This window comes from Schistocerca nitens, chromosome 9 (assembly GCF_023898315.1).
Source record: "Schistocerca nitens isolate TAMUIC-IGC-003100 chromosome 9, iqSchNite1.1, whole genome shotgun sequence".
Classification (NCBI taxonomy): domain Eukaryota; kingdom Metazoa; phylum Arthropoda; class Insecta; order Orthoptera; family Acrididae; genus Schistocerca; species Schistocerca nitens.
This window is the reverse complement of record NC_064622.1, coordinates 296,104,988-296,380,482: the sequence shown is the minus strand read 5'-3', so window position 1 is coordinate 296,380,482 and position 275,495 is coordinate 296,104,988. Positions and strand designations below refer to the sequence as shown.

Sequence of the window (275,495 nt, the reverse complement as noted above, 5' to 3'; positions counted from 1 at the left end):
AAAGATAGCTGTTGGTTCTTATGTACTGAGTATGTAGCTCTCTCTCTCTCTCTCTCTCTCTCTCTCTCTCTCTCTCTCTCTCTGTGTGTGTGTGTGTGGGGGGGGGGGGGGGGGGCACACGCGCACATGCACGTTCATTCGCTCATGGTTTTCTATTTTGCTTGTAAATTTTGTGACATGTAAATATTTTTAATTTTATAATTCATTTGTTAAAATGCATTGTCACATTCATCGGATGAAATAAGAACAACTTACACGTGTTCTGCTTCACTCATGGCAGTGCATTTCTGGAAGATGTTTGTGTTATTACTATTTTTAAGTACATGGGTAAAATGGAAGAGACTTAGAAATGCTACTTCATTTGCACTGAGCTTCTGCAAGTGTGTGTATATTTTGAGTGTTTTTTATAGATCTTGTAAATGCTGTAAGTATTGTGAAATATTTGTGTATAATATCTTTAATTTCATAACTTTTGTTAATATTGATACTCTCACTCACTGCCTGAAATAACAGGAACTTACCAAGTATTTCTTTACTCAGGGGAATGCATTTGTGGCATTTGTTTTTATTGTTGCCCCTTTTTTTAACCATGCAAAAACCTATCCTATGAGGGTGTGTCATCTACATATAATTCTACAACTGAAAAAATGTTGAAAGATAAGTTCTGTGTTTGTGAAAAGTTATCAGTTTTAGTCTCATGTATGTGAGCTCTGAATGCAACTCCATGTCTGTTGTTAGATACTGGTGAAATGTATAAGAAATTTTATTTGATGTGGTTTTGGAAGGCAACATCTACACCTATTTTTCATCAGAGATAGATAGTATGTAATGTTGTACAGTTCAGTAATTTTTGTTAACAGTTTCAGTGCCACATTTGTTTAGTTTAAAGTGGCTGGAATTATGTTTACACTTGATTCACAGTGATCACTCCATACTGTTAATTGTCCTTTTTTTGTGAATGAGAATTTTTGGGTTAAACAAAATCTGCTCTGTGATGATATATTTTTGTGAAGTGAAAGTATTTGTTGTGTAAAAAGTACTTCTGTAAATAAAATGTTGTTATTGAAAGTCTAGAGTCATTCCTCACCCCCCCCCCCCCCTTTCTCTCTCTCTCTCTCTCTGTCTGTCTGTCTGTCTGTGTGTGTGTGTGTGTGTGTGTGTGTGTGTGTGTAGCAATGTTATCATTATCACGATTCACAAAGCACAATATAGCAGGACCGATGATCTCGGCAGTTTGTCCCTTAAGAATTCACACACACACACACACACACACACACACACACAAATAGAAATACATGGGCAGTCATGTAACAGTCACGTAAGATATGACACCCAGTTTACTCTGTGAACTCTTGAAGGTACTGGTACATGTTTGTTGGCAAATGATAGTAAAGAGGGGTGTGGAGTAATCTGTGATTAATATTTGTAACTCGTATCACCTGATATACTGAAGCTAGTAGTTTTATTTAAATGTAATGGAGTACTTTTTTTAATGGTATTTGAAAGCTGTTGATGAGACAAGCATTTTCATATAACAGGAAGTAATGACGGCATATGCAAAATTATCTGAGAATGTGATATCATTGTGTTGTAAGAGGGCCAGAATCGGCAAAAATAGTGTAAACACCACCAAGCAAGGCCCTTATGCCAGATTCCATCTCAGGGACAAGCCTTTCATGTGTTTACTTGTCTTTGGTGCATAACATGCAGGAAGTGTATCTTTTATTGACGTACCTGTTGACATATAACTCACTTCTGCTTCAAAATTGCTCAAATGCAGCTCTTTCCACAGACATGTTACACCTGAGAACAGACATGCATTTGAAACTAACTTCCTTAGCCACTTCTGAGAAACAATACATTAGCTTATCAGTAGTTCTGGTCACTAAAATCATGACTGAACCTTTATTTCTGTTGTATAAAGTACTGCCAAGAGAAACTAAATTTCATCTTAGTAGTCTCGTGTATTTAACTACAGCACCTGGCACAAGTCCCACTTGATGGAGTTTTTGCTATAGCAGCGGATTACAACTACCTTATCCAGTTTTAGAACACTTTTCAGATACTTTTGGAAAAAGCTTAAGTACCAGCACTATTAACTGTTAAGTGGCTGTAATCAATTTTTGGAAGCTTTTGAATGTCGATGAACTATCTAAATATCCATCATGTCTAGGGTACCTCCTGCAGTAGGAAATGAAATGTAGGCATAAAAAATTTACCTTTGACTGTGGCCTGTTTCACAGAAAACCAACATCGCCAAGAACATAATGTTCTAATTGAAACATTTGCTTAAACATGTCATTTATACAAGAGTTAGTAGTATTAACCATGTAAAAAAATCATTGGAATAAAGACTCATTATTGTCTATACAATTTTAACTGCCCCTGCACTTTACTTTTGCGAGGGATTCTGTGCTGAGAAAACAACATTGCTTTTGCAGCGCAGTCTGTGCTGAGAAAACCACATATGATCTAACAAATTAACCGACATCCTCTTTATCTTAAATACATTTTATTGATGCATTTTGTGGCCAAGCGAAAGCCTCTTGATAGTTTAGAGAATAAAATTGAATACACTGAGCATTTGTCTGACCACACTATCCCTTTTTTTTTCTTCATCACATTCTGGTAACAAGTAGCACTTCTACTATCTACATTGTTTTGTGTTGCTTTTATCTATGTTGCTGTCTTTCAGTGTAATCAATCACATACCATGCAATAACTCAAAACGATGCTCATGTGGATTAGGCACTTTCATTCACTGACTCGGATAGTTATGCCAGGAAAAACCCATATGTTATAACATAAGTACTTTGTCAAATTAACAGCACCCTCTCAAAGTGCCCCCCTCCCCCCCACCCTTTTTTTATGTTGCAGCAATTCATCACTCTTCTGTAAGGGCAATCAATTCTTGCTTTAGCAATGGGTAAGTAAATTACTTATTTTTTTATGTCAACAAAATGGTTAAAATTGACCAGAATAGATTATCTATATACCAGAAACTGAAACTGGAAATGTCTTCTTTTTGTTTATCTATACTATGACATTTTATTGGCGTTTGTATAGTAAAATAGATTTGCGCAGGCACACAGCTAAGTAAATCATTTGCACAAGTATGCATATCTTGTGGTTTTATGTGAGTGCTACATACTAAATGCACAGTTCCAATAATGTTGCTATAGTGGTACAAGCACTATGGCTAACTGTGCAACAGTCCAATTTTAATGTAACTAGACGCAACCCTTTCCAATGATGCACTTGTAGTTGCACAACTGCTGATCAGTCAAATCACACACAGCTTTGGTGTCTCTGCTTTTGCACAACTACTGATGCATGGCTGGAAAGGGTTACATTCAGTTGTGTTAAAGGAGTGCCATTGGATAGGTGCACGGTTATCTGCGTGGCTTGTTATGCCTAATCATCGCATTGGACTTGCATGTTAATACTTAGTTGTGTAGTGGGAACTTGTGACACTGAATGTAACAGCAACACCAAATGTAGTGACAAGAGGTAGAAGGCGCCGTATTAAGACTCATCCGAACTTTCCAAGTGGTTTATTACTTCCAACTACAGTGCCGTGTTCCCCTCAGTCCGCGTCACCTGGTCCCGCAATGCTGAGGACACCACTTCGCTGACTGTGAAATGGCTTGGCGCGGAGTGGCTGCCCCAGACCTGTGCACGCACTGCTGTGTGTCGGCCTTGTATAGCCGTGACATCAGGATGCGCTGACAGTCGACTAAGCAGTTTCGCCCCTCCCGCCTCAGCACCGCTCGCTGGGAGCCGCAGGCGGCCCGCAGCACACTTCTTCGCCGTCGTGGTTCAGATCGCGGGCAACAATAAGCCCCCACAATCCAGCATCTGAATCTGCGGCCCTCACCCTAGATGTCTCCGGTGCATGTTGGGAGCCAACAAGACTGTCCGCAGTAGCGAGCCGTGGCATGACCCACTGCTGGCTGGCTGCGGACCCCGCGTTGTCCTCAGAGGATGATTTAGTGCATCAGTTTAGGGATGCTTATAGAGAATACGTATTTATGCTAAACGGTATAAGGTGTGCAAACAGGTACTTTGATTTTAGGCAAGCAATAAGGGTCAACCTTTAACTAACTCTTAACTTGTTTGGGTAGGCACCTATGACATATTTCCTTACTTTTAGAAAACTTAAATGTGGTCTAGTGCCCCTTAAAACACATGACATGAAACAAAATGTAAAAATTCCTTACTGGATGACCACTGCTTGATGAACCCCTTACCTAGTTGTCTCACTCCCTCGGTATCCAATCTACTGGGACTTGGACTACCCTTGATTCCCTCTTGTAATTGGCTCTCCAGCTGATCAGAATGGAAACAACACATAACAAAGTTAAGGCTGTGATGACACTTGGCAAAGCGGTGCTCAAAATTATAGTTGTTTGCCATTGCCTTTCCCTGTACTGAGCGACACATTGCACAAGCTATTCGGCTGATAGCGCTCCTTTTGCTCTAAAATGAACTGGTTTACAGATCTCAACAGACCTGGCTCCAGAGTTTGATTTAACAAGGTCAGATTCTGCCTTGGCAAAAACTCTTTAAGTTGCTTCTGGCCAGTACAGCTGTGGCTGTGTAACATTCAATTGTGTGACTCCTGAAATTGATGCTTGCAGATGGAAGGTTGGTCCAATTATGTTACACTGAGTTCCATTGATTAAAATTCCGCTCCCCTTAAGCTCTATATGTTTCGCTTCTGCAAATACTCCCCGTTCAAAACAACTTGCTTCTACTACCAAATTCTCCTAGATGTAGAAGATCCAATACATTCCAACCCATTGCAAGCTCAATTTTGGCTCCACCATGTCCGGTGGACAGTCTATTCCTTTCCCCCTAGCTAAAAATAACTGGACCGTGCACGTGTCCGGGTTGGTGCTTAGCACCCTGGCTCTTCCGTCTCTGGAAGAGACTGCTGTCCACAGCAGGCTCACATACTCAAAAACACATACAACATATGAAAATACAATGCCTAATTAATCTGCCAAAACCCAATGATACATAACAAGAAACAAAAAAAACTACAAATACCCTACTACTTTCTGGATCGCAAAGCATACGGTACATCATGCTGTACTCTATCTTCTTGGTTTTCCCTGCGCTGAACACCTCTTTTCACTTTCCCTTTCTTCCTCTTCCCTTCCTGTGACATGCCTGGAATCACATCCAGACAACCTTTAAATGGCCGCAACTGCCCAATGTATACTATCATTGTTCTAGTTGGCAGCTGAAGCTTAACATTAACGGGTGATGTGGTTTCAACAACTTGGTGTGGCCCTTGACACTTTGTGAGGATCTTCATTTTCCCTTTTTCCTTATAGGGGCTGGACAGCATTACCCATTGCCCCACTCAATACTGTGGTAAACTTCCTTTCCACTTCACTGTGTCTTCTTGCCTTTCCAAAGCCTTCATACTCGCCTTTTGTACCTGTTTCCAAACATACCAAATTGTTCTCATGAATTGACATACAGATTCACTGGTCCTTCCTTTCTGTAGCTTCACTAAATCAAACGGTGATGGAATTTTTCAGCCGTACACTACCTCACATGAAGACAAACTGGTATTTGTATGGATTTGTGCGTTATATGCACATACAATATGCTTCAAATACTCGTCCCACTGATGGTGATGAGAATCCACATAAAAACTCAGCATCTTCCTGATTGTTCTGTGTACCCGTTCTGTCCTTCCGTACACCTGTGGATGCAACACGCTCGTCCTCAACTTCTTTATGGTCAACAATTTACTCAGTTCCTTCATTAAATCCGACATTTAGTTGGTCCCTTGGTCTGTAATTATTGTCTCTGGTACACCAAACTTCAGAGTCCAGTTATTTACTAACGCTTGCATGACCATTGCTGCCTGTTGATTTGGCATAGCCACCATCGCCACATACCTCGAAAAATGGTCTATTATTGTCAGAACCAATCTATTCCCAGATGGTGTTCACCTGAAAGGTCCTAAGACATAGAGAATGGACATGTCGCTTCCAGCAGTTGTTGTTGCTGTATGTTTTTCCAACTCAGATCTGCTCTCTGCGCACATGGTATACAATTCTTGACATACTGATCCACATCTTCTTTCCTACCTCTCCACCAGTCCCTCTCCACCACTCTCCTATTCGTCGCTCTACAACCGCCATGACCAGATAAAACGTGATCATGTGCTTCCTTTAAAACCTCATCCCTCAGCTTCGCTGGCACTACTACCCTTGGTCCTAACTTCGTTTCTCTGCGCCGAAGACCATCGTACATATTAAATTGCGGCCGTGTGCGATACATTTTACAATCGTTGTCCGTATCCTGTAATTCTTGCCATACCGCTAGGTCATAACCTATGAATTCTACTTTTGCCACCTTCCTACTTAGTGCATCCGCATTACCGTGCTTCTTCCCAGGCTTGTGCAACACTTCGTAGTCGAATTCACTAAGCCTTACAGCCCATCTAGCGAGTCTAGTGGACGGAGCCTTCAACCCCAACAACCACTTCAACGCAGCATGATCTGTCACTACCCGAAATCTTCTCCCATATAAAATACATTTAAAATATGTGATTCCATCGATTACGCTAAGCATCTCCGTCTCAGTTGTAGAGTAATTCCTCTCAGCTGCATTCAACTGCCTAGACACATACGCTACAGGATGTTCTTTCCCATCAATTTCCTGACTAAGAACACACCCTAATGCTTGATTCAATGCATTGCATGCTAGACTAAATTCCTTTTCAAAGTCTGGAAACACAAGAACTGGACTTGATGTTAAACTTCTTTCAGTTTGTCAAATGCTTTCTGACACCCTTCTGTCCACTCAAATTTCACACCCTTCCGCAACAATCGCATCAATGGCTGTGCTAAATCTGCAAAATACTTCACAAACTTTCAATAGAAATTGCAAATTCTGATGAATGACTGCACTTCCTTAACTGTTTTCGGTTCCCAAAAATCCCTTACAGCATGTACCAACCTCGGATCTGTTCGGACTCCATCCTTTCTGATAATCTGACCCAAATATTTTACTTCTTCTAAAGCAAAATAACAGTTCTCCAGGCTCAACATCAAACGAGCTGCTCTTAACCTCATTAAGACTTCCCTTAACTGCTGTCTATGTTGCTCCATACTACTTAAAAACACCATAATGTCATCCAAACTGACAAGACACTGCCATGGTTTCAAACACCCCAAGACACTGCCTAGCAACCTCTGAAATGTTGCTGGAGCGTTTCTCAAACCGAATGGCATTCTGATATACTGGTAATGGCCTCCAGGAGTAGAGATCGCAGTTTTTGGACTATCCTCTGGAACCACCTGTAAATGATGATAACCACTTGTCACATCTATTGTAGAAAAGTACTGGGACTGTCCTAAGCAATCCAAAGTCTCCAATATGTTTGGAATGGGGTACGCGTCCCTTACTGTCTTATTATTGAGGTATCGGTAGTCACAACAGAACCTATATTTCTTAGTTCCATCCATAGATTTTTTTATGCACAACGACAATGCCTGCACCCCAGCAACCATTACTATGCTCTCTAATACCGTCAGCAAGCTGCTGATCTATGAAATCCTCCACAATCCGCTGCAAATACCTCGGTATTCTGTATGGTTTACTGTAAACCGCTGCTTCATTCCCTGTTGGTATCCTATGTTGAACTAATGGAGATGCTGGTAATGGCCCTTGCGGAAAAAACAAATCCTTAAATTCCCACAACAATTCTTCCATATGCTCTTTTTCTCCTACTTTCAAATGCTTAATTTTGTCACACAATGCAGTTCTATCGGCAGTTAGTGGTTGATCGCTTCGCCTACCTCTCGAACACCAGTCTTCATCATCTGGCACATCCAAATTTGCTACTAAAACTCCTTTCCTCAAATTTGCGTCTACAGCGCAGAAATTATCCACGTTCACTGGGAGTACTTGCCCATCGTTTTCCTCTTGTATGCGTACAATACTACATTTCACAAAACAACCCAGTGGACCCAAAACTTCATTGCCCTCCAATGGTTCAATAACACATACTGTACCAACAGGTAGATTTGACTCCACACTTACCCAAAGCGATTTCACGGTGCCACCAGACACACACTCTTGCGAATTAAGTCTTAATGCTAATGTACACAGTTAAATTGGTTTGTTCATTACATTGAATGCCCCTCGCGACACCTCTGCATCGCCAACAGTTTCCCCTAGCTGAAATAACATTCCACCAAGTTCCACAGTTCATTGTCCAAAGTTAATGCAAGAAATTTACTCCTAGGATCATGTCATAGCCCTACCTCCATGCACGCATCAAATCGGACTCTCCCTATGCGAAAGTCAACTGTCACTGACCCCAAAGGTGTGACCTCCTTATCCCCCACTCCACACAACCTATAATGTGGTGGTCTAACTTCCTTCATCCCGTTAAACTCTTAGTAGCTCCTGACACTTGCACCTCTGTGTCCAACAAAATCTTAAACATTTTAGTTCCTATGGATCCTACCACTGAACATTCCTCCTCTGCATATGTATTTGTAGCATTGAAATTAAATGGGAGCTCCCTGAGGTGGGTCTTGGGGCCCCCACTGCCGTTTAATGATTGTCCGCCTCTACTAACTCCACTTCTCCTTCCTCCATGCTGCTGATTTCCACCCCTTCCTTTACTCCTCGGGGACTGGGCACATTGCCTCTGCACGTGTCCCATACGACCACACCTATAACATTTTACACCCATTGTAACCACTGTGTGTCTTCTCATGTACCCCCGTTGCCACATCTATTTCCTCACATTGGATTGCCAGCTGAATGGTCGAATACAAATCTTTCGGAGTCCCTTCATGTACTTTCTGCGATATATGCGCCAGTAACCCCCTCAAAAATACGTCAAGTGCCATTTTCTCGGCCTCCTGCAACAGAGCACCATTCGCTTCATTGCTTTGACCCCACTAGTAAGTGCACTCGTTAATTTCTCCTATTCTGTCCATCTCCCCCTGTCTCTTCGTCATTGTACTCAACCTCTCCTTAAAGTACCGAGTGCTATTCTGTTTCTTGTACCTCTGTAAAAGCCCCTCCTTCAACTGCTTAAACTGTCCCGCCTTCCTTAAGGCCTCAGAACACCTTACATATGTCTTTGCTTCACCCATTAATCTAATCTTGGCTACATGTAACAACTGTTCATCAGACCAACCATTCATCGTAGCTGAAGTTTCCAAGCCCTCCACGAATGAACGCACATCCTCAGATGCCTTGCCAGAAAATGGAATAATCAAACTCGCGGCAGCTGGATCAATCTCCTGCTGCGGCATCCTGGGCAACAACGACTGATCCAATGCGGTTTCCCACTCACTTCTAGATGTTAATTCACTCTTCAACTGTGTATTGTCTGCTGTCAACTGTGCTACCTTTTCCAACAAAATTCGTACCGCTTCTGGTTCCGACACACCTTGCGTTCCCGACTCTGCCATTGTGTTGTTTTCATTCCCCCTTAATCCTGAAACAAAACAGTTAAGTACAAAAATAACCCTACTCCCTACACCTCAGTATCATCATACTCAGTATCATCATAGTCAGTAACATCATACTCGGACCAATACATAAGTAATCAAATGTAACGAAAAAAAAAATCTTTCTGCCTCAAATACACTAACACTTACTCTGACAACAAAAAAATACTATGCCCACACAAAACATCCAAACTGGCCTGCCAGGAGCCATACTCAAAACACAAACAAAAAGAAAAATTGGTCAACACACACACCACGTTTTGTGATTGTAATGCAGGCGGTGGGCTTGAACGTCATACTGTACAGACGACGCCCACTATTCTGACACCAAATGTAGTAGGAACTTCTGACACCGAATGTAACAGCAGCACCAAATGTAGGGAGAAGAGATAGAAGGCACCGTATTAAGACTCGTCCGAGCTTTGCAAGTGATTTATTGTTTCCAACTACAGTGCTGCGTTCCCCTCGGTCTGCATCACTTTGTCCCGCAATGCTGAGGACACCACTTCGCTGACTGCGAAATGGCTTGACGCATAATGGCTACCTCAGCAAACCGTGCATGCACTGCTATGTGTCGGCCTTGAATGGCCGTGACGTCAGGATGCGCCGACAGTTGATTCAGCGGTCTTCACCCCTGCCTCCTCAGCGCCGCTCACAGGGAGCCGCTGCACACTTCTTCGCCGTTGTGGTTCAGATCGCAGGTGACAACAAGCCCCCGCGATCCAATGTCCGAATCATTGGCCTTCACCCTGGATGTTTCCAGTGCGTGTTGGGAGCCAATAAGACTGTCTGTAGTAGCGACCCATGGCGTGTCCCACCGCTGGCTGGCTGCAGACCCCGCATTGGCCTCAGAGGGTCGAACCGGCGACCCGCCGTGGACTGGAACGGTGGCGTCCCATCTGCTTCTGCGTGTAGCTGGTGGTGTGACATGCCCCACCGTCCAGGAGAGCTGTCACACTTGAATGCTTTGTTAGTGAACCGGCACCTATTTATATGGGGCTGTGTGCCTCTATTTTGCTAAACGCGCCACTCTGTGTCATGTACTCGTAACACTTAGGGTGGCCAGTGGGCCCCTTCTGCGTGTGACTTATGCCATGCAAACCACTGCGTTTACTTTTCCCAGCGCTTCTGTGTCCCTTTGGCCTCTATTTTACTTCACAACTGCTATTGAGCATAATTCACTGTAAAGAGGCACGCACCTGGCTATAACTTGCTCGCTCAGAAATATTGCACCAAAACTGACTTTTCCTATCCCAAACAGTAGTGCCGCTACAGTTGTGTTGACTGGTATTGGTGATAAGCATGGTTTTTGATGACATCGAAGTTACATATATGAAATCTTGTCTTAATAACAGAATTTAGACTGGTTACGTTGACGTATTTCATCACCGGAACAAGATGAAACTCAGAATAACAGTGTTCAACTAAGGAGTCCTAAAAGTTTCAATGTTGGTTCCATTCCTCTTCCAAACCTACATAAATGGCCTTAAATGATTTAAAGAATGTTTGAAAACCAATTTATGAGAACACGGTAAACTTAAAATGGCGTCAACACACAAACATCGAGAACTTAGTTTAATGTGTTTTACGTTTAGAAGTTTGTGTGTTGTTATCTTGAGGAGAAGACAAAGATTTTGGTTTGTTTTGCAGACTTTCACTGTTTTATCAACTGTTTCCTTTTGTTGTGACACAGGTCAATAAAAAGAATTTTTTCACCAAAAGTAAGCAATAAGAACATTATGTAAAGCAGATAACCACACAATTTGCAGAAATACCTACAAGTATTTGCAGATTTTGTTGTCACTTTCCTGTACCTTTAGTACCTCAATATTATTTGTTGATAACAGTAGAAATTAGTTTCAAATGCTCTGATTTACAATACATGCCACAAAAATATCTGTATGTAAATTTTTATCCATGTGACAGGTATTCCATATTTTTGTACAACATATAAAAAAGTGCCATTGCATATGAAATTGAGTATAGCTGTAAATTAAAAATAAAACCTACATTAATAATAATTTCTTCTAAAAATCATCTGATTATGTACATTCAAGTATTTAAAATTACCAGTTTCTGTGTGACACCTGACTACTCTCAGATAACGTTCTGTGTCGACAGGCCTCTATTTTTATGTGAAGCGTGATTTGTTGATCTTGTTATGTGTAATTTTAAAATCATTTGAATTGTTGTGTAGGAGACATGTCAATTTTTACAGTAACAACATTTTCAGGGGTAATACAAGTTTATACTATTTTATGTAGATTTATGAAATACAGCTACGCTGTTACACTGCTCTGCAAAACTTAAGGATAAGATAAATAAAATAACATGACATATTAACAACTCAGCTAGAAATGAATGAAAGTGTGGGAGCATATCTCACAGTCGTCCACTGAAAGATGGAGACCGCATGGCATGAGGTTGACTCTGCAACACAAGACAGTTGAACGAGTGGGAAAAGCTGTGTGTTTCAATCAGTGACCAGTTACGGTACACTGTGGTGGTGGTTGTGGTCTTCATTACAACATGTTTTGGAGTCGTTTGGATGACTTCATACAGGTAATAATTATCAGGAAATTAGAAGATGAATGAAGTGTGACGAGTATAGCACAGGAGTTTATTATTGTTCACATAATATTTTCACAGGCATGGAGTGTGTTCTGAACCACAGGCACTGCTGCGTAAAGGAGAGAGGGAGGTCAATCACGGCCAACTATAGCAGCAGATGGCTGTTGTCTTGTGCAATAGGCAAGAAGGTGCCCACATCAAACAGCAGATACAATTGCAACCACACTTAACAGGACTGAAAGGGATGCAATCTCGCGTTCCCCTGTGGCTTGGCAACTGCGCGGTGGTGGCCTTTTTGCTTGATGACCAATATTTTGTGTTCTGTTGACACCCACAGTTGGGTGGAGTTGCGTGCTCTTCCCAGATTAGTGCAGATGTAATCAGAGTAGTGATTCCGGATGTACTCTCATTTGTGAGAGATGGGAACACGTAATGCATCCAGGAATATTGTTGAACATGATCGTTTTAGTAGTGCAGGTGTTGCAGATTGAGAGACATAATGTTGCATGGGCATACAGACTTAAAAATTTTTGAACATGTCACGCTCATTGGTCAAGATCATTGTGACACTGTACGCCTTCCTCGTGTGTCTTTTCAGGGATGTATTCAGCCCTGTCCTTTATGGATGATAATGCACAACTGCACTGTATTTTGCAGCTGGAGCAGCTCTTGAAATGAGAGGAAATCCCCTGAACAGACAGGCCTTCCCATTCCTCTGACTTAAATCTCACCGAGCTCATGGGGGGATGCATTGGAGAGATGTATTCCAGCACGTCCACACACACCAAAGACCATCTGGTAGTTGTAACTGTGCTGTTGGAGGAATGGAACCCCCTACCACAAGAACTCTTTACCAGCCTTATGGCCACCGTGGAACACATTGCAGAGCATGCCTCGCTATCCATGATGATCGTACATCCTATTAAGAACTGTATCCCTCCCATTGTAGTGTCCAGGGAATCATTATAATCTGTGGTGACATCAGTGTAATTACTGTGTTTGAATAAAAGTGTCATTTCTGATTGTGTATTTCTTTCAGTTATCTCCTGTACTATACTGCAGCAGCTCTTTTTATGCATTGTCCAACTTTTCATTAAGATATGTTCGTTGACAGTGACACATCATGTGAAAGTTACTTTACTCTTTAATTTTTGCACACCATGGGACTTGTTATAGTTTTTCGTACACAAAAAATACTATATATGAGGGTAATCCCAAAAGTAAGGTCTCCTATTTTTTTATAAATACAGAACTCTGTTTGTGTGGCAGTTGGTCACACTGTTATGAAGAGTGCTTCACGCGCTGTGTGTAAACATGCGAACGCCGCGCTGAGGCGCTCAGTCTTGGCTTGGCAGCCGTTGAGAATGGAGCTCCCGTTGAATGTTACCACCAACTGCGAATTGTGCGCAGTTATTCGGTTTTTGAATGCAAAGGGCACTGCGCCAATTGAAATCCATCGCCAATTGACAGAAGTGTATGGTGAGTCGTGCATGGATGTCAAAAATAATCATAAGTGGTGTAGAGAGTTTGCTGCTGGTTGGACCAAAATTCACAATGAACAAAGGAGCCGGAGACCGTCAATTTCTGAACAGTTTTGAAGATCGGTGGATCACCCTGGATGATCTCTGCATGTTGGTTCCTGAGGCTTCCCAAAGCACCTCTCACAGAATTTTAACAGAAACATTGAACTACCGGAAGTTGTGCGCAAGATGAGTGCCACTCATGCTGACTGAGGACCACATGCGGCACGAGTTGATGCTTCCCGTGCATTTCTTCACCACCTTGCAGCCGAACAGGACAACTTTCTGGACTCAATTTTCACGGGTGATGAAACCTGGGCATACCACTTTACACCTCAGACCAAGCAACAATCACGCCAGTGGCGGCATCCTTCTTTGCTAAAGCTACAGAAATTCAAACACACAGTCTGCCGGTAAAGTCATGACAACTGCTTTTTGGGATTGGAAAGGGGTGTTGTTGGTTGACTTTATGCCCACTGCGACCACAATTAACGCTGACAGGTAATGTGAGACTGAAAACACTCAAACAGGCAATTCAGAACAGGAGAAGAGGAATGTTGAGCAAGGGCCGTACACATTCTCCATGACAATGCATGCCCTCACATTGCTCGGCAAACCGTTGCTCTCCTGCAACAGTTTCAGTGGAACATAATCACCCACCAACCTATAGCCCTGACTTGGCGCCCAGTGACTATCACCTGTTCCCTAAGTTAAAAGAACATTTGGCCGGAAAGCGATTCAGCTCTGACGACGAGGTGAAAGAAGAGGTTCATAACTTTCATAACAGCATAGCGGCCACAGTGTCCACAAAAGTGTTATCGATAGAAATGGTGATTATGTTGAAAAATAACTAAATGTTCAAACTCTAAAGTGATGTAAACCATTGCAGAAATAAACAGGTCTTGTACTTACGCACTACTGGCCATTTAAATTGCTACACCACGAAGATGACGTGCTACAGACGTGAAATTTAACCTACAGGAAGAAGTTGCTGTGATATGCACGTGATTAGCTTTTCAGAGCAGTCACACAAGATTGGCGCCGGTGGCGACACCTACAACGTGCTGACATGAGGAAAGTTTCCAACTGATTTCTCATACACAAACAGCAGTTGACCGGCGTTGCCTGGTGAAACGTTGTGATGCCTCATGTAATGAGGAGAAATGCGTGTCATCATGTTTCCGACTTAGATAAATGTTGGATAGTAGCCTAACGCGATTGTGGTTTATCGTATCACGACATTGCTGCTCGCGTTGGTCGAGATCCAATGACTGTTAGTAGAATATGGAATCGGTGGGTTCAGGAGGGTGATACGGAACGCCGTGCTGGATCCCAACGGCCTCGTATCACTAGCAGTCGAGATGACAGGCATCTTATCCGTATGGCTGTAACGGATTGTGCAGCCACATCTCGATCCCTGAGTCAACAGATGAGGACGTTTGTAAGACAACAACCATCTGCACGAACAGTTCGACGGCGTTTGCAGCAGCATGGACTATCAGCTCGGAGACTATGGCTGCGGTTACCTTTGATGCTGCATCACAGACAGGAGCGCCTGCGATGGTATACTCAACGACAAACCTGGGTGTACGAATGGAAAAACATCATTTTTTGGATGAATCCAGGTTCTGTTTACAGCATCATGATGGTCGCATCCGTGTTTGGCGACATCGCCGTGAATGCACATTGGAAGCGTGTATTCGTAATTGTATCACACGGCGTGGTGGTATGGGGTTCCATTGGTTACACGTCTCTGTGGTCACTTCTTGTTCACATTGACGGCACTTTGAACAGTGGACGTTACATTTCAGATATGTTACGACCCGTGGCTCTACCCTTCATTCGATCCCTGTGGAACCCTACATTTCAGCAGGATAATGCACGACCGCATGTTGCAGGTCCTGTATCGTTTTTTTTGGATACAGAAAATGTTCGACTGCTGCCCTGGCCAGCACATTTTCCAGATCTCTCACCAATTGAAAACGTCTGGTCAATGGTGGCCGAGCAACTGGCCCGTCACAATACGCCAGTCACTACTCTTGATGAAGTGTGGTATCGTGTTGAAGCTGCATGGGCAGCTGTACCTGTACACACCATCCAAGCTGTGTTTGACTCAATGCCCAGGTGTATCAAGGCCGTTATTACGGCCAGAGGTGGTTGTTCTGGGTACTTATTTCTCAGGACCTATGCATCCAAATTGCGTGAAATTGTAATCACATGTCTGTTCTAGTATAATATATTTGTCCAATGAATACCCGTTTTTCATCTGCATTTCTTCTTGGTGTAGCAATTTTAATGGCCAGTAGTGTAAAAAAATAGGAGACCTTACTTTTGGGATTACCCTCGTATATAATTCCTCCGTTCAAGCTGTCGTTTGCTTATTCAATAGATTCTCCAATAGAATAATGGCACTTTATCACCAGAAGAATAAAGATCAATATTTTCAGTGAATCAACTTCCACGTAAGATATATTATCTGGTGGAGATACTCTGGCAGCTTTCGGATGTGTCCATCTACAAACCCCGGATGTGTCCATCTACAAACTCTGCCATAGTGACCTCATTCCAGAAATCGAGCAAAGTCTCTAATCCCTCCTAAAATCTTAAGCTGTATTCCAGACCCTTTCCTAGATTCTCTCCCCTCACCATCACTGCTCTCCACAATCCTACCTTCTACATGCTTCCTGAAGTATGTAAACCCAAATACTGAGGATGCCCCATTGTCGATAGTTACTGTGTCTGCATAGAGAGAATCTCTTCCCTTGTGGACCATCAGCTTCAGCCTATTAACATCAACCTACTTTACTATACAAAAGTCACCAACAATTTCCTTGATCAACTCTGCACAGTACCAGTTCCTTTACCACCTGGCACCCTGCTCATCACTATCAATACCACCTCGATCTACACTATCATCCACAGTGCCTATGCCTTTGCCATTATTGAACATTATTTTTCCCAGTCTCCAGTGACTTCAAACCTACAACCTCCTTCCTGGTATCCATGACCAACTATATCCTTACCCACAATTAATTTTCCTTTGAAGGTATAACATGTGTCCGTAAAATAAGGACTCCAATTTTTTTTCACATAGAAAACACATTTATTGTCAATGAATGTTACCTTGATGGAAATGTAGGACTTTCAGCTCTTTTTTGATGTAATCACCATTGCAATTGATGCATATTTGCATACCCTTTGTGTCATTTTTCATATACATTTATCATAGAACTCTCCCTACACCTTGTGCAGGTAGTGCTTAACCTCGTTTTTCAAATCATTGTCAGTCTTGAAATACGTTTCACCCAGGTGTGACTTCAACCCATGAAATGAATAAAAATCATTAGGTACTAAGTCAGGGCTGTAGGGAGGCTGGCTGAGGATGTCCTTTCTGAAATGGACCAGGAGATTGGCTGTTGTATGGGCAGTATGGGAAGAAGCGGTATGATGAAAACACACTCTCTTCATTGGCACTCCCCTTCATCGATTTTGAATGGCATGACGCCATGGTTTTAAAGTCTCGCAATAGTGAGCAATGTTTATTGTTGTGCTGGTAGGCCTAACCTTGCACAAAAATACACCTTATCTGTCCCAGGACATACTCCCCAATCCTATTCAATACTTCCTTATTAGTTATGTGATCTACCCATCTAATCTTCAGCATTCTTCTGTAGCACCACATTTCGAAAGCTTCTATTCTCTTCTTGTCCAAACTATTTATCGTCCATTGTTCGACTGAACTTTTGCAGCTCCGGCGGGTTTGAATGTCACCACTGTCCAGAATTCCTTTTAGTTTCAGGTGTCATGTAGTGTTACCAAGTTTCATTGCCAGAGACAACTTAATCCATAAATTCCTCACTCTATGCTGCATAACACTCCAGAAATTCACAAGCTGCTTCAGCACATTCCCGTTTATGGTCTCAGTTGTGCATTTTGGGGACTCACCTCAGACACACCTTGCGATGATCCAGATGTTTGGTCAAAATATTGTCAGTCATACTCTTACTGACTTCTGGGAACCATATGCACAGCGAACAAACTGTCTCACACACCAATCTTCAAGCATTTCTTTCTCCATTTTTGCAATTGTTTCACCTGAAATGGAAGGCCGACCAGAATGCTGTTCATCACGGACATCTGTAACACTGTCCTTGAACCCTTTGACCCACTTTTGCTTTCTTTTGATGTCCATAAACTGTGACTAATAGATTTTGCATAACTGACAATTCAATGGGGGTAGTGCCCTTGGTGCTCAAAAAATGGATCACTGCACGCAACATGCACCTGTTTGGAGAAACAAGGGGAAACTCCGGGATTTCAAGGGGAGCAGGCCAATCTATACACCAGTGTTGCCAGATCTCGCATAATAGTGTTCCTTGCGGCTCCAGCACTTTGGAGACCTTATTTTACTGACATGCCTTGTATCATCTACATCTACATGGTTACTCTGCAATTCACACTTAAGTGTCCGGCAGAGGGTTCATGATACCATTTTCATATTACTTCTCTACCATTCCACTCTTGAATGGCGTGTGGGGAAAAGGAACACCTAAATCTTTCCGTTCGAGCTCTGATTTCTCTTATTGTATTATGACGATGATTTCTCCGTACGTAAGTGGGTGTCAACAAAATATTTTCGCATTTGGAAGAGAAAGTTGGCGATTGAAATTTTGTAAATAGATCTCACCGCAAAGAAAACCGCCTTTGTTTCAGTGACTGCCACCCCAACTCGCATATCATATCAGTGACACTCTCACCCCTATTGTGCAATAACATGAAATGAGCTGCCCTTATTTGCACTTTTTCGATGTTGTCTGTCAATCCTACCTGGTAAGAATCCCATATCATGCAGCAATATTCCAGCAGAGGATGGACAAGTGTAATGTAGGCTGTCTCTTTAGTGGGTTTGTCGCATCTTCTAAGCATTCTGCCAACAAAGTGCAGACCTTGTTTCACCTTCTCCACAATATTATCTATGTGGTCTTTCCAATTTAAGTTGCTTGTAATTGTAATTCCTAGGTATTTAGTCGAATTGACAGCCCTTAGATTTGTGCGATTTATCGTATGCCCAAAATTTATCAGATTTCTTTTAGTACCCGTGTGGATGACCTCACACTTTTCTTTGTTTAGTACCAATTGCCACTTTTCGCACCATACAGAAATTCTCTCTAGATCATTTTGTAATTGGAATTTATCATCTGATGATTTTACTACAGCGTCATCTGCAGACAATCTAAGGGGGCTGCTCAGATTATCACCTAGATTATTTACGTAAATCAGGAACAGCAGAGGGCCTATGACACTACCTTGCAGAACACCAGATATCACTTCTGTTCTACTTGATGATTTACCATCTATCGCTACGAACTGTGACCCCTCTGAGAGGAAATCATGAAACCAGTCACACAACTGAGATAATACCCCATATGCGTGCAATTTGATTAATATATCTAAAAACAAAGAAGCTGTAACTTACCAAACGAAAGTGTTGGTATGTTGATAGAGACAATAAAAACAATAATAATAAAAAAAACACACACAAATTTCAAGCTTTCGTAACCCAAGGTTGCTTCGTCAGGAAAGAGGGAAGGAGAGGGAAAGACGAAAGGATGTGGGTTTTAAGGGAGAGGGTAAGGCATCATTCCAATCCCGGGAGTGGAAAGACTTACCTTAGGGGGAAAAAAGGACAGGTACACACACACACACACACACACACACACACACACACACACACACACACACACACACACACACACACACACACATATCCATCTGCATATATACACACACACACACACACAGACATATGTCTGCCTGTGTGTGTGTATATGTGCGGATGGATATGTGTGTGTGTGCGAGTGTATACCTGTCCTTTTTTTTCCCCCTAAGGCAGGGGCGGGCAGGAATCCTGCACGTGTGCGGTGCACTTGCACGCGTGCGGTGCACTTGCACGCGTGCAGTTAACAGGTGTTCTGCGTGCACACAGGGGCAAGTTGGCCACCCACTTATCTCCCCTCCCCACCATACCTTCTGTCCTCTCCTTCCTCTGCAATGAGTTTTGTTTCCTAGCTTGCTTTATTGAATGAAGGAATACGATTAGTAGGAGTGCTTGAAAGATATCGTGGTTTGAAAGAGTACCTATTACCTACAATACGTTTTATTTAATTATCACAGGTGGAGGTCAACAAAATAAGGTTAGTAGGAGTGCTTGAAAGATGTCGTGTTTTGAAAGAGTACCTATTACCTACGATACATTTTACTTAATTATCACAGGTGGAGTGGAACAAAATTTATACATACAGACAAACACAAACAATTACTTAAATTTTCATCACTGATGTTTGCTGTTAACCGACATTTACTAATTCAGCAAATGGTTTTCCAGCTGTCACTATATTAAGCGTAATCTTATAACTTGCACGTACCGCTGGGCTATTATTGTTGTGATCCTGAAAAACTGAAAACAGTGCTCCATAAAATGTTAAATCAGTTAGACGAGAGACATGACGAAAGGAAGTCGCAGATCTCTTGTGACCACAGCAACTATGACAGATTCATCTAGTATCGTCAGAATGCTCTTCGTAAGCTCAGTCAATTTCCCCATCCGCTCAGAATCCGACAATAAATTGTACTCGTCCTTGTGAAATTTGTTATAATGGCCTTCAATACTAAACTTCCGCTGACCAGCGAGAATACTGCCACATATTAAACATTTCGAATTTTCACGTTTTTGCACAAAGAAAAAATGATTCTCCCATTACTTTTTAAAAGATAGCAAATCTCCACTTCTCCGTTTCCTCGATTCACTCTGCATTTTCCGGTTCTTGAAATACAATGTTCACTACGTAGTGGTCGCTACGCATCAACGTCTGCAGCTTAGCCTGGCACTACACAGCTGCAACCTGCTGGCTGTCGCCACTGCCCCAGTCGACGAGTGCACGCGAGCAGCACACATGCAGCGCTGTGCGCTCATGAGCCGCGTGCAATGTTTGCGCGCCCCTGCCCTAAGGTAAGTCTTTGCACTCCCGGGATTGGAAATGGATTATTACCCTCTCCCTTAGAACCCACATCCTTTCGTCTCTCCCTCTCCTTCCCTCTTTCCTGACGAAGCAACCTTGGGTTGCGATAGCTTGAAATTTGTGTATGCTTTTTTTTTATTGTTTTTATTATCTCTATCAACATACCAACACTTTTGTTTGGTAAGTTACAGCTTCTTTGTTTTTAGATATATTTTTCCCACGTGGAATGTTTCCCTCTATTATATTCATATTATCAATTTGACTAACAGTCGCTTGTGAGGAATGATATCAAAAACCTTCTGGAAATCTAGGAATATGGGATCGATGTGAGATCCCTTGTTGAAAACACTCATTACTTTATGGGAATAAAGAGCTAGCTGTGTTGCACAAGAATGATATTTTCTGAATCTGTGTTGGTTATGTATCAATAAGTCATTTTCTTCAAGGTGATTCATAATGTTCGAGTACAGTATGTGCTTCAAAATCCTACTGCAAATTGAAGTCAGTGATATGGGTCTGTAATTCAATGGGTTACTCCTATTTCCTTTCTTGAATATTGGTGTGACCTGTGCTGCTTTCCAGTCTTTAGGAACAGACCTTTCGTCAAGTGAGCGGTTGTATATGATTGCTAAGAAAGGTGCTATTGTGTCTGCATACTCTGAAAGGAACCTGATTGGTATACCATCTGGACTGGGAGACTTGCCTTTCTTAAGTGGTTTGAGTTGTTTCACAACACCTAAGATATCTACTTTTATGTCACTCATGCTAACAGCTGTTCTGGTTTCGAATTCTGGAATATTTACGTTGTCTTCTTTTGTGAAGTAATTACAGAAAACTGTATTTAGTAACTCCGCTTTAGTGCCATCATCACCGGTAACATTTCCATCGCTATCGTGCAGTGACGGTATTGACTGTTTTTTGCCACTGGTGTACTTTACATACGACCAGAATCTCTTTGGGTTTTCTACCACCTACAAACAAATATCTGGTACAGCAATGGGCATCCACATGGCAACTTCTTATGTTAATCTGTTCATGGGTAAGTATCAGGATCCTTCCTAACCACTCACAATCCCAAACCCCTCACCTGATTCAGATTCATAGATGACTTTTTCATTATCTGGCCTGAGGATCGGGACACCCTATCCACATTCTTCCAGAACCTTAACACCTAACACCTACTCCCCCCTTTTGATTCATGTGGTCCTCCTCAGCCCAACAAGCCACTTCTCTCAATGCTAACCCCACATCGGTATACCTCGGTCCACATCAAACTTATCAATCAACAACAATACATCCCGTTCGACAGTTGCAACCCATTTCATCCCAAGAAGTCACAACCATTCTGCCTAGCCACATGTGATTGTCACACCTTTAACAATGAGCAGTCAGTCTCGAGATATACCAAAGGTTCTCACGTAGGTCTTCATAGCCCAAAATTACCCACCCAACCTTGTCCAGAATCAGATCATCTGTGCCTTGTCTCCCCAGTCACCTACTATCCCCTACATACCCACTGTCCAGCCACAGAGGAGCACCCCTTTCATGACTCAGTTAAACTTATTACTGGAGCAACTGAATCACATTCTCTGCCAATGTAGGACTTCCTCTCATCCTGCCCTGATATGAGAAATAGCCTCCCTATTATCCTCCCTACCTCTCACACAGTGGTATGCCAATGCCTACACAACCTACGCAGTGTCCTGCTGTCAACCCTTTGTCTAATGGCCTGTTTTTTATTTGAATCATCGACTGGTTTGATGAGGCCCACCACGAATTCCTCCTCTGTGCCAACCATTTCATCTCGGAGTAGTAATTGCAACCTATGTCTTCAATTACTTGCTGAATGTATTCAAATCTCTTTCTTCCTCTACAGTTTTTACTCGCTACAACTCCCTCTAGTACCATGGAAGTTATTACCTGATGTCTTTTGACGTCCTGTCATCCTTTCCCTTCTTCTTGTCAGTGTTTTCCATAAGTTCCTTTCGTTGCCACTCCCCTGGAGGACTTCCTCATTCCTTACCTTATCGATCCACCTAATTTTCAACTTTCTTCTGCAGCACATCAATTCAAATACGTCAATTGTCTTCTGTTCCGGTTTTCTCACAGTTCATGCAGTGCTAGTCTGCTTTCTATGTCCTCCTTTGCTTTGTCTCTCATGGGTTATTTCGCTGTCCAGGTAGCAGAATTACTTAACTTCGTCCACTTCAAGGTGTTAAGTTTCTCACTATTCTCATTTCTGCTACTTGTCAGTAGTTTCAATTTCCTTCGATTTACTCTCAGTCCATGTTATGTACTCATTAGACTCTTCATTCCATTGAACATAATCTGAAATTCTTCACTTTCACTGAGGATAGCAGTGTCATCAACTAATCTTGTCACTGATATCCATCCACCCTGAATTTTAATCCCACTCTTGTACGTCTCTTTTATTTGCCCCATTGCTTCTTCGGTTTATGGATTGAACAGTAGGGGTGAAAGACTACAGCCTTGCCTTACACCCTTTTTGAACCATGCACTTTGTTTTGTTTGTCTTCCAGTCTCATTGTTCCCTATTGGTTCTTGTACATATTGCATATTACTCGTCTTCCCATATCACTTACCCCCTTTTTCTCACAATTTCAAACATTCTGCACCATTTTACATTACCGAACACTATTTCCAGGTTGACAGGTCCAATGAATGTGTCTCGATTTTTCTTCAGCCTTGCTTCCATTACCATCTGCAAGGTCAGAACTGCTTCTTGGTGCCTTTATGTTCCCTATAGCTAAACTGATAATCATCTAACATATACTCACATTTCTATTCCATTCTTCTGTATATTATTCTTGTCAGCAGCTTGAGCTGTTAAGCTGACTATGCAATAATTCTCACACTTGTTGGCTCTTGCTCTCTTCGGAATTGGGTTGATGATGATTTTCCGAAAGTTTGATGGTATATCACCACTGTGATACATTCCACACACTCAGGTGAATAGTCATTTTGTTGCCACTTCCCCCCCCCTCCCCCCCTCCCCCCCAATGATTTTAGAGATTCCGATAGAATGTTATCTATACCTTCTGCCTTATTTGCTCTTTAGACTTTCAAAGCTTTTTAAAAGTCTGATTGCAATACTGGATCCCCAATCTGGTCCCTGTCGACTCCTGTTTCTTCTTCTATCATGTCATCAGACAAATCCTCCCCCTCGGAGAGGCCTTCGGTGTGTTCTTTCCACCTACCTGCGCCCTCCTCTGCATTTAACAGTGGAATACCCATTGTATTTTTAATGTTATTGCCCTTGCTTTTAATGTCACTGAAGGTTGTTTTGATTTTTCTGTGTGCCGAGTCTGTCCTTCCTACGATCATTTCGTTTTTGATTTCTTCACATTTTTCAGGCAGCCGTTTTGTCTTAGCTTCCCTGGATTTCATAGTTATTTCATTCCTAAGTGACCTGTCTTCCTGAATTTCCCTTAACATTTTTATATTTCCCTCTTCCATTGATCAGCTGAAGTATTTCATGCGTTACCATTGATTCATCGCAATTTCCTTCCTCGTATGCAGGGGTGAATTAATGAAGTTTTGTGGGTGGAGATGGTTGCCTAGTAGAGAAAGTTAAGGGGAAAAAACCAACAAATTTTACTGTTTTAAGCTGTTTTGATATTTGAAGATATCAAACAATAGCAAAAATGTGTTTTATTTTAGACAAAAAAAGTTTTAAATTTCTTGAAATGCATAGCATTCACAACCTTTTCCTTAGTAACTTCTTTCATGTAATTGTTAACACACAACAAGAAGCTTATAAGCCCTTTGTTAACACAGAGCTGATAAATTAAAACTATATGAACTAAAATTAGAATAAAATTCTTTTAAAACTGTAGTTATTAATTTGTTGAGTTATATTTTTGCTAGTTTAGTTCATAACTATATATATACTTACATTTTGAGAATAATAATTTAAAGTCTTGAATATCTTTTTCTAATTTTTATTTTCAGTACAGTCCACAATGATACACATTTTTAAACAAACATAGCGTTAATAAAAGTCCAATGTCCATACTAATTACATTATCAAAACAATGTATTTGAGACTAATACCCCCAAAGAAGTATAAAGTAAGCACTGAGAATGATCTAACGTCATTACAGTAGCACAAAGTTTACTTGCAGGTACGTAAAGCCATAGTTTTGAATGTAATATTGTGTAATACCTGTTGTTGTTGTTGTTGTTGTTGTGGTCTTCAGTCCTGAGGCTGGTTTGATGCAGCTCTCCATGCTACTCTATCCTGTGCAAGCTTCTTCATCTCCCAGTACGTACTGCAACCTACATCCTTCTGAATCTGCTTAGTGTATTCATCTCTTAGTCTCCCTCTATGATTTTTACCCTCCACGCTGCCCTCCAATACTAAACTGGTGATCCCTTGATGCCTCAGAACATGTCCTACCAGCCGATCCCTTCTTCTAGTCAAGTTGTACCACAAACTTCTCTTCTCCCCAATCCTATTCAATACTTCCTCATTAGTTATGTGATCTACCCATCTAATCTTCAGCATTCTTCTGTAGCACCACATTTCAAAAGCTTCTATACTCTTCTTGTCCAAACTATTTATTGTCCATGCTTCACTTCCATATATGGCTACACTCCATAACAAATACTTTCAGAAATGACTTCCTGACATTTAAACCTATACTCGATGTTAACAAATTTCTCTTCTTCAGAAATGCTTTCCTTGCCATTGCCAGTCTACATTTTATATCCTCTCTATTTCGACCATCATCAGTTATTTTGCTCCCCAAATAGCAAAACTCCTTTACTACTTTGAGTGTCTCATTTCCTAATCTAATTCCCTCAGCATCACTCGATTTAATTCGAATACATTCCATTATCCCTGTTTTGCTTTTGTTGATGTTCATCTTATATCCTCCTTTCAAGACACTATCCATTCCGTTCAACTGCTCTTCCAAGTCCTTTTCTGTCTCTGACAGAATTACAAGAATTACAATGTCATCAGCGAACCTCAATGTACAAATTGTAAATAGCTTTTCGCTCCCTGTATTTTACCCCTGCCACCTTCAGAATTTGAAAGAGAGTATTCCAGTCAACATTGTCAAAAGCTTTATCTAAGTCTACAAATGTTAGGAACTTAGGTTTGCCTTTCCTTAGTCTAGCTTCTAAGATAAGTCGTAGGGTCAGTATTGCCGCACGTGTTCCAATATTTCTATGGAATCCAAACTGATCTTCCCCAAGGTTGGCTTCTACTAGCTTTCCATTCACCTGTAAAGAATTCGCGTTAGTATTTTGCAGCTGTGATTTATTAAACTGATAGTTCGGTAATTTTCACATATGTCAATACTTAGTGTTTAAAATCTGGCAAAGAAGATCTTTTTATAAAAACAATTGTGTTTATATTGTCGCAGAAGAAGCTAAATAACACCATGGTGTAGTGGTTATGATACTAAACTGTTGCGTGGAGGGTCGTGAGTTCAAAACTCAACTGGACTGTACAATTTTAATTTCTATATTTGGTTCGAGTACATTCTAGAAGTATCCACAAATGTCAAGAATCATTATACTGTAATGTTCTGTAGCTGTATATGTACTGTATGTGTTCTGGCTAGAGGCAGTTCGCTCCACACTCTTGTACGTACAAGTACTGAATAAACCTTCGGTAAGTGAAGTTAGTGTTCGTCATTCGTCTAGTTACACCTTCTTCTAGGTGACATTATTCTGATGGAGATGCCGGGTATTGGAACTTGTCATAGTGCACATTATCGATGACACCGTGGCTCCCATCAGACCATGACATGTACGTGACGAGAAGCCGAGTTCGAGCCATATTCAACAGCTCGCAATCTATCGGAGACAGAAGAGGAAGTGTATGTTACGATGACAGCAACAGTGTGCCACCACGAGACATCCTTCCGGGTTCTCTGGTGACGATGGCCAAGATCCAAACAAGTGGCTGAAGGTATATGAATGTATAGCCAAATTTAACAAATGGGATGACACCGTGTGTTTGGATAACGTATTTTTCTAGTTGGAGCCACTGCCAAGCAATGGTATGAGAACAATGAGGAGAAATTCACAAGCTGGGAAGTATTCCAGGTGGAACTGCGCAGGTATTTCAGCGACACACGACGACAGAAGTGCAAGGCTGAAGATAAATTAAAGTGCAGGGCACAGCGTCCAGGAGAAACTACAGCATCCTACATTCAAGACGTCTTGAAGCTGTGTAAAATAGTGGATCCTAGAATGAAGGAGGAAGATAAGGTTGCACATCTCATGAAGGGTGTTGCTGAGGATATGTATCAAGTCCTACTCCTGAAGGAGGTTTCGATAGCAGACGACTTCATAAAATGGTGCCAGTGTATTGAGACAATGCACCAAAAACGAACTACACGCAAGTTTGAACAGCTTCCAAATGTCGTATCGATGTTTGTGATGAAGGAAGAAACTGATTTCACAAGTGTTCTTCATCAGATAGTGAGAGAGGAAATTCAGAAGGCACTTGGATTGCATGGCAAGCAAAAAACCGAGACACTCCAAGAGGTCATAAGGGAGGAAGTGGAACAGACATTGAACCCAATCTCTCGGGCTTCATTTCTCTGTAGAACGGTGGAAAAGTCGAGACCCAGGCAGAGTTACGTTCCTGCAATGCCGCATGAGGAACCTGTTTGGGTACCAAGGAAGTATGACATCTGGAAGACCTAGAATAACCAACCAGTATGTTTCCACTGCGGACGACCGAGACATGTGGTATGCTATTGTCGAGAAAGGCGGCGGATATTTGATGTCACCTGCATCAGAAAACAGTAGACAGATCTTAGCCAATGCCAACTATGGGACAACGAAGATGTACGAGAAAATGTGGGTGCAGGACGACGTAGGTCACCATCGCTGAAAGCTAGCCACTGGAGAGGATGCTCCCCAACATGCCGATCAAGGTCTCCATCGCCGTTTAGAAGCTCCAGTCGATCACCTATCCGCTGCAACCTGCAAAACTACAGGGTACGACCTTCCTTGGAGGTGATGCCACCATAGAGAAAAATCCTCCGCTATTGATCACTACAAAAATGATAGGAAACTATGTCAATATCCTCATGGATAGCTGACCTGCCCAAGCTCTTGTGGACTCTGGAGCATCATATTCAGTCATTTCGGAGAAGTACCATCACCAATTGCAGAAAAATGTATTTGTCAACAACAAAACATCTCTGCTGAAGGTGGCTAATGGGAAATATGTAAAACCTACAGGAAGATGTACCATTCGTGTGGGTATAAGTTGCCATACATAGCCCTTAGAATTTATCATCCTACAAGAGTGTAGTCATGACGTCATTCTTGGATGGGACTTTTTGAAAGCTTCTCAGGCAATTATAAATTGTGGTCGCTCGAAGATTATGCTAGACAAGATGAGATACAGTGGACAGGAAGATGCGCATCCGAGTGTGTGGAGACTATGTGTGCTGGATGAAGTGATCATTCCTGCAGTCAGTGCTAGAAAGGTAACTGTCACGTGTCATGCCATGCATTAATCCATGGATCTTGTAGTGGAATGTAAGAGAAACATACTGCTGAAAAATAACTTGGTCATCCCAGCCTCTGTCATCTTGTTTGGGAACAGATTCGGTGAATTATGGATAGTTAACTGTGGCCGAGAACCGCAGATCCTCCCAGGACACATGTGCATAGCAAACGTTGAGCTGTTAATTGAAGAACAGCTGAGCGTCATAGAAACCTCCCATGTCGAATCTGTGGGTTAAATTAGCACTACCACTATGCGGCAAGATCTTCTACCTCCACTCCAAGAGTTGTTACAAGCCGATGCTAAATTTATCTGGGGTGGTGATCAACAAGATTCTTTCGATGTGCTGTGAAAAGCTCTGACGACTGACCCTATACTTGGTCTGTGTGACGAGAGAGCACCTACAGAACAACAGAAGAAGCTACTTGCCATTCTTCAAGAGTTCTCTGAGTGCTTCAATCCAGAGGTGAAGAGCAAATTAGACAAATCGACAGTGAGGCACCAGATTAGCACTGGAAACCATCAACCAATAGGCCAGAGAGCATACCATGAGTTAGCAACAGAATGTCGAATAATTCATGATGAGGTAGAGAAAATGATGAAGAATTAATCATGCAGCCTTCGCAGATCCCATGGTCGTCACCAGTGGTCCTTGTCAGGAAGAAGGATAGCATTTGGCAGTTTTGTGTTGATTACAGGAAGCTTAATAAGATAACTAAAAAGGATGTTTACCCTCTTCCATGAATTGACGTTACACTAGATTGTCTGAAGGAGGCTAAGTTTTTCTCAACCATGGACACGTACTTGGAATTCTGGCAAATCGAAGTAGATGAGGCTGATCGTGAGAAAACTGCATTCATCACCCCTGAGGGCTTGTATGAGTTTCAAGTAATGATGTTTGGTTTGTGTAATGCACCAGCAACTTTTGAACGGATGATGGATAATGTTCTACGTCACCTGCAGTGGACGATGTGTCTTTGTTATTTGGATGACATTATAGTGTTCTCAGAGACATTTGATGAAGACATAAAAAGACTGAGGGCCATTTTTAAGTGTCTCCAACAAGGTGGACTGAAACTTAATCCAAGAAAGTGCCACTTTGGAGCAAAAGAAATCAAAATACTTGGACACCTTGTGTTAAACAAAGGTGTGCGGCCAGACCCAGAAAAGGCGAGATCTATAACAGAATTTCCTATTCCTAAAAGTATTAGAGATGTTCTTATTACTGTTGTTTTATCAAAGACTTTTGTATCAAAGCCAGGCCACTCCAAGAGTTGTTACAAGCTGATGCTAAATTTATCTGGGGTGGTGATGAACAAGATTCTTTCAATGTGCTGCGAAAAGCTCTGGTGACTGACCCTGTACTTGGTCTGTGTGATGAGAGTGCACCTACAGAGCTACACACAGATGCCAGTGGGTATGGGATCAGTCCTGTTCTGGTGCAAATTTTGGATGGAAAAGAGAAGGTTATAGCGTATGCTTCTAGGACATGTACAAAACCTGAGAGAAACTACTCAACTACAGAAAGAGAATGTCTTGCTGTGATCTGGGCTACATGCAAATTTCGACAGGATCTGTATGGAAGGCCATTCACAGTTGTTACAGACCATCATTCACTTTGTTGGTTGACAGGTCTGAAGGATCCAACAGGATGACTTGCCAGGTGGACTCTACGTCTTCAAGAGTATGACATTACCATAATGTACAAAAGTGGAAGAAAACACCAAGACGCCGAATGTCTCTCAAGAAACCCTGTGCAAGACTTTTATGAAGATAGTGACTGTCTCACTGCACTCCAGGATCTCTCTGCTGAGCAGAAGAAGGATGCCAAGATATTTCAAATTATGCTTGCCTTAAATTGGTCAGAGGATGTGAAAGGACAATGTAAGGTAGTTTATGGATTACTTTGCAAGAAAAACTTTGATCCATTTGGAAAGAGCTGGGTACCAGTGATTCCTAAACACATGCGCTCAGATGTTCTACAGAAATTGCATGACACACCTGAGGCTGGACATTTAGGATTTATTAAGACATATGATAGAATCCGCAAGAGATTTTTCTGGCTAGGTTTATTTAGGAGTGTCTGTCACTATGTGCTGCACTGTTGAGAGTGCCATAGGAGAAAGGCAGTTCCTCAGAAACCACCTGGCCAACTCATACCGACTCCACACCGAAACGCCTTTCCAGCATGTGGGGATTGACCTTCTCAGACGATTTCTAATGTATGCTAGTGGCAGTAGATGGATTATTGTTTGCACTGATTATTTGACACTCTGTGCCATTTCCAAAGCCGTGAAAACAGTCGAAGCATCCGAGGTTGCCAAATTCATCATGGAAGACATTGTATTAAAACACGGTGCCCCATGGTCGTTAATTACGGATCGAGGGAAAGTTTTCAATCCAATCTTGTGACAGAGATAAACCGTAGGTGTAACATTCATCATCACATGACGACTGCCTACAATCCGCAAACTACCAGGCTTACTGAATGCTTATTCTGACCTTGGCCAACATGCTATCAATGTTCATCAGTGTTGAGCAGAGCAACTGAGATGAGGTGCTACCTTTCGTGACATTTGCTTACAACACCACCAAACAAGACACCACAGGATTTACGCCATTTTTCCTGGTGCATGGGCGTGAGGCGACTATGACGATGGACACGGTGAGTCCGTTACATCCTGATGACGTGAACGACGACTGCATCGGCCAGGTGTTAACCAGAGCTGAGGAAGCTCGGCATTTAGCTTGACTCCGCACATTGCAGGCTCAAGAAAAATATCGCCGAAGGTATGACACGAGCCACCACCCTGTTGTCTACCAGCCTGGTGACCTCGTCTGGATCTTCACTCCTGTTTGGAAGATTGGTCTCTCTGAGATGCTCCTCAGGCGCTACTTTGGACTTTATAAAGTTGTAAGACAGTTGTCAGATGTTACTTATGAAGTTGAAGATTTCGACCCCGACACAAGACGATGAAAGATCAGAGATACAGTCCACGTCCTTCGAATGAAGCCCTATAAGGATCCTGCAACCCAGGGTAAATTCAAAGTTATAGTGACAGGCAACAAGCAGAAAGGTGATGAAGAGCGTAGTGGCAAAAGAAGTTCTAAGAAGATCACCACCAGGGTGAGCATCAGTCATTGGGAGTCGGAGCATGCAGGCCTGATGACTCATTCCCGGACTAGGAGGACGTAACACCAAGACACTGTTCTCTTAAGGAAGGAGCAATCTTACAGAAGAAGCTAAATAACACCATGGCGTAGTGGTTATGATACTGAACGGTTGCATGGAGGGTTGTGAGTTCAAAACTCACCTGGAGTGTAAAATTTTAATTTCTACATTCGGTTCAAGTACATTCTAGAAATATCCACAAATGTCAAGAATCATTGTACTGGAATGTTCTGTAGCTGTATATATACTGTATGTGTTCTGGCCGGAGGCAGTTTGCTCCGTGCTCTTGTACGTGCAAGTGGTTCGTTAAGTGAAGTTAGTGTTCGTCATTCATCTAGTTATACCTTCTTCTACGTGACAATATTTTATATTTTAGTTCCCTACACATACAGAGTATATTTGGCATGCTTCATGCATATTAGCACCAGATTCACACTTTTTCAGCTTTTATACAAAATTGTAATCTAAGTGTGTGAATGCTAATTGCTCAGTCTTTTTACATTACAGAACAACTCTCATTATTTTAAATATTATCTGTACTTAAGAAAACATATCTTTTCTGTTCTTTTTGCCCTTATCAGTATACCTGTCAAAAAATTTTTCTTTGCTGCTAGTGAAGTCTATGGACATACAGCAGAGCAAGCTCTGTCAAGTGGTTTTGCCCACAATGGTTTCTCAACAAATTCTTAGTGAGTCTGAGTATCGAGAAAGATCTTTCTGCTGTTGCAGTTGACACAGGAAGAATAGAAAGGATTAACATCAAAGATCTAATTGTAGGGAAAATTTCTGGAGTGCAAAACTGCAAACACTCAGTTACATAGCTTTGCAGAAGTGTTTTGTTTGCATCTTCCACAGTGCCATGCTGTGTGAAGGCTTGGGCACTACAGAGAAGCACTTCTTGATGACATCACATGAAGGAGTCCAAACTATTTGGATATGCTTCTGAATTCTGGTCAAGCAGTATAACAATAGTAGCATCGACACAGTGGGGGCAAAGCAGATAGTACACTAGGGGAAACATGAAGTGCATGCTACAGTGGCAGACTGGAAAGCCCTGCTAATAATTGGTTCCCACAGTTTAGACATGAGGGGGAGTACAAGTCATTGATACAGTAGTACGTTTTCTGACACACACAAAGTAAGGTGGCCTGGGGAATTGAATCCACTGACCAAGACTCCAAATTTGCATGGTTAAGTTGGGCACAGATTCTCTTAAAACTGCCCTTTCTTGTACCTACGGTTTTCTTTCCAACTGTTGTGATTGCCCTTCTTATAGATGCCCATTCCTCTTCAACTGAACAGTCTGTTGAGCTATTCGTTATTGCAGTATTTATAGCCTCAGAGAGCTTCAAGTGTGTGTCTTCACTCTGTAGTACCTCCATGTCACAATTCTTTGTGGATTGATTCTTCCTGACTATTCTCTTAAACTCAGCCTGTTCTTATCATTACTAAATTGTGATCTTACTGTATATCTGCTCCTGGGTATGCCTTACAATCCAATATCTGATTTTGTAACCTCTGCCTGATTATGATGTAATCAACTGAAATCTCCTCTTGTGATTCTTCAGCGGAGTATTTGCTGTTAGTAGCTGAAATAACTCAATTAGTCCTTCTTTCATATTCCTACTATCAAGCTCATATTCTACCATAAACCTTTCTCCTACTCCTGCAATAAACACAGATGCAAGTTCTGTACCACATATTCTCCTTCTACCACTTACTGCAGTGCTGTCACAGATCTCTTCTACACCATCTCTTCTACACCTGTGAAAGAAGCCATGTGATCTACCAACTTAGCTGCAACCACTGTGTCACACTCTACATGGATGCCAGAACTAACAAACTGTCTGCCTAGATGAATGGCCACTGCTAAATTGTGACCAAGATACAAATGGACCACTCAGTGACTTATCATGCTCCCAATATGATTTGCTTCACTTTAACAACTGCTTCACAGCCTATGCCATCCAGAGTCTTTCCACCAACACTAGCCATTCTGAACTGTGCAGGTGGTTAATATCCCTGCAAAATCCTTTGTTCCTGTAAACCACTCCTTCCCCCAGGCCTTAATCTTCACTAGTTCCTGTCCTCTATCCACCTATCCCTTCCTTGCTCCCGCTCTAGTACTGCACATGGCTTCTATCCCATCCGTGCACCTGTATAGTCCTTTTCCCTTCTTTACTTCTATCCTCTCCCCTTTCCCCTCTCCAGCCCTCCATCACCTCCCAGCACAGCCTCCCAATGTTGATCTTAGCAGATCTATCCTGTTCTGACCATGTCCCTGGATACTCATACAATTACCTCTAATGTCTTCCTCCAACCTTACTGCACTATCACCCACAGACAAGAGTGACCGTGTGTGTGTGAGTTCAGCTTGTATGAATGTGAGTCTGTTTTCTGCATCTGATGAAGGACTTAGTCTGAAAGATAAATTACCTCTAGCTTTCTTTTTCATCATTCTTGCTTGCATCTCAAAGCTGCCTCTTTGTGGTGAGCAGTGATTTTTTCTATTTTGTTGCAAATTTTTTATTTCGTTACTCTGGTGTTTGGGCATAGAGTTTTAAGTGATGTGCCAGAAGTAATTTTAAATTTGTCTCTGTGGTGAGTACTGTAATTGTTGTGGAAATAGGAAGTGTTAGTTTTTTGTTGGTTTGTTGTAAGAAAATCAACACCACATACTTCTAAAGGGAGGGAATGTATAGCGTTTTTGAATGTTTTAACAGTGACCAAAAGTATACCCATTGTTTGACAACATACATATTCCTAATTATTTTCTTCTGTAATACTATGTGGCTTGTACATTTTCCGAGTTTCCCTAGAAGATTATGCCATAACAAATAACCAACTTGACTGGTGTCTTTGATTGCAGATAAAAATTATTCTGTGAGAATTGTCAGGGTATCAGTTTCCATACTAATTTTTTATGTTCTGTTGTAACCTATTGAAACACAAATACAAAGTTCGATGACAGCCAACACAGTTTACAGCAATACTTTCTGATGAATCCATTACTTGACACTCTGACTTGTTCCACATTCCTGAATGTGGTTCTCCTTAATGATGGGGTGTACTGAACTCAGTGAATGAATGAATGAAAAGAAGCTTTTATAGTTCTAATCAGATCATACTGACTATGGTGTTCTATTGTTTCCTGAATAAATGCAGGTTATTGCTCTTCATAAATAAAAATTTTGATGTGTTCTGCCTCTAGTAAAGTATATCTTAACATGAAGTAATTCAAAACAGTTGAATTATGTAATAATGAACATATTTTTGTTGTTCTCTGCATATCACATTGCAGCAGTTAGCACACTGGACTCCCATTCGAGAGGACAATGGTTCAAACCTACATCCGGCCATCCTGATTTAGGTTTTCCTAAAATCGCTTCAGGCAAATGCTGGGATGGTTCCTTTGGAAGGACACGCCCAACTTCTTCCCCATCCTTCCCTAATCCAAAGGGACCGATGACATTGTTGTTTAGTCCCATCTCGCAAATCAACGAACCAACCAACCAGTTTAAAAATCTGATCAGTTAGTTTTTGCAAACATTATTGATGTGCTTGTACCAAGTGTGCTTAAACTGTTCCTTTTTCATCTTGTGAAGTTCCTGCTCACCTTTTTCAGAGGTAGTGGCAGTTTTGTCATGGTACTTCCAGACAGAACTTGTTTAAGTCTTTGTTGTAATGCCCACATACAGATTTAAGAACAACACATTACTTAAATGATAACCATAAAGAGATTATTAATATTATGGAAGAGCAATAAAAATAATTTTTGTAACTTACTCTGGATCATCAAACTTCTTTTTTAGCACTTTGATCTGTAGCTCTGAATCAATTGAAGTTGGATCACATGGGCTCATGAGTGATTTGTGTTGGGCCACTGTCAACTCTTATAGTGTAATGAATATATATTGTGTAACACTGTAGTAGGCTTTCTTGAATGCAGTGTTTCAATTTAATTTGTGTGTTTAGGATAACTGTATTAGACTGAGTGATAAAGCAGTAGCTCCTAGTCCATTGTGAATACTACTTACAACTTCTTGTTGAGAAAAAAAGCTCACTAATTATAATGATGGTAGACATTGGAACAAAGAACAGTTAATAGCACTACATTGTCTAAAGGAGACAGGCTTGCTGCTCCTGAAATATTTTTCTCCCTGTGATAGTCCAAAATATTGAGAGCATCGCTTCATCCACTCCTTGCAGCTCCTTCTGTTAGCACTTGAGAAAAAGTTTACACACAGTGGTTGTACACTTGAACCCTGTACTTTGCTGCATTGGTGTGGCTTGTGTGCCTCAACTGAAAGGTATTTAAGTAATTTTTTTGGCTCATTCGTAACTGGACCGAGAACATACAATGAATTATAGTAATGAATATTAAATAGATATCAATTAAGTTTACGGATTGGTAAAATATGTTTCATACAACTCTCGGCACTTTGGCATGGCATTTTTCTGTTTAAGGTTCATTCATGTATTTTTAACTGTTTTTATTCTCCCTGTGTTTTCACTAAAATTGGACTTTGTTATCAAACAGCACCCGAAGCCGACGGTGGATCGAGCTGGACGACGTTTTGCTTAGAAGTATGGAACCTTTTGCCATGCCATGTCACCCAACAATCTTACAATGAATTATGATTTGAATTATAGAATTACAATTGCCGTTTGGTTGCAACTTGTGAATAAAATAATGAAATAACATATTATTAATGGTGGCCTGCCTAAATATGTCTGATCTGGACGAGATCAAGAAAATAAAATGTGACTTCCTTTTTCACCAATAATATGACGATCAAAAATCTTCAAATGTTTTCAGCGGCTGCATACAATATGTATACAGCCACAGACTATATCTATGGCTTAAATTATTTCTTTTCTTTTCTTTTCTTTTTTTTTTTTTAATTACTTACAATTATGTTTTCCGCTAATAAAAGCTGAGCATGCAAATGTGCCTTTAAATTGCCCTCCTGAACTGTGAGGTGAAAGGACACATATGCAGACGAGCAACTCACTCTAAAGCACATTGCATATCTTAGTCATAAAATGCACATACACATCATATGTAACATATATAACATAATGTTTACACAAAAGAGATTTTTAATGTTTGAATGTGGCACGTGCACCTATAACAGTTTTATGTTGGCATTGCGCCTACTGCACATGCACAGTCGCATGAAGTTCAATACTAGCGCGGCCATTGCGAAGCGGGTTCATAACATGATACGATGTATTTGAGGGCAATATTATGGAAATAGAAGATGAAATGGGAGATATGATATTGCGTGAAGAATTTGACAGTGTACTGAAAGATATAAGTTGGAACAAGGCCCCAGGAGTAGACAACATTCCATTAGAACTACTGATAGCCTTGGGAGGGCTAGCCCTGACAAAACTCTACCATCTGGTGAGCAAGATGTATGAGACAGGTGAAATACCCTCAGATTTCAAGAAGAATATAATAATTCCAATCCCAAAGAAACCAGGTGTTGACAGGTGTGAAAATTACCGAACTATCAGTTTAACAAGTCACAGCTGTAAAATACTGACACGAATTCTTTACAGACGAATGGAAAAACTGGTAGAAGCCGACCTTGGGGAAGATCAGTTTGGATTCAATAGATATGTTGGAACACCTGAGACAATACTTACCCTAAGACATATCTTAGAAGATAGATTATGGAAAGGCAAACCTACGTTTTAAGCATATGTAGACATAGAGAAAAGTTTTGACAATGTTGACTGGAATACTCTCTTTCAAATTTTGAGAGTGGTAGGGATCAAACATAGGGAGCGAAAGGCTATTTACAATTTGTACAGCACCCAGATGGTAGTTATAAGAGTTGAGGGGCACAAAAGGGAAGCAGTGGTTGGGAAGGGAGTGAGACAGGGTTGTAGTCTATCCCTGATGTTATTCAATCTATACATTGAGCAAGCAGTAAAGGAAACAAAAGAAAAATTCGGAGTAGGAATTCAAATTCTTGGAGAAGAAATAAAACCTTAAAGGTTTGCCGATGACATTGTAATTCTGTCAGAGACGGAAAAGGACCTGGACAAGCAGTTGAAAGGAATGGACAGTGTCTGGAAAGGAGGCTATAAGGTGAACAACAACAACAAAAGCAAAACGAGGATAATGGAATGTAGTTGAATTAAATCAGGTGATGATGAGAGAATTAGATTAGGAAATGAGATATTTAAAGTAGTAGATGAGTTTTGCTATTTGGCAAACAAAATAACTGATGATGTTCGAAGTAGGGAGGATATAAAATGTAGACTGGCAATGGCAAGAAAAGTGTTTCTGAAGAAGAGAAATTTGTTAAATTTAGTATAGATTTACGTGTCAGGAAGTCTTTTCTCAAAGTATTTGTATGGAGTGTAGCCATGAATGGATGTGAAATGTGGATGATAAATAGTTTAGACAAGAAGGGAATAGAAGCTTTTGAAATGTGGTGCTACAGAAGAATGTTGAAGATTAGATGGGTAGATCATGTCACTAATGAGGTGGTACTGAATAGAATTGGGGAGAAGAGGAATTTGTGGCACAACTTGTCTAGAAGAAGGGATTGGTTGGTAGGACATGTTCTGAGGCATCAAGGGATCACCAATTTAGTATTGGAGGGCAGCGTGGTGGGTTGACTGGCAGTGGCAATAAAGGCTTTTATGAAGAAGACAAACTTGTTAACATTGAGTGTACATCTGAGTGCCAGGAAGCCTTTTCTGAAAGTATTTGTACGGAGTGTAACTATGTATGGAATTGAAACATGGATGATAAACAGTTTAGACAAGAAGAGAACAAAAGCTTTTGAAATGTGGTGCTACAGAAGAATATTGAAGATTAGATGAGTATATCATGTAAGAAATGAGGCAGTGCTGAATAGAATTGGGGAGAAAGAAATTTGTGGCACCACCTTATTAGAAGAAGGGATCGCTTGGTAAGACAAATTGTGAGACATCGGGGGATCACCAATTTAGTACTGGAGATAAGAATGAAAGGTAAAAACCATAGAGGAAGACCATGAGATGAATAGAATAATCAGATTCAGAAGAATGTAGGTTCCAGTAGTTACTAAACAGATGAAGAGGCTTGCACAGGATAGATTAACATGGAGAGCTGCATCAATACAGTCTTATGACTGATCACCACAATAACAACAACCGATTAAAAAACTAAAAGATATCAGTCTCATGTAAAATTAGTAAGTGGTTCAAAATCGTCTAGTCAGTCACTCAGTGACCATACTGGCATTGAAACAGAAGATAACAGAAGGCCAAAAAACTGAATTCGGTCTTCCAAAATTGTTTCACGTTGGAAGACTGTAATACATGTCTCCTTTCAATCATCACATGAACTGAAGCATGCCTTTCTTGGGTACTGAGACATTTCAATGAAATATTTCTCAATAAGTGATGATACAAAATACTGCAGATTATATAAAACCTCGTATAAGTTATTCATCGCAACAAGAACCACTTTCCAATCGTGATGGGAAAATTTAATTTTCCATGGAAGAACCATGAAGTGCATGTTAATTGATAATTTTGAAAAATGAAACTTATTAACATTTAAATAAACCATGTTCGGTGACAGAAAATGGGAGTACGTCATATCAGTGAGTACATTGAGTGATGATGTCATTGTTCTGTGATCTGTAGCCGATCAATTGATCATCAATATTGTCACGTCAGTCTGTTGTATAGTTCTGGATCATGTTTTATGCTCAGGAATTATGACTTTTTGGAGAATCAAAATCTTCCTACATGGACTCTGCAAACAGAGATCGTGCAAACTCAGCTAGCTTTGTTCCTCCATGAGATCCATTGCACTGTAGACAACAGCACTCAGGTTGATGCCATCTTCTTTGACTTCGGCATTTGACACCATCCCGTACTGCTGTTTAGTGCACAAAATATGAGCTGACCAAGTATCAGACCAGATTTATGACTGGATTCAAGACTTCTTGGCATATACAACTCAACAAGTCACTTAATGGACATAAGGGTAATTTCCAGAGTACCCAAGGAAATGTGACAGGACTGTCACTGTTTATAATAAATGATGCTGTTGTATATAGGAAAGTAGCAACCCCAGAAGACAGCACTGATTTGCTGAATTACCTGTAGATGATTGATGAATTGTGCAGACTCCAGCAGTGGAGTATTATGCATGCACAGGAAAAGAAATCCACTACTTTACAGCTACGCTATTGATGACAAACTGCTGAAAACAGTATCTACCATAACAAATGCAGGAGTAACTAAACAGAATGATCTTAAGTGGAATGACCACATAAAACAAATATTAGGATAAGCAGATGCCAGACTGAGATTCATAGGCAGAATCTTAAGGAAATGTAACTCAGTCATAAAAGAAGTGGCTTATAACATGCTTGTTCGACCAGTTCTTGAGTATTGTTCATCAATCTGGGATCTTTACCGAGACAGAGATGATCCAACTAAAAGCCACGTGTTTCATCATAGGATCATTTGGTTGGCGTGAGAATGTTACAGAGACGCTCTACAAACACCAGTGGCAGATGCTTTAAGAGAGGTTTTGTGCATTACAGAGATGTTTACTACTGAAATTTCAAGAGAATACTTTCTGAGAAGAGTCAAGCAACATATTACATCCTCCCACACACATCCCACAAAATTATCATGGTGAGAAAATTTGAAAAATTAGAGCTAATGCAGAGGCTCACTGACAATTGTTCTTCCCACACACCATCTGTGAGCGAAACAGGGACTGGGGATCTGTTAGTTGTACCAGAAGTTCCCTCCATAATATGATATCAAGTAGCTTGAGGAGCATTGATGTAACTATAGATATAGATTTTCATGGCCAACTGTTGCTTTACACCTGAGTCTTAGTTCCTCTGTGTGCTCCCATACAGAACTAAAAGTTTGAAGTTATTCTTTCAGATACAGCCGTACTGCCCCTTTGTCTAGTTTTCTGAACATGTAAATTATTCTATGAGTACTTGTTTTAGTTGCTCTTTGCACTCTGGTAATCACTGTTACTAAACTGCCTTATGGTCACTGATGCCAGTTTCTATGTGGACCTCCTTGAAGGAGTCATGTCTATTTGTTGTCATTAGATCCAATAGATTCCCGTCATGAATGGGATTCCAAACTACCTGTTCTAGACAGTTTTCAGAGAAGGCATTTGATAATGTTTTACATAATGTCTTTTCACCCTACCACTTGCAAAACTGTAATTACCCTAATTAATTGGTGAATGATTAGAATCTCCTCTGATACTTACAGCATGATAGAGGAACTTATGTACTTACAAACTGAGGTTTTCTCTAAAGTTTTCAGTTATATTTGAGGTCAAAACAGGTGGTCGATAGGAAACTTAATTATAAAGTTATGCTCACTTTGATACTGAGCCTAGCCCAAACAATCTCGCATATGGCATCAATTTCCATGTCGATGGATTTGTGTTTCTTGTCTACTGCAACAAAGACACCACCTTCACTTCCCATTAGCCTTCCCTTTTGATATATACTTATATTTTCCCAAAAATCTCACTGCTATCAATTTCGTAACCAGCTTTCTGTACTTAGTATTATGTGAACTCAACTGCTATAGTTCTTAACCCTATGGTGCAAGTTTAGGATGCTTAATGCTACCTTGTAACAGTAACTTCAAAGTCTCTGGTCCAAGTCCTTCTGGTAGAGACGTCACAGCATGTTATCTTGGATACAGAGTCATTGGCACATGTAGAAGTAACTTCGGGTGTGCCCCAAGTAAGTGTGTAGGGACCCTTGCTGTTCATTTTGTATGTTATTGACCTCCCAGACTACGTTAACAGTAACCTCAGATTTTTTGCATATGATGCAGTTATCTATGATGAAGTACTGTCTGAAAGAAGCAGCATAAATATTCAATCAGATCTTGATAAGATTTCAAAATGGTGCGAATAGTGAGAACTTGCTTAAAATGTTCAGAAACACAAAACCGTGCACTTCACAAAATGAAAAAATATTGTATCCTATGACTATAATATCAATGTGTCACAGCTGGAATTGGCCAACTCATACAAATACGTGGGTGTAACACTCTGTAAGGATATAGAATGGAGTGATCACATAGGCTCAGTGGTGGGTAAAGTAGGAGGTAGATTTTGATTTGTTGGTAGAATACTGGAGAAGTGCAGTCAGTCTACAAAGAGATTGCTTATAAATCACTCATGTGGACCATTCTAGAATACTGCTAAAGTGTGTGGGATCCATACCAAATAAGACTAATGGGAGATATTGAGATATATAGAGAAGGGCAGCAAAATGGTCACAGTTTTGTTTGGTGCATGGGAGTGTGTCACAGAGATGCTGAAGAAACTGAGCTGCCACACTCTTGAAGAAAGACATAAACTATCCCAAGAAAGTTTACTAACAAAGTTTCAAGAACAGGCTTTAATAATTGAGTGTAGGAATATATTGCTCACTGTTCGGCCAATGAGAGGCAATAGGTTAAAAAATGTAACCTGATGACTGAGTATGAAATGAAGAAAGAAGGAAGAGGATCTGTCAGTGTTCGTGTAACACAAAAGAGCAACTGTGTGTAGCTCCATGGCTTGATACAAGTGCTGTCACTCATATTTCTTCATATTGATAAAGCGAGGAGGTAGAGTTTGAAAGAGAAGCAACATTTGGACATCATGAAAACAGAAGTGACAGGAGTTTCCTGTTTGCTATTGAGTGGTATTGATAAAACTCATTTCCTGATGTGCGCCTATGGAATTAATATGAAAAAAGCTAAGAAATGGAGTGTGAAAAGTATCCCCCCCCCTCCCCCACGTGATTATCTCTCCATATGCAGCTCATGATTACAGACTTGGCTTTCAAAGGAAAAGGACATAGAGAAAAAAATGGATTTACTAACATTCAAAAACCGCATGGGTAAAGAAAATAGCTCAGCTTATTAAAACTTTTAGAAACGTGGTTGGCAGACAATGAATTTGAAGATGAAGAATGCATATCCTGTGGGGTAAAAATATTGGACAAACAAGTAAGTCCAGTTTCAAAAGCAAGATGTAACAAGCTTTGTCACTGGCTTAATTACATTGAGGGAAGGGATCAAAGATGTAAACTAGAAACATATATCAGTAGCAGCTGGAACTAGTGTTCTTTCATATACTACTTTAAGTGTCTCATTTCCTAATCTAATTCCCACAGCATCATGTGATTCAATTGAACTACATTCGATTATCCTCATTTTGCTTTTGTTGGTGTTCATCTTATATCCTCCTTTCAAGACACTATCCATTCCATTCAACTGCTCTTCCAAGTCCTTTGCTATCTCTGACAGGATTATAATTTTGTTGGTAAACTTCAGACTTTTTGAAACTTCCTGGCAGATTAAAACTGTGTGCCCAACCGAGACTCGAACTCGGGACCTTTGCCTTTCGCGGGCAAGTGCTCTACCAACTGAGCTACAAAAGCACGACTCACGTCCGGTACTCACAGCTTTACTTCTGCCAGTACCTCGTCTCCTACCTTCCAAACTTTACAGAAGCTCTCCTGCGGAACCTGCAGAACTAGCACTCCTGAAAGAAAGGATATTGCGGAGACGTGGCTTAGCCACAGCCTGGGGGATGTTTCCAGAATGAGATTTTCACTCTGCAGCGGAGTGTGCGCTGATATGAAACTTCCTGGCAGATTAAAACTGTGTGCCCGACTGAGTCTCGGTCGGGCACACAGTTTTAATCTGCCAGGAAGTTTCATATCAGCGCACACTCCGCTGGAGAGTGAAAATCTCATTCTGGAAACATCCCCCAGGCTGTGGCTAAGCCATGTCTCCGCAATATCCTTTCTTTCAGGAGTGCTAGTTCTGCAGGTTCCGCAGGAGAGCTTCTGTAAAGTTTGGAAGAAGTAAAGCTGTGAGTACCGGGCGTGAGTCGTGCTTCAGTAGCTCAGTTGGTAGAGCACTTGCCCGCGAAAGGCAAAGGTCCCGAGTTCGAGTCTCAGTCGGGCACACAGTTTTAATCTGCCAGGAAGTTTCATATCAGCGCACACTCCGCTGCAGAGTGAAAATCTCATTCTTCAGACTTTTTATTTCTTCTCTCTGGACTTTAATTCCAACTATCAATTTTTCTTTTGTTTTCTTTACTGCTTACTCAATATACAGATTGAATAACATCGGGGACAGGTTACAACCCTGTCTCACTCCCTTCTCAACCACTGCTTCCTTTTCATGTCCCTCAAATTGTATAGCTGCCATCTGGTTTTTGCACAAATTGTAAATAGCCTTTCACTCCCTGTGTTTTACTCCTGCCACCACTAGAATCTGAAAGAGAGTATGTCAATTGACATAAACAGAGAACCAACTCGTGCCGATAACATATTAGACCTTCTGGTGACAAACAGACCCGAACTATTTGAAACAGTTAACGCAGAACAGGGAATCAGTGATCATAAAGCGGTTACTGCATCGATGATTTCAGCTGTAAATAGAAATATTAAAAAAGGTAGGAAGATTTTTCTGTTTAGCAAAAGTGACAAAAACCAGATTACAGAGTACCTGATGGCTCAACACAAAAGTTTTGTCTCAAGTACAGATAGTGTTGAAGATCAGTGGACAAAGTTCGAAACCATCGTACAATATGCGTTAGATGAGTATGTGCCAAGCAAGATGGTAAGAGATGGAAAAGAGCCACCGTGGCACAACAACTGAGTTAGAAAACTGCTGCGGAAGCAAAGGGAACTTCACAGCAAACATAAACATAGCCAAAGCCTTGCAGACAAACAAAAATTACGCGAAGCGAAATGTAGTGTGAGGAGGGCTATGCGAGAGGCGTTCAATGAATTCGAAAGTAAAGTTCTATGTACTGACTTGGCAGAAAATCCTAAGAAATTTTGGTCTTATGTCAAAGCGGTAGGTGGATCAAAACAAAATGTCCAGACACTCTGTGACCAAAATGGTACTGAAACAGAGGATGACAGACTAAAGGCTGAAATACTAAATGTCTTTTTCCAAAGCTGTTTCACAGAGGAAGACTGCACTGTAGTTCCTTCTCTAGATTGTCGCACAGATGAAAAAATGATAGATATCGAAACAGATGACAGAGGGATAGAGAAACAATTAAAATCGCTCAAAAGAGGAAAGGCCGCTGGACCTGATGGGATACCAATTCGATTTTACACAGAGTATGCGAAGGAACTTGCCCCCCTTCTTGCAGCGGTGTACCGTAGGTCTCTAGAAGAGCATAGCGTTCCAAAGGATTGGAAAAGGGCACAGGTCACATCCGTTTTCAAGAAGGGATGTCGAACAGATGTGCAGAACTATAGACCTATATCTCTAACGTCGATCAGTTGTAGAATTTTGGAACACATATTATGTTCGAGTATAATGACTTTTCTGGAGACTAGAAATCTACTCTTTAGGAATCAGCATGGGTTTTGAAAAAGAAGGTCGTGTGAAACCCAGCTCGCGCTATTCGTCCACGAGACTCAGAGGGCCATAGACACGGGTTCACAGGTAGATGCCGTGTTTCTTGACTTCCGCAAGGCATTTGATACAGTTCCCCACAGTCGTTTACTGAACAAAGTAAGAGCATATGGACTATCAGACCAATTGTGTGATTGGATTGAAGAGTTCCTAGATAACAGAATGCAGCATGTCATTCTCAATGGAGAGAAGTCTTCCGAAGTAAGAGTGATTTCAGGTGTGCTGCAGGGGAGTGTCATAGGACCATTGCTATTCACAATATATATAAATGACCTTGTGGATGACATCGGAAGTTCACTGAGGCTTTTTGCAGATGATGCTGTGGTGTATCGAGAGGTTGTAACAATGGAAAATTGTACTGAAATGCAGGAGGATCTGCAGCGATTTGACGCCTGGTGCAGGGAATGGCAATTGAATCTCAATGTAGACAAGTGTAATGTGCTGCGAATACATAGAAAGAAAGATCCCTTATCATTTGGCTACAATATAGCAGGTCAGCAACTGGAAGCAGTTAATTCCATAAATTATCTGGGAGTACGCATTAGGAGTGATTTAAAATGGAATGATCATATGAAGTTGATCGTCGGTAAAGCAGATGCCAGACTGAGATTCATTGGAAGAATCCTAAGGAAATGCAATCCGAAAACAAAGGAAGAAGGTTACAATACGCTTGTTCGTCCACTGCTTGAATACTGCTCAGCAGTGTGGGATCCGTACCAGATAGGGTTGATAGAAGAGATAGAGAAGATCCAACGGAGAGCAGCGCGCTTCATTACAGGATCATTTAGTAATCACGAAAGTGTTACGGAGATGATAGATAAACTCCAGTGGAAGATTGTGCAGGAGAGATGCTCAGTATCTTGGTACAGGCTTTTGTTAAAGTTTCGAGAACATACCTTCACCGAAGAGTCAAGCAGTATATTGCTCCCTCCTATGTATATCTCGTGAAGAGACCATGAGGATAAAATCAGAGAGATTAGAGCCCACACAGAAGCATGCCGACAATCCTTCTTTCCACAAACAATACAAGACTGGAATAGAAGGGAGAACTGATAGAGGTACTCAGGGTACCCTCCGCCACACACCGTGAGGTGGCTTGCGGAGTATGGATGTAGATGTAGATTGTCAAAAGCTTTCTTTAAGTTTACAAATGCTATAAATGTAGGTGTGCCTATGAGAAGCTGTAGGGTCAGTATTGCCTTGCGTGTTCCTTGGAATCCAAACTGATCTTCCCCGAGGTCAGCTTCTACCAGTTTTTCCATTCTTCTGTAAGAAATTCATGTTAGTATTTTGTAACTGTGACTTCATGTCTATTTTGGTTACAGTAATGTGTTCACTTAATGTCCATAGTGGCTTACTTGCATTCCTATTTTTTTTTATTCATTATTAAACGTACTCCTGTATTACCTCTATTTGATTTGTGTTTATAACCCTGTATGAAGCTGACCAGAAGTCCTGTTCCTCCTCCCACCAAACTTCATTAACTTCAACAATATCTAACTTCAACCTATCCATTTCCCATTTTCAAATTTTCTAATCTGCCTGTCCAGTTAAGGGAGCTGACATTCCACCATCCAATCTGTAGAATGCCAATTTTGTTCCTTCTGATAACGACATCCTTCTGAGTAGTCCCCACCTGGAGATCCAAATGGGGGACTATTTTACCTCAAGAATATTTTACCCAACAGGAAGCCATCATCATTTAACCATACAGTAGAATTTCACACCCTCAGGAAAAATTAATGCTGTAGTTTCCTCTCAACTGCACCTAAAATATGGCTATCTGTATTGCTGAGGCACGCGAGTCTCCACATCAGCAGCAAGATTCATGGTTAATCAGATCAGTTGAAATTTTACTTTTAAAGTCTTTGAACAATTGTCTCAATGCTCTCCGTATGCTCATTTTTGCTTCATTCAGGTTATGTTTGTCAGCTAAATTTTGACTTCTTTTGGATCTGTGATGAAGCTCTCTTTATTTATGTACCAATTTTCTAACATGGTTGTTAAAGCACAGTGGGTGTGTTAAAACAGTGCTCAGAATCATCTTGTGTAAGGCATATTGCATGATGGTTTTGAGTTTTTTCTATTTGTGCTCCACATCTTCGTCGTCAGCACTGAACATTTGATGTTGGTAACTCAGATAGTCTGTAATTTGTATCCTGTCACTCTTGCTAAGCAAAAATGTTTTTGTACCTTTATTGACATTTCTTGTAATACATGTTGTCATAATTGCTATCAAACCCTTATGGTCAGTGATACCTTCCTCTTTAGGCTTGAGATCTACTGCATGTAATTTAGTCCATTTAGAGACCTGCTGATTTAATTGATAAAGATTTAACCACAAAACAACATTGTATTCGAAATTAATCATTTTAATTACACAGAATACATAAAAGGTAATTTTCTCTCAAACAAAAGTTGTGCACCTACTGCTTGACATTACACAAGTGAAACAAATTAAAATATACACCATCATAAATGTTGAAAAAAGTTTAGTGAGATGCCTAGCTTTACATATCATTGGAAGTTTATTATAATTTGGTGATTACTTTGTCAGAGTCAACCTTACACAATCTGAAAGAAGACGATCAGTCATTTCATAATAACACTTTGATTCCATTATGTTCATCATTGGAATCGCTGCCTCATGTATCAAAGTTGATCCAAAGAAATGATAAAACATACAATGCCACTTTTACACACACTGATTTCCAAAAGTTATCTTCATTGTCTTCTGACTTTAAGCAAATGTCATTTTGATAACAAATTATTTCCTCTTCAAATTCAGTCTCAGTACAAGAGAAAAGGATACTCATTTTACTTGAAATATCAGCCACATCCACTTTGTGGAGAGGCTCAGCTGTGAAAGCTAGAATAGACTCAATTAACTTGAAGTCTGAAAATTAAATTTCAAACTCTCTCATCAGTGCTGTCAGGTTAGTTGTATAGTTCTTTGCAACTTCTTGATCCAGTGATGTTTCTTGATCCAACAGTTCTGACTGTATTTGGCGTAAGTATTTTACATTTAATTTCAGTAACTGAGCTGTCCAAATGTCAAGTTTTTGCATGAAACACTTTATAGAAGACACAAGAGTTATAACAGTTTGTTTTTTTCTTGGAGTTCTTTGTTTAACTCATTTAGTTTTACTGTCATATTAGTTACAAATGCCAGATCCAACATCCTGCTCAAATGTTACAGCTGTGATTAATCTTCCTCTCTTTTAAACACAAAAGATTTATTTCTGGTAGAAGTTATCTGAGCCTGTTTAGAATCACACCTACACTAAGCCATTGAACTTTGATGTGCAAAATAGCAAGTCTCCATACCAGCTATCCAGTTCTTCTAACAGCACTCTTAAACTTTCTTCTCTGTAGTGATTGTGAGCAAACTGAATTCACAATTTTTGTGACAATAGTCATAACCTTTGCCATTTTCAAAATTTTCATTTATTTATGTATACATGTCCAGAACATAACTTATCACACACACACATACAAGGATTACAAAATATATACACATGATTATATTCCATGTGATGCCCAGAATTACACTGTACGAACTGCCTTATCATTGGTGGCAACCAGATCATCCATTTTCAAAATATGTCCACAAAACACATGCTAATGCACAGAACAGTGATACTGAAAAGAAAGACGGGAAAGATCTATTGTTCACACACAAGGTAACGTGCATTGTGTTTGCTTACCATGCAAGACACTCCATCAGTAGTAACAGACCCAAATTTTCGAATTGGCAAATCACATTCTGAAATGAAGGATCTGAATACATTGTAGAAACTTCTCCTCGTGTAGTGTCTTTCAAAGGTCAAAATTGTAAGCAAGCTTTCTTTTATACCGAAATCTGAGAAATATCAGCTGTACAAAAATTGTAATGACTCCATCTACTGACTGATGTAACTTCGATTTCAGGATTTCAGTTCTGTTATCTTCTTTTCTGTTTTTCATCATTAATTCCACTTCTCTTGTTGTAGCAGATCTTGACAGAAGAATGTCACTGATGACTTGATATTCTCTCTGACATGTTTTTATATGTGAATAACAAGGACTCAATAGTTTCCGGACTCCTTAACATCTGTGCAGTCATCAAATGATTTTGCATGTTTCATCAGTACTTCTGAAACACAAAATAATGCTATTTTTGATGAAAGACTTCTTTGTACAGGTGTTACAAAAAAATGACTGCTGTGATTGTAATTTGCTTTTAAGATTAGAATGTTTCTTTCTCCTCAGCTCACTCCCAACAGCTACAACCAATTTGGAGTTTTTGTGAACTGTTCTAAAATGGCATTCTATATTCCCCTTTTTAGGGATGGCTAAAACAGCTTTTCAAATCAAACATGTACATCTACATTTATGCACTGTAACAAAAAGTTATTCTTCACACTCACCATGACAGTGCTCTAGTTTCCCTGTGTTTAGCTGCACTTATTTTTCACAAACCCATTACTAAGTGAGAACTATAACTTGGCATGTGGACTCCCTAGCTCTGATAGGTGGACACTCATCAGTGGTTGGAAGACTTTGCACTACAGTGGTTTGGAGATATTTATTGCTAGTTGTACAGCCTAGTATTCACTGGTGTTGACCACAATGTTGCTGAGCTGTGCTGTCATGTGTATGTGTATCGTTGCAATATTTTGATCGTAGTTCTTTCAAAAATGAGTGATGAAGTGGTTATTTAACATGTCAATACAAATAGCAAACTCAGTTTTGATAACACAAAGTATTTAACTGCTCGTTACCTCCATCAGCACATTATTGTTGGGAGCTTGAAAACAGAGGTCTGTGTTGCCTACAAGAAGTGGAGCTTGTTGCCCCATGCACTGCACACCCCACCTTATTCTACAGCAAACCCTGTGCACTCTCCTTACCCACCTCAACCCCTGCTAACAACATGCCCAGTTACAGTTCACGAGTAGGAATTGCAGGAAGGGCTGTTGCATGACACGAGCATTAAAGGCGATAAAAAGCAGATGGAACCAAAAAAGATGGAGACGGTGTTTTCCGATTCACAGCTTACAAATACTGTGCGGAACACTCATCATCAACAAATTGGTATTTTACAAAAGCAGTTCATTTAAAAGCATGTTCAGGACAAAGTTTTGAAAGATCAACTCATAAAGCTATGGTGATAAACCAGTTGATTGTGATAGAGGGGTTGAGCACCTGTGCTCTGTGTTAACTAGTTCAATAAGTTCAAGTCTGTTTGCTGCTTGGAGGGCTAAGACATTACCTTCAGCAATTGGTTCTTTAATTACCTGCTGAAAGTAATTTTCAGGCAGAGTGTTCACAATAATGTCACGCATATCCCTGTGTCTGGCTCCAGTTTTGATAGCATGACTCCCAGTTTATACTTGGCAAGTTGAAGTCATCCTCTATTACAGTGGCAGTGAAAGGTATTAATGATATACTGCAAGTTCTCTCTGAAGTGCTTTACCACCAGAGCTTCTGACCCAGGTGGTCTATAAAAGCATCCCATTATAATTTTTGACCAGTTTTTGATGCCTAACTCCATCCAAATTAATTCACGTTTGGAATTCATTGATAACCTCGCTAGATATTAATGAATTCTTTACTGGAATAAATATGCCACCACCATTGGCAGGTAACCTAGCCTCACAATAAATATTGTAATCTGTATTTAGGAATTTATTGCTATTCACTTCCAGTTTCAACAAGTTTTCTGTTCCTAATACTATCTAGGTATTATATCCTTCAATAAATGATACTGTTTCTGGGACCTTTCCATGGAGGCTCCTGCAGTTTATTAATATCTGAGTTGTGAGGATGAGGATTCTCTGAGAACATGGCTGATTTATCTTCAATTTTGGCAGTCAATTCATCTCTGATACCAAGGTGGGTTCCTCTTGCATGTAGTGCACACCCAACCTAATAAGTGGAACCCTACAGTTCCCTACCCGATAGCTGAGGTCAAGAAATTTGCATCCAGTACCATCACAGAATTGTCTGAGCCTCTGGCTTAGACCTACCATCTGCTCCAAATCAGAGCACCACGATCAGCCCTGTGTAGATATCTAGTAAAGCAGTTCATAACAACAGGGGAACCACCCATGGCAGGCAGTCACTGTAAAGTGACTTGTAAAGAAACAGCAGATTCTGCATAATAGGTTTAAAACATAGTATAGGGCCATAGAGAGAGAGATGCTGAAGGTAGAAAGATGGGACTTTAACATCCTGTCGACATTGAGAACATTAGAAACAGAGCACTAGTATGGACTGTTTCGGGGATGGGGAAAGTCATACCCTTTCAAAGGGAGCATCCTGGAATTTGTCTGGAGTGATTTAGAGAAATCACGGAACACCTAAATATGGATGGCTGGATATGTATTTGAACTATCATCCTCCCGAATGGAAGTCCAGTGTGCATTGGTTGGTGTGCTGAATCAAATGTGCCTGGCTGTCAAGAAGGAAATGTGTGAAGAATATGATCAAAAGATCTCTCACAAAACCCATAGAAATTCCTGTCATGTATAAACATTCATAGTGGCTTCAAAGTTAGTGTCCAGACACTCATGTATTAGAAAGATACTGAAATTGTGGGTAACAAAGGAGAAGCAGAAATGCCAAACTCCCTTTCCAAATGTTTCTTTACAGAGGAACGTACAGGACTATTTCTCCAATTTAACTCTCCTACCACTGCATACATAAGCAAAATAGATAGTAGCATCAGTGGTGTTTGAAACTGATAAATTTGAACAAAGCTTCTATCAGATTCTACAAATTCTGTACCAGATTTGCAGCTAAGCTACCCCTTCTTTTAACAATAATCTGCTGTAGATCACTTGAAAAAAAATTGTGCTCAGTGGTTGAAAGAAAGTGTCAGTCACACGCGTCTACGGGAAGTGTGGCAGAAGTGATCCACAAAATTACAGTCCAGTGTCTTTGACATTGATTTGTTGTAGAATATTAGAACATATTCTAAGAAAGGAGAGGCACACATCAATCAGTCATGATCCTGTTAGTTTTTATTGCTCTAGCATATCCAGATTTGGCTATAAATAGCCATCTTCAGTGCTAAACTACAAGGATACAGAATCAGAATTAATTTACTCTACATAGAAAAATAAGTAAAACATCTTGCTATCCAGTAGCAGCTACCCATCCTGATCAATATACCAACCCAACAAACTTGTGGCAGTACATGTCACCATACGATTGTACTGGTGAATAGGCAGATGGAAACTGAAGTGATTGTGTACAGCAAGTAGAGCAGTCTTAGTTTACATTATGTAGTGAAAGTACTGCCCTCCATGTTACAAATTAACTAACAGAGTTTCATTTCAATATATTTTTGATATCTAAAATCATTAAGCACATTTGCATATCACTTTATAATATTTCGTTCTCGCTTCCTGCGCCTGGGTCCCCGGGTTCGATTTCCGGCGGGGTCAGGAGTTTTCTCTGCCTCGTGATGGCTGGGTGTTGTGTGATGTCCTTAGGTTAGTTAGGTTTAAGTAGTTCTAAGTTCTAGGGGACTGATGACCATAGATGTTAAGTCCCATAGTGCTCAGAGCCATTTTTTTTTATAATATTCAAGAAATGCAAATTTACAATGTGCTTGCTCATGTCTTAATGGTGAAGTGACTACCAAAACCTATGCAAAGGATCATTAATAGATTCATACAACAGTCTCATACATATATTGTTACGAGTACATCACTTTAGAAAGAAAAATTAACAAGATTTTGTTGAAGATTGTCTTGATGAAATATAGCTATATACCAATTTGACATTTGTCAATAGCTAAAACCTAATGTAGTCATTCATATCATAGTGGTTATGTGATCCACTAAATATTTAATATAAAAAAATATAAAAATCCTTACAAACAATTTTTATGAATATCTGTTAACATCCCAATAAAATAATGATCAACATGATAAGGCCGATTTGACCAGGTACATTTAATGAAACACATAACTGCCCTCTACTGACATAATATTTCATGCATACATGTATGATGTAGCTCCAACTGCATTACACTGTTTTCAGAAAAACAATAAAACAAACTACCATTATATGTAGCCTTTAAGGCTAAAATTGAATAGTGATTTACTTGTTTGATCGTAAAATAGATGTGGCATTGGATAATACCAACAAAATAGAAGACAAAATGATCCACTAGTTGTAAAAATAATAATAATAATAATCTATGTTCTCACATACTACCATGCTAAGTATTTTTAAAGGCAGGGCAAAATTCCCATATTAAATCACTCCTTGGTTGTGACATCTCTTGCCCCGAAGCAGGAGATCGTAGAAGAACTCCCAAAACCAGCTTCTCTTCACCAACATTTTCTCATTGAGCACATCATCAGTGTTGGATGACCCCACATAGCAGTATATCTCCATGTTCTCAAGAAGGTCCATGAATCTGCCTTTCTCAGCCAATGCAACAGCTTGACATCCAGTCTTAGAGAGGGGAGGATGTGGCCGCTCTCAACCCGGTGGGCAGCGAAGTTGGCTCTCTCAACTATATCCCTGCTATCCAAAGCTACATACTCGCCAAATCTGATCTCAGATCTTCTGTCTGTCCCACACAACAGATGTCACACTCTGGATATTCCATTTTGTACACACCTGATTCATGGTGCATATTTATGTTACCAACCACATCAACCCAAAATATGCCCAAGGATGTTTACAGTAGAGAAGGAAGACTTTATGTTTTGTTTTCTGAAAACCAATGCTATATTCATGCTAAAGGTGCCATAGTATGTCAAGTAAATGTATTTGTTTCTGTAACAGCCATTTTGTTCCTCCTACAATTTCACTCACATTCTGGTATTTTTTTACAATCTTTTTATAAATTTTATGTACATATTTGTTTTGGGACAAGTGTGGGGGTTGCTTGTCCCGGCAATGTGTTGAATAGTGCAGAGTTCTTTTTCATTTTCAGCTGGAGAGAATGGGAGCTTAAGAAGATGGTTCATAGACAAATAAAAGAAGGCATTCTTATGCAAATTTGGGTGATTTGAAAGGTAGCTAATAATAATACCAGTATAAATATTTTTTCTGAAAATCCTGAATCTGTGTTTCTCATTATCATTCCTGATGTTTAAGTCTATGTAGTTAATGGAGCCATTGGTTTCCATTTTTCAAGTGAACTAGAATTTGTGATGTAGTCCATTCAACTAGTCTACAATTACATGAATTACATCATCGATGCCATTAACCAGCAGCAGTGCATTATCATCATCGTATCATCTAAAGTAGTGCACTGTCTTTACTGCTAGATCTGGATTTTCATTAAAAAAACTTGTTTTCAAGATAATTAATGAATATGTTGACCAGTATACCGGATATGGAGCTCCCCGTGCTAAGCTCATCATTTCAAGATACATTTCTCCACTTACCTTAAAGTAATTCTTCTTCAAAATGACCAAAAACAGATCAGTAAATTCACTAATTTCATCATTCGACAGCCTCCTCTGCTCACATACATTTTCCTTAATAATTCCAGTAGTACTGGGAACTGGTACATTCATATGAAAGTTAACTATATCTGGAGATACAAGTTTCACATCTTCTGCAGTATGTACATTAATAATGTTCTTGGTTAATTCGTACCGGTAACTATTGTTGATTGAAAATTGCCCACTGATTGATAGCGTTTCTTTCAGAAATTGCCCACTGATTGATAGTGTTTCTTTCAGAAATTAAGACACTTCTTAGAGACTTTATTGAACACCCACAGCCCCCTCTACCCTTCCCTTCCATTGACGATGAATCTTTATGCGCCTTAATGTGTGCCGTAAGCGTAGGGGTGAGTGGATTCATTACCATGAGTTGCTGTAATCCTCTGAGTGAAAAGATTGCATTATATGTTTTTAACCTATCATTCAGTTTTTTATGTGCTTCTTATGTTAAATCTCTACATATTCTTGTGATATTGTTTTCATCAAAAAAATTTTTAACCTTTGTGACATATTCATCCTTCTCTACAGTTCTAACATTTTGACGACTTAAAGTGTGAGTGTGGGTCTGGGTTATACCGATTTATTTCCCCAAACCACATTCCACTTCTTTACGAGATGACTTACTTGGGGTTTGCAGCCACTCTTCTTTACTGGATAGCCGGCTGTTGGAAACTCTCTTGACTTCTTCTCCGTCAAATAATGCTAGGTACAGGAACTTTCAAGCCTCTTTCTACTAGTGAAATAAGTAACCATACAAACTTTACGTTTCATCAATCAACGATGTATTTGACTTTCAAGCACAATAAAAATTTTCACTTTCGACATAATATGTAACTTCAGTAAGACTCTCATACAGTCGTGTGTTAGAAACAAATTGATTTACATTGGAAAGAAAGTCTGCTTAGACACCATGACTTTCAGAAAAGGAGATTGAAAAAACGTCTTACCTCTAACAAGGCTGAGTCAAGAGTCTACATGAGTACTTTTTCAACTGTTCGTGTTTCACATAACAATAGCCAGTGACACAATAAGCACAAAGCTGCATATATATTCCATGGTTCTTCCATACACACTCACCAACACATATATGGACTGCCCGATAGGTACTTGTCGGTGCTGTTCAACCGCTGGGTCTACTTTCTTCCTGCAACTGATTTTAAATCTGCACACACAAACATGTGACATGCAGTAGGTAGGATTTTACCACCCCACACTCATATTTAGAATATCGTGTGTTCAGAACAGTAGAAGGCTGAGTGGTTCTAGAATTTACACAGAAATTCTCGAATCACTACACTGTCACAACTGACTTCCCTTTATCTGACCTTATAATGATAGCACTGTCCTCATTAAGCTTGCAGTTAGTATTATCTACAAATATTTTTCATAGAGGTAGGTCTACTGAATTCATGCATAATGATTTTATTCACTGCTACAGCAATTTTACTTTGTTCAAGTTTTGAAACCTTTAAAGTATCAATTGCATATTTCACATTCAGAAGTGTGTTCCTGATAGCTCTATTTCCTGGTCTTGTGTTCAAATTATACTTCATACCTTTGCCTACCAATATTTTTTTCTTGTTCATTAAACACAGTATTTGTCAACTTAACCACTTTTGGATAGCAGTTAAAGATCTGTTCCCTGCTTATATAACTGCATTTTGATTGACCTATTAAATCTAGAATTTTCTCATTATTGCTTACCATTGTTTCATTAACTGTTCTGCTAGCAGTGGCCCTTAGAACACCAAATAACATATCATACATCAGGTGATGTGGTAATTATACAAAGTGATATTAGAGACTTATTTATCAAAAAAAGAAGTAACTAGCTGTAAGTTGTATAGGCTACATTTTTAACTGGGAGGTCTACTAACCCCTTTGGTATTTGATAGTGTAATACTTTAGGCATGTTGATGATACACTGCTGCTGGTTAATGAGAATGACGGCATAATTAATACAACTGTAGGCAGGTTCAATTGACTACATCAAAAAATCTAGTTAATTTGTGAAATGGATACCAATGGTTCCATTAACTTCATAGACTTAAACATCAGGAATAATAATGGGAAACATGGACTCAGGATTTTCAGAAAAAGTACTGAAATGAAATGATTGTATGGCATCTATTGGCTGGGATATCCCCTTTGGGGTTTGGCCGCCGTATTGCAATTCTTTTTACCTGACACCACTTCTGCGACTTCCATATCAATGATGATGAAGGACACACAACACCCAGTCCCCTGCCGGGAATCAAACCTGCCCCCCCCCCCCCCTCCCTTGCATGGTAGATGGTAACACTACCGCTGCACTACAGAGGCAGACAGAAAAAGTACTTATACATGTATTATTATTGAGTACCATTCAAGTCACCCAAATCAGCATAAGAAAGCCTTGTTTTATTTTTGTGTTAACCATCTTCTTAAGCTCCCATTCTCCAGCTGAACAAGAAAAAGAATTACACAATATTCAATTAATTGCCAGGGCAAATAACATTCCCGACCCTCCCCCTGTCCAAAATAAATTTTGTACATAAAATTTACAAAAAGATTGTAAAAAATTACCAAAATGTGAGTGAAACTGTAGGTAGCAACAAAATGGAAGATACAAATAATAAATACATTTACTTGACATACTAAGGCACCTTTAGCACAAACATAGCATTGGTTTTCAGAAAACAAAATATAAAGGTTTCCTTCTCTACTACAAACAGCCTCGAGTGTGGTTTTACTTGATGGGGTTGATAAAGATAAATTTGCGCTATGAATCAGGTGTGCACAGAATGGAATGTCCAGACTGTGGCACCTGTTATTTGGGATAGAGGGGTAAAATACTTGAGATCAGGTTTGGTAAGCACGTAGCTTTGAACAGGTGGGATATAGTTGAGAGATCGAAGTTTGCTGTCCACCTGGTTGAGAGTGGACACATCCTCCCCACTATGAGGTTGGGTGTGAAGCTATTGCACAAGGCTGAGAAAGGCAGATTCATGGATCTCCTGGAAGAGATGGAGATACACTGCCATCTGAAGTCATCTGGTATTGACGTGCTCAATGAGCAGGTGTTAGCGAAGAGCAGCTGGTTTTGAGAGTTCTTCTACAATCTTCTGCTTCAGGGCAAGAGATATCATGAACCAGGAGGGATCTAATGTGGGAATTTTAGCCTGCATTTGAGACACCGTTTAGCATGGTCAGATGTGAGAACATAACTTATTATTAGTGAATTGTTTTGTCTACGTTGGACATTGTGTCAACTATTGGGGGCCTTCTGAATTGTTATCTTATTCCTAAAATATCAGGTTTGCCGAGATTGCTTGTAAATCTTTTCATTGATTCCTGATTTCAGCATATCTGTGCTGTCATTATCAGATCTTGTAACATATTAACATAAGTTCACAATCTTTATACACTTAAAAGCCACTTAGCAACGTTGTGTAACTTTACAAGAAAAATTAGCAAGGAACATCAGACTGTTGTGCTGATGTCCTAGTCCACTCTTTCACTAAACACCACAATGGTGACTGTGGCCCTCCTGCCATATTCAAGCTGTCTGTGACGATGCTGGTCTTGCTTTCAGACTGTCCGTTGCTGGCCCTGTCCCGGCCAACTCTTGTGCCATTGCCAGCTTTGTTCTGGCCAGCCTTCAAGTCATCGCCAAGCCTGTCCGTGCCATCGTCCATTTGTTTGTCAGTCTTCTTGCTGCCTCCCCTACTCCAGTTGGCCCTCTCGATATTTGTAGTTCTGATGGTGCCAACATCAGCCATTTTATCAGTGTGTTCAATGCTGGCCCTGCCACGGCCAGTCACTCATTGCCGCTGTTCTTGCAGCCAGTCCATACATTGCCGGTAGTGTCACTGCGGCTGTCCACACCCTATTTTGTTGTTGCCAGACCAGCCAACACTTGCACCACTGATCCTGTCATATGTTCTGCCAGACCCTGGGTTGCACCTTCTTGGATGTTTTACCACAAGTCCTGCTGAAGCCTGGCCCTTCACTGGTCTGCCTGCAATGGAGGTCAGTCAGTGTTCCTCTACACAGAAATGGCAGGCTTGTTTTGTTAGGATCAGTTTCTTATGTTAATTAGTAGTTTACTTCGGTAAGTTCATGTACATGGCTCTGCACTTTTGCAAACTTTCTGTACTATTGTTGTGTATCAAAAGTTATGGTGTAAGTAGATCCCTGATAGTTGCAGAGGATGGAGCACAGTGGCTTCATTCATACACCTGTCTCAACCAATCACATAATGTGATTTCATAAACATCTTTATGGCAATGCCTCAGTGTTGTTGCAGCTCTATAGAAGGCTCTTGTATCACCTGCGGCCATTTAAGCTTTGCAGTTGAAAGCCTTTAAAAGTGCTGCTAGCTGTCAGGCATCTTCTTACATAGTCTTGATTATAGAATATAATATTGCTCAAGACTGTGAAGTGCTACCAGATAGGACTAACAGTGGATAATGAATGTGTTCAGAGTAGGGCAGCACAAACGGTCACAAGTTTGTTTGGCCACTGGGAGATTGTCGTGGAGATACTGAAAAGAACTGAACTAGCAAACACTTGAACATAGACTTAAACTTTTCTGTGAAAATGTATGCAGAAAGTATCAAGAACTAACTGTAAGTGTCGAACCTAGGAATATGCTACAGTGGAGTGTGTGCTGATATGAAACTTCAAGCCACATTAAAACTGTGTGCCAGACTGAGACTCAAACTCGGGATTTTTGCCTTATGTGGGCAAGTGCTCTACCAACTGAGCTACCCAAGCATGACTCATGAACCGTCCTCACAGCTTCAGTTCTGCCAGTACCTCATCTCCTACTTTCCAAACTCCACAGAAGCTCTTCTGCAAACCTTGCAGAACTAGTACATCTGGAAGAAATTATATTGCAGAGACATGGCTTAGCCACAGCCTTAGGGATGTTTCCAGAATGAGATTTTCACTCTGCAACAGAGTGTGCAGTGATATGAAACTTTCTGGCAGATTAAAACTGTACCAGACCGAGACTTGAACTTGGGACCTTTGCCTTTCGTGGGCAAGTGCTTTACCAACTGAACTACCCAAGCAAGACTCATGACCTGTCCTCACAGCTTCAGTTCTGCCAGTACCTCTTCTACCTTCCAAAGGCAAAGGTCCCGAGGAAGGTAGGAGATGAGGTACTGGCAGAACTGAGGCTGTGAGGACATGTCATGAATCATGCCTGTGTAGCTCAGTTGGTAGAGCACTTGCACGCGAAAGGCAAAGGTCCCGAGTTCAGTTCTCAGTCTGGCACACAGTTTTAATCTACCAGGAAGTTTCAATAACATACTGCTTGCTTACTGTCCTCCTTTAGAAAGTCAGCTTTTGCTCATCAATAGGTTGCCTTTCTTTCTGTTGCAAACTGAGACATGTATCCCTCCTTCCATTTAAAAGTGGCCTCGCTCGGCATAGTTTGTCATCCATGGAGTGGCCTTCAATGTTATTGACTAAAAAAAGATTATCCCTTTGTTTGAATGTTCTGTGTACAGAAAATATTTCTGTGAGAAAAAGTAATCATCTGTATGGCTTACACAATACATATAAAATGTGGTGTTTTGTAATTAATTTATCAAAATATTAGTTCCAATCAGTTTTCTATATTTCTTATCTGGAACAGTTCACCAACTGTCTGTTTTTATTCGCGGAATACAAATCTGTTTGTTCTGAAAACAACTCCAGAAAATACTGGTTAAATATTCAATAGGACTTCTCACTTCTTCGTCAACTGTCATTTGTGGACCACTGAAGGTTGCATCAAGAGACATGAAATAATTTTTTCCCCATTTTAAAGTTTTATTGGTGTTGTATCTGTCTGCTAGTTAATTCCTCCCCAAGCCAGACAGGCTGTATGGACAGCTGCCCTGTCGGAAAATGTGCATAAATGGCTCTCATCAAAACTAAGATATTTACCTTTTATGGCCTTGGCTGTTTACCATGGAGTTACAAGTCACTTCCACAGTCTCTGTGGGCACCAACCTCACTGACAGGAAGTGTACTTGTTGCAGCAGAGTGCATCATTGGCAGAGCACTATTTTGCTACGCCAGGTCACATGCCCTCGCCGTGCCACACAAATATTCATATGCAACCTACTATTCAGGCTGCTGCCTGACCATGTGAAGTCAGTTATGCACTATGCCTCAAGTTAGCAGTTACCAGCAGTTCCATCTGGCTTCATCAGCAGTTCAGACGTAGCACTACAAGTTTGCAGTATCAACAGTTTCATCTCGAAGCTGCACACTGGCAAAATTGATCCAGTTTATTGTGGTCTTCACCAACAGCACATCAGCTGTCATACACCAGCAGTATCAGTTGAATAACGTCCCAGGTCTTTATGCTGCCACCTATCATGACTGGGGTTTGTCACGTAGGCACATCACAATGTCACAGGAGAGACACTAAAAAGCCTTTAGCTACATCACTATAAAATATCAATAACAATGGTTGTCATTTACTCTAAAATAAAATCCAATAGAATGGACAATGTACTAATCAAATCCTTATCTGAACTGACACCATGATGATCAAAAAATATAAGATGCAAGACAGCATTAATATTTTGTGTTTTGGGAAGAGCAAGTGTTCAAATATCTATGGATTTATTACGCTGCAGTTCATCACAGGAAAGCACATAGCAGTTAGCAGTGTGGTACTGTGAAGTGTGCTACTTTCACAGGTTGGGCTGCTGCTGCTGGTGGTTGCTGTTTTCTATGGAAAAAGTATCTTATAGTCATCAGAGAGGAAAAAAAAGGTAAAAACTCTTGAGGACATGCAACTGATTTTTGTCTGTTGTATAATCCAGTGCTGTGCAGCACTGGTCAAGCAAGGTGGTTGGGAAGACCTGAATCAATTAGGTTTAAGTGACATGTGACTGTGATTTGATGGTTAATAAACCAAATAGTTTGTTGTTATTGAATCTAGTATTTTTATTTCTTCATTAATAGGTTAAGAAAAAATAGTTTTTTGTGAGGGGAAAGAAATTAGATTAAATCTATTACATAAAAAGTATCCTTAACAGCTGCTGTTCTATCATGGGGGCTCTGCTATAAAGAAGCATTCATGGTCTTATGAATTATTTGTGTGTAAATGAAGAAATTATTAAGGCCAACAAACAATTCAAGAAGATCTGCAAAATGTAACAAAACACTCAAATTTTTACCTGTTGGCTACCTGCAGAGAGACAGTTTTATAAGGCATGAAGTGCAACTAAATGAAAAGCACAAGACACTTTTCAGCTAAAAAACTCTGGAGGTATTGATTGCACCTAGCAGAAGAAGAAATAATGTACCTAAAACACCAGTGCCAACTGCAGCATGCTAACCACAAACAATAGCACATCACCCTTCACTAAGTGCAGCAGCACAAATTTCAACTGCAGAAGCTACTCCAGCAGAGCCATCACCAGTGACACTGGAACTAGCATCAACTGAAACAAGACCATTAACACCAGAGACAACAGCAAACAACAGAAAAAGCAACATCATCATCCCAGCCAACAGCAGAACCAGAACCATCATCAGTGGCAACAGCAGAACCACCGTCAACAGTGGCAGAATCATCAGTATCGCCAGAGTCAGAATCATTATCATCAGAAACAGAGGCAACAAGGGAAGAAGCCACAGGAAGAATAGAAGAAGGAACACCACCAACGGAAAATGCAACATCAACAACAGCAGAAGTAATAGAAGCCACTTGTTCCCTTAAGAAGAGAAGAATTTAATCACCATTGTTTAGTTATAATTTTCTTGTCCAAACTCTAGTGTGTTCTCAATAAACTTAAGAAAGAAAGAAAAGTATTATCATAGCAGCTGATTTTAATGTAAATGTGATAAGTCATGATAATAGCTCAAAACAGTTTATTGACTTAATTCAGAACTCTGGTTTTAAAATAAATTTTTATGAATTCACTAGAGAAAATGCCCATTCACCTACTTGTATAGACAATATCTCCACAAATTACAGTATGACAGTGAAAACAAGTTCTGTTTACATTAAGGAATTTCTGACCATTCTGCATTGTTTATTCATTTGCTAGGAATAAATAAACCAAATGTTAAGAAAGGTTTTACAAAAAGAAACATTTGTAAAAACAACTTGGTCATGTTCCACGACAAGACAGATTCAGAAAAATGGCACATGGATAATAGTGTGTCAAGTACTGAGAACTTTGATGAATTTCTAAATACTGAATGAATCATTCTCCTCTAGGATCTGGCATCAAAAAGATATAAGTAAACTAAACTGGATCAGTCCAGGCCTAAAAATATCTAGCACAAGAAAGCGAGGGCTAAATAAAGAGCTGAAACACAATAAAAACTCTTCCTTTATTAACTATGTGAGATGTTACAAAGTTGCATTTAAAAGTGTTGTTAAAACTGCCAAAAGAATATCAAATGATAATTTCATTTCAGGACATAAGTATAAGTCTAAAGCAGTACAGTTGGTTATTAAATCTGAATTAGGTGTAACAGTGAACCACCATTCGATTAAGCGAATCACTCCATGCCATGGAGGTAAAAGTTTTATACCTCCACACTTCCATGCTGCTTCATAAACTGTAACTCTGATCAGCCATACTGGCAGGTGCCTGCAAATGCACTGATGCCATACTTGTGGCTAGTCTTCCGCAGCATTCTCTCTCTCACACATTTGAAAATGATAGTGCTGAGCATCTGTAGTTGCCTAGTTCAAATGTCAGTGGCAAGATGGTGTGTAGATGTAGATCTTTGCGCAGTTCTTGTCTTCAGAGCAGAGGATTGTTATGGCCTCTCCAATTATGTTATTAAATATACCAGAAATCAAATTGTAATGCCATTGACTAAAATAATCAATACAATTTCGAATGAAGGTATTTGTCCAGAGTGTTTAAAAATATCTATACTTAAATCAGTATATAAGAAAGGAGGTATAGCATCTTCAGATAAGTATTAACCTATGTCACTTATAAGCATAATGTTAAAAATAATAGAATACTGCATGAATAAACAGATGAGAGATGAGCCAATATTTTGAATGTAATGATATACTTATCTTCTCCCAGTAGGGTTTCAGATCTAGTGTTTCTATTTTCAAAGCAGTTGAGAGCATGGTAGCAAAAATATATAATTGTTTTGAAAATAAAGATTTTATCTGTGCAACAGTGTTGAACCCCAGGAAAACTTTTGATATTGTTTTCCACAATATTCTCATGAAAAACTCTGCCACTACAGAGTGAGAGAGAAGTCTCTATGCCTAATGCATTCTTACTTGGACAATAGGAAACAGTTAGTTAAGGTAAATATTAAACGTCAGAATGTCTTCCAGTTGTAAAGGGTGTACCTCAAGAATCTGTTCTCGGGCCTTTCCTTTTCATTATTTACATAAATGATTTACCCACATTTGTACCAAGTGACGCTGTACTATATGCAGATGACAGAGCACTTACGACATGTGGTACTAAGTTTGAAAATGTGCACCACAGCATGGCAGTGGCAATGAAGAGATGTACTACTTGGTTTGAGGCAAATGTGCTGCAGAAGAATGATAGTAAAACTGAAAACATTGTATTCTGTCTGAATGCTCCAAATCTTGATAAAAAAAACAGTCCTATCATTAGGATTTCATGTAGATTAAAAGCTTGGCTGGGATGCTCACACAGGGAAATTACGTGTCAGACTAACATGTATCATCTGTCTGCCGTACAATCTGAGGAGCAGTGTCAGTGAAGAACTTCTGTTATGCGCATACTTTCTGTTCCTCCACTTCTACCTAAGTTACAAGATGCTATTATGGAGCAGTTCTGTAGGCTCAAAGTTAGTGTTTAAATGGCAAAAGAAAGCTGTAAGGTTCACAGTAGGACTCAGCCCATATGCATCATGTCAAGATTATTTTAAGAAATGAGATATAATGACAGTTCCTAGTCTGTATGTTTACAACTGTCTTGTCTTTGGTAGAGAGATCTACATAAATTTGACCTAAGGAGGACAGTTCATGAGCATTAGACAATAAATGGACATGCAGTTAATGAGCCATACGTTAGGCACGCAAAGACTCTTAACATCTACAAATATCTTGATCCTGTCTACGTCAACAAATTACCTAAAAATGGCTCCATAGTGCCAGTGAATAAATTTAAAACTATTCTGTTGAGATGGATGAAAAGTAAAATAATTTACTCAACTCAAGAGTTACTTGAGTGTGTAAAGGATGAGCCAGACAGTAGGAGATTTTACTTTATTATATAAGCCTCCAAACGGTAACTTCACTTTTCCATTGCAGCCAAGCCATGGCCAGCAGTGTTAGCTGCCTGTAAAGTCTTTCATCCCACGGTCTAGTAACAGGAAGTCAGCACCGACGAAGGGCACCTTGGACACGCGCCTCTCTCCTTTGCTGACGAGGTACCGCAGCCCAAGGCGTCGCTTAGCAGGCAACTCTCTGGAAAGTTCCATGCTGCCCGCACGGTTTGCTCGGTCCTGACCAATCAGGGTGGAGGAAGCCGCGTGGTGTGTCGAACATACCCGGCCGCCCGTCGCCGGGCTCGCGCTCTTGTATTCTTGCTCACCCCGTGAGTCGGATGTGTGCCCTGTAGCATTGAACATCTCCCGCTTCTCCCGGTGCTGTGGCACTGTGGACTTAGTTTTGGCAGACAACAACTTTCGGTAGCTTCGCGAACAATGTTCGCCAAATTATAAGCTCTGACTCACCCTCACCTCCCTAGGCCTATGTAGCCCCTGTCAACATGCTTTAGCCAATAAATGGCCTTTCTCTAAAAATTACCCTATTATTCCACAACGCCCATCACCTGCCCATACGCCCATCCTGTACAACTGGTGTCAGGAGTGGGAGAGAACCACGCCCGCAGGTGCATGTATCTTACGTGACGCGGCTGGCGACCGCGCGAACCCTTAGCTGTCTGTGTCGTTTCTTCACTTTTCCGTTTCACAACATAGTTCATCCTACCCACTTTCATCTTTCCTCTCTCAACACAACACATGAAGAGTTATGCACCACCTACGAGGGCAGGTACCTTACGTGACGCGGCCGGCGACCGCGCGAACCCTTAGCTGTCTGTGTCGTTTCTTCACTTTTCCGTTTCGTGACATAGTCTGTTCTACCCACTTTCATCTTTCAACTATCAACAGAACAACCCTCGAAGAGTCATGCAACACCCGCAGGGGCACGTACCTTACGTGACGCGAATGGCGATCGCGCAGAACCATTTATAGTATTTGTAGGCTTAGAGAAAGGTTTTGACAATGTTGAATGGAATACTCTCTTTCAAATTCTGAAGATGACACGTGTGAAATACACAGAGCAAAAGCCTATTTACAATTTGTGAAGAAACCAGATGGGAGTTGTAAGAATAGAGGGGGATGAAAAGAAATAAGTGGTTGAGAAGAGAGTCAGACAGGGTTGTAGCCTATCCCCAATGTTATTCAGTGTGTATACTGATCAAGCTGTAAAGGAAACAAAAGAAAAAGTTCAAGTAGAAATTAAAAACCATGGAGGAGAAATAAAAACTCTGAGGTTTTCTGATGACATTGTAATTCTGTCAGAGACAGCAAAGGATCTGGAAGAGCAGTTGAACAGAATGGTCAGTGTCTTGAAAGGAGCATATAAGATGAACACCAACAAAAGCAAAATGAGGATAATGGAATGTAGTTCAATTAAATCATATGATGCTGAAGGAATTAGATTAGAAATGAGACACTTAAAGTAGTAGATGAGTTTTACTGTTTGGGCAGCAAAATATCTCATGATGGTCAAAGTAGAGAGGATATAAAATGTAGTCTTGCAAAGGCAAGAAAAGTGTTTCTGAAGAAGAGAAATTTATTAACATTGAGTATAGATTTAAGTGTCAGGAAGTCTTTTCTGAAAGGATTTGTATGGAGTGTGTGACGATGTTCCCTGCTTTTTATTTTTTCGTTTTCTGCCCTCGGTGTCAACGTACTGCCTTGCTACACTGGCTGAAAAATGGATTAAGAAAGTACAACACTGACTACTTTAAATGATGTAGCTGACAGGTGCACATTTGTGTTTTACAGTAGTTTACTTTCACTGTTCACAACCCCCCAATAATACACAGTTATATGGCCAGTGCATTACTGTTTAACTTTCGATAAGCCTCATCAATAGGTTGGAGGTGAAACTCTACATACTGCTACAATACCTTCCTGTTGAACATCTACGAGCAGTAAAAAACATAACCACATAATTCACAGTTCTTGAAGAATACACTACTGGACATTAAAATTGCTACACCAAGAAGAAATGCAGATGATAAACGGGTATTCATTGGACAAATATATTATACTAGAAATGACATGTGATTACATTTTCATGCAATTTGGGTGCACAGATCCTGAGAAATCGGAACCCAGAACAACTACCTCTGCCCATAATAATGGCCTTGATATGCCTGGGCATTGAGTTAAACAGAGCTTGGATGGCGTGTACAGGTACAGCTGTCCATGCAGCTTCAACACGATACCACAGTTCATCAAGAGTAGTGACTGGCGTATTGTGACGATCCAGTGGCTCGGCCACCGTTGACTAGACGTTTTCAACTGGTGAGAGATCTGGAGAATGTGCTGGCCATGGCAGCAGTCGAACATTTCCTGTATCCAGAAAGGCCCGTACAGGACCTGCAACATGCGGTCATGCATTATCCTGCTGAAATGTAGTGTTTCGCAGGGATCGAATGACGGGTAGAGCCACGGGTCGTAACAGATCTGAAATGTAATGTCCACTGTTCAAAGTGCAGTCAGTGCGAACAAGAGGTGACCGAGACGTGTAACCAATGGCACCCCATACCATCACGCAAGGTGATACGCAAGGTGATACGCCAGTATGGCGATGATGAATACACGCTTCCAATGTACATTCACCGCAATGTCGCCAAACACGGATGCGACCATCATGATGCTGTAAACAGAACCTGGATTCATCTGAAAAAATGACGTTTTGCCATTCGTGCACCCAAGTTCGTCGTTGAGTACGCCATCGTAGTTGCTCATGTCAGTTGTACAGCATCAAGGGTAACCGCAGCCATGGTCTCCGAGCTGATAGTCCATGCTGCTGCAAACATTGTCGAACTGTTCGTGCAGATGGTTGTTGTCTTGCAAACGTCCCAATCTGTTGACTCAGGGATTGAGACGTGGCTGCATGATCTGTTACAGCCATGCAGATAAGAAAGCCTGTCATCTCGACTGCTACTGATACGAGGCTGTTGAGATCCAGCACACTGTTCCGTATTACCCTCCTGAACCCAGCGATTCCATATTCTGCTAACAGTCATTTGATTTCGACCAACGCGAGCAGCAATGTCGCGATACAATAAACCGCAATCGCGATAGACTACAATCCAGCTTTTATCAAAGTTGGAAACGTGATAGTACGCATTTCTCCTCCTTACACGAGGCATCACAACAACGTTTCACCAGGCAACATCGGTCAACTGCTGTTTGTGTATGAGAAATCGGTTGGAAACTTTCCTCATGTCAGCACGTTGTAGGTGTCGCCACCGGCGCCAACCTTGTGTGAATGTTCTGAAAAGCTAATCATTTGCATATCATAGCATCTTCTTCCTGTCGGTTGAATTTCGTGTCTGTAGCACGTCAACTTCGTGGTGTAGCAATTTTAATGGCCAATAGTGTAGAAAGGTTTGTATGGAGCAGACACTGTCATTATTTTAACACATGGCCTAATTGTGTAACACTTATTTCACAGTTAAGTTCAGGCATTGTTGTTCTAAGCAACACAGGTTTCTCGTCTGAAACTCGGCCGTGGACTGACTGTCCCGGGACCAAAAATTGGGCTCTTACATATCCTCACAATTATAGGTACTGAACCTACACAATGTTCTAAGTTTAATTTACAGAAATTACAACAAAAACTTAACCTATTAACTTAACTGAATACATAAAAAAAATTCCGTCTTTTTAACAGTTTCTTCTACTACAAGAGTTACGCTGATTTATTTGCTTAAATGATGAAATTAACAGCTATCATTACGTAAGCAGTACTTTTGACAAAACTGTTAATTACTTTGGAATTAATTAAGAGCTGGCTTTGCTAACATGATTTCGAATAGAGCCAAGTAGATCCTTTAAGAATACTATTAGTTGTTCCCTCCAAATGCTTTTAATTAGTACGGAATTTATATTTGTTTATATGTCAACAATAGAATTTAAGTTACAAAACAATTACTGATTTCACCCTATAATGAAAGTATTAACTAGGAATAGTCAAAATAACTTAGAAAATCATTTACATACATAAAACTAAGCACAAAATTAGATCTGTTGTTAAATTCTTTAAAACTGAGAGCCAACCTTTTTCTTTCATGAAAATGTAGATTAGAATCATGTATGTTAATGGTAATTAGTTAAAAGGGAAAAAATGAATTTAAGGAGGCAGATGGCAAAACAAGAGGGGAAGTAAAAATATATCTGCTTGCTTCGTCACAAGTGAACCCATGTATGGAAGTGAAAAACGGACAATAAACAGTTCAGACGAGAAGAGAATATAAGCTTTTGAAATATGGTGCTAAAGAAGAATGCTGACGATTAGATGGGTAGGTCACATAACTAATGAGAAGGTACTGAATAGAAATGGGGAGAAAAGAAATATGTGAGCACACCATGACTAGAGGAAGGGATTGTTTGGTAGGACACATTCTGAGACATCATCAAGATATCTCCAATTTAGTACTAGAGAGAGGCATTTGGTGTAAAAATCATAGAGGGAGACGAGATGAATACAGTAAACAGATACAGAAGGATGTAGGTTGCAGCTGTTACTCAGAGATGAAGAGGCTTGTACAGGATAGATTAGTACGGAGAGCTGCATCAAACCAGTGTTTGAACTGAAGACCACAACCACAACAACAACAACAACAACAACAACATCAACAGCAATGTTCTTTTGGCTGGCACTTAAATACAACTATATAACATCAGAATTGAAGTGCAAGATACAAGAATAAAGGACAGATGAAATTTCCATTGATAAATAGTGAGAAAATCAATTGACTTACTGAGCACTAGGGGGGGGGGGGATGGGGGAAATAACCCCAGAAAGCATGTTTCCATGATGACTTCCATGACCCACAGATAAATCAGTGACATGAGTTTTTGAGGTAGCTGTCGAATCATATTACTGCACTGTTTGACAAATTCAACTATTTTATTTCAATAAGTAATAAATCATAATTAACAGTATCGAAGACCTCGATAAAATAAAGCAGTGTTGAAATGGTCACTTCACAGTTGTCCGTGGCACGTGCTTGGTGTTGTCGGTGAGGTATTTATTGTGGATGCTATAAATTTCAAGGTAATCTAAAAGCTGTTCATAAACTATGTACTTCAAGGCTTTGGATACTGAACATAATATGCTTTTTGGCCTATAATTTCCTGGTGATTTAGGATAATCATTCTCGGGTTACTTGCTGAAATGAGCCATGATTCCACACAGTAGAAATGTACCATTAAAAAGACAGAGATTGAAGATGTCTGAGAGAACTGGAATAATGGCATCAACAACATTTTTATCAGCTACTGTCTGGAACAGGTTCTCATATTACTTTCCCCACTATATGTGTAGAAACATTTAAGAAAAACATGTCTTTTGAGAAGGTGTTAATAATTTATTGCAATCTAAGAGCTAGTTGGGAGCCAAGAAAAAGTCATTTGCCTACAGAGGTTTGAAAAATTGTATCACATTTTATCTTTTCTCTGCTGAAACTACATAGTTTTCCATAGTGGTGCACTATTTGACGTGCTGCACACAACAGTCTGGCCATGCCTGATTTTGGTGTTCCACAAAATTTGCTTCTCTACGTTCTGCAGCTTCCTTTATACTTCATGTATTTAATGCATTGGATTTTGCTTGAATTGTTTATTCATTATCTGGCATAGTACTGCACTCTACCATGGAGTAGGAGCTCTGGTTACTTTGAGAGCATGTTTGCTATATAATGAAATACTCATACCATTCGAGTGGAATATTCTCCTCAAATTCTTTGCAGAGTGAGATTTTAATTTTAGGTCTATATATGTGTCTCTGACAGTGATTAAATGCTCATACTGTGACACTAGTGAGGACATTGCTGACTGGAAATATGATACCGCATTGATTTTTGGTGGATTATAGATTACTCCAAACAAAAATTTCTGATTAGATACATTTATGTTGAGAAAGAACAACTCTGCTTCTATTTCACCTGTTGCACTTAGTATCTTCAGTTTTAGATCAAAGCAAATGTATGCACCACCCCCCACCCCCCCTCAACAATTTGTTACATGATCAAACCTTAATGTAACTGGATAGGTGAAAAATCTACTCACCAAGTGTCAGCAGGAGAACACACATATAAAGTTGTTTAATTCTGGCAGAAGGTTTAAAGAGAAAGGAAGAGGACTGGCGAGGTTAGGAAAAGGGATAGAGTTCAGAGAAGTCACCCAGAACTGCGGGGGCAGGGGAGACATACTGGATGGAATGAGAAGGGAAGACTGAGTGTTGTCGACTGCATCACATAAGATTTGATAACCTGAGAGCTTATAGGTGGAAGACAGGATACTATGCAAGACAGACACTACTACAAAGCATTGTGTATCAGTTAAGAAGAGCAGAAACCTAAGTGTATTGTATACGATACAGTTTGGGGGGGGGGGGGGGGAGGAGGGGCAGAGAAAAATACACAGGTCAGAAAATGAAAGATATGGAAAACTAAAATGGAGAAAGAGAGTGAAGAAGGGAAGTTAATGTGAAGAAATACTGAGACCGAAGATTTTAACATAAATTACAGCCAGGTGGGTGGTGAGAACCAATGGTTTAATGTCCCATCGACATCAAGGTCATCAGAGATGGAGCACAATCTGAGATGGTGTCAAGGATGGGAAAGGAAATCAACGATGCCCTTTCAAAGGAACTAGCCTGGCATTTACATAGAGTGATTTAGGGAAATCATAGAAAACCTGGATGACCAGATGTGGATTTGGACCATCGTGCTCCAATGTGCTAACCACTGTGCCACCTCGCTCGGTCCTTCACACAGTAGGTGATCAATACATTCAAGCCTAGGATAAGGATGATACTGAGTGACAAGAGGTGTAGCCCTAAGTTGTTTTTTGGAGGGATCAGTAGTACTAGGATTGGATGTGATGGCCCGGGAAATTTGCTTTTGAAGTTGGCTAGTGGAGTAACTATGTCCGGAGAAGACTGAGGTGAGAATGATAGTGTATTGATGTAGAGAGTCTGAGTCTGAACAAATATATTTGCCTTGTATATGAGGGATGTATGGGAGGGAAAATTTGACAAGGAAAGGATGGCAACTATCAAAATGTAAGTACTGTTCTTTGTTAGTAGGTCTAATGTGAACAGAAGTGTGTAGCTAACCTATGGTGAGGAGCAGTGTCAAGGAAGGTGGCACATGATTTGGAATAGAACCATGATAAATTTAATTGGGAGAATATATTTAGAGATTCCAAGAATTTTAACAGGTCAGCCCAACTATCACATGACTACCAACAAGTTATCAGTTAGGATGAATGTGCATAAGCAGAGGGTGTATACTGGCAATACACAATGCCCTCCTCGATTCTCACCAGCCACCTGGCCTTAATTTACGTTAATTTCTTCAGTCTCAGCATTTCTTCACAGTGACAATTCCTTTCTTCACTCCATTTTAGTTTTCCATATCTTTCACTTTCTTGCCTTCCATTTTTCCCTGACCCTCCCCCACCTATATCACATACAATGCACTTAGCTTCCTGCTCTTATCAGCTTGTGCACAATGTTTTGTTAGTAATCTCTTTTTTGCATATTACCCAGTCTTCCACCTTTAAGCTCTCAAGTTTTCAAACCTTATCCTGTACAGTCCCCCACAATCAGTCTTTCCTTCTCATTCCATGCAGTAAGTCTCACCTGCCCCAGGGTTCTAGGCAAATCTTCTGAACTCTATCCCTTTTCCTAAACCACACCAATCCTTTTCCTTCACATCTCTTCTTTATCCTTCAACCTTTCTGCCAGAAGGAGGAGCCACTGGCTCTGAAAGCTTGCAAACTTAAATACCTTGATATGTGCCACTGCTTGATTAGTAGATTTTTTTTATTTATTCAATTACATTATACTTTTAAAACTTGAATATGATCAAACTTTAGTTATGCATAGCAGAATCAGAAAAGATGTTTTGTTTGAACCACATCTCTATCCGAAGAATGACTTGGAAGTTCTATTTGTGGAACAAGTTGTAAAACTAGTCAGAATGAACCCTCAACAATTGAGCTCTGGTGTGAGCGACAAGGAGATCACAGGTGTCTCCCATTGTGGCTGTCTGAAGGCTGATTTGCAGCACAGCTACCTGCTGGCCATAAGGGAGACGAAGGTCTGTATTAATTAACACTGACATTCTGCAGAGCTGTCCAAAGTACAGGGTGTCATGATTGTCTGTAGGCTTTGACAAATGGCAGACTGCCTAATGTGAAGTGTCAAAAAGGAGTGCACTGTTTAACACTTTGAAGTAAAGCCACTTAGAAGAATGTCGGGCCCAGAAAACCATTTATGCCATTATTTAAAGCAATGTTTGATATGTCTTAAAGATTAACACTTACTAAAAACAATCAAGTTTCAAGGTTAATTTTTCGTATTTACTTTCTTTCAAAATAATTGTCGAAATTGATAACAGAAGGCCACACCTGTCAAGGAACGGGTAGCGAAACGTCCTTACATTGTTTTCATATGAAATGAGTCCGGGCATGGTCTTTTGAACAAAGCATTGTGGCCCGGTAAGCTCAGGCCCAAGTGTTAATGTCCAGTAGTATTTCTCAACAAGGCGAGATAACAGATGCCCCTCTTAGAGCTACTGACCATCTTAAGCAGCAGTTAACTTGTAATTAATGAAGTGACTTAGATCTGTTTAGCAGCAGAACACAGTTAAAGCATTAGACAACAGTAGCGAGTAAAATGAGAACAATGGAGTTAAAAAGGTAGATTGAGGAGTTTGTCATTAATATATAGGATAATACCAACTAGACTGACATATGAATACACATAAAAACTTAGCAAACATTAAAACTTATAATAATTAATTATATAACAAAGTAAAATAGTTGAGGAACTTACAAATAAAAAAAAAATACAGTGAACAAAAGACAAAGGTGTGAGTCTTAATGTCTCACAAGAGTTAGGATTTTTTCCTCCCTTATCTTGCAGTATAACTCCTTTCAGCTACAAATTAGCCAATTGTTGTGAAGATATTACTTTTGCAACACACAGTGATGTAAATACTGCTCTGTATACATTAACTTTTTTTGCCAGTAGTCAAAATATTATATCTGAAAGAAGATGAGTGAGGTTTTCGAGTGTCACTATGAGGCTTACACTGTGGACACCACTGCTCCATTGCACCCACATATGAGGCAAGCAGGCAGGCGTGGAGGCACACAACAAATGAGGTTACTCGTACACCACAAGGTATCCAGCCTGAGCTGTGCAATTGCAGAAAGGCCATGCACCTACGAGCCGGCCTGCGGAATATTTCCTCACCATACAGACATGAACGTGTTGATCCCTTTGTGCCTGGAAACAATGTATTGACACAACAAGTGTGCTATTAATCACTGTACATACCCTATGATTCTAGCACAGTTATTTGCAGTCAGGAAGCATCCTCCACGACATTAGGTCCACACAAGTTTCCATCACATTATGGGTGGCCAGTAGCCAACGTTGGTCTGGGCACCCATCTACAGAAGACCAGTTCACTGTTTTCAGTCTGCACCTCTAGACTTTGAATGGCATGATGGATGAAGTTCTACAGTAGCAACTGAACTTCTGCCTTGGAGGGCACCAGTTTGCTGCCATCCATGCACATAAGGGCAAGCTCCTAACCTGACAGCAGTGAATGCCTTTTAGAATTCAGCAGATGTTTGTGTTGTTGGCACTGATCACTCACGGCCACACAGTGCTAACTCAGGCACGCGCTGCCAAGTGGGGTAACCAGTGTCAGCAAAGCTGGATGTGGATGTCAAACAGCCATCCTGGCTGCTCGATCTTCTGACATCAATGGCACTGCTGTTATACAGTGCACCTGCAGCAAGCATATCCGAGTGCATAAAGTAACTTCAGCATTATAGCTCAAACCTAAATAAAAGGTGTTATATCTTGCAATGGATTTTTCCTAGCCACCTCTCGCCAGCAACACTGCTTCCACAACCTGCTACTCCACCACCTCTACACCATAGTGGCCCTAGTCACCATAACTGCTTTACATTATTCTTTTCAATGATTTTGTTGCACAAAAATATCTTGCTCTTCTTTGGTTTTTTGAACAAATTAGTAGTGTTGCCCAAACGTAACTTTACATCAGCACTTAATATAGAGATATACTGCATGCTGCATTGACAGTCAGGGCTTGTTACTCTTTTTGGAACTATGTCATATCTCCAATTTCCATATTCTTGGCCATTTGTGTGTGATAATCTGATTAAATTTCACACACAACAGGTTCTCAAACATACAGCATAGTCTCTGAAAGTTGGTGGTAATGTGAACACTTTGTTATAAGGACATTCTTCGTTAATAACAACATATGAACAGTATTGTGCCAAAGTGTAGTGATGATATCTACTAACTAGAGTAGATACCACACGCGTTTCCAGCTTACATTTTTTCAGCAGTCATAACAATTTTCTATGGATATCTAAAAGTCAAGGCACCTGACTAGAGTAATTTCTATATGCAATGTGTATTGACTCTAGAGGAGTTTAATTCCAAAAAATAGATCACAAAAAATTTCAACCTCAGGTAGTATCTACAGTCTCTGAATTGTACAAAATGACTTATTTTAGAAGTAATTGTGTTTTATTGCCTTAATTAACATGCTCCTTCTGTAGCAGCATGTTAAACTTTACATGCACAGCATGTACGGGTTGCAGCCGGGCCAAGGCCTGGTCTGCCACTCGGCTTTGCTCAGTCCTTCTCGGAAGTAAATGGAACAGTGCGATGATTCATTTAGCATTGCAGTGTGGCATTTTTCGGTTGGTACAACTGTTTAACCTTCACTATTTGTTCATGGTGTGAAGAACATTCACAGGTCCAGTGACTGTTTGCACAAAAAGAGGCACTCTAGCGATCTATCTTCGCAATCCTTTAAAATGAATGGGAATGACAGAAGAGGGATGAGAATTCTCAGTTCGCATAAGCAACAGGTACTACACATTTCCAAAAACTTCTGAAGTCACACGCATTATTCCATTTCATTTACAACAGTTTTCAATGGAACTGAACAAAGAGCATGGATACTTCATATATTACTGCAAAGTATGTTGGTTAAGTCAGTGGTCATGCCTGGAACGATTTTAGTTTTAATACTCACTATTGTTGTTATGAAGGGCAAAGGAGTGCAAGAACGAAAATTAAAACATTAGGAATGGAGTGTAGACTTCGAATTTTAAGTGGACTTGACTGCACACTGATCACAGTTAAGACATTGCAAGGTAACTTCTTTCTGATTTGATGGGAATGCATTTAAAAAGAAAACCACATTGTAGAAGAGACATATTCTGACAAAGACAGTGCAGTGACGTTAAAGAAAATGCGGGGCCTGAAGAACTCACTGTTGCCTTGAAAGAATTGCAAGGATAGTTTTATAAACATTTTGAGGACACTGTCAGTCTTACATCTGTTTCTGAGCTGTTTTCAATACTGTTAGCCATTTCAGTTGAAACTGCCATGTGCATGTGCAGATGCAATTGATTGACCTACAAGGGAATTCCACTTTTAGTGACAAATCTTTTTACATTAGAGCTGTCCAGGACATCTACATTGGTTTCCTCACATAGAGTTTCCAAGTCTCCATAATGAGGCTGCAAAAGTGCTACAATATTTCAATTGACATATTTGTGTGAAAGACCTCTTTTTGATTATGAAACTAAATATGTTGGCTTTAGTGTGAAACTAGAGATGGACAGAATGGGAACAGACATAATAGGAATATCTGAGATGCGATGGCCTGAACCAGGAGACTTCAGATCAGGAAATTATCGTATCATTCATACAGGTACTAACCAAGGAACAACTGGAATCGGTGGAGTTGGAATAATTCTAAAAGGAAAACTCGGGAATCTAGTCACAGGATATGTGCAATTTAACTCTAGGATAATACTAGTCAAAATTGGAACCAAACCAAAGAACACGGTAATAGTACAAGTCTATATGCCGACATCGGCAGAAGAAGACGATGTAATAGAAACAGTGTATGAAGACATCAACAAAGTTATAAATTATGTTAAAGGTGAAGAGAACTTAATTATAATGGGAGATTGGAATGCTAGTGTTGGAGAAGAGAAAGTTGACGGAATTGTAGGGAAATATGGTCTAGGAGATAGGAACGAAAGAGGAAGCCGGCTAATTGAATTTTGTACCAAAAACAAGTTGGTCATAGCGAACTCCCTTTTCAACCACCATAAAAGAAGAAGGTACACGTGGAAAGCCCCAGGAGATACTAGAAGACACCAAATCGACTATATATTAGTAAAATTGCGTTTTAAAAACCAAATCAAGGATTGCAGAAGCTACCCGTCTGCGGATATTAATAGTGATCACAACCTTGTAATGATGAAATGCTTACTCAAACTCAAGCGATTAGAGAGAAAAACGAACAAAGTATGGAACAGAGATAACCTAAAGTCTGAAGAACTAGTGATCCCTTATGCACGGAAAACTGATGAGATGGCATCAAACATTATTCCCGGGAGTACTAACGAGGAGTGGAAACAAATCAAAGAAGGCATACATAAAGCAGCAGAAGAATTTATTGGGAAAGCCAAACCTGTAAACAGGAAAGAGTGGATAACACCTGAAATAATTTGTCTAATGGAAGAAAGAAGACTATACAAAAATGCCTCTGACGAGCAAAGCGAAAACAAATATAGAAAGCTTAGAAACCAAATAAACAGAGAATCTAGGAAAGCAAAAGAAAATTACCTCAACAGCATTTGTAAAGAGGTGGAGGAAAACATGGTTAAAGGAAAAACTGACTTGGCCTACAGAACAATAAAACAAAACTTTGCTAAACGGAAAGTAAAATCTTCAGGAACTATAAAGAACAAAGAGGGCAAGGTACTATTTGGATATGACACGCTGAAGAGATGGCAAGAATACATTGAAGAGCTATATCAAGGAGACCCTCTAACAGATAATATGATAGAATTAAGCGAAGAAGTAGAGAAAGAAGAACTAGGGGACACAATTCTGAAAGATGAATTTGAAAAAGCACTAAAAGAACTACCAGATAAGAAAGCGGCAGGTGTTGATGATATACCTTCTGAACTAATTAAGAAATCAGGAGACAAAATGAAAGCTACATTACTGCAACTCATACAGAAAATATACAAAACAGGTGAAGTTCCTGAAGACTATCAGAAATGCATCATATTCCCCATACCTAAGAAAGCATCTACTATGGACTGTGAAAACCATCGAACACTCAGTCTTCTTTCACACGCATCAAAAATTCTAATAAGAATAATTTTGAAAAGAGTTGAAAACCAATTGAATAGCACTCTAAGTGAAGACCAATTCGGTTTTAGAAGCGGTGTAGGGACGAGGGAAGCAATCTTATCTTTAAGACTAATAATTGAGAAACAAATTTCCAAAAACAAACAAGTATTTATAGCCTTCGTAGACCTCGAAAAGGCATTTGACAATGTTGTATGGCCAGAAATGTTTAGAATTCTGAAGAAGGCTGGTCTGAAATATAATGATAGAAGGATAATCTTTAAAATATACCAAAATGAAACAGCCTTAGTTAAGAAGGAAAACAAAGAAGAAACAGCAAGAATAAGGAAAGGAGTGAGACAGGGATGCCCACTATCTCCAGTAATTTTCAACGCATATATCCAAGAAGCAATAGATAAAATAAGAGAGAATATTGAAGTAGGAATAAAACTTAACGGAATGAAAATAGATATGTTGCGATATGCAGATGATATCGCCATAATTACAGAAAGGAAAGAAGATTTAGAAGCCGCACTCAATGAAATGGAAAACACCTTAAAAGAACAGTATGGAATGAAAATAAATAAGAAAAAGACTAAAGTGATGGTGAGTGGCGCCCTGAACTACAATGAACCCATACGAATAACAATAAAGGGAGAGAAACTAGGGCAGGTTACAGAATTTAACTACTTAGGTAGCAAAATAACAGCAGATGGAAGGAGCAAAAGTGACATTAAAAACAGAATACAACTTGCCAAAATAGCATTCAATGGAAAAAGAAACTTACTGACGAGTAGAAATGTTAGTTTAGACGTAAGAAAGAGAGTCATGAAAACCTATGTGTGGAGTACAGCCCTTTACGGATGTGAAACTTGGACTAGTGGAAAAGAAGAAAAGAGAAGATTAGAGGCATTCGAAATGTGGTGCTACCGGAGAATGGAAAAAATCAGCTGGCGAGACAAGGCTACAAACGAAGATGTCCTCAGAAGAGTGAAAGAAAACAGATCTCTTTGGCGAAATATACAGAAAAGAAGAATAACCTTCATAGGTCACATTTTACGGCATAACAATTTCATTAAGAGAATATTAGAAGGAATCATTGAAGGAAGAACTCGCCGAGGACGACCTAGATTAAGCTACATTCAACAAGTAATAAATGACATCGGGTGCCAGACCTATGCAGATATGAAGAAGAAAGTTGACAAAAGAACGGAATGGCGTGCTGCTGCCAACCAACCTGTGGGTTGATAACCGAAGAAGAGAGTGTGAAACTCTGTAAAATTGTCTGCGTCTGTCCATATGCCAACACTTTGTACCAGACAACAATTATGTCTTCAGTGAGCCAAAAATACATAAATGATAACGAAAATTTGTTTTGTTTGTGACCTATTTTGTTGAGAGCTTTGAAATATAAAACAAAGTAGCATGCAGTGGTACTGTACGACCATTTAAATGCAACATGTTTGGAGTTTTCCCACTTCCCCCTCCTTGCACTCTGACAGTGTGGCGTGGCTGTGGGGGAAATGTGAAGCAAGGCAGAGTGCTTTGGCACTCGTGCTCGAGCACAGCCCATGAGCCGAAATCTTGGCTGCTGCTGTTCTATCGTATCAAAGTTCCACAATGTGAACATATACGAAGGCCCTATACAGCTGAACACTGTGATAAAGCCTAGCACAAATATTACATTGAAAAACTTATTTGTTTACTGGTCAACAGTTGTCAGTAGAGATTTCCTGGGTCAGATTACTAACTGCTTGCCAGTCCATGTGATATAACTCTGTGTAAATAGCGTGACTGAATAACACAGGCCTTCACCTAGGCCACTTCTTGGTAATTTACAACACCCAGCTCTTGTACAGCAGCTTCACGTAATTTCCTTATTGGACACTATTATGTTTGACGTTTTTATTCATGAGTACATAACTTTGAAGAATCTACTCAAGTGCAATTAGTATGTTCACAGCTGCATTAAATGAGATATGATTATCAATTAATACAAAAAAATGACGATGAAAAGTCAGTTTTCTGAAACACAATTTTTATTTCCAAAGGGCATACAAAGACATTCCTTCTAAGGAAGCGTAGATTCTTGAAATTTTAACCTTTTACAACACAAATGTATTCTGACAACAGTATACTAAAGAAAATTAATTCAATTAAACATATTTCAGTCTTAACAATACAGTATAGACAAAGGTGCAGGAGACAAGTTTCATGAGTCAAATACATCAAAGAATGGAAAGTAAGCATTATCTGGACATAGCATGTCTGCCATGAAGCACACAGTCCCAGCCCAACCTTCAAACAAACTGTAAGGGCAATCTGGTGTTCTGGCTTCTCTTCTGAACTGTTCATTGTACAAGAACTGCATGAATGTGAAGGCACGCCACAGCCAGTGTCGGTCGTTACCATTCAAGCGATACAGTAACAAGAAAACATATGCATTTCCCGCCACTCCATGACATATTCCTGCAAGCACAGAGGTAATTTAGCCTTAGTAAACACGGATACCAAAGTTAACTGGTTAACAACATATTACCTGCTGACCACAAAAAAGTAATGATGCTTGACGAGTACAAATGTTTATCAGAATAATGGACATACCTGAAATGTGATAACAAGGTGTTCAAAACCTTTTGAGAGTAAATTATACATACAGTAGAGGATTCTAAATCAAGTATTGTAACCTAAGGAACCAATCGTTGGAAACGAATATTTCAGGTAGCATGAGCTCTTGAATGGACATTGCATTTTGTGCACATTTTTATAAACTGCTTGTATTTCATAATAAACAGATGGCTGTTTTAGTAATGTTTATGGCACTACCTCAATCCTTTCGCGGGCCGTGGGGTATATACTTCCCATGAAATCTATGTCCTTTCAGCATTTAAGGGCGTGTGTGTTACCAATTCCATACACTCCTGGCATCTAGTGTCAGACCGCTGCACCAGCTGTGGTTTCTGTTTGTTGTGAAATATAGCCTTTTAGACATTTACTGTTCCATTTCTATATTGGAAGAACCTAATGAATAACTCTTATCCTTGAAATTATGGGTCTGTTAGTAATGTAACAGCTTTAAATTTAGTACTGGAGTAAGGACACGTGCCTTTCAGTGTACCACTTGATACATTGCGTCAAGTATTATATAATCATGCATTTACAATGGTGTTTATTTCTTTCACATTTGTTATTCAATCTAATATTATTTTGAATAACTGAATGTTGTCTGAATACCAGAACTGGACAGACTACACTATTTCATTTATAAAAATTATCAAGCTGGATAATTTGAAATATTGCATATACCCACCTACATTCTGTTAAAATAACAATTTTGAATTGAGAAGAATATCAATTCACTTATGTAACCTGTATTAATTTTTACATTCTAGAAAGACACTGTGTAAAAGTCAGACTGATTACTGAAATTGTAAACACATCTATAGTTATTGATCTTTAACATAATGCACACAGTAATTGACTGTATGAAAAAAATTAACTTTAAGAGGTGAAATACGGACAAATGCCAGTAATGAAAATAATTATGTAATTAAAAAATAACTGTTTCAAGTTACTACTTTATGAAATCTTCTATAAAAAGAAATTTTGTAAGAAAGCAGTGTCAAATATCTACATTTTAATAATAAAACTTACTGTCACACTTAAGTTTTTGTGAACACACAATTTTTAATTTTAACGTAGTAAGAGCATCAATTCTGATAAAGTATTGTAAGGTCTTTATATGAAGGCTGGTGCAAAGCCAAGAAAGAAGTAGAAGTAGTAGAAGTTATCAAGTTATAATTACAGTCAGTAAGCAGTTTATTACTCAAACTGTTGTAAAAGGTACTAATTGGTGTGAATATTTTATTGATGATTTGGACACTATTAAGATCTCATGAGCTGAAAATCAATGTTTCATTCTATAGTTTTGAAAGTATTGCAGAAATCCCTAAAGAATGGAAATAGGAGGGTAAGTCAATTATCATCCGCAAAGTAGTTATAAAATTTTATTGTAATCAAATAGGAAATTTACAAGATCATAATTTTTTCGACATAGTCTCCTTCCGTTTCAACGCATTTGTCCATCGTTGTACAAGCTTCCTGATGCCCTCATAAAAGAAGGTTCTCAGTTGAGCTGCGAGCCAGGAATGCACCGCTTCTTTCACTGCTTCGTCTGAGGTAAATCAATGGCCCCTTAATGCCTGTTTGAGTGTACCAAACAAGTGATAGTCAGAAGGGACAAGATCAGGACTATATGAAGGATGATCCAGTACTTCAAATTTGAGTTTCTGGAGCGTTTCAGCAGTGTGGGCAGCAGTATGCGGACGGGCATTGTTGTGCAACAACACAACATCTTTTGACAGCAATCCTCAGTGTTTGCTTCAAATTGCAAGCTTTAGCCTAGCAGTAAGCATCTCACTGTAACATACACTGTTTAATGTTGTGCCCCTTCCCAGTAAAGTTACAGTACTGGACCCTGTGCTTCCCAAAAAACTGTAAGCATCAGTTTTCCTGTGGACGGTTGGGTCTTGAACTTTTTCTTGCACGGGGAATTTGGACGTTTCCATTCCACACTCTGCCATTTACTCTCCGCCTCGTAATGATGGATCCATGTTTCATCACCAGTAATGATCTTGTCCATTTCGTTACCATAGTGATCCAAATGTTTTTTGTAGATGTCCAAGCAACAGTATGAGTTGTTTTGGGACCCATCTTGCACAAACTTTATGAAACCCACGTCTGTTGTGGATGATTTCGTAGGCAGAAAAATGAGTAATTTGCAGATGATGTGCCACCGCGTCAATAGTTAATCGTCTGTCTAAGAGAATCATTTCATGTGAACGCTCAATGGTTTCATCATTTGTGGCGGTAAACAGTCGTCTGGCTCCTTCATCGTGCGTAATGCTTGTGCGACCATTTTGGAACTTTTCAATCCATTCGTAGACACTCCATTGTGGCAAAACACTGTTCCCATACTGTACTAAAAGTCTTTGATGAATTTTTGGCCCCTGATATGCCTAACGGAAAAAAAAAGAAAACCCCACGGGTCACTGAATGTTGCTCTTCTTTGGTGCAAATAGACAGTGAAGCAGTCATGATTAACAGCATGGCAGCGATAACAAAACTAACCTAGTGGCTTGAAAATTGCAAAGATATAACACCAAATAAACAAAGCATGTGTCATCAACATAAAACGACAGTACTATCAAAATAAACAAAAATATAACTAAATTGCGGATAATAATTGACTTACCCTAGTATTTCATCAGATATGTAAAATTTTGTAATAAAAGTTCACTCTATTCCTCTTGTTGTAACATTAAGTGGTTAATTGGGTACAACTATGGTACTGTTGCAAACATATTTGGTTACAGACAGGAGAGATAATATTTGAGTACACCTAAAAAAAAAAAAAAAAAATTCCACTGAAATCAACTACAGTCAAGCAGAAAACGAAGCATTATCGATCCTATTTGGTGTCGAAAAATTTCACAATTTCCTCTGTGGAGCGAAATTCCACCTGATTATTGACCACAAACCGCGGGTTGCCCTCTTTGGCGCTGGAGAAAAGAGCTCAGTGATTAAAAAGGTGAGCCTTATTCCAAAGCAGGTACCAGTATCAAATAGATCCACCTCCATCTCTGAGCAGATATGCTCTCCTGGCTTCCTGTGGATTCTGATGCACAATTCAACCAATAGGAGCTGATATATTTTGCTACAGATGGGGAGCAAAAGGACGTTCTCAACAATTTCCAATTACTGCACAAGAGATCACTCAAGGCACAGCAGAGGATCTAATCCTCACAAACATTCCATTCACTTCAACACCAAGGGCTGGTCCATATGTCATAAGTTGACTTTAGAGAATGACGTTGTCTAGGAGGCACTTCTGCCACATTCAAGTCACCATCAGAAGGACATAGTGCAGCAGACAAATAATAGCTGAACGCACATTGTGTCATTAATGCAATTTCAAAGGAAGGAGCTTGACCTAGAATCAGATTTTTTGAGAGTGCTAGCCTGGACTTCTTGGTTGGGACCTACATGCACAATAACATTTTGAATTAAGGGTGATCCATAAACTGTATTACATTACATTGCAACTCATTTAATATCTATTGTAATTAGCAATTGCCTTTGCAGTACTGCTAAGTATCAACACTTGAGATAAAAATGGATTAATTTGTTTTGTGATTTTGGTGGCTGCACAGCTTCACAGTAACCTGGAATCCAGTTAATGTTTCCAACCTTTCAAAGATGAAATATGAAGAGTGGTAAGCAACTGAAATCACTTATTTCTCCTGAAGACCTACATATGTTTCATTTATTAGTTAATTACTTGGTCGTTCTTTCGAATGGCAACACTTCATCTGAAACTGTGAAAATATTAGAAGAAACTGGAAGTAATATGGATCATTCCACAATTGTGGCTCAGGCGATGATTGTTGTGCCAATTAAAGTTCAGAACAAAAATACAGCACATTAGTCCTAGGAAAAACTGTACCACTACAATAACAGCTTTCAGTGACTAAGAAAAGGCTGTAAATTTTTTGGTTAAACGAAGAAGGGAGAACACACTTGAACTTAAGCAATGTATAATGCTGATTTTGTTTTGTAAAATCTGAATATGAATTGTATAAATGGAAGAAATGTTTCCACAAAGTACAAAATATGTGCCAAAAAGAAACTCACAAGAGTTTAAGCGATTTAGAACTGCTCACAAGAGTCAATGCACTGTCGATAAGGGAGATCTATGAGACTGGGCACCCTGAATTTCAAGTGAGATGAACATTACATACTGATTTCCAGGCTTCTTCAACCTGGTTAAACAGATTTGGGAAATTATACAGAAAAGGAAGTTGCAAAATTACAAAGTTTACCTCAAGTAAATGTGAAGAGGTGATGCCATTAATAGGTAGTTCTACAGAGAAGTCAGTAGCTGACGAGAAGATGAAGCTGCTTCTTATCACCTAAAATGTTATGTATAAAGGCAATCAGTCAGGGTTCATGGAAGAACTACATGCAAACCATACTTCATTATTTTGAGTGAAAAGAAGAGTTCTTTGTGCAGCTAATGGCTGCTACAAAAACTTGTATATAACAAAAAATGGAAAGAAGCATATGGCATCGTTGGCTGGAAGGCTCCATCCGGGGAAGTTTGGCTGCCTAGTGCAAGTCTTATTTTATTCGATGCCACATTGGGTGACTTGCGTGCCACTGATAAGGCTGAAATGATGATGAGGACAACACAACACCCAGTCCACGAGTGGAGAAAATCTCCAACCCAGCCGGGAATCAAACACTGGCCCGGTTGTGTGGGAGGCGAGCATGTTAACACCCAGCTAAACAGGCGGACTGTATACAACAATCCCAGTGATAAGTATTGATGGGTTACTGCTTCCACAGCTTTATATCTGTCTTCAGGAACATCAAGGCAGATTAGAATCAAAAATTTAAAAAAAGGACTGCTTCCTAGCAAAAGTCTTAATTCGTGTGGCAAAATCTGGAAAAATGAGAGAATACTTTTCAATGTTACATCCATATAATCTTCTTACTATTTCCATAAAAAATCCATTGCTTTTGTTGGACTCTTGGTCTAGACATAATGACTCATTTGCCTTTTGGACAATAACAGAAAGACTGCTAAATCCGGATCCTACACAGGATTAATACGGTGACTTAGGCTCTCAATAAAAAAAAATTTTCAACTGTCTAAACCGTTTTTCAGAAAATTGTCAGGGAATATAACTTCCAATAGCTCTGTGGCATTTCAAGTTTATCAGTGGAACAATATGGGTAAACTTCAGTCGTTTGTGCATTGTCAGTTTGCATCACCATGTTATACAAAATTTGATCAAGTATGCCTGGTACACAGTATGATATGCAGAATGACAGCCCAACCATTTCTTACTCCATTCCAGTTCTCTCTAAACAGAACTAGTAATTACTGTGAAGTGCCTGAATGAATTGATTTTTGTTTTATCAGGTGTTCCTTGTGTAAGGAAAAGGTTTTGTCATCCTATACATATTGCATATTTTTGATGACTACAGGAAATAAACAAAGAACTGTTTCACTGTTATTAAAATATACTTTTTAAAAAAGAGTCAAAAGAATAGTGGTACAGAAATCGTTATAAAATATTTAATGTCAACAAACTAAAATCCTGATTGATGGAAGTCATCTGTAATGTAACATTGCACACTGTCTTGATTTTCTTTCCTCTGCTAGTCACTTGTGTAACAATTACATCTGCAATTACTTAGCTATCAATATAAACAAAGTTATACACAAAATTAATGATTTGAGACTTTTTAGTGTGGTTTAAATACTTTCAGTTCCTGTGTGTGCACATTAGACTTTGTGCTATGCGTTCTCTTGTGATGGCTGCATCTACTTACTCACCAGTTCACATGCTAGGCTTTAAGGACTGTACAAATCACTGTTATAACTGCTTCTTCATACAGCAACAATGAGTGACTTTAATATTTTAAAGAAAATACTTGCAATGTGCCTTAGTACCTAAAATTTGGACAGTTTATTTCTTTTGGTGTATTATTCCTGTGTGACAAATTTCGGGGCACGTTTCGTCATTTCAGATTAGAGCACTCCCTTGTTAGTGTAGCAGCCATTATATGCATTTATGCCTGTGTATAAGTGAACAACAAACTACACAAATCATCATATGGCAAGCTATTAAAGTCTACAATTTGTGGAACAGTTCATAGATGTGACTATTAGAAAAGAATAATAAACCAGACTGAACATGAGTATCAGAAATACTAGACTTTCAAATCAGCAGAAACCATTCAAGATACGTATTCTAAGGTTTCTTCAAAATGTCGAATGATGAAAACATTTGTTTTGACAATTCTGACATAGATAACAGTGTCGTTGACGCTGCTGGTGGAATAGATCCCATTCTCGTATGCACTTATGCAAGTCATCCAGTTGTTTCTACAGTATATGGAACTCTACCTGATTTTGTTCCTGTTACTATTTCAGTTGTCACTGTTACAGCATCAGCTGCTGCTGCCAAAATAAAAATTCCATTCATGACGCACTAATAACACTAAATGGTTTCAGCTCCTTTTTGTCTCTTTTGTGTTGCAGCCTTACACAAACAAGGCAGGCCACTGCAGTGAACCAGACACTGAGTCCATGGAAAAAAAAAAAAAAAGATAGAAAGCTACATTTCAACTGGCAGTAACACAATCTCAAATCAGAATTGTCTTAAACAAATGCTGTGAGAGTTCCTAAATTGAAGTTCTGGTCCAAAATGCTATGTAACACCAACATTTGCAAACAGACATAGTAGGTGTCAATTGCAGGATCCAGCTGCTGAGGCCAGATATTTATTTCCTATTATCAAGAAAATGGCCTTCTTTGTGTGATGTGATCTAGAGCCACAGCCACTGAAATTGGAACTGTGAGTTGGTTTCCAGATCATTGGAGCAGTGGTTTTTAGACTGCAGAATAACTTACATAACTGGAATAACAAGAAAAATTTCCCTGTCTCAATTTCTCTTTCACAGAATTTTTCAAATTACTACTAAACTGATTCTGCATAAGAGAAGAACTTTTCTTCAATAAAGCACCTTTCCTTCTCTCACATTCTCTGTTAATCTACAATTTCATACCAACCTTGTCATCCAACCCTTGTCATGTACATGAACATCACCACCTGGTGGTAGTTCAGAAGGTTTTGGCATTGCTTTGAATTTGAAAAACGATCATTGGATTAAGTTTAGTACTGTAAGCACAACACGAAAGAACAACAGTGTACTGCAATTTTTCACAGCCACTTGCTTTTATAGTTACAGTTTTAGCACCCTTCATGGCAACAGTTCTGTTACTTGGCACATTAAATGTCAGAGGAGTTCTGTCCATACTACTATTTGGCTTATTTCCTCACTGGTTTTCTTTCAATGTTGAATAATAAAGTGATGGAAAGATAATATTTTCTCTTCACACTCTTGTGGCATTTTCTGAGATATGTTGGTTATGGTTCGCATGCTGAGTCCATGACACTTCATAAACCCATAGCACCAACCAACTCCATCCTTAAAGACAGTTAAGTTCCATTGCAGTGCTAACTTATGAGTGTGTATTTAAATAATTTTTGTATTAATTACAATGCCAGTTTGACAGTGTCCTTGAATCCATTTCAATATATCATCTTCTAGTTTTGGTCATTTTGCATTCAGTCCTCTGCTTGCACATTTAGTCTTCCTCATTTTTTTTCAATTCTTCTTTACTAGCCCACCAATTGTGAATGGTTTTTTCTGTTGGTGGAGGGCTAGAATGACGCTCAGCAGCTCTATTTCCATGTTCTTCTGTATATGCTATTACTTTCAATTTACAGCCCACATCATATGAATACCTTTTATTTTTTCCATTACAAAACTAGCTGCTAACAAAAATATTGTGTTACTGATACCAGAAATCATTTTCAATTCAAGTTCACTGGCACCGTAGACTGCAATGATGCATCATAGGCAAGACAGTGTTCCGGGTTTGTGACGGCAGGTCGGGAGGGAGACAGTGTTACCAAGCTTGTGAATCCCCGCAACTCATGTTTGTCATATTCGTGCACTGCTGCTGCCAGTTGGATCCAATGTTGCCAGTTATAAACAGGATTCCTGCGGCATCAAACATATTGCCATTTTGAAGACTGGTGGGAATTTTTAACCAAACATGGGCATTTTTATATTAATTTCGTGTTTTTGGCTAACTGTGTCACATCAAGACTTTTAAATTAGTTGAATTTTGGCATTTAAAGAGAGTGATTCAATATTCTGAACACAGTGAATCAAAATACTGTAGGTAGGCTGGGTGAAATACTATAGATTAAGAATCACAGGAATTAGGATATGTTGAGAACTTGAATCAAGGACAGAAGTAAAGAATGAGAACACCTAGAAAAGAAATAGCTACGTTAAATGAAGAAACATACATTGGGGAGGGGGGAAGGGGGAGAGGGGGGCGGAGAGGGGGGGGAGGGGGAGAGGGAGAGGGAGAGGGAGAGGGAGAGGGAGAGGGAGAGGGAGAGGGAGAGGGAGAGGGAGAGAGAGAGAGAGAGAGAGGGAGAGGGAGAGGGAGAGGGAGAGGGAGAGGGAGAGGGAGAGAGAGAGAGAGAGAGAGAGAGAGAGAGAGAGAGCTGGCAAGAGCAAGAATACTAGACTTTTGATCTTTAAACTAGTTAACAAGTCAATGATATTGAGAAGTTGTTAATCAACCAAATGAATAGTTTATCAGCAACAAGTCACATTGAATCACTTGAAATGGAAGACAAACACACTCAATCGTACCTACAGAAAAACTTTTAAGACATAGTAAAAGATCAGTGAATAGACATTGTGTAAATTCATCTCATGTCATATTACCTGCAGCATGAAAGTACAGGTCAGAATATGAGTGAATATGACAATACAGATAGTTACAAACACAATAAACAACCATTTCTGGAAAAGAATGGGTTGAATCACAAACAAACTTAAAACATACTTGTGGAATGAATCTAACAAAAATGAATGACTGTAATAACAAAAGAATGAAACTCAAAGGTATGAAGATGTATCATTAACAGAACTTAGTTGTCAGTCCACACACAAAAGCTACACTGAGCACAACAGTGATGTCTTGTAGAATGTGCTACAAACAAGCAGGCACAGTAAGAAAACTCTAATATTATAAGAAACAGAGTAGCATGAGTAAAGCACAAGAAACAGGTCTTCAAGCGCAAGAAAAACAGCACGGACGTGGCTGTATACATCGTTAAAATCCCAAAAGGTAGAAAGTGGATCATTTTTCAAACAAAAACAGTGAGCTCACAAGACAGTGCAAAGTTGAAAAGCAAAATGAACAAAGGTTATATGAAAAACAAGCAAAGAAAACAAGAAAGTAGCAGAAAAAATAGAAGACAATAAAGAAGAGCAAAGAAAAAGGGGAGAAGAAAGTAGTTGTACACATACCTATAAAGTGGAATTATTTTAGCAGTTACACATAAGCACACCAGATAAAAAATTAGTCACCTCTGCGAGACATAACATTAAAACTGTATAACACCACCCCTGTCCTTGGAAACAGACTTAATTCAGTGAGGAAGAGAGTCCACAATTTTCTTCAGGTATGATATAACCCGCTGAAGTGTGATTAGATTCCACAGAGGCACCAGTTTTTAAGGATACCGATTGCTACATTTCACCTGATGTTCCAAAAAGCCCCAGACATTTTCTACGGGATTAATATTGGGTGATTTAGTAGGCCAGTCGAGGTCTGACGAACTACCCGAGTATTTCTCAAACCAAAAGCACATGCGTGCAGCCGTGTGAACACAAATGTTAACATCTTGGAAGATGGGTGTATCCGTGTCAAAATTATGAAAATGGATAAGAAAGGGCAACACTTGTTCGCCAAAAATGTTGAAATAAACATTGTGGTTCATATTCGTAGTAACTAGAGTGAACGGGTCCAAATCATGGTACGAAAAACACCTCCAAAAATTCAAGAACTGCCTCTGGCCTGAACCACACCCTCCTTACACTGCATTGTGCCATCACTGCACTTGAAGCCTTGATTCACTTGAGGCAAAACTGTGACTCATTGAGTGACACTACACGCCTCCTGTCTACAACTGTCATAGTGAAGACGTGCCACTGTGAGTGACGGACTTCTGTGAGGTACCCAACTCCGAATGCCTTTCATATGCACTTCTCTTTGTGATGTTCACTTGAAATCTGATTGAGATGGATTCACATTCAATGAAATGCATTACACCCGTCTCTGGTCACTCTAAATTACTATCTTTTTACAGTCACTGACCTTATGCTGTGTTACATGGCTGTAAGTTATATGCCACTCCTTCCAGACAAGTTGGACAGTCCATGTTCATACACCAAGAAACTGGACACTTCATCCATGATATGGTTATGAACATGCCCAGCCACAATAGGTCCTTTCTGTCATTCTGCCACAGTTCTATGACAACCCGTCTTATTGTATTGATTCCATACGACTGACTGGTACATACATATTAATTCTTCACACTGACATCCATCAGAGGCGAAGGATGTAATGTAAAAGCCCGAAGATTCATCAGTCGAAGTATATGACGCACCTTTTTAATAAACATGTTGATACACTGCAATTTCACTGTATGATCTTACATTTGAGATAAATTCTTGATTTTCAACTTACACTGATGTTTGTATAATGGTACTAGCAATATTAAACAATGGAAAATCCAGGATGGAATAATGACAATACTATGAAAAGGACGGACTGCTACTCACTATATAGCACAGATGAGTCTACATCTACATACACATCCATACTCTGCAAGCCACCTGACGGTGTGTGGCGGAGGGTACCTCGAGTACCTCTATTGGTTCTCCCTTCTAGTCCAGTCTCGTATTGTTTGTGGAAAGAAAGATTGTCCGTATGCCTCTATGTGGGCTCTAATCTCTCCGATTTTATCCTCATTGTCTCTTCGCGAGATATACGTAGGAGGGAACACTCCTTGGTGAAGGTACGTTCTCGAAACTTCGACAAAAGCCCGTACCGAGCTACTGCACGTCTCTCTTGCAGAGTCTTCCACTGGATCTTATCTATCATCTCCGTAACGCCTTCGAGAATACTAAATGATCCTGTAACGAAGCGCGCTGCTCTCCGCTGGATCTTCTCTATCTCTTCTATCGACCCCATCTGGTATGGATCCCACAGCGGTGAGCAATATTCGAGCAGTGAGCAAAAGAGTGTACTGTAACCTACTTCCTTTGTTTTTGGACTGCATTTCCTTAGGAGTCTTCCAGTGAATCTCAGTCTGGCATCTGCTTTACCGACAATTAATTTTATACGGTCATTCCATTTTAAATCACTCCTAATGCGTACTCCCAGATAATTTATGGAATTAACTGCTTCCAGTTGCTGACCTGCTATATTGTAGTTAAATGATAAAGGATCTTTCTTTCTATGTATTCGCAGCACATTACACTTGTCTACCTTGAGATTCAATTGCCATTCCCTGCACCATGCGTCAATTCGTTGCAGATCCTCCTGCATTTCAGTACAATTTTCCATTGTTACAACCTCTCGATATACTACAGCATCATCCGCTAAAAGCCTCAGTGAACTTCCGATGTTATCCACAAGGTCATTTATATATGTTGTGAACAGCAACGGTCCTACAACACTCCCCTGCGGCACACCTGAAATCACTCTTACTTTGGAAGACTTCTCTCCACTGAGAATGACATGCTGCATTCTGTTATCTAGGAACTCTTCAATCCAATCACACAATTGGTCTGATAGTCCATATGCTCTTACTTTGTTCATTAAACGACTGTGGGGAACTGTATGAAATGCCTTGCGGAAGTCAAGTAACACGACATCTACCTGCGAACCCCTGTCTATGGCCCTCTGAGTCTCGTGGACGAATAGCGCGAGCTGGGTTTCACACGATCGTCTTTTTCGAAACCCATGCTGCTTCCTACAGAGTAGATTTCTTGTCTCCAGAAAAGTCATTATGCTCGAACATAATATGTGTTCCAAAATTCTTCAACTGATCAATGTTAGAGATATAGGTCTATGGTTCTGCACATCTGTTCGACGTCCCTTCTTGAAAACGGGGATGACCTGTGCCCTTTTCCAATCCTTTGGAACGCTACGCTCTTCTAGAGACCTAAGGTACACCGCTGCAAGAAGGGGAGCAAGTTCCTTCGCGTACTCTTGTGTAAAATCGAACTGGTATCCCATCAGGTCCAACGGCCTTTCCTCTTTTGAGCGATTTTAATTGTTTCTCCATCCCTCTGTTGTCTATTTCGATATCTACCATTTTGTCATCTGTGCGACAATCTAGAGAAGGAACTACAGTGCAGTCTTCCTCTGTGAAACAGCTTTGGACGCATAGCCCCCCCTCACACTACATTTCGCTTCGTGTAATTTTTGTTTGTCTGCAAGGCTTTGGTTATGTTTATGTTTGCTAAGTTCCCTTTGCTTCCGTAGCAGTTTTTTAACTTGGTTGTTGTACCACGGTGGCTCTTTTCCTTCTCTTACCATCTTGATTGGCACATACTCATCTAATGCATATTGTACGATGGTTTCGAACTTTGTCCACTGATCTTCAACACTATCTGTACATGAGACAAAACTTTTGTGCTGAGCCATCAGGTACTCTGAAATCTGCTTTTTGTCACTTTTGCTAAACAGAAAAATCTTTCTACCTTTTTTAATATTTCTATTTATGGATGAAAACATCGATGCAGTAACCACTTTATAATCGCTGATTCCCTGTTCTGCATTAACTGTTTCATATAGTTCTGGTTTGTTTGTCTCCAGAAGGTTTAATATGTTATCGCCACGAGTCGGTTCTCTGTTTAACTGCTCAAGGTAGTATTCAGATAATGCACTTAAAAAAATTTCACTGGATTCTTTGGCCCTGACACCCGTTATAAATGTTTGAGTCTCCCAGTCTATATATGGTAAATTAAAATCTCCACCCAGAACTATAACATGGTGGGGAAATCTACTCTAAATATTTTCCACACCAATATTGCAGCAACACAGTGAGCGAGCACATGTGTGTGTGTTCTGTCTATTTCATAACAAGCTTACATGTTTGGCAGTATTGTCCCGGTCTGCGATTCATCTCTGCTATATGGTGACTGGTAATCTATACTTTTCATGGTACTAGGAATATTAATTGAGCTACAGAATAAGGTGGTTAACAATATCTTAGAAGGTGAATGAACAATGTAATCTTTACATAAAGAAACGTAACATTTATATTATTCAGTACACACTGGAGTACCTTTACGTGTATAGAATTAATAACATTTAGCATTGGAGTTAGCAATGTGGCAGCCAATTAGAATACTTATTGGTTTCAATGAAAACCTAAATGTTTGTATATTCTGCTTCGTTCATTTTCTTAGATTTGTATATCAATTATTAATGGGATTTATTTTACAAAATTTTGCATAGAAAAACTTTGTAACTGACAAAATAGCTGAAAAATATTTCCATTTCTTCTCAACCTTGAAGACACATGCAAAATTATTTATATTCATCTTCTTTCATTGCGACTGAAACATTAATTGTAATAATACTAAAAGTATGAGCCATTGAAAAATTCTGTATAAGCCCCAGTGTTGGACCAAAGCTGTTCAGTAGTTGTAAGATAGCAGAGGTTACAATCAGTTTATGAGTGGTTTGGAGTGACCATTGCTAATAAACACAGCTATTATGTAGCCTGGATGTCAAAATTTATTCGGAAGGTATAAAACTTATTTCACATCACATATCTAATTAATAATAGCAACAACATACAGAACGTTCCCCGTGAAAAAGAATGAAGAATCATCACATTTCACAACCAATTACTGTCATCAGCATCAATTTTTTCCAGCTGAGTAATCAAGAAATAAAATTTCCTGCTTCAAAATTTGCAATAATCTCATTCAATTAGTTGAGAAAACGGCAATTTATGGTTAAAAAAATGTTGTTTCAATTTTTGTATACAATGAAAGCAAGAAGAGTGTTACTAGTAGTTAAATAGTGCTGCAATCTTGCATAGCGTTTTTATAGTGGTGTGGAATTTGAGTTTTCAGATAATATGAAAGAATAGTCAGCCACAGCAGTATTTTGGATAATGAATTTGGAATTAAACAAAAACATGGAAGTCATGATGACTCGACTGAGGGTTGTGGACCATACTCTTTGTTGTCTCACAGAGGGTTTATTTAAGTACTCATACTTCATTTGTATTATCATTCTTTGTTTAGTGAAGTGAAAACTTTTGGGAAAAAACATAGTGTGTGTGAAATTTCATTATTTTTTTATAGCAGAAACTAAAGATGGGTGAAAATGATGAATGCAGAGATTAAAAGTGAACCACATGTGGAAACAATAGTTGGAGGAGAGGGGCATTAGGTTGTGGCTGTCCTACCTGCTTTTAATTCTTTGATGATTGATTGTTGTCCTCGGGGTCGACGTACTGCGTTGCTACACTGTCTGAAAAATGGGGTTTGTGCATTCCGACACTGATTACTTTAAATGATGTAGCCGACAGACGCACAGTTACGTTTTTCAGTACTTTAATTTCACTGTTCACAACTCCCCAATAATACAGAGTTATATGGCCAGAGCACTATTGTTTAACTTGTGACAAGCCTCGTTAATAGTTTGCAGGTGAAAAATACTGCTACAATAGTTTACTGTTGAACATATACGAGCAGTAAAACCTAACCACAAAGTTCACAGTTCTTGAAGAATAATCAGGTACATATGGAGCAAACACTGTCACTGTTATCACACACCGCCTAATTGTTTAACACTTATTCCACAGTTAATTTGAAGTGTTGTTGTTGTTGTTCTAACCAGCATAAGTTACTCGTCTGAAACTTAACTGTGGAGTGACTGTCTCATGATCAAAAATCGGCCCCTTATATATCATCAGAATAATGCGTGCTTTTCCCGAGGGCATGAAGCTTTACTGTATGGATAAATGATGATGGCATCCTCTTGGGTAAAATATTCCAGAGGTAAAATAGTCCCCCATTCGGATCTCCGGGCGGGGACTACTCAGGACGACGTTGTTATCAGGAGAAAGAAAACTGGCATTCTACGGATCGGAGTGTGGAATGTCAGATCCCTTAATCGGGCAGGTAGGTTAGAAAATTTAAAAAGGGAAATGGATAGGTTAAAGTTAAGATATAGTGGGAATTAGTGAAGTTCGGTGGCAGGAGGAACTAGACTTTTGGTCAGGTGAATACAGGGTTATAAATACAAAATCAAATAGGAGTAATGCAGGAGTACGTTTAATAATGAATAAAAAATTAGGAATGCAGGTAAGCTACTACAAACAGCATAGTGAACACATTATTGTGGCCAAGATAGAAACGAGGCCCACGCCTACTACAGTAGTACAAGTTTACATGCCAACTAGCTCTGCAGATGGCAAAGAGATTGATGAAATGTATGATAAGATAAAAGAGATTATTCAGATAGTGAAGGAAGACAAAAATTTAATAGTCAGGGGTGACTGTAACTCGACAGTAGGAAAAGGAAGAGTAGGAAACGTAGTAGGTGAATATGGAATGGGGGTAAGGAAAGAAAGAGGAAGCCACCTGATAGAATTTTGCACAGAGCATGACTTAATAACAGCTAATACTTGGTTCAAGAATCATGAAAGAAGGTTGTATACGTGGAAGAAGCCTGGAGATACTGGAAGGTATCAGATAGATTATATAATAGTAAGACAGAGATTCAAGAACCAGGTATTAAATTGTAAGACATTTCCAGGGACAGATGTGGACTCTGACCACAATCTATTGGTTATGAACTGTAGATTAAAACTGAAGAAACTGCAAAAAGGTGGTAAATCGAGGAGATGGGACCTGGATAAACTGAAAGAACCAGAGGTTTTAGAGAGCTTCAGGGAGAGCATTAGGGAACGATTGACAAGAATGGGGGAAAGAAATACAATAGAAGAAGAATGGGTAGCTTTGTGAGACAAAATAGTGAAGGTATCAGAGGATCAAGTAGGTAAAAAGACGAGGGCTAATAGAAATCCTTGGGTAACAGAAGAGATATTGAATTTAATTGATGAAAGGAGAAAATACAAAAGTGCAGTAAATGAGCAGGCAAAAAAGAATACAAACGTCTAAAAAATGGCGATGTTCTTGAGGACAATATTATAGAAATGGAAGAGAATGTAGATGAAGATGATACTGCGTGAAGAGTTTGACAGAGCACAGAAAGACCTAAGTCAAAACAAGGCCCCGGGAGTAGACAACATCCCATTAGAACTAATGACAGCCTTGGAAAAGCCAGGCCTAACAAAACTCTACCATCTAGTGAGCAAGATGTACCAGACAGGCGAAATACCCTCAAACTTCAAGAAGAATATAATAATCCCAATCCCAAAGAAAGCAGGTGTTGACAGATGTGAAAATTACCGAACTATCAGTTTAATAAGCCACGGCTGCTAAATACTAACACGAATTCTTTACAGACGAATGGAAAAACTGGTAGAAGCTGACCTCGGGGAAGATCAGTTTGGATTCCGTAGAAATGTTGGAACACGTGAGTCAATACTGACTCTACGACTTATCTTAGAAAATAGATTAAGGAAAGGCAAACCTATGTTTCCGTAGACTTAGAGAAAGCTTTTGACAATGTTGAGTGGAGTACTCTCTTTCAAATTCTGAAGGTGGCAGGGGTAAAATACAGGGAGCGAAAGGCTATTTACAATTTGTACAGAAACTAGGTGGCAGTTATAAGAGTCGAGGGGCATGAAAGGGAAGCAGTGGTTGGGAAGGGAGTGAGACAGGGTTGTAGCCTATCCCCGATGTTATTCAATCTGTATATTGAGCGAGCAGTAAAGGAAACAACAGAAAAATTTGGATTAGGAATTAAAATCTATGGAGAAGAATAAAAACTTTGGGGTTCGCCAATAACATTGTAATTCTGTCGGAGACAGCAAAGGACCTGGAAGAGCAGCTGAACGGAATGGGCAGTGTTGTGAAAGGAGGATATAAGATGGACATCAACAGAAGCAAAACGAGGATAATGGAATGTAGTCGAATTAAGTCGGGTGATGCTGCAGTAATTAGATTAAGAAATGAGACACTTAAAGTAGTAAAGGAGTTTTGCTGTTTGGGGAGCAAAATAACTGATGATGGTCGAAGTAGAGAGGATATAAAGTGTAGACTGGCAATGGCAAGGAAAGCGTTTCTGATGAAGAGAAATTTGTTAACATCGAGTATAGATTTAAGTGTCAGAAAGTTGTTTCTGAAAGTATTTGTATGGAGTGTAGCCATGTATGGAAGTGAAATGTGGAGAATAAATAGTTTGGACAAGAAGAGAATAGAAGTTTCTGAAATGTGGTGCTACAGAAGAACGCTGAAGATTAGATGGGTAGATCACATAACTAATTAGTAGGTATTGAATAGAATTTGAGAGAAGAGAAATTTGTGGCACAACTTGACTAGAAGAAATAATCGGTTGGTAGGGCATATTCTGAGGCATCAAGGGATTACCAATTTAGTATTGGAGGGCAGCGTGGAGGGTAAAATCGTACAGGAGACCACAAGATGAATACACTAAACAGATTCAGAAGGATGTAGGTTGCAGTAGGTACTGAGAGACGAAGAAGCTTGCACAGGATAGAGTAGCATGGAGAGCTGCATCAAACCAGTCTCTGGACTGAAGATCACAACAACAACAATAATGCATGCTGAAACTACACATTGTTCGAAGTTAAATTTGTTGTTGCTACTCTATCCTGTGCAAGCTTCTTCATCTCCCAGTACCTACTGCAACCTACATCCCTCTGAATCTGCTTAGTGTATTCATCTCTTTGTCTCCCTCTATGATTTTTACCCTCCACGCTGCCCTCCAATACTAAACTGGTGATCCCTTGATGCCTCAGAACATGTCCTACCAACCGATCCCGTCTTCTGGTCAAGTTGTGCCACAAACTTCTCTTCTCCCCAATCCTATTCAATACTTCCTCATTAGTTATATGATCTACCCATCTAATCTTCAGCATTCTTCTGTAGCACCACATTTCAAAAGCTTCTATTCTCTTCTTGTCCAAACTATTTATCGTCCATGTTTCACTTCCATACATGGCTACACTCCATACAAATACTTTCAGAAATGACTTCCTGACACTTAAATCTATACTCGATGTTAACAAAGTTCTCTTCTTCAGAAACGCTTTCCTTGCCATTGCCAGTCTACATTTTATATCCTCTCTACTTCGACCATCATCAGTAATTTTGCTCCCCAAATAGCAAAACTCCTTTACTACTTTAAGTGTCTCATTTCCTAATCTAATTCCCTCAGCATCACCCGACTTAATTCGACTACATTCCATTATCCTCGTTTTGCTGTTGTTGATGTTCATCTTATATCCTCCTTTCAAGACACTCTCCATTCCATTCAACTGCTCTTCCAAGTCCTGTACTGTCTCTGACAGAATTACAATGTCATCGGCGAACCTCAAAGTTTTTATTTCTTCTCCATGGATTTTAATACCTACTCCGAATTTTTCTTTTGTTTCCTTTACTGCTTGCTCAATATACAGATTGAACAACATCGGGGAGAGGCTACAACCCTGTCTTACTCCCTTCCCAACCACTGCTTCCCTTTCATGTCCCTCAACTCTTATAACTGCCATCTGGTTTCTGTACAAATTGTAAATAGCCTTTCGCTCCCTGTATTTTACCCCTGCCACCTTTAGAATTTGAAAGAGAGTATTCCAGTCAACATTGTCAAAAGCTTTCTCTAAGTCTACAAATGCTAGAAATGTAAGTTTGCCTTTCCTTAATCTTTCTTCTAAGATAAGTCGTAAGATCAGTATTGCCTCACGTGTTCCAACATTTCTACGGAATCCAAACTGATCTTCCCCGAGGTTGGCTTCTACTAGTTTTTCCATTCGTCTGTAAAGAATTCGTGTTAGTATTTTGCAGCTGTGATTTATTAAACTGATAGTTCGGTAATTTTCACATCTGTCAACACCTGCTTTCTTTGGGATTGGGATTATTATATTCTTCTTGAAGTCTGAGGGTATTTCGCCTGTTTCATACATCTTGCTCACCAGATGGTAGAGTTTTGTCAGGACTGGCTCTCCCAAGGCCGTCAGTAGTTCCAATGGAATGTTGTCTACTCCGGGGGCCTTGTTTCGACTCAGGTCTTTCAGTGCTCTGTCAAACTCTTCACGCGGTATCGTATCTCCCATTTCATCTTAATCTACATCCTCTTCCATTTCCATAATATTGTCCTCAAGTAAATCGCCCTTGTATAGACCCTCTATATACTCCTTCCACCTTACTGCTTTCCCTTCTTTGCTTAGAACTGGGTTTCCATCTGAGCTCTTGATATTCATACAAGTCGTTCTCTTATCTCCAAAGGTCTCTTTAATTTTCCTGTAGGCAGTATCTGTCTTAACCCTAGTGAGATAAGCCTCTACATCCTTACATTTGTCCTCTAGCCATCCCTGCTTAGCCATTTTGCACTTCCTGTCGATTTCATTTTTGAGATGTTTGTATTCCTTTTTGCCTGCTTCATTTACTGCATTTTTATATTTTCTCCTATCATCAGTTAAATTCAATATTTCTTCTGTTACCCAAGGATTTCTATTAGCCCTCGTCTTTTTACCTACTTGATCCTCTGCTGCCTTCACTACTTCATCCCTCAGAGCTACCCATTCTTCTTCTACTGTATTTCTTTCCCCCATTCCTGTCAATTGTTCCCTTATGCTCTCCCGGAAACTCTGTACAACCTCTGGTTCTTTCAGTTTATCCAGGACCCATCTCCTTAAATTCCCAGCTTTTTGCAGTTTCTTCAGTTTTAATCTACAGGTCATAACCAATAGATTGTGGTCAGAGTCCACATCTGCCCCTGGAAATGTCTTACAATTTAAAACCTGGTTCCTAAATCTCTGTCTTACCATTATATAATCTATCTGATACCTTTTAGTATCTCCAGGGTTCTTCCATGTATACAACCTTCTTTCATGATTCTTAAACCAAGTGTTAGCTATGATGATGTTGTGCTCTGTGCAAAATTCTACCAGGCGGCTTCCTCTTTCATTTCTTAGCCCCAATCCATATTCACCTACTATGTTTCCTTCTCTCCCTTTTCCTACACTCGAATTCCAGTCACCCACGACTATTAAATTTTCATCTCCTTTCACTATCTGAATAATTTCTTTTATTTCATCATACATTTCTTCAATTTCTTCGTCATCTGCAGAGCTAGTTGGCATATAAACTTGTACTACTGTAGTAGGTGTGGGCTTCGTATCTATCTTGGCCACAATAATGCGTTCACTATGCTGTTTGTAGTAGCTTACCTGCATTCCTATTTTCCTATTCATTATTAAACCTACTCCTACATTACCCCTATTTGATTTTGTGTTTATAAGCCTGTAGTCACCTGACCGGAAGTCTTGTTCCTCCTGCCACCGAACTTCATTAATTCCCACTATATCTAACTTTAACCTATCCATTTCCCTTTTTAAATTTTCTAACCTACCTGCCCGATTAAGGCATCTGACATTCCACGCTCCGATCCGTAGAACGCCAGTTTTCTTTCTCCTGATAACGACATCCTCTTGATTAGTCCCCGCCCGGAGATCCGAATGGGGGACTATTTTACCTCCGGAATATTTTACCCAAGAGGACGTCATCATCATTTAATCATACAGTAAAGCTGCATGCCCTCGGGAAAAATTATGGCTGTAATTTCCCCTTGCTTTCAGCCATTCGCAGTACCAGCACAGCAAGGCCGTTTTGGTTATTGTTACAAGGCCAGATCAGTCAATCATCCAGACTGTTGCCTTGCAACTACTGAAAAGGCTGCTGCCCCTCTTCAGGAACCACACGTTTGTCTGGCCTCTCAACAGATACCCCTCCGTTGTGGTTGCACCTACGGTACGGCTATCTGTATCGCTGAGGCACGCAAGCCTCCCCACCAACGGCAAGGTCCATGGTTCATGGGGGGGGGGAGTTAAATTTACAGAAATTATAATTAAACCTTAACTCATTAAATTAACTGAATACATCGAAAAATTGGTTCTTTTTAGCAGTTTCTTCCACTATGAGGTTTAGGCCAAGTTATTTGTTTAAATCATCAAATTAACACATATAGTTATGCATACAATACTTTTGACAAAACTGTTAATTACTTTGGAATTAATGAAGGGCTGGTTTGGCTAACACGTTTTTGAATAGAGCCGAATAGATACTTTAAGATTACTAGTACTTTGACTTCCAAATGTTTATACTTAGTACAGAATTTATATTTGTTTATACGTCAACAATAGGATTTAAGTTATGAAACAATTACTGATTTACCTAGTGTACTGGTATGAAATGAGTGTTTTTTTGTGAAAATGAAACACTAATTTTGAATTGAAAAGTAAAAACATTTTATTCAAAGTACTGACTATTGCTTTCTATACATTTTGACCACCTTTCTGCCAATTTGTGGACACCACGCCATTAGAAATGTTCGTCTTTTGAAGCAAACCAATCAGACACCCAATTTTCGACTTCATAGGAATCGAAGTGTTCCTCAGCCAATGCGTGTCCCATTGATGAAAACAAATGGTAGTCAGAAGGGGCCAAGTCTGGTGAATATGGCGGGTGGGGTAGCAGCTCCCAGTCAAGTGTTTCGATTGTATCCTGAACCAGTTTTGCTTTGTGTGCAGGTGCATTGTCGTGTAAAAAAATTACTTTGCCATGTCTTCTGGCCCATTCTGGTCTTTTTCCGATCAATGCATAGTTCAAATTGATCATTTGTTGTCTGTAGCGATTAATATTCACAGTTTCACTGGGTTTTAGAAGCTCATGATTCACCACACCTTTCTGATCTCACCAAACACACAGCATTGTCTTCTTGCCGAATCAATCTGGTTTTGCAGTCAATGTTGATGGTTGTCCCGGATTAACCCATGATTTTTCCCGTTTAGGATTCTTAAAATAAATCCATTTTTCATCGCCAGTAACAATTCGATGCAAAACTGATTTTCTTTCATGTCTTTGAAGCAAAATTTGACAACTGGTTTTTCGGTTTTCCATCTGTCTTTCATTCAGTTCATGTGGCACCCATTTTCCACAGTTTTGAATCTTCCCCATAGCTTTCAAACAGTCAGAAATTGTTTGTTGTGCAACATTTAGCATTGCTGCCATTTGCTTCTGGCTCAAAGTATCATCTTCATCCAATATTGCTTGCAATTCGGCATCTTCGAACATTTTTGGTGGTCTCCCACATTCTTCATTTCTTACATCAAAATCATTATTTCTGAACCTTTGAAACCATCTTTTGCATGTTGCTCCTGATAGAGCATGATCACCATATGCCTCGACAAGCATTCGATGCGACTTTGCAGCACTTTTTTTTTTCAAATGGAAACAAAAACATTAATGCTTTCTGCAAATCATCACTTTCTGGTACAAAATTCGACGTTAACACGATGAAAACATATGATGTTGTTTGTTCCATGACTTGATGTATACTAAATATCTTTGTCAGATGTCATACCAACCAAACAAAAAAAATTAAGGCTCGTTCACAACAAATGTTCCCTATCGACACATTTGTATCTTACCACTCATTTCATTTCATACCGGTACACCTGGTAGCCCTATAATGAAAGTTACTAACTTTGAATAAACAAAATAAATTAGAAAATCAAATACAGACATAAAACTAAGCACAAAATTAGATCTGGTGTTATTTTCTTTAAAACTGAGGGCCAATCTTTTTCTTTTATGGAAATGCAGATTATATTCACGTATGTTAATGACAATTAGTTAAAAGTAACCAAACGAATTTAAGGAGGCAGATGGCAAAACAAGAGGGGAATTAAAATTATCTCAGCTTGCTTCGTCACAAGGTGATTAGATGATTCTGGTTTTGACTAAAGTATTTTAATATATTCAATATTTGTGGTGTTACGTCACCCACCCAACCTCCACAACATCCAAGTCCATCCATATGCCACACCCAATCCCAACCCCTTGTAAAGAATCATATCCCTGTAGAAGACCTGGGTGCAAAACCTGTCCAATCCACCCACCCGGCACTTGCTATTCCAGTCCTGTCACAGGTTTATCCTATCCCATCAGCAGCCGGGCCACCTATGAAGGCAACCATGTCATTTACCAGCTCTGCTGCAATCAATGCACAGCCTTTTTATACTACCAACCAGCTGTCCACCAGGATGAATGGCCACTGCTAAACTATGGCTAAGAGCAAAGTAAACCATCCTGTGGCACAACATGCAACTGAACATAGCACACTTGATTTCAATGGCTGCTTTACTATCCGAGCCTTCTAGACCCTTTCCTCCAACAAGCTTTTCTGATCTGTGCAGTGGGAGTTATCCTTACAACACATTCTCTACTCCTGTAATTATCTCGGCTTCAACCTACGGTAACATACTGTCCCCATATTCTCCACTGAACAATTTCCACACCTCTGTCCTATCATCCCCTCCACATTCTCATCTCCCACCCTGTTTATTTGCAGTCCTCCGCTAATGCATCTGCCCATCTCTCCCCATTCCTCTCTTTTTTTTCCTCACCTCACTGCCCCACAACCTCGTGACTTCACCTGTCGGTAGTCCAGTCCCCCCACACTTCATCAGACAATGTTTCTCTCTCCCCCTACCCATGGGCTACTATCCCTTCCCCGCCACCTCCGGATTGCTGTTGCATCCAGTGTGTGTGTGTGTGTGTGTGTGTGTGTGTCTTTTACTGACAAAGATGGTGGCCGAAAACTTTATGGAAGTGTCTTTTAATTGTGCCAGTCTTCTTTATGGTAAGTAGTAATCGGTATTTTCCTATATTGTTAAGAGAGATGAAATACTTAAGAAATGAACTGAAATGTGATCTAAGTAGCCACTTGTTGCAATTGACAGATGAATTTAAAAATGAACTGAGTACAGAATTAGCACACAAAATTGATAAAACAAACAAAAAACTGGCCAGTGGTTTATGCTTGGATTTATGGTGTACTAGGACTAGTTGATTATCTGATGCTTTTGTCTGTTTTGTGTTAGTACTGATGTTCTATGAATATTTAATACCTTTGTCTTATTATATGTCTTTTACTAGGAAATATGATTTGTTATGCAAATGGACTTATTGATTGTGCTATGTAGCATTTAGGGCAAGGAATTATCTTACATTATGATAAGTTGATGATTTGATACCTTTGCTTATGTTTCATTTCATAATAGAAAATGAAATGAATAATTTTGTGTTTGCCTTGTCAGTACATGTGATTACATCTTTAGCCACAATGGTAAGAGAATTTGTAAAAATTGTGCTTAATTAATGAAAACCAACTTGTAGTGTCTGAAGTTAATTCCATAATTGTGTTTTTCAATTGTTATGTTTGTAGTTGAAGTGATAAATACTTTTGCATTGTGATTATGCTTTGTGTGGTTTGTCAGCACATTTTGCTACTTATTTGTGTCACATTTAAATAATTGTTATGCTATACCTTATTTAAATGTGAATATGATAACACCAGTTAATGTCAACACAGGGGGTCAAGATGGGTAGTCCTACTGTCATGCTATAGTTATGAAGTCAGCGCAGAATGATCATTTTTTCGTAAAATAGACATCTTGTTCAACATTTAATATGTAGAATAGCTTCCACTAATTATTCCAGTCATACTTTTGAGGTATTTATTAACTATTGTAAGAGGAGAAAAGTTTTGTGCAAAGTGAGACCTTGTAAAGTAATGATGGCACTTGTCATGATTAAGATAAACTAATGCTGAATATGCACCGTTGATGATGTTGACAATGTTGTCTCTGTACTGAGGCTTTGATGAATTGGGTACTGATGCAACAGTTCCATGATGATGTAGTTAGGAGAGAGGTAAGACTGAGTTGCAGTATTGGGGTCTATTACGAAGTGTTGAGGATTTATCAGAAATCGATACAATTGTGATGATGTGTTCGAAGGTTTTTTTTTTATATTTTTTTTATTTTATTTTTTATGTTGATGATGATGGTGGTGATGATTATAGTAAAATGGTTATGTTGCATTATGGAAGACTATGAAGTTTTATTTGTATTATTCAAGTATTCTGAAGAATACAATGATCAAGTAATTAGGATTAGGGAAAATCATCAAAGAAACATAGTGATTATGTTCACTGAGTCAAATGAAATGTTTCAAGTGGTAAAAGCATTTTATGAGAATAATTACAATACGTTCACTGACAAGATGAAATGTAATATTATTATCACTGGATCAATACATACACTGACGTCAGTAATATTAATGCTTGGTCTAAAATGATAACTGTAGTGGACTGACAAGGCAGCCAGTCCACAGTGACGGATAGCCGAAAGGGCACACGTACACACACGCCGACTGGTGCGAAGTCTGGAACAGGATACGTGATGAATGTGATAAAGAAAAGAACGTAGCTACTAGAACACTTAACTTTTATATCGTCCTTTGGTATACAGCATTCTTGATGATACAAGTGAGACTATCTTGAGATACATGCAATGGTACAAATGGCGCCTTGCTAGGTCGTAGCCATGGACTTAGCTGAAGGCTATTCTAACTGTCTCTCGGCAAATGAGAGAAAGGCTTCGATCAGTGTAGTCGCTAGCAATGTCGTCGTACAACTGGGGCGAGTGCTAGTCAGTCTCTCGAGACCTGCCTTATGGTGGCGCTCGGTCTGCGATCCTGACAGTGGCAACACGCCGGTCCGACATGTACAAATGGACCGTGGCCGATTTAAGCTACCACCTAGCAAGTGTGGTGTCTGGCGGTGACACCACAATAACAACAATTAGAAGTGTATGGGGTAATGAATTAATTATGATAAAATGAGTAATTATAGATGATGAAATGTCATGTTACTGATTATTGAGATACTGCTTCAGTATGTTGCGGAAACTGCTATTCTTTACTAATGCTGCGACGAACAAACTCGTATCTAAAATGACAAATGAGTGAGTGTCTCTGAAAGGGAATATATAGAATGGGAAAGGGTATCAACTGATTTAATGTGTAATGACTAACAATGGATGCAATCATCAGTTATTTTATCTTTGTAGGATAATACAAGTATGAAGTTGCTTTGTAATTTTTGTAGTTATTACAGATTTCTTCTGGCACTGAGACATCTTGAAGATAATATGCATGCCTTTCTTGAAATATGTAATTTGTTTGCTCCCACTGTCAATTTTTGACATGCGTGCCACCAACAGCTGACAGATGTATTTGTAACTTGTGTATTGAGTAATTAAATAACTAGGTTAGAACAATACTAATGGAAAAGAATTTGAGAGATTCAGACATCAAGCTCATTCTGCTTACACTGTACTTACATTTGTATGTTTATTTATATGTATGTGCAGTTTTGGTTGTAAAAGTATTTTCAATTACTTTTTATCATATTTCTAGATCTGACGAAGTAATGTTGGGTGGATGGATAAGATAATACATTGCACCTTTTATGGCCTGGGTTTGATTTGACACAAATTATACTGTACAATTCATAAGAGAAAAGAGAACTCTGATGGGGAGATCAAGCAAGATTCAAGCAAAGGAGCTGAAGATGGACAACTGGTCGCAAGATACAAGAAACAATGGAGAAGAGAAATGATGTAAAATAATTAACCTTTTTTTATTTTAATGTGTCTTATATGACACAATTAAATTTGTTCTAAGCAACAAAGCAAATAGTTACTCTTTTTAGGGTTGCCTGAAATGAATTAAGACCTGCCCTGATATCCAGTTCGGCCAGTGTGTATATAAATCTGATATGTAGAAATATTTTTCCTGTGATATGTACATATGGCAGGCTGTATTGCATAAATTTTATCCATGAAATTCTTTCTAACGAAAATATTGAAATTTTGCAATTTTATTGCATGAACATGTACTTGTAATCACATCTTGATTTTCAACTGTTGTGACTCGCCGATCTTTCAAAGTGCCGCCGCACAGTTACGCGCGTCCTCTACATGCGGCGCTGTCTGCCAGCCATGCAGCAGCAGCACCACCTAAGCGGCCAGCCAGCCAGTGGCCGCTAGACTTGGACTCAGTTATGATGTGACTGTTAAAGTGTACACACGGCTTACTCTGTTTACTTGATCTGTGACTTTCATGTATTGCGTCTTCCTTGAAATATATTTGTTCAACTTGAAGTTATAACATCAACTTACAATAATCATTATGTAAACAGCTCTGGGAATAACAACTGACCTACTTGTGAAAATATTTATGTTAAACTTCTTTCATTGCACATGAAATGAAAGATTAGTTGTAATAATACTAAAAGAACGAGTTAGTGCCGAAATTCTACATAAGGGCTTGTGCTGGGCCAAAGCTGTTCAATTTGTTGTGAGATGGCAGTTGTGACCGGTATGTTGAGTTGTTGAAGTGGAAATTGTTAATAAATGAAGAAATTACTTGACTTCAATGTCAATATTTATTGAAAAAACATAAAACCTATTCCACTTCATCAATATAACTGACAGAAGGAAAATTCAAGATTTTTTCTGTGAAAAGAGAGATGATTTATCACAACCAACACTTAATCTTTTCAAGCCATGCACACGAGAAATAATGTCATGTTTCCTGCTTCAAAATTTTTAAGATCTTGAAATCATCTCATTTAATTATTTGAGGAAACTGCAATTTATGTCTACAAATTTCATGTCAATTTTTGTACATAGTGAAAGGAGGGGCATTACAGGGGACATATGAACAGCTGGCACCAGCTCTGGTCTATCTATAGTGCTACAAAGTGACCACCGTTCTCTTTTAAGGGGGGGGGGGGGGGGGACTAATATTTTGTCTTGCAAGCTTATTGATTACACAAATATAAAAAATAGAGGAAGCGATGGTGATGGGACTGACTATGAGGCCATACCAGCACATGAATTGCATCATTAAAAATAATTTTTGTGCAAAGAATTTTGGCGTTAAATATTAAGAGGGTTCACCTGTTGTGCTCCTCCTCCTCTCAACAGAAACACACAGTCTACCACGGAACATATGACTTTACAGGTTTATAGTGCACCTGAGCGTAAAAAAACACTTACCAGGTCCTTTCCGAAGTAATCCTTTTATCCATATAAGCTCTCCACATCTTTCGAGAGCCTGCAGATATTTTGGATCTTTCCAATGAAGGTAAGCTTTTGCCATTAAGTATGCAACACCTAGGAGTGCAGAAATGACAAGTAAATTAAAATGTTATAACCTGTAGCTGTGTTACTGAAGTGTCACAATGCAATCACAGTCATACTGTATTTTAGCAAGAATTTCAAGTTTCTGGGAGATTAATATTGTATACCGTACCAAGATTTGAAGCAAGAATCATTTATTTTTGACAAGTAACACAATATACAGCTGTAAAGAGCATGATCAGTGAAAGGCTATATTCGAGGTCTTACAGCTGCAGATCCAGCAGCCCATCTTTACTGATACAGAAGAAAATTGACCAATAGCTTTTCGACAGTACAATGGCATTTTTGGATGGTGAAAATGGGTATCATATGAAAAATAAGCTGGGATACAACCAGAAACTCACTTTGGAATTATTTATTCAAGGTGATATTTCCATGAAAACCTACAAACCTAACTGATCTTTTCTGCAGATATACTCTGCAAGCTAGTGTATAGCAGAGGGTAACAATATTCTGTATAAGAGCACTCTCTGGTATAGATAACTGACTTGAAATGTTGCCAAGATACAATACTATTGTAATACAGTTGAGTGTTATTCCATTCTTTCAGAAATATTCCTGTCACTGCTGCTTTGTTATAGGCAAAGAACACGGAATTTGCCAAGATGAGTCAAGTACTGAATCTACATCACAGACTGAGCTACATGTTCACTTGACATCATACCTGGTGCTCCATGACACCAATGCACAAGTTCATCCTCTTCATGTCTCCTGTACCGACCCAGTTCATCAGTTGCACATGGAAAGTTGCCACTTTCCGTCTGCAGTGATAGCAACCAGTCAACAGCTCTATGCACGACTTGTTCTGCCTGGGGATTTGACTGCAGAAAACTAGGCCACAACAATAATGATTGGAGAATGGCACTGAGACCATGTCCTGCACCTATGAATAAAATTAGACTATACTGACTTGTGTAGAAATTAAACACGAGTCACATATTAAAATTAAAAAAAAAGGGGCTACTAAAATTTAATCACACTCACTATCACATCTGATGTGGCTGAGCACCACTTATTAAAATTATTGTAACAGGAATTTGCATTTCATACTTCAGAAATAATATTTTATCACGTCAGTTAAATGTTAAATTTCACATCTGGGACCCACTTACTACAATTATTATATCAGGAATCTGTATTTCATACTGTTAATGCAACTTCATTAGTGGCAACTTTTACTGGAGCCTGTAAACACATACATTACACTCATGAGCAGTTGAATGAGAGAGAACTGCTGTGAAAGAGAGGAGTCCTGTCACCAAGATGAATAGAACATGCTGGTATGTCACTTTACTGGAATATTGCAACAAGTACAGGCTGCCACTGTGACAGCTGAGTGCAAGATCCTCAATAGCAATAGAATTGATTAAATCCTTATCACGAATGCCTGATATCCATCTCTGGGCTTATGCAGCCACTGGCCATTTACGTGTTACTGTGTCAAGGTTTAGCTTACACATCTTGTTTTGGGGAAAACTGCCATGGCAACAAATGTTGATCACAGGGATCACTATCAACTATCATGGATTGTAAAAGGGGCTAAGAAGGGCCAAGAAGCAAAACACCACTCACTAGTTCAATACAGACAACAATTTTTGAGAAGCCATATCAACCAGAACTACTCCCTTGCTACAGTGTAGAGTTAACACCACCCCATACGTATACTTGTGTTCACTGCACTTCGCAGGGCATACAATGCCACTGCAGACTCGAAATGTGCAAAATTGGTGCCTGGCATGATAAGATACACACATGTTAGTACATACAATGGTGGTGTACATGTACACTGAAACCACATGAGGTGATGCACCTACATGCCATTATGGCACTACTCAGGCAGGTGATGGATCTCTATTGTACAGAGTGTATTTGGCATGTTACTGAATGAGATGGGTGTGCCTTGGAAACAGCTCCAACCACTCTTTGTGAGTAGTGAGCAGTGGTTTAGCTGTCATGGGTCACGATAACTCCTCAATGCTTTTAGTATCTTTTGGAGACAATGCCACAGTGTGCTCTTGGATTAGATGAATTACAACATGTTAGTTGGAAGAGGATTCGAATTCAGTTGCTCATAAGTGTGAGTAATGTCTTGAACACACAATGACTATTTCAGGGCATTTGCTCAGACTCTTCCAAAGTGAGTCCAAGGTCACTGAGTCATTTAGCAGACCATGGAAATGATCATTCATGTGCAGGGTGACTGACAAGTCCCTATCTGGTTTTAAATGTTTCTAATATTCTGAGGAATAAGACAGCATCAAGCAACAAGACATTTTCTCCTTGTGCTACAATTTTCTAAAGTAATACCTTAGAATGAAATCCTAACTGCCCATTATTTTTATTGCAACAGGCAGAACAACTTTTTGACATCCTACCATCATCTGTAAAATAATGAACAGACCTTATGCATCTCCCCACCACAATTTCACAGCATTTCTTTCATATTCTTGTGACCAACTCTGCTGCTAAATTCTTTTTATGCATCATCCTACAATTACGTACTGCAGTCTCATCACTGGGGAGACATATTTCACCACACAGAGAGACCTCTGGCAGACAAGGAATATCATTTAGTACTTACATGGAACTAATCTTATTATCTATTAATTCTATTACGACAACTAATAAGACACTATTAAACAGGAACACAAACAGGTGGCGAGTCCACAAATTTATCCCCGCAGGAAGGGCACACTGCATACAGGCAAAATGCTCAAGGTAACTGACTACATTATAATTCATGAAGTGGCAAACACGCGAACCTCTATGACAGACACTGATGATCAGCTGATCACACCCGTCGCATACGCGATCCACGCACAAATTCTTTCTCTGAACTATAAGTGACATAGTGGATCAGCTATATTACAACACAGAGGCGAGGTTCTGATGAACTAAGTACATAAGCCACACATTGTGAAATGTGCACCAGTATGCAAAACATGAACCTCTATTCTGATTTAGTCTTCTTCTGTTTAAATTAACCCATTCTCATTGCAAAGTAAACACATACTTCTATGTCAATGTAGATGACTATATATTAAGAAACTAGACAGAAATATTACTTTTGAGATTTACTAACATTACAATATATTACAATCTGTTTTCAACAATATTATGGAAGGACAGAGTGCTACTCACCAAAAAGATGACAAGTTGAGTTGCAGTCAGGAATGATGACAAAACTGTTACATATAAGCTTTTGGAAGGAAGGAAGGAGAATTGGGTTTAACATCCCGTTGACATTGAGATCATTAGAGACAGAGCACAAGCTCGGATGGGGTCAGGGATGGAGTTCAGTGTGCTATCTACTGCACCACTTCACTCAGTATATAATACAAGCTTTCGGCCAAAGCCTTCTGCAGAAAAGGAAAATATACACATATTCACATAAGTAAGCACACCCCACAAACACGACTACTATCTCTAGCTGCTCTGGCCAGGATGTGACTGATACATGTTGAACAGACTCTACAGAGTGGAGCAGGGAAGGGGGAGGGATAGCAAGGTTCAGGTGGGGGAAGAGAAATCTGCACTGCCTAGTGGTGCGCAGGGACTAGAGGTGACAGCACAAGGCTGTGTTGGAGGAAGGGGTGGGTGATGAGGAGCAGAAAGGAGAAGAGCAGAGAAGGGGAAAAGACTGATGGGTCTGATGGGTGTGCCAGCAGAGAAGGGAAAAAGACTGGTGGGTGTGCGAGCCGAGAGCAGCATACAGTGAGGGTGAGGAGTGTGAAGTGGGAAGAGGTGACAAGATTGGGGGGGGGGGGGGGAGAGGGCTGATATGTATATCTCTGGCTGACATCTATATCTTTGCCTGAAAACTTTCTTGCATATGGTTCATTTACGTTTTGACAATACTAACACATATTAGTAGGTGGAAGGTTGAATTCGCAAACCTTTATGTGGAAGTCAAGATTAATGCATAATGGGTGGTGGAAAAGCTGTGTTTAGGAAATGGAGATTTCATGGAAATTGGTTTGTTAACAATAATGAGGAAGCAGCTCAAAATGAAGAACATAAGCTCTCAGCTTCAGCATCGAAACTTGGGACAGGAGATTTGTACAGGTGCGTCAATGATGTTGATATGGATTCTACTATATTCAGACTTATTGATTTAGAATGTCCCTGCAGGGCTATAAAGTTTTCATGTTCATGTGTTAGCTGTAAAAATACGGAATCCATGATTGTTGTTGAAGAAAGAAGGGTGGGAATAGCTTGTGATTTTAAATTAACTTGTAATTCATATGGGTATGAATTTTCATTTTCCTCCTCCAAAAAAACTGACACTGGTACCCATGAAAGCAATTTTAGGTTAGCACATGCTCTGAGGTGCCTTGGACACGACAGGGAAGGAGGTAATTTATTGTGTGGTTTTCTGAACATGCCTCCATCTTGTGCAAGGCTTGAAAAAATACAAAAATGTCTGATGCTGAATGCGATACTGCCAAAGTTTCTATGAAGAAAGCAGTGGAGGAATTGGTGGAAATAAACCAAAAAGAAACAGATCCTGGGGTAGATATTTACGACAGTGAATCTCCTACAAATGTTATTGACCTGTATGTGTCTGTAGATGGGACCTGGATGAAAAGGGGTCACACATCTCTGTACCAAGTTGCATCTGTTATTGGAATTGACTTGGGTAAAATTTAAAGAAATTATGTCTAAATAATGCCACCAGTGTGCACGAAGGAAAATGTCCAACAATGAAGCCAGTGAGAAACTGAGGAAAGAAAAGCATGCAGTAGCATGCTCTAAAATCATAGTGGCTCAAGTGGGGACATGGAGGCTGCTGCAGTTGTGAGGATGTTCACCAGATCTGGGAACCAGTAAGGTGTTAGATATACTAAATATCTTGGTAATGGCAACTCCTCTTCGTTCAAAGCTGTAACAGATAAAAATCTGTACAATACAACAATAGAAAAGTTGGAATGTGTTGGCCACATCCAAAAGAGGCCTGGTGGTAGGCTTCATCACTTGGAGAGAAGAAGATGTACTTGAGGATGGGAAACCACTAGGAGGGTAAGGCAGGCTTACTCTGAAAGAAATGGATTCTCTTCAGTTATTTTATGGGAGAGGTATCAGGAAAAACACACATTATTTAAAGGCAATGAGGTGTGCTGTGTGGGCAGTTTTTTCCACAAACTACCCACTGATCAAACATCGATGCACAATCTGTCTGAAAGATGATTGGTATAAGTTCAACAACAGAAATGAGACGTATTCAATGAACACTCATTATCAGAACCTGTTATGAACGCAATTAAGCCCACATTCAGGTTTATTACAAACTCTGATTTATTGACGAAGTGTCTTCACGAAAAGACACAAAATGCAAATGAAAGTTTCACCGACACTCAAAAAGGACATTCTGTAGACTTGAAGTACTTAAAATAGGTGTCTATGATGCAGTTTTATGTTACAATAACGGAAATAATGGCAGAATTGGAGTGCTGAAGAGAGTTGGTATAGATCATGGTGTGTTTATAACAAAAGCACTTTACACCATCGATGACAACAGGGTCAAGAAAGCTAACAGATCAGTGTCTTACCTGCAAATACAGGTCAGGCAGATTTGAAGAGGACAGAATGGAAACCTGGAGGATGAGGAGTATCAATATGGAGGACTTTAAAATTCAGGTAAGCTTATTACATGTAGACATATGAGAAGAAAATCTTTGAACTTCATTTTCCCTGTTTTACATTTTTTATGTTATCAGAAGTCTTTTCGTAAGAAGTATATGTGCTAATGCTATGAAATTTTCAGGAACTGTTTGCAACATGCTGCTGTCTCCCTGGCACTAAAAAAATACAAGATCCTGCAATTGCATTCTGATTTTTAGATGACTGTTTGTAGAAAAAAGTTAATTCTGGATGTGCAAACTTAAAAACTCTGTTAATGATACAATTTGTACCATAAATTAACAACTGTATTTCAGTGGTCTTATAACATTCTCAGGACACTAGAATAAAATTTTCAGATTAATTGCAGGATTATAATTTGAGTTATGGCTTTTTGTAAAAAAGACAATAAAAAATTAAAAATTCAAATTTCTGGCAAAATATTAATCCTGCATATTTTTCCGTTAAAACACAGCTCTTTTGCTTTACCCATGAAAAATTTTAGATTTGTACATTAATAAATATGGCTGTAATAATTTTTTAAATAAATGTTTACATTTTCCGTTACATACCCACTTAACGATAAAATTTGTCAGTGATCTTTTTGTGAATAAGAGGCTTTTCCCTTTTTGATCTATTAACCATGTTATGAACTGATATATTCAATTCAGATTCTCCTTCAAGCCAAAAAAGTGTTTATCTATACAAGTGTGTAATATGCCAGAAAAACCTCTTTACGAAAACACTTACTTCTTTCATCAGTTTCCAACTCGCCCCCTAGAATCACAGTGGTACGAAAGGCTTCCTTTCACAGAAATTCAATTCACAAGGAGTAATCAGAATATCTCAGCACATAATGTTCAATCTACTATTAACACATAAAGGTTTTTATTGTGGCACATGATCAACTGAATGCTGCCCAGTGCGGAAGATGTACCCAGCTACAAATGAATGCCCCTCTGAATACCAGCTGTAAGCAGCGATGCTGACATCATTCAGATGGCCCAGCCTCTGCCAAACGTGCACAGCCAACAAATTATGATGCAGCCCTGTAGCAGTGCAGTCACTTGCTAAAGTTTCCTCAGCAAGTGCATGCTCTCAAACACCTGTACAAGACATGCTATCACCATGCAATGCTAATTATTTCAAAGCGCTGCAGTCTTCATCTAGAAATGTCTGCAGTACATAAGTAATGATTTTATTTTATTTTATTTATTTATTTTTTTGGCTGAAGGATTGTTTTGCTTTCAAAATAAAGCAGATCATTTTCCTTTCTTATGTTGTTAACAACAAACGTAAAACCTCTGCTGATCCACTGAGAATCCGGGACAGTGGTTGGTCAAACATTTATCAAGGAGGAACACCAAACAGCCATACATATTTGAGTAGTTATTTTACTTTATTTTGGCAACCAGTTTCGACATTTCAGTATGCCGTCCTCATGCCCCATGTGTAGACATTCAGATGTATCGATATTGACACACTGGAGCAATCAGTGTTTCGACACCATGAATTCGTTATTCGAGTGCTTACTTTGAAGACTTGATAATAACTTGATGTCAAATCTTCAAGGGAAGCACTCTAATATTAAATTCACAGTATCCAGACACTGATGGCTCCAGTATGTCAATATCAATACATCTGAATGTCTATATATGATCTGCATTTGGGGCCTGAAGATGGAATACTGAAATGCTGAAACTGGTTGGCAAAATAAAATAACTTCCCAAATACATGCACCTGTTTGGTATTCTTCCTCGATAAACAAACTTAAAATGTCATTATCACTGAATTCACAGCCTTTGCTCTTTTTATGTAACCTTCAATACCTTGTTACTGCTGTTCCTTTCTACCAAGGCATCTTTGTGGGATACTAACTGTTGACTTGTGTTACTACGTAAATATCAAAAGTTAAGCATCCTGTGATTAAAATTTAATAGGATCTCCTAAACGCAATTTGTTGCACCCAAAATATCCAAAACATCCAATTTTCAAATAATTCACTTTCTTCTTTAAATGGTTCTCCAGCTAAGGTTCAATATTTTCTTCTTTGCCTGTACAGCCAGAAACTCAAATGCAAGTAGCCATTGTCTTTGGAACACAATCATCACAATGTCTTTAACTTACTTTTCTCTCCTACTTTTTTCCTTTTCCACTGTATGATATTTCATTTATTTCTGTCCACTGCATGTCCTTTACACCAGTGGGTACCACATGGAAAAAATTCTCTTTCATTTGCTCAAAATGCAGAAATTAAAATTTTTCAAGCTTGATTTATAAACTGGTATTGGATTCATCACTATTATTTTATAGTGATATATCCAATTATAACCAGAGACTCTCAGTCATCTTAAAGCTATACACCACTATCCCCTCATACTCCTAGAAAGTTTTAACAAACATAAAACCAATGTTTATGCTAACACAATATACTTATGCAGTACACAGTCTACAAATTGCTTTGTTATGATTTGAGGTCAACACTAATTTTATGATGACATTAAGAGAATAGTTTTTTCTATCGCATGATACTTGAATATTTCCGTCTTTATGGCAAATTTCCTATTTTCTATGATGGCCACTGGAAGTCTTTATTCTGCATCCTTGAATGCCAGTGCTTTTTTGAGGTGAGTACAGTGGATGACAAATGAGATTTGTCGCCTGTTAGACAATTGACACAATGGACCCACCACAAACTGTCAACTATGTCACTGTCGCATGGAAGAACCCCGAACATTACAAATGAAACCACACATTAATACACAAATAACTCAAGAATGATTCTTGGGCAAGCTTCTCAGTTTCAAGTCCATATTATTCTTCAAACTTACATTTTTCTTAAATCTACACATTTGGTTCCAAATTTAGGCTCACATGCATTCTGTTTCTTTAACATAAGGAAGAAATCATCTCATTTTAATCTATCTCTGACAAAGGAAGTACTGGAGGGATGATGTAATGGAGGTGAGGGTGGTAAAGGACATGTTACATTTTCATCAGTTCTTTAAAATTACTACAGTAATCTTATGTGTAACAATCAAACACAATTCATTGTATTGCATTACTCATATGTATAACACAGAATATGGAATATTATGTCTTAAGTTTAAGAGATGATGTGCCATAATAAGAGTTATATTGCATGACATCAGATTTGCTGTCTGCACCAACTCTCAACCTGACTGTTATCTTTCAACCTAACCTTGATTACAAGCAATGCTGCAGATCAGTCTGTCTGTGCAACCTGATGTTGTGGTCCTCAGTATGATGAATGATTTGCTGCAGCTCTCTGTGCTAGTCCGTGCTGCACAAGTCTCATCTCTGCATTACTGCTGTGCCTAAATTGATTTGAACATGCTTACTATAGTTGAGCCTTGGCTTCCTACATTGTTTACCTCTGAAATTTACTTTCATTACAAAATTAACTATTTCTCAATGCCTCAGGATGTGTGTGTTTGGTCAAGTTGTGCTGTAATGATATTTTCTCCTCGACCCAATTCAGTATTTCCCTCACAATCCTATGTAAACAAATTATTTTCAGCATTCTTCTGTAACACGATTTTTCAAAAGCTCCAATTTTATTCTTGTCTTATTTATTTGGTATCAATGTTTAACTTCTATAGTAGGCTACACTCAAGATAAATATTTTCTTAAGAGACTTTCTACCAGACCAGTTTATGTTTGACGTCGATAGATTTATCTTCTTCCTTGCTATTGTCAGTATTGGTTCCTCAGTAAATTACTGCCAACATTTCACACACCCATCTCTGTCAGTTTTGTGCAGAGATGATCTTGTTTGCCAAGGTAAAAAAATATATTAATTACCACTAAGTCTTTGCGTGTCACACCAGCTATTGTGCAATATAACCACAGCAGTTCATTTACTTCTTTATTCCACAATAAAATAATAGTTTACAAACATAATGGAATAGGGTAGGATGTAAACACCTAACAAATGTTTTGATTATTCATCAATGAAGTCATGTCTTCCTACATTTACAGAGACAAAATTTCAAGACTTACCAAGGTATTCTGTATCATAATAAGAATACATCAACGGACTTGCACTGTGATGTCTTTCTGAATAGCGGCGCCCTGATTCCACAATAGCACTGCAAATTTCATGAATATCTTTTTCTGGGACAATATTTTTTCCAAATTGTTTGTGAAGCCATCGTGCAGCAAATAAATAACCAGCACGACCAACAAAGAGCTCATCACCCCCACAACGTAAGAAGTTCAATGGTTTACAGTTCTGAGCAGCTGCTGCAAATTTCTTCAGGCAGTTCTCTGCTTCTGTGGTGTCTGTAAGCAAAATCATCAAGACATTCATAAGTACCATTATTTAGTGAAAAATGAATTAATACTAGGTGTACAAATTAAAAACGTGGCTCTTACTAAAAAAATAGGTGACTAATGTAAATTGTTGTGACACAAAACATTACACACAAGCAACTACCTGAAATTGGAGGATTCTATGTCACACAGATATTGCATGGAATGGACTGGGCCATGTGGTACAAGTGTTTGCTGTGCTGTGTCATGAACTAACCTCCCCTGTTACATTTCCAAGTTATCACTAAATCTGAAAGTACACTAACAATGTCACAACTTTCTCCAGGATACGTTGCTGAAAACTAGATGAAATGGATAATTCTTTGGCCAGATAAGGGATGTCCAGCCATCCCATAAGCAGATATTCGGTTGAACAATGCCATGGGCCATGTCGCAATGTGTTGGCTTGCATGAGCCCCTTGATATCAGGCACAGATGACTGAGTGGATTTGCGTATATTTAGACAGTGTTTTTGTTGTGTCGATTCCCTAAGGTCTCGACACAATGAGTGGCTAGGTGCACGCGAAACTAACGCAGACGGGCGTAAATTCTGAAACAGGAGACTGGATGAAAAACTATAAAGAAAAGAAGAGAGATTTTAATATACTTAACTTTAATGTAGTTTTGTTCTTGTTGAAATACATCTCTTGCATAGTAGTAAGCAATTAGCAATGATACACATGGCGCCTTGCTAGGTAGTAGCGATGGACTAGCTGAAGGCTATTTAATCTGTCTCTCGGCAAATGAGAGAAATACTTGATAGGTCTAGTCGCAAGCTATGTCGTCCGTACAACTGGGGCGAGGTCATGTCCGTGTCTTGTGACCTGCCATGTGGTGGCGCTAGGTTTGCGATTACACAGTGGCGACACGCGGGTCCGACATGTACTACAGGACCGCGGCCGATTTAAGTTACCACCTAGCAAGTGTGGTGTCTAGCGGTGACACCACATTCCTCCCCCGCAAATCGGCGAACGGTCGTGAGATAAGGCTTCCGCCCGCCGTGGGGAGGACCCCATGTTGACGTATGCGATGAGGTGGGGAGCCTAACAACAGGCGAGGCTGTGCCACCCGCACCCGGCCATTCGGTCCGAGGGGAGCTAGGAAACGCCTGCAAACCTAGTCCAGGGTGCACGTCAACATGAGGTGTATGCGCACGTAATGATATAAGAGGAGCCGCGGGGTCGACCTCCATGTGGTCGGAGCACCCGACGGGCGAAGACGACATCTGGTCCGGAGCGGGCAAGAGGTCCATGGCGGAGGACGGCTGGTCACGGGAAGCAAGCGGCGGCGCGTGACCCAGGGAGGCGCGAGGCGGCTGCAGCGAAGCGTCCGCTGCTGGCGGCGCCGGCGGCGGCGCGACGCCATGAGGCAAAATGGAAGGCATCGTCGGTAACACCTGGGGATGAGGCGAGCCAGTAGATGGGTCCCCAAGGCGCTGACCGGACGGCTCCGTCGCTGAAAGCAGACGGGGAGCGGCAGAACCCAGGCGACGACAGAGGCGCAGCTGATTGAGATGCCGACTCACCTCACCAGAGGCCCCCAAAACCAAATACATCGCGCGGCCGAGGCAGCGAAGAATGCGCCCGGCGAGCCAACGCTGTGAACCGCGATAGTTGCGATAATAGACAACGTCGCCAGGAGCAAAAGCAGGACTCTGCCGCTGCACAGGAACCTGATGTGGCGGATGCAGCAAAGACATCAGAGTTCGATGAGGACGACCATGGAGCAATTCAGCCGGCGATCGACCATCGCGAGGCTGAGAGCGATATGAGGACAAAAAGAGCAACAAAGCGTCCTCCCGAGAATGCGACTCTTTCAACTTCAACATCTGTGACTTGAAAGTCCGGACCAATCGTTCCGCGGCACCGTTTGACTGAGGCGAAAACGGCGCGGATGTCAGATGTTGAATACCATTGGCCTTGCAGAACGACTGAAATTCTGCGGACATGAATTGTGGGCCATTGTCGGAAACAATAGTCTGCGGAAGACCTTCAAGGCAAAAGATAGCAGACAAGGCTTGGATGGTGGCAGAAGACGTCGTGGAAGACATCCGGACAACAAAAGGAAAATTACTGAAAGCATCGACCACAACCAACCATCGAGCATTCCAGAATGGACCAGCAAAATCGATGTGCAAGCGTTGCCAAGGGGAAGTGGCTTTCGGCCATGCAAAGAATTTCCGCGGCGGTGCGGATTGTTGTTCGGCACACGCCACGCAAGAGGAGCACATATTCGCAATCGCAGCATCGATTCCGAACCAAGTACAGTGCTGTCGAGCAAGTTGTTTCGTTCGCACTATACCCCAATGTCCTTGGTGAAGAAGCTTTAAGACAGAGGACTGTAACGAACGTGGGACCACGACTCGGGATTGATCATTATCGGAACGCAACAACAAAACACCACGTCGTACAAAAAGTCTCTCCTTGTGAGCAAAAAATCTGCGAACCAAAGGATCCTCGATCCGTGACTTTGACAAGGGCCATTGCGTAGCAACAAAACGCAAAACGGGAGCAAGGACAGGGTCAGCAGCTGTGGCAGTAGCTACACGACGAAAATCAATCGGAAACGATGCGACCACGTCATCGGCTTCCGAATCAATGAACATGCAAGCAAGTTCGGAAGAATCGAATGCTTTATCCTCAGCAACAGGCAAACGGGACAACGCATCAGCGTTTCCGTGCTTAGCAGTGGACCGATACAAGATATCGTAGCGGTACTGCGAGAGAAAAAGAGACCAGCGAATGAATTTCTGCGCTGTACGAGGAGGTACAGGCTTGTTCGGATGAAAAAGCGATGTCAAAGGTTTGTGGTCCGTGATGATTGTAAAGTGACGACCATACAAGAAGTCATGGAACTTGGTAACACCAAACACGAGAGCGAAAGCTTCTTTCTCTATTTGTGAATAATTTCTTTGCGCAGATGAGAGCAATTTGGACGCAAAGGCAATAGGGCGATCATGCGAGCCATCCTTGTGCGCAAGCACAGCACCGATCCCGAAATCCGAGGCATCTACCATCAACAAAAGGGGTTTTCGGGGATCGAAGGGCGTAAGGCAAGTATTTGAAAGTAACGCCGATTTCAACTGGCGAAAGGCGCGTTCGCATTCCGTCGTCCAGACGAACGGAACACCTTTACGGCGTAAGCGATGAAGCGGAGCTGAAATGGAAGAAGCATTGCGCACAAATCGGTGATAATAATTTACCTTACCCAGCACACTCTGTAGCTGTTTTAAGTTCTGCGGTGACGGCAAGTCCTGAATGGCACGAAGGTGCTCTGGACTCGGATGTATACCTTGGGCATTTATGACATGCCCCAGGTACGGTAAGTCCCGAGCAAAAAACACACATTTGTCCTTCCTCAAGCGAAGACCATTCTGACGCAAGACCTGAAAGAAGGTCCGGAGATTCTGCAAATGTTCGGCTTCTGTCTTTCCTGAGATCACAATATCGTCCAGATAGTTCGCAGCAGTAGGGACCGACGCACAAATAGTTTGTAAATATTGCTGAAATAAAGCAGGGGCGGATGCACACCCGAATGGCAGTCGTTTGAAGCGATACAAGCCAAGATGCGTGTTTACCACCAAGACGCGCTGGGATTCGTCGTCCACAGGTATTTGCAAGTACGCATCTGCTAGGTCCAATTTTGAAAAATATTTTCCCGGGCACAGTTTGTCAAAAAGATCTTCCGGGCGGGGCAACGGAAAAGTAGCAGTCACAAGTTGTGGATTCACAGTGGCCTTGAAGTCCACACAAAGTCTCAATTTTCCGGAAGGTGTTGGCAAAATGACTAAGGGTGAGGCCCAGAGAGAAGCCTGCACACGTTCAATTACACCTTGAGATTCTAAATCGTGCAATGTTCGTGCGACCTCATCACGCAATGCGTGGGGAACATTGCGCGCTCTGAAAAATTTCGGGTGCGCGTTGTCTTTCAGTTCCAAATGCGCTTCATAGTTCTTAGCGCAACCAAGGCCCGGTGCAAAAATGTCTGCAAATTCTTCACAAAGACTAGAAACACTGGCGGAAGGCACAGTCTGATTCACTGATAGGACCTGATTTACAATAGACATATTAAACAATTGAAACAAATCTAAACCAAACAAGTTCACTGCACTAGAGGAACGAAGAACATAAAATGACACAAGTTTTGTCTGTCCCTTGTATGTTGCAAGAAGGCTGCACTGTCCTAACACAGGTATATGCTGTCCTGAGTAACTAGTTAACGTAACATTTGCGGCACGCAATGGCGGGGCGCCCAGTTGTTTGTACGTGTCGTGATTGAGCAATGAAACTGCAGCTCCGGTATCGAGCTGGAAAGGTATCACTTTGCCTGCAAAGTCTAAGTCCACAATAAGTTTATTGTCGTGTTGACGACAAGAGCGACTGTCTCGTGCAATTTGAACTGATACAGGTCCAGAAGCACTTGCAACTTTACGGGATTTCCGGCGACGTCGACGCACACTTTGGGTGGGACGAACACAGTCACTGGGAGCTAAAGTGTCACTGGACGGGTGGGAATGTACTACATGGATGTCCATGGGTGAAGGTCCACGAGCCTGATTGTCCTGGGTTCGATTCCGGCGCGAAGCAAAAGGCCTGGAATTTGTGCGATTGTCTGATCTTAACTTTTTCCGGCAAACACTTTGTACATGTCCTTTCTTGTGACAGTAAAAGCAAATAGCTTGGCGTGACGGGCAATTTTCACGCGAATGTCTAATTGCACACCGCGGGCAAGATTTCACTGCATTTGCTTGCTTACGCGGCGCACGTGGTTGCAAGCTAGGCGGCCGCTGCGAAGTCGGGCGCGAGGGCCGCTCAGCGTCCCGTGCAGCGGGCCGGGCGGGCCGATTAACGTGACACACTGCTGGCGAAGTTTCAAATGATGCCTGAGCAAAGTCAAGTGTGTCTTGCCTGTCCAATATGTCTATCACTTGTTGCAGGGAGGGATTTACTAGCTTCAAAATCTGTTCCCTTATGCGAACATCAGAAACGTTCTGTGCAATTGCATCACGCACCATAGTATCGGAATATGGGAGGCCACATTCACAGGCAAACGCGCAGTCTCTAGTAAGTCCTTGCAAAGTTGCTACCCACTCCCTATTAGTCTGACCGGCCGTACGTTTTGTACGAAAAAACGTATACCGTTTTGCAACTACATTTACTGTTTCTTTGAAATAGGCATCTAAAGCAGACAAAATTTCTTCGTAGGACAGAGTTGCGACGTCGCGTCGGGGAAACAATTTCACTATCACACGGTAGGTAGACACACCGACACAAGAAAGCAAAAACGGCTGCCGCTCTTTACCTTGAATTCCATAAGCAGTGAGGTGGAAGTTGAACTGATCGGCCCACTCAGTCCAGCTTTCGGTTGTGGCCTCAAAGGGCCTAAATGGCGGTGCGACAGCGTTGTGTGGCTGCGGTAGCGAAGAAGCGGCTGCCGCCGCATCGGTTTGCAGCGCACGTTGACCCTGGACGAGCTGTCCAAGGGCTTCCAATAACGCCTGCGTCTGCTGATTCTGCAAGCGAAAAAATTCGGACAGTACATCTGGAGAATGCGGCGAAGCCATGACACAAGCAAATTAGAGCAAATATAACACAAAGACTGCAACGTGGGCGCGGCATCCCATCCTCGTCGCCAAAATATTGTTGTGTCGATTCCCTAAGGTCTCGACACAATGAGTGGCTAGGTGCACGCGAAACTAACGCAGACGGGCGTAAATTCTGAAACAGGAGACTGGATGAAAAACTATAAAGAAAAGAAGAGAGATTTTAATATACTTAACTTTAATGTAGTTTTGTTCTTGTTGAAATACATCTCTTGCATAGTAGTAAGCAATTAGCAATGATACACATGGCGCCTTGCTAGGTAGTAGCGATGGACTAGCTGAAGGCTATTTAATCTGTCTCTCGGCAAATGAGAGAAATACTTGATAGGTCTAGTCGCAAGCTATGTCGTCCGTACAACTGGGGCGAGGTCATGTCCGTGTCTTGTGACCTGCCATGTGGTGGCGCTAGGTTTGCGATTACACAGTGGCGACACGCGGGTCCGACATGTACTACAGGACCGCGGCCGATTTAAGTTACCACCTAGCAAGTGTGGTGTCTAGCGGTGACACCACAGTTTTACATAAGTGAAAAGAGAAAATGACGTACTGATTGACTGACTTGGCTCTATGATCTTTTGAGAATTGTGATCTCTTTTGCTTGTTATTTGAGGTTACTACTGAAAATAATTTGTTAATTGCAACATAAATTACAAAAAATGTTATTTGGGAATATTTTGATACATTATGTGATCAAAAGTGTCCAGACACCCCCAAAAACATACATTTTTCATATTAGGTGCATTGTGCTGCCACCTACTGCCAGATACTCCAAATCAGCGACCTCAGTAGTCATTAGACATCGTGAGAGAGCAGAATGGGGCACTCCGCGGAACTCACAGACTTCGAATGTGGTCAGGTGATTGGGTGTCACTTGTGTCATGTCTGTACGTGAGATTTCCACACTCCTAAACATCCCTAGGTCCACTGTTTCTGATGTGACAATGAAGTGGAAACATGAAGGGACACGTACAGTACAAAAGCGTCGTCTCTTGCCTGATAGAGACCACCGACAGTTGAAGAGGGTCGTAATGTGTAATAGGAACACATCTATCCAGACCATCACACAGGAATTCCAAAATGCATCAGGATCCACTGCAAGTACTATGACAGTTTGGCGGGAGGTGAGAAAACTTGGATTTCATTTTTGAGCAGCTGCTCACACTGGTAAATGCCAAACGACGCCTTACTTGGTGTAAGCAGCATAAACAATGCACGACTGAACAGTGGATTAACGTTTAAGCATCTTCTTGTTTCCCAATGTTGAAGAGCAATTCAGGGATGGCGACTGCATCTTTCAACATGATTGAGCACTTGTTCATAATGCATGGCCTGTGGCAGAGTGGTTACACGACAATAACGTCCCTGTAATGGACTGGCCTGCACAGAGTCCTGGCCTGAATCCTATAGAACACCTTTGGGATGATCTGAAATGCCGACTTCGTGCCAGGCCTCACCAACCGATGTCGTGAAGAATGTGATGCCATTCCCCAAGAAACCTTCCAGCACCTAACTGAATGCATGCCTGCGAGAGTGGAAGCTGTCTCCAAGGCTAATAGTGGGCCAACATCACACTGAATTCCAGCATTACCAATAGAGAGTGTCACGAACTTACAAAGTCATTTTCAGCCAGGTGTCCGAATACTTTTGATCACATAGTGTATAAATAGTGACAATAATAAGTTTGCTGTTTGTCGTCTGAGTCAAATTTCTCATAGTGGAGAAGGAGAAAACACAGGTATTAGCTCGTCTCTTATTGTTTTGTTCAGAATTTTTTTACTACACTGATCAGCAACGTGTTTGTCTACAGCTATAATGATTAATATTGTTATTTAAGTGCCCCATCATAGTTTTCTTTGGGCCTCTGTCCAACTTCAACATGGGGTTGGCCGTGTTACTATGGATTTGGCGATGTTAGTGTCAGAGGGTGGACAGATGCCCTGTGAGCCATGTAACTGAGGCGGGATGTGGGGACCAGCCCGGTATTCGCCTAGGGGGATGTGGAAAACCACCTAAAAACCACACCCAGGCTGGCTGGCACACCAGTCCTCGTCAATCTGCTGGGGGGATTCAATCTGGGGCCGGCGTGCCTACCTGAGTCCAGGAAGCAGCGCATTAGCGCCCTCAGTTAACTTGGCGGTATTGTTATTTAAGTGCCTATTTATCAAATTCTCATTTTAATTAAACTTATTTGGTATGTGCACATGTTTTTGTGAAATATAGTTAAAAAACATTTAAACACACAAAAGTAACCTAATCTATCTCAAGACCAATGTAGTTTTTTTTTCCACGCAACACAGTGGTTGTACACTGCAGCCTGAATAAAGTATTCATGTGGCCCTTGGTTCTCAGCTGTATGTTACAACAATAGCATATAGCAACTAACAGCCAAATCCAAAAATGCCAACTAATGCTAAGAGCTTCTTAGGAGTGTAGTTTTCCTGCTGAGTATTGAATTTACGAAAATATCAAAAGAAAAATTTAAGGTTTCTGTTACTTCTCATGTATGGACCTGTTTGCATAACAGTGTCAGCTTCTGGAGTTTCACGACTCGTTTGTTCTCTCTTGAATTCCACGTGGAACATGGGCTTCTTACTATGAAGCCTTTTCTGGGTGACCACACAGGAGAAAATATAACAAAGGCACTTAATACTATCACAGTGCTGTGGTTTGACCAGAGCAACATACATTTACTCATTCGTGACAGTGGCATTAACATCATGAAATTGTTAGTCTGCTAGATGTTTCATCACTCACTTTGGCGGATTGTAACACTGAATATCCACCTAACAGTAGCAGAAATTATCATACTGGTAGACATCTTGTAAGGCACTTAAATCATTGAGTTTAGCTTGTCAAAAACTGTTGGCCATTTGAAAACAGCTAAATTTACCAAAGCACATTTTGGTATAAGGTATCAGCATGGGTTGGAATATCACCTTTTATATGGTACAGCCTTGTTGGAACAAAAACAGGCTATGTTGCTATATGTGGCTGATCATGATATGCTTACTAATTTGATGTCTCAACAGTAGTGTTTGATGGCGCAGTGGGTTAAGCTTCTGAAGTTCTTTGAAGAAATAAGTTCTGGTCTCTCCTGCATATTCGAAGTGATACTAATGTTGTGGCATTCTATAACTTTTTACATAAGGATGAGACAGCACAAAAAGCTTCCAGTTTACCATATGATAGCATCACTGGAAGCTGAAGGAGAGTTGTTTCAGTTCCTTAAATGATAATACAAATCACTTGACTGCAACCATTCTAGATCCATGATGATCTATTTTACGAGTTGTTGAAATTGAAAGAGCTCAACAGAAGGTCCTGTTGGAAATTTGTGAAGAATCTTTCACCACTAGCAGTCCATCTCCAATGCCTACTTAAAGAAATGTAAGAGATGAGACTGAATCAACTGTGGCTCACAAAGCCCACAGCACACTTTGGAACTGCGTTAACAAGGTGGCAAATGAAAATAATAGTATGACAGTCAGGAAACTACTGCAAGTTAGGTTAACTATTATTTGAGGCCAGTTCAAATCAATCACAATTGCAACCCTTATATTTGCTGGTCTGCTAAAGTGAAACAATACTCAAATTTGACGAAGTTTGCCAGAATTTATTTTTCAGTGCCTTGCAGCAGTGTGTATAGTGAAAGACATTTTTCTGAGCCTGACCTTGTTTCCAAAGACAAGCAAAATTGCTTATTTCCTCGTAATAGCAAGAAACCAGTTTTCATTCACTATAATTTACCTCCAGTTAAGTTTGATAACTAATTTACTTTTTGAAACTTCCTGGCAGATTAAAACTGTGTGTCAGACTGAGACTTGAACTCAGGACCTTTGTTTTTCGTGGGCAAGTAGAGCACTTGCCTGCGAAAGGCAAAGGTCCTGAGTTCGAGTCTCGGTCCGGCACACAGTTTTAATCTGCCAGGAAGTTTCATATCAGCGCACACTCCACTGCAGAGTGGAAATCTCATTCTGGAATGGTTTTTTAATTTGAAGATATAGTGGTTTTATTTTTGTTACGGGTACTTCACATTTGAATTAAATAAAGTGAATTTTCTGAAATTTTCATAATTTTTTGAAACTCCAGTATCTGCCAGATATTGACCAACTATCTGATATCCAGCCCGATATTGAGTAGTTGCTGGATATCTATTTCATTTCTATTGAAAACCGTAACTGTAATATGCATTACTGACACGAGGATGTACAACAACCATTCATTTTTTAGATTTTGAATTTCATCTCCCGATTCCACTTTCAGATATTTTCATACTTATTTTCAGGAGCCCCACAATTATACAGTATTCTTCTTTCAGTGCCTACCTGGTTCAGGTGCTGGCAATGATGATGGCTATTCTTCTATTGTCGGTAGCAAGACAGAATAGTTCTGTTGAAGACATTGAACCAACATCTAAGGTTGTCGAACCAATATATTCATCTTCTTCCAGGACCTTTTTTTGCTGTTTATTTTCCCTTGAAGTATTTCTTGTAGCAAATCATATCCATTTATATTACACAATATTTCCCAGACATTGCAACTTTCAGCATTTCACTATCTCGATTAATTTAGGTGCTGTGTTCATTCTTCTCAAAACTTCTACGTTTGTCACCCTCTGGGTCCACAGTATACTCAGGCTCTACCTATAAAGCCACAATTCAAAGGCCTCCAGCTTCTTCTCCATGTTTTCATTTAACGTCCATATCTCTACCCCATATACGAGAACAGAATGTACATAGCAGTACAAAAGTCTGATTTTTGTTCTTAGAATTATGGCTTTTGAAGACAGCACTCATTTTCTGAAAGATACTTGTTGCTTTCCTGATGTGATGTCTTGTGAGTTATGCCAATTTTCATTTTTTATGGTTCCAAGGTATGTATATTGCTTTCCCCTTTCTATAGTTCTTTGGTTTATGATTAAGTTTACCCCTGTAATATTTTCCTTACTCACGACCATGAGTTTCGTCTTTGTGGTGTTTATTTCAAGCCCATACTGACCGCTAGCTCTTACAATTCTAGTCATTCATAATTGTAATGCTTAAATACAATAGGCATCAACATATTGAATGCCGTTTAATATTATTCCATTTATCAAAATTCATCCTTCTACTTCTTCCAGGGATTCTCTGAACATTAATTTTGAGTATATATTAAATAGTATGGATGACAAGATACAACTCTGTCTTACTCCCCTGAGAATTTTGACTACTTCAGTGTTTTCTCCATCAATACGCAACACCGCTGTTTGATTCCAGTACAGGTTCTTGAGGATTCACAAATCTCTTTCCTCATTGCAATATTTCTCAAAATCTCCATCAATTTGTCTTGTTTTAGCATATCAAATAAAAAGCTCTGTGTAATGCAAGCATGACTTATTTACATCATATAGTATTACTGTAAATAAATGTGAGCCTTTGAAGACAGGTATTATTGTATATGAAACTGGTTACCAGAAATAAAGTCAATGTCTAAATCTAACAGTAAATCCACTCATCCATTATCAGTAACAATATTTAAAAAATGGAATTATCAGAGTTTAAGTTAATGACTGTTGTTCACATTCACCAATTTTCTTTTGCTGGCGTCTATGACCGGCATTCTCTTGGACAATTAGTTCTGGTTTCCATCACCTATTCTCACTGACATAAACCTTAAATGTTTTACTAATTTTTATACTTTACACATTACTATTTTCAATGTTTACCATCACCAGATCATCACTACATCAAATTTCTGATACAATGTTATCTTGTCACAGAACAACACTTAGGTTGGATGTGGTTAGTCAAGGTGTCAGTTTTCCTAATCAATGATTGTTCACACATCTGGTAAAGAATTAACTAAAGATGAAAATTTGGTACTTCATAATGGAGCTAACTTCAGTAACACAGCCGGACAAAGAAATGCAACTTATGGGCATACTGAAATGCCTAACACCACTCACATCCAGTAAGGGCATTCCCGCCAATGTTGCAGGCCAGTCACTTGAAATTCTGTAGCAGGCCTATATAAGAGGCTATACTGCAGCCGGCTTGCCATCATTTTTGCAGTAGCCACCAGAAAGATTGCGGGAGGCGCACATCAGCACGGCGCGTCACGGACGGTAGTTGCCGCAAGTAGAGTCCCGTCCACCAGAGGGCATGCGAGAATTTGGACACGACCTCTGCCAGCGTAACAACAACAACAACAACAACATCTCAGGCAGCACGGGCTGTGCCCAGTGAGTGAACATCGAGCATACCTAGGGCACAGTCCCAGTCTACGCCAAGTGAAGTGCGACGTAAACGTGAACAGTGTTATTACACAATTGGCGACGAGTAGGGTCGTTCTTTCGCGTGTTGCGTCGTTGTTCCGGTTTCGCAGCTTCTCCACGGCATGGAGGATTTAGTGCAGGTTTTGGTTGAGCAGCAGACGGAGCTCATGGCCACCATGAAACAAGTGCTTCCGGCGTTGCTCTCCACGCCGTCTGCTCCAGCGCCGTTCCCTCCTATGACGAGACGGCGGAGGACTGGGACGCATATGAACATCGCCTTCGGCAGCATTTCCAGGCATTTCATGTTGCAGATGTGGAGGTGTCGTGCTCTCTTCTTGTCTTGGATATCTCCCTCGCTGTATCAAGTTTTGCGGCAACTAGCGCCATTGCAGGAACCCTCGTCCTTGTCTTTTGACGCACCATGTTCATTGCTGTCTTCATATTATCGCCGCCGCACTCATGTTGTGGCGGCTAGGGTCGAGTTCTATCAATGCAAGAAACAGCCCCATCAGTCTTACCGGGCGTGGGCCGCTACTCTGCACACTCTTAGTTGCAAGTGTCATTTTGTCTCGGAGCAGTCGCGAGAGTCGTATGCCCATGGTATGACACGCGACATTGTTCGTTCGGCCCCTGATAGGGAGGTCCGGCAACGGGCCCTGCAGTTAGAAGACCCTTCCCTCGAGAAAGTCCTGTCCATTGCTCAATCGTATGAAGTCTCTCACGCCGCAGGTCAACAGCTGGAAGCGTGGTGCGACGTCGCGGCGGTTCAGGGCGGCGCGGCCGTGTCCACTGCGTCCAGGGTGGACGACGTGCGAGCGGTACAATCCGGCCGTTACGGCCGCTCCCGCACGGCGCGTAAACAGAATTCTGGCTGCCGGCCCCTGTTGCCGTCCTGTGCGTCGTGCTATATACATCATGATCGGTCAGAGTGCCCCCAGCGTTGGGCCGTTTGTCGCAAATGTAATAAAAAAGGTCACATTGCTAAAGTTTGCCGCTCAGCCTCAAAAGAATCGAAGGAAGCAGGTACAGAGGACATGGACGTTGACATTCAGGAAGTTTCATCGGGCCAGGCTCCCGACGCATCGGCACGCAAACTCTTTATCGAGGTGTCGGTTCGTCGCGCCGGTTACAACTGCAAGTCGTTACGGGCGCGGCAGTTTCATTGTTGAATGCACAAACTTATTCCGACCTCGGATCGCCCCCGTTGGCGCCAGTTTACTGGCGTCTACACGGTTATGGTAAACAGTTCATTCCCCTACTGGGTCAATTCACTACCGACGTGACTTACAAATCAGTCACTCGGCCTATTACTTTTATTGTTGTCAGTGACGCGAGCTCCGCTAACCTTTTTGGCCTGGATGCCTTTCAAGCTTTCAGTTTTTCTATCGCTGACACCATACAGTTGGTCTCCGAAGACGTTCCCTATCAATCATTGGAATCTTTGATCTCAGACTTTCCAGATATCTTTGAGGAGGGCCTGGGGCGTGTTTCAGATTTTGAAGCTCACTTAACGTTGAAGGTGTTGGCTCGCCCGTGTTTTCTACGCGCGAGGCAGATCCCCTTGGCTCTCCGCCCTCAGGTAAAGGAAGAGCTAGACCGGCTGACAGCCCTAGGGGTGGTTCTTTCCATTTCTTCTAGTGAGTGGGCTTCGCCCCTCGTTATTGTAAGGAAGCCCTTGGGAAAATTACGTCTTTGTGGCGATTTCAAGGCCACCATTAATTCCCAATTGGTGGTGGACACCTATCCTTTGCCTCGTGCTGTTGAATTGTTCTCCGCCATGGCGGGAGGCCAATATTTTTCGAAAATTGATCTTTCGGAGGCTTATCATCAGATACCACTTGATGAGGACTCCAAACGGCTGGCGGTCGTCAACACCCCGTTTGGCCTTTACCAATATCAGAGGTTGGCCTTCGGAATATCCAGTGCCCCGGCGATATTCCAGCGTTATCTTGAGCACGTCACGTCGACAATCCCTCATTGAATTAATTACCTGGATGACATAATTGTCACAGGCCACAGCACGAAGGAACATTTGCACAAACTTCGCACCCTCTTTCTCAAATTCAGGTCTGTGGGCTTGCGTGGCAACCTGCATAAGTCAAACTTCTTCCAACCGTCCATTGAGTATGTGGGCTACACCATCTCTCAGCACGGCGTCCAGCCACTAGGAAGTTTGGTCCAAGGTATCGTCGACCTTCCTCGGCCCGCTTCGCTGAAAGAGTTACAAGCTTTTTTAGGCAAGATAGCCTATTACCACCGGTTCATTCCCAGGGCTTCCACCATAGCCCGCACCCTGTACTGCCTTCTGCACAAGGGTGTTCCTTTTGATTGGTCGCCTGCATGCGAACGAGCATTCAACTCGTTGAAGGGCCTCCTCACGTCAGCGCCTTGTTTGGCTACTTTTGACCCCCATAAGCCATTGGTCCTGGCTACAGATGCTTTGCAGTATGGGGTGGGGGCGGTCCTGGCCCATCGCAACACAGATGGTTCCGGACAACCACTGGCGTTTGCGTCTAAAACTCTTAGTCCCGCGCAGGCCCATTACTCCCAGGTGGAAAAAAGAGGCTTTTGCCATTGTCCACGCTGTTACCAAGTTTCACCCTTTCTTGTATGGCACGAAGTTTTAGTTAATCACTGACCATAAGCCGTTAATATCGTTATTTGGCCCCGCCTCTCAGATTCCGGATAGGGCGGCCCACAGACTACAGCGTTGGGCCTTGTTCCTCTCTAAGTACCATTATGACATTCATTTTCGCCCTACCGGACAGCATGCCAATGCCGACGCTCTTTCCCATCTTCCGGTGGGCCCGGATCCTAAGTTCGATCGAGAAGAGATTATGTGTTTTCATTTGGATGTGGCGTCCCGCCAAGCGGTTGATGGCTTCCCCATCACTAGTTCTAGAGTCGCCAGGGAAACGGCAGCTGACCCGGTTCTCCGGCAAGTAGTTTGCCTCATTCAGCAGGGGTGGTCATCCCGCCCTCCAGGCCGGGCCTCAGACCCTCTTCGTAATTATTTTATTCTAAGAGACTGCCTCTCGGTCTTGGAAGGAGTTCTCCTTCTGGCTACCGATGATACAGCTCCTTGCCTGGTTGTTCCTGCCAGTTTACGAAGGGAGGTCCTCATGTTATTACGTGCGGGGCACTGGGGTGTTTCCCGTACTAAAACCTTGGCTCGCAGACATTTGTACTGGCCCGGTATTGACAGAGAAATTGAGCACTTGGTGGCCGTCTGTTCCCAGTGTGCGAGCCAACAGGCATCTCCCAGGGCAGCGTTCTCTTCCTGGCCGCCGGCAACCCAAGCATGGGAACGTGTTCACATCGATTTTGCGGGCCCGTTTCTCAATGGCTTTTGGCTCATTGTCATTGATGCTTATTCCCGATTCCCATATGTGGTTCGCTGCTCCTCAACCACTTCAGAAGTTGCAATCCAGGCACTAGCAAAAATCTTTTCTGTGGGAGGTCTGCCAATCACCCTGGTCTCGGACAATGGACCGCAGTTTATTTCGCAGACCTTCCAGGATTTTTGTAGGCGCTTCGGTATTCGGCACGTTTGCTCTCCCCCCTTCCATCCACAATCGAATGGGGAAGCCGAGCGCATGGTGCGCACATTTAAGACGCAGATGAAAAAGTATGTGCACGAATTTCCTGCAGAGGAGGCATTGACATTTTTCCTGACGGCATACCGGACCACACCAATGGGCGAACGCAGCCCCGCAGAGCTCCTCAGTGGGCGCCAACCTAGGACTCTGCTGCACCTCCTCCGGCCTGTCCTTGCCAGTCTTCGCAAAACGGAGTACCTGGCTTTCCACTGGGTATGTCGGTCTGGGCACGTGGGTTTGGCTGCAATCCACGTTGGATACCGGCGGTGGTCCTGCGCCAAAATGGCTGCCGGCTCTATACCTTGCAGGCAGGGGACCGGGTGGTACGTCGTCACCAAAATCAGCTACGTCCACGTTTGGGCACCCACCCTCCGACCTCTCGGACACCGGCTTCCCCATTGCCGGCACCCGTGTTGGTTTCCCAGGGTACGTTACCGCCTCTCACCGCAGTGACTCTGCCGTACTGCGATGGTTCTCAGCCTTGGCAGCCTCCAGTAGCTCCAGCACCGGCATCGCCATCGTTCGAGATGCCCCAGCGAGAGCCGGCCCCCCTCATAGGCCTGGTTTCTCAGGAGGCTGGTTCACCTGTGGTCATCCCTTCCCCATCGTCCCCGCCACTGGGTCTTGCCCCTCCCGAGGTGGCACAGGATCCGGAGTTCGACAGCTTGTCGCCCGTTCTGTCCCGGGCTCCGGTGGTGGGACGACGGGGGCCTCTTCGTGTGGGTCACTTCCAGCCGTATTCGAAGGTTCCGGCTCGAGGATTGGCAGATCCCCTCGACTCCGGCCTTCCAATGGATGTGGAGGTCATCGCTCCTGCCCGACGCTCCACCTTCCGACGCAGTGGATCACAGTGGCTTCACCCGCCGAAGGAGGAGGAGTGCAGTAGCCACCAGAAAGATCGCGGGAGGCGCACATCAGCAGGGCGCGTCACGGACGGTAGTTGCCGCAAGTAGAGTCCCGTCCACCAGAGGGCACGCGAGAATTCGGACGCGACCTCTGCAGGCGTAACAACAACAACAACATCTCAGGCAGCACGGGCTTTGCCCAGTGAGTGAACATCGAGCATGCCTAGGGCATAGTCCCGGTCTACGCCAAGTGAAGTGCGACGTAAACGTGAACAGTGTTATTACAATTTTTTCTTTGCAGACTATATTATCCATCTCTGCTTCTACAAAGTGAACTAAGAACACTGCTGCTTTTTTCTTGGACTGGACTGTATAGTGATTGCCACGCCTTCCAATTTATCCCATGATTTACAGTGATTGGGCTGCTCTCCACAAACTGATTCCCATTTCCATATAGCGCTTCTATTTGATGAGCATGTGGTTTTCACCACCACCACCACCACCACCACCAAGACTTATTTGGGACTGACGTTAATACTGCAATTACATGCAGAACACTTTAGTCATGTTTGGACTTACATGATTTTAATCAGCAACTATTACTGCTCAGTTTTGTGGACTACTGGACAGTTTATTCTGTTGTTACAGAATGCTATTTTTATGCTCAATAAATGTCTCTTAAATCTAAAGTGAGGGTTACAACAGCCACTTTGTTGTGACATCCCTAAAAGTTCTCATGGAGGACATTACAGCAAAATAATGAGGCAGGAATCCATCGGTTACCACAAAATATAACAGAGGGAAACATTCCACGTGGGAAAAATATATCTAAAAACAATGATGATGTGACTTACCAAACGATAGTGCTGGCATGTCGATAGACACACAAACAAACACAAACATACACACAAAATTCAAGCTTTCGCAACCAACGGTTGCTTCGTCAGGAAAGAGTGAAGGAGAGGGAAAGACGAAAGGATGTGCGTTTTGAGGGAGAGGGTAAGGAGTCATTCCAATCCCGGGAGCGGAAAAAGCAGACACAAGCAGACATCAGGTCTGTATATATGTGGATGGATATGTGTGTGTGTGCGCGCGCGCAAGTGTATACCTGTCCTTTTTTCCCCCCTAAGGTAAGTCTTTCCGCTCCCGGGATTGGAATGACTACTTACCCTCTCCCTTAAAACCCACATCCTTTCGTCTTTCCCTCTTTCCTGACGAAGCAAACGTTGGTTGCGAAAGCTTGAAATTTTGTGTTTGTGTGTGTGTGTGTGTGTGTGTTTTTATTTTTTTATTTTTTTGTGTCTATCTACCAGCGCTTTCCCGTTTGGTAAGTCATGGAATCTTTGTTTTTAACATATATATGAAACAATTCTGCAGGGAATAAATTTACCTGTATGGTATGGCAGTTCATAAACTTGAGATCCTTTTGAGACCTACTGATAGTGCTATAGGATCTGTCACCCACCAGGTGACCAAATATGTAGCCTCATTATTCAGACCCTATGGTTGTAAACTGACAATTATATTAAAAACTCAGTGTCTTTTAATGAAAAACTGTAGGACATGAATGTGGGTGGTTGTAATATTCTTGTTAGCTTAAATATAGTCTCCTTATTTATAATGATCCCTGTGAACAAAGTTATTTTTCACAAAGAGAGTATTTTCTGGTGGAAATAGTCACTTTCTCTCTTTAGACAAAGTCTTACTACAACCATTTCCAGTACAGCAGTGCATTTTACAGGCACATTGATGAGGTTAATATGCAGGGAACTCTTAGTCTACAGGGTTATTACAAATGATTGAAGCGATTTCACAGCTCTACAATAAATTTATTATTTGAGATATTTTCACAATGCTTTGCACACACATACAAAAACTCAGAAAGTTTTTTTAGGCATTCACAGGACTTCCTCGATATGTGCCCCTTTAGTGATTCAGCAGACATCAAGCCGATAATCAAATTCCTCTTACACTTGGCGTAGCATGTCCCCATCAGTGAGTTCGAAAGCATCGTTGATGCGAGCTCGCAGTTATGGCATGTTTCTTGGTAGAGGAGGTTTAAACACTGAATCTTTCACATAACCCCACAGAAAGAAATCGCATGGGGTTAAGTCGGGAGAGCGTAGAGGCTATGACATGAATTGCTGGTCATGATCTCCACCACGACCGATCCATCAGTTTTCAAATCTCCTGTTTAAGAAATGCCGAACATCATGATGGAAGTGCGGTGGAGAACCATCCTGTTGAAAGATGAAGTCGGCGCTGTCGGTCTCCATTTGTGGCATGAGCCAATTTCCGCGGGCTACGCGTGAAACTTGCCCGCACGCATTCAACCATTTCTTCGCTCACTGCAGGCCGACCCGCTGATTTCCCCTTACAGAGGCATCCAGAAGCTTTAAACTGCGCATCCCATCGCCGAATGGAGTTAGCAGTTGGTGGATCTTTGTTGAACTTCGTCCTGAAGTGTCGTTCCACTGTTATGACTGACTGATGTGAGTGCATTTCAAGCACGACATACGCTTTCTGTGCTCCTGTCGCCATTTTGTCTCACTGCGCTCTCAAGCACTCTGGCGGCAGAAACCTGAAGTGCGGCTTCACCCGAACAAAACTTTATGAGTTTTTCTACGTATCTGTAGTGTGTCATGACCATATGTCAATGAATGGAGCTACAGTGAATTTATGAAATAGCTTCAATCATTTGTAATAGCCTTGTAATGTTGCCAACTTGTATATGAAGATTTTTGAACAATGGGCACATCCAGACTGCCAGTTAAAGATCAGCTCAGTGGTACCAAAATGTGCATGATAGTATAATCTGGTGGTGTGCAAAACTTAAGGATGAAAGCAACTTTTGTATGAGTTGTCACTGCCAAGTAACACAGCTTAATGAAACTTCAGTCATACACAGAAATAACTGCTACAGTATAGTACAGAAGGTAACTGAAAGAAATCAACAATGAGACAAACAGAAATGACACTTATTCAAAGAAAATAATTACACTGGAGTCACTGAAATTTATCGTGGCTGTGAATGTTTGGTGCATGTGGACACGCCACAATAAGTCTCCCCAACCATCCCGTAAGTGCTTGATGGGAATTCAGTTGAAGGAATGGACAGGCGAGATCTTTGACCTCATATCCTCTCGCTCCAAGAGCTCCTCCACCTGTGGCGTTCAATGCCGTCATGAGTTGTTAACCATAAAAATGAAGTCAGGGTCAAATGCACTCCTGAAAAGATGCACATGGGGAAGGATTACAGTGTCAGAATAATGTCGACCTGTGATTATACAGTGTTCAAAGATTTGGCTGTCAGCACGCTCTAGTAATATTATGCCTACCCACATCATAACACCTGTGTCACCAAATCAAACATGTGTGACAGTGTTCCTGAGTGCATTATGTACCATCATGTGGTGAGAACATGTAATGCATCCAAGAACACTGTTGATCTTGATCAAGCTTAGAAGAATAAAAAAAATTTGTTTTGTTCACCAACTGTTTCACAGCAGCCACCCACGACAGACTCCTGTCTCCCTCACCAGAAACAAACTTAGGATGCCACTATATGGGAGTTGAACGCCTCCTGATAAACATAAAAACAGCTTTCATCACCCAGTAGCAGCCACTGGACCCTGATCTGATACATTTATCTAGTTCCGGTTTGCCATCTTAGTTCTAGATACTCACACAGCTGTTTTTTTTTTTTTCTCCAATTGTTTATTTAATTTTCCTATAAGCAGTATCCATCTTTCCCGTAGTCATGACTGACTCTACAGCTTTATATTTTTCCTCTATCCATTTCTGATTTGCTATTTTGAGCTCCATGTCAGTTTCATGAAGCAGACATGGAGATCAGCCTTTCAATTTCCTATTGTGTTGAGTCCAAATGATGTGACAGATGGCAGTGTTGCCCAAGTCATGAACCCAGGATTGTAGGCTGCAGCCCTGTGTCAGATGGCATTGGACCCCAGCAGCATATAGCTGTGTGGATCTCTTTTTGAGCTTTTGACCATGAAGTAATGAAAGGATCGCTAGTGGGCGGTCTCGTGGAGATGGTGGTAGAGTGAAGGCAGTCTGATGGTGAGGCCGTCGAGCAATAGTCGTCGGTTCACAGCCTGGCTGCGACAACGGTAGCTGCATCAGGACATTGTCATGCCGCAGTGTGGCCTGACATAGGGCTGGCATTGACGCATAGCCCGGCCATGCTAGAGATCCGTTTGGCTGGCCTGGAGGTTTATAAAGGTCCAGAGTGGGCTTGTCAATGCAGAAGACAAGCATTGTTACATATTTTAAGTGCCACATAACTCCCTTGATAATGCGGGAGACAAGTACTGCTGCGTACTTCAGGACCGATGACACTCCCTGAAGGCTAGCCACTGCCATAACTAGGCTGCTGTCGATATGCCAAAATGTTGAATCAGCTAGTGGCAGCTAATGCCTTGATGCAGCATCGGGCTCTGGTTTTGGCCTATGTTGTATCGCAAAGAAAGGAAGGCTCCAAGGAGGAAGTAATATATAGAAGGGCCATACAAAGGAAATAAACTAGATGACTATATTTGTTAAAAGGGTAGAGGAAGTAGATGAAGATAAGATGAGAGAGGAAAATTTGACGGAGCACTGAAAGACATGTCAAAACAGGGCATCTGGATTAAAGACATTCCCTGAGAATTATTGAGAGCTTTTGGAGAATTAACCATGACAATACTGATTCTACCTAGTATGCAAGACATAGAAGACAGGTGAATTACCTTCAGACTTCAAGAAGAATTTAATAATCCCAGTTCCAATGAAGACAAGTGCGGACAGTACCGAATATTATTGAAGCACAATTTAATAAGTCATGATTGCTGAATATTAGCATGGATTATTTACAGAAGAACGGCAAAAATTGGTAGAGGCCAACCTTAGGAAAGATCACTTTGGGCCATACTGAACCTACAATTTATCCCAGAAACAGAAGAATAACAAACCTACATATGTAGCACTTCTAGAGTTCGCAAAACGATACAACAATATAAACTGAAATACATTCTTTCAAATTCTGAAGGCAGCAGGAATCAACTACCATGGATGAAGGTTATGTGAAACATGTGCAGAAACTGGAATGCGATTATTAGAGTTACACATTTAAGGGAGGTAGTGGTAGAGATGGCAGTTAGACAGAGCTGTGGCTCATCATCCACATTATTCAATATGTACATTAAGCATGCTGTAAATGACGCCACAGAGAAATTTGGAACGGGAACTAAAATTCAAAGAGAAAAAATACAAATTTTAAAGTCTACTGATGAAATTCTAATCCTGAGTAAGACAACAAAGGACTTGGGGGATCAGCTTAACAGAATGGATACTGTCTATTACTGTGGAAGAGATGTGGCTTCACAACTTCCTGTCATAAATGAAATGGCAAATAAAGCAAAAAAGGCAAACTTGCTTTCATCTGCTGAAAAGATTATGGTCAATGCTTCTTTTGGGATGCTAAGATATTATTGTGAACAGTTACTTTACACAAAAAGTAAAACAATGAATTGCAAAAATTATGTGAGTTTTCTGAATCAACTGGGCGAGGAAAAATGCAAAGAAGAGCCAGTGATTGCAAAAGAAACACATTTTTAAAGTTCTTTGGCAATAAGAAAACACTGTATTAAACATGGTTTGTCGAGAAGATCAATCCTATTCATCAAATTAGCACCATATTGCTATTTACCTATTCCCACGCCGTAAGAAATTTTTTATGAAATTCACTGATATGAAACAGGTTTATGTTCAAAATAAGTGTATATTTAATTAAAAGACCAGTCATTAATTGCCTGGTTGAAAACCTCTTCCTTTCACTCATTTTAGTTCATGTACCATAATTTTTCTTAGGTGTCTGTAAATTTCTTTTAAGTCATCTTTCTTAGAGCATCATTTTCCTGAATTTCTGCTCTAAGAGAACGTAACTTCAGAACAATTTCACCAAGTACCCCACTGACTTCTTTATTCTTCTTTATTGCATCCACCAGTAAAAAATTACAAGCTGCAAGCAAGGTACACATCATTATTACCCACTACCCTACAACACCTCTACAATATACAAAAAATTATACAAGTCAAGACAAATCACTCTGGTCAACAACGATACAATTTAGCCCTAATTATACAGGGGTCTACATTGGTAGTATGGATGAGAACAAGACAAAGTCCAGTAAACATGAGCTCTAAAATTCATACTTACCTTAAGGGTATTGAGCAAAGGAAGGTTTCAGATTTATTATGTAATGGTAAGACAGAGATTAGGAACCAGATTTTAAATTGTAAGACATTTCCAGGGGCAGGTGTGGACTCGGACCACAATTTATTGGTTATGAACTGTAAATTAAAACTGAAGAAATTGCAAAATGCAGGAATTCAAGGAGATGAGACCTGAATAAACTGAAAGAACGAGAGGTTGTAGAGGGTTTCAGAGGGAGCATTAAGGAACGATTGACAAGAACAGGGGAAAGGAATCCAATAGAAGAATGGGTGGCTTCGAAAGATGAAATAGTGAAGGCAGCAGAGGATCAAGTATGTAAAAAGATGAGAGCTAGTAGAAATCCTTAGGTAACACAAGAGATATTGAATTTAACTGATGAAAGGAGAAAATATAAAAATATAGTACATGAAGCAGGCGAAAGGGAATACAAATGTATAAAAAATGAGATTGACAGGAAGTGCGAAATGGCTATGCAGAAATGGCTACAGAACAAATGTAAGGATGTAGGTGGACACATCACTAGGAGCAAGGTAAATACTGCCTATACAAGAATTACAATGATCTTTGGAGAAAAGAGAACCACCTATATGAATTTCAAGTGCTCAGAAGGAAAACCAGTCCTAAGCAAAGAAGGGAAAGTTGGTTCAAATGGCTCTGAGCACTATGGGACTCAACTGCTGAGGTCATTAGTCCCCTAGAACTTAGAACTAGTTAAACCTAACTAACCTAAGGACATCACAAACATCCATGCCCGAGGCAGGATTCGAACCTGCGACCGTAGCGGTCTTGCGGTTCCAGACTGCAGCGCCTTTAACCGCACGGCCACTTCGGCCGGCCGAAGGGAAAGTGGAAAGGCAGAATGAGTATACAGAGGGTCTATATAAGGGAGATGCACTTGAGGGCAATGTTGTGGAAGTGGAAGAGGATGTAGAGGAAGATGAGAAGGGAGATATGATACTGCATGAAGAATCTGAGAAAGTACGGATAGACTTCAGTCGAAACAAGCCCCGGGAGTAAACAACTTTTCTTTAGAGATACTGACAGCCTTGGGAGAGCCAGCCATGACAAGACTCTTCCATCTGGTGAGCAAGATATATATAATATAGGCAAAATATCATCAGACTTCAAGAATATAATAATCCCAATTCCAAAGAAAGGAGGTACTGACAGGTGTGAAAATCACTGAACTATCAGTTTCAAGTCACAGCTGCAAAATACTAACATGAATCCTTTACAGAAGAATGGAAAAACTCACAGAAGACGACCTTCAAGAAAATCAGCTTGGATTCCAGAGAAACGTAGGAACATGTGAGGCAATACTGATACTACGACTTCTCACAGAAGTTGGGTTAAGGAAAGGCAAACCTATGTTTATAGCATTTGTAGACTTAGAAAAAGCTCTTGACAATGTTGACTGCAAAACTCTCAAATTCTAAAGGTGGCATGGGTAAAATACAGGGAGCAAAAGGCTATTTACAATTTTTACAGAAAAAAATATAGCAGTTATAAAGAGTCGAGGGGCACAATATGGAAGCAGTGGTTGAGAAGGGAGTGAGACAGGGTTGTAGCCTATTCCCAATGTTATTCAATCTCTATAATAAGCAAGCAATAAAGGAATCAAAAAATTAATATTTAGTTTTGTAAACAACAAACTAACAAGTCAATAACACTAAATCTACCCCCTGTTAACAAATTACTGATATCATCTACATTTTAAATTTTGGTAACTGTTTTTATTGTGGGATGAACTTTCAATATATAACATGGAATTTTTTGTAATTGCATGTCTTTCTTTTTTTTTTGAAAAAATAATGCCCATCATTCTCTCTCACAGCTGAAGTCACATGAAACATTAATTGAATTTGGCCCTCAGTTTTGCAGCAAAGACCTCAATGGGAATTCTTATCACCAGATTTCAAAACAGGTGATCAGAAGATAAAATTTCAATGTGTGGCTTCTCACGTCTTTTCATTACAGGACAGTTGGGGTTAATGAACTCAGAAATATTGGAGGGTATGCTGGTGTGCTCATTAGGAACAAGTTTAGCATATTAAGTTGATTCAAAGTTACATTTATTGATAAAAAGGAGTGAACTCCTCAACTTCAGTAAACAGTATAGTACCTTACGGGGTGTCTTATTCAAAGTCAGTCATCAATATTCAGTGAGCATTAGGTTAAGTGAAGAATGAAACATGGAGATTCAAGTGCTACATAAATTCAGACACTCAAAGATAATGGAAGCAAATTTCACCATCTCTAGCACAATTTGAGTTGTGAGAACTGGCTTGTTATCTGTAGGAAAAGAAATCACAAAACTTAATTGTGAACAAAAATCCTTCTGATAAATGAATTAACAATTATACAAACTTCCTAACATGATAAACCCGACTAAACTCACATCCAAAAGCACATTCCAAGCGCACACAGCAGTAGCACATCACCTTGTCAGACCTCGAACAGTGACTGTTAACTCTGAACAAAATTCAACCCTGCCCCACTCCGTGGACAGAGAAAGAATAAAAGCTTCGCAGTGGCTATATGACTGATTGACAAAACAAATTTGCAGTGGTACCAGGTGTCTTCTTCAATCATGAGACAGCAGATGCAATGCCTGGTTGCTCTGTTCAGAATTTCCCATCAACTCAACTTCTAAAATTTGAACAACCATTTTCCTTGTGTGTGGCTCTGAAGGAACTAATAGTGAAGTCGTGTGTTGAAAAAGGAAGGGCAGACAGACACCCCACGAAATTACGGTCGCAAGCTAGTCTCGGTGACTTAAACCCAATGGCTGTTTCCAGGCCATGCTACAAGGTGAAAGCAACAATGTCCATCTGAAATTATCAACATGCATGCATTTGCAATTACACTCAGATTCCATCTACCAAACATCCATCCCAGATTAATGAAGGTGAATAAAGGTACATAGGATGTTGAATATCAGGCATGAAAAAAATGAGAATAGAAGTCAGATCAGTTTCCAGTGTGCTCTTTCCCCCTGGCATAGTATAAATCTGAGAAAACACAGGAAGAGAAAGGTCACTCTGCTGAACTTGATAAAGTTACAAAACCAGATGTTAGATGAACTGACTGCCTCCTTTCAACACATTTGTACTGCTAATAATAATAATAATAATAATAATAATAATAATAATAATGTGTAAGCCCTACAGCAGTCATTATATAGTTACTGTCAAGCTGCACTGTCAGTTATTTCATTTAATGATGTAACATGAATAATGAAGCAATTGTTGCTCTACTGCTGGAATTTTTGAGACATCTTTAAGCATTTGTACTGTACATGTCACAATATTACTATCACAGATACATGGTACAAAGTGTGTGTGTGTAGTGGGAGAACTATGTGAGAAAGATGATGTTTGTACATTTGTTTCACATGCTGTAACCTCAATCATATTGTGTCACATGTTGACACTAGTATTTGAAAAAAAATCAATTATTGTTAACTTATGTAATCAGTAGTATTGATTAAAATAGTGATAACTGTAATGATCTTTTAAAAATAATTTAGTTTTGTGACCGAAATACAATTGATCCCTTTTGTTCTTCCCCCTCAGAAAATTTAATTTCACCACTCAGGTAGTAATTACTCCCCGATTGGGGACCACTGGTGTACAGAGAAAACTAGACAAAACTAAAATGTACCTATTAAATTCAATCATGGTGTCACTGTCTGGAACAAAAATATAACATGCATCTGCACTGTTATCTGTAGAGCTGATAAAGTTACAAAAGAATTGATTTCAACAATTAATTTCATGGAATTAATTTCCTGTACTGTGGTTACTGTCTCCATTCCACGAAACTGATACACCGACAACTTCAGTCAACACTGGTTGGCCTCCCGTCAGTGAAATTTGAACAGAAGATTTTAAAATGCTTGCTCTATGATGTCTTAAATGTTCGAATGAAATGGTGACTGCATAGAAAAATGACGTGCAATCTTGTGTACTTGGAACAAACATTATTTACTGCTTCCTTACAACTCATCAACTATTACATTTCAAATGCTTTAGTTCTCCATGCATATCGTAAAACCACCATTTTATTGTTGTATGGAGGTAATTTTGTTGGCGAGATGCTCCCTCTGTAGCAAACCTCTGGAGCCAATAACATTATTTAAAAACCTAGACATAATACTACAAACCTGTATTAAATGGAATGAACACATCAAATTAGTAGTAGGGAATTCAAACATAATTTTAGATTTATGAGACACATTCTGGGAGAGTGCAACACACCTGTAAACTGTTCAAAAGTACAGCTTCAGTGTTTGGACGCCCAACATTAAAACTGAAAGGAATTAAGAAATGTAATGCAAGGATCTTACCAAAATAGAACTTACGTATGTACCTCAGTAAGAAACACAATGATGTTCTCGAGAGAAAAAACTGAATTTGAACACTGATTTTCAATATAGACTGTGCAACAACTTCGCCACCTCCAAAGTTTCTCTCTTATGTGGTTCATAAGAATAAGTGAGATTAGGGAAAGGACAGAGCAAACAAATAGTTATTAATCTTCCCTCCTCCATATATAGCTATGGAACCTGACAGCTCCAACTCTGTTTATGTTCTTAGTTTCTTTATATTGCTGTGGAGGAGAAGATGAGACAGAACTGACCTCTTCCTCACACTGAACTAGTAGAGCACTGACTGTATCAATCACCACAGTACCTAAGGGAAGTGTACCTGAGTATGTGGATGGTTACAAGGTCTCTCGGTGTCAGGCATCTGCTATTGTAACAGGAAGACTTCAAATACTTACCCAGATTCAAAAGAGTGTTGTAAGTCGTTTCAAGGAAATGTAGGCTGGTTAACTGTAAATATCTTTCCTCATTACATAACAACTGAAATAATCAATGACTGATAATGTAATGTAAATGGACAGATCAAGAAAAATCTACTAACCAAGTGGTGGCAGGAGTACATACACACAAAAGGATTGAACTTTCTCAAGCTTTTGGAGCCAGTGGCTCCTTCTGGCAGAAGAGCTGAAGGAGAAGGAAGAGGGGCAAAGGAAAAGAGCTACAATCTTCCACCAGAAGAGGGAGCCACTGGCTCTGACAGCTTGTGGAAGTTCAAACCTTTTGTTTGTGTGTACCCCCACCACTGCTTGGTGAGTAGATTGTTTTTATCTGTCCATTTACATTATATTTCCTTGTTACGTGTGTGACATCAGGGTTGTCACAAGTTTCCCCAAGTGAAATTCCCTAATATTTTCTTGATTTCCAGACAAGTTTTAGGATTTTTCCCTGACAAATTTTGAGATACCAGGGGTAAGTAAAGACATAAGTTGATAAAAAAAGTAATGATTTATGTATTTCTAAATGGGCTATTAACCCTCTGGTTTTGAATGAACAGCAAGTTGTCTCCTTTATACGATTTATGATTTGAAGGGTAAATAAACAGGTAAGTTGTGAAAATGAAAGCCATTTTTAGGTGACAAATTTCTGTTTTTATTTAGGAGTTAACTTTTAACTTTGAATTAACTGCAGTCTTGTAATTGCTAACACTAAAACAGAAAAAAACTGAGACAAAAACATTTTAGTCAAGAACTTTTCTTCTGTTACTGTCAGCTTAATTTTTTAGTTGATTTCTTCAATTTTTAAATACACAGATGGTGAACATTACATTGTAAAACACTCATGTAAAAATGTTACAAAAATATCATACCTCCTCAAATGCTGAATAAATACTGACACACATCTGTTTGTCTATTACATATCCTTAAAAACATAAATTTATCAAAGCAAAGACTTAAAATGTGTTCAGAAAATTTTACTTGGCTGAAATTGTCTTTCATCTTATAGCTGTGACAGCAACATATTATGAAATCATAATTTAAAAGAAACTTTTATGGCAAACCCAACATTTAATTACAATTTATTACTCCAATATCTCATACATCATGTTAAATACTTTGATTTTAAGGTGTTTACATTAAGACCATGTGATAGCTTCCATCAATGCTTTTGAAGATAAAACATATTTTTCATGGAATCAAACCTTTTAAACATATGTAACGGCATCAATTCATCATACAAATTGTTTGAATCACAGTGCAAGAATTTAATATGAACAGAAAACTTTCCGTCAGATTAAAATCAATCACAAATCTGAAGTTTGTCGAAACTGCTTTTATATCAAAAGCAATAACAATCTTACGATAAAATGAAACTAAACAGAAGTTTTGCCTTTTCATTATGTGTTACAATATGTGAAAATTCATTAACTTTCAGCAAATTAGGTGACACTATCAGTCCTTTCATGTCAAATTCAAACAAAAAAGGTGCAAGAAAACACACTGCATATATAAATGAGCAGTCAAAGGATTCAGGCTTTATATTTAGTCTTAAATTATAGAGTGTGTATTTTTACATAGCTGCAGTCTCAATAATTACCACCTGGGACTGGAGGACTAAGCAAATGCGACAACTATATACAAATTCAAAGTAATATAACAAGACATACACACAAAAATAATAACAGTACATTTCCTCATCCTTTGTATACAAGCGTTATCATATATTTTATTAGGTGCAGGCATAGGAAATTTAAATTTGCACTTGAAGTTAACTTTCAGAAAATACTGAATGTTTACCTGCCAGAGATCATACCTGAAGTGTCTACAGTGTTGAAAACATGTATTCATATCCTGACAAGCCTGGCAAACTGAACATCAAAATGCAGACAGAGGTCTTTCAGCCACCTTTTTCATTAGGTTTCATACTTTCGTGACACCTTGTCCTACCATATAGGATTTACAAACTTTCCACGTAAGATAATGCATCAGACCAGAAAAAACATAAAACAAATATGTTGTAAAATATAACATTAAAATTTAAAAAATAAGAACAGAACTGTGGGTACCTATTGTGACTTTTCTCTGCCATATACGAAGGTTGGAACTTTAATAGTGGCAAATATTTATTTACAGCTCGTACAAAATCAATACGTGTTTCAAAGTTTTGACCTTCAAAGTAGTCACCAGCATTGTGTATAACCTGTTGCCAGTGATGTGGATTATTAAATTTTATTTCACATGTTGATTTCACGGCGGATAATACTTCAGCCTTAACAACTAGGGACATCACATCAGCATGTAGATATGACAAAACATTGTACAGGAAAGGCACCATATGCTGAAATTCCCTCAAAAACCACGTGACCTACCCTGGAACAAAGCTAAAGAAAGATATTTTAGCTGGTAACAGAGGTTCTTTGACATAGTTTAACATCATTCGACAGCTGTATCTATTTTAATCTTGTGCTCCTTTATTTTATCTGTGTAAGTCTTTAGCAATGGAACGATTTTTACACCACAGTCAGCCGCAGCCTTGTTTCGCACCCACAGCATGGAGCAAAATTTTTTAGAGGAGGGCAGATTTTTGGGTTTATTACATCTTTTATAATGAGCTCTTCTTGTAGGCATATTCTTCAACACAACATTTATCAATCTCAGAAAAGGTATAATACCCCAGTTAGTCTTTATGGCTGCATGTTTGAAACTCTGATGAACTGTGTGAAGACCACAAGACCCCATATCAATAAATGTTGATGCACTGTCGCCATGAATACTCTTCATATCAAGAAGCAAAAGAACACTTCCTTCAACATCTTCGAGAACACTTTTTCTAAAGCGCAGATCTAAACCATGAACAATACTGTATGATGTCTTAGTCCATCCAAGCTGCATCTTACTAGCTACATTATCATTAGGGAACATGACAGGAATCAAAGCAGTCTGCTTTCCTGTAGCAGAAGAGGCCACATGATTTTTGACAGCCTGCAAAGTCCATAATATTTCTGTCCTTGTATCTTCACCCTGAATCAGGTACTTTGAAGTATGGCCATTAGTCAATGCAGCATTAGTAGCATTGGTGGAGGTGACAATATGACTGCTATTGAAACAGTGGTGGCAGTGACGGTGGTGGAGGTGATTCTGGGCTGCGATACCTGGGAGGTCAACGAACTGACCATCAGGTGCGAGCTTCCCTGTTCACCAGTCACTGAGATCTTATCAAGTGGCAAGGGAGCATCTTCATTATGCACAGTTATCTCGCCAGACGATAGGGACGGTATCACCGTCCTGAAGATAATCAAATATCCAAATAACATACCTGCCAACCTTTAATATCCAAAAATCGGGAGATTCAGTGTCAAAGAGTCAGGAGCTACAAAAGATTAAAAATCGCTGCTCAGTTTCAGTATACTCCCACCCCTGCAACTAACCACAGTGTCAATTCCATACCTGTTGTCTGTAGTGTAGTTCAACAGTGGCAATAGACTGGCATCGTCTTTGACCATTTCTTCTATAATTGTGACAGCTTTTGTTCTCGCTATATTGCTATCTGGCGACATTTTCCTGAACAGGGCTCTCGCATGGTCAGTGTAATAATTTGGCAAATTGTAAATAATTCTAACACCAGATTCCTATTTTTTTTTTTTTATGAGTCACGAACTTCACATTTTGTACGCCATTTGTAATATCGTTTTTTCCACCACGTGATATACAAAAGTCACATCAACAAAGACAAGATATCTGTATGGTGTGAAAAGTGGCAACGTACTCTAAATGAAGAAACGTGTGAGGTCGTCCACATGAGTACTAAAAGAAATCTTGTCATATTTCAGTTAGAAGATAAATCGCACCAATCTGAAGGCTATCAATTCAAATAAATACCTTGGAATTACGATTACGAACAATTTTAATTGGAAAGCTCTTATAGATAATATGTGGGGAAGGCGAACCAGTAACTGCACTTTGTTGGCGGAACTCTTAGAAGATGCAGCAAATCCATTAAAGAGACTGCCTACACTACACTTGTCAGCCCTTTGCTAAAGTACTGCAGCATGGTATGGGATCCTTACCAGATACAATTGACAGAGAACATAAAAAAGAGGCCAAAGAAGGGCAGCTCGTTTTGTACTATTGTGATATAGGGGTGTGTGTGTCATGGAAATGATACACAAGTTGGGATGGCAATCATTAAAACAAAGGTGGTTTTTTGTTGGGATGAGAGCTATTTGGGAAATTTCTATCACCAACTTTCTCCTCAGATTGCAGAAATATTTTGTTGAACCTCACCTACATAGGGAGAAAGTATCATCATAATAAAATAAATCAGAGCACAAAAGGAAAGATTTAGGTGTCCATTTTTTCTGCGCGTTATTCAATGCGGAACAGTAAAGAACTAATATGAAAATAATATGATGAACCCTCTGCCAGGTACTTAAGCGTGAAATGCAGGCTAGTTATGTAGATACAGATTATAAAATGTGAACAACACATCTTTCCTTGACATAATAATGCATGGGAATTGTTGGAATATTGCACCAAGAAAACAGAATGAAAATTTTTGATGTCGGCTAATTTAAAAAAAAATGTTGAAATGATTCCATTGGTTGCAGCACTGTAATATATTATTGTTATACCTGAATAATTTGGTCGCACTAATGTCCATTGATTCATCAATTACGATGTTACACATGCTGTCGCCAATATCTTGTCTCATATTTCCCACATAATAGGGCCTCGTCCTCCCCCCACGAACCACGAACCTTGCCGTTGGTAGGGAGGCTTGCGTGCCTCAGCGATACAGATAGCTGTACCGTAGGTGCAACCACAATGGAGGGGTATCTGTTGAGAGGTCAGACAAACATGTAGTTCCTGAAGAGGGGCAACGGTCTGGATGATTGCCTGATCTGGCCTTGAAACACTAACCAAAACGGCCTTGCTGTGCTGGTACTGCGAACGGCTGAAAGCAAGGGGAAATTACATCCAGAATTTTTCCCGAGGGCATACAGCTTTACTGTATGGTTAAATGATGATGGCGTCCTCTTGGGTAAAATATTCCGGAGGTAAAATAGTCCCCCATCTGGGTCTCCGGGCGGGGACTACACAGGAGGACGTCGTTACCAGGAGAAAGAAATCTGGCATTCTACGTATCGGAGCATGGAATGTCAGATCCCTTAATCGGGCAGGTACGTTAGAAAATTTAAAAAGGGAAATGGATAGGTTAAAGTTAGATATAGTGGTAATTAGTGGAGTTCAGTGGCAGGAGGAACAAAACTTCTGGTCAGGTGAATACAGGGTTATAAATACAAAATCAAATAGGTAATGCAGGAAAATAATGAATAAAGAAAGGAGTGCAGGTAAGCTACTACAAACAGCATAGTGAACTCATTATTGTGGCCAAGATAGACATGAAGCCTATGCCTACCACCGTAGTACAGGTTTATATGTCAACTAGCTCCGAAGATGACGAAGAGATTGACGAAACATACGATGAGATAAAAGAAATTATTCAGATAGTGAAGGGAGATGAAAATTTAATAGTCATGGGTGACTGGAATTTGATAGTAGGAAAAGGAAGAGAAGGAAATGTAGTAGGTCAATATGGAATGGGGGTAAGAAATGAAAGAGGAAGCCGCCTGGTAGAATTTTGCACAGAGCATAACTTAATCATAGCTAACACTTGGTTTAAGAATCATGAAAGAAGGTTGTATATGTGGAAGAGGCCTGGAGACATTGGAAGATTTCAGATAGATTATATAATGGTAAGACAGAGCTTTAGGAACCAGGTTTTAAATTGTAAGACATTTCCAGGGGCAGATGTGGACTCTGACCACAATATATTGGTTATTAATTGTAGATTAAAACTGAAGAAACTGCAAAAAGGTGGGAATTTAAGGAGATGGGACCTGGATAAACTGAAATAACCAGAGGCTGTAGATAGTTCCAGAGAGAGCATTAGGGAACAATTGACAGGAGTGGGGGAAAGAAATAGAGTAGAAGAAGAATGAGCAGTTTTGAGGGATGAAATAGTGAAGGCAGCAGAGAAATCAAGTAGGTAAAAAGACGAGGGCTAATACAGGGTGTTACAAAAAGGTACGGCCAAAATTTCAGGAAACATTCCTCACACACAAAGAAAGAAAATATGTTATGTGGACATGTGTCCGGAAACACTTACTTTCCATGTTAGAGCTTATTTTATTACTTCTCTTCAAATCACATTAATCATGGGATGGAAACACACAGCAACAGAACGTACCTGCGTGACTCCAAACACTTTGTTACAGGAAATGTTGAAAATGTCCTCCGTCAGCGAGGATACATGCATCCACCCTCCGTTGCATGGAATCCCTGATGCGCTGATGCAGCCCTGGAGAATGGCGTATTGTATCACAGCCGTCCACAATACGAGCACAAAGAGTCTCTACATTTGGTACCGGGGTTGCGTAGACAAGAGCTTTCAAGTGCCCCCATAAATGAAAGTCAAGAGGATTGAGGTCAGGAGAGCATGGAGGCCATGGAATTGGTCCGCCTCTACCAATCCATCAGTCATCGAATCTGTTGTTGAGATGCGTACGAACACTTCGACTGAAATGTGCAGGAGCTCCATCGTGCATGAACCACATGTTGTGTCGTACTTGTAAAGGCACATGTTCTAGCAGCACAGGTAGAGTATCCCGTATGAAATCATGATAACGTGCTCCATTGAGCGTAGGTGGAAGAACATGGGGCCCAATCAAGACATCACCGACAATGCCTGCCCAAACGTTCACAGAAAATCTGTGTTGATGACGTGGTTGCACAATTGCGTGCGGATTCTCGTCGGCCCACACATGTTGATTGTGAAAATTCACAATTTGATCACGTTGGGATGAAGCCTCATCCGTAAAGAGAACATTTGCACTGAAATGAGGATTGACACATTGTTGGATGAACCATTCGCAGAAGTGTACCCGTGGAGGCCAATCAGCTGCTGATAGTGCCTGCACACGCTGTACATGGTATGGAAACAACTGGTTCTCCCATAGCACTCTCCATACAGTGACGTGGTCAACGTTACCTTGTACAGCAGCAACTTCTCTGACGCTGACATTAGGGTTATCGTCAACTGAACAAAGAATTGCCTTGTCCATTGCAGGTGTCCTTGTCGTTCTAGGTCTTCCCCAGTCGCGAGTCATAGGCTGGACTGTTCTGTGCTCCCTAAGACGCCGATCAATTGCTTCGAACGTCTTCCTGTCGGGACACCTTCGTTCTGAAAATCTGTCTCGATACAAACGTACCGCGCCAGGGCTATTGCCCAGTGCTAATCCATACATCAAATGTGCATCTGCCAACCCCGCATTTGTAAACATTGCACTGACTGCAAAACCACGTTCGTGATGAACACTAACCTGTTGATGCTACGTACTGATGTGCTCGATGCTAATACTGTAGAGCAATGAGTCACATGTCAACACAAGCACCGAGGTCAACATTACCTTCCTTCAATTGGGCCAACTGGCGGTGAATCGAGGAAGTACAGTACATACTGACGAAACTAAAATGAGCTCTACCATGGAAATTAAGCGTTTCCGGACACATGTCCACATAACATCTTTTCTTTATTTGTGTGTGAGGAATGTTTTCTGAAAGTTTGGCGGTACCTTTTTGTAACACCCTGTATAAATCCTTGGGTAACAGAAGATATTTATGATTTTATTTGATGAAAGGAGAAAATATAAAAATGCAGTAAATGAAGGCGGCAAAAAGGAATACAAACATCTCAAAAATGTGATTGACAGGAAGTGCATAATGGCTAAGCAGGGATGGCTAGAAGACAAATGTAAAGATGTAGAGGCTTATCTCACTAGGGGTAAGATAGATACTGCCTACAGGAAAATTAAAGAGACCTTTGGAGAAAAGAGAACCACTTGTATGAATATCAAGAGCTCAGATGGAAACCCAGTTCTAAGCAAAGAAGGGAAAGCAGAAAGGTGGAAGGAGTATATAGAGGGTCTATACAAGGGCGATATACTTGAGGACAATATTATGGAAATGGAAGAGAATATAGATGAAGATGAAATGGGAGATATGATACTGCGTGAAGAGTTTGACAGAGCACTGAAAGACCTGAGTCAAAACAAGGCCCAGGAGTAGACAACATTCCATTAGAACTACTGACAGCCTTGGGAGTGCCAGCCCTGACAAAACTCAACCATCTGGTGAGCAAGATGAATGACACAGGCGAAATACCCTCAGATTTCAAGAAGAATATAATAATTCCAATCCCAAAGACAGCAGGAGTTGACAGATGTGAAAGTTACCGAACTATCAGTTTAATAAGTCACTGCTGCAAAATACTAACGCGAATTCTTTACCGACAAATGGAAAAACTGGTAGAAGCCGACCTCGGGGATCATCAGTTTGGATTCCGTAGAAATATTGGAACACGTGAGTCAATACTGACCCTACGACTTATCTTAGAAGCTAGATTAGCGAAAGGCAACCCTACGATTCTAGCATTTGTAGACTTAGAGAAAACTTTTGACATTGTTGACTGGAATACTCTCTTTCAAATTCTGAAGGTGGCATGCGTAAAATACAGGGAGCGAAAGGCTATTTACAACTTGTACAGAAACCAGATGGCAGTTACAAGAGTCGAGGGGCATGAAAGGGAAGCAGTGGTTGGGAAAGGAGTGAGACATGGTTGTAGCCTATCCCCGATGTTATTCAATCTGTATATTGAGCAAGCAGTAAGGGAAACAAAAGAAAAATTCGGAGAAGGAATTAAAATCCATGGAGAAGAAATAAAAACTTTGAGGTTTGCTGATTACATTGTAATTCTATCAGAGACAGCAAAGGACATGGAAGAGTAGTTGAACGGATGGACAGTGTCTTGGAAGGAGGATATAAGATGGACATCAACAAAAGCAAAACGAGGATAATGGAATGTAGTCGAATTAAATAGGGTGATGCCGAGGTAATTAGATTAGGAAATGAGGCACTTAAAGTAGTAGATGAATTTTGTTATTTGGGGAGCAAAATAACTGATGATGCTCGAAGTAGAGAGGATATAAAATGTAGACTGACAATGGCAAGAAAAGAGTTTCTGAAGAAGAGAAATTTGTTAAAAATCGAGTGTAGATTTAAGAGTCAGGAAGTGTTTTCTGAAAGTATTTGTATGGAGTGTAGCCATCTATGGAAGTGAAGTGTGGACAATAAATAGTTTCGACAAGACGAGAATAGAATCACAACTTGACTAGAAGAAGGGATCAGTTGGTAAGACATGTTCTGAGTCATCAAGGGACCACCAATTTAGTACTGGAGGGCAGTGTGGGCAGTAAAAATCATAGAGGGAGACCAAGAGATGAATACACTAGGCAGATTGAGAAGGATGTAGGTTGTAGTAGGTACTGGGAGATGATGAAGCTCGCACAGGATAGAGTAGCACGGAGAGCTGCATCAAACCATTGTCTGGACTGAAGACCACAACAACAACAACAGAGCCTAGTACATGTTTTATGACTGCACTACACTTTGTTCTATGTATTGAAAGTTTCCTGGCAACATCACTGTTCGAATTTACTCACGCACAACTCGCTTAAGTGACCACATGATGTAATAGAACAATGACAAAAGGCAAGGGAACCCTCAGCATGATTTACTTCTTAAGATTCTTTCATGGTTTTGAAAGGTATTTTTGATTAGGGTGCTGCAGCTGTCTTATGCTTTTTTCATGTTAGTTTTTTTGCTCTTTTGCTTGTAGGTCAGCTTAAGGTGCTAACAAAGTACTAAGACAAAATTAATTTGCACGATGCTTTTCTGTCATTGCCAAAAATTCTTTCAACCAGTTTGCAATTTACTAGCTATTTAGCATGACATTTCTAGGCATACTGTGCCTTTATTTTATCCATTTTTAGTACTAAAACAATATCCAGCGATGTAAAAAACTCCGCATTAACACAGGCACCATAGGCAAACACAATGCATGTACCAGCAGATTGATTGCTACTACGATGCATAACAATACAGGAACGAAGACAGAATATTGTGTATTATAAATGTTTAGGTGATATAAATTCTAGAGCTAGTAGATGTTAATAAATTAAATAGTGCTATTTCCGTATGCTGAATGGATCAAGTGGTTTTCAAAAGTAATTTTACCATAAAACCACCCTAATATGTATAAGATCTACCATAATCCTCACTAGCCACTAGACAGATACTCAAAACCACCCGATTCAGTGGGAAAACCATTAACTTGGCAGCACTGGCACAGTGATAACACACAAGTTCAAACATAACACAAAACTGAGAAATATGAGTATCCATTCTACATAATGCGCAGGGAAGAGGAAAAAACAATTTATAATGAGTCGAACACGACTACCTGATTCCTACAAACCCGCGAAGTATATCAATTAAAAAGGCTAATAAGCAAATGACTTTCCACAATTGGCCAAAAACCGAAATGATGTGTTTTCAAAACAACCATCTTAGGTTTGACGACCATTAGCTAAAAAATTGGGAGAAATAATGGAATAATCGGGAGGCGAAAAAGCTGAAAATCGGGAGTCTCTTGCTTAAATCTGAAGAGTTGGCAGGTATGTACTATCAGGGGAAGAACAGTGGTTGTCAATAGATGGGTATATCTAATATCAGAAAGCACGTGCAGTGAAGAACGGATAAATGAAATCAACCCCCTCATCTAAAGAGGGAGCAAGATGAGCAGAAATACGAGGAAAGCAGGGTGGCGAGACATACCTTCTCTATCCTCCCTTTTCACTGAAAAACCAGCAGCAAATTTCTGTAATGAAAACCAAAACTTTACATTAGAAAAGGTTAGCTTACATCAAGCTGTGCGAGTGTGTGTCGAAAATGTGAAAGTCTGTCAGTCATTTTTGAGCACCATTCTATTGGCAAGGTTTCTCAGCTTGCTCAACATTCCTTTTCTCCTCGCTTATCTTTAACGCATAACTGGAATGCCCTTTTAATGGCCTAATGCAGCACCAAAATGGCAGGGTAAAAAAACAATAGTCATTGAAAATCAAATCCAGTTAAGATCAGTGAGATGCTGTGCAGCTTTTAAGTCTCTACGCATTGCTTAACAGTCCTAGCACTTCACTTACCAAGGACTGATGAATAAGATGAATGTCCGCTTCTTCTTGACTGCTCCAACTGCATTGGAGCGCTTAGCTCCTCCCATATGGCCGATTATGGACATCTTCCCCATTTGCTGAGAAGGAAAGACTTGCTGCATACTGTGTAATATGCCTGGAATTCTGACGTCTTGTGGGCCTTGATGCCCTCAAGCCTCTGGCCACTCAGCCATGAATTTCATCTTACTTGGTTTCACCATGATATAATACTAGAACACTGCGAGTTGTCACGTGACTGAGGACGGAAAGTTGTTTGTTGACAACACTCACGCACCAGTCAAAAGCTGGTGCAACTTCAAAGGCAAGATGCAACACAAGAAAGAGATCTTCCCAACAAGTCATGGATATCTCTGGCAGATTCTTTGAAATCTGCGGCCCCGGACTGTGTGTTTTTGGGGTTCGGGTTGGGTTGTTTGGAGGAAGAGACCAAACACCGAGGTCATCGGATTAGGAAGGATGGGGAAGGAAGTCGGACGTGTCCTTCCAGAGGAACCAGCCCGGCCTTTGCCTGGAGCGATTTAGGGAAATCACAGAAAACCTAAATCAGGACGGCCAGACGCAAGATTGAACCGTCGTCTCCCTTAATGCGAGTCCGGTGTGCTAACCACTGTGCCATCTCGCTTGGTGTGTTGAGATTTTGACAAATAATAGCACATAAATATTTGAATATTTTTCTACATGATAATCATGTGGAATCTATCGTGATGTAGGAGTAACTGTAGACTTATGGTAATAGAATGATATAATTTTTTTTAAGTCTTTGATAGCTGCAGAAATGAGAATTAGTGTGATTTCGCAACAAAATCAGTGGAGAAATTACATATTTGTTTTTATACCGAAAATGTGATTTTTCATAAACCTTTGACTTGAACAGGCCAAATTTCCTATTGTTTCAGGATTCTGTCACAACTGCAAGTGCATTAGGCTGTTAGTGAGGTGATATTGTGCAAACTCCACTTTGTTTTGCCAAAGAAAGTAAATGTTAACAAGGAAACAAGAGAAATGTAGCTGTTGCTCAAAATTCGCCACTTCTGAGAGAGAAGTTTTCAAGAGGCAGCAAGTTTTAGTTGCTACAACTATAATGAAGGAGCTGGACCAATGACCATATCAAAAACATGCAACAGTACCATGAAATACCCTGTTTGTGAAAACTGACACATGAACATTACACAATAAAAAACAACAGGGCACATAAAGAAATGGTTGAAAAATTTCTAGACAATATTGCAACCATGGACCACAGTGTTGTTATAAAAACTAAGATACAAAATTTTAAATGAAGTGTCAGAAACAAATTCTTTGTTTGCATGATCATATTGTCTGCTTTGTAATAATTGAAGATATTTTAAATCCGCCTTTAGAGCTACCGTAAAGAAAACAAAGCTGCCAAATGAGGAAATATCTGAACAATTTGCAAGCAGACGGTGTTTCCTGGAGTGAGCAAAAATCACAACTACTAACATCAACATCTTTTGTAACAAACTGTTTTTAGATGGAGAAAGCAAGTCAAATGGTATATGTGTTTCATTAAGACCACTGATGTTATTTTATTTCAACACAATGAAAGAAATCTGGTGACAAAAATATGCATTTCCTTGGAGTCGCAAGACAGATTTAAAATACCTTCACTGATTTCAGAAATAACCTCAGAAAAAAGTAGGCCTCTTGAAAGAAGCGTATAAGGCGGGGAAGAATAGTGTAAACCAACACTATACGTGGCTGCCAATAAAATGTTGGTTCTACATGTTCACTATTGTCAGATAACAACCACTGTATTATGTCTGTTATTTTTCAGGTATTGAGTGATTTTTCTTTTGAGAAATATATCAGTACACTATGTACAAACTGCCAGCAACTGCCACAATTTTCCTCTTCTTATTTTTCTTACTTTCTAATATATAAGCTATTTTCGAAGTGCCGAAACATACTAGAACACATAAAATGTCTATAAAACAGCAATATACAAAATACTTGTGATAAGACAGTTGCAGTTCGTGAAATTCATTGCCCACGGTATCTGGCATGCCGAGGAGTACCGCAGTCCTGGGCCCATGAATAAACCACAAAAATCTGCCTCATTACACCACAAATAAACAGAGCTGGCCTACGGGCAGACCTGTGAGACTAGATCCGACGGGCAAAGTGGGAAACAAGGGGTTTCAGGTCGGCAGGCCTGATCTGTTAGATACCTGCAGAAATGGCCTGAGGTTTTGGTTCATTGTGAAAATCCACTTGTGTGGCCAGCTATTTAAGAGTCACAGACAGTATGTTGATGAAATGAGACCACAGTGATCAATCCATGCCACATATAATTTATGCGAATTCTCTGAGAATTAATAATAATGAGGATAGATAGCAACTCACTGTAAAAATGAACTCTGAGCCACAGACAGACACACAGAAAAGGCAATCACACTCTCAAAACTAAATTTTCGGCTGGTGGCAGCACTGACTGCAAACTGGGAAGGGTGGTAGGAAGGGGAGAAGCAGTAGGATTGAGGGAGTAGGTAAGTGACGCACGTACTCAGCTGCGCCCAGCCAGCAACGATGCACGACGTCTCAGTAAAGAAACCATTTCATCTACTGAGACAAAAACGAAATTTTCCCAGTGTTTTTCTTCTTCTTCTTCTTCTTCTTCTTCGAATTTCTCTGATATTTCCCAGACACGTTCAAAATTCCCTGATTTCCAGAACTTGTACAACCCTGGATATTACTTTGTTCATTTCCAGCTCCTCAATTTACCTTTTCTCACAAAGTTTTACACTATCCACCCCAAACTAAGTAAGTGCATGAACACTTCCCACAAATCAGCCTGTTGCTAAGGTGAGGCTTGCACAATTACTGAAAACTTGCACACCTTTACGAGTACCTAAATATATCTTAATAATAGCTGTAGTTATAGGACCATGAAATGGTGCATCATATTAGGTATTTATAGGTGGGATTTTGCCTTGATTTTGGCAGCAGGAGTCTTCTCTAGCTTATAACTTGTTTGTTTTGTTTATAAGTTCGCCTTCCAGTTTGTAACTCCTCTATTACTATTTCCCATTTGGCAGCATGGATACAACGCCATTAACAAAGAAGGTTTCCAATTGTGTAGTTTCTGTGACAGAACTTCAGGCCTGCAATGTCTGCACCATGGCTCATCGTGAAGATCAAAGAAAGAAGCACGGGGTTGGCTGTTGCTGACTTTTTTGGCTTTGTTTTACATAGGCTGGTGTACCTCTATGGCTAAGGTGAGAGCACAAATTTGAAAGGATTTCTTTTGCCTCAGTCAACAATTTGTTTCTGTGAAAAATGTGAAGTTGCACCACGGTTTGAAGTCCATGTTAATCTTTAGGCCTTCCTGCAACTCACTGTATAAATAATTTCAATGGCTGGAGGAAAACAAGGTCATACCATATCCAACACGACCATACCTGACAGAGCGTAGCAATATTTAAGCCAACAGTCAGTGCCGATAACAACTTTACTTTTTGTAGATGTGTACATTCAAACTGTTCTATTGTTCTACAAGTAATCAATAACCAGTAATTATTTCAGAAGCAGAAGCAGCACCAGCACCAGCACCAAGAGCGACTATTCCTGCTTCAACTATAAAATGCGAGGAATATCTAGAAATATGGGCCAATTTCAATCAGTGACAGCAACAATACTATCAGTAGCTCCATAACCAGCTCAACCAGCATATAAGCTTTTCTAAAAATCAAAGGAGGACTTTGACTCATACATGTCACCCCTCCATGAACTTTAGGATGCATTAAAATACACGCAATTTGGCTTCAAGTAGATCACTTATTCTGCCATGGATGAGACTAAAAATACTCTTTAAGTGTTGAGAAAAATGCCACCCACTAACCCGATCTCGTAACCTTTTGGTGAAATCAATGATTTTCTGCTCATATTATAATAGGAAGAGCCACATCCCTGCAGCTTCACTACAATTCTATTAGCTGTAGCAGCAGCAGCTGTGACAACCAGAAACGGTCACCAACCTGTACAGATATATAATTTTATGTTCTTAATTTCTGAGTGTTAACACGGATTCTCTCACGTGTGTCTTCCAATAATTAAGAATTGAAACTAAAGGTTGGGTTGGAGTTAGACAACACACTGAAAAGAAGGTCGTTGTGAAATGAGGACAAGTTTGGATTGGGGCAAGAATAGGAAAGACATCAATTGCATTTTAACAATGAGAACCAACTTAGCATTTGCCCCAAATGATTCAGGAAAACAAAAATCTGGATGGCTGGAAGAGTTTCAAACCCTGTTCTTCCCAAATCAAAGTACAGTATCTTACTCATTACATCACTATGATTTGTGCTGTAACTATAAGATTCCCTGATAGTGAAAGTCCTAGCAATTGCACAAACATTTAAAATGTTAAAAATTCCAGTAGATTTTAGAAACAGCTGTTGTGTAGTGGGTACTGCAGTGCTAGTATTATTGATATCAGCACTGCATAAAAGTATGCACCAATGTTATTCACCACTGACTTTGGCAATGTTCTCAATGTCAAAATGTTCCACACTCTCATACAGATACTACTACTGGTACATCCTAGCATCTTCATTAGGTTGTTTTTGGATGTGTGATAGGATTTACTGATCCTGCAGCAACAGCGACCAGTAGTTCTGTACAGTGTAGTATGTGAGTGTTTCCCGCTGGTGTCGTGCCACGAGTTTCAATTTCTCGCTGTCAAATTAGTGCCATGCCAGCCACCAGGTGTGCTGTGTTTTGTCTACAAACTTCATGCCATCTACTCTTAGTTTACAGTAATTTATATGTTTATGTTTACTTTATGCTGAGTTCAGTGATTGCACATAGACCTTATTAACAAATCAACAAGAGACTTATTCGTTCTCTTACGAGTTTGTCTTGGCATACACGGTGTCTAAATGACATTCTGTAGTATTTGACCTACAAACAAGTAAACTCGTTGTCATCCCAGTGAAGGAGATATCATTTGTGCGTTATTTATTTTTTATATAAAGAGGCAGGCTAATGGTTGGATGGACCAGACCTAGCCCTATGGTCAAATTGGTCACGCTGGTGTGATTTATGCCTGCCTGACGCACAAATTAGAGAAAGTACTATCGCAGAATGATGGAAAATCCTGCAACGACCGACACTGCTGTGTCCACACTTCCTGTACAATTACTGCCTTTCTGCCCTCACAACCCTCCACTCTGGTTTGCTCAGATCAAATTAAGTTCCTTCTATACAGGAATAACCGCCGATGCCACAAGTTTCGCACTGATTGTGAGCCAACTTTACTATTAGTATACTGCTGATGTGCAAGATGTGATGACTTCACCACCAGAGTGTGGTTCATATGACCATCTCAAAGCAGAGCTAATTTTTCACATATCTTCTTCACAAAAATAATGCCTCCGCCATGTCCTGATGCACATCAGGGATCGCGAACCATACCAGTAGTTGCGGCATTTGTGAAGCAAGGTTGACACTGGTGTGGTACTGCACATCCTGCTGAGAACCACCTGGAGTAGTCAGTTGCCACCTGCCATTAAATCAGTCATTGTATCACAATTGAACATGCCTTCAGATGCAGTGGCAGAGCTAGCGGACAAGGTGTAAGACATGATATAACCTACGCTTATCAATGTAACAACTGCACCCATTACATTGATATGCATGGGTATCTGCCACGCTATTGCGCGCTGACTATGATGCTCTGATGGGAAAAACGGACGTACTGACACAGCAGATCGAGCAGTTGTTATCTTGCTGTGATGCTAGTATAGACTATGGCTCATCCAGATTCCAGAAGTGCTCACGCAGCAGATTGTCCAATGCTTTGATGACACTTGGGACAGTAACACAGCAGAAGTATGTTGGTACCACAGCAGATTTGGTGATCAAGCACATCACTGTACACACTCCTGTATGTACCCAAATGCCAGTGGCAGTCAGATGTAGATGCTTCGTCTGATTGCTGGTCTGAGTCACTGTGTGCGTTTGTAAGTGATAGACATAAAGGACAGAAATACCTGCTCAACAATGTTTCCAATCTGTGTATCTTCCTGCGAACAATGATACGCTGGTGCAGGCCAAGTACACCATTCTGTCTAGCTGCTGCAATTCTTCTATTGCAACATACAGAACACGCCAATTTGAGTAGATTCTACGCCTGTACTGGGCATTTGTGTGGGCTTTCATGATCGTGGACGTCGCAGAGTCGATGACAGAAGCAGACTTCCTGGCATACTACAACCTTCTGCCTGATATACCAATACAAGCCTGGTCGTCCAAACCACCATAATGATACCTGCGGGATTCCAGCAACTTGCAACCACCCAATCCGCCAAGCTGATTGAAGCCGCAGATGGTGAGCACACAACTTTACCTTGAGATTTTCTGACACTGACGAGATCACCAGATATGACTAAAGATGTGAAACATAGCACCACGTACTATATAAAGACCACTGCGGGTTGTCTGATATCTTGTAGGTCATGACAGTTAGCCCCAAATCGCTTAGCAATTGCAAAGGCAGAATTCAACAGCACGGTTCGAGAGAGCATCATGCAACCGTCCAGTAGTCCTTGGTCTTTACCACTGTTATCTAGTGCCAAAAAAGTGTGGTGCATGGTGACTTTGCAGAAATATAGAGCTGCAGTGGCAGATCATTATCCAGTGCCACAACTCTGCGATTACCCCATGCACCGAGTCTGCCAGCTTGCACAACATGCTGGACTGCACCAAAGCTTACATGCAGATACTTGTCGCCAAGGAAGACGGCCATAATTACACCATTCAGCCTGTTTGAAAGCAAGTTGATGACATTTGGCCTCAGGAACGACGCATAGATATGACAGAGATTTGTCGATTTAGAGATGCAGGACCTGCCATTATGATTTGCTTACCTTGAGGACACATCTGTATTCTTGGGCTCACCAGAACATTGCCAGCTTTGCGTATAAGCTTTCAAACAGCTGACAAATACAGTGTTGTTCTCAACACAGCAAAGTGTATTTTTGGACAGCGACAAATCAATTTTCTTGGCAACCACATTATTCCTTCAGGCTCCATACTGCTACATGAAAAAGTGGAAGCCATTCTGAGGATCATTTGGCCTTCCACAGCTAAGGAGGTGTGATGATTTCTAGGCATGCTAAATGTTTTTCATTGGTATCTACCACTGGCACCAGAAATTCAACAACCATTAATGGCTGTGCTCGCAGGTCTGAAATGCAAAGGGAACACAGCAATAACTTCAACAGATTGCATAACTGCTGCATTCAAACACACAAAAGAAACGATAGTGAACACTGCATTGTTGGTGCAGCACCCTGAGCTAAGCATGCTGTTAGTGTTGATGGCAGATGCGAACCAGACAGCTGTTGGCGCTGTTTTACAGCAACACGATGTCACATGGCAACCTCTAGTCTTTTACTGGCGAAACTGTCAACACCTCAACAGACATGGAGTGCATATGCCCACCAACTGTTTGTGATACACAAGACCGTCAAGTACTTCTGACCTAAGATGGAAGGCCATTAGTTTACAGTCTTCAATGACCATAACCCACTCATGTTTGTATTTTGACAGTACAATGTCAACTGTTCGCCACAGCAGCATAACCAGATCACATTTATCGCACAGTTCAGCACAGACATCCAACACATATCTGGGATAGAGAATGTGGTAGCACAATGTCTCTCCCAAGTCAGTAGAGTCTCCATGACTGTCTCTCCCAAGTCAGTAGAGTCTCCACCACTGACTATGCAGACCTTGCAGAAGCACAACGTACCGACCACGAACTGCAAGAGCTGTTGCAGGAAACAACTTCATTGTTAGACTTGTGATTAATCAATGTTCCCTGGACTGGGATCCAGTTAAATTGCGATGCGTTATCAGGAAAATCTCAGTCGCTTTTACCAGCAAGGTTTTGGAAAAATACTTTTAAATCTTTACACAACTTGTATTAACCCAGCGCGAGATCTACATTACGACTCATTGCTTATCGCTTTGTGTGGCTAGGAATGAAGAAAGACTGCCAAGAGTTGGCACGATGTTGCATATAATGTCAGCAATGCACGGTCAGCCAGCATGTATGTGCGCCAATCAGCAACTTCCCCAACACTACCACTAAAGTACATGTGGGTGCTGTGGAACCACTACTGCCTTTGAACTGTTAATGGTACCTGCTGACTATGACTGACCAATTCACCTGTTGGCCAGTAGCTGCACCTGTGGACAACATCTCTGCGAAAACTTTGGCAGATGCCTCGCTGTTAAACTGGGTATCATGTTTCGGCTGTCCTCTGTATTTTATGACAGATCATGGCAAGCAGTTCGAAACTGAACTATTCGCCAAGCTGGCTGCATTCTTTGGCAGGACCCATCACAAAACAACCAGCTATTACCCTGCAAACAATGGAATGATAGTGTTAGCACCGAACACTAAAAGCAGCTCTAATGTGTCACGCTGCCAGGAGGTCAGAAGCTTTACCAATGGTTCTACTTGGCCTACAGAATGCATGCAAACCTGATCTGGATGGTTCCCTTGCAGAACTGGTGTATGGAGAGTCACTATGACTGCCTGGCAGATTTGTAAATGTGGCTTCGCAGCCTTATTAGCCTGTCACTCACCTTATTAGAGATCCCGTTAAGAAGATCTGACCTCCACAGAGACAGAACTGTAATCCACAGAGACTTTGGTACATGCACACACACATAATGTTGCTTTCTGATGGTGTCAAACCGGACCTACAACCACCATACACCGGGCTGCACCATGTCGTCACGAGGGGAGATCACACCCTGTATGTTCTGCTAGCTGTAAACACACTACCATTACAATATTCAAGGTCAAGCTGGCTTTCATCTTCAATGAGCTACCCCAAACGAGACTCAATGGACAATGACTCGCCTAGCACCTGGTCCAGCAACAGCAACTCCAGCAACAGCAGCAGCACCAGCCACTTTAGCTCCAGGGGAACAGCGCACTATGAGATCTGGTCGACGCGTCCACTTCCCGGTGTGCTTCCTTGTCAGCACTCTGCTTCTGCTGAGGGGGTTGTTATTGCGGCTGCGTCCAGCATTTCAGTGCAAGAGTGTTTCATGTGCATGTTGTGCTGTATGTTTGATTTTGCACTGTAAAATTAGTCCCGTGCCAGCAGCGCCATTTTTGTCTATAAACTCTGTGCCGTTTACTCTTAGTTTAAAGCAATTTATATGTTCATGTTTACTCTATGTTGAGTTCTGTGATTGTGCACAACTCTTAGGAATGAGTCAACGAGAGTCTTATTCGTTCTCCCACGGGTTTGCTTCTGTATTACTTGACCTATGAATAAATAAAGTCATTGCCATCCCGGTGAAGGAGATATTGTTTACGCTTTATTTATTTTTATCCAAACAGGCAGGATAACTGGTCAGATGGGCCAGACTCAGCCCTGCAGCCAAACTTTCATTGGGAACCTACATGTAGATACTGTCACCCACATCAATACAGATTGCACCAATGGAAAATACCAATGACATTTGGGTAAAATCAGGAATCTAGGACTCCTCTAAAGTTGTTTCTTTATGTCACAATTGCCAATCCAATTTCACATACACATTACGTGCATGCTTCACTATCTCTTGTACATCTCCAAATCTGCATCCACATAGGATCTCTGCCAGTGTCACTGCACACCATCACACAGTCAGCTGCAATAATTAGCCTATTTCAACATAGATCAGTTACAATTGCTCCACTCTTTCTTTGGTAATAAATCATATGATTTCAGTCAGGAAGTCTTTGTTGCATTTGGTTTCACAATGATGCATGCTATGAAAAATTCCATTTCAAGTTCTGGACAGCTTCTGTAAGATTGTGCTATGAATCATATCGAAACACATCAACACACATAATTTTGCCACTTACTCAGTGTTAATCTTGTTAAAATATGCAGTTAAAACAGAGTATGACAGACAACAGGCACAGGTCCATAACCAGTATCACCAGCCAATTTTATAAAATGGTACATCCAATCGCTAATTCATATTGCATTTTTCGTACGAAGAAGGCATGTGTTTCTAGAAAACAGACTTAGCTGACACTTACCTACAGTTAATATTCACCAAAATACCTCAGAACATTTAGTAATAAGCAGACTAACATGTATCACTGTAAGCACATGGCTTTCAGGAATACGGAAGTGTCCAATTTCACCCGTCTGCTTTGACCCATGATGTCATCAATATGACGGAAATGGCTATTCTAAGTGTCTCCAGTATGGCGCCTATGATATCACTACATACACACAGCAACAAATAAATGGCAAATACATATAAGTAAGCCAATAACATCTCCCTCCAAAAATACAGTCAAACTAATGAGGCAACCATGGGAAACTGGGGGTTTTAGGGAGGGGACAAGCTAAATATAACAGTAAAAAATACACACCACAATCCCAAGCAAACAAAAAAATAATAATTACAAAACCTACAGGAATGGACACTTCTCTTGACCTATATAGGTCAATGACAGCTGACGATACCAAAACACCAACACCTACAGCAAAAACTGCGGAAATGGGAATCAGACATTTCCCTTTACCACAGCTGATGGTACCAAAACACCTATACCTACATATAACACTATGAAAATAGGAATCGGTCATTTCCCTTGACACACACACACACACACACACACACACACACACACACACACACACACACACACACACACAGAGAGAGAGAGAGAGAGAGAGAGAGAGAGAGAGAGAGAGAGAGAGAGAGAGGACACCATCAAACACAACGAGACGAATCTACAAACATGACCTTATCAAACTCCGCACCGTAATGTTGTCACATACCACAACACCCTTACGTCATGGGTCAAAGCAGATGGATGGAATTGGATGCTTCTGTTGACCCTGGCTTTCTTCATAGCTAGTGCATCTGCAGTTTTCTCGTGGCAAATGGAATACAGATATAATGTTATTGCTGAAGCCTCCTGAAGTAAGTATTACGAAAATCTACAAGTCCTGTTCAGGAAACTGGAAGACACCCGGCTACAGACATTATTTATCCTCCTACTGGCAGAGTGGCTCCAACACTAGTTGCCAGTTATATATCAAGGATTCTCATCTGTAGTGGACCTAAAAGAAGATGGGCAGATTCTGACTTATGTGCAACAACAAGTGCATGGTCAGAGGAAGAAGACAGTCGTCTACTTATGCTGCCACCTGGTAGCACTGCTGATGGGGCCATTATCATTACCACATTGAGATACACTGGGCCTTTTCAGTTTCTACAAACTGGAAAGGGTACGTGATGGAGTTCTGAAGCCCCATCTCCCTTTAAGGTGCTTTCCAGTTTATTTGCTCCTCAAATATCCACTTTACTTCCCAATGTCACAACTCTCCTTGTAAAATGAAGCTGTTTCAGCAATTCTATTTCAATTTCAGTTAGATATAGTGCTCATCTGACAAAGAAAGAAATAAATGTATTTCATCTACTTCTCTGTGCAAAAGTGCTCTTGCAGACTTATCACTGATTTCAAGAGCCATCCAGAAGTAGTTGAGAGCACTGGTAGCAGCAAAGGGGGGGGGGGGCAGATATCCTCCCTTTTTACAATAAAATACACTCAGAAAAATTAGCAGTCTCTGCTATATTCCGCAATCTTTCAACTCTGAAGTCCATGTCATTTGAGAGTGAGTCTGCAATAGCTTACCTGGTGACTCATTTGAAATACTGGACATTAATAAATTACTTTATTTAATCCCATTTTCATCCAATGAGTAGCTAGAAGAAGAAACTAGGCACAGAGGAGGGCACATGCTACTCTCTTTTTAAATTTTCTTGTATCTGTTGTGCCAATAAACAAAGCATTCAATTGAGTTCCACACTGCACACAGAGCACTGCTTCCTTGCAAACTTCACATTTTCTTTGTTTCACCTATGTCATGCTTTCAATCAAATGTCCAGTCCCAAAATCATGAGTACAACCGAAACATGTGAAATCGACGCCTTCGAGTATGATGGACATATTGCCCTTTTTAGAGCAGAAGCAGTGGATCACTGAGCAAGAAATGCCCTCGCCACCATCTTCTGAATTTGAACAATGGAAAGTTTTTATTTGTGAGGCAGCAGATGACGTGGGTGATGACCACTGCTATGTCTATTGCATTGGTAAATAATGGGAAGTAAAATTTCATACCTCTAATTCTCACAGGTACTTCTGGACAGTCCAGTCCAATTTGTATTCTGCAAACGATCTTGGCTGTGGAATTCAGCAGCTTTGTTCTATCTCTTTACTTGCCTTAGTAGATTCAATGTCTTGTGGTGTGACAAGAGTTTTACAGCACTTATTTTTCCACATTACTGTCATGAATTCAATGTTCTTGTCTAATATACAGTTGTATGTTCCTCTTTGTTTCTTTTTCATGCTGTTCTACCTTCTATGGGACAGTTACTCATTCGAGCAGTTTCCTCATTTCTGAAAGCTCTGTAATTAAACATAATATTGTGAATAAGTTGTCAAAATAGATTCTGCGAAGTTCAGGAGATTACAGAACAGGAATTCGGTATAACTGATCCGCCCTGTCTGGAAACTCAAATATCACTTGAGTCCTTTGATATTATTACACAGACTTGACATACGGTAACAGTAACTGCTTCGGGAACACCATTTGGCACAGAGCGAGGTGGTGCAGTGGTTAGCACACTGGATTTGCAGTGGGGGGGGGGGGGGGGGGGGACGATGGTTAAGACCAGCATCCGGCCATCCTGATATTTCTAAGTCGCTTTAGGTAAATGACGGGATGGTTCTTTAGAAAGGGCACAGACAGCTTCCTTCTCCATCCTTCAGTAATCCTATGGGACCAATGACCGTGCTGTTTGTTTCCCCCCACCAATCAAACAACCAATCAACAGCGCATGCCCCACGGTTTGAATCTGAGCCTCACTAGCTTCCCAGGAATGAATTGTATTTGATAATGATGTCCATAATATCAAACCATTTTCTGATAAATGCTCAGCCTATTAGAAAAAACTTGAAATTCCATCAAATCCTTATTTAGAAAGTCCATCATGGGATGAATTTCTCAAAGTTTATCCATTCCATCAGCTGAGATCCCAGTCAGAATGTGTGTTACCATTTAAGTGAAGGTTGTGCTTCATCTCCAGTTATCTGTTGCAGCTTAGACATTGTCATACGCACTTCGTGTCTTCTTCACTCCAATATAACTGTTCCTGTGGGAAAGTATGGTATTCAGTGAAGTGTAATATCCCTAAAAATGTTTTTATGCATTTACTGGATAAATCGAAGCAGTGATTATTCTTCTATGTAGCATACCAGACATGTTCACAGGCAATCAAGTCCAGTACTTGTTCATCAGTTCTTCAAAGCACTTAACTGCAGACTTTTATTTTACTACTGCTACCAAACTACATTATCTTTGTTCAATTTCTGCTAGATCAGGGTAGGTTTTATTGCAAGTTGCATCTTCTGTTGTCCAAATAGAGTGATATTAGCTCTCATTTTCTTCTTGTAATGGCCTGCATTTTCCTCATCCTCTCTTTCTTCATTAGTATGAACTTCCAAGGCACCTGGAACATCAGCCACCTGGTACATCCAATATATTTCATCACCACATCCACATAGCTTGTCTTTACAATCTGAAGGGAGCTAGCCAATGTCAATGGTCTCATTCCCTTCATCCTCATCATAAGAAGAAGCCATGAAATTTGTGACATTTACAATTCCTCCAACTTGCCTTATAGAAACTGCTTTATAGTAATTCTCTGGGCCTAGGTGGGAAAAAGAAAATGTTGTTTTAGGTGGAACATGCCATGAGCCCCAGATGGGGATCAAAATTCAGAGAGCTCTCATGTGAAAATAAACCTCAGAAATAATCGAATAACATATTCTACAACGATTACAGAACACTGTTTTGAAAATGTTCAACTCTTCTAATTCTGAAAAACTTTACTTCTTCACACAAATAATACTGTACAGCTTACTCATTTAACAGCAACCAACTCACAAGCTTGATAAATGCCAAGACAACAATGCAAAATACTAACAACTGCTGCCAGCATTATCTGAAATAAAAGGACAGAGCCCCAAATGAGGATCACGGCAGTTAATGGGTTAACATCACATTAATAGTAAGATCACTAGCGTATCCTTAATCAGCACTAGTGGATGAGAAAATGAGAATTAACAGACTTTAACACAGCTGAAGGACCTATTCTGCCATTCACAGGACGTGACTTATGGAAATCATAGGAAACTATGCTTGCATGTAGTGAGTGGTACTGAAAAATAGAACTTTGCAAGTCTAGTGTAATTTTGATGTAGAAGTGTGATGGCATGTGTCCATTCTCCACATCTGTTTAATTAATTGGCATACTGCAAAAACCAGATTATAAAGGTAAAAAACATTGTAGCCTACTTAATGGGTATGGGCCTATCATGTAATTCAACCCGAAAATAGTGTCTAGACATCTGTCAATGTAGTATAATGTAAATGGATACATAAAATATCTACTCAACAAGCAGCGGCAGGGAAACACACACGCTAAAGTATTTAACACTTACAAGCTTTCGGAGCCAGTGGTGCCTTCTTCTGGCAGAAGAGTAGAACGGGAGGGAAGAGGGATAAAGGAAACGGACTGGAGAGGTTTAGGGAAAAAGTTACAGATTAGAAAAGCCACTCAGAACTGCGGGATGAGAAGGAAAGACTTTTCTTTATAATACATAGTAGGCCTATGTATATTTGACATCTCTCTTTTTGCAAACTATCTATGGGAATAATTCTGAATCTTGAACACCAGGGCACCATTACTCATCTTGAAACTGCATAGTCACCACAAATTAAAGGAGTTTAACCCAAAATAGGCCATCCTGCTCTTTTGATTAATATTCCATTCAGTGTGAATAAAATAGAACACTGAAGTATAACAGCCGCTATCCTACATATTTTTATAGACAACATTGGTGAATCTGATGCTTATGTGAACTGTACATTAGCATAATGATCAGCATACACTGCTGTTCAAGAACTTCACAAAGAATGTTGTTGCTTGTTTTCCATCAGAATATTTTATATCTGTTTCGTGATACCAGTACTACTGAGCTATAATTCTGCAAAAATGTATTGGGTTTGTTATGCCTTTCTATGGAACTATGTAAATTTGATTGCATGTAAGTCTCATAAATGCAGTTACTAATTTTGTAAAAATTGTAGTTTTCCACTTTTTTGTAGTTCAACATCCTGGCAACATTGAGAGTTTGGGCACAAACATATTTAAAAATGAATAACGAAGTAGTCATGGGACAAAGCAGGCATTCAGTATCAGTAGGTACTGTTGACCCATTACAACTGTCATCTTAGGCCTATTGTAGAGCTTACAACTTATCATTACCACGGAAACATTTTTTTTTCAATTCCAGCATTTACAAAATTTATGGAAATAAATTAAATATATATCTAATCCTTCTTACGTACAGTATCAATCATCGCGTGTTTCATGTACAACAGAGTATTTTTACAGTCCATGAGGCACATTGTTCTACACACCATACCTCCGTGTCTTTATGCCTAGCCTATTTTTCGCCAACTTTCAGCTACTTATATGAAGGCTATGTAAGACATTACCAACATTTCTACTGTAGTATATTGTGTGACACCACTGAATCAGTTGATACAAGCTTTCGGAATCCCATAATGGTTTTGTTAAACTGAAAGCTTCAGTATTTGATAACACGGGGCTCCAGTTATTTGTTACTTCTGCTTGTTTCCAATTTGTGGAACTCCAACTTAAATATGTCAAGACATATGTCCGCAACAGATTGAATGCCAGACGCAAAAACGGAAGCCCGTTCCCAGCTTTAAAGTTAAGAACTGTGATTACCAAAGACAAAATATTTTACATCTATACGAAATATGCTTATGTGCGTCACGGTGTCACGACTAAATTCGAGTACAATACGTATCGAATTCTTCGGCAGACTTTATCACTTACCAACAGACCGGTAGAGCACAGCGGCGACTGCGTAAGTTCCAGCGTTTCCCAGTAGAAATGCTGATCTTTCCTGTGGATCATTCTCTTTGCGTCCAGCATATTCGAGAGCATACTTCATATATTTCAGCCCCAAGTTGCAAAATTTCTCTTTGTTTTCTCCAAAATGTGGGTTGGTGCTCAAATGATATAGCATGTAAGCGACGCCGGCACCGCTAACATACAAACCACCATCCACATCTCTTGCTGATGGGGGTTGTTGTTTAAGGCATTCATTGACGCGTTCGTTGATTTTTGGCAACCAGTCACTCGGTGCAACTGCGAATTCTCTACTTTTCCATTCTTCATTGTTATTGACGAAATAACGTTTAGGTCTGCTCATTTTACTACCCGTGACGAATGTAGCGACAACTGCCTTAATAAAATTGCGCCTGTTCAGAAAAATACATATTTTTAAGCTACATGCGGTTTACAAGACATTATGAAATTCTGTAATGTCAATAATACATCAACATCATAGCACCACTACAGTCTTTAACGTAATTATGAATCCTGTCACAGAACTTCCCACCTCCCAAAGTTTTTGACAACTCCGTCTATTAACGCACTCCCTAGTCTTCACTCTGTGATATAGAAGGCTGTGGATTTGCTCCGGTTTCAGTACCTTCGCGTAATTTTAAATTCGCGGTATGGTGTTCCTACGATTATCATTGATCTGTGCACTATAGTTCAGAAACACTCGAATTTTTTGGAAATAACTGTCAGGTGATCTCGTGTTTGGACTCACGTATTAGCACCAATCACCGCTCATCGTTACGGAAGCAATAACATAGAATGCGAAGTTCTAATGTGTGCGATATGTAAAATTAGCGCTAGTGGCCAACATGGGGTCGATTGTGTTGAAAAGTTTATCTGTGCTGCTTGGAATATTTTTTATATTTGTGGGTATAATGAAAATGACTTCAATCATCAGCAAGGATCTTCACAAAGATTTGGTAAATTAATTAAATTTTATATTTTTGTGAGATTTTTAAGGAAATGTATGAAAGTATGATTCTTCAGCTCCTGTTTCGCGACCACCCTACAAACACTGATGTGTGGCAAGTTGTCTACGTTGTAGGGTCCGTAATTGTTGTCAAGAACCATTAAAGCATTGTTAAGGAATCAGTATTTGCCTTTATGGAATAAGGTTTAGTGGGCCGACGAGAAGAACGTTTTTAACTCTTGTGCAGATGACCTTGGCAAAATGCCTTTGGCGAAGTCATGTGAAAGAAAATGTGGGCCAGACGGGATTTCGAGTTATTTAAAGAGCAGCTGATTCTATAATCTGACGCAAATTATGCAGGCGTGATGTACTCTATGCTCTCTAAAACACAAATGAATGAGGCAGAGTAGAAACTGAACTGACAGTATCCACCCCTTGTCACTGGAATAAAATACTTAATCCTCAGAACCAGTAGTCAGAAATACTGTGTCTTAATTATGTTCTTATTTTTGTTTCAGAGGAAGGAATACGTCAAGTACGCGAAAGTATTTCCTCTTTCCGAGTTGCTAGATTTTAAAGTACCATCAAAATGGTATCGTAGGGCAGTAGGTACACTAGAAATAATTTGTGGGCTGGCGATGGCCTTTTTTCCAAGCAGTAAGTAAACGTATTCTATTACGTAAAAATATAACCATTTTTTGAGTTCTCTATCTGTCCCTTTCTCTAAATGGATACTTCTACACCAGTAAGATACCATTTGATAATTTGTTCTGGTGGTAGTATAATATATATATATATATCAATTGTGCTGCAGATTCTGTCAAACAAGGAGCAAATATAGTCCTCTTGCTGATGATGATGATGGCTGTGTACTCCCACTACATGGTCAATGACAAATTTGAAAGAATTGCACCTGCATTGGTGAGTGACAGTTGATTTTTCATAATTATGAAAATGCTGTCTGAGACAATACCTTTTTGAAATAACAATAATAGATAACACAGTTTCTCTAATTCATCTTAATGCAAGATTTTATCATTTCACGATTAATGGAATCACTATGGAGACAGTAAGTTTTTGTGAGATATTAATATTTGCTAGTTATGTGCAATTGCAGTAAGGAAAAACACAAAGTTCCCTTTGCAGATAAATTGACAACTGTACCTTAACATTGCCTCTGTAATGTGTTGCAAATCAGTCAGCCCTTTGTTAAAAAATAATTGAATTTATAATAATTAAATTTGAAACAGTGGGGCAACTCTTCTTTCTTCTAAATACTGAATTGTGTAAACTCAAAACATAATGACCAATAGTATGTAGTATGAGATAAGGGGGATCACGTGACAGTTATTATACTACTACTGCTACTACTACTCCATACTTGTAGTTAGAGACAGTCATTAGATTTACTCGTGGTATAAAATACTTTTTTCTTTTTACAAATAACTTATTCAATAATGTAATACCACACCATTCACTCGTATCTCACTATCAGTCACTGCACACACTATGCATGCATTGTTTCGTAACACTTCACTCACTACACACACAAACACATACACGCTGGTGATCTCTGGGCCATTTTCTGTACCACAGCTTCCCATTTGCTATCCTGAAAAACTGAATCAGCATCCCTCTATAATGAGTGAGTTGTTGAGCTCAGAAAGAGGAAGAAATGTTAGTATTGTGCAATGCATAGCTTGGGGATAAGGAAAAAAATACAGAACATTATTATTATTTATTTGTATAACATGTTTTTTACCAAAGCCCTGCTCTGTTTTTATCTAAGTAATCCTTCAGTGTATAAAATGTATTGCATAACATGTATTTTTAGCTGCCTTTTTAAATAAGTGTATTTTTGCAATTTCTTTTATGGCAAATTTGAGTGCAATAGTTACCAACGTTATTTTTAATGTGTGCGACTGACTGGTGAATGTATTCACACAGAGCAGTTAAAATCCCCAGCGTTTTGAACACATCTTTAGAATGAGCTCGACTACCATTTTTGGTTATGATTCTTGTGGCTCTTTTCTGTAGTTTGAAAATTGTGTTCATATTTTGTGCATTTGTTCCCCAAAAAAGAATGCCATAGCAAAGAATTGAGTGTACATATGAATTGTATGCAACTAAAAGACATTGCATGTTACACACTGATGACAGGATTCTAAGGGCATAACATGCTGGTGACATTCTGTTGGCAAGAACCTTTGTGTGTCCGCACCACTTCAACTGAGAATCAGTATTCATTCCTAGAAATTTTGCATTTGTTACACAGTCTATAGAGGTGCCATCTACATTTAATTTAATATTGTCATTTTCCCTCTTCAAACTGAAATTCATGGCATTAGTTTTCTTTATGTTCAATGTCACTTTATTGCTTATTGAGAAGTCATAAACTTCCTTGATAGCTTGAGGCATCTGAAGCAGAAAGAATGGAAAAGGTAACAATTTTCTAGCTTTTAGAGACATTTGTTTGTTTATTGGGCATAAAATGCATAATTAGAAGAGAAAGAGCTATGTTAATAGATTGAAATAGTGTTGGGAAGAGAAACCACCCAGAATTTCATGTTCATATATGTTGAAGGTAAGATTTCAACTCACAAATAATTATGATGAACTGCATCTAGTGATGAAAAGATAAATGCCTAAAAGTAGAAGGGAAAAAATTAGTAAATAGAGGATAAAGTAATTAGATTTTTTCTTAGGTGTGGATGTTGACGATATTTGGTTTATGTGGTGCTCAGCTGCATGGTCATCAGTGTCCTTACAAAGTCTCAATTTGTACATAGTCCAGTCTAACCACTGTCACAAATGATGATGATGAAATGATGAGGAAAACACAAACACCCAGTCGCCAGGCAGAGGATATCTCCAACCCGGCCAGGAATCGAACCCGGGAACCCATGATCCAGAGGCAGCAATGCTAGCCACTAGACCACAAGCTGCAGACGTTAGGCATGGATGGTGAAGGAGGAAGGACACAGAGAGAGTAAAATAAATGTTAACAAACCCCGCACTCCCCCTTCCTGTTCTCTCTGTCACTACAACAATTACAGGATTCATTGAATGTGCCACATCAAGTATTTTCTAGAGATTTCCTTCTAGACATATTTTTTTAGCTCCTCTTTGAATTGCAGTTTATATATTTTTTTCAGTTTTCTGCTTCGTCTCCTGGAACACTCATCTGCTTCCAGCATCTTCTTTACCAGGTTTCTGACTGACCCATGTTTCATTTCTGTACAGTGCTATGCTTCAGATATTGAGTTTCAGGACCTTGTTTCTCAGTTCTGGTTCTTTAGCTGGCACTTGCAGATTGCTATTGAAGAATGCCTCTGTAGTTTGAATTTACTGCAAAGGCCGTCTTGTGTACAATATTGTTGCCTATACAGTTTTCTCTGCTATTCTAAACACAAAAATGAATCATCGTGGATAACCAAAGATTTTTTTTTTCAGTCAGAGGATAATACAGTTATTGAAGTAGCTGATGAGACATACACGAATGCACCAAACATTTTTAATAATTCCCTTGTGAACATACTAACGAAGAGTGGCTTGGTGCGCCCAGGAGAAAAATATTCCTGTATATGTGACAAGGAATCAGAGTAGGAACATTACGCTTTAACACTGTGGAAAACATAAATCTGGATGACCAGATAGGGATTTGAATCGCCATGCCCCAGAATGTGTGCCCAGTGGGTTACCACTGTGACTCCACAAATAGTGTACATCATAAAGAGTACCAGAAATCTTCTGTTAATTGAATATTAGTCAAGCTTATTGGTTGATCAAGAAAATCATAAACTGTCGTAAAATAGAAACACTCATGGTATTGGTTTTACTTTAAGGGGAGCTGGAGGTGCCTATGCTGCCCATGTTAAAATCACTAAGTTTGAGGAACATTTATGAATAAACTACCAAATAGAAAAATTTGAATTTTTTTACATATAGAGTGGTTTAGTATTGCAGTTATGACAGAGGGATTTTAGAGTATCTTTTTCTAGTTTCCTTCCAATTATTTTTTTTATTAATGACCCAAATTTTTTTACAAATAATTGATTTATAATTAAACTGAAATGGACTACTGAACATATTGCCAAATGGCTGTGTTACAATGTAAGTTTGACCACTAGGAGTGCTGTATAAAAATTTCATCTCTCTAGCTTGAGTGGATTTTGAGAAAATGTTCCTTATATTCGAAAAATTCTAATTTACGGTAACTGGCTATCAAAGTTTCTCAATACTTTCCTGCACTATAGGATGGATTATCAGGGTCTTCTTCTTCATCCTCCAAAAGCTTCCTCTTCTGTCTTCTTTTCTGGCCAGTTGTTCCATCATACGTCATATGCCTTTCTCTTCTTTCTGCTCCTCTTATCCTTTCTCTGTCAATATTTCTTAGTGCTCGTAGTGTTCACCCCAGCTGTAAATCCTAATGCCTTCAGAACTTCACACTTCACACCGTTCCCTTGGTTGTCAGTTGCTATTGCATCATAAATGCCAAAGTGCAGTGTTTTTATGCTTACAAACACCCTTTAAGGAATCACTTTCCAAATCAAATTGTTTACGCTGTCATTAGGATTCTGCGTCTTTCCGTGTAGACATTTGTGTAACAATTCTGGCTGTGCTAAGTCATGAAAAATTGGTTTTATTGTTCCCTCCCGATTCTTGTACATACTGCATATTACCCGCTTTACACAAGAAGTATAATACTACGAACAACAGGCGCAACACTGAACTAATTCGAAACGGTAAACAGCAAAGAGACGATGTTCCGCGCTCTTATTCATTGTAGTATCGCAACTTGGTATTAGTGTTCATTTTCTTTTCCCTACGTTCTTCCTCTTCTTATATACACGGTTACTAAAACGTGGCATCGTAACCAGAACAAAAGTGTACGACAATATTAAATGGAGCAAGATGTTCGAAATTCTGAGGAAAATAGGAGTAAGCTGTAAGGAAATACGGGTAATATTTGTCCCAGAAAACAATGTAGCCAACCCTTGCACACTCACTGAATGCGTAACATAAGGCGCTGTATGCGTAACAGGCCGAGATAATCCCAAGCAGTTCGCCAGGAAGTCACGAGAGGGTGTTAGATGCATTCAGCGGCCGCCCATTTCCTCTGCAGGCGTGGGGGAAAATGGTAATAACTCCACTTCTAGGGTGAGTAGAACAATAATTCAAAGTTTACATTAAAGAGGAATGTTCCAATTAATTTTCGGTAGCAAAAAAAAAAAAATCATAATTTTTTGGATTTGACCACCTCCGGCTCCCCTTAAGAAGAACATTAAAGCCTGTTCTACTCACAAAGCTTTTCTTGCTTTATATGTAATGTAGGACTATAAAAGGATGCTTTTCCTGACAATGTTTTTATTCTCCTTTAAAAAAAAGCATCAAAATGCAGACATTTAAACTTATCTTTCATTGCTCCTGCTGTTTAATAGTTGTCATGTAACTTTTAATTTACAAATAATTATAGCAGCTAATAAAGTTAGGATAACCACTAATGACAAGACAGAATTTTATTTTTGTATATAAAATAATTTGGTTTACATCTGTTAGGCATGTGAAGTGAAAGACAAGCGTAACGTGGGAGAATCTTCTGAAATTTTGTTGCAAATTTGAGGTTGATTGAAGAATGGGATACAACTCGTTGAATTTGACCAGTGATGCTATATTTAAGTCATAGATGATTTCTGCTCCATGGATAATAAATCGTTTGTCTTAGGAAACTAAGCATCAAATCGTAAATGTAAATAAATGAATATAGCATTAAAAGAAAGAAATTGTGTACACATTTCGTTGTAGGTTGTGGTTTTGAAAATTTCGTGTTCACATTTTAATTTATTCATTGTCATTTGCTCTGATAGTGAGTGTTTGTAATCTATTAGGTAATTCTTTATAAATTTTAAATTTCATTATATTTGGGTAGAGTTATTTTTCATTCAGGGAAATTTTGAGATGTTTGTTGTTCGTTTGTAGGTGTGGATTTATCTGTGCCAATGAATAAGGATAACCTGACTGATGCTATGGGTGTAGATATGTTGTCTACAGTTCTTTTTTTTGCAAATAACAGGATTAATTGCTATATTTGTTCTATGCCATGAGTACGACCGAAATATGTGTTAACGAGTGTTTCACCGGGCGCACTAACGATATCTATATCTTTGGAGATGTAGCAAGGACAGGTTGTGGCAGTCCAGTAGAAGAGGAATGTGGTCTGAAAAGTCTAAACTACACTCCTGGAAATTGAAATAAGAACACCGTGAATTCATCGTCCCAGGAAGGGGAAACTTTATTGACACATTCCTGGGGTCAGATACATCACATGATCACACTGACAGAACCACAGGCACATAGACACAGGCAACAGAGCATGCACAATGTCGGCACTAGTACAGTGTATATCCACCTTTCGCAGCAATGCAGGCTGCTATTCTCCCATGGAGACGATCGTAGAGATGCTGGATGTAGTCCTGTGGAACGGCTTGCCATGCCATTTCCACCTGGCGCCTCAGTTGGACCAGCGTTCGTGCTGGACGTGCAGACCGCGTGAGACGACGCTTCATCCAGTCCCAAACATGCTCAATGGGGGACAGATCCGGAGATCTTGCTGGCCAGGGTAGTTGACTTACACCTTATAGAGCACGTTGGGTGGCACGGGATACATGCGGACGTGCATTGTCCTGTTGGAACAGCAAGTTCCCTTGCCGGTCTAGGAATGGTAGAACGATGGGTTCGATGACGGTTTGGATGTACCGTGCACTATTCAGTGTCCCCTCGACGATCACCAGTGGTGTACGGCCAGTGTAGGAGATCGCTCCCCACACCATGATGCCGGGTGTTGGCCGTGTGTGCCTCGGTCGTATGCAGTCCTGATTGTGGCGCTCACCTGCACGGCGCCAAACACGCATACGACCATCATTGGCACCAAGGCAGAAGCGACTCTCATCGCTGAAGACGACACGTCTCCATTCGTCCCTCCATTCACGCCTGTCGCGACACCACTGGAGGCGGGCTGCATGATGTTGGGGCGTGAGCGGAAGACGGCCTAACGGTGTGCGGGACCGTAGCCCAGCTTCATGGAGACGGTTGTGAATGGTCCTCGCCGATACCCCAGGAGCAACAGTGTCCCTAATTTGCTGGGAAGTGGCGGTGCGGTCCCCTACGGCACTGCGTAGGATCCTACGGTCTTGGCGTGCATCCGTGCGTCGCTGCGGTCCGGTCCCAGGTCGACGGGCACATGCACCTTCCGCCGACCACTGGCGACAACATCGATGTACTGTGGAGACCTCACGCCCCACGTGTTGAGCAATTCGGCGGTACGTCCACCCGGCCTCCCGCATGCCCACTATACGCCCTCGCTCAAAGTCCGTCAACTGCACATACGGTTCACGTCCACGCTGTCGCGGCATGCTACCAGTGTTAAAGACTGCGATGGAGCTCCGTATGCCACGGCAAACTGGCTGACACTGACGGCGGCAGTGCACAAATGCTGCGCAGCTAGCGCCATTCGACGGCCAACACCGCGGTTCCTGGTGTGTCCGCTGTGCTGTGCGTGTGATCATTGCTTGTACAGCCCTCTCGCAGTGTCCGGAGCAAGTATGGTGGGTGTGACACACCGGTGTCAATGTGTTCCTTTTTCCATTTCCAGGAGTGTAGTTTTTAGACACCTTATGAAGATTACTTATTGTTGGAGTAAAAGCAGGGTTGCCACAGGTTCTAGAAATCAGGGAATTTCAAACACGTCAGGGAAATACGGTGGGGGGGGCTGGAGAAATGTTGTTTTTGTCTCTGTAGATGAAATGGTTTGTTTTACTGAGGTATTGTGCATCGTCGCTGGCTGGGTGCAGCTGAGTATGTGCAGTGCTTCCCTACTCCCTCATTACTACTGCTTCTCTCCTTGCAACCACTCCCCTCAGCTTGCAGTCAGTGCTGCCACCACTTCTTGCCACTAGCCTAGCAGCTGCTGACAAGAGGCTGGGAGGAATGAGAAGTGGTTTGTTTGGATCTGATTCTCAGAGACTGTGGACACAGTAGCCGGAGATAGCGGTATGTGTGGATGAGTTTTGTGTGAGTGTGTGTGTTAAAAATAATTGTGTGTTTTCTGAAAAAAGCTATGGCTGAAAATTTAGTTGTGAGAGTGTGATTGTCTTTTCTACGTGCCTGTCTGCAGCCCAACAATTATCTTTACAGTGAGTTGCTACCTATCCTCATTATTATTGATTCTCAGAATATTTGAACAAGTTACCTGTTGCATGGATTGATCACTGTGGTCTCAACATGTTGTTTGTGGCTTACGAATAGCTTGCCACCTAAGTGAATTTCCGTAACGGGCCAAAACTGCAGGCCATTTCTGTAATGGATTGGGCCTGCCGATCTGAAGCCATTCGGTTCCCACTAATGTGCAGGCCCTGCCCATTAATGTAATCTCGCCAATCTACCTACAAGCTGGGTCTATTTATGTCTGATGTAATTCAGTGGATTTTCGTGGTTTACCCATTGATTCAGGACAGTGGTGCTCCTCAGCGGGCCAGAGCCATGGGCGATGGATTTCAGGAACTGCGTCTGTTTCACTGCAAGTATGTTGTACAGTGTGCATTTTATAGTAAATTTATTTGTTTTAGTACATTTTGGCACTTCAAAAGTAGGTAATATGTTAGAAAGTATGGACGATAAGAAGAAGATAATTGGCAGTCCATGGCAGGTTGTATGCTGTGTATTCATATATTTCTCAAAAGAAAAATCACAAAATATGTATAAATTAGTAGTAATAACTGACAATAACAAACGTAGTAGAACCAACATTTTATTGGCGGTCACCTGCAGTGTTGGTTTACACAGTTCTTCCCCTCTTATACTCTTCTTTCAAGAGGCCTACTTTTTTCTTAGGTTATTTCTGAAATCAGTGAAGGTATTTTAAATCTGTCTTGGGACTCCAAGGAAATGCGCATTCTAGTCACCAAATGTGTTTCATTTTATTATAATAAAATAACATCATTGGTCTTAATCAAACACATATACCATTTGGCTTGTTATCTCAATTTAAAAACAGTCTGTTACAAAAGATGTTGATGTTAGTACTTAAGATTTTTGCTCACATCAGCTAACACCATTTGCTTGCAAGTTTGTTTTTAGATATTTCCTTGTTTACACTTGTTTTTTGTACCATAGCTGAAAAGGCAAATTATCAACTTACGTCTTAACTTACCCTTGAGATCTCAAAATTTGTCAGGGAAAAATGCTAAAACTTGTCTGGAAATCAGGTAATTACACTTGGGGAAACTTGTGGCAATCTTCATGAGGTGTCTTGTGTAGTTGTGTGTGCATGAATGTCGGGTGAGTGAATGTACTGTAATTTTGTAGTCGTTTTGTTGAGAAGTTTGTGGGCAGTATTTAGTGTTCAAAGTATTGGGGATCTCGGGGGGGGGGGGGGGGGGGGTTGTCATTGTGGAAATTAATGAGTCTGCTTTTGCAGTGAACAAAGTACCAAAGGGGGAGTTTGCAGTGGGATTATGGGTTTGGAGGGCTGTTATTTTGGGGACAGAATGTTCTGAATTTGGTTCATAATCAATGAATTGCTCAAATTAATTCAGGAGTATGTTGCTGAGGGGTCTGTTGTTGCATTTGATGGGTTTTCATCATTTGATTGTTGACCACATTATCAAATTCAGAAATTATCATACTGGGGCATGTGCCAACATTATAAAGGGTATTGCGGGGCCTTGAAACCTTAGGGAGGGAGAAACATCACATTTCTGCATTACATGGTCATTTGGATGAATATTCTTGGAGGTGCAGTGTACCTGATACATATTTCCCATTGAAGTCTTTCCTTATGTTGAAGAGATTTATAGACCAAAAGCTGTTGGTTAAATTGATGTTGGGGATAAATGAAATGTCGTGTGGCTAGGGTAGACTGGTCGCCTGGTGCAAGTCTTTAGAGTTGACACCCCTTTGGTGACTCGCTTATCGATAGGGATGAGATGATGATGATTAGGACTACACAACACCCAGTCCCTGTGCGGAGAAAATCTCCAACCCAGCCAGGAATCAAATCTGGGCTCCCTGGCATGACACTCCATCACGCTGACCACTCGGCAATCGGGGTGGACGATGTTGGGGAGAGGGAGTTATTGAGTTAATGTTAATTAGGGAAAAGGGGGGTGATTTTCTTGGGGGTGGGTAGGGGATTGATTTAGGATTGTTTTTTATGTCTGATCTCGTTTTATTTTTTGTGTTATGTTTTTTGGTATGTGTTATTTTGGTTTTTCTGGTTTGTTGTGAATCAGTGCAGGTGGGATAGTCAGCCTTGTCTGTTGGTAACTATTATGATGTGGTGTCAGGGTTGCCACAAGTTCTGAAAATCGGGGAATCTGAAACAACATGTCAGGGAAATCGGGCATTGGGGGGGTGGCGGGGGGGGGGGGGGGGGGGAACCATTGGAAAAATCTCTTTTTTTTTTTCTCTCTCTCTCTCTGTAGATGAAATGGTTTGTTTACAGATATGTCATGCATTATCACTGTCTGGGCACAGCTGTGTACGTGCACAGCTTCACTGCTTCCTCATTCGTATTGCTTCTCCCATTCCTGCCATTCCCTTCAGCTTGCAGCCAGTGGTGTCACCACTTATTGCCACTAGCATAACAACTGCCGATGAGAGGCAGGGAGGCATGAGGAGAAGTTTGTTTGGATCTGATTCTCAGAGACTATTGACGCAGTGGCCGGAGACATCGGTCATGTGTGCACGAGTTGTGTCCGAGTCATTGTGTGAAAGTGTGTGCTCTCGTTTTCTGGCAAAGGCTGTGGCTGAAAATTTAGTTGTGGGAGTATGATAGTCTTTTTTATATGCCTGTCTACCATTCAGTGATCATCTTCACATTGAGTTGCTACCTATCCTCATTGGTATTGATTCTCAGAGTATTCGTGCAAGTTATCTGTTGCTTGGATTGATCACTGTTGTCTCATTTCATCAAAATGGTGTCTGTGACACGTGAATAGTGGCCACACAAGTGGACTTCCACAATGGGCCAGAACTGCAGGCCATTTCTGGAGTACCTCTATCGGGTCAGGCTTGCCGATCTGAAGCACATCATTTTCCACTAATGTGCAGGCCCTGCCCGACGGATCTAGTTGCACCGATCTGCCTGCAAGCCGGGTCTGTTTGTGTGTGGCATAATGTGGCAGATTTTCATCATGGACCCAGGACTGTGGTGCTCCTCGGAAGGCCAGAGGCCACAGGCGATGGATTTCAGAAACTGTGACTGTCTTACGGCAAGTACATTGTAGAGTGCGATGTTCTATAGACATTTTATGTATTGTAGTACATTGTGACACTTTGAAAGTAGTCCCTATATTAGAAAGTACGGACGATAAGAAGAAGAAAATTGTGACAGTCGCTGGCAGTTTGTACACTATCTACTCATATATTTCTTGAAAGAAAAATCATGTAGTGTCTGTAAAATTAAATGACCGTGTGGCATTGATGGCCGGGATGTCCCATCCAGGGAAGTTCGGGCACCAGGTTGCAAGTCTTCATTCAGGGGACGCCACATTGGCCGACTTTCATGTTATGAAAATGAAATGATGATGAGGACAATACAACACCATGTCCACGAGCTGAGAAAATCTCCAACTTGGCTGGGAATCAAACCTGGGCCCGCTGCACTTCAGGCAAACACGTTACCACTCAGCTAAGCAGGCGGACATACAGTATCACAAAATAATAGAGATAACTGACAATAATGAACACAGTAGAACCAACATTTTATTGGTTTACACAACTCTTCCCCGTCTTATACACTTCTTGCTGGAGGCCTACTTTTCTCTGAGGTTATTTCTGAAATCAGTGGAAGTATTTTAAATTTGTCTTGTGACTCCAAGGAAATGTATATTTTTGTCACCAAATGTGTTTTGTTTTATTGAAATAAAGTAGCATCAGTGGTCTTAGTGAAAGACATATGCCATTTGGCTTCCTTTCTCCATCCAAATACAGTTCATTACAAAAGATGTTGATGTTAGTTCTTAAGGTTTTTGCATATACGTTTAGAAATACAGAAGCCCCTATACTTTTTTGCTCAACTTACATCTTTACTCACCCGTGAGATCTCAAAATTTGTCAGGGAAAAATGCTAAAACTTCTCTGGAAATGATAGAAATATCGGGGAATTTCACTTGCGGAAATTGTGGCAATCCTGGATGTGCAGTTTATATATATTTTTTAATTTCATTTATGTGTGATTTTGGGTGTATATGTTTATGTGTGTGTGTTTTTATGTATTTGTGTGTTTGTGTGTCTGTTTCCCACATGATGCCCTGCTCATGACTATTGATACCACCACCTTTTACACTAACATCACTAATGCCTATGGTCTTGTCACTGTTGAAGATGCTACCTTTCCCAATACTTGACAGATTCCAAACCTACAATCTCCTTCCAGGTCACTATGACCAACTATATCCTCACTGACAATTATTCCTCCTTTGAAGGTATCACCTACAAACCAATCTGAGGTATGCCAGTGGGCTCCCATATGGACCATCCTATGCCAACCTATTCATGGGTCATCAGAGGGATCCTTCCTACCCACCCAGTATCCCAAACCCCTTACCTAGTTCAGATTCATTGATAACACCTTCGTGACAAGGATTGAGGATAAGGACATCATATCTACTTTCCTCCAGAATCTCAACACATTTTCCCCCATTTGCTTTACCTGGTCCTCTTCAACCCAACAAGCCACCTTCCTCGATGTTGACATCCAGCTCAAAGATGGCTACATCAGTACCTTTGTCCGTATAAAACCTACCAACCACCAGCTATACCTTCACTTTGACAGCTGCCATTCATTCCATACCAAGAGGTCCCTTCCACACAGCATAGCCACCCATGGCTGTTGCATCTGTAGTGACGAGTATTCCCTCTCAAAATATACCAAGAGTCTCACTGAGCCTGTCACAGACCATAGATACCGTCACAAACGTGTACAGAAACAGACCTCCCATGCCTTATCTCTCCAGTCACCCACTACCTTCCAGGTCCCAACATCTGGCCTCAGAGGAGTATTCCTCTCATGACTGAATCGCCTTCTCTACCAGGGTTTCACCTACCTCTTGTCATGCCCTGAAATGAGAAATGTCGTATCCATTATCCTTCCCACTTCTTCCACAGTGATAAGTCCATCGCCCACCGAACCTACATAATATCCTCGTCCATTCCTTTACAACCCTGCTCTCAACCCCTTGCCTCATGGGTCATATCCTGTAATAGACCTAGATGCAACACTTGTCCCATATAAGACTTTTATCCATTGTGGATGTGGAGCACTGCGACTGTGGTGTGAACAGGTTTTCAGAAATTACTGCAACCAGTCGCCTTTTATGTAGATGTATTTTATTTAACCATGACCGGTTTCGAGCTGCCTAGCAACTCATCATCAGATGGTGTATACATTTAGTGCTTTTTTGTACCCATTGTGTGGGTGGTTGAGTATCTGTGGCTAGACAGAAACGAGAACAAATAATCGCTACATGTGGTACAGTAACACGAAATATTTACAGCATAATTTATGTTTAACGTATAAGAGCAAATAATCACTACATGTGGTACAGTTACATGAAATATTTACAGTTTAATTTACGTTTTGAGGTGTTACTTACAAATAAATCTTTTTGCAGGTATATATATCTCTTTTAGGACGTATCTTTGAAACCATTGTGTCTTGTTTTTCACAATTTCACAAGTTAAAACTTTCACTAGATGTATATTACTTTTATGAGGCACTGTTGGAAACATATATCTCGTTTTTCGTAAACATCGCTGAACACACTTAGCCACAGATACGAATACAGGATTTACACATTATAAACAAGCCAAAGATTGCAATATAACTACAGTATCAAAGATTTCAAGTTGACCAGAGGCATTATTAGTCATCACACACACTGACAAGAGATTTGTCTTTATTACATAGAAAATAAATGTAAATTAGCTTAAACTAGTAAAATGTTTATTTATAAATTAGCTGTGCAATTTAACAGGTATATAAAACTAGATTTTATACATTATATTTCAGTTACATTTAAGATTATTGGTATTGAGAGTATTATGACAGCTAATTTCTTGCTCCTTCCATTGGCTGATCTTGGCATATGATGTCTGGGATGAGAGGTTGATGGTTAACTTGAAATAATAAGTAATGCTGGAACTTGTAAGGGTGTGGAAAAGGAGTTGGCGGTGGGGGGGGGGGGGGGTTGAGAGGGTGATGTGGAAAGAGAAAAGAGCTGAAGGGGGGGGGGCAGAAGTGGTACAAGCTTTTATGTGTGTGTGTGGGGGGGGGGGCATTTTATTACTGAATGACTGTTAAGTTTTTTAAGTTCAAAGAATCCTTAAAATTCTGAAAGAAGGAGTTATTCGCCAGTTCTGTCTGCTCATTTAAAATGGTATGTGGGGAATTATGTTTGTGGGTAAAAATCTCTAATTGTTCGAGAAGATCCATCTTGAATCCCTTGTCTACAGTGTGTAGGATTTGAAGGTTAGTTTTAATGTCTGTTATGGAATGTTTATTATCTGCTAGATGGGTAGCAAAAGTGGATCTATTTAAGTTGTTTAGGCGAAGTGCATCAGTGTGCTCTTTGTATCGGATCTCAAAATTTCTACCTGTTTGCCCTATGTAGTAGCAGGAGCAGCTGTCACATCTTAATTTATATATACCAGATTTTTGGTAGGGTGTGCTGGCTCTTTTGGTGTTGTGGACTATTTTATTCTGTATTTTGTTGTTAGTGTGAAAACTTATTTTGACATTATGTGGTTTGAATAGCTTAGCAAGTTTGTATGAGATATTGCCGAGAAACGGCATACAAATGAATTTGGTTTCTTCTGCTACTGAGGTCTGGCTTGCTAGTTTTGCTTTGTTAGATATAATGTTTTTATCTAATTTTTCAATTATGCTTGGGTCATAAGCATTGTTTGATGCTATTGTTTTTAATATATTGATTTCATTAATTTTTGCAGTAGGATCAGCTTGAATCTTGTTGATACGGTTAAGTGCTGATTTGAAAAAAGCTAGTCGCAGTGCTCCACATCCACAATGGATAAAAGTCTTATTTTGCTACCTAGCCAGGTAAAAGGAACAATGAACAAATACAGGAAGTGCAAAGTGAAACTAATGAAAACTATTCTTGCCATCAAATTTAATAAGCAATGTATCTTAGAGAATGTAACTCATAATTACATAAGAGTTGTAGTTAAAGACCAGAGTGAATCTGCACAAGCAGCCAAGAGAAAATGTGAAATTGTATGGATCAAAAATGAAATTAGATCACATTACAAACGAAAAGACTTGTTAAACAGGGACATCTACATGCTGCACTTAGAGTTAAGCAACTATCTCACTCTAAGCCAAATCACGAATTTCTTAGATCTAACCCAATTAAATGTGCATAAAGAGATGTTGAAAATTGCACATAAACAAAAAGAAAAGCTCTCACTCCTGATTGCCAAAAAATCCCCCATTCCACCAAATGAATGCCCTCCCGTGCAACATAAATTCTTTGAGAGAGTAGTTAACACAACAAGCATTAATTTCAATAGCACAGAATTAAATTTGTTAAATAAGGGACTTAAACATAATATTGCCACAAAACTTGATTACAACAGTGTTAAAGACCTAATAACTAACACCAAAATAGCATGTATAACATCAAAACTAGATCAGAATGATCAAAATGCTCTAGCCCATGATGCAAACAAAATAATAAAGAAAACCATAGATGCACAAAGGCTCCATATTAATAAACATGATGAATCTGCAACACTGAAACAAATTAACAAAAAGCTAACAAACAGTAGTGCCCTTGTTGTTAAATCTGACAAAGACAGCACAGCCGTGATAATGTACGAGTCTGATTACATTAAGAAAACCCTAGAATTTTTCAAGAATAACAACATAACTGAGTTGAAATCTGACCCCACTCCCAAATACCAAGCTAAAATAAAAGACATGTTAAAAAATTGTAACTTTCTGCTGACATCCATTGAAGCCAAACAATGTGTTATAATGAACCCTACAGCACCAAAGCTTAGATCACAACCTAAAATTCATAAAGATGGACACCCGATACGCCCGATTGTGAATTCCATAAATAGCCCAGGGTACAAAGTGACTAAAAAACTGCATGAAATACTCAAGAAATATTATACATTCCCAACCAATTATTCCATAAAAAACACCTATGATTTGATTGACAGTATCAGAGAAATTTCCATTCCCAATGCAGCTAACTTTGCATCCCTTGATATTGTCAACCTGTACACAAACATACCTATAATAGACACACTTCGAATAATAAAAAATAACTTATTACAACATAAAAAGTTAAGTGACATGGAAATCTGTGAGCTGATGGATTTACTTGAATTAGTGCTGTCCCACAATTACTTCACCTTCAACAACAAAATATATATTCAACATGATGGTCTAGCAATGGGCAGTAGTCTAGCTGGCCTTCTTGCTGACATCTACATTAATGATCTTGAAATTAAATTCTTTAAAGCAAACCCAATAGAAACAGACAAGATCATTTATTATAAACGATATGTTGATGACACCCTGTTGTTATATGATGGGACAGCCACTGAAATTGAGGCCTTAGCTGGTAAACTTAATAAGGTTCACCCCAAAATACAGTTCACAGTAGAACACCAAACCCAAAAAGGTATCTATTTTCTTGACCTAAACATAACACATCACAACAACAAACATAAATTTCAGATATATAGGAAACCCACCACTTCAGATGTTATAATAAACAATACATCATGCCACCCAAATCAGCATAAACTAGCTTTTTTCAAATCAGCACTTAACCGTATCAACAAGATTCAAGCTGATCCTACTGCAAAAATTAATGAAATCAATATATTAAAAACAATAGCATCAAACAATGCTTATGACCCAAGCATAATTGAAAAATTAGATAAAAACATTATATCTAACAAAGCAAAACTAGCAAGCCAGACCTCAGTAGCAGAAGAAACCAAATTCATTTGTATGCCGTTTCTCGGCAATATCTCATACAAACTTGCTAAGCTATTCAAACCACATAATGTCAAAATAAGTTTTCACACTAACAACAAAATACAGAATAAAATAGTCCACAACACCAAAAGAGCCAGCACACCCTACCAAAAATCTGGTATATATAAATTAAGATGTGACAGCTGCTCCTGCTACTACATAGGGCAAACAGGTAGAAATTTTGAGATCCGATACAAAGAGCACACTGATGCACTTCGCCTAAACAACTTAAATAGATCCACTTTTGCTACCCATCTAGCAGATAATAAACATTCCATAACAGACATTAAAACTAACCTTCAAATCCTACACACTGTAGACAAGGGATTCAAGATGGATCTTCTCGAACAATTAGAGATTTTTACCCACAAACATAATTCCCCACATACCATTTTAAATGAGCAGACAGAACTGGCGAATAACTCCTTCTTTCAGAATTTTAAGGATTCTTTGAACTTAAAAAACTAAACAGTCATTCAGTAACAAAATGCCCCCCCCCCACACACACACACACATAAAAGCTTGTACCACTTCTGCCCCCCCCCCTTCAGCTCTTTTCTCTTTCCACATCACCCTCTCAACCCCCCCCCCCCCCCCCCCCACCGCCAACTCCTTTTCCACACCCTTACAAGTTCCAGCATTACTTATTATTTCAAGTTAACCATCAACCTCTCATCCCAGACATCATATGCCAAGATCAGCCAATGGAAGGAGCAAGAAATTAGCTGTCATAATACTCTCAATACCAATAATCTTAAATGTAACTGAAATATAATGTATAAAATCTAGTTTTATATACCTGTTAAATTGCACAGCTAATTTATAAATAAACATTTTACTAGTTTAAGCTAATTTACATTTATTTTCTATGTAATAAAGACAAATCTCTTGTCAGTGTGTGTGATGACTAATAATGCCTCTGGTCAACTTGAAATCTTTGATACTGTAGTTATATTGCAATCTTTGGCTTGTTTATAATGTGTAAATCCTGTATTCGTATCTGTGGCTAAGTGTGTTCAGCGATGTTTACGAAAAACGAGATATATGTTTCCAACAGTGCCTCATAAAAGTAATATACATCTAGTGAAAGTTTTAACTTGTGAAATTGTGAAAAACAAGACACAATGGTTTCAAAGATACGTCCTAAAAGAGATATATATACCTGCAAAAAGATTTATTTGTAAGTAACACCTCAAAACGTAAATTAAACTGTAAATATTTCATGTAACTGTACCACATGTAGTGATTATTTGCTCTTATACGTTAAACATAAATTATGCTGTAAATATTTCGTGTTACTGTACCACATGTAGCGATTATTTGTTCTCGTTTCTGTCTAGCCACAGATACTCAACCACCCACACAATGGGTACAAAAAAGCACTAAATGTATACACCATCTGATGATGAGTTGCTAGGCAGCTCGAAACCGGTCATGGTTAAATAAAATACATCTACATAAAAGGCGACTGGTTGCAGTAATTTCTGAAAACCTGAAAACTTGTCCCATATATCCTCCACCATCACTTACTCCCGCCTGGTCACAAGCATCAAGCATCACCTATCCCATCAGTGGCAGGGCTACCTGTGAAAGCAGTCGCGTGATCTACAAGCTAAGCTGCACATCACTGTGCTGCAGTCAACATGGGAATGACAACTAACAAGCTGCCTATCTGCATAAATGGCCAACAACAAACTGTGGCCAAGAAAAAGCTGGACCACCAGGTTGCTGAGCATGCTGCCCAACACTGTGTCCTTTATTTCAGTGACTGCTTCACAGTATGTGCCATCTGGACCATTCCTACCAACACCAACTTTTCAGAATTGCACAGGTGAGAACTCTCCCTGCAGTATATCCTATGTTGCTTTCACCCTCTTTGAGGAAGGAAGTAGTGAAGGCAGCAGAGGATCAAGTAGGTAAAAAGACGAGGGCTAGTAGACATCCTTGGGTAACAGAAGAAATATTGAATTTAATTGATGAAAGGAGAAAATATAAAAATGCAGTAAATGAAGCAGGCAAAAAGGAATACAAACGACTCAAAAATGAGATCGACAGGAAGTGCAAAATGGCTAAGTAGGGATGGCTAGAGAATAAATGTAAGGATGTAGAGGCTTATCTCACTAGGGGTAAGATAGATACTGCCTACAGGAAAATTAAAGAGACCTTTGTAGAAAAGAGAACCACTTGTATGAATATCAAGAGCTCAGATGGAAACCCAGTTCTAAGCAAAGAAGGGAAAGCAGAAAGGTGGGAGGAGTATATAGAGGGTCTATACAAGGGCGATGTACTTGAGGACAATATTGTGGAAAAGGAAGAGGGTGTAGATGAAGATGAAATGGGAGATATGATACTGCGTGAAGTTTGACAGAGCACTGAAAGACCTGAGTCGAAACAAGGCCCCGGAAGTAGACAACATTCCATTAGAACTACTGACGGCCTTGGGAGAGCCTGTCCTGACAAAACTCTACCATCTGGTGAGCATGATGTATAACACAGGCGAAATACCCTCAGACTTCAAGAAGAATATAATAATTCCATTCCCAAAGAAAGCAGGTGTTGACAGATGTGAAAGTTACCGAACTATCAGTTTAATAAGTCACGGCTGCAAAATATTAATGCGAATTCTTTACAGACGAATGGAAAAACTAGTAGAAGCCAACCTCGGGGAAGATCGGTTTGGATTCTGTAGAAATGTTGGAACACGTGAGGCAATACTGACCCAACGACTTATCTTAGAAGCTAGATTAAGGAAAGGCAAACCTACATTTCTAGCATTTGTAGACTTAGAGAAAGCTTATGACAATGTTGGCAGGGGTAAAATATAGGGAGCGAAAGGCTATTTACAATTTGTACAGAAACCAAATGGCAGTTATAAGAGTTGAGGGGCATGAAAGGGAAGCAGTGGTTGGGAAGGGAGTGAGACAGGATTGTAGCCTCTCCCCGATGTATATTGAGCAAGCAGTGAAGGAAACAAAAGAAAAATTCGGAGTAGGTATTAAAATCCATGGAGAAGAAATAAAAACTTTGAGGCTTGCCGATGGCATTGTAATTCTGTCAGAGACAGTACAGGACTTGGAAGAGCAGTTGAATGGATAATGTCTTGAAAGGAGCATATAAGATGAACATCAACAAAAGCAAAACGAGGATAATGGAATGTAGTCGAATTAAGTTGGGTGATGCTGAGGGTATTAGATTAGGAAACGAGACACTTAAAGTAGTAAAGGAGTTTTGCTATTTGGGGAGCAAAATAACTGACGATGGTCGAAGTAGAGAGGATATAAAATGTAGACTGGCAATGGCAAGGAAAGTGTTTCTGAAGAAGAGAAATTTGTTAACGTCGGGTATAGATTTAACTGTTTGGAAGTCATTTCTGAAAGTATTTGTATGGAGTGTAGCCATGTATGGAAGTGAAACATGGACGATAAATAGTTTGGACAATAAGAGAAAAGATGCTTTTGAAATGTGGTGCTACAGAAGAAAGCTGAAGATTAGGTGGGTAGATCACATAACTAATGAGGAGGTATAGAACAGGATTGAGGAGAAGAGAAGTTTGTGGCACAACTTGACTAGAAGAAGGGATCGGTTGGTAGGACATGTTCTGGGGCATCAAGGGATCACCAATTTAGTATTGGAGGGCAGTGTGGAGGGTAAAAATCGTAGAGGGAGACCAAGAGATGAATACACCAAGCAGATTCAGAAGGATGTAGGTTGCAGTAGGTACTGGGAGATGAAGAAGCTTGCACAGGATAGAGTAGCATGGAGAGCTGCATCAAACCAGTCTCAGGACTGAAGACCACAACAACAACAACAGCCTCAACCTTTGTTGGTCACTGTCCATCACCCACCTATCCCTGTCCCTGCCTCCATTCCAGCACTACACAGCCTTCTATTCCATCAACACACCCACAGTCTTTTTAATTCTCTCCTTTTGTGGTCCCCACCCCCTTCCTGTCCCCTCTCCGACTAACCTCCCAATTGCACCTAGCTGCCCTACCCTCTTCCTACCTCATCCCTGTATGTTCCCACAAGCAGCTCTTTACCTTCCCCCAGCCCTACTATGCTATCCTTTCCCCTCTCTGCCCCAGCCTCCTCCTTAGGCCGGTATTACACTATCAAATTTCTTTGTCAAAGATTTGATCAAAGATGTGATCCAATATTCCGTCCAATATATTTGACAAAGATCTTTGACGTAGCGCTACAAGGGGTATTACACTGTCATCAAATTTTTCGTCAAAGTTCAAGATGGCTGACAACAACTTGTTATTAACCGCAGCAGTTCTACGTACTCCAATTGCATTGTGTGCACATGCGGAAAAGAAGTGGGGGGAAAAATGGAACCATACATACGAGGTTGACAGTCTTAAAAGTCCTGGGATTACAACTTGATAATAAATTCAGTTGGGAGGAGCACACCACAGAACTGCAGAAACGCCTTAACAAATCTGTATTTGCAATTCGAGTGTTAGCAGACATAGGCAACATAAAAATGAAAAAGCTTGCATACTTTCATTCCATAATGTCATATGGGATAATATTTTGGGGTAAATCTTGAAGTCAAACAAAAGTTTTCAAGGTCCAAAAGCGTGTAATACGTATTATTTGTGGAGTAAATTCACGGACCTCCTGTAGAAACCTCTTCAAAGAACTGGGTATACTAACTACTGCCTCTCAGTATATTTACTGCTTAATAAAATTTGTCGTAAATAATATATCTCTTTTTCCAACAAACAACTCAGTTCATACATACAATACCAGGAACAAAAATGATCTGCACAAGGACTTAAAAGCACTTACTTTAGTTCAAAAAGGGGTCCACTACTCAGGAACACTCATCTTCAATAATTTGCCAGGAAACATAAAAAATTTAGTTAGAAATAAAGATCAGTTTAAAAGGAGCCTGAAAGACTTACTACTGGCCAACTCCTTCTACTCCATTGGCGAAATTTTTAATAGAAACAAATGATGTATTGTATTTATTCATACTATTAGTACTTTTATTTCAGCTTCAAGAAAATCGACATGTTCCACATCCACGAGGATCTCCTCAGCACGGATCTATGGAACGAAAAACTAATCTAATCTGGGTGAAGCCGTGGGTTTTACAACGACACGATAAAAGCATTCAACAAAACTTGTTACGTGAGCTTACAGTGGAAGACGTCAAGTCGTACATCAATTACTTAAGAATGGATGAGCATACATTTCTGTATGTGCTCAATGAAGTGTATCCTCATATCACAAAGCACAATTTTCACTTAAGAACTGCTACATATTCAGAAGACAGGCTCACTATAACACTCCGATTCCTTGCTACAGGAGAGGGTTATGTTAGGTTAGGTTAGGTCAGGTCAGGTTAGGTCTCCAATCTTCTTAATCTATTTTTGTATTCAGGGTGCCTCACGTTGTAAAGCGCCTCATCAGCTTCAGACATCTCTATTAATTCTGTAGTTGTCAGCACACACCAATTGTATTTACCGGCAATGGTTATAAAAACACTACAGACGACAGAACGCTGCAGCGATGCTAGCTCTCTGCTTGGTAACATATCGCATTGCAGTGAACAGAAGACAAGCGATTTCTTTGATCAAATATACGGCCTCGGTCTAGATTTGATCAAATATTGGACGACATTTGTCAAAGATCCCTATTACACTATCAAATATCTTTGACAAAGATATTGGACAAAGATATTGGACAAAGAAATTTGATAGTGTAATACCGGCCTTACCACCACCAACCACATTGCTTCTCCCATCATTTCGCTGTTTCCCACAGTCAGGCCTTGGTAATCAGAGGCAGTGGTTGTGCGTGTGTGTTTGTGTGTGTGTGTGTGTGTGTGTGTTTTGTCTAATTCAAAAGGTCATTTGGCCATAAGCTTACTTGTTTACCGGTCTTTTCATTGTGTCTGCCAATGACTCAACATCTCCATTGTGTGGTGAGTAGCTGTCCATACTCTTCATAATTTTGTCACTGTTTGTTATATTTTTCATTTTGTATAATACATTTTATATTTTTGTTAGAATTTTTCTGTAATGTTTGCAGTTCTCTTTTTAGGTTGTACCCTCGCGAGACCCTGTAATTCTAGTGTCTGGCCCGTTAATTTCATTTATTTTATAGACTTTTGATAAATTGCATTTTCTGACCCTTTTTTTTTTTTTTTTTTTTTTTTTTAAATACGAGAGATTTTTTACAATCATGGGTTAATGTAATATATATGTTCAATCTCTATTCTCTGTGCTACATTTCTTTCCCCCCACCTCCATCACATTGTAAGATTACATTAGTGGTATGGCTTTATGTGATGTCTATGATTTCTGTATCTGTGATACATTTCTTTGTTTCTGAACATTCATTTGTGTTTTTAAGTGTATGTCATGTATCATCTGTGGCTTACTTACGACATCATTGGTCAAAGCCCATGAGTTGTATCCCATTCTTCAGTATTCTGAAATTTGATGCATAATGTATGGTGTCCAGTAAGTAGGGATAAATATTAAAATGCTCTAGAACATACAAAAATTTATTAAAAATGTATTTTTTTTCTCCAAACACATTAAGTAACTTTTCCTATTTATGTATGAAAAATTATAACCTCCATATGACCACCCAACACTGCGTAGCAATGAGCAATATGTTCATTGAAGTTCTCAATCAAGCATTCACAGCTATCTGGTCGGATGTCGTTAATAACCCTATCTGGTGGGATGCCGTTAATCTTTTTAATTTCACAGATCCCCTCTGAGGCATGATCTTGTGGGCTATTCCTGGTTGCCACACATAGAGATAATTTGTTGAGGAACTTTTAACTCACCAGAGCAATCGTTTCACGGGGTGTGTGACATGTCACACCATCTTGTTGAAACCAAAAATCGTCATTTTCATCAATTAGAGGGAAGAACCCATCTGAAAGTATGTTTTGGTAACAGTAACCATCCAGAGTGACGGCAGCTTCCTCGTCGTTTTGAAAAAAGTGCATGTCAATCACTGCTCCTGCCCACAATCCGCAACACACAGTCGTGCATTGCATATGCATCTCATCTTCCACCGTCACTCGTGGATTTTCGTTACTCCAAAATCTGCAGTTCTACTCAGCGACTTACTGACCGACTGAGGTGCGAGTCGCCTCATCTGAGAATATTTTTCTTTTTGTGAAGTTCTCGCTCTGCATTTGCTGAGCCAAGGCTCATTCAGCAAATCGATGTCTCTTTCCATGATCTGCAGGATTCTACTCTTGTGTAAGTTGAATCTTCTATGCAGGCATTTTCAGATCTTTTGAAAGGATTTCATCCAGTGAACTTAGTGATGAATTCAATTGTTGAGCTCATAGGCAAACCAATTTTCTGGGTCTTAAGGTCACATTGTCACGCATGGCACAAATGTTTCCTTGTATTTGAATGGAATGTGGTTGTCTTGTTTTCTTAACATTTGAAACAGAACTTATTGTCTCATACTTCCAGATCAGCTCCTGAACTGATGATTCGGTTGGGGCAGCATGATGTTTGAGTGTCACATACGATTCACGAACAATTGCCGGGAACTTTCACTGCTTTTGTAATAACTTTTTATATCTTGGATATGTTGTTGAGTTGTCATATGCTCCATGATGACAATAAACATCAAACAACAATACTCGCCACACAAAAGCTATCAGGCTACTAACTGGAAGGATCGCAAATGTCAAACATGAAAAAAACCACAACTGCCAACTGTCATGTTTCAAAATGGCGCACAATTGAAATTCATCCTTACTTCCTGGACACCAATTATTTTTACTGGTAGCCGTAACCTTTCATTGTGATATCACGGTAACGAGACTATTTCTATATTTTTACTACTTGTTATGTATTGTCACGTTGTTATATATTGTCACATTGTTACATTCCATCCTGGATTTTCCATAGTTTGACTTGTTATATATTATTATAGATGCTAGAGCACCTAAGCATGTGACTGTCAGACATGTGAGACTTCGATTATAAGAAATTTAATTTCCATAGAGCTTAAAGAATGATTTAAATATACTAGAAGCACACTGTAAAACATAATGAAAGGCTAATTTATTGTATTAGTTTATTGAGCAACTCCATAATGATACCTGCATTTCCTGTTTGGGTTGTTTGGGGAAGGAGACCAGACAGCGAGGTCATCAGTCTCATCAGATTACGGAAGGATGGGGAAGGAAGTTGGCCGTGCCCTTTAAAAGGAACCATCGCGACATTTGCCTGGAGCGATTTAGGGAAATCATGGAAAATGTAAATCAGGATGGCCGGACATGGGATTGAACCGTCATCCTCCTGAATGCGAGTCCAGTGTGCTAGCCACTGCGCCACCTCACTCAGTGCACTTCCTGAAAAGATGTTAAAATGAAGTCTACAACTACCCTATAAGGCTCCATTCATAAACGGGTATTAAATGTCAAACAAAGCAACAGTGTAATTAGACTACATTCATAAACAGACATTAAATATCAAACAAGGCAACATTATACTTAACCCAACTACTTACCACATATTGTACTGAGAAATCCCCAAAGCAAAAATCTGTTCGTCCCTCCTGCCTGGTTTTGCTTCACATAAAGCAGACACTACATCAGTATCATCAGTCAGAACACATTTGTCTTTGTTATCTGGCTGCACAAAGAGTGCATTGTTGGGTTTTACAAAATTATTCTTCTCCATCTCATTGTATGTATGCAACACAACAACTGAGATAGCATGCAGGTCTGTGTTAGATTCAGAGTAATGATAATTGTTAATATGACAGACATAAAAAGCTGAATCACATCATGGATATCATGCAGGCTCCTGCAATGTTATCCGATCTCTCCTTGCTTGATGTTTCACCAACCAATCTTTTTTATTTTTTCTTGTGAAAATTTGCAGTAGATTTGCTGTAGCATTATTACCTGTTTATTAGGTGCATTAGCAGTGCTTTTTTAGCTCTGCGGACTGGTTTTCCCAATACTTGAGGAGAACATTTATGAATGTGTTGCTTGAGGCTTTCCCGACAGACATGTTGTATACATGGTTCTCGGGCGAGACGTCGGATGTCATAGTGAAAACTCCACAATATTTTGTCAGCGCAACTGGCAGACATCTTCAGGTGCGACGAACACACTGCTAAGGCAGGACCAGGGCTCCCCATTTATGCCAGTTTTAGGCAGGAAGTGCGCATGCGTGGAGGCGCCAAATTCGATGGCCAATAGCGACGATATCAACTGATAGCTGGAAGGACAGTAACGCCACCTACAGGATGAAGAACCAAATACTTCGGCGCACGCGCGGAGGCTGCCGCTGCTGCTCTGCGCTGCCATCGGCAGCCACAGCGACCTCTGTTGGAAGCCGCAAGCAGTACTGCGCGTCCACGTAGGCGCCTTGATTATCCTCCCGTTGTCAACAGAATATTTATGTTGCTGGCGAATCGTCGTCCGTCTTATGACCAAACGTATTCCTCTCTGCTCGAAGCGACTTCAATATGACCAGTGCAGGATCCCATGCTGAACTAAGCTGAAAGCCCGTGTCTCTGTTTACAAGATTCGTCGAGCTACGTATTTCCACTGCTTCCTTAATAACACTGTCCCAGTACGAACTCGTCGATGCGAGAATTTTTGTGTGTAGGTAATTCATAGAATGGCCTGTACTGAGACAATGCTCGGCCACTGCAGACTTTTCTGGTCGCTCCAGACGAGTGTAGCGTCGGTGTTCAGTGCATCTCTCTTCTACAGTGCGACAAGTTTGTCCAATGTACGACATGCCGCAGCTACAAGGAATCTCGTAAACACCGGGTCTTCTTAGGCCAAGGCTGTCCTTAGATGAGCCCAAGAGAGCTCTGAGTTTTGCCGGCGGACGAAAAACACATTTCACTTTATGCCTCTTCAATAGTCTTCCTATTTTTGAAGAGACACCGCCGATGTATGGCATCGCTGAATGTTTTTCTTGGGCATCTTAACTCGCTTCATCCCAACATCAAGTTCACGATGGAGATGCAGAAAAACGGCGAACTTCCATTCCTGGACGTGTTGGTACGGAGAAAAGAAGATAGCACGTTAGGTCACTCAGTGTACCGTAAACCAACACATACGGACTTATACTTACAGGCCACCAACAGTCACCATCCTTCGTAACGAAGTGGCGTACTGAGGACGTTGGTCCACAGAGCACGAGCCATATCAGACTCAGACAGCTTATCCAATGAGCTACTCCATCTGCGTACCATTTTCCAACAAAATGGATACTCTGAACGGGAGATTCGCCGTGCCTTACAACCAAAGCGGGTTACCCAACGTGAGGAAGTGGAGTTTTCACTATGACATCCGACGTCTCGCCTGAGAACCATATATACAACATTTATGAACACTTATGTCTTGTTGCTGCTTCTTAAGTTTTTCTCACTCTCGCTGACAAAGTTAACCTTTCAGCATCCCTTTTGTGTTGTTCTTCCTTTGCTGACAATGTTGCACTACTTTTCTTCTTTTGGTGACATTCTCAGCCTCTCGCATACTATTTTACTTTACAATGTTTTTTTTTTTCTTCACCCGCTAGTAGCTTCTTCCTCCAATTTTGCCAGATTACATCCCAGGTGTATGAGACATGACCACTAGACTTAGCCAGTAGTTTGAAGTAGGAACAGGCTCGTCACATGCCCAACAAAATGAAACTTAACTGAATACTTATTTCAGAAACAAACATAATTACATGAGAATTGATTATCCAAATAGACTTATTTGATGATGAAATTAGAGTATAGTAATTCCCAATCCAGAGGGCACTGTTCCACAGCTTCATCACCGAAAAATTCAGCTTAAAGTGGTAGGCATATGGTTTGAACTGCATGTTCAGTCATTGTTGGCAGTAATTTGTGAATAATTTTGGCAGTGTTGCCAGATATGATTAGTGAATTCTAGGTGTAAGTACCCTTGGAAAATATTTTCATAATGCTCGGGGGGTGGGTGGGAGGGGGGGGGAAGACAGTTTCCGTTTTCACTGTGGCACCCGTCTTGGTATATAGATTTCTGGAGTTAATTTTGTTATGTTTGGAAACTACATATAATTACCGTTCATGTCATATGCCACTTTAACTAATTGAAATACATTTATCTTGTCCAGAATATTGTGAACTGTCCATTTGATGCAGAGCATCAACACATGGAACACAAAATAAAAAATTGTAGTACATTTATGTAAAAATGATTATTTTATTTTGCTAGCAAAATTGGCAGTGTGTAAAACCTGTTCATAACATCTGGGTGTACAGATGGATAAGAACTTGAATAGAACAGGGGCAAGTAGATATTCCATATATTTAATCTCATTAAACTTTCTGTGTGTGACTGGTGGTTTTGCTGGTGGCACAATAATATTCTGGAGTGATTTCACATTTACACAGAAAGTAATCAGTTGACTAAAAAAATTCTTATTAAGGATTTATGATGTGCAGCAGTGCATCAGTCACACAGTGTTGTTAGTCCTGTTTATATTATTTTTCAAGAGTTGGTCATAATGGAAAAACAGTAGCAGCTATTTTAAATATAACGTAAACCATAAACGGGGATTGACGCAGAAGGGAGCAAACTACGCAGGCATAAAAACACTGGATTACTTTTTGAACGGATTTGGGATGCTAATATGTATTAAACAAACACAAATTAAAATCCTATTTGATAAGCAGTGTTTTCCAGATAAATGTGGGGTTGTTTTACATTTTTCACTCTCTTTAGGTGAAAATGCGTTGATTTTAAGTCTCAAGATCAAATAAAATATGTCAAGAACGCAATGTTCTTATGTGTGATGTTAGTCCACTCCTTGTCTTGGGGTACAAAGGTATTACTGTATAGTGGCAATAGAATACACTCAACAGGTCCAACAAATCTAATAACTTTATTCTAATGCCCATTTTGTTCTGGATGGCTTTTAACACGTATATTCTTCCATACAGACATAAAGAGAACAAGAAAGGGACTGTAACACTTAAAATATATAGAAATAAACACATTCATGGAAATACCATTATGTTACCCAAATCACATACACTAACAACAAAACATAATGATAGATAATCATATGAGAATATTTGTTACTAGAAGGCTTAGCTTGTTACTTGAAAGTACTTAATCACTCTCATCAGACATGTTCCCATTGTCCAAATGTGTTGGTTTCGGTGACAAGAAAAATCCATGCTGAACAGGAAGGATGTAATCAAAGAGGGACAGATGTCTGCTGCTTTCTTCTTCTCAGTGAGCCTCATCTGGGTCCATTGTATTTTAATCAAAGAGTAAGAACTTGGTTTCTCCCCCCCCCCCCCCCCCTCTTCCTCAATTTTTCGTGAAACTTACTTTGCACCAAATGTAATGACATAATATCTCGCTGATGAATAAAGAAGATGGGTTTTCAGAAATCACCTTCTACTGACATAGATTCCTTTGGTTAATATCAAAGTCTCCACTTTCCCAGAATGTTTTGAACATTTGCCAGAAATTGTTTTCACCTATTTTCTCAAAACATTTTAGAGGACAGTGGCAGTTAGGTCCTACATTCGTTCTATCTGTCATTTTTCCAGAATGGGGTACATGTTCTTTGCCTTTAATACACCTCTTTTGCTTAAACTTCTGCTGTGAGGCGCATCTCAACCTTTTCCGAAAAGACCTCTTTGTCTGTTCTTCTGTCCCTTTATGAAACGTATGTGTGCCATTTTAAGGTCCATTCGAAATCCTTCATAGATTACCTGAATAGCAGCAAAGATTATTACTATTATTATCATTGTTGTTGTTATTGTTACTACTTGTACGAATTTAAATGAAGAAATATGTGTACACCACCATCAAGCCTTCAACGTCAGTCATTCAGTAATAACCTTGTATTTTATGCATTTCAGAAACATAATGGTGTGTACATGCAATTACCAAAATGTTCTGGAAATATACTAAGAACAATGGATTTGAAAATTTACATACATCTGAGTCTCTGAGAATGTCCACAAGATCCTGGTCAAAGATTTCAGGATCACTAAGAACATCTACGTGTCTTTTTTTTTTTTAACTTGTCAAATGTGGTTATAACCTCAGAAAATGTACATGGGTCTCTTAGCGGCATCTACTTCACCTGCCATTTGCCATCAAGTTCCCATAGCCGGTGCCCTCTGGCATTTACCTTGAACATCGCCTGGACGTCTGTTGAGTGATACTAGAACTTTTTCCTGGTGTATTGTATTCTGTTGCTCGTTGGTAGCACCAATTGCCCTATATAAGTCAAAATATACGGCAGTGGTGCATACTGTTGTGTTTTCCCAAGCTGCTCATTTGTAGGAGTCATTTTTTTGAAGATTTTTGTGAGTTGAAGTATGAACTCTGCTGTGCATTATGAGGGGCTTTCTGTGGGTGAATTGTTGCAGTTTTACACCTAGATCAGAAATTTTCAGTAAGAGCTAATGTTTTTTTTCTGGCCGTAATTGCTTGCATTGATTTTTGGATACCTTGTACTGTATCTACAATGCCTAGCAAAAAAAAAAACGTGAAGTGCCCAGAAGCAGAGGAGGAGATGAAGCAGAACTTGACAGGTTTAGGTGGTAGGCAATGTTATTTCAGTAATTACAAAACTGAGTCAAATACACAAAGAATTTGGCAGTATGATGTTGCACCCTCTCTGGCCTTGACACTTGCGGTGATTCAGTTGGGTAGGGTGAAATACAGCCAGTGTATCCTCTCCTGAGGCAAGATGACACACAACTGTTGTAACTGGTCCTTGATATTCTGGATACTGGTACTGGGATGAGGTTGATGTACATGCTGGCTCCATTCATGTTTTATTAGAGACAGTTCTTGGCATCCCACAGGCCACGGAAATACTTCAGCATCGTGCAGACAGTTCATAGAAACACATTACACATGTGGATGAGAATTGTCCTTTTGAAAAATGGCACCACAGTACCATTGCACGAGAGGTAACACATGACACAGGATGTCCATGACTTACTGTTGTGACATTGGTGTTCCCTCAGCCACTGTCAGCTGTGGTATTACCAGCAGCCTGTGCATGGGATGGTAATTCCATAGAGTGAATGCTGCTGCACTCGGACCGTTAGTGCGGGATGACACAGAATGTTGCAGGGAGTCAGTTAATTATTCTCGGATGGCAGACACAGATTTCAAGGTATAACAGTGGGCTCGTTCACAGTGTGATGATTCTCCATAGTGGTGGTCAGATGTGGTGGACCAGAACCTTGAGGACAAATACACCTGCCCTCAAATTTGCACACAGCTCTACATCAGGCCACTATCATGTTCGAATGCGCCGCAAACCTGGATATTGCGCAATTCAACCAGCTGGCCAAATGGAGACCCACAATGAGGCCACTTTCAAACTCTGTCAGGTGCTAATGATGCTGTCTTATAGGATTATGCTGCTTCTCTGTGTGTTTACAGTGATCACTTGACAGCTGATGCTGTTCATGCCCCTTATATACCTTACCAAGCCTAGTGACAACACTAAACATAAACACCACTAACGCACTCTGGTGGCCGTTCCACTTGTCACAGAAAATTATAACTCTCATTATTGTACATCCGGCCATGTATTCTGGGTGCTTCACTTTTTTTTTGCCAGGCATTTTTTGTATGTCTGCAATTAAGAAATTATAGATAGAAAATTATGCTTTTGGATACTGCAGTGGCATTTCACACTGAGTAGCCAGTTTCTGTCATTCCTATGTTGTCATGCCACACATTCCACTAAGGGGAGAAATGAAGTTCGTGGTTGATAAGAAAGCATCAGTTACATCATTGTCAACAGTAGAAGAGGAAGCTGAAGATCATGATGTTATGAGAGCAAGTAGAAACATTTATTTTACTTTTAGCAGTTCTCAGAATTGACAAATAAGATCAGGTCAGTTGTCTATTGAGCATATACATTTATTTTTCTTGCTATAGTTGTCGCAGCTCAGTAATAAGATCATGTAAGTTGTCAGTCAGCATAATTGTTTTATTTCTTTTGCAACAGTTGTTGCAGTAGAGAAAAACAGAAAATGTCACATGCACACAATAAATTACAGTTTTTACTCATTTAATTTGTGATTAGTTATTGTTGTTGTTTATGAACGTATGCTGCCATGAAAGAGTTCCTGGTCCATTGACAAATTCACAGAAAGCTTCTTGGACTTGTTTCACCCATTCTGCATAATTCCTGCTTGTGTTTTGCAAGGGAAGTGACTCAGTTGTAATAGTCATCTACTCTGTCAAGGTGCACAGGGGTTCAGCCTTTATTTGCTGGATATGGGTTTGACGATTCTTGGGTTCCTGAGCTGGGGACTGGTAAGTGCCGTCAGTCCTGTCACCATAAGCTCTGGGCGTGCTTTGGCGACCACTGTACAGTGCAGCTGTGGCGTATTGTGTGCCACAGGAATTGGGAGCTTGGTTTGAATGCCTGGATTGTGAATATGGTAAATACCTATAACAAAAAAACCTCTATTCCAAGGTATGCTGTGTGCCGATGAGATGCATGGTTGTTGAGGTGCAACAATTGTTAGTCAGCAGCCTCTGGGGAAACTGCTGCATCTCAATTGCACAAAGCTTACTCAGGCAAGTAGGGCTGTGAGTGAGTGAACCCATATTCGCCTCGCTGCTTGTGGGACCAAGATGGACCCTCAAAATTTTCTCCTCTTCCTCCTCCTCTCAGCAGAATGGGTGGGCCACTGGTACGTACGAGTAGCCTATCTAACAAGAGGTATTGTGTAGCCAGTGCTCCACACTTGCGAGATTACACTTAATATTTCAGTTTATACTAACAGAACACATGCTGCTGATCAGAATCTGTTTTTAATAGTTACGTGTGAAGAGGGCAACTTTGAGGAATTTTCGCCTTTCTACATCCAAAAAGATGAAGAGGGCCTTGATGGAACTTTAAAATCTGTCAGTCACTTGCTAAATGTAACCCTGTTTGTAGAAACCTCTAGTCCTTAACAATTAAAGAAAGCTCAGTGCCTCAGTGCATTATGCTATCGAAACTGAACTGCACAATACCTTGAACTACAGCAAAGGTTTGTGTCACGCAGAAATTAGGTTGATATTCCCAAACATGAACTGAGAGCTGAGTGGACGAAATAATGCATTGTTGATGTGCAAAATATAACGAAAAGGTTGGATGGCGATCTGATCAGATCAGACTCCTTTTATACTGACTTTCAACAGCACAAAGCATGTCAAGAAAAGTTTTCTTCACTTAAATGTGCAGCCCTATGTTCCAAACACAGTGTGCCGTGTTAAATGCCAGCACTTTGGCCAGATCACTCTAGGACGTAAGGGAGGAACCACTTGTGGTAAATGTGGAAAGGCTGCCCATGAAAGAGTTGGTTGTTCATCTCCTCCAAAGTGTGTAAATTGCTCTGGGGATCACTCTCTTTGGAGTAGGTTTTCAGCGTCTACCTCGAGGAAAGGAAGATACAGGACCTGAAAACAACAAAGCGTATCCTGTATGGTGAGGCCAAAAAGATCGAAAAGGGAGCGCAGCGACCCATGTTCGCTACCTCCTTTGCTTCATATCTTAAACAACCAATTCAGAAAACCGATACTTTTACACAAATGGAAGTTGTTAGTGTCAGCATTAGTACCAGCATTTGTCAGTGCATTTGTGCTGCTGCAGTTATTTCAAAGATATAAATCTGCCTAGAAAATCGGAAAAGATGGTTGTTATGGTTGTTGCCAACACTGCAGAGCTGCTGCCTTTCCAAAGGCTCAGTCTGGTCCACAGTCCAACACTGCCACTGCCGAAGTTGTGGCTCTGAAGTCTTCCCAGGCCAAAAATTCACAAGGGAAAGCATCAGTCACTGACTCATGGAAAGTATCAACATCATCCTATCTAGCATTTCTCACCGTTCATCTTACAAGCCAATGGACATTGATGTCGGCGTGCGACACTCATCTTGTGCCAGTGCGAGCTTTCATCCTCAGTGGAAAGACAGGGTGAATGTGCAGCAGCCATGATAAATGGCTCCCATACTACAGTGAAACACGGATGCGTTCAGGACACATGTGGAGGAAGAGGATCTCCTAGCCCAGGAACACATCCTGTGTTTGTGTTTGGAGGAAACATGTTTTAAAACATCTGATGCCTCCATACTATGGGGCTTTACCCTCCGTCGCCAGGATGACCTGACTGGGGAAAGGGCCAAGCGAGGGACTGCTGTACTTGTCAATAGTTTGCACCATTCCTCTGCTCTCCTTATGGCTACTAACCTCCAAACAGTTGCAGTTGAAGTTCATGTGTGTCATAGGACCACTGTTTGATCCCTGTATTTACCTCCACAAAATTTGATAGACTCTAAGACTCTAACAGATCTTATAGAACAATTCCCCTGATAATTTTTCCTCCTGAGAGACTTCAGTGTCCATTATGTACTGCTGGGAGACTCTGAGGCTCTAGCAAATTTTGTAGAACATCTCCCCCAACCATTTCTCCTAATGGGAGACTTCAGTTCTCATCAGCTCAACCTCTGCTTGCTCTTGGGTTGAGGTTTGGGTGACTTCTCATATACTGTGCATCTTCAGCCCAGTCACTCCCAATCATTTCTTTGCTGCTACGGGGTCATCCTCAGCCATCGACCTCTTCCTGCTCTACAATCCTTGCAGACTCTGTTCAGTGGGAAGTCACTGACAACCTTCATTCCAGTGATCATTTCCTTCTCCAGTACAACTACTGGATGGAGTTCTCACTGAAAGCACGCAGCCACACCAGATGATCAGCAGAGCTGAGTGGATGCTGTTCAGCCAGCTGGCTGTGTTTGAACACTGCGACAGCATCCGGGAGTGAGTGGACCACATTACACTAATGATCCACCTTGCCACCAATGTCTCCATCTTGAAATCTTCTGTTTGGCTTTGGAGACTACCTGTCTCTTGGGGGAATGAAGAGTGCTGTTCAGTAATATGGGTCAGTCTAACCATTTAAGTGCCACCAAGCCAACAGAGGAAAATCTTGCAGCTTTTCAATTGGCAAGGCCAAGGCTTGATGCAAAATCAAAGAGACCAAGAAAAATTCATGACAAGTGTTGCTGAATTCCATCGACCATTCCACTTGTTCTACAAAAGTATGGAAAGCTATCAGAAGTATTTCCAGTTAAGACAGTCATTTACCAATAGCTGTGCTGAAACCAGGGTGTCTCCAAACAGCACCCTGAGATGTTGCCAAGATCATGGCAGAGCGTTTTGCAGTGGCTACTTCCAATGCCAGTCAGGATCTGTCACTCTGCTGCTAGTGCATGGCCGTAAAGAGTGGTCAGTCAGACTTCAGATCCAACAATTCTGAGTCATACAGCTGCCCATGTGGGATGTATCAAAGGAAGTTCTTCTCGAATGTTTTAGAGGCAGCTATTCAGCAGTCTTTCCTACCTATCTAAACATCACTGTTTCGATATATTCGTTGACATCAGTAACGTGTATTACATACTTGGAGACACAGTATTCTCAGGCAGCTCACAGTGGGGCTTTCATGGCCTCCTCCCCATCTTTGTATGGTCTTTCCTGTCCAAGCTCTTTTTTATGTCCTGAGTTGGTGACAAGCTGTCGGATCGTTTTCAAAGAGTGGTTTCACATTTTCTGCAGACAGTTCCGTGTGTGTGTGTGTGTTCATTTTAATCATTCTTGTTGTATTTTTAAGTCACGTGAATTGCATATGTGGGACACCATTCTCCCTTTTAAAGACTCTGTGATGTTTCTAGGCCTCATTTTTGCCTCCAAACTGCGTTGCTTACCCCACCTCAGAGACATGAAGTCCAGGCCCAGGAGGCAGTGAACATTTTGAATTGTGTTAGCCGCATGTCCAGGGGAGCAGATGAGACGTGTCTGCTCCAGTTTTATAGGACCTTCTTGCAATTGTGGCTGGACTCTGGGTGCACAGTGCATATGGGTCAGCAAGGCCGTCTTACATGAATATCATCAACAGGATACACCACAAGAAGGTCAGGCTGACCAGAGACACCTACAGGACCAGCCCCATACCCAGTCTCTGTGCTGAGGTTAGTGAACCATCACTAATCATGCGGCAGCAACTTCTCATGGTGCATCATCCATGTAAGTTCATTGCTACTCCCACTTCTCCAGTATACCATACCATTGCTCATCCGACTGTGGAACACCTCTTTACCAATCATCCATGATGGGGTCATTTTGGATCTTAGCAAAGTGTATTCTGTAGTCCCTTGTTATGGGGCATGTACAGTCTCAAATCTGGTGTTTTAACTGCCTGCCACACTGGTTGCTGCAGAGGCCCAGAGTGATTTTAGATTTAGCGCAGTACAGGATAAATTTACACTCTTGCATGTGATTTTAATATGTTATTTTCCTACAGTTTAAGTGAGCACCACAACTATGTAGCTGTAGTCACGGATGGGTCCAAACAGGGAGATTTTATTGGTTGTTCTGTTGTATTCCTGCTTGTGGCCTTGAGACCCAATTGCCTCATGAATTTACTTTATTTGACATAGAATTGTATGTGATCGTTAAGTCACTGGAGTAGATGAGATGTGTTACAAGTGCTAAATTCCTTATCTGTTGTGATTCACTGAGTGCTCTTTACTCTCTACAACATTTGTATCCAGCAGATACAGTAGTCCTCCTATGACTTCAGAGACTGGGGAAGGGCACAGGGGTATTGCAGGGAACAAAAGGGAGGATGTAACAGCCCAGGAGGGGTGTTGTGATCCTCAGTTAGTTCATTGTGACTTCCCCTCCATGCTGTTGCCTCACTGTTGAGGTACACTGTTATGCATTTAAGGGAGGAAGAGTGGCTGGAAGTGACAGACAATAAGCTGCATCTAACAAAGTGCACAGCGAAGCTGGGCGTACCTCTTTCCAGCCATGCAGGTTGGATGAAGTTCTCTTACTCATCTTCCCAGCAGAGGACTCTCCAATGTTTGATGCTCATAGGATACATGTCACTGTGCACCACATTTTATTAGACTGTGTTGTATTTTTGGTTCAGAGGGCAGTGGCAGATAAGTCAACAGATCTGCCATCTATTTAAGTGACTTTTGAGCGAGTGTGGTTAGACCTCTAAGATTCTGTGATACATCCATCTTGTTTCCTAAAATTTTATGGAGATATTCTTAATGTGTTAATAGGCTCACCCATGTTTTATCCTATTTTATCCACATTTGTTTCTTTTAATTATATAAGGGCAGTGATAACGTCACCATTGAGCGCCCATACACTTCAAACACAAAACCGACACCATACATTGTTGAGCGTTGATGTGTTCACCATGAAGACAGAGTTCTGACATGTCCTAGACATAAATATTGTGCAGTAATATTGTGCCATTCTTAGCCTCATACTTTCATGCAATATACCGACAATATTATTACATCAATAATACTGAATGTGTGAGGGTTGCTTTATACTGGTGGCTAAGATACCTATTTTCTGAGACTTTCAATTATTATTATTTCCATTGATTATTGTGAAGATGAAGTATAAAAACTTAACGCTCTTTCCCTCTTTTGTCATCCCTTTTCAGTGCATTCTTGTAAATATAAGGGACATTCAAAAAGAAACAAGCCGGAGGCATAATTACAGAAACCAGCACCTGTATGTTAGAAGTATTGACCCTGGCTGTTGAGACACTTGTCCCATTGTGACACAAGGTGGTGAATGGCTGGCTCATAAAATTCCCAGGGCTGCAGTGTTAACCAATTCCGTACGTAGAGCTGGATGTTGTCATCCGAGGTGAATCATTTCCCTTCAGAGCCTTTTTAAGGGGACCAAAAATGGCGTAATCACAGGGAGAGAGGTCTGGACTGTATGGAGGGTGGGCGAGAACCTCCCATTTCAATTTCTGCAGGAGTGCCGTGACTGTGTTGGCCGTATGAGGCTTTGCATTGTCATGGAGCAGAATGACCCCACGGGTGAGATTGGATGGTCGTTTTGATTTGATTGCTTGGCAAAGGGTGGTCAAGGATTGCAAGTAGCGCTGGGCATTCACTGTTGTCCCGTGCTGCAGGAAGTGAATCAGAAGAGGGCAATTTTTGGTCCCCTTAAAAAGGCTCTGACGGGGCAAACGATTCACCTCGCACGACGACGTCCAGCTGTATGTGCGGAACTCGTTAACATTGCAGCCCCAGGAATTTTATGAGACAGCCATTCACCACCTTGTGTCACTTTGGGACAAGGTCTCAACAGCCAGGGTCAATACTTCTGACATACAGGTACTGGTTTCTGTAGTTATGCCTCCGGCTCGTTTCTTTTTGAAAGCCCCTTATATAATATCACAACCATCATTAAGGTCACCATGCTGTAGATATCATTTAATTCATAGGTGTTTCCACCATATTTGAAACTGATTTCATCATGTTCACCACCTTTTCTAGTTTCGTTGGTTACATTTAATTATTCTTTCCTATGCACTGTGAGGTCAAGAGTGAATGAATTACATCACTATCTCAAAGTTTGCTGAAGAGGATATATGTTGAAGTTCCACATGATACCTCTCGAAAACTACAATATTTTGATTTTCTGATTATTTGTTAAATTGTTACAGACCTCTGTAAATGAGAGTATTTATGAAAATGACATAATGAAACGGAAAATTGAAAAATTGTAATACAGAAATCAAAAGTGATAGAGATCTGAATTTCTTTTCTGTAAATACTTAGTTCCCAATACTCTGAGACATGATTAATCGTACACACTTCTGAGTATTCTTTCTTTTCCTTTTTTTTTCTTTTTTTAAAAAACTATTGAAATTTGTAACTTCTTGTGAATTTCAAAATTATGTTTTGAAAATATGAATAGTCACAGGATGCTATGACATTAATGCATGAAATTCTTAAACTCTCAAAATATTTGTACATAAATATGAAATAGTCTGATATTTGTTGGTTATTTAGAAACTATTTTCTCCAAAACCCACTTCCTAAATGTTGTAAAAATTTCATAGTACATTATTTGGACATTGTACTTTGGGAACGTACAATCAGAGTGGCCATTACTTATCTGTACAAAATGTGAGAAATTTTTTAGGTAGACCTAGCTCTACCCTCAAGGTCAAAAAATCATTGACACTTAAACAATTAAATTGCTCGCTGATTTTAAGTAAATGTCGTGCAAAACTGGTATGTCTGAGTCAAAATAATTACTTTAGAGAATTATAAGTGAGTGGGAAAACAGCACATAATTTTGTACGGATGCATTTTATAACAAAAATGAGATACAGAATATTTATACCCTTTTTTCCTTTTATGATATTATTCACAAATTATTATTGTCTTCTGTCATGATTCAACACTACACTGTTGAAAAGTATTTTATTTTATTTTATTTTATTTATTTTTTTTTTTTCGTCATTGAACTTGTATAGCTGAGCTGAATTTGCACTCGGTTAGGGGTGATCCAACAAGAGCAGTACTTGGGACATGGGAACTGCACAGAGATCTTTTGATGATGGCCATTTGAAAGGATTAGCAGGACCATGAAGTGTCATAAAGGAGACAGTTATATCTTGCAATTTATCTGTCCCGCCCACCACTGATTGTCATACACACAAGAAATGAAGTGGCTCGCTACAAAGTCTTCTAAATGTATTCTGTGGCCTCTGCATTTCATACACAGTAATGGGCTGCATCTCGTGGAGATCTGTTCTTGCAATGTATGTGCCACTGTGGGACGCAGCCCAGTAGTGACTTGATTGAATTCCTACCACAGGCTTCATAGCGGACCACTCTTCTCTCTTTTTTAAACAGAATTCCCTTAATGCACTTTCATTGAGAATTAAGAGTTTCATGTTTGTTACTAATGTTGATATGGTGTGTAGAAGTCCAGTAGCATCTCTTGTAGCATCAACAGCTTAATGCTGGAGATTAAATCTTGTTGTAAGATGTTTACAGAGATCTCCTGTCCCTTTATATGCACTTTTTCCATGACCTGTTTCTGAGAATACCAGTTTTTTTTTTTTTCTCCTGATTCCTGTACTACAGTGTTGACCGAACTCATAAAGCTGAAAGCAGTTTCTAAAATGAGATGCTGCACCATCAGTCACATACGTATGTCGTCAATTATCATGCTGACAGTGTAGCATGCATTAGCACTGTCAGGAATGAGATCATCACTGACAATAGCAAAACAGTGTGATGTTCCAAGCAAGTGAGCATCACATGTGAATATTGATAACTGTGATGTGTGCCAGTGGTAACTTTTAAGTTTGTTCTGCAAAGCAACAGGCCAGTACTCAGCAAAGTCAAAATGAAGAACTAATGTGTCAGCATTCTGGGATGTAGCTAATTTTACTTCTGCTATGGCCTGTCTCTGAATCCTCCGGATATTCCTTTCATGACCCAGTGCCCAACCTCTGTAACAAACTTCTCTGGCTGTACTGTCTTTTTCGCCAACTCTCCTCCTTCCCACAATGCATAGATTTTATCTCTGTCAGTATTCAAGGTATAATGCTTCAACAGTCATCACTTCGGCACCAGGACACATTGCACACGCCTGCAACCAACATTTATCTTGCAGCTCTTGACATGTACACAAAAGCATTAGGTCCATCTCTGTGTACTTCTTTCTTATGATGCTGCTTATGGCGAAACAAACAAGTTTCAAATTAGTGCAATAAATAATAGTGCATGCTTCCTTCACTGGCTGGCATTTTATACGTTTTAGTTGTAAAGAGTAGAATTTTGTGAGACCAATTTTTAAATTTGGGTTCTCCTTTTGATTAGGAGATATGCTTCTCTTCTTGATCTTGTGATACATCTTTTTACCTTTTTAACTTTTTCACCATTTTCACTAACAGAGATAATACCAGCCTAGTTAGTAGTTTGCCTGCTACAATCTTTCTTATCACTTAAGTAATATTCCAGAACAACATAAGCACTTCATCTTGCAACGGATGCCCACAGTAAGACTGTGGGCATTCTCAAATACCTTTCTCATTCTTTATTTTATGACGTAGGGAGGATATAAAATGTACACTGGCAATGGCAAGGAAAGCGTTTCTGAAGAAGAGAAATTTGTTAACATTGAGTATAGATTTAAGTGTCAGAAAGTCGTTTCTCAAAGTATTTATATGGAGTGTAGCCATGTATAGAAGTGAAACATGGACAATAAATAGTTTGCACAAGAAGGGAATAGAAGCTTTCAAAATGTTGTGCTACAGAAGAATGCTGAAGATTAAATGGGTAGATCACATAACTAATGAGGAGGTGTTGAATAGAATTGGGGAGAAGAGGAGTTTGTGGCACAACTTGACAAGAAGAAGGGACCGGTAGGTAGGACATGTTCTGAGGCATCAAGGGAACACCAATTTAGCATTGGAGGGCAGCATGGAGGGTAAAAATCGTAGAGGGAAACCAAGAGATGAATGCACTAAGCAGATTCAGAAGGATGTAGGTTGCAGTAGGTACTGGGAGATGAAGAAGCTTGCACAGGATAGAGTAGCATGGAGAGCTGCATCAAACCAGTCTCAGGACTGAAGACCACAACAACAACAACAACAACATTTTATGGCCTTTTGAAATAAAATAATGTGAGGAAGTGGGTCTGTATTTCTGTACCTGCGGCTTAGAATAGCTACCTGGTATCAGTGTCAGTACCTCCTCAGTATAGGTGGCTGCTGAGATAGCAGTATTTAGGTTTTGTAACCACACATCACATTTCATGCACATATCACTATCTTCAGGTTCTGCATCAAGTGCATTTTCATTCACAAAATTTTGAAGATGTTGCTTGTGTAAAACTTGAAAAATATATTTGCAGAATGGCAATAAATCAGATAGATCAATTCCAAGTGAATGACTAGGGTGTCTCACCTCAGAATGACTGCATCTAAATGAGAGCTCTAACAAGTAAGTTCTTTGGTAAAACAGATGCCGAAGTAGTAGCAATTACGTTCCAGATTATAATCACCAAAAGATGCTTCCAGTCTAAGCAGTTGATAATTTCATTCATGCAGCTTGTGAAATCAGTGACTTTCACACTTGTGCAGAAAACTGTAAATTTATTTATGTATTCATTCAGAAATCATCTCGCAGTGATATATGATTTGTCATCATAATACAATAATTATAAATTACTCAAAATATACATAACGAGAACATTATGAAAAGGACAGTTTGCAACTTACCATACAGAGGAGATGTTGAGTCGCAGACAGGCACAACAAAAAGATTAGTAAACAAATAAGCTTTCAGCCAAAAGGCCTTCTCCTAAAATAGACCATGCATACACATTTACAAAAGCACAACTTACACACACGACCACTGTCTCTAGCCACTGGGAGGAGTAGATGAAAAAATAGACTGGGTGCATTGGTTGAATAGAAGGCTGTGTAGCGGTGGAATGGGAGCAGGGATGGGGATCGGTGGGTGAAGTACAGCGACTAATGAAGTTTCAGGTCAGGGGGTTTACGAGAACATAGGCTATATTGCAGGGAGAGTTCCCACCCATGTAGTTCTGAAGAGCTGATGTTGGTAGGAGAGATTCATATGGCACAGGCTATGAATGTGTAGATCACCAGATACTCTTCAAGAAGGCCTGTCATTATGGAATTACAGGACCTGTAGGGAACTGGTTAAAATCGTACCTCGAAAATAGGAAGCAGAAGATTATTCTAGATGTTTCAGATAGTGTATCACAATATATAGTGGACTCTGAGTGGGGAATTGTGCAGCATGGAGTGCCACAGGGATCAGTGCTTGGGCCCTTGCTGTTCCTCATATATATTAATGACCTGCCTTTATCCATCAATAAGCAGTGTAAATTTACAATGTTCGCTGATGATACGAGCATTGTGGTGGATAATGTGTCAACTACTGACTTAGAATCTGAGGTCAATGATATCCTTAAAGAAGTTCTGGGTTGGTTTAGTATTAACTCCCTTTCAATAAACCCGAAAAAAAAACCAATTTTATCCAGTTACAGACAACCCACAAAAACCCAAAAGAAATAGTTATCACACAGAATGATCAGATGATAAAGCAAGTGTACTTATCAAAATTCCTAGGCGTATACGTGGACAGTAGGCTGAACTGGGAACATCACGTTCTACAAACACTAAAACGGCTGACGTCAGCAACATTTGCTTTACGAATTTTGTCACGCTTCAATGACATTACCATCTCAAAGTCAGCTTACTTTGGCTATTTTCATTCAGTCATGTGTTATGGCATCATCTTCTGGGGCAATACACCTGCCGCAAAGAAAATCCTCACAGCACAAAAAAGAGCAATAAGAATCATTTGTGGTGTACCCCCACGAACCTCATGTCGAAATCTTTTTAAACGACTTGAAATACTGACAGCAACATCTCAGTACATATATTCACTGATGTGCTTCATAATAAATAACCCCACTCTGTATGAAACAAATTGCCTACATCATGAACATAACACCAGAAGAAAAGAGGATTTCCACTGTGAGTTAAAGTACTTGACACTTATTCAGAAAGGGGTAAAGTACGCTGGGACGAAAATTTTCAATTCCCTACCCAACAGCATCAAAAGTATAAGGAGTAGTACATCAGTATTTAAACGTAGCTTGAAAAATTATTTACTTGAGACCTCACTTTATTCACTAGAGGAATTCTTTCAGAGAAATAAGTAAAACCCAGATTGGAAAGATGTTTTTAAATTTTTTGACACTGTTTACTGTTAAACTAATGTAATAATGCCCTAATGTAAAAATTCCTGTTTTTCTCATTTCCATTTTTGGGTCACTTTTAAATCCAAAGTGGGAAGTTTTGATTACTGTTCAAGGTTAAAATAAATGCAATAATTCCCTAAATATGAAACTGCTATCTTCACATTTATGTTGACTAGTTTTTAAGCTAATAAGTATGACTTTTGTGCACTGTTATTAATACTATAACAATGTCTTTATTCTATGTATTTTATTATGTACATTGACATGTTCCACATCTGAGTGACTTGCTCACGTGTACAGATCTATGGAACAAGTATATAAATAAATAAATAAATGAAGCAGTCAGTGAGTTGAAGAACATTATGTTGCACAGGATGATCAGCAACTGGGTGGTCTAGCTGTCTCTTGGCTGTAGTTTGTCCCTGGCCTTTCATACGGACAGACAGGTTGTTGGTTGTCATGCCCATATTGAATGCAGAAAAGTGGTTGCAGCTTAGCCTTAGCTTGTAGATCAGATGACTACTTTTGTAGGTAGTCTTGGCTTTGATGAAATGATGATTCTTGTGACTGGGCTGGAGTAGGTGGTGATGGGAAGATTTTTGGGACAGATCTTGCATCCAGGTCTATTACAGGGGTATCAACCATGAGGCAAGAGATTGGGAGCAGAAGTGGGGTAGGGATGGATGAGGATATAGTGTAGGTTCGGTGGGAGGTGTAATACTAGTATGGGATGGGTGGGAAGAATAGTGGGATAGTGGGTAGGATATTCCTCATGTCAGGGCACGATGAGAGAATGTGACTGAGTTGCTCCAGTTCTGGCTGGTACTGAGTCATGAGGGTAATGCTCTGTGGGCCGATAGTGGGACTCTGGGAGTTGTTGGATGACTGAAAGGATAAGGCACGAGAGATCTGTTTTCGTACGAGGTAGGGAGGGTAATTTCGGTCTGTGAAGGCCTTAGTGAGATCCTTGGTGTATTTGGAGAGGGTCTGCTCGTTACTACAGATGTGATGACCACAGGTGGCTAGGCTGAATGGAAGGGGCTTTTTGGTGTGGTATGGGTGGCAGCTATCAAAGTGGAGGTATTGTTGGTGGTTGGTAGGTTTTATATGGATGGAGGTACTGATGTAGCCATCTTTGAAGTGGATATCAACATTGAATGCAGGTGGTTTGTTGGCTTGAGGAGACCTGGTGAGGCGAATGGGGGAGAAAGTGTTGATATTCTGGAGGAATGTGGATAGGGTATCCTCACCCTTGATCCAGATCACAAAGATGTCATCAATGAATCTGAACCAGGTGGGGTTTGTAATTCTATGTGGTTGGGAAGGATTCTTCTAGATGCCCCGTAGTAGTGTGGCATAGGATGGTGCCATGCTGGTGTCCATTGCTGTACCGCAGATTTGTTTGCAGGCGATTCCTTCAAAACTGAAATAATTGTGGTTGAGGATGTAGTTCGTCGTGGTGACCAGGAAGGAGGTTTTAGGTTTGGAACCAGTTGGGCATTGGGGAGAGGTAGTGTCCAGTAGCGGCCAAGCCATGGGCATTGGGGGTGTTAGGGTAAAGGGAGATGATATCAATAGTGATGAGCAGGGCACCGTATGGTAAAGGAACAAGGACTGTGAAGAGTGGTTGGAGGAAACTCTTGGTGTCTCGTAACCAGCTGCAATGGGGCACCTTGGGTGGGTTTATGGACTTTAGGAAGCATGTAGGATTTAGACTGTGGGGAGTGTTGGGAGTGAGGAGAGGTATTGAATCTGGGGAGAGATTCTTGAAGAGATATTGGACATCCTATTGGATTCGTGGAATGGGTCATTGTGGCCAGGTTATAGGTGGACGAATCTGACAGCTGCCACAGTCCTTTCTTTGGGTAATCCCAGCAGTGGTGGAGCTATTGTCAGCAGATGGAATCATAAGGTCAGGATCAGTTTTTAGGTGATGGTTTGCAGTTCTTTCTGTCAATGTAAGGTTAGCTACCATGTTGAGGAATTTGGGGAATGATGGTAAGGCAAGGTTTGAGGTTAGGAAATTCTGAAATATTAACAGAGGGTGATTTGGGGGCAGGGCAGGTGCATCATGGTTGGATGGAGGAATGAACTGAGTCAAAGGTTCAGCATTGGTTTTGGGTTGAGTCAGATTTGAAGGATTGGTGGCAGAAATGTGTTTCCACTGTAGGGCCAGGAGGAAGGAGAGGGGATCTTTAACAAGTCCAGCATGATTGAAATTTGGGGGGGTGGGGGGGGTGGTAAGGCCTTTGGAAAGAAATGATACTAAGGCATTTTGAGGATAGGTTAATGGCTGCGTTTTGGGTCTGTTTAGGTTCTGGATCCTGTATGGTGGTAGGAGGGAGTTTTTGAGGGTGTGGTAAGATTAATACGTCTGCGAGACAGGGTTTATCAGCTATTAGGGGGTGTGGAGGAGATTTGGAGCCTGTTATAGCAGTCGTGGATAGTAGTAAGCCAAAGGCGGGAGGGCAAGAGGTGGGATACAGGATTTTAAAGCATGAGAATTTTATGGATGGAGCGGAGGTTTGGGCCAGATTTGCAAGGTTGTGCAGGGCTAGGTTGGTGAGGACTAAGGACTGGCAGACTGAACAGATGGGGGTAATTGTGGAAGGGGTGGTTGCAGCTGGAGATGGATAATTTCATGGTAAGGCCATTTGAGAGGATTCTGTGAGCCAGGCAACTACACAGAACAATACGCGGCACTGGGTTTTGGCATTGGATAAGGAAACTTTTCAGTTTTGGCACAGATGGAAGGAGCAAACACACAAACTGAATAGATAAATACAGCTACATCTACATGGATACTCTGCAAATCACATTTAAGTGCCTGGCAGAGGGTTCATCGAACAACCTTCACAATTCTCCATTATTCCAATCTCATATAGTGTGCGGAAAGAACGAACATCTATAACTTTCCATACAAGCTCTGATTTCCCTTATTTTATCGTGGTGATTGCTTCTCCTTATGAAGGTTAGTGTCAACAAAATATTTTTGCATTCATAGGAGTCAGTTGGTGATGGAATTTCGTGAGAAGATTCCATCGCAACGAAAAACACCTTTACTTTAATGAAGTCCAGCCAAAAACCTGTATCATTTCTGTGACACTCTCTCACATATTTTGTGATAATACAAAACATGCTGCCCTTCTTTGAACTTTTTCGATGTACTCTGTCAGTCCTATCTGGTAAGGATCCCACACTGTGCAGCAGTATTCTAAAAGAGGATGGGCAAGTGTATGTAAGCAGGCTCCTTAGTAGGTCTGTTACATTTTCTAAGTGTCCTGCCAATAAAACGCAGTCTTTGGTTAGCTTTCCCCACGACATTTTCTATGTGTTCCTTCCGATTTACGTTGTTTGTAATTGTAATTCCTAGGTATTTAGTTGAGTTTACAGCCCTTATATTTGACTGATTTATCGTGTAATTGAAGTGTAATGGATTCCTTTTAGCACTCATATGGATGACCTCACACTTTTCATTATTTAGGGTCAACTTCCAATTTTCGCACCATTCAGATATCTTTTCTAAATAGTTCTGCAGTTTGTTTTGATCTTCTGATGATTGTATTAGTCGATAAATGATGGTTTCAATTGCAAACAACCTAAGACAGCTGCTCAGATTGTCTCCCAAATTGTTTATATAGATAAGGAACAGCAAAGGGCCTATTACACTACCTTGGGGAATGCCAAAAATAACTTCTGTTTTACTCGATGACTTTCCGTCAGTTACTATGAACTGTGACCTCTCTGACAGGAAGTCAGCTATCCAGTCACAACAATATTCCGTACGCCACTTGATGGTACAGCGTCAGAAGCTTTCTGGAAATCCAGAAGTATAGAATCGACATGAAATCCCTTGTCAGTAGCACTCAACACTTCAGTTAGTTGTGTTTCACAAAAACAGTGTTTTTTAAACCCATGTTGACTGTGTGTCAATATACCATTTTCTTCGAGGTAATTCATAATGTTCAAACACAATATATGTTCCAGAATCCTGCTGCATATTAATGTTAATGATGTTGTTGTTATTGTGGTCTTCAGTCCTGAGACTGGTTTGATGCAGCTATCCATGCTACTCTATCCTGTGCAAGCTTCTTCATCTCCCAGTACCTACTGCAACCTACATCCTTCTGAATCTGCATAGTGTATTCATCTCCTGGTCTCCCTCTACGATTTTTACCCTCCACGCTGCCCTCCAATACTAAATTTGTGATCCCTTGATGCCTCAGAACATGTCCTACCAACCGATCCCTTCTTCTAGTCAAGTTGTGCCACAAACTTCTCTTCTCCCCAATCCTGTTCTATACCTCCTCATTAGTTATGTGATCTACCCACCTAATCTTCAGCTTTCTTCTGTAGCACCACATTTCAAAAGCATCTTTTCTCTTCTTGTCCAAACTATTTATCGTCCATGTTTCACTTCCAAACATGGCTACATTCCATACAAATACTTTCAGAAATGACTTCCAAACAGTTAAATCTATACCCGACGTTAACAAATTTCTCTTCTTCAGAAACACTATCCTTGCCACTGCCAGTCTACATTTTATATCCTCTCTACTTCGACCATCATCAGTTATTTTGCTCCCCAAATAGCAAAACTCCTTTACTACTTTAAGTGTCTCGTTTCCAAATCTAATACCCTCAGCATCACCCGACTTAATTCAACTACATTCCATTATCCTCGTTTTGCTTTTATTGATGTTCATCTTATATCCTCCTTTCAAGACATTATCCATTCAACTGCTCTTCCAAGTCCTGTACTGTCTCTGACAGAATTACAATGTCATCGGCAAGCCTCAAAGTTTTTATTTCTTCTCCATGGATTTTAATACCTACTCCGAATTTTTCTTTTGTTTCCTTCACTGCTTGCTCAATATACAGATTGAATAACATTGGGGAAAGGCTACAACCCTGTCTCACTCCCTTCCCAACCACTGCTTCCCTTTCATGCCCCTCAACACTTATAACTGCCATCTGGTTTCTGTACAAATTGTAAATAGCCTTTCGCTCCCTGTATTTTACCCCTGCCACCTTGAGAATTTGAAAGAGAGTATTCCAATCAACAATGTCAAAAGCTTTCTCTAACTCTACAAATGCTAGAAACGTAGGTTTACCTTTCCGTAATCTAGCTTCTAAGATAAGTCGTAGGGTCAGTATCGCCTCATGTGTTCCAATATTTCTACAGAATCCAAACTGATCATCCCCGAGGTCAGCTTCTACCAGTTTGTCCATTCGTCTGTAAAGAATTCGCGTTAGTATTTAGCAGCAGTGACTTATTAAACTGATAGTTCGGTAATTTTCACATCTGTCAACACCTGCTTTCTTTGGGATTGGAATTATTACATTCTTCTTGAAATCTGAGGGTATTTCGCCTGTGTTATACATCTTGCTCACCAGATGGTAGAATTTTGTCAGGACTGGCTCCCCCAAGGCTGTCAGTAGTTCTAATGGAATGTTGTCTACTCCTGGGGCCTTGTTTCGACTCAGGTCTTTCAGTGCTCTGTCAAACTCTTCACACAGTATATTAATGATATGGGCTGTAATTAAGTGGATTACTCCTACTACCTTTCTTGAATATCGGTGAGACTGTGCAACTTTCCAGTCTCTGGTTACGGATCTTTCGTCGAGCGAACGGTTGTATATGATTGTCAATTATGGAGCTAATGCATCAGCATATTCTGAAAGGAACCTAATTGGTATACTGTCTGGATCAGAAGACTTGCTTTTATTAAGTGATTTAAGGTGCTTCACTACTCCGAGGTTATCTACTTCTATGTTACTCACGTCGGCAGTTGTTCTTGATTCGAATTCTCGAATATTTACTTTGTCTTCTTTTGTGAAGGCATTTCGGAAGGCTGTGTTTAGTAACTCTGCTTTGGCAGCACTGTCTTCAATTGTATTTCCATTTCTATCGCGCAGAGAAGGCATCGATTGTTTCTTGCCCCCAAAATACTTCACATATGGCCAGAATCTGTTTGGATTGTCTGCCAGGTTTTGAGACAAAGTTTCGTTGTGGAAACTGTTATAAGCATCTCACATTGAAGTCTAAACTGAATTTCGATCTTCTGTAAAAGATTACCAATCTGGGGGATTTTGCATCTGTTTAAATTTGGTATGTTTGTTTCGTTGTTTCTGCAACAGTGTTCTGACCTGTTTTGTGTACCAAGGAGGATCAGCTCCATCATTTGTTAATTTATTTGGTATAAATCTCTCAATTGCTGCTGATGCTATTTCTCTGAATTCAAGCCATATCTGGTCTACACTTAAATCATTAATTTGGAAGGAGTGAAGATTGTCTCTCAGGAAGGCATCAAGTGAATTTTTATCTGATTTTTGGAATAGGTATATTTTTCAATCTGTAAATTGAGCAAGCAGTAAGGGAAACAAAAGAAAAATTCAGAGTAGGTATTAAAATCCATGGAGAAGAAATAAAAACTTTGAGGTTTGCCAATGACATTGTAATTTTGTCAGTGACAACAAAGGACTTGGAAGAGCAGTTGAACGGAATGGACAGTGTCTTGAAAGGAGGATATAAGATGAACATCACTAAAATCAAAACGAGGATAATGGAATGTAGTCGAATTAAGTCGGGTGATGCTGAGGGAATTAGATTAGGAACTGAGACACTTAAAGTGGTAAAGGAATTTTGCTATTTGGGGACCAAAATAACTGATGATGGTCGAAGTAGAGAGGATATAAAATGTAGACTGGCAGTGGCAAGGAAAGTGTTTCTGAAGAAGAGAAATTTGTTAACATCGAGTATAGATTTAAGTGTCAGGAAGCCGTTTCTGAAAGTATTTGTATGGAGTGTAGCCATGTATGGAAGTGAAACATGGACGATAACTGGTTTGGACAAGAAGAGAATAGAAGCTTTCGAAATGTGGTGCTACAGAAGAAAGCTGAAGATTAGATGGGTAGATCATATAACTAATGAGGAAGTATTGAATAGGATTGGGGAGAAGAGGAGTTTGTGGAACAACTTGACAAAAAGAAGGGACCGGTTGGTAGGACATGTTCTGAGGCATCAAGGGGTCACAAATTTAGCATTGGAGGGCAGCATGGAGGGTAAAAATCGTAGAGGGAGACCAAGAGATGAATATACTAAGCAGATTCAGAAGGATGTAGGTTGCAGTTAGTACTGGGAGATGAAGAAGCTTGCACAGGATAGAGTAGCATGGAGAGCTGCATCAAACCAGTCTCAGGACTGAAGACCACAACAACAACAACATATTTTTGGTTTATTTTTGGAGAATTTGGTGGTTACAACATTCAGTCTCACTACGTCAACCCTGTGTTCACTAATCCTTGTATCCGTTTTGATGCTCGTTATTAACTCAGGATTATTTGTTGCTAAGAGGTCAAGTGTGTTTTCACAACCATTTACTATTCTCGTGGGCTCATGAACTAACTGCTCAAAATAATTTTCAGAGAATGTGTTTAGCGAATAAGCTTCTATAAAGACAGAACAAGATGTTAGTTGTGGCCTTTATGAAGAAACCATTCTGAAATTTGCCTGAAATGATTTAGGAAAACCATAGAAAACCTAAATCAGGATAGCTATACAGAACAAACTCTATTCCCTCAAACATGAGGTAAGTGTGCTAACAACTGCACTGCCTCATTTGGTTGGTCCCTATTATACAGTGTTCTTTGGTTTGCAAACTGTTTTCTCCAGATAATTACTTATAATGTAAAATGGTTTTGGACTTCGTTGCTGCACTTACTAAGGATAGCGTCTGGTGACTCCTGTACCACAAACATGCTGTTATGCCCCTTGCACTAACTCCAGTCTGTTTGGAAAACTGACTCCAGGCTCGTGAACATGCAACTTTGACCCATGCAAGTCTCTATGTCCTCTCAATCCATCTGAAAAACTGAGTCAGCATCCCCCATGATGAGAGGTGTTGAGCTCAAGAGAATGGCACGTTAACATCAAGCAGTATAGCTCTTGCAACATTGTTCATTGTTTTCTTGTGAAAGCAATACATCATGATCATGTATAGCAGAACCTCTTTAATCTATCAGCCACAGGACGGGAAGCCAGGTCGGAATGCAAAAAGGTGTAATTATTGGCCTATGACATCAGAAAGCAATACAGTGCAACTTTTAACTTTCAACTGGAAATACTGTCTGAAATGTTGTTCAACGTTAAAACAGTAACAGAACAGGGGGGGAAAAAAAGAAAAGAAACGCTAACACACAAAAAATATTCCACAAAACTGTCATATCGATAGTGTCTCTACCGTACAATATGTCTGTATTGTACAGTAAGATATTGTTACTGTGGGTGAAAGTTTAACATCTGCACCTACCTTATTACAGTACTGCACTCAATTGATTTGTTCTGAATTATTTAAAACATCAGAAATTACATGCTAAAAAGTGATGTGATAAGAAGTCACAAAAGTGTATATTTGTAGACTACCTGTCAGGCAACTGAAGGCTATCGATTCATCAGTGGGGAGACCTGCCAGATAACTGTCAGCAGGGATGTAAAATTCCTTAAGGATGAGAATTTTTCGAGCTCAAAGACAGCAGAATCTAAGACCACAGATGCCTTAGGATTGGAACAAGAAGCAGTTCTTCTGGACACCATTAATTTACAAACTGAAAGAGAAGTCAAATCAGTAGAAAATGATAATGAATCCTTTTATGGCTTTGACAGTGATTCAATAGAAACTGAAGCTCAAGATGAAGGTCATGAAAATCAAAACATAGTTCAAGATGTTACATGTCGGAGGTAAAATAGAGAATCAAAGCCAAAGACATGGCCTGATCATGTTTCTTACTGTTTGAAAGAATGACTTCCAAGTGAAGACATTGGAAGGGGCAAATAATGAAGAATGGAAAAAGCAATGAGGAAAGAATTTTCATCTCTAGTTTGTAATAAAACATTTGAAGAAGTAGAGCTACCCAAGTGACACAAACCACTCAAGACTAAGTGGGTATTAAAAGTAAAGCCTGGGACTAGCAGTACATTAGAGACATTTAAGACATGCCTAGTGGTAAAAGAATGTGCTCAAGTTCAGGGTGTTGATTGTCAGGAAACCTACGCACCAGTAGTCAAGCATGCATCCGTTAGATATCTCTTGTCTATGGCATTTTGAGAAAACCTGGAGTCTATGTCAGCTTGAGAGAACCTGGAGACCAACCATGTTGACATCACTACTGCATCTCTCTATAGAAATGGAAATGCAAAAAGTTATTCATTCCACCAGAAAATTTTTCAAGTGCTGGAGAAGTATGGAGGCCAAACAAAACTGTTTATGGACTCTCAAATAGGCTGCTAGGAACTGGAATCAAAAAATTGACGAGGTATTAAGAAAACTGAAACTAAACAGATCAAACACTGATCTATGTATCTATTTTCACAGAGATGGCACCAATTTAGTCATCATAGCTTTGTATGCTGATGATATGCTATTACTCTCAAATGACTGAAGTGTTTTGGATCAGTTTAAAATAGATTTTTTGAGATAAAAGATTTAGGATGGGTAAGCCAATGCTTGGGCATGGCAATTACATGGGATGACGAAAAAGGAAAAATTTGAATCTCCCAGAAATTCTGTGCAAAAAAAATTCTGGAGAAATTTGGAATGGATAAAGCCAAACCAGCATCAACACGACATAGTTTGGAACTTGAAGCAGTCAAATCAGGTGATATGTGTATTATCAAGAGGCAATATGAAATCTTCAATATCCATCCCAGATCTCCAGACCTGATACGCGTTTCGCTGTAAATCTCCTTAGCAGATCTAATCATTGTTTTAAAAAATTCATTGGGTGTCAGTAAAAAGATTGTTTAGATATTTAAAGGGAATCGTGAACTACGTGTTATAATTTTCTAGAGATGGTAACAGAGAAATAACGGCCTTCAGTGATGCAGATAGGGGAAATAAAATCAGCGACAGTCCCACTGTAACTGGTTCATGCATAAAAATGCAAAACTCTCTAATTTTATAGTCTAGTAGAAAACAAAAAAATTATTGCACTTTCTACCTGTGAAGCTGAATTTATGGCCTTAGCATCAACTGTTCAAAAATTACTGTGGTTAAGACAACTTATGTCTGAGGTAGATCCAAGCAGAGTCAAAGTCAATTACAGTATATTGTTGTAATAAAGGAGCCATCAGTTAGCCAAGAATCTAGTTACAAACTCTAGATCCAAGGATGTAGATATAAAGTATCATTTTATGAGAAGGCTTTTTGAGTCAGTGTTATTGAAGTTGCTCTTCTGCCTTCTGAAGAAATGTTAGCCAATGCTTTCGCAAAACCACTTAGCAATGCCAGACACAAAACGTGTAAGAAACTGTGGTCTTGTGAAATAAGTGAAGGAGAGACTGTACGTTTAGACTTAATACTGTGTGTAGGTGTTAATTTATGTTGAGGCATGACAGTTTTTTTTGTTTACTCCTTTTTGTTGTAATTTATGTGATCTGGGGTATGTAACTGTTGTTATACATGCACTGATTAATAAATAAAATGTCATTTCAGAAAGCTTTCACATTTATATTAAAGAATGCACAACTGTAACAACTGTTAGAAATTCTGTGTAAAAGTAAACTTCCAATATAATAACCACTAAATACACACATCAAAAAAATATTCTGCATCCCCGTGGTTCCGAGAGTTCAGGAACCTGTACAGAAAATTGGAATAGATATCGACATAAACATTATTTCTGCCATTTTTATTGCTTTCGAAAACCACACATTGCATGTTGTACCACCATACAGCAAGACCTTCAGAGGTGGTGGTCCAGATTGCTGTACACACCAGTACCTCTAATACCCAGTAGCACATCTACTTTCATTAATGTATGCCTGCATTTGGTGTGGCATACTATCCACAAGTTCATTGAGGCACTGTTGGTTCAGATTGTCCCACTCCTCAATGGCAATTCGGCATAGATCCTTCAGAGTGATTGATTGGTCACATCGTCCATAAACAGCCCTTTTCAATCTATCCTTGGCATGTTCGATAGGGTTCATGTCTGTAGAACATGCTGGCCACCCTAATTGAGCAATGTCGTTATCCTGAAAGAAGTCAGTCACAAGATGTGCACAATGGGGGCGCAAATTGTCGTCCATGAAGACTAATGCCCCGCCAATATGCTGCCGATATGGCTGCACTGTCGGTTGGAGGATGGCATTACGTGTCGTACAGTCGTTGCAGCGCCTTCCATGACCACCTTGCAGCGTACGTCGGCCCCACATAATGCCACCCCAAAACAGCAGGGAACCTCCACCTAACTGCACTTGCTGGAAAGTGTGTCTAAGACGTTCAGCTTGACCGGTTTGCCTCCAAACACGTTGCTGACGATTGTCTGGTTGGAGGCATATGCGACACTCATGGGTAAAGAGAACATGATGCCTCTCCTGAGCGGTCCATTCGGCATGTTGTTGGACCCATCTGTAGCGTGCTGCATAGTGTCATGGTTGCAAAGATGGATCTCGCCATTGACATCGAGAGTGGAGTTGTGCATCATGCAGCCTATTGCGCACAGTTTGAGTCATAACACGATGTCCTGTGGCTGCACGAAAAGCATTATTCAACATGGTGGCATTGCTGTCAGGGTTCCTCCGAGCCATAATTCGTAGATAGCTGTCATCCACTGTGGTAGTAGCCCTTGAGCAGCCTGAGCGTGGCATGCCATCGACAATTACTGTCTCTTTGTGTCTCCTCCATGTATGAACAACATTGCTTTGGTTCACTCCGAGACACCTGGACACTTCTCTTGTTGAGAGCCCTTCCTGGCACAAAGTAACAATGCGGACACGATCGAACCGTGGTATTGACCGTCTAGGCATGGTTGAACTACAGACAACATGAGCCGTGTACCTCCTTCCTGGTTGAATGCTCAAGCATGGTTGTTTACATCTTTGGTGGGTTTAGTGACATCTCTGAACAGTCAAAGGGACTGTGTCTGTGATACATTATCCACAGTCAACGTCTATCTTCAGGAGTTCAAGGAACTGGAGTGATGCAAAACTTTTTTTGATGTGCGTGTATTGAAGAGATATTTCCCTCCATTACCAAACTGACAACTGATGCCTTCATTTAGGCAGGTTGTGACATAAATTTCTCTTTCCTGCAGTTTGATGCAATACTACCGCATTATTTATTTGGTCTATCTACTATCTAACTTTTGCTTTCTTCTGTAGTGCCACAGTTCAAAAGTTTAATCTCATCATTATGAAAGCTGATGTTGGTTTCAAACTTTACAGTGACAGAGATAGGGACATGCATAATGTATGTGCTGTGAATTGCAGAGATCTTGATATTATACCCTCATGAATGTCACCTGTGTTATACGGAGAACTTTTTGAATGTCCCTCATAGGGTGTCATGAAACTCAGTGGATGAATTCAGACCAGAACAGCAGAAGACTACCCCACAATATGTAAGCAGGATTGTGAACAGAAAGAGTTGTTATAACCAGACCATGACCTGTTATACCACTTTTATTAGTTTCAGTTTTTGTGTTTGTGATGTAAGGAACATTGCACTTGAAATGAGTTTCTGTCATTCACACTCAAATCTATCTATTCTTGGCATTCCCATGGTCAAAGATCATCATCCAAATAACTTTGCAGCATTATTTGCAGACACATCAGTGCCCTTATATTGAAACAGTTTGTACAAATAAATATGTCGGTTCAAAAAAGCAATTCTTACAGGTGTTCTTCTTCATGTTGACGGGGAGGCTCGTAATTGATTGGCAACTAAGGCGGAAGGAAGCAGCTGAAGTTGTGATGGCAAATGGTGAAAAGAAGCAGAACTAAAGAATGCTGGCATCTCAAACTGATGTGTGTGTACAAGTTCATATGCAAAATGCGCAGACATGCACACACAGTGCAGAATGGGCTACAGAGAAGAGATCAAATACAGCATTTTGAGGGTAACAACTCTCTTTATTTCTCAGGATGCAGCCAGTGTGACTACTGCAGATTGGTGCATTTAGACACAATGAATGAAACTTATTGGACTCTGACCACAAGTAGTAAATTTCCAAAAATTGCTGGCGTATTGCTCATACCGTAGAACAAAAGGAATTTTATCCTACATTTTAAGAGAAAGGAATTTTATCCTTGTTTAAGTGTCATCAATATCTTGCCTAAAATATAGTCGGCAGTGTGGATTAGAGAAGATCATTTCTGAGCTTTAGTGCCATATTTCATTTATTTATTTTATTAGAAAATATTCTGTCCTACAGCAAAGATCCCAATATAATTGTTTTCTTCCTCACAAAAAAGTTAAGGAACGAATATGTCTCCAAACAAATGTTGGAGGGAAAGGCCCACTTCAAAGTGAGAAACTTCCAAAATTGACTTCACATTAACTTACATTTGCAAGTATTGTATTTGCTGCAGTGAAAAGGAATTTGTATTGTCCTGCTTTTGGGACTCCTAGAGGTTGAAAATTTACATTTTCTCTATATTTTATCTTGTCTCTTTGAGAGGATGTGAATCTGGGCCTCTACTAAATGTGCATTGCCTCTAGACTGCTGCTTACGTGTTAGGGATTACAACACTGGAGAGCATATAATTTTTTAACCTTTTTGCACAAGTACAACTCATCCTGTACAGTTGAGTTTGAGCTGTAAATTTCTACTACTCTTATTTTTGTTTTTTGGTGAATTTTGTGTTTAAATAATTTATTATATATTTTTATAGGCTGTTGTGGCAGTGTATTTTATTTGGAAGCTTTTGCTCAACTATTTAGCACCATGTGTAAAGATATTGATGTTTCTGCATCATGTGATCATTTCATCTAATGTATTATTGTAAAAAGAAATATTTATCAAATGTATCCTGTCCCACTTGTGAATTTTAAACCAAAGACAATGATGCTGTGTTTTTAATAGACTCATAGTGACAGAGATATGTTATGTTCCCATTGTACATAAAAATCATGTCACAGTTCTAGTCATCTCAATTTATCATCCTATTTATATTTTAAAAGGCCTAAAACATAGTATGTTTCATTAGAAGTGATTTATTTTCTTTTTAATGTGATAACTAAAGAAATAGATGATAGTTTGTATGTTCATTTTAACTTTTTTCTGATAAAGCAATTATTAGTGTGTGGCACTTATCTTGAGATGGATTTTTGTCATATAAAGAGCTTCATTCTCATAAATGCATAACAGCAAATATCAGTGCACTGTAGCCATTAGAACCAATTACTGAAATTTAGTTATCATAGCCATAATTAACATTTACATCAGTTTCATAATTTTTTATTAACTCAGTGAGTCTACAGTAATATTAGACATCTACAGATGTGTGGGATTTTGCCAAAGTGTGCAACTTTCTCTGTCATTTCAGTATTAATATTCTTGTTGCATCTGCCTCACAGGCTACATGTTTGTGCACTTTGAAGCTCACTACAGAAATTCACTGCAGTTACACAGAATTAGGCACTATAATTTGGATAGTAAATGTCAACAAGGTTTACACGCTTTTCTTGTTTATGTGTTTTTAACAGTGTGTCTGAAGTAAACTTTTCAGTAACATTTAACATTGTAAAGCATAGAAAATGACCATATGGACTCCCTGTTCTTGAATTAGTTTGGAAGTAAACATAGCATCACAGAAGTTGGAATGAAAGGGAGAGAAAATGGAGTGTAGTTGACAAACTGCTGATGGTTGTAACAGCAGGTGGTTGTTGCAGTTGTACACTGCCATAAAAATATCTTCAAGAGTTCGTTGTTAGCTGGGTCAGTATATGAAATTCTGGATGACACCACTGTAAGTTGTAGCATAAGAATTCAAAATCATAGTACAGTTCACAGCAGTTTTTCACAATATTTTGAAACATGATGATCTGCTTATACTGCCTTTATATATGTACCTTATTTGGTGAGTGTGATGACAGTGAAATAAGGTGACAGTTTTGAGATATATTTACATAGAAATTACCTGAGCTGATGTGTCAAGGCATCAGATGCAGTTCTAAATGTGATGGAACTCCACTCCAAAAACATGCATAATTTCAGTTATTGCTACGTATGTTTCATTTTATTGTGTGCTTTGAAAATATTGATCGAGCTCCTTTTTGTCAGAGCTTAAAATTATTTATCTGTCTTACATATAAGTATTATGATGTGTCCATAAGCCTAAACAAAACTGACACAGAAATAAATTCTTAAAATGTTGGTGTCATGAGTTAAATGCTTACTTCTTCAGTTGTTGCATAGGTGCAGAATATAAACAAAAATGAGGACAAATAATCCCTCTTTGATATCTCATTGATTCATAGTGGTAGACACATACAACAACGAGAATTTCATTAAGTTTTGAGCTACTGTTCTTTTTCTGATTTAAGTAAAAACACATCGCCAGAGACCTGTGGATGTCGGTGCTGTATGTGTGCCTACGTGGAGAGTATAATTCACTCACAGGTGAATGCTTGCATATCCCTGATGTTGTTTATTGTTCAGTTTGGTATTTCCATTAACATGGTATTTCATAGTAGGTGAAGAGCATTGTTTGAAATTTTTTTTAACTGCACTTTTGCTTCCATGTTTCTTTCCTCTAAATTTTAATGTAAAAAAAAGTAAGTATTCAAAAGTATTACTGCAGTGCAATGGAGTCTTCTATCATATCACACTGCAATTGCCTATGGAATTGGACAGTTTCATTATCAGATTTCCACTGTACCTCCCTGTTTAATAAATTGTAATCCAATACACTAAACCATCATAAGACCATTTCACTATTATTAGCAGTCTGCCATGGTGTGAGCTTGTAAATATAATTTTGTGACTTGAAGGAGAAGGAATTCGTAGAAAGACTTAAATGCAAACTCTAGTCACAATGAAAATTAGCACCGAGGAGTTGTGCTTAGATCATAAATGATATTTGTACTTAATTGAATGTATTTGTTATTATAAGGCTGATAGAAACACACACATATAACAAAGAAAGTGGTCTTGTAGTACATGCACCCTTCGCCGCATTGTACGTTAATTTTGGGAAGCCTGATGATGCCTGTGTAGTTTCATTTTGTTATCAGCCATCTTATAATTTCTGATATTGAACATAAAAGCTTGGAGTCAAGATGCAGCTTACGACCTGTCTCTGAAGTATCCATATTTTATTACATTTGGGTATAACTTTTGTAACAGAAAGTACTGTACTGACACACATTCATAGATTTTTTTCACATTATAAACCTGTTTAACTGTCAATTTCTCAATAAAAAATGTTAGATCTCAATAATGAAAACTACAAGAAATATCTAGTCATGGGCGGCTAGAGGAAACTAAACGCTGCCTTGTTTTGTACACTTAGAGTGAATGAGAAGGTTCAAATTATTTGGCTGTGAACATGTTAAAAAAGAACAGATTATAAAATATGCATGCATGAGAATAATTTTCAGGAATGTTAGTTTGTTTTGCCATTCATCACATACAAAGTGTTCATTTAAAACCATGTTCTGTGTATAGGAGAGATTATTATAAGAAGAGTGTGTACTCCGTATTTTTTTCATATTTGTTGTTCATGTTTGATGCTTATGTACATATACATTTTTGAATAAATCACTTTTGAGAATTTCTACTGTGAGTCTTATGTTTTGGTCCTATTAGTTTTGATCTCCTTCGCATGCAACAGTAGTGCCGCGAAGTGAAGACTTTCCTCATGTGATGTTCCAGTGCAGAACAAGACTAAAACACACAAAGACTTGCCACTAACATGGTCCACCCTATTTCTCTATTAAAATGCAATTTTTTATAAACAAATGTCTATTAGACAGTATTGTAACAGTTGTTCAGAAGAGTTCATCTATGCAACATACTAAAAGTTACAGCAAACTGAAATGCCATAACTCTTAACTTTTTATGAAAAACTGTTGTATTATTCAACCACTGTCGTATCAGTTTTAGATGGGGAGTGTTTTGATCTATGATTGCTTGAGGTGCCAGAAGAGGTCGGGCTTGAACCACTGCTTTTATGGTACTGCCAACGACCAAATGCCTTCTGTACTTCTTTGTTTTGCTTTATGTTGTATGTTGCTTCTTCTTTTCTCTTATTTTGAAATGAGTGTACATGCGCTTTAGGTCTGTCAGAGGGTTATAGTATGACACCCGCAAACCCTAAAAGGAAAGAGAGGTTTGTAATATAAAGTGGTGCTCGTAAAATTATACACAATGTGCTGGAGTGATGTCAGGTGGAAAGGAAGTGCAAAAAGCTCGAACACCATATCATTCAGTCCCTTAAAAGAGTTGCCATTTACACTGACAAAAGTTTAGGCAGCACAGACAGGATTAGAAATGTTATCAGCTCTCATCCAGGTGGAATCACCTAGGACTACTGGAAAGAAAAGGTCAGTTTTAATGATATGAGTAACTAGGCCTCCCCCCCCCCCCCCCCCAGCGTTGCTCACGTACATGTTCAACATATCGACTGCACACACCTCCTCCTCCCCACCCCTCTCCATGTCCAGCTCTTCTTTCCACTGTGTTTCTACCCTTTTCATCATCCCACCTCTGTCTGTCCATCTCCTCCCCCCTCCTTTCTCTGTCCACCTCACACTCTCCCATCATACTATCCATCTCATCCTCACCCCCCTCTCTGTGCTCATCAGCAGTTGTAGCTCCTGCAAGGCATACTGATAATACCCACACAACACACCTCCTCTCCTCTCTCTGTATTTGTTTTCTCCTCCACTCTCTCTGCCCATCTTGTCACCCCCCTATCCCTATATGTCTTATCTCCTCTTCCCCTCTTTCTCTGTCCACCTCATCCTGCCTCCCTCTCACTATTTACCTCCTCCCCCACCTCTGTTCAGCTATCCCCATTCATATGTATAGCCCCTGCAAGGCATGCCGGTACTACCCACACAGCATGCCTGTTGTGAAGAGCACCACAAAGGAATTATCTGAATTGGACGGAAACTGGTAGATGTGATGTATATGAGCAGACAGCTAATGATTGGATGATTTATTCAAGAGCTTCACAAACTGAGGCAGTGAGTAATGTTTGGTCCAGTGCTGTCCCTTATTTGGTTTAGCAAACAGAAAGACAAGTAGCTGAAACTATATGTATGGGTAGGCATTTTCTTGCTGAAATGTAAGCCCAGGATGACTTGCCATGAAGGGCAACAGGACGTGGCATAGAATGGCGTTGATAGTCAAAGGGGTCCTAGTATAAAAAGAAATGGCTCTCGGGCTGGATGATGGGTGACAGACAGGGCGTCTTCAGACAAGTCTTCACTGGTCATCAGGACTCAGTTCGAAGTGGGTCTCATTGCTGAACACAATTCTACTCTAGTCAATGAGATTCCAGGCCGAAGATGTGTCTAGAGATGCTCGGAACAGTGGTGGGATAAAAATCTGACGGTTGCCTGCCATATGGCCCGACAATGATGAGTGATGTTCTGGGGCGCCATTTCTTTATGTACTAGAACCTCTTTGGTTGTCGTTGGGGGTTGTTTTGGGGAAGGAGACCAGACAGCGAGGTCATCGGTCTCATCGGATTAGGGAAGGATGGGGAAGGAAGTCGGCCGTGCCCTTTCGAAGGAACCATCCCGGCATTTGCCTGGAACGATTTAGGGAAATCACGGAAAACCTAAATCAGGATGGCTGGACGCGGGATTGAACCGTCGTCCTCCCGAATGCGAGTCCAGTGTCTAACCACTGCGCCACCTCGCTCGGTGGTTGTCATTCATGGCACCATTACAGTGCAGCGGTAAGTCGACGATATTGTATACCACATTTTGTTGCCCTTCGTGGCAAGCCATCCTGCGCATACTTTTCAGCAAAATAATGCCCACTCGCACACAGTGAGAGTTTCTTGTACTGCTTATCTTTGGCTTATCAAACCCTGCTTTGACCATCTAGGTCGGTGGATCTGTCTCCAATTGAGAATGATGAGGACATTATGGGCAGGGCCCTCCAATCAGTCACATTTTGACACTCTAACGTAACAATTGGACATAATTTGAAATGATATTCTTCAGGACATCCACAAGTCTTATCAATCATTGCCAAGCTGAATAACTGCCTGCATAAGGACCAGATGTGGACCAACACATTACTGACTTGCTCAGTTTCTGAAGCTCTTTCTCTTGAATAAATCATCCAGTCTTACAGAAATTGTACTCATTTGTTTGTCTGTCCATGCACAGCACATATAATGGTTTCCATCCCATTTAGATAACGCCTTCATGGTGCATAATTTTATTTGTCTCTTAGAGGTTATATATAGTAGACTTTTCCCATGGCTATACCTGCTTACATGTTCAACACATGTATTGGACACATCTCCTCCTCCCTGTCTCTCTCTGTCCACTTCCTCCTCCCCCTGTCTCTCTGTCCATGTCCTCCTTCCACCTCTATCCATCCATCCCCTCCTCCCCTTCTGTCTGTCTCATCATGTCATCCTCTAACTGGCTCCGTCTCTTCTCTCCCACTCTCTGACCGTATCTTCCTTCCTCCTCCATCTGCGCATATCCTCCTCTGCACATATCCACCTCTCTCTCCCTTTGTCCTTCCCCTCCCCCCCCCCTCTCTCTGTTCATCAGCTCCTGCCCCCTTTTCTCTATCCACCCACCCCACCTCTGTCTATCCCATCTCTACCTTATCCCAACCTTGCCTATCCACATGTGTAGCTGCTGCAAAGCAGGCCAATGGTATTCCAGTACGACACACCTGTTGCATGGGGCAGCCTGCATCTCAAGGGCTTTGCCTGAACTCCTTCTTGTGGGAGTTAGGAAGTGTTAACACCCCCCCCCCCCCCCACACACACACACAGTGCTGATACTTGCAAAGTGTGCTGTTTGTGTGCCAAATTTGAATGAAATCGATCCAGGAGTGTAGGAGTAGAACGTGGAAAAACACACACACACACACACACACACTAGCCTTTTATCGTTGTAAGCATTCAACAGACATATTGTACGGATTTTCTCTTTCCCCTCTCTATAGCAATCTCCTCCCATCTCTCAGTGCCTTCACTATCCTCTCCTTATCCTGACTATCTCCTCTTCCCTCCTCTTTCTGTCCATCTCTTCACTCACTCACTCTCTCTCTCTCTCTCTCTCTCTCTCTCTCTCTCTCTCTGTTCATGCAAATGTGTCAGCAAAGCAGTTACTAGCCTATAAAATATACGAGGGTCGTTCCAAAAGTAATGCCTCCTTTTTTTGAGGTGACTGGATGTCTATGCCAGATGTTGGTGTAGTGCTAATGCTTGAACCCCTCTTTCATTTGCAGGTGGTTCTGTTGTTATGCAGTAGAGGTGTGTTCCAAAATGGAGTCTGATTGGATGCACTTATAAAACAGTGAAGTGTGATTTAATTCCTCACTGCTGAAGAAATTACACTGATTGAAATCCACCAGTGCTTGCTAAAGGTATATGGAGATGATACAATAGACAGAGCAATGTGAGGCAGTGGGTACAGCATTTTCATGGTGATGAAAAGGGTATGCGTGACAAGCCACGGCCTGATCGATTGTGCACAGCTGCCATCCTTTGCAATGAAGAGTGTCTTAATCAACTTGATCAGCAGATAATGACCAGAGAATTGTGTGCAAAGCTGAATGTCAGCTGTAATGCCTTGGAAACAATGTTGGAATTATCGCAAAGTCTGTGCGAGATGGGTCCCGCAGATGCTTACAGGAGCACAAAAACTCAATGAATGGAAATTTGTTGGGACCTGCTAGACCAATAAGAAGTCGAAGGTGACAGTTTTCTGAATATCATTGTCATTGGAGATGAGATGTGTCACCACTACGTCCCAGAATCCAAAAGGCAGTTCATGGAATGGCGACGTGTGAATTTTCTATCAAAGAAGAAGTTCAAGAGACAGCCGTCTGCAGGCAAAGTGATGTGCACAGTCTTCTGGGATAGCCAGGGTGTGGTTTTTTTGGATGTCCTGGAGCCTGAAGAAACTGTCAGTTCAGCATGCTACAAGACGACACTGACTAAGCTGAAAGATGAATTTCCAGGGTAAGCCCTGGACTGCACAAAAAGAAAAACATACCAGTGTCAAGCAGAGTTTCAAATCAGAACTCCTAAATCTTAGGAAACAAGTCTATAGTGAATCAGTAGCACAGAAAGCAAATGTAAGCCATGCCTCCTGGAACTTCATTAAGAAATACTGTAAAACATGTATGAACACAGAAGGGGAGCAATAAATGTCAAACATGAAGGTCAACTGATACAAGACTAAAGAACTGTTGGTGACGTTCTTAACAAACATTTTATCTCCCCAACCGGAACTGTAATTCCAGACACCAACCTGCTCGACGTCTCAATACACTGCTGTTCAAGAGATAACGAGTTTTGAATTTGAGAAAGTAAAAGGACAAGAGTTAAGATAAATAATTCTATAGCAAAAAAAACCCTCAAGTGATTGGGATGGCAGCCGGCCGCGGTGGCCGTGCGGTTCTAGGCGCTGCAGTCCGGAACCGCGGGACTACTATGGTCGCAGGTTCGAATCCTGCCTCGGGCATGGGTGTGTGTGATGTCCTTAGGTTAGTTAGGTTTAAGTAGTTCTAAGTTCTAGGGGACTGATGACCTAAGATGTTAAGTCCCATAGTGCTCAGAGCCATTTGATTGGGATGGCCTTTCCAGCCTAGTAATTAAAAATGAAGAAATATTGTGTTTAAACCAATTACATATCTCAGCAAATTGTAGTATCAAAGAAGATGTGTTTCCTTATGCACTGAAAAGGGGTATCACCAGACCAAACAAAAAAAAGGATCAATGGAGGAAACATCAAACTACAAGCCAGTATCACGTATTCCTACGTTTAGTAAGATTTTTAACCAATTATGCAGGCAAAGCTTAGTGCTGTTTTCAATAAAAACAAACTTCAAACAGAAAGCCAGCATGGATTTTGAGAAGATCGAAACACCACAATAGCTGTTACACATTTTTTGCATAACGTCTCTAACTCTCTAGGTGAAGGAAAGCACACTGTAGGCTTGTTTTTAGATCTCACAAAGACTTTTCACCTTGTCAACCATGCACATCTCTTGCAGAAACTGAGGGCATGCGATGTCACACACACATCCCTGACCTAAAAACATGTAAGCAATGCACAAATATAAATATCAAAATTGGATGAAAAAAAATCAACATACAGTCAACCTCCTAATTAGTTATGTGGTCTACCTATCTAATCTTCAGCATTCTTCTTTCGCACCACATTTCGAAAGCTTCTATTCTCCTCTTGTCCAAACTATTTATTGTCCATGTTTCACTTCCATACATGGCTACTCTCCATACAAATACTTTCAGAAAAGACTTCCTGACATTTAAATCTATACTCGATGTTAACAAATTTCTCTTCTTCAGAAACGCTTTTCTTGCCATTGCCAGTCTACATTTTATATCCCCTCTACTTCAAACATCATCAGTTATTTTGCTCCCCAAATAGCAAAACTCATTTACTACTTTAAGCGTCTCATTTCCTAATCTAATATCCTCAGCATCACCTGATTTAATTCGACTACATTCCATTATCCTCGTTTTGCTTTTGTTGATGTTCATCCTATATCCTCATTTAAAAACTCTGTCCATTCTGTTCAGCTGCCCTTCCATGTCCTTTGCTGTCTCTGACAGAATTACAATGTCACTGGCAAACCACAAAGTTTTTATTTCTTCTCCATGGATTTTAATACCTACTCCGAATTTTTCTTTTATTTCCTTCACTGCTTGCTCAATATACAGATTGAATAACATCGGGGAAAGGCTACAACCATGTCTCACTCCCTTCCCAACCACTGCTTCCCTTTCATGCCCCTCGACTCTTATAACTGCCATCTGGTTTCTGTACAAATTGTAAATAGCCTTTCGCTCCCTGTATTTTACCCCTGCCACCTTGAGAATTAGAAAGAGAGTATTCCATTCAACATTGTCAAATGCTTTCTCCAAGTCCACAAATGCTAGAAATGTAGGTTTGCCTTTCCTGAATCTATTTTCTAAGATAAGTTTTAGAGTCAATATTGCCTCACATGTTCCAACATTTCTACGGAATCCAAACTGATCTTCCCCGATGTCGGCTTCTACCAGTTTTTCCATTTGTCTGTAAAGTATTCGCATTAGTATTTTGCAGCCGTGGCTTATTAAACTGATAGTTCAGTAACTTTCACATCTGTCAACACCTGCTTTCTTTGGGATTGGAGTTGTTATAATCTTCTTGAAGTCTGAGGGTATTTCACCTGTCTCATAAATCTTGCTCACCAGATGGTAGAGTTTTGTCCCAAGGCCGTCAGTAGTTCAAATGGAATGTTGTCTACTCCCGGGGCCTTGTTTTGGCTCAGGTCTTTCAGTGCTTTGTCAAACTCTTCATGCAGTATCATATCTCCCATTTCATCTTCATCTACATCCTATTCCATTTCCATAATATGGTCCTCAAGTACATCACCCTTGTACAGACCCTCTATATACTCCTTCCACCTTTCTGCTTTCTCATCTCTGCTTCGAAATGGGCTTCCATCTGAGCTCTTAATATTCATACAAGTGGTTCTCTTTTCTCCAAAAGTTTCTTTAGTTTTCCTGTAGGCAGTATCTGTCTTACCCCTAGTGAGATAAGCCTCTACATCCTTACATTTGTCCTCTAGTCATCCCTGCGTATACATTTTGCACCTCCTATCGATCTCATTTTTGAGACGTTGGTATTCCTTTTTGCCTGCTTCATTTACTACATTTTTATATTTTCTCCTTCCAACAATTAAATTCAATATTTCTTCTGTTACCCAAGGATTTCTACTAGCCCTCATCTTTTTACCTACTTGATCCTCTGCTGCCTTCTTCACTATTTCATCCCTCAAAGCTACTGTATTTCTTTCCCCCATTCCTGTCAATCGTTCCCTAATGTTCTCCTTGAAACTCTCTACAACCTCTGGTTCTGTCAGTTTATCCAGATCCCATCGCCTTAAACTCCCACCTTTTTGCAGTTTCTTCAGTTTTAATCTACAGTTAATAACCAATAGATTGTGGTCAGAGTCCACATCTGCCCCTGAAAATGTCTTAAAATTTAAAACCTGGTTCCTAAATCTCTGTCTTACCATTATATAATCTATCTGAAACCTTCGAGTATCTCCAGGCCTCTTCCACATATACAACCTTCTTTTATGAATCTTGAACCAAGTGTTAGCTATGATTAAGTTATGCTCTGTGCAAAATTCTACCAGGCAGCTTCCTCTTTCATTTCTTACCCCCATTCCATATTCACCTACTATGTTTCCTTCTCTTCCTTTTCCTACTATCGAATTCCGGTCACACATGACTATTAAATTTTTGTCTCCGTTCTCTATCTGAATAATTTCTTTTATCTCATCATACATTTCATCAATCTCTTCGTCATCTGCGGAACTAGTTGGCATATAAACTTGTACTACTGTGGTAGGTGTGGGCCTCGTGTCTATCTTGGCCACAATAATGCGTTCACTATGCTGTTTGTAGCAGCTTACCCGCATTCCTACTTTTTATTCATTATTATACCTACTCCTGCATTACCCCTATTTGATTTTGCATTTATAACCTGTATTCACCTGACCAGAAGTCTAGTTCCTCCTGCCACCGAACTTCACTAATTCCCACTATATCTAACTTTAACCTATCCATTTCCCTTTTTAAGTTTTCTAACCTACCTGCCCGATTTAGGGATCTGACATTCCACGCTCTGATCCGTAGAACACCAGTTTTCTTTCTCCTGATAACAACATCCTCCTGAGTAGTCCCCGTGCGGAGATCCGAATGGGGGACTATTTTACCTCCGGAATATTTTACCCAAGAGGATGCCATCATCATTTAACCATACTGTAAAGCTGCATGCCCTGGGTAAAAAATTACGGCTATAGTTTCCCTTGCTTTCAGCCATTCGCAGTACCAGTACAGAAAGGCCATTATGGTTAGTGTTACAAGGCCAGATCAGTCAATTATCCAGACTGTTGCCTCTGCAACTACTGAAAAGGCTGCTGCCCCTCTTCAGGAACCACACGTTTGTCTGGCCTCTCAACAGATACCCCTCCGCTGTGGTTGCACCTACGGTATAGCTATCTGTATCGCTGGGGCACGCAAGCCTGCCCACCAACGGCAAGATCCATAGTTCATGGGGGTGGGGGGTGGGGGATGAATCCCCAGATAATAAATATAAAATAACAGAATTATTTACTTATCGGGATATTTGAACACTGGGATGTCTTTGTCAAAATTACACACACACACACACACACACACACACACTCTCTCTCTCTCTCTCTCTCTCTCTCTCTCTCTCTCTCTCTCCAGCCAGAGACTGGTCATGTGTATGCGAGTTGCATTTGCATGAGCGTGTGCTTCTGTATATGCTGTCTAATTTTGACAAAGGCCTTGTTGGCTGAAAGCCAATTGTGCGACAGTCTTTTTGGCGTGCCTTTCTGTGACTCAGCATCTCCACTATATGGTGAGTAGCAACTGTCCTTCTCATATATTGTTACAGTCCATCCTGGATTTTCCATTCTGACATTGTCAGTTAACCTACATAATCTTGAAGTATGTAATAGATAAAATACAGCAACTGAGTAGCATAAGAGGAAAAGCAGTGACTTTAGTAGATATTTTTCTACTAATCTAAAAAAGACTCGTCTACACTACCATTTGTGGAAATTGCAACACCAAGAAAGAAATGCTTGAATTCAATTAATTTAATACCACAGGTTAGGTATATGACAAGTAACGAATGATTACCTTTTCAAATCTGTACATGTCCTTTGAGCCCTACTATTCAGTATGTCGTGTGGCCACCATGCGCTGGAATTAGAGCTACTATATGCCATGGCATTGAATCAATAAGGTTCTGAATATGTTTCTGAGGGGTTTCCATCCACACAGTTTGTATGCGAGCCCACAAATCCGTGGCACCAGTTACTGGAGGACCATGACACACCAGGTACTGACCAACTGTATCCCATACATGTTCAATGGGTGACGTGTGTGGCGAACAGGCAGGCCAGGGAAGCAATGGTACCTGACACTCTTCGAAGAAGGCCTGTATATTGCTCGCAATATGCGGCCGGGCATTGTCCTGCTGAAATGTGGCCTGTGGAGATACCTGAAGCAGGGGGAGTACCTCAGGCTCCACAACCTCCATTAGGTACCGGTTGCTGTTCAAATTGCCCACGGTACATATGAGGCAGGATCTGTTGTTGTAACCAATGGCGCCCCAAACCATCACACCTGGTGTTTGTCCACTATGCCGCTCTCCAGGTTGCGCTCACCACAGTACCGCCAGACACATATGTGGCTGTCACTGTAGGACACGTTGAAGTTGGGCTCATCCGAAAAGATTACATGTTGCCACTCAGCACCCCTGTGACGGTGTTCATGTGCCCATTGCAGTCAGAGGAGCTAGTGGTTTTTGGACAATGGAAGCCAACATAATGGCATGCATGCAACCAGTCCAACCTGTAGCAGACTGCGATGAACCGCCAATGCAGATAAGTTCACACTTGTTACAGTGCTTGAGCGCCGAGCCAACACTGTGGATTAAGCTGTATGGTCCGTAATGGCCAATTGGACAAGATGACGGTCATCCCGTGCTGTGGTCTTGTTCCATGGTCCAGTTCCCGCAAGTTGCTGCATACAACCTTCCTCTATCCACTGCTTCCACACGTGCATCACTGTCATAGCTGCATGCCCTGTGCGAACCAAAAGGTCACAGTATGACAACCCTGTTTCTTGGAGACCGATCATTTTGCCCCGTTCAAACTTTCTCACATGCCAATATGGCTCCCTTTGATGTCGATGAGGCATACTGGCACTCACTGTACTGTTTCCACATTATGTGACAGCTCTGCACTGACTACACTAGGTGCAACACCAAGTCTGTCGGACCGACACGAGAGGGCTCTGCTCGGCCTACGTGTACCCCATCTCGCTGCAAAATGTATCACGTATTGCCTGCATGTCCGTCGCCACTTCCACCAAGTGTGGCGCTATTTGGGTAATTCCTTCTCAGTGTTGCACTTTTCACAAATCGCAGTGCAGAAATACGTTAGCAGTTCCTATAGTTATCAGTATGTGTAGATTAGAACTAGCTTTAATTGAGTGTTTGTATATTTCACAGAAATAGCCAGCAGTACTGCTTGTTAATGTGTTACTCGATTTGTTCCACATCCCTGAACGTTCTCCTTTGTAATGATTGTGCAGAGTGTGATGAATGAGTGACAGTTCACGGACTGCAAGTTTTTTTTGCAAAGTGGTACCTGGAGCATTTTGTTTTTAGATTTGGAGAGGCTAACATTACATAGTAATTTGGAGTAGATACAGTATCTAGATATTATGTTTCTAGTATTCTTTTAGACATGATCCTCTTTTAATTAAACAATTAATCACATATCTGTGTTGGAACCATTTTTAATGTCGTGATATCTGAAATGTACAGTTAAATGCTGCAGCAAAAGTTAAATAAAAATTTAATTAAGGCGTGTTGGCTGCAAAAAACATGATATAATACAACATATTTTAATCACATTGTTTATGCCTGTTAGGCGATTAAAAAAGTTTTCATTTTGTTATGGGATGTAACTGAAAATCATAGACTTGGTAATAAAATTAAAAATGAATTAATAAACTCTGGCTTTGAGATTGGTTTATGTAATTTTTAATAGATTATATACCCATACTAGTCAAACCTGAGCTTTTTGCCTAAGTAAATGCACTCAGTCTGAGATTGGTAAAACATTAGGAGCCTGGTACGATACATCATTCATGAAAGCAAGGAACAGCATGCACTAATTGGTGGTTGTGGTAGTGGAGGGAGTCATCATGTGGCATGAACTCAGTCACGGACATGAATTTTCTGTATGGTTCTGGTGCCTGAGCCTGCATCAAAGTTTTTGACAAGATGCCATTCTAGTCAATCAGCCTCACCTCAGAGTTTAGTAAAGCAGAAGAGTATTAAAATAGAAAAAGTGAATAAAAAGTTTTTCCCATTATCTGGAGCGAAGGAGTTGGCGGGAGAAAAAGTGCTAACACTCAATTTAGCAAGGATTTGTCTCATGATTTTCAAGTGCACCACATGCCAGTAACTCATAGTTCCATTTGTATTGCTAGAAAGAACTGACTGCTACATAAACAGGTTTTTTCTTACTGTATTTACATTCTTGTTTTTGAAATTAACCAACATGCACCATTAAATACCAGGTGTAGAAGTATGAAACCAGAATTTCCCTATAGATGGTACTAGTCATCAGTGTAGGGCCTGTGAGACTGCGTCTGCAGCACCATCTGACTTCTGTAACAGCTGACGACAAATGTCAACAAATAGTAACCCACATTCCATGCATCGGTATATGTTTCAAACCCGTGGACATGTTGAGTTTTGTGCCTACTGACTATGATTTGCAGACAGCACTGGTATTCTGTAATCATGTGATGAAAACTTCTGCAGAATCACACTGAATGTTTGTTGAAGCTTGTGGCGAACATGCTCTTGGGAAAGCACAGTGTTTCGAGTGGTTCAAAAAATTCAAAAGTGATTTTTACATAAGAAATGACGCGTGTGGGAAACCACACAAAAAAGTTTGAAGACAACAAACCACAGGCCTTATTAGATGAAGATGATGCTCTAAACTCAACAGGAACTTGGGGAACAGTTGAATGTGAAACAGGAAGCCGTTTCTCTTCAATTGAAAGCTGTGACAAAGGTCAGAAAGTGGGAAAATGGGCTCCACATGGTTTGAATGAAAGACAGCAAACAAATCGAAGGATCACTCATAAAATGCTGCTCACCGGGTATAAAAGAAAGTCATTTCTCCATCTAATAGGGACAGATGATGAAAAATGGATATATTTTGAGAATCCTAAGCGTCGTGAATCATGGGTGAATCCAAGCAAACCATCGATATCCACTGCAAGACCAAATCGCTTTGAAAAGAAGACAATGCTGTATGTTCAGTGGGATCAGAAGTGTGTCATCTATTATGAGCTGTTAAAACCCGGTGAAACCATTAACACTGATCTACCAACAGCAAATGATCGATTTAGATCAAGCGTTATGTGAAAAATGACCAGAATATGGAAAAAGGCAACACAAAGTCATATTACTCCTTGATAACGCCCCATCAAACACAGTTTCAAACAACAGATGTGTAATTATTGCAACCAAATTCCAGTTTCATAGTTCTACACCTGGTAATTCACAATGACTCTTGTGGATTATCGTATCTTCCACATACCCGTTTAATTGATCTTGGTTGGCACACCTACTGGAAAGGTTAAGGGGGTAATGTAATGTGCACGGTGTGAAGATATTATTAAGAAACTAAGTGGCTAAGTAAAAGTTAGAATTTAACAATGCTGTTGATAGGGGTTGAATATATGTGTGAGGAGATGGAAGAATACTGAACACAAGTAATAGATGAATTTGAATTGTAGAGTGTGCATGAAATATGTACCCAGTGGACTCGTTAGACAGTGGTGTCTTTAAACTATTAGAACACCGTAAGTATCTGAATGAATGGTTGAACTCCAACCGATGTCCATTCAGAAAGTGCAGTAAGATGTTTGTATAAGTCTTAACGAAGATAAACACTGAGAGAATAGCTGACACCTTGTCAGAGGTGGGATCAAGAATGAGGAGTTAGTAAAGTTTTGAATGATACTCATGTTGGATTTAGGGCACTAATCAGAATGGTCATCAGCAGTGTTAATGGATATTAATGTAGACATTTTGTGGTTTGAACAATGTCTGCTCCGATATTGCCCGCTATATTTGAATGGAGGGGGGGGAAAAAAGGAAAGAAAGAAAAGTGTTCAGCCATACTATTCACTCAGAGCTCATTGAATTTATCTCCCCAGTACCTTAAGTAGCACGACTGACACTTAACAAAATTTAAAAAACCGTGTCACACTGTTGTCACCCTCAGTTAAGATGGTAGACAGGTCTCCAGCAAGATACCTTATGACACCATATGCAACATGTGATTAAAATATGTTGTACTGAAAGTGGTATTCCACAAGTTTCACATATTAGTGGATCAACCCAGGGGAGGAAGAAACTGTGTATAGTGGATAGTATTCTATTTTTAACCTGGTGAGCATCACTTATTTACATTGGTGCGGCTGGCATGAGGTTTGCTACACCTGCATTATTGATTTGGATGAACACAGTTTGTTGTTGACAACCTTCAACCACTTGTTTTCCAACTGCCACACCCGGATGATGAGATGATAGTATGGAGGAGGATGGTGCACTAATTACAGTGCCTCCTCTACGCACTTCCTTGGCTGCTTTGTCAGCTACATCATTTCCCAGTATTTTGACTTGTTCCAGTAGTCAGCACAATACCATGTCTTTGCTTTGGTTTTGGTTCGGCTGAACTGCATCTTGAACTGTGTGAATAATTTCTTACACTGGATCATGTGTGGTTCAGCTTACAGGGCACTGAGAGAGTCTGAGCAAATGCGAGACTATACTGCAAAGGCTTCTCAACTCCCTGCCTTCAAATACTATACATCTTTTCAAGGAAGACATCTGAACAACTGAGTGTGCTCCCTTGCTTAGACCATCTGTACATATAACAATGAAATTGTGATGCAGTCTTAAAAGTGAAGAGAGAGAAACTCATGGAAATGTAGTCTGGAGTACAGATTTCTTGCATGCTGTCAAGCTTAAAATGTTGTTTGGGTCTGGGAAGACATCAAGACAGCAGTTTGTTCCAGCCTTTGTTCATAGAAATATTAACGGAATTGTAAATAAGAGTGGAGAAGATGTTTGTACTTCCTTCTGTGTTATTCGGACCTGATGATTATGATCTTCAGTGATGTAGTAGCTTTTAAAATTAACCAAGATAATTGGGTTCTATTCCACTGAAGCTATAACAGCAAGGTACTTAACTGATTAGAAAGTGAAAAGGGGCACTTAATAATGACAAATTAAGTTGAGACATTAAAGGCACATGTCATTATATTAAGTGAAAGTGTTTTAAAGCGTTCTAAGGATACCAATACATTACAAATGGAAGGAATAGATAAACGGCAGAGATAAAATGTTTATTTTATATGTATCAATTGATCTGTAAGGTCATAGTTGAGTCACATGTATTAGTGGATGTCCAGAAGACTTCCCCACTTAAGGGCAGCACACGTGAGAATGCAGATTTAACTAATGGTAAAGTTTGTGGCCAAGAACAAAAAGCATAAATTAAAATTGTGAGTAGAAGGATCCTTGGCTATTCAGTATTAACTGAGTAGGAGGTAAAGTCATTAAACTTTAATTATAACTTAAGAAAAAGTTAGTTACATAACTAATTTTTTGTTGGTAGGCAGTCCCCGAAACACGTTGAAATCCCCACGATAAATTAACACAGCACACCACTAGAAGAGCAAAAATAAACTGCTGCAGCTCATCTCCACTTTATCAGTGCACTGCTCCCTCTAGTGGCATGTTACGGTACTATGGTATGGGGAATTCATTGTATTCTAGGAATGCAGGCATATAAGTGCAAACAAACAAAAAAATAATTACATAACTTAATTTTTTTAGAGGTGATAATTAAAACTTTGACTGCTCCTCATATGTAGTCTCAGATAATATTTATTGTTGTTGATTTACTTGTATAAAGCTCTTATTTGCCCGCCCGGCTGGCCGTGTGGTCTAACGCACGGCTTTCCGGGTGGGAAGGAGCGCCTGGTCCCCGGCGCGAATCCGCCTGGCAGATTTGTGTCGAGGTCCAGTGAACCGGCCAGTCTGTGGATGGTTTTCCATCTGCCTTGGCGAATGCGGACTGGTTCCCCTTATTCTGCCTCAGTTACACTATGTCGGCGATTGCTGCGCAAACAAGTTCTCCACATACGCGTACACCACCATTACTCTACCACGCAAACATAGGGGTTACACTCGTCTGGTGTGAGACGTTCCCTGGGGGGGGTCCACTGGGGGGCCAAACTGCCCAATAACCCCAGGTTCGGTGTGGGGCGGCGGAGGGGTGAAGTGGACTGTGGTAGTTGTCATGGGGTTATGGACCACTGCGGCTGTGGTGGGGACAGAGCCTCTCCATCGTTTCTAGGTCCCCCGGTTAACATACAATACAATACAAGCTCTTATTTTATGAGGTTCTTCCCCGGTGCCTTGCAGCTATGCACAATAAGCAATGTGAGGCTTTAACTTTTGTTCAGCAAGTGCCAGTTCAGTTGTCAGGTCACTACTGAACATCCTAAAAGGGGCTCAAAGAATATACCTGGTATATACAATGTAAAATGACTCAATGGATGATGTTTTTATTTGTGGAAGACATAAAAGATTAATCTCTACTGTAAACTAATCAGTCCACTTCCGCTGCGCACGTTTGGGAATAAATAAGATGGATTTCAGGCAAGGGTAGTCCACATCCCCTTACGGCCTTGTCAAGTAATGGGGTCTTGGAGGACATGCCAGAAGAGATGGCTCACATTTCAGCTGAACACTTCTTTACTGTTACTGTCATCCACACAAGCTCCTGCTGTTCAGGTATTCTGTCGGACTGCAGAGATGAGAAAGCTCAATTTTTCTTCGCATAATGAAGAAGTCTAACAATCTTCCATTCTCCATGTGGGGACTGGAATCAGCTTTATCTGCAGCCAAAGACACTGCTCCAGGACCTGATGAGATCCATTATACCATGCTTCGCCATTTGTACTAGTTGTATGGGTAAGACTCTTGAACGCATGGTCAACCGCCGCCTCGTCTGGCTGCTCGAACCCCGAGGTTACCTGAGCCGCTCCTAGTGTGGTTACAGGTGCTACCGTTCCACTCTTGACAACTTAATTCTACTGGAGATGGCGATACAGGAGTCCTTACGCCGAAACCATTTAGGTTGTGTGTTTTTTGACCTGCCAACTTCATGAATGGGAACTACGTGGACGCCTGCTGGCTTCTGATCCAACCCTTTCTCGAGGACAGGCGGTTTTGTTATAGCTTTGGCGATGCCATATCCGATTGCAATTTTCAGGAGAATGGTGTGCCCCAGGGCAGTGTCCTCAGTGTTACATTGTTTGCCATCGCTATCAATGGCATTTCCTCTGCAGTCAGGAACCCTGTCAAATGCTCTTTGTTTGTGGATGACTTTGCAATCTTCTACTCTTCCTCTGATCTTACGATGACGACAAGGCAGCTACAACTGACCATTAGGAGGCTGGAAACCTGGGCCCAGACAACTGGTTTTTGGTTCTCACCTGAGAAGACTGTGCGTGTCAATTTTAATCGTGCTCGTCGGAGTTTTAACCAACCAGAGCTTACAATGGGGGACCGTATTTTACTTTTTCAAGACACAGTGCACTTTTTCGGTTTATTATTTGACTAGAAATTAACATGGCTCCCACACTTGAAAGACCTACGAACAAAGGGCTTCCGGTTGTTGAACATTCTGAAATGCCTTGGCGGAAAAACATGGGGACCTGACAGGTCCCGCCTCCTACAGTTTTATAGGGCATTTGTTCGATCACACTTAGACTATGGCGTGGTCTATGGATCGACCCGTCCTTCCTACCTCCAGATGTTATATGCTGTCCACTATGTGGGCATTCGGATCTCGACTGGAACCTTTCGGACCAGACCAGTTCAGAGTCTATGTGCAGAGGCTGGTGAACCACCACTCTGGATTTGGCGACATATCCTTTTGGCTCAACAGGCGCTGAAAATCTCAGTGTCACCCCAGTCATTGGCATTTAGTTCAGTGATCCAACCCGCCTTCGAATGACTATTCAGGAATCGGCCCCAAGCGACCCAGCCATTTGGTATATGTGCTACAGCCTGCCTCAAGGATCTGGATCTCTCGGGCATGAAAATACACATGCAGGGATGGAATGCACTGCCGCCTTGGTGTCTTCAGAGACCCAAAGTGATTTAAGCTTGATGCAATACCCGAAAAATTGTACTCCAGATATGGTTTTTACAACTTTGTTTTCGTGTATTTTAAGTATGTACCATAGTTTTATTGTTATTTATACAGAGAGATCCCAGCAGGGGAACGCTCTGTCGTTCTGTGGTTTTCCCCGATAGGGTTTTTAAAGTGTGTCTTCCAGAACAATTTACAAATTATGATGTGGAGTTATATGGCATTCTAATGGCACTGGAGAGGGTTCACAGACATCATTGTATAAATTTTCTTGTCTGTTCGGACTCTCTTAGTGCACTGCAAGCACTTCACCAAATGTATCCGGTAGACTCGCTGATTCAGCTCATCCATGAATGCTTACAGTGGCTCCAACGCTGTGGCAAGGGGGTGATCTTTTGCTGAGTACCTGGCCACGTTGGGATACAGGGTAACGACATGGCTGATAAAGCTGCCAAGGAAGCATGTTGGGATGTTGCTGAACATCAATGTCCTATCCCATTGCACACCATTATCTCATTTTCTGACAGATGCATCATGAGCCAGTGGGAGACTGAATGGTTGCAGTTGTCGGACAATAAACTGCATTCACTCAAATCGACCACAAAAGCTTGGCTGACTTCGTGTCAGCCTCGTCGCTGGAAGGAGGTTTTGCTTACCAGACTGCACATCGGGCATAGCCCTTTCACACAGTTTCGTCCTCCGGTGGGAGGATCCACCTTTCTGTTAAGTTTGTGGCTTGCCGCTTTCAGTTCAGCATATTGTGGCTACGTGTGTCCTGTATACTGATAATAGGGCAGCCCTTGGTCTTGCTGGAGATCTGCCCACCGTCCTCGCAGATACGGATACCAGTGTTAACAGAGTGGTGAAATTTTGTGAACTGTCAGGCCTCATCCCTAAAATGGTGGGTAAGGGCGGCAGACTTTAGTACGTTATAAACTGCTCTGCATGTGGGGACAGCCTTTGTCCCCAACCATGAGATTTCATGTTGATATTTCGTCAGGGCGCTGACGACGGTGATGTCGAGTGCCAACTCATCATCATCATCATCTACTGTAAACCAAAGTTAGGTGATGTACGAGCGCCATTCGATAAGTAATATAACACCTTTTTTATTTTTTAAAATTTTATTTTATTTTTTTTTTCCTTCTTCTGAGAGTTAGTTGGTTTTATTTAGGATTACAATGCATCATATTAGTCCCCATATTTTAAGGTAATCTCTGCTCGATGCAATAGACATCTGCCATCATACTAGGAAGGTTTATACACCTGCATAGTCTCACTCTGGTGGTGGACCCAATATCTTGCTGCATCAATAACCATCCCACCATCCACATAGTGCTTCTCATGGAGAGCATCCTTCATTGGGCCAAACAGGTGGATGTTTGAAGGTGCGAGATCTGGACTGTTGGGTGATCAAGGAAGAAGCGTCCAATCAAGTTCTGTGTGCGCCTCTTTGGTTTGCAGACTTGCGTGAGGCCTTGTGTTTGTCATGGACAAGGTGAAATTTGTTTGCATTTTGTGGTGCAGAAGTAGCATAATACACTTCAGAGTTGATCGTTGCACCACGAGGGAGGACAACAAACAGAGTAACCTTTTCAAAGTCAATAAGGCCCATCATGACTTTACCTGCTGAGGGTGTGGCTTTGAAATTTTTCTTCAGAGGAGAGGTGATGTGATGTGGCGCCACTCCATGGATTGCTGTTTTGTGATCTGGACTGAGGGGGAGAGCACATTATCTGCTTTCCTCCAGAGCTTTAACTACTTCTCCCCCCACTTGCTCCACCTGATCCTCCTCAACCCAACAAACCACCGTCCTCGATGCTGATAACCACCTCAAGGGTAGTTGCGTAAGTACCTGTGCCCATATCAAACCTGCCAAGAATCACCAACACCTCATCTTCAACAGCTGCCACCCATTTCATACCAAGAATTCCCTTCCATAAAGCCTAGCCTGAATTCTCAACCTGGTCATGAAAAAATTGCACTAGGTGTTGTGGTTTTCAGCCTGAAGACTCATTTGATACCAACTGTGCCACTTGTCCATCCTATGCATCTCTCTTCATCTTTGCTCATCTACTCCAACCTGCATCCACTCAAACCTGTACATTAGTTACTTTATCCATCCATTTAATCTCTGGCTTTCTTCTACATCACCATTTTTCAAATGGTTCTATTCTCCTATTGTCTGTGCTATTTACTAATCCACATTTCCCTTCCATAAAGGCTACATTCACACCAAATAGTTTCAAAAGAGACTTACTAACATTATACTGAAGTTAGATGTTAAAAAATTCCTCTTTCTCAGAAATGGGATAGGTGGTGGGGAAAAGGAAGAGGCATGGGGCAGGGAGGAGGATGTGGAAGCATGCAGGGACATTATGGTGACATGTAGGTTCGCTAGGTGCAGTGTTGAGTGGCTCTGCTGGGGGAAGGGGAGGGGGGGGGTGTATTATTTATGGATTTAAATTAGTACACTTCAAAGCTACATTTATTTATTAATCAACTTAAGTTCATACACCACAAGATTATATTTAAAAACGGATCATACCACTAGTATTGATATTTAAGCCACAAAAATATCCTTCTGGGTGGACTATATAGTGCCTACAGTACTGAGTGGTCTCTATTTAGTATCTGTAGTTACAGAATACAGTACAAACTGACATGTCATATGCTCTTATATCTTCCTACAGATCCAGAACACAAATTCAGTGAGCAAGAAATCATCTGTTTTAAGGTACGCCATTGCCTCCAAATGATAATGCAAGGTTTCTCCAATCCTTCAAAAGCAGTACAATTGCTACTGCTAACAGCTCGCCATTATTGTAAGTGCTGACTTATGTCTGGAAATATTAACCGGCGAAAACGCAAAAGATATGATGATATGAGAATTGATTGCATAGTACTATGCACTGTCATGCATACTGAGAACAAATTTCAGGCAATAACAAATCATCATTCTTTGGGTATTGTGGGCTCTGGTGCCATAATTCTGTGTGAAGGACACTGATGTATGACCCAGATGGAGAACCTAGCTAGATGCCAAGATGCCTTGTCTATTTGCCCTGACCTAAACAAGACATAAACAGGTTTTTTTTTTCTTTGCATTGTCTTTTTTACATCCTGGAAGACACCCACACCAAACATTACATCAAAATCAATAATGAATGTTCTTACAGATTTTACTCTTTGCATTTGAGTTATTGCCATAAGCTACTGTTTTTGGTAACAGCCCACAGTTCATACTGCACCATTTCCAATCACTATCCACTCAGAAGAGTACCCATCACATGATGGATGCCATACAAATGGCACCGTTTACAGTGTGAATAAGAACTCCATCGTGGATGAAAATGAGAAAAAAAAAGGTCTAGTAAACATGGCCTCAAAAATTCATACCTTAAAAGCTATAAACATGTGTTCATCTTCACAACTGTGATAGATGTCTCTTCTACTGAAAGCTCTTTGCTTTCTGTATTTTTAGAGGTAGTAATATAGGTCAAAACAACGCTAAAATATCCAATAAACATGGGCTCTAAAGTGCATACAGTCAGAGCTGTCCGGACTTGTTCATCTTCGCTACTGTGAAACACACATCTTCTACTAAGTGCTCATAACTCCTAAGGTATGCATTTCAGAGCCCATGTGTACCAGACATTATCCCCCCCCCCCCTCCCCCTTGATTTGGTCCATACTACCACATCTGAAAGTTTGTTGATGGAGTTCTGGTTCGCCCTGTATGCATTAACCAAGAATAATAGCAGAACCTGGCACTATCACAAGCTGCATGATCCCAGTGATCCTGCCAATCCTCCTCCACCATTACCTCTGTCACAACCAGGAAATACACCCGCACTGGACACGTCACTCTCACCAGGGCCCGCTCTGCCTCTGGCATGTTTTATGGCCTGTTGGGTGCGTAAGGCTCCTTGACATCAGGGTCATCACAATAGGACCGTTTGGTACCTTTCACCACAACTGATTGAGATTTATTGATGTTGGGATATGATTTTGTAGACAACAATAATCTACTGTCATCCATCAATACACTAAAACTGGACAGTGATGACTCTGATGCCCCCATTTCCAATCCCTAACCTAACATGCTTGGGCGTGGCTACAGATCAACTTCAATATGTTCTGTGTGAGGACTGCTTCTGGAGTTTTCTGTCCCCTGACATTCCTCAGAACGCACATACCATGAAGTAGCATATCACGTCATTCTCAATGTTGTAACTTAGTCTGAGAGTTCTACGTACTGTACTACTGTATTCATATTCTTTGTATTCGGTAAAAGAATATCTACTGCAGGCAACCATGGCCCTTTTAAATGGTTGCTCTAATTCAATCCCATCTATGTTTCTAAGATCCCATACTACAGTACATGTTGGCTGAACTTTCCATGGGAGCCACTTAAATTTGTATTCAACTAAATTTGCATAAAATTTCATAATTATTAACTCATTTTTAAGATCCATAAAACAGCTCTCATGGGAAGGGGAGGAAATATATGTGGTGAGCAGTTTTATTGAGAGGAGTTTTATTGGAAACAAGATTTTAACACATCACAGTTTTCCTAGAAAGACAGATATGGAGTCCACAAAGAGAGAGAATTTTCACAATAAGCAAAAGTAATGAGGATGTGACCATGACAGAAAGCAAGCTTAATGACTTTCCGGGTCTCCAGCCTGAAAGATGTCTAAATATTACCAGATCTGTCAAATATACACTCACAATCATCCATAGACATGAAAAATGAAGCAAATGAGAGGGGAGAGGAAATAAACATCAGTTGTTGTGCCATTGTTTCTGTAGGATGTTGTTCAGCAGTAGCTGCTGTTCGTGTTCTGGTATTTTCACTAGCTATGGTCCCACTGCATGACTGAACAACTCAAAAGTACACTTCAAAATCATCATAAATGTTGTGTCTGACAGTCAATTGCCAAACATGTAGGTAAAAATTTCAACACTAAGAATGGTTTTCCTCATAGTGGGCACCACAGAACAAAATTTATAATACATGGTGACATTTTTCACTTTCGTTGTATTTATTTTACTGGTTCACATTTACAGGGTGTTTCAAAAATGACCGATATATTTGGAACAGCAATAAAAACTAAACGAGCAGCGATAGAAATACACCGTTTGTTGCAATATGCTTGGGACAACAGTACATTTTCAGGCGGACAAACTTTCGAAATTACAGTAGTTACAATTTTCAACAACAGATGGCGCTGCAAGTGATGTGAAAGATATAGAAGACAACGCAGTCTGTGGGTGCGCCATTCTGTACGTCGTCTTTCTGCTGTAAGCGTGTGCTGTTCACAACGTGCAAGTGTGCTGTAGACAACATGGTTTATTCCTTAGAACAGAGGATTTTTCTGGTGTTGGAATTCCACCGCCTAGAACACAGTGTTGTTGCAACAAGACGAAGTTTTCAACGGAGGTTTAATGTAACCAAAGGACCAAAAAGCGATACAATAAAGGATCTGTTTGAAAAATTTCAACGGACTGGGAACGTGACGGATGAACGTGCTGGAAAGGTAGGGCGACCGCGTACGGCAACCACAGAGGGCAACGTGCATCTAGTGCAGCAGGTGATCCAACAGCGGCCTCGGGTTTCCGTTCGCCGTGTTGCAGCTGCGGTCCAAATGACGCCAACGTCCACGTATCGTCTCATGCGCCAGAGTTTACACCTCTATCCATACAAAATTCAAACGTGGCAACCCCTCAGCGCCGCTACCATTGCTGCACGAGAGACATTCGCTAACGATATAGTGCACAGGATTGATGACGGCGATATGCATGTGGGCAGCATTTGGTTTACTGACGAAGCTTATTTTTACCTGGACGGCTTCGTCAATAAACAGAACTGGCGCATATGGGGAACCGAAAAGCCCCATGTTGCAGTCCCATCGTCCCTGAATCCTCAAAAAGTACTGGTCTGGGCCGCCATTTCTTCCAAAGGAATCATTGGCCCATTTTTCAGATCCGAAACGATTACTGCATCACGCTATCTGGACATTCTTCGTGAATTTGTGGCGGTACAAACTGCCTTAGACGACACTGCGAACACCTCGTGGTTTATGCAAGATGGTGCCCAGCCACATCGCACGGCCGACGTCTTTAATTTCCTGAATGAATATTTCGATGATCGTGTGATTGCTTTGGGCTGTCCGAAACATACAGGAGGCGGCGTGTATTGGTCTCCCTATTCGCCAGACATGAACCCCTGTGACTTCTTTCTGTGGGGACACTTGAAAGACCAGGTGTACCGCCAGAATCCAGAAACAATTGAACAGCTGAAGCAGTACATCTCATCTGCATGTGAAGCCATTCCGCCAGACACGTTGTCAAAGGTTTCGGGTAATTTCATTCAGAGACTACGCCATATTATTGCTACGCATGGTGGATATGTGGAAAATATCGTACTATGGAGTTTCCCAGACCGCAGCGCCATCTGTTGTTGAAAATTGTAACTACTGTAATTTCGAAAGTTTGTCTGCCTGAAAATGTACTGTTGTCCCAAGCATATTGCAACAAACGGTGTATTTCTATAGCTGCTCATTTAGTTTTTATTGCCGTTTCAAATATACCGGTCATTTTTGAAACACCCTGTAGCTACTGCATTTAGGCAGCTTTCAAGCAATTTTCTGCAGTAGAAAAATGTGCCATATTTGTATCTTCTATTTGTTTAGGTTCAAATATGCTGTCTTGCTGGTTTGAAGCTGTTGAACTATGTATTCTAGTAAGTGGACTTACAAACGTTATTAAAATACAATATATTTGTCTGTGTGTGACAGTATGTGCACATGCAGCAGCACAACACTGCTCTACTTCACAAAGATTAGTCCAACTATCATTTAATGATAAGAAAGAACCAATGTGTATTATGCTGGAAAACCACTTTGATGTCCACATGATGGACAATTTCTTGGAATTTGGGACTGGAATGTACTGAAGACAATCTACTGTGTTTATCTTTACATCATGGTTAAATAGAAACAGGCAAATAAGTAGAAACTTAATTAACAAATTTTTAATCCTGGAATGGATCATAATCAGGTTTGAGAGTCACAGAGGTTAAAAACTAACATGCATTCATGGATAATGTGTACTATCGAATGTGAGTGACGAGTAATTACAAAAAGAATAACAATCACCTGCGCTTCACAATTTTTGACCCTTGTATATGTGCCCTAGGGGTTACACAAAGGAAAAAAAAAAAGTAGTAAGGTTTTTTTTCAATCTACATAAACTTTTCATAGTTTATGTTTAGCTTCATCACAAATCTTTGCGTATTAACTTTTCTAAGATTATCACATAAATATAATAAATTGATAATATATTGAAACTGCAAAGCTTACCTTTTTATGTCAAGCTTCTCATACTAAATCATCATCCACTATTGATGGTACCAAATAGTTTTTATCTAACTGAGAATGACTTGCTTCACTTTGCCTTATTTTCTATTTGTTTTCTGAGTAGAAAAAAAAAGTGCAATTAATCATGTCATCTGTATAATTACACTTGATGGTCTGCTTTTGGATGCAAAGAGGAAAAAGTTTTGCGGATGTCTAACACTTGAACATGCTAAGTATAGTTGTCTTAGCAGAAAATAGTATAATTTAAAATTCACTCTGCAACATCGGAATGTTTGCCCCTGTTCTTTATTGATAGCCCTACTGTGTGCCCATATTTCAGAAATTTAACTATTTTAAAGTGAAAAGGTCAGTTAGTTGAAATGAGTGACATTTGTTGTACAAATACCGACTTGACTTTTTCTTTCCCAGTTAATATTTCTGCTTTGAGTTTTAGAAGCTTCCTTGCAAGCATATACTGGGAAAACTGAGTGAATTTAGGAATTCTGTTGGCAAGTTTACACTTCTGGTTTGGTTCACAATTGTATTAATGAACTGAATTTTTTTTTTTCTTCCCCTGGTATCATATTCTGTATTTGCCAATTTGTTTGTGGGCCAATGTCTTTTTTCGGTTGCTAAAATTGTTTGCTCACTTAACCACTCTTTGTTTAGTAGTCTCTCTCTACAAGTTAATCACTTTTTTAAAGACTTGACACACTGTCTTTGGTATGTTGCACAAATCATTGGACAAGAGAATTTTGCCAGAGAGTGGATTGATGCAATTTGTGCCCTTTTACAAGTTACATTCTAGGACATTTGAAAACATTTGTTAACACTTGAGAATATTCTTAAAAGCTTGAGAACATTACAGAGCAATCTCAATTTTTCCCCTTACAAAATATATGGGTGCGAAGAGACATATGACCTGGTGCTCACCATGGTGCGATTGTGATGACTTAAAGCAATCATCACTCATATCAGTACAACCACAACCACTATGAAACATAATTTGGGGGGGGGGGGGGGGTGTAAAGGTAGCACTAGAGAAAAAAATCAGCAACTTGCAGTAGTTGGTTTTGGAGGTATCATCATCTTCACCAGCAAACTAATTTAAATTGTGACACAACCCATTCCCTGCCTGAAACTAATTGTCAAAGAGTTTACCATACAGCTGCATTAATTTACTATACACCAGTATCTTCACACACTACAGCTTTGTTGGTTTAGCAATTGCCATTAGGAATACATTCCATGTTATAGAACAAATCAACAAATTTGATAAACTAATTGATGAAACTGACAGTCTGTTGGTGTCAAAAGTTTTGAATTTGTTGGTCAGTGGTCAGTGATTATTTACATGTTGCAAAGACTGGTTTGCATGATAGATCATAATGATATGAAGCACACCATTTTACATTCCTATCTCAAATTAATTTGTATATATGGTTACATTGTCAACATTTCTACATTTTTGTTGTTATTGCTATTAAAAAACACTAATGTGGCTTAATTTCTACCCACCACCTTTTCCACAATACAGTAATAGAAATTATTCTATGGAAAAGGATTTGTCCAGGAGAAACTTTCCAATTTTGTTTTCAAATTTTATTTTTGCGGTCTGTCAGACACACTATCAGTTGGTAAATGATCAAAACCTTTTGTTGCAGGATTGGTTAACTCTTTCTGTGCTATAGACAATCTTAATGTGGATTAATTAATGTCTTTTTCCTTCTGGAATGTCAATTGTGTACATCATTATTGCTTTTGAACCATATTAGGTTATTTAAACAAACTTCATATTGTGAAGAAGTAGTCAGAACGCCCAACTCTTTAAACATATATCTACAAGACGATCATGGGTGAACACTACATAATATTCTCACAGCACATTTTTATGCAATGAAGACTTACTTTCTTAAAGATGAGTTATCCCAGAACATTATTCCACATGATATTGTTGAATGAAAATATGCAAAGTATGTCATCTTAATCATTTATCTTTCCCCAAGATTTGCAATGATTCTAAGTGCAAATGTGGCTGAACTAAGTGATTTTAGGAGTCTCAAAATATGATTTTTCCAATTTAATTTTTCATCAGTATGGACACCTCAGAATTTTTAACTTCACACCCTGTTTCTTATTTCCTCACAATGTGTTATCACAGGTGTAGTATCCCTAGATGTGTAAAACTGGATGTATTGTGAAACTTCCTGGCAGATTAAAACTGTGTGCTGGACCGAGACTCGAACTCGGGACCTTTGCCTTTCGCAGGCAAGTGCTCTACCAACTGAGCTACCCAAGCATGACTCAATCCCCGTCCTCACAACTTTACTTCTGCCAGTACCTCGTCTCCTACCTTCCAAACTTTACAGAAGCTCTCCTGTGAACCTTGCAGAACTAGCACTCCTGAAAGAAAGGATATTGCGGAGACATGGCATTTTCATTGAAAATCCCATTCTGGAAACATCCCCCAGGCTGTGGCTAAGCCATGTATCCGCAATATCCTTTCCTTCGGGAGTGCTAGATCTGCAAGGTTCGCAGGAGAGCTTCTGTAAAGTTTGGAAGGTAGGAGACGAGGTATTGGCAGAAGTAAAGTTGTGAGGACGGGGCCTGAGTCGTGCTTGGGTAGCTCAGTTGGTAGAGCACCTGCCCGCGAAAGGCAAAGGTCCCCGAGTTCGAGTCTCAGTCCGGCACACAGTTTTTATCTGCCAGGAAGTTGCATATCAGCGCACACTCCGCTGCAGAGTGAAAATCTCATTCTGGATGTACTGTGTCTTTCTAAAACAGGGGGGGGAGGCCATTTGCAGAAAACTAGTCAATGGTACCTTTAAGAACTTTGTGTGTGTTTTCTTCTGTTTTTACGTGCATTCTTGGAGTGATTAAAATTCTGCTTGTTTTATAGTAGATGGAATATGATTTACATCTATGAGTAACAATAGTGGACCTAAGTTTGATGATGATTGGTTTGTGGGGCACTCAACTGCTCGGTTATCAGTGCCCGTATGAAGTCCCAATCTTTAAACAGTCCAATCTCACCGCATTTACGAATGATGATGAAATGATGAGTACAACACAAACACCCAGTCCCCAGGCAGAGAAAATCCCCAAGCTGGCCTGTGATCTAGAGGTAGCACGAAATAATCTTTAAGCTTTCACTACTCTCCATTTCACATTTTTGTGTAAGTTGGGGTTTTCACGCTTTTTTATTTTTGTGGACAAATGTACAAGATCCCTACTCCAAGCATTAGTTAACAAATCAACTTTCAGACTGAAAATCAGGCATTCTAATGATGCACCCACAACAACTTAACACAAACATACACACAAAATTCAAGCTTTCGCAACAAACTGTTGCCTCATCAAGAAAGAGGGAAGGAGAGGGAAAGACTAAAGGATGTGGGTTTTAAGGAAGAGGGTAAGGAGTCATTCCAATCCCGGGAGTGGAAAGACTTACCTTAGGGGGAAAAAAAGGACGGGTATACACTCGCGCACACACACATATCCATCCACACATATACAGACACAAGCAGACATATTTAAAGAGAAAGGGTTTGGGCAGAGATGTCAGTCGAGGCGGAAGTGCAGAGGCAAAGATGTTGTTGAATGACAGGTGAGGTATGAGTGGCGGCAACTTGAAATTAGCGGAGATTGAGGCCTGGTGGGTAACGGGAAGAGAGGATATATTGAAGAGCAAGTTCCCATCTCCGGAGTTTGGATAGGTTGGTGTTGGTGGGAAGTATCCAGATAACCCGGACGGTGTAACACTGTGCCACGATGTGCTGGCCGTGCACCAAGGCATGTTTAGCCACAGGGTGATCCGCATTACCAACAAACACTGTCTGCCTGTGTCCATTTCCCACCAACACCAACCTATCCGAACTCCGGAGATGGGAACTTGCTCTTCAATATATCCTCTCTTCCCATTACCCACCAGGCCTCAATCTCCGCTAATTTCAAGTTGCCGCCACTCATACCTCACCTGTCATTCAACAACATCTTTGCCTCTGCACTTCCGCCTCGACTGACATCTCTGCCCAAACTCTTTGTCTTTAAATATGTCTGCTTGTGTCTGAATGTGTGTGTGTGTGTGTGTGTGTGTGTGTGTGTGTGTGTGTATACCCGTCCTTTTTTCCCCCCTAAGGTAAGTCTTTCCGCTCCCGGGATTGGAATGACTCCTTACCCTCTCCCTTAAAACCCACATCCTTTCGTCTTTCCATCTCCTTCCCTCTTTCCTGATGAGGCAACAGTTTGTTGCGAAAGCTTTGATTTTGTGTGTTGGTTTGTGTCTTTGATTTTGTGTGTTGGTTTGTGTGTCTATTGACCTGCCAGCGCTTTTGTTTGGTAAGTCACATCATCTTTGTTTTTAAATATATTTTTCCCACGTGGAATGTTTCCCTCTATTATATTAATATCATTAATTTGAACCCAACAATTACGTTTGTTATTGTCACTGTTGCATTTCGAAATCTTTCCTGTCGTCTTATTTTCCCTTTGTGTTTTTGCCAGTAGTTTCACTTTGTATTCACCTTCTCCTTTTTACCGTAATCTGCTATACAATTTTATCCCGCCTATATATACTCAATAATACGTAACACACTTCCAAACCATAACAAAAAAAATTTGCCGCTTTCAACACTACCGCTGCTATAAAATCCACCGTTTCTAGTTCACAAACAGTTCCTTTCACCTTTTAAACAACCATTTCGGCTATTTCTAATAACTTTCGCTTTATTTCCATTTCCATTTTACCACATCACTGATAATTTTTAGCCGCTTCCCACAGGTTTAACATCATTATTTCTTCGTCAGACAATTGTTAGCCTCATTTTCATAATCTGCCACCATAAAACCACTCCTTTTAATACATTACACGCAGTTTTTTCGAAATTTTCCCAAATTTCTCTGTCCTTTAACGTGTTTTGGTGGCAACACAACCACCTAACCTTTGTGCACATCGTTGTCTACCAACCCAAGTCCAACATAGCCCAGCTGTAACCAACACCTTTTCGCCTTTTTCACACCAGATCTACAGTTACTTTCCACTTCACCTTTATCTCCCCCCATATATTTTTATTTTCGTTTTCATTTCAGCCTCATGTTACACTTTCCACCTTCTAATACCATGTCACCCTCACAACACCCCCACAACGACCCCATTAAGTTTTATTTACATTCCCTCTGCAAACATGCCTTCGCCCTAGCCAGATTACGCTCCCATATTCTATTTTCTCAGGCTTGTCTGACATTTGGCATTGCCCCCAAAGGCCTCACACTTAAAGTTCCCATCTCTGGCTGCAACCCTTCTTTCCTTCAGTCCCTATACCAGTTCCAAACTGAACAATCCACTGCCCTCACCCACCTAATCCTTCACCTGCACATCAACTTAGCCAATGAACACACCCGTCAACTCCTATCCTTAATAAAAGTCCTTAATCTTTCCTCTCCTACATCCACACTGGCTGTTCAGAGCATCCTCCTACAGGCCAACCGCAAATTAGAACAGCATGCCACCCTCCACCTCAAAAAACTATCCAATCTCCTGGTTTCCCACCTCTGGAAAGGCAACTCACTCACCCTTCACAACCTTTCCAGCAAACCTCAACCCCCTCTCATTGCACACAAACCCAGTCTCTCCCATCTACTCAATCTCCCACACTTCCAGCTCCACTCCCTCCAAAACCTCAAAATTCCAATCAACACAATCTGGAACCACAACACCCTAATTCAGTAGTTAACCTTTCCTCCAAACCTCTCTCCCAATTCGAAACCTCTGTCCTATCCAAAGGCCTCACCTTCAGCCCCACTCCCAGATTCAACCAAACAGCCCTCGTCAAAGATTTACTGTCCTACTCTCGTACTCTCTGCTGGAAATATCACTTTGCCACGAAGAAAAATGATCCTAATCCTACTCCTAATGATCCAACTCCCCAGGACACTATCCAAATTGAACCCTACCTGGAACAGTTCCGTCCTCCGTCGCAACGGGACCCACCTCCTCTTCCTCAAAATCACCCTCTCCAAACCTTCCAGGAATTTCTGACTTCCAGCCTTGCATCTCAATCCTTCTTGAAAAACCTTAATCCTACTCCCAACATCACCACTGCTGAAGCCCAGGCTATCCGTGATCTGAAGGCTGACCGATCCATCGTCATTCTTCCGGCGGACAAGGGTTCCACGACCGTGGTACTTGATCGTCGGGAGTATGTGGCTGAGGGACTGCGTCAGCTTTCAGACAACACCACATACAAAGTTTGCCAAGGTAATCCCATTCCCTATGTCCAGGCGGAGCTTCAAGGAATCCTCAGAACCTTAGGCCCCCTGCAAAACCTTTCACCTGACTCCATCAACCTCCTGACCCCACCGACACCCTGCACCCCTACCTTCTACCTTCTTCCTAAAATTCACAAACCCAATCATCCCGGCCGCCCCATTGTAGCTGGTTACCAAGCCCCCACAGAACGTTTCTCTGCCTACGTAGATCAACACCTTCAACCCGTTACATGCAGTCTCCCATCCTTCATCAAAGACACCAACCACTTTTTCGAACGCCTGGAATCCTTACCCAATCTGTTACCCCTGGAAACCATCCTTGTAACCATTGATGCCACTTCCTTAGACACAAATATTCCGCATGTCCAGGGCCTCGCTGCAATGGAGCATTTCCTTTCACGCCGATCACCTGCCACCCTACCTAAAACCTCTTTCCTCATTACCTTAGCCAGCTTGATCCTGACCCACAACTTCTTCACTTTTGAAGGCCAGACATACCAACAATTAAAGGGAACAGCCATGGGTACCAGGGTGGCCCCCTCGTACGCCAACCTATTCATGGGTCGCCTAGAGAAAGCCTTCTTGGTTACCCAGGCCTGCCAACCCAAAGTTTGGTACAGATTTATTGATGACATCTTCATGATCTGGACTCACAGTGAAGAAGAACTCCATAATTTCCTCTCCAACCTCAACTCCTTCGGTTCCATCAGATTCACCTGGTCCTACTCCAAATCCCACGCCACTTACCTTGACGTTGACCTCCATCTGTCCAATGGCCAACTTCACACGTCCGTCCACATCAAACCCACCAACAAGCAACAGTACCTCCATTATGACAGCTGCCACCCATTCCACATCAAACGGTCCCTTCCCTACAGCCTAGGTCTTCGTGGCAAACGAATCTGCTCCAGTCCGGAATCCCTGAACCATTACACCAACAACCTGACAACAGCTTTCGCATCCCGTAACTACCCTCCCGACCTGGTACAGAAGCAAATAACCAGAGCCACTTCCTCATCCCTTGAAACCCAAAACCTCCCACAGAAGAACCACAAAAGTGCCCCACTTGTGACAGGATACTTTCTGGGACTGGACCAGACTGACTGTGGCTCTCCAGCAGGGATACGACTACCTCAAATCCTGCCCTGAAATGAGATCCATCCTTCATGAAATCCTCCCCACTCCACCAAGAGTGTCTTTCCACCGTCCACCTAACCTTGGTAACCTGTTAGTTCATCCCTATGAAAACCCCAAACCACCTTCCCTACCCTCTGGCTCCTATCCTTGTAACTGCCCTCGGTGTAAAACCTGTCCCATGCACACTCCCACCACCACCTACTCCAGTCCTGTAACCCGGAAGGTGTACACGATCAAAGGCAGAGCCACGTGTGAAAGCACCCACGTGATTTACCAACAGACCTGCCTACACTGTGATGCACTCTATGTGGGAATGACCAGCAACAAACTGTCCATTCGCATGAATGGACAGAGGCAGACAGTGTTTGTTGGGAATGAGGATCACCCTGTGACTAAACATGCCTTGGTGCATGGCCAGCACGTCTTGGCACAGTGTTACACCGTCCGGGTTATCTGGATACTTCCCACCAACACCAACCTATCCGAACTCCGGAGATGGGAACTTGCTCTTCAATATATCCTCTCTTCCCATTACCCACCAGGCCTCAATCTCCGCTAATTTCAAGTTGCCGCCACTCATACCTCACCTGTCATTCAACACCATCTTTGCCTCTGCACTTCCGCCTCGACTGACATCTCTGCCCAAACTCTTTGTCTTTAAATATGTCTGCTTGTGTCTGTATATGTGGGATGGATGTGTGTGTGTGTGTGTGTGTGTGTGTGTGTGTGTGTGTGTGTGTGTGTGTGTGTGTGCGCGCGCGCGAGTGTATACCCGTCCTTTTTTCCCCCTAAGGTAAGTCTTTCCGCTCCTGGGATTGGAATGACTCCTAACCCTCTCCCTTAAAACCCACATCCTTTCGTCTTTCCCTCTCCTTCCCTCTTTCCTGATGAGGCAACAGTTTGTTGCGAAAGCTTGAATTTTGTGTGTATGTTTGTGTTTGTTTGTCTGTCTATCGACCTGCCAGCCCTTTCGTTCGGTAAGTCACATCATCTTTGTTTTTAGACATATTTTTCCCCACGTGGAATGTTTCCCTCTTTTTTATATACCAAACGAAAGCGCTGGCAGGTCGATAGACACACAAACAAACACAAACAAACACACAAAATTCAAGCTTTCGCAACAAACTGTTGCCTCATCAGGAAAGAGAGGGAAAGACTAAAGGATGTGGGTTTTAAGGGAGAGGGTAAGGAGTCATTCCAATCCCGGGAGCGTAAAGACTTACCTTAGGGGGAAAAAAGGACGGGTATACACTCGCGCGCACACACACACACATATCCATCCCACATATACAGACACCAGCAGACATATTTAAAGACAAAGAGCTTGGGCAGAGATGTCAGTAGAGGCGGAAGTGCAGAGGCAAAGATGTTGTTGAATGACAGGTGAGGTATGAGTGGCGGCAACTTGAAATTAGCGGAGATTGAGGCCTGGTGGGTAACGGGACGAGAGGATATATTGAAGAGCAAGTTCCCATCTCCGGAGTTCGGATAGGTTGGTGTTGGTGGGAAGTATCCAGATAACGCGGACAGTGTAACACTGTGCCAAGATGTGCTGGCCGTGCACCAAGGCATGTTTAGCCACAGGGTGATCCTCATTACCAACAAACACTGTCTGCCTCTGTCCATTCATGCGAATGGATAGTTTGTTGCTGGTCATTCCCACATAGAATGCATCACAGTGTAGGCAGGTCAGTTGGTAAACCACGTGGGTGCTTTCACACGTGGCTCTGCCTTTGATCGTGTACACCTTCCGGGTTACAGGACTGGAGTAGGTGGTGGTGGGAGGGTGCATGGGACAGGTTTTACACCGAGGGCGGTTACAAGGATAGGAGCCAGAGGGTAGGGAAGGTGGTTTGGGGATTTCATAGGGATGAACTAACAGGTTACCAAGGTTAGGTGGACGGTGGAAAGACAATCTTGGTGGAGTGGGGAGGATTTCATGAAGGATGGATCTCATTTCAGGGCAGGATTTGAGGAAGTCTTATCCCTGCTGGAGAGCCACATTAAGAGTCTGGTCCAGTCCCGGAAAGTATCCTGTCACAAGTGGGGCACTTTTGTGGTTCTTCTGTGGGAGGTTTTGGGTTTGAAGGGATGAGGAAGTGGCTCTGGTTATTTGCTTCTGTACCAGGTCAGGAGGGTAGTTACGGGATGCGAAAGCTGTTGTCAGGTTGTTGGTGTAATGGTTCAGGGATTCCGGACTGGAGCAGATTCATTTGCCACGAAGACCTAGGCTGTAGGGAAGGGACCGTTTGATGTGGAATGGGTGGCAGCTGTCATAATGGAGGTACTGTTGCTTGTTGGTGGGTTTGATGTGGACGGACGTGTGAAGCTGGCCATTGGACAGATGGAGGTCAACGTCAAGGAAAGTGGCGTGAGTATTGGAGTAGGACCAGGTGAATCTGATGGAACCGAAGGAGTTGAGGTTGGAGAGGACATTCTGGAGTTGTTCTTCACTGTGAGTCCAGATCATGAAGATGTCATCAATTAATCTGTACCAAACTTTGGGTTGGCAGGCCTGGGTAACCAAGAAGGCTTCCTCTAGGCGACTCATGAATAGGTTGGCGTACGAGGGGGCCATCCTGGTACCCATGGCTGTTCCCTTTAATTGTTGGTATGTCTGGCCTTCAAAAGTGAAGTAGTTGTGGGTCAGGACGAAGCTGGCTAAGGTAATGAGGAAAGAGGTTTTAGGTAGGGTGGCAGGTGATCGGCGTGAAAGGAAATGCTCCATCGCAGCGAGGCCCTAGACGTGCGGAATATTTGTGTATAAGGAAGTGGCATCAATGGTTACAAGGATGGTTTCCGGGGATAACAGATTGGGTAAGGATTCCAGGTGTTCGAGAAAGTGGTTGGTGTCTTTGATGAAGGATGGGAGACTGCATGTAATGGGTTGAAGGTGTTGATCTACGTAGGCAGAGATACGATCTGTGGGGGCTTGGTAACCAGCTACAATGGGGCGGCCGGGATGATTGGGTTTGTGAATTTTAGGAAGAAGGTAGAAGGTAGGGGTGCGGGGTGTCGGTGGGGTCAGGAGGTTGATGGAGTCAGGTGAAAGGTTTTGCAGGGGGCCTAAGGTTCTGAGGATTCCTTGAAGCTCCGCCTGGACATCGGGAATGGGATTACCTTGGCAAACTTTGTATGTGGTGTTGTCTGAAAGCTGACGCAGTCCCTCAGCCACATACTCCCGATGATCAAGTACCACGGTCGTGGAACCCTTGTCTGCCGGAAGAATGACGATGGATCAGTCAGCCTTCAGATCACGGATAGCCTGGACTTCAGCAGTGGTGATGTTGGGAGTAGGATTAAGGTTTTTCAAGAAGGATTGAGATGCAAGGCTGGAAGTCAGAAATTCCTGGAAGGTTTGGAGAGGGTGATTTTGAGGAAGAGGAGGTGGGTCCCGCTGCGACGGAGGACGGAACTGTTCCAGGCAGGGTTCAATTTGGATAGTGTCCTGGGGAGTTGGATCATTAGGAGTAGGATTAGGATCATTTTTCTTCGTGGCAAAGTGATATTTCCAGCAGAGAGTACGAGAGTAGGACAGTAAATCTTTGACGAGGGCTGTTTGGTTGAATCTGGGAGTGGGGCTGAAGGTGAGGCCTTTTGATAGGACAGAGGTTTCGGATTGGGAGAGAGGTTTGGAGGAAAGGTTAACTACTGAATTAGGGTGTTGTGGTTCCAGATTGTGTTGATTGGAATTTTGAGGTTTTGGAGGGAGTGGAGCTGGAAGTGGGAGATTGAGTAGATGGGAGAGACTGGGTTTGTGTGCAATGAGAGGAGGTTGAGGTTTGCTGGAAAGGTTGTGAAGGGTGAGTGAGTTGTCTTTCCGGAGGTGGGAAACCAGGAGATTGGATAGTTTTTTGAGGTGGAGGGTGGCATGCTGTTCTAATTTGCGGTTGGCCTGTAGGATGATGCTCTGAACAGCCGGTCTAAGGTAAGTCTTTCTGCTCCCGGGATTGGAATGACTCCTTACCCTCTCCCTTAAAACCCACATCCTTTCATCTTTCCCTCTCCTTCCCTCTTTCCTGATGAGGCAACAGTTTGTTGCGAAAGTTTGAATTTTGTGTGTATGTTTGTGTTTGTTTGTGTGTCTATCGACCTGCCAGCACTTTCGTTCGGTAAGTCACATCATCTGTGTGGGCCTACAGTACAGATAAAACCGACATATGTCAGAGGCACGAATAAATGGTAGTCTCGCATCGATGTTGGTGTGGTCTATGATTTTCAGCACTTGTAATTGATTACTGTATGATGAACTCCAAAACTTAATATACTGTATGAAGTATCTCATTCAGAATCCCACAAAATAGGCTTTTCTATGAGTATAACTACAACCTATAATAATGTCTGATCTAATTTTTCTATATAGAGAGCGAATTGTCATATCTGAGGGATGTGCTACCATCTAGTGGGATTAATGCCAAACGAAAATGTCTGCTGCAGTGTGCTACCACAGAGTGGCACTGAAGACAATTACATCAGGCCAGTTGCACATGTGCAAAAGCTCCTTAAAACGCGCACAACTGAAGGTGTGTTTGCGACCCTGATGCCAACTTTTACAGTTTCACTGAGTCTGGAGGTCCAATGTAGCATAGTGCAAGAGATTTTGTGACTGTATTTTAGTTTACTGCGTCTACATTACATTTAACAGCACTCAAAGAAAAATAACCAATAAATCTACAAGGTGTCAAAAGTTAGGTGTTCATGTGTTCTCGTACTCTAAAACAACAACAGCTACTGCCCTCTTGACTATATAGTTACAGTGCACACGGTAAAGAACCCATGGTACCATTACGTATACATCTACATACATAGAGGCATTTAATCAGAACGTCAAGCTCACATGATCTTTATTACAAAATTAGAAGCACAGCCTTTCAATAGAACATTGTTAATCATCTTATTCACTATTCTAAATATATGACAGTCCGCATGAATTAACAGTCCTTGAAACTTAGGACCAGGTTATCTCAAGTTTGATGATAACTAAACACTTAACCTATTAAATGTAAGTGGGTTATGGCTTCATCAGATTTCAAGCAGATTATATGCGTGAAAGTCGTGCTAAATAACTAATCATAAGTAAACAAACAGACATCAACAACATTTAAAGAAGAAGAGCACATAGTCACAATCTGCAAAACCAACATAATTGCACCAGGACTATTTTCATTTTTAAGCTTGCCAGGCTTGCTGTAAGTATCTGGTATGCGCAAAGCATATAGTGGAGATGCCGAGTTGCAGATATGCACACCAAAGACACTGTCAGAAATAAGCTTTCGGCCAACAAGCCTTTGTCAAAAATAGATGACTGACTGACACACACACACACACACACACACACACACACACACACACACTGCAGTCTCTGGCAGCTGAAGCCAGACTGCTGAGAGAGAGAGAGAGAGAGAGAGAGAGAGAGAGAGAGAGAGAGAGAGAGGAGAAGAAGAGAGAGTTTTTGACAAAGGTCTTGTTAGCCAAAAGCTTATTTGTGACAGTCTTTTTGTAGTGTCTATCTATGACTCAGCATCTCCCCTATATGGTGAGTAGCAACTTTCCTCTTCATGATATTGTTACATTCCATCCTGGATCTTCCACTGTTTAGTATATACAAAGTTCAGGTAAGCTTTAATATTTAATTTATGGTTCATCTGATTACAAAATAGATCAATGAATAATTCGTAAAATAAGAGAAAGGCAACCATTTACCTTTAGCAGACTGTGTGGCGTACAGACACATGTAACAGAAAACAGTATGCACAGGAATTGATGGTCTTAGACTCTCAATATGTAATTCAAAGCTAGAAAGAAATAAGCTCATTAGATAGGAAGTTAGTAATGTAGTGATGAACATTTATTTAAGAAGAGGGAGCTGTAAATACTGCAGTAAGTTTATTACGTTGAAAAATAAATGTTAGAGAAACGAAACAAAAATGAATGTCTGGTAGAACCATATTACATTCAAGTGTTGCTGTGGCCACAATAGTGTGCGTTTTGTTAACTGTGTGGTTGTGAGTGTGCACTCTCTGCCAGAAGAAGAACCAGAGCTCAAAGGTGAGTGCTTACTGTTTTCTGTTACATGGCTATGTGCCACACATCAGTTTGCTGTAGGTGAGCAGTTGCCTTTTTCTTATTTTATGTATCGTTCCATCCAAGAATATCCATTCTTGTCATCAATAAATAATTTAATTATGATATATGTTGTAAACATCTACAATTCCTCTTATTTGCTGAAAAATCAATATCTTTATATTCGCATGATGACTTTACATAAATTATGCTAGTACATGCATATCCATACACAAGAAATCGTACATTTTCAATCATTATCAACAGGAGGCGAAGTACCAAGCATATTTACTATGAGCTTTTCTCCATCAGTTAACAACACATCGTAAAATGGAACTTTTAATTTTGTAAACATTTTAGTTTGAAAAGTGTATTAGCATAAAAAAATTACAGAAACTGCTCTTTTTAGTTTGTTGACAATTAGGCAATTAACCCGTATCTGCACCAGTCCGAAGCAGAACTAATGCTTTCTCCAGGTTTTCTATGGCTGTTGGTACATCGTCATAGTTCAAGGCACTACTTGCCCATTTGCAATACTTCTGAGCCTTTGTGATCTGTGCTGGATTCAGTGAAGCTGAACTTCCATTACCTGAAACATGGAAGCAAAAGCTTTAACATACACAAACTGAAGAATGCTGATACATATACCTTTATAAAGTATGTGTAACAAAGGTGAGAAGGAAAACATTGGGAAAGATACAGAAGGACAATACGGTAGAAAGAAAGTAGATGTAAATTACGAGACAATTACAAAGTATGGACAACACAAGGTTTAGGAGGGAAGGGGGCCACTTGGTGATTTAAATGTGGTATGGAAATTTCTGCTAGAATTTAAATAATTATTTATGTCTTTGCAAGATCAAGAGAACAAACCAGGGTAGTTGCCAAGATCTGATCCAGATTTTCATTCCATCCAACTGTTAGTACACAAATGGCAACTATCTTTACAGATCACTTTATGGGAGACAAATATGAACGAGCTCTTCAGCAATCTACAATGTACAAGTCAAAAACTGCAACTCTTGACCACAAGTATTGTGTGGCATAGGTACTACTACAGCTGCAAGCACAGGGTTCTGCCACAGTATAGTACTGTTCATACATCTTGCCCAACTCTTTGGGACCTTTAGGCTAGTGTACAATGGACAGGGTTGTTGGTGGTACTACTGCCATGTGCAAGTTCTTAGAGGTTGGTATTCAGATTTGGGTGAAAATATTGTGAGCTGTGGAGCAAGGCACCTCAAGCAATGGCTTCAGGTCATGGAGGATGCAGCGACATTTCTGTGCCCAAATATTTCTACACAAAGTTTGGCTAAATACACAGTACTGTGGGCCATGGAGAACAAATGCTTCATCTAACTTCTATTTGTTATCAGTAAACAGCAGAACCCTAGAAATCAAAGATAGGTTAGCAGAAATGGATAAGGAATTAAATGAGATTTACTGAAGAACAGTGTGTGTATCAGAAATTCAATGATAAAGGAACAAAATTATGTCTAACAATGAAAAATCCAGGATGGAATGTAACAATATTATGAAAAGGAGAGTTGTTTCTACTCACCATATAGCAGTGATGCTGAGTCACACAACAAAAAGGCTCTCACAATTAAAACTTTAGGTCATTAAGGCCTTCATCAACAATAGATTAAACACACACACACACACACACACACACACACACACACACACACACACACACACACACACAGAGAGAGAGAGAGAGAGAGAGAGAGAGATGAGACTCACATACGCGACTGCAGTCTCAGGCAACTGAAATCACACTGCAGGCAGCAGCAACAGTGCATGATGGGAGTGATGCAAGAGGGGGGGGGGGGGGATGATATGGTGGGGTATGCAGACAGTTAAGCGCTGCTGCTTAGACGGAGGGCAGGAGAGAGATGGGAAAGAGAGAGAAATAAAAAGATAGGGTGTGATGGTGGAATGACGGCTGTGTAGTACTGGAAAGGGAACAGGGAATGGGCTGGAAGGGTGAGGACAGTGACTAATGAAGGTTGAGGCCAGGAGGGTTGCGGGCACGTAGGATGTATTGCAAGGTAAGTTCCCACCTGCAAAATTCAGAAAAGCTGGTGTTGGTAGGAAGTAATCATATGGCAAAGGCTGTGAAGCAGTAATTGAAATTTAGGATGTCATGTTTTGCAGTGTGTTCAGCAATAGGGTGGTCCACATGTTTCTCAGCCACAGTTTGTCGGTGGCCATTCATGCAGACTGACAACTTGTTGGCTGTCATGCCCACAAAGAATGCAGCACAACGGTTGCAGCTTAGCTTGTAGATCACATGATTTGTTTCACAGGTAGCTCTGCCTTTGATGGGATAGGTGATGTTAGTGACCGGACTGGAGTAGGTGGTTGTGGGAGGATGTATGGGACAGGTCATGAATCTAGGTCTATTACAGGGATATGAGCCATGAAGTACGGGCTTGGGAGCATGGGATGTGTAAGGATAGACGAGTATGTTGAGCAGGTTTGGTGGCTGGCAGAATACCACTGCAGGAGAAGTGGAAAGGATAGTGGGCAGGACATTTCTCATCTCAGGGCATGACAAGAGGTAGTTGAAACCCTGGCAGAGAATGTAATTCAGTTGCTCCAGTCCCAGATGGTACTGAGTTACGAGGGGAATGCTCCTCTGTGGCCAGACTGTGGGACTTGGGAAGGTGGTGGGAGACTGGAAAGATAAGGCACGGGAGATTTGTTTTTGTACAAGGCTGGGAGGATAATTATGGTCAGTGAAGGCCTCAGTGAGACCCTCCGTATATTTTGAGAGGGACTGTTCATCACTGCAGATGCGACAACCACGGGTGGCTAGGCTGTACGGAAGGGACTTGGTATGAAATCCTAAGTGGACTTATAGCTGGTGGTTAGTAGGTTTTATATGGACGGAGTTACTGATGTAGACATCTTTGAAGTGGAGGTCAACATCTAGGAAGGTTGTTTGTTGGGTTGAGTATGGGAAAGTGAAGCAAATGGGGTAGACGTCGTTGAGGTTCTGGAGGAATGTGGATAGGGTGTTCTCGTGACCAATGAATCTGAACCAGGTGAGGGGTTAGGATTCAGGGTTTTTTAGGAAAAGATTCCTGTACATTGCACATGAAAAGATTTGCATGTGGGTGCCCATAGCTGTACCCCGGATATGTTTGTAGGTAATGCCTTCAAAGGAGACGTAATAGTGGGTAAGGTTCTAGTTGGTCATAGTGACTAGGAAGGAGGTTGTTGGTCTGGAATCCATCAGGCATTGGGACAGGTAGTGTTCAATAGCAGTAAGGCCATGGGCATTAGGAATGTTAGTATAAAGGGATGCGGCATCAATA

The 275,495-nt window shown here is 40.5% G+C and overlaps 3 protein-coding genes across 5 annotated transcripts in view; 1 reads left to right on the top strand and 2 right to left on the bottom strand.

Annotated features, from left to right (window-relative positions):
- Positions 1-79,698: 79,698 nt before the first annotated feature.
- On the bottom strand, positions 79,699-173,572 carry LOC126203742 (lanC-like protein 3). Its single transcript, XM_049938109.1, has 6 exons — positions 173,424-173,572; positions 172,856-173,283; positions 118,070-118,351; positions 109,092-109,310; positions 108,284-108,400; positions 79,699-80,150 (listed from the first exon to the last, which is right to left on the bottom strand). Exons 2-6 carry the CDS (start codon positions 173,232-173,234, stop codon positions 79,894-79,896), a joined length of 1,254 nt encoding a protein of 417 aa, XP_049794066.1. The 5' UTR covers positions 173,235-173,283; positions 173,424-173,572; the 3' UTR covers positions 79,699-79,893.
- LOC126203743 (novel acetylcholine receptor chaperone) lies at positions 173,549-234,089 on the top strand. Of its 3 annotated transcripts, none has more exons than XM_049938110.1 (4): positions 173,549-173,847; positions 174,356-174,494; positions 174,652-174,758; positions 230,205-234,089. In XM_049938110.1, exons 1-4 carry the CDS (start codon positions 173,737-173,739, stop codon positions 230,307-230,309), a joined length of 462 nt encoding a protein of 153 aa, XP_049794067.1. In that variant the 5' UTR covers positions 173,549-173,736; the 3' UTR covers positions 230,310-234,089. The 3 variants fall into 3 exon arrangements, with proteins under 3 accessions (XP_049794067.1, XP_049794068.1, XP_049794069.1); XM_049938111.1 differs by lacking the exon at positions 230,205-234,089 and adding an exon at positions 184,947-185,097 and having other exon boundaries at positions 173,705-173,847; XM_049938112.1 differs by lacking the exon at positions 173,549-173,847 and adding an exon at positions 174,019-174,238.
- Positions 234,090-272,323: 38,234 nt separating this feature from the next.
- Positions 272,324-275,495, bottom strand: part of LOC126203343 (vacuolar protein sorting-associated protein VTA1 homolog) — a 67,361-nt gene continuing 64,189 nt past the window's right edge. Inside the window, exon 5 of the mRNA XM_049937630.1 lies at positions 272,324-272,758. Coding sequence (XP_049793587.1) covers positions 272,598-272,758 — 161 coding nt within the window. The 3' untranslated portion in view covers positions 272,324-272,597. The remainder of the gene's footprint in view (positions 272,759-275,495) is intronic.

Excerpts from the sequence above, each read along its gene's own strand:
- LOC126203743 (XM_049938110.1), top strand. The coding sequence starts at position 173,737 with ATGGGGTCGATTGTGTTGAAAAGTTTATCTGTGCTGCTTGGAATATTT. Across the intron at positions 174,495-174,651 it reads GATGGCCTTTTTTCCAAGCA|ATTCTGTCAAACAAGGAGCA; the intron begins GTAAGTAAACGT and ends ATTGTGCTGCAG. Across the intron at positions 174,759-230,204 it reads AAAGAATTGCACCTGCATTG|GTGTTCTTCTTCATGTTGAC; the intron begins GTGAGTGACAGT and ends CAATTCTTACAG.
- LOC126203742 (XM_049938109.1), bottom strand. The coding sequence starts at position 173,234 with ATGAGCAGACCTAAACGTTATTTCGTCAATAACAATGAAGAATGGAAA. Across the intron at positions 109,311-118,069 it reads TTATGATACAGAATACCTTG|GTGCAGGACATGGTCTCAGT; the intron begins GTAAGTCTTGAA and ends TTTTATTCATAG. Across the intron at positions 80,151-108,283 it reads ATTACTTCGGAAAGGACCTG|GAATATGTCATGGAGTGGCG; the intron begins GTAAGTGTTTTT and ends CTGTGCTTGCAG.